Below are 288358 nucleotides of genomic sequence, written 5' to 3' on the forward strand. Positions count from 1 at the left end.
AGATATTACAAGTCTTTCTATACAATGTCAGTTTGCCACCGATGATGAACCAGAGCGCATAGAGAAATACTATTCCTTTCGGTCCCTCCATATGTGGCTCACATGCATTTCGAAACTAAAGTAGGAACATTTAGCTGACCAATTAAACCTCTGTCAGTTTTACTAATATCAGCATAATATCATATTTGAATTTGTACAGCTAAGATTGTTTAGCTCGATGGGTGGAGCAGTGCTATTACAACACGAACCACGTAGGCTGATCGTGGTCATCATAAAATGGGGAAACCTAAGCATGATGCGTATAGTGTTGACCGTGGCAATGGGATGGCAGATCTGAAGCTGCAAACCGCACAAAGGGTAGTTAGCAACCGATGTTTGCGTTGAAATAACAACTAAAATTTGGTATGGACAAGAAAGTACAGTCAAGAAGTGACAAAGAAATGCAATTCTGCTGTCTCTCTATATGTCGCGACATGCATTTGGAAACTCAAGAGGGACCTTTAGCTAACCAATTAAATGTGTCTGTTAACTAATATCAGTATCATATCACAATCATATTTGAACAACTAAGCTTTGGAATATTGAGTGTTTTGTTGTTTAGCTTGAAGGGTGGAGTAATGCTAGTACGATAGAAAGCACCTACGCAGATCATAGTAGAGTAGATAAAAGGGGAAAACCCTAAGCATCAAGAGTAAAATCAGGAAAGTGGAACTAGTTGGACCAGTGGGTGGCGCACATGGTTTTCGAACGAATATAGGAACATTAGGTGACCAATTAAACATTTTCTGTTTTAGTAATATGAGCATCATATCAGATTCGTATTTCAACATGTAAGCTTTGGAATTATGAGTGGCATGTTGTTTCGCTTGATGGGTTGAGGTCTTGAGGATCAGTGCTAGCATGACACGAAGCAGTGAAGCACCTACGATGATGGTAGTGAATATAAAAGGGGGAAACCATAAGATTTACGAATATAGTTAAAGTGCCGTGGCGGATCTGAAGGTGCAAACCAGACAAAGCTACTTCGCAACCAATGTTTGCTTTCAACTAGCCACTACGATTTGGTACAGAAAAGAAAAGTACAATAAACAATTTACGATCTATTTTCCGGGTGAGAACAATAACTTAAGCACATATGGAAGAGTACCACCTCTCTTGCAACGCCGTGTAGGCCCATGCTGATACATTGAGGGTGTTGCGGGTGCAATGGCTGTCGTCGACGGGGAAGAAGACTTTAGACGACAGACGGCCGGGTCGGGGATAAATCCTGTGGCATGGAGGAGGCGGTCATACGAGCGACAACGGCACTGGACGACGGCGCCGATGAAGCAAGACGACGCGATGAAAGGATCCTGGTCCGCCGCCGTGGATGAGAGATGTCCATCTCTTGAAGTGGACGACGGGGTATGGGTAGAGGCTCCGGCATGGTGGAGGATGGGGTGGCGGACAGAGGAGGCTGGCCGCAGTGGGGAGGTTGTCGTGGCGCCGACGGTGTATGAATGGGGAAATGGAGGGGGAGGGGGATCTCAAACTTTGGGACGCGCTTGTCTGAAATGTGGGAAAGTTACGAACTTATCCCCCGTTTAAAATTTTGGACATCACGTCGGTTGGGGATAGGACGGTAATCTCACATCTCCCAAATATTTGCCAGTAACGATTTCGGGCGAGGAGAGGGTGTTTTGCCGCCCACGGTTGGCGCCCATGGTGTATGAACGGGGCTGCCAGGTAGGGCAGTTGTGTCACGTCTGAGGGAAGTTACACATAGGCCCCTATTTAAAATATTAGCCTACATCGATTTCGGACGAGGAGAGTTTGTTTTGCCGCCCACCGTGGATGAATGGGGAAATGGAGGGAGAGACACATGTCTTTCGGACGAGCTTGAATCAAATGTGTTTTGCCGCCCACATTTGGCGCCCACCGTGTCTGAATGGGCTCAGAGGCCGTCGTGTCATGTCTGATTGAAGTTACTAGTCTACCCCTATCGACAGCAGTGTAAATCCGGTCGATAAGGATCTCAAGTGTCAGGGGTAAACAGTAATGTCCACCTCGCAAACACTTCCTTCGGGCAGCCCACAAATGATAGTGGGTGTTTAGCCACTTCGTTCAAAACTTGGGAGAATTAGCATTCACATTTGCCCTGGGCCCTGGCAACTAAATCCAAATCCAATTTTTATTCGATTACGAATACCCACAGATAATTCTATGTTTTGTTATTTATTTCTTCAAAACCACAACAAAGATTTATTCTACCTTTATATATGATTATGATTTAGAAATGTCGCGATCTTTGAATTCAGTAGGTTGGATACACTTTCAGTCAGATAGTTATTTCATCCAATACAATATGCTCACATGAAAAACAGTTCACCTTATGTTAATCATACAAGTACCAAGGATTACCTCGCCTAAAAAATTCGGATAATTACAACTCATGGACAACATAGGGGGTCTTACAACATAATCCATTCAGAGACATGACACAACATGCAAGTACAATAATCTAATGACAATTCCAACCGGTATCTAAAGAAGAACTAGGATTACCCTGGGCTTCAGATAGCAGAAGCTGCAGCACCTCCTCCGTCTTCAAATACAACATTCTTACTTCCTCCAATTCTTGGGTTGCTTGCATAATGCGTGCAGCTAATTGCATAATTTCCAGCTTCAAGATCGAGATTGCCTCATTCATGGCAGCCACACCATCTCTTTCTGCCTCTAGTAGAGCCTCAAGAACTATAATATCTTTGCTCAGACTGCTCTCCGGCGGTGTTGCCTCTGAACTGCTACCATCTGGTAACATGGATGGCGCACTGCTTCCACAAATACATTCTGGGGTTGTACATTTTGTCCTAGTGTGAACGGCATCCTGAAAGGTTTCCGCTGGACATAAGTAAGAGATAGTTATCGCATGATCCAGGTAGTAAGCTTACATGGTAAACAACATACGAATTATTGCCGAGCATGGCAAGCTACATTTAAATGGTTCGGAGCAGCATCAGCCGAAAAGAAATTAAAATGGTAAGATGAAACTAGGGATGTAAGTGGCAAATAAACGACATCCGCCAGTCCCATCTAGTTAGTTTTTGCTATCTCCCTAGTTCATTTTCCTCAAAAAACAAAAACTCTTTTGAACTATCATACCACCAGTGGACTTTAATGGGGATTAAATGGGACCGAGTTGACATCCCTTGTTGAAAGGTAGTGTACCACCGCTATATTTAAGTTGCCAAGGCATCTTAGCAGTTGAAATAATCTGAGAAAGCACTTAATAGTGTGGCCTCATATAAACTACGAAGACAGTCTTGTGATGAAGTTCAGAGGAAAAGTTAAGGACTCAAATGAACTAGGCATGCATTTCTTTATGATAGTACAGCAGGCACTCCTGACATATTGGCCAAGTCAGGTATAGCGTAACAAGTAACAAACAAGATGTAACATCCCAAATTTTCCATTTGGAATGTTATACATTAGATCATCATTGCATATCATATTTTATTGCATTTTGGCTTGATCCTAGAGATTCTACGCAACTCAACGACCCATGGATACGAGGAGGAAATGATGATACTCATGGAGAAGAATGATGATCTGACCAGGAAGCTAGGAGTATTCATGGGAGACCCCGCGCCAGGAGGAGAAGACGACGATTCCACTTGCCCGAAGAACTACATCATCATCGACGACACCGACTCGGACCCCGACGATACCGATGATGACTTTGTTGATGAGGCTGGAGCAGATATTATGGAGTCTTCCAGCGATCAATTTTTCTAGTCGACCACCATATCAGTAGTAGTATTCCCCCATGTATATAGCTTAGTCCGAGCACTTTTGTAACGATAGTTAGACCGATTGAATGCCCTTGTTTGCTTGATTGAAGTGATATGTTTGTGTTTGTCTCATCTGCATATGGGTAGTGTTTTCCCCCTAGACCTCATTCTATTCTGTTTCTCATCTTTTCTAAACCCATCAGATGCCTCCGAGACGCGACAATGGATTTGCTTTCCCACTGGAGCTCACTTAGTTGATCCAGCAGCAGAATGCATTGATGCAGATACTAGTCTAGAATCAGAACCTGGGGAACAACAACAACAACAACAACAACAACAACCCACCACCACCTCCACCTGTTGATCACTTAGCCCATTTTCTAAGGCTGAATCCGCCGGTGTTCTCAAGTAGCACCGAGCCGATAGTTGCAGATGATTGGCTCCGCAAGATTGGAAGGGAGTTGACCACTACAAGATGCACAGATGCGGAGAGAGTGTGTTTTGCCGCACATCAGCTTGATGGACCCGCAGCATCATGGTGGGAGAATTTCATAGCCACTTACCCCATCGACACTGTCACATGGGACCAATTTCAGCAGGCTTTTCGCACTGCCCATGTATCAGCAGGAGCTATGGCCATGAAGAAGCACGAGTTTTGCAACTTATGCCAAGCAGGACGCACCGTTGGCTAGTATGTGGATGACTTTAGTAAGCTAGCATGTTATGCCCCAGATGACGTTGCTACGGATGCAGCTAAACATGAGAAATTTCTGGAAGGACTAAATGATGAGCTGAGCATGTAGTTGATGGTGGAAACCTTCAATAACTACCAAGAGTTGGTATATAGAGCTCTCATGATTGAAGGGAAGCAGCAGCAGATTGACAACCGCAAGAGAAAGTATGGACAAGGGAAGTATAATTCCGGAGCTCAGCAGAGGCCCCGTTTTACCCCGAACTCGGGAGGACCCCTTCAACATAACCATGGAGGTCACAACCACAATGGAGGAATTTCGCACAACCATAGTGGCCCCAGGAATGGGAATGGTAATGGAGGAAGCAACGGCCAGAACCGTTCCAACCCAGCAACGCCCGCCAAGAAGGATCTAAGTCACATTACTTGTTTCAAGTACGGGAAGAATGGACACTATGCCACGGAGTGTTCTGAAGCAAAGAATGGCAATGGCAATGGAAGCTCTGGGAAGAAGCCGAACCCGTTCAACAGGGGACAAGTGATCCACGTGAACGTGGAGGAGGTTGAAGCGCAACCGGATGCAGTAATAGGTAAGTTTTTGGTTAAGTCCTTTACTGCAATCGTTCTTTTTGATACTGGTGCATCGCATTCATACATATTAAGGGGATTTGTGGACAAGTTTAAGTTACCCACCTTAGCCCTTAGGTCACCCATGTTAGTAACCTTGCCAGGAGCAGAGTATATGGCTAGCCTATGGTGTGATCGGTTACCATTAAGGATTCATAACTACCTATTTCCCTCAGACCTAATAGTATTGGAGTCACAAGGACTGGATGTGATATTAGGCATGGATTGGTTATCAAAGTATGGAGGGAACATTGACTACGCCAGTAAGTCGATTTTGCTTACCACCCCAGAAGGAAGAAGGATTAAGTATGTATCCTGGCATGTGCCGAAGAGGACTCAAGTGAATTCCTTATCAGGAGTTGTACAGGAGGAAGTACCAATGGTGAAGGATTTTCTGGATGTATTTCCAGAAGAGTTGCCAGGCATGCCACCGGATAGAGACATTGAGTTTTTGATCGAGCTTTTGCCAGGCACCGGGCCAATATCTAACAGACCGTACAGGATGCCCGCAAAGGATTTAGAGGAAATTAAGAAGTAGATTAAGGAGTTACTGGATAAAGGCTATATTCGCCCAAGCTTGTCACCTTGGGGATCACCAGTGCTTCTAGTGGAGAAGTAGGATGGATCGTTGAGGATGGTTGTTGATTATCGAGGATTGAATGAAGTAACAATCAAGAACAAGTACCCACTGCCGATGATCAATGATTTGTTTGACCAGCTGCAAGGAGCTAAGGTGTTTTCCAAGATCGATCTGCGATCAGGGTACCACCAGCTAATGATTCGAGAGCAGGATATACCTAAGATAGCTTTTACCATAAGGTACGGGCTATATGAGTACACCGTTGTGTCATTTGGTCTGACTAACGCACCCGCCTATTTCATGAACATGATGAGCAAGGTGTTTATGGAGTTTTTGGATAAGTTCGTCGTGGTGTTCATTGATGATATTCTGGTCTACTCAAAGAATGAAGAAGAGCATAAGGAGAATTTGCATTTGGTACTTGGGAAGCTCAGAGAACATCAGTTATATGCCAAGTTCAGCAAGTGTGAGTTTTTGTTGAAGGAAGCTGGATTCCAAGGACATGTTGTACCCGGAGAAGGAATAGCAGTAGACCATACCAAGGTTGTCACTGTGACAAATTGGGAAGCACCCATTTCAGTGGGAGAGATCCGGAGTTTTCTTGGACTCGCGGGATACTACCGGAGGTTCATTGAGAATTTCTCGTAGATTGCAAAGCCCATGACGGAGTTGTTGAAGAAGGACACCAAGCTCAAATGGGCTGAGGAATGTGAGGCCAGTTTTCAGGAGTTGAAGAAACGTCTAGTTACAGCTCCGGTGTTGATTCTTCCAGATCAACACAAGGATTACCAGGTGTATTGCGATGCTTCTCGTCGAGGACTTGGAGCAGTACTTATGCAGGAGGGAAGAGTTGTCTCATACGCCTCACGACAGCTTAACCCCCATGAGTTGAATTATGCTACCCATGATTTGGAGTTAGCAGCAGTAGTGCATGCGTTGAAGACATGGAGACATTTTCTCATCGGAAACCATTGTGAGGTGTACACGGATCACAAGAGTTTGAAGTATATCTTCACGCAGAAGGAGTTGAATCTTAGGCAAAGGAGATGGTTGGAGCTCACTAAGGATTATGATATGAAGTTGCATTATCATCCTGGAAAGGCTAACGTAGTACCCGATGCGTTGAGCCGCAAGAGTCATGTCAATACACTCATGACCGGAGGATTACCCAAGGAATTAGCAGAGGATCTTCGTGAGCTATGTTTGGAAATAGTTCCGATAGGTTATGTAGCAGCATTGGAGATTCAGTCTACTTTGATGGATAAGATCAGAGAAGCTCAGAAGACGGACATGGAGATTGCCGAGATAAATGAAAGAATGAGAAAAGGAAAGGCTAAAGGATTTCGTGAGGATGACCATGATACCTTATGGTTTGAGGACCGTGTATATGTGCCTAATGATCCAGAGATCAGGAAGTTGATTCTGCAAGAGGCCCATGATTCGCCGTATTCGATTCACCCAGGGAATACCAGGAGGTATCTGGATTTGAAGGATAGTTTCTGGTGGACCGGAATGAAGAAACACTACAGGAATCAGCTACTTTGCCGTCTGCCACGACAGACGGCAAAGGCAAGGATGGCGGACGGCAAAAGGCTCCGGCAAAGTAGGCTACGGTAAAGAGCTTCTTTGCCGTCTGCTTTCTGAAGCGGACGGCAAAGGGGCCTTTGCCCTCAGCGGCAGACGGCAAAGAAAGCCGACAACAATAAATTCGCTGTTAGTCCGTTAGGCATCTAACGGCAACCTTTGCTGTCCGCCGCTGACGGCAAAGACTGCAGGCTCTTTGCCATCTACTGGCAGATGGCAAAGAGACCAAATAGGCGTTAATTCTGTTTCTTCTTATATCCATTCATTTTCATAGAAAATGAAACACACACACACATATATATATATATGACCAATATAGGATATCCAACAGATGTTACCAATAGTAGCAAGTTTAATCCATACATATACATAGTTTCATCAATATTACACAGTTTCATCCATAGGTAGCAAGTTTCACAAAGTAAAAACAAAAACTAAAGACAAGCACTCCATATCTGAAATTACAAGAAATGACCTAAAACTAAATATCTATTTTCCTAGGCAGCACACACTTGACCACCATAGCAGCTTGCTGGACCGTTGTATCTGTGGAGCACAAAACAGCAGTCAGCCTGATTAGAAATTTTAAGGAGAGCAGTGCTAGTTTAAGAGTTATGAACAAATAGAAATGGTGCATAAATTCCTATTATTCAACAAACATATGTTATTTCCAAGTGAAACACGGGGCAATGTTATCCACTTCAAAATAGAACAGAACACACAGGTACACACATCGTCAAGTTTTTTCCACAAATGAGTTACTGATTGAGTTCAAGAAATGACCAAGGGCCTAATTGGTTCACAGGACCTAAAAACTCATAAATAGGAAAATCACTGGGTTGCAATGTCATGCCCTCTCTTGATACAATATGATCGACAGGATGTTTGAGTGCATCATAGAAAACCATAGGAGTTTTTCAAGGCCGCATATTACAATCATATGGAATAATTTGAAGCAGAGAGGCCCCAAAAGGGGAAATCATGCTGTGTGGGAAAAGAGAATACCATTCACCGCAATGAAAAATATAGCATGCCAGAATCACTATGAGCACAATCAAATTGAGTTATCTAAGCAATTTGACAATCAAATGGAGTTAACACGGCCCCAGCGTAGGGATTTAGTGACGGCAGCAGTCTGCCAGCCGGCTTCCTCAATAGAAGGGACAGACCCAGTGCTAGAAGCAGAACAAGAATGTTGATACACAAGATAAGCACAAGCCCTTGAGAGCAGTCTGCTTGGCAGAACAGTTGATTAACCTCTAGAAGCAGAAGAAGCACGTTGATAGACAAGTTATTATGAAGAAACAACCTTGAGAGCGGTCTGCTTGCGCAAGATATCATTGGACTTGTGGACAAGAAAACTGTATAATCCTAGGCTGTGTCAGGTAACAACAATGTGGAGCAAGGTATCATGGTCATAAACAGCTAGGCTGACACGGTTATGAACAACTAGACTAGAACAGTAAGAGGGCAGTGAGGATTGACGAATCCTCATCATTAAATAAAGAAGAAAAAAAGAACATCCTTGGTTGCATGTGGTAATAAAAGAGCTAGACTGGAGCAGGATAGTGTGTGTGATAAGTTAGAGAAGAAAACAGCATAATCTTGGGCTAAAAGGCAACAATTTAGACATCTAGGGCACGGCAGCAGAGTTTCGCCAGAGGAAGTTGGCACATTTCCTGCATCCGGTCAGTCCACTGTGAACCCCCGAAGGGGCCAAGAACAGGAGCCATAACTAGTGCTTGCTGTGATGCGAGTTGACCGTGAATCTAGACTAGCAGAGCAGAACGGCGATGGAAACAAGGAAACCGAGATGGGGGGTGAACAGAGCAAGGGACCTTCTGTGGCGCGTCGTCGTGGTCGGGGTGGACGACGCCGTCGTGGTCGAGCTCGAGGTCGGACTCGACGATGTCCTCGTCGAGCTCGTCAGGCTCGGGGGTGGGGTCCCGCATGTCCTGGTCATCCTCCCCCTCCTCCTCATCCTCATCATCATCGTCGTCGATGTCGTCCATGGACCTCGCCTACGCTTCCAAATCCAACATAAAAAGGAGATCAGACAAGAAAAGAAAAGAAACAGAGGATCGGGGTCGGGGAAGGAAGGGGAAGGGACACGGAAGATCGGACCTTGGGGGCGGCGGGCTTGGCGGAGGAGGCGGCAGGCTTGGCGGAGGAGGCGGCGGTGGCGGATCTGAGCGAGGGAGACAAGGGTGAGGGGAAATGGTGAGGTGGCAGCGTGCACCGGCGGGCGGAGGCGAGGTGGCGCAGCGGCGCGGGGTCGGGAGGCTCTCGGCTGTGAGGCGGGCGTCGTCGAATCCCGCCGGAGCTCGCCGGAATCGGCCGGTGTAGCTTCTCACGGGAGGGAGAGGGAGAGACGAGCGGGAGAGAAAGGGGTGGGGCGGAGAGAGAGGGGATAGGGATAGAGGAGGTGGGGCAACGGCGGGGTGGGGCTCGGCCATTAGTTAGGTCACATCTTAGCCGTCCGCCCACCCTTTGCCGTCCGCTTTGTTTCCTCTTTGCCGTCTGCTAGCAGACGACAAAGAGGGGGGGCCGTTAAGTTTTTTCAAATTAGCTTGTTTAGTGGGGCCAGCTCTCTCTTTGCCGTCAGCCAGCGGACGGCAAAGAATCTTTGCCGTCTGCTAGCGGACGGCAAAGAATAGGCTGATGGCAAAGACCTTCTTTGCCATCAGCCAGTTCTTTGCCGTCCGTTTTCTTGAAGCGGACGGCAAATGCCTTCTTTGCCATTAGCCAGCAGACGACAAAGAACTGGCAGATGGCAAATAAGCTAATTCCAGTAGTGAAAGATATTGCGGAGTATGTAGCAGTTTGTGATGTATGTCAGAGAGTGAAGGCAGAACATCAGAAGCTAGCTGGACTGTTACAGCCATTGCCGATACCCAAATGGAAGTGGGATAAACTAAGCATGGACTTTCTCACGGGATTGCCCAGGACTCATTCACGCGGTGAATCGATATGGGTTGTAGTCGATCGTTTGACGAACGTAGCTCATTTCATCCCAGTGAAGACCACTTACACCAGTGCTAAGTTGGCAAAAATATACATGACCAGGATCGTATGTCTACATGGAGTTCCGAGGACCATTGTATCAGATAGAGGAACCCAGTTTACCTCAAAGTTTTGGAATCAGTTGCATGAGACTTTGGGAACGAGGCTAGAGTTCAGTACAGCTTTTCACCCGCAGACAGATGGACAGACTGAGAGAGTCAATCAGATTCTGGAGGACATGCTGAGAGCTTGTGCGCTAGACTATGGATCTAGTTGGGATGACAATTTGCCATATGCAGAGTTCTCTTACAACAACAGCTATCAAGCCAGTTTGAAGATGGCCCCTTTCGGAGCATAGTACGGAAGGAGGTGCAGGACACCGTTGTTGTGCGATGAAGTTGGAGAACGTCAATTGTTTGGACCAGATTTGATTAAAGAGTCTGAAGAGAAGGTTAAGCTGATACGTGATAGACTCAAGGTAGCCTAGTCCAGGCAGAAGAGCTATGCGGATTCTAAACGCAAGGAGACAGTTTATGAAGTTGGAGACAGAGTGTATCTTCGTGTGTCCCCACTTCGAGGAGTGAAGCGTTTTGGAGTTAAAGGAAAGTTAGCACCACGTTTTGTGCGACCATACAAGGTTTTGGAACGTATGGGAGAAGTTGCTTACAAGTTGGAATTGCCCGAAGGATTGTGAGGAGTTCACGATGTGTTCCACATTTCTCAGTTGAAGAAGTGCCACGCATAGATGGCTGATATTCCTCTGAGAGATACAGTGCCACTGGAAGCGATTTAGTTGGATAGCGATTTGACCTACGAGGAGAAACAAGTGAAGATTCTCGAGTTTGCCAGCTAAGTCACACGCAGTAAGGTTCTAATGCTCTGCAAAGTTCAGTGGAGCCACTATACCGAGGATGAAGCCACCTGGGAACGAGAGGAAGACCTACGGAAAGATCACCCTCACCTATTTTCTAGCCAACCCGAATCTCGAGGACGAGATTCATCTTAAGGGGTGTAGGTTTGTAACATCCCAAATTTTCCACTTGAAATGTTATACATTAGATCATCATTGCATATCATATTTAATTGCATTTTGGCTTGATCCTAGAGATTCTACGCAACTCAAGGACCCATGGAGAGAGTTGGGGATTTCGCTATTTTCATATTTGAGTTTTCTCAAATTTTGAAAAGAGGATCATTTGATTTTAATTATTTTTCTCTTCGAATATTTCTTTTATGAAAATAAAACAGAGGGGATAAAATGACTTCCCCAAAACAAAGAAATATTGGAGATTTAATATTAAAATCAAATAAGAATTTTATTCGTAGTTTTATCGCTATTCTATTTGAATTAGGAAAAATTTATGTTTTTCAAAATTGCACTAGAGGCCCAAATAAATGTTCCTCTTGTCCGCTATATTTTTAGAGGACGGGGAAAATTTATTTGAGGATTTTTGGAGTCTGTTTAGTATTTCTTTTCTATGTTTTTCTGCGCGGATTTATTAAAAAAAAATCAACCGACCTAGTCGGGCCGTGCTCGACTAGGACTCGCGCGGCCAGCCTTTCTAACCAGTGCCCCGACCCCCACAGGCCACCAGCCCGCCTTGCCGCCCAAACCCTAACCCGCCGCCGCCGCCGGACTTCGTCGCCACCCACCGCCCCGCCGCCGGTCGCCGTCGCCGCCAACCGCCGCCTCGCCGCCGATCCCGTCGCCCGCCGGAGTTGCTCGCCGCCGCCGCCGGACTTCCGCCGGAGCCGTCGCCGTCCCGTCCCGAGGTAGCCGCCAGTTTTCGTAATGAAAACCGTATGTTTTTTAGAAACCCTCTGTTATTTTTTGTTAGATCGGATTTTTTTCCCGGTTTAGTTATTTAGCGAATGCCCGTTCGTACGTTCATTTTAATGAACGGTTTTCACCCGTTACCGCGGACAGCGAACGTTCGTTCGTTAGCCTGTTAGTCAGTTTTTCTTTTTCCAGGGTTTTCCATGATTATTTTCGATCGCGATTTCTGACCCGATTTTCGTTTTAGTTTATCTTCTCGCTCGTTTATCGGAATCATGCGATTCAAACGCCTAGATCTTAGCTTCGAAGCCCTCTTTGTGTTTAACCGACTTGAACAAGATTTTGCTACTTTAAAATTTGACCTAACTCCAGATTAGTAAATGGATCTTGTTTCTTTCGCAGTTTGAGTTTTGTTGCTTCATTTGATTTGATTCTTTTTGCAAACCGGAGTTTTTAAGTTGAACTTTCTGGTTAAATCTCTTAATTGAGTTTTACCCGTGCTTCTAGTTGAGTGCTTATTGTATGCTTGTTTGTTTGCGATAGAGTACCCGGAGTGCGAAGCGTGCTACTACGAGTCTCTAGGTTTCACGGATCATCAGCAAGGCAAGTAACACTTTGATCATACCTCTTTACTACCCAGTTTTATTGCATTAGATCAATCCTCAAACAATTGCATGGTTAGATTCTGATTAACTTGTGGGTTTTGGGAAGTAGATGAGGTAGTACCTATTCACCTGTTTATTTTCAAACCTATGGGAGTTACTTCTACGTTGCTTATATTCCTATGCTATGCTCGTAGACGTGGATTGGGTTTGAGTGTATCCATGACAGATGTGAGATTGTTAATTAATAGTTAACTTAAGGTGGCAACTTTAATACACATCTGGGTGGATTGCTTGTGGGCACCTGGAGAATCCAGTGTTGTCCTAGGATATCCCGGAGGACCCGTGTGATCATCCTACGGCCCCCACCTAGGCTCAAAGGGATCATAAGATTATTCATGCTAGATACTTCCGTGTGCAGCCACAAACCATTATGGGCTCCGGCATAGTTGAGTAAGTTGCGTGAAGCTCTTGAAGAGGTAGACTAGCAGATGTAGTGGGTTGTAGGTGGTACTGTCTATCCAGAGTAGAGAGTTAATGCTTCAGAAAGACTGTGTCTCGAATCTCTGACCATGGATGTATTTGAGTCTTGTGGGGAAAAGTGCGCAAACCTCTGCAGAGTGTATAAACTAATCATGGTTAGCCGTGTCCCCGGTTATGGACATCTTGAGTATCTAGTTCTTGGATTATCATGTTGATCTCATCACCATTATTATAATTTGATTGGGCTTAATGATGATGCTTAATTGGGATTGAGTTGGAGGAACCTTCTCAATGTTTAACAACCACCATGATAGTTAAATAAAATTTATTCCTTTGTTGTAGGGAAAAATTGGCTTTATGCAAAGCTGTAACCATAGAGCTTACCACCAGCCAAATATGCATGTAGTGATAGCAATCATTCTGTTCATTACTCTTGTGTTACCTTGCCAGCATATTCCATGTGCTGACCCGTTTCGGGCTGCAACGTTCATGTTGCAGACTTTTTAGACGACGAGTAAGGAGCCATAGGTCGTTGTCTTTCACTCAGTGATGCCGTTGGAGTTGATGGACTCACTTTATCTTCCAAGCCTTCCGCTGTTATCGTTTTAGATGGCCTTAAGCCATATTTGTTGTAATAAGTTCTCTTTTGAGACATTCGATGTAATAAGTGTGTGATTGCTGCTCTGTTATAAATCCTCAAGTACTGTGCGTGTCAGCATTACCGATCCAGGGATGACACTGATGCATAGAGATCAGACTCTTTGAGGTCTGGTCGCTGCACAAGAATTTGAATCAATCAATACAGCAAAGCAGACAACTGAACTATTTGTAATTCTGTAGGATTACAGGTTGAGGGCACAAGCCAAGAAAGAAGCCCACACGCATTACATTTCACATGTACTAAAACACACTGGCTTACCATATGTTGCTGGAAGCCTCGCTGCTGTTGCAATGTTCTTTGAATATATTGTCAGCATCCCGTGGTTGCAAATCTAGTTGTTGTACTTTATTATGCACCCTCTATTTAGGTAAAATTAATTTTAATCACATGCACTGGTTCAAATTGATCATCAATGGTTCATCTAAACTAATGAAAGAAGGGGGTGTGCATACACGACAATATATCTGCTTCCCTCTATTTTTATGCTTGTTCGAGGTGCCAGCCCCAAAAGAACAAATATTTTGCTTGATTGGGTTGGCAACTCCATAATTAATAGAAGCATCAAATTAGTCATGCAACTTGGGAAGATCAGGAACACACAAAAAAGTAATGAACAGAGGCTCGGAGCAGTGATGTAATGGCTAGCATTAGAAAATGTAGGGTAAAACGAACAAAAAGGAGCGAAACCACATGCTAGTTTGCTGATGTGTAATTAAGCAGAGAGAACATGAAGCAGTCTGATGGAACCAACAGGTGGCATCAGAACAAGACCATTAACATAAATATAGCATGCAAGAAGTAAAATAGTAGGCAGTGATATCTAGGAAGTACAGTAATACTTAGGACAAAACAAAAGTATATTAACTATATGCGCACTGGTATGTAATTTAGCACATGTAACTTGTTCACTGCCAAAAGTATGGCCATACATGAGCAAGCAGAATAACACATCTCATGAAAAATTGAATGATGTCCTGAAGAAATTCAAAGGTGCGGTACTTATGCTAAGAAAGTGAACATAGGCACTGGCCGTTGGATAATAGTACCTGATTCTCGGCGGCGTATGGGTATCGTTGTCATACTTGATAGATAAGGATCGTCGATGGTGCTCGTGTTGCGGTTGAGTTTGGGCCGGTTATCACCGTCGCTCAAGCGGCTCTGGTGCTTCGGTTGCGGCGCCTGTCAACATGCAAGAAAGCTCATATGTGGTAAGTGAACAGTTGCACGATCAAGAAGAGAAAAACCTAAGGAGTACAAATAGAAATAATCTGATGAGGCTGCGGCGTCAGTAAAGCAGGGCTGGTAGAGTTGAATATGGCGTTCGTGGAGCGGGTCCGGTGCAGTGGACGAAGGCTTCGGCGGGCACGGTGTACAGTGCTTTTGGTGAGGCGGATCTGTTGCGGCGGACGAGGGCTTGTAAGAAGGGCCAGCGATGGGGCGGACGAGGGAGTCAGTGAAGGGCCTACACTGTGGTGGACGAGGGCACCGGTTAAGCAGATCCGGTGTGGTGGACCATGATGGCGGTCAAGGAGATCTAGAGCGGGGACCAAGCCAGTCACTGAAGCGGCTCCGGTGAAGTGGTGAGTTGGTAGTTGGGGGTTCCAAGGTGCGGAAGGTAGATCCGGCAAGGTGTGAGGTCCACCGCTGCGGCGGAGGACTAGATTCGGCGGCTTGCCGTGGTTGGGGGGTCGGGGAGGGGAAGGGGAGGGGCTCTGGGGAAGAATGTTGGTGGCAAAGAGGGGGAAACAATGGAGTTACCAAAGCAGCCCTTTTCCGTTCATGTTGCAGAGGTAAAACAGGAATATCGCAAGGCTATACTTTCAGGCGCGAGATATTTCGATGTGAGAGGGAAGTTGAAAGCTTTTGGCGCCTGAAATTATAAGTGTTCTGCTCTTATACGGCCGACTATGATATCATGGCTGAGAATTTATTTGTTTTGCACGCAAAAAAAATGCAAGTTTTGAAAATCAATGTCTCCAACTCGAAACATAGATTTTCCATTCAATTCAAATATGGATCATTGAGCTAGTACAAGCAAATACCATCATACGGTCCAATTCAAATGAAATTCCAAATGTGTTTATCATAAATATGATGACAAAAGCAAAAATGTGTATGTGTATGAATAAAGTGGATGATTATAAAGTTTGAACATGCCCGTATGTGTATATCTCTAGGTTCGATATATGAATTTGAAATCACGAAATCCCGGCTTAAGAAATGTACCTCCGTTTAAATGAATTACAAAAGCTAATGATGGAGTCGAATTCCAAAATTCCAATCTTAGGTTTGTAATTCTGGTACATCAAGGTATATCACGCATGTTCAAAAGTATCTATATCTCATAGTCCAAGCTGTGAAACAAATTGATCAACCATGAGTGCACACACTATTGACCATATATACCTCAATTATGCTAAAGTCCCTCAAATATAGACACCTCACTCTTTATCTGAAGCCAACCCCCCCCCCCCACACACACACAAGTCATTCTCTCCCCCAGACACGAACACACGAGCACATTAACACCCCCCTCTCTTCTAAAGTCCGGACCCCAATATAGGTCTCTATCACTTTGTCTCTCGAGCATGCACACATCTCTTCCCCCACTCTCTACGTCTCCCAGCATCTCTCTTTCCCAAGCACAAGCACTATGTAGATTGTATCTTTCCCATACACACAAAACGTCGCCCCCAAACATCTATCTCCCTAGTTATGTGGTTCTCGCACACTCACCTCACACACCACCCCCACTGCAAACAAGCACACTTTATCTCCTTGTGCACCACTCTCCCATTTCTATCTCTCCCACATGCGGACCCGGCCCAGCTCGTTCCCTGTATACATATATGTTGTGACTCTTTCCATAGCTCCCCAGTATCATCGTTCTCAATCTCGCACATTGTTCTCTACACCATCTATTCTAGATCTCTCATGAAGTCCCTATCACACACACGACGACTCGCTTCCCTTGCGTCTCCGTACATAGTCCAATTTCGAACAACATTGTCGGTGTACAAACGAAGGGGCGCACCTTTGTACCCCTTTACCTGTGCACGGCAGTCGGAGGCGCGCCCACGGCCACACCAAGCAGAGTAGGGGAGGTGAACCAAGGTAAAACCGAAGACCGAGGCAGCCAGAGCAATGCCAAGACCAAGGGCGCAAAGAAGCAGAGGGGCGGAGCAGTTTTCCCCGGCAAAACCCTTGCCGGGGACGGCCTCGGCAGCCCCGGCAAGGCCCTTGCCGGGGCAGCACGCCCAAACACCAACAAAGCGAGCCACCCTTCAGCCCACACCATCAACCACGTTGGGCCAGGGCTTGGGAGGCACCTCTATGGTGGCATGCAGATCTTTGTGAAGACAAGGAATACTCAAGATCAGATGAGGATTAGAAGACGACGACCGTCGGCAAGATCCTTGCCGAGGAAGGCCACCAGACCCCTGGCAAGGTCCTTGCCGGGGACGACAGCGCGCCACGGCAAGCCCCTTGACGGGCCACCCGGCAAGGCCCTCACCGAGTACGCCAGCAGGGCCACTGCTGGGCCCGCATCAACCAAGTTTCCACCACCGTTCGCATGCAGCTGCCAGCTCAACTAGCTGGGCAGGCACCTGCGGGGCAACATGCAGCTCCCGGGCCAACTCGTCAAGCGCCTGCGTGGCGGCATGCAGATCTTCGTGGAGGCTCCACCACCGCGCCACCTCATCTACCTGCCTACCTACCTACATGGCGCCACATGCATCACTGGTCGGGGCGTGTGTCGAAGCGAGGAGGAGCGGCGACGGACGGGACGGGCCTCGCCCCCGTCCCCGATAAAGCTAGGGGACACCTCAGCGGTGCATTAAATGCATCATGTCCTTTAATACGCGCGATAAGCACGCAATATTGTACGCCTTTCCACCTCCTGTATGCCACTGTGGCAGCCCCTTTCGACTATAAAAGGAGGCCCATGGCATACTGAAGAAGAATTCGGCTCTTTGGGACCGCACACCCCACCATAGCTAGTTCAAGAGCTCAAGAACTCTCTGAAATACACCCACCAAAGCAGGAATAGGGCTTTACGCATCCTCGCGGCCCAAACCTGGGTAAACGATCCTTGTGCTGATTACTAATCCTGCTCTTCTCGCAACCATGTGCCCCGGAAACCGTAGTAGGGATTCTTGTGATCCCATAGGTGTCATTCCACACCGACATCTTTGGCGCGCCAGGTAGGGGGCGCAATTGTGAGAATTTGGTCTAGTAGTTAGCGTAGCAGTTCTTCGTCGCGCTGGCTCCCAAGAAGGAGACGGCCAGGAGGAAAGAGCGCCGCCTGCGAACGCGAAGGATGCCAGCGCGGCGACGGAAAAGCTAAGTCATTCAGGACCTTGAGTTATTTCCTTTTACACATAAGGTTATCGTCCTCGGAGATCTTGCTATGTATGGAAAAACTGCACGCGAAGGGGCCCTCCCGCGATTGGCAACGCCCTTGTCCTATTCCAAGTCCGCTCAACAGCTCAAAGCGGCCGCGTCGAGAGTGGCGGGGTAGCCTTCCGCCCTTGGCAACGCTCCCGACTCTGACTCGAGTCAAGCTCGACAGTTCGGGCGGCCGCGCTAAGGGTGGTAAGGTGGTTCGCCCGGCAACAAGCACACCCGGCGGGCCAATGGGGATCCGTCCCCAAGACGCCACCCTGGGTTTACGCGCCGGCAGGCCTACCCAGTTACGTAGGGTGGATATACAAGAAAAAATCGAACAGAAAAATAACATGCATGATACTAAAAGTGCTGCAGAGTCATATTACATCAAATTGTTGCTGCGGTTCTAACTAGAGATAGCAATTGTCTTGGTTGTGAACCTGCAGCGGCGATAAGAAACGGGGTGCCTAATCCCGGCGCTGGCCCTCCACCCTCAGAATTCCGCCGACACGGCTGATGATGGGCTTGATGCGCTCCCTGAGCGGCACGAGGTCAATACCCTCTGGCAAGCTCTCTAGCGCGGTGTTGAAGTCGAGGTCGGGGTACTAGTGTGCCACCATGGTGAGAACCTTGGTCATGGCGCCCTGGCAAAGCCTCCGGGCCTCGTCGGCCAGCGAGGCCGCCCGGTTGGCGTGAAGCTGCTCCAGGGCCCCGAGAACACACTCGAAGAACAAGGTCAGCTTGGCGTTGGTGGTCCCACTTCGCTCTGGGGCGTACCTCACGCTCGGCATCCCCATGGTAGCCAGCTATGCGGTGATCCTGCCGGCGACGTCCTCGAGGCGGCCGATCCAGCGGTTCACGCCCTCCTTGAAATCCTTATGCTCGGCGGCCTCGTTCTTCTGCAGCTGCTTTTCGGTCTCCAGTTCCTTGGCCAGGGCCCACTCCCGGGCGTTGGCCTCCGTGAGCATCCCCTCGAGGCCGTCCAGTTTCAGCGTGAGGTCTTTGATGGACTTGTTGGCCTCGGAGAGCTCCCCGGCCCTGCTGATGGCCGCGCCTTGCGCCTCCGTCAGGGCACCGTTGAGCGTGTCCTTCTCCCGGGACAGCTTCAGGGCTTGCTCCTTCAGCCCATCCCGTTCCACCTCCAGCTCCTTCACCTTGCCAGCGTATACCAGGGCCTGGGCATCGAGCGCCTCTTGGTGCCTCTGCTCCAGCTCATGGGTCCGCTGCAAGACAAGCTTCCCAACCTCTTCATCCTTGCCGCGAAGCGTGGCAGCAAGCTTCTCCTCGCGTGCAGCGAGGTCCTCCTCCTGGGAGTTCAGTGAGGCCTCGTGCTGGGTCCGGGCGGCTTCGGCGGCAGCGGCCAAGTTCTTCGCCGTCTCTTGTGCCTTCTCGACATCGGCCAGCTTCATGGTGAGCTCCACATCACGCTTGGCCAGCTCCCCCTGGGCGGCTTTCAGCTCGTTGCGAGCCCAGCGGAGCCAGTCCTGCGTCTCGGCGACGCGCTTCTGGAGGTCCGCCTGCGCTTTGTCCACCACCGTCGTCCTGGACCTGACTTTGTCCAGGCGGGCACGGTGGAGCGCCTGGAGCCTCCGGAAGTTGGCGCCCATGGCCTAGAGCAGCCGCTCCTCTTGGGAGACGTCGCCACCAACGCTCGGCTCGTCGACGACCTCAAGCCCGGTGGCGGCAAGAACTTCGTCGTCGAACACCTCTCCCTCGGCGGGTGTCCTGGTGCTCGACGTGCCTAGAAGGTGGACGAACAAGTCGTCACTCACCCTCAGGTACTTGCCGGAGCCGGAAGCAGCAGAGGAGGAAGGCTGGTCATCAGCCACCTCCTCCTCCTCCTCGGCAGCGGCCCCGCCGGCCTCCCCAGAAGGCCCATTGTCGGTCTCCTCAGCGGCGGCCTTGCCGGCCTCCCCGGCAGGCCCCTTGGCGGCGTCCTCGGCAGCACCCTTGGTGGCCTCCTCGGCGGCGATCTTCTCGGCATCCGCCTCGGCGGCCTTGGCGATGTTCTCGATGATGGCATCCACGTCCTCTGGGTTCACCGAGGAGGAATCGGGACACCAAAGAAGGGAGTGAGGCAAGGCCAAGAGCAAAAGCTAGAAAGAAAAAGGAACAGGGACGAAAGGCGAGCGACTTACCAGCGCTAGTGTCAGGCTGGGAAATGGAAGTCCCCTCCCCGCCAACATTTGGCGTCGAGGCGAAGCCGCCAGCGCCCAAGTTCTCCTCCTCCTCCTCCTCCATGTGCATGGGCTCGGTGCTTGGCGCCCTTACCGGGGACGCCCCTCGGGGCGGCGTGGTCGATGGGGGCGGCGAGTTGGGCGTAGCCCTCTGTGGCTCCTCCTGCTGCCGCTCTCCTCCTGCATACCCGGCAAGGTCAGCACCTAAGTATCGTACCCCTGACACATGCCGACCAGGGGAGGGTAGTGAGCTCACGCCGGGGGCTGTTATCCGGACTACTCAGCACCACCAGTGGCGCCCTTGAAGTACCAGCCGGGGGCTGGCCGCCCGCCGAGGTTTTGGCCCTCTTCACCCTTTGAGCCAGCGTCTCCACGTCCCTGCCAAGATGAAAACAAGTCAAGACAAGCGACACCGATTGAAGAGGCAGAGATGACGGGAAGGAGCCAGATACTTACTCGTCGTCCACCTCCTCCTCTGCTGTTTTCCTCTTCCTCCTCGGGCTGAGGGATCCAAGTGACCCCCGCGTCGGCATCTACCGGAGGAGTGGAGGAGGGCGGAGTCTGCGTGCGCCTGGGCAAAGAAGAAGCGGATGCCTTCTTCCTCACAGACGCGACCTTCACCACCTTCTTCGCCGCCGCGGCCCTTGTCTGACGCGCGGCCTCCTCCGGGGACATTGGCCGCCATGCGGCCCTGACGGGCCGCACCAGCTCGCCGGAGGTGGCGCGCCTCAAGACTCGCCCTCTCCCCGTGGACGGAGGGTCAACAGCCCCGGCCTCCACTTCCGACGGCTCGTCGGCCGCTTCCTCAACCAGAGGAGCCTCAGTGCCAGCACTGCTGGCTTCCCCGGCGGCTGCAGCCCATCGGGCGAGCTCCTCCTCCTTCGCGGCCATCGCGGCCTTGTCCTCCACACCACCAGTGCTGCCGGCCTCCTCGGCAAGCTGCGCCTCCCTCGCCCTGGTGGCGATGTAGTCCAGTTCCGCCTGGGTGGTGTCCTGGACAAGTAGCCACTCGGCATCGGCGTTGATGTACCCCTCGTGCAGAGTATCAATGAACTGCTGCACCTCGACGTCCTCCGGCTCCTTCCAGCTCGGGTCAGGGCCATGCGCGTTGCAGTCCGGCATCATGGCGTTGATCTCAGTCCGGCGCGAGTTATTGGATAGTGGGACCACTCCCACCAGCAGCTTGAACAAAGGTCCCTTGAAGACCTTGCCGGCCTTCGCGGAGGCCCTCGCGACCTTGCCGGTTCGCTCGACCTCGCCGTCGCGGCCCACATCGAGCTGGAAGAGCCGCTGACAGAAATGGGCATGGCCCATCACTGTGAAGTTGTGGTCGAGGCTGGGGCGAAGAGCCAGGCTGGCCTCTCCTTGTTGTGCAGTGGTGCAATCCGGCGGCGGATGAAGTCCGCCCCGATCATCTCAAGGGTGAGCCCGGCCTCAGTGAGCCAAAGGATCCTGGTGGTGGCGACCGTGAGCTTCTCGTCGTCAGGGTCGACGTCACTCCAATCGCTTCTGTGACCGGCGCCGCCCGGCGAACTTCGCAGAACACCGGCGAGTCCTTCTCTTCGATCCAGCACCACCGGCCCCGCCATTCTTCCCACCTCTCCTTCATGGCGCCCTCCGGAAACGCCCCCTTGGACCTTGAGATCCAGGCGATGCAACCGGAGATGGCGCCCCCTGGTTGGATCTGCGGGGAGAAGTAATGGCGAAAGAGCGCCGTGTTGGGGTGCACCCCGGCGAAGCCTTCACAGAGGTGCGCGAAGAGGGCCATGCATGGCACAACATTTGAAGTAAAATCAAAGAGGCGGAAGCCAAAGGTGTGCATGATGTCGCTGAAGAAATCGGAGAAGGGAGGACAAAGCCCGCAGGAAAAATAGTCGACAAAGAAGGGGTACCGATTTGGGGCAGCCTCGGCGCAGTTGGCGGGGATGACGCGCGTGGCTGGATGGCCCGACTTATCTCCCCCCGTCTTCACCCCCCACATGGGCCTGAAGGCTTCCCGAAGCTCGAACACGTCAACTGTCGAGGGGAAGAAGGCGGACTACGTCCGCTGCACCGCTAGCGCACTCTCCAATGTCTCTGCCGCTCTGTCATCCTTAGCCACCCCCTTGCCCATGACGGATTTCGACGCCATGGTGGCTGGGGGAGAAGGGCAAGGCAGAGGGCGGCGGAAACACAGCGGCTGCGAGCAGGGGCAAAGCTTGGGGAAGAATATGAAGATGAGTGGAGGCTTTCGAGATTGGGATTGCGCGAAGGGTAAAAGGAACAATGTGCTCGCGGTTATCCCTGTTTATGGGGAAGCCGTGGGTCGTGCGGCCCATTTACTGCGATGTGATGCATGCATGCGGGAATTGCCCCACGCATGCCGCCCATGTCACGTGCACCGCTCCACGCCGCACCACGCCGCGCGCGGGTCGTGGGAAGTGCAGCGCGAGAAAAGTATTACCGCGGTAAAAACCGCACCGCCTGCCCTAGCACCGTTTTGGGCCTGGCCCAACAACGTGTCACGCTTATGTGTGGCCCAAGCCCGGGGGCTCCTGTCAGTGTACAAACGAAGGGGCGCACCTTTGTACCCCTTTACCTATGCACGGCAGTCGGAGCCGCGCCCACGGCCACACCAAGCAGAGTAGGGGAGGTGAACCAAGGTAAAACCGAAGACCGAGGCAGCCAGAGCAACGCCAAGGCCAAGGACGCAAAGAAGGAGAGGGGCGGAGCAGTTTTCCCTGGCAAGACCCTTGCCGGGGACGGCCTCGGCAGCCTCGGCAAGGCCCTTGCCGGGCCAGCACGCCCAAACACCAACAGAGCGAGCCACCCTTGAGCCCACACCATCAACCACGTTGGGCCAGGGCTCGGGAGGCACCTCTGTGGTGGCATGCAGATCTTTGTGAAGACAAGGAATACTCAAGATCAGATGAGGATTAGAAGACGACGACCCTCAGCAAGATCCTTGCCGAGGAAGGCCACCAGACCCCCGGCAAGGTCCTTGCCGGGGACGACAGCGCGCCACCGCAAGACCCTTGTCGGGCCACCTGGCAAGGCCCTCACCGAGAACACTAGCAGGGCCACTGCCGGGCCCGCATCAACCAAGTTTCCACCGCCGTTCGCATGCAGCTGCCAGCTCAACCAGCTGGGCAGACACCGGCGTGGCAACATGCAGCTCCCAGGCCAACTCGTCAAGCGCCTGCGTGGTGGCATGCAGATCTTCGTGGAGGCTCCACCACCGCGCCAGCTCAGCTGCCTGCCTGCCTACATGGCACCGCACGCATCACTGGCCGGGGCGCGTGTCGAAGCGAGGAGGAGCGGCGACGGACGGGACGGGCCTCGCCCTATCCCCGATAAAGCTAGGGGACACCTCAGCGGCGCATTAAATGCGTCTTGTCCTGTAATACAAGTGATAAGCTCGCAATACTGTACGCCTTTCCACCTCCTGTATACCACTGTGGCAGCCCCTTTCGACTATAAAAGGAGGCCCATGGCATACTGGAGAAGGATTCGGCTCCTTGGCACCGCACACCCCACCATAGCTAGTTCGAGAGCTCAAGAACTCTCTGAAATACACCCACCAAAGTAGGACTAGGGTTTTACGCATCCTCGCGGCCTGAACCTGGGTAAACGATCCTTGTGCTGATTACTAATCCTGCTCTTCTCGCAACCCTACGCCCCGGCAACCATAGTAGGGATGCTTGTGATCCCATAGGTGTCGTTCCACACCGATAAACATCAACATTGTCTCCCTATCTATACGCCATTTATGGACACAAACGACCCCTCTTCCCCCCTATCTTCCTCTCTCTCTCTCTCCGTCGCGCTCTCTCTCTCTCTCACACACACCCTCTCCCACACACACTCGATGTCTCTTCCAAATAGTCTGCTCCATGCCCACCCATGCTATCCCGCTACTACACATACCTTTGTCTCTCTCTGACACACATGTCACACCATTCCCCCTTCCATTATACTAGGTTTACATCATTAATTAGTGGTCTCTCTACTCCAGATACACACACTCCCTCTCACACACAAACGCACACACAAACACACACAGACACGCACAAACACCCATTTATCTGGATCCTCATCTATCCCCATGTCCGCATGTGTATCTCACACACTCACTCTCTGAGTATGTCTATGTGTCTCCACGTTACACAACACGAAGCCCCATGTACATGTGTCTCTCTATCCTCCACACACATAGACACGAAGAATCTCTTATCATTGCCTCAGTCTCTAGACATATCACACACGCACACTTTCTCTCTCTCTCTCTCTCTCTCTCTCGCAAACACACCCATCCAGCGTTTCCCCGTGAATAACTTTGCGTCTATTCGTCAACAGTCGTGGCAGTACGGCGAACAAGAGACGTGAAAACGAATAAATCTACACGTGTGTAGTATGACTACTAGGACTAGAGCAAGCCGAAAACGCGCCGCCGTCACCCCCTCCTTATCGGCGACGGGAAAACCTTTGTTTTACACAGTCGAGAAGTCATTGTGCTAAGGCCCCACATGCTGAGGCGTTGAATAGAATGTAGATCCTAGTTTACGGAAACAAGTATCGATAATACATTTGTATCTCCATACTTAATTTCTTATCTTATAAAAAACCGAGTTGGTGATGATGGTACGCGTGCCATCTTACAATATATACCGTCCGATCTATATCTGACGGATGGAAATTAAACTAAAAGATACCCGCACCTCTCTCCACACTTGCAGACAAGGCCTTCCCTCGTTCATCCTTATCTCCAACAACCTCATTGTTGAGCAATTAAAAAAGGAAGCCTTTGGAACAAACTGGCCTGGTGGCCGCTGCCGGCGTCGTCCATCCCCATGCCTCCGCTCAGTCCGACCACCAATCACCACCACGCCCCACTCTTCTTCACCTTATCTCCTATTTCTCGAGATATCATTAGTTTTTACACATGGGATTACTCCTGCATGGGTCAATCACAACAAGTGTTTTATAAAAAAATGCATCTTGATGTTCCGTGCAATGCACAGACATCTTGCTGGTACTCCTACAGAAGACTAAGTTGGTGATGATGCTGTGTCTGCCATCCATCATTTCTGACCATTAGATCTACATCTAACGACTGTGAGGTAAGTTGTTGCCTTTTCTCACCAACATCCCACTTCTCTACCAAATTGCAGAAAAACCCATAATTAGTATCTTAAAACCAACCACATCCCTCCCTCACCTCACCAAAACAGCCAAAGGAATATATTCTGATTGAAACATAATATATCTCTAGTGATATATGTATATCAAAACTAGAGTGTTTTGTATCAAGTTTGTGAATAAGCATTATTCTAGTTATGATCCATTGCAACGCACGTGAACATTGCTAGTATTTCCAACCATGCAAAAAATGCTAGTATCTCCATAGTTTCGAGTTTTCCATCAAGATATTAGTCACTCATGGTTGATATTTACTTTCAATCATGTACACATATGCACTATGTAACTAGCCTTGCTTATTGGCTTCCAAAGCTTAACTTTCACTCCTACTTACAATATGTAGAGTATTTAACAAAAAACTACCACTTTCAACCAGCCCTACGAAGAAACTATTCAAATAGCAAAAACATACCCAAAATTTCTTAATCCGTGCCAAAAACTACTACCTAGTGCCGATTAGGCTCGTTTAAACCCGTTTATGACAGGGTTGGCCCACACGTTCGTGCTGATGAGGCAGCTTAAACCAACACATTTTGTTTGACCATTGACACGAGGGACCCACATCTGACCTTCTATCCTATAATTCCGCCTCAAATCGTTATTTTTCCTGAACATTACTTCAAACAGTACTGATGTGTGTTCGCCGGTGGCGCCAGTGATGAGCGAGTTGGCCGCCGCTCCGCCGGACGGGCCGGACGCCGCGGTGGCCTCCGCACAGGTTGGCAGGCTGGCCCAAGCGTGACTCACGAGCGAGCAAGCCGCCGCCTGGCCTTCGCTCGAGCCAGATGGCTAGCCTTAGCGCGGCGCGCGCGAGCAAGCCGCCGCGTCGCCGTGCCTATCTAGGTAGCAAACTTTACAGACAAGCAGCTGGACGGAGCTATCTTGGCTAGCTAGGGGCCGCGAGCGCCGGACGGAGCTGGCATCCGGGCTGCCGCAAGATGGGCTCCGCACCGCCAGCAGTTTTGACCTCGCCTCCTGCTGGCGGCGGTAGCTGCGTCCGATGGCCGAGGATGACTAGGTGGACGGGCCGGAGGTAGGAGGTCACTCGGGGATTTTTGTGCAGACCGACATGTAGATCCCACAAGTCATAATGCCAAACTTGCCGGTCGAATAGAAGGCGTTGACTTAAGGGGCGACATGGGTTGAAACATGCCTATAATGGCACTTTTAGAGTAGTTGTTTCTTGGTAGGGCTGGTTGGTAAGGGCATGTACAATGGTTGATAAGGTAGTCTTATCTTAAGTCTGCCACGTATGCAAGTGGTAGTAGTTTCATGGCATTATTAGTGGTTTCTTGGCATTATTAGTGGTTTCTAGTAAGGAACAATGTACTACTAGCGACAAAAGGTGATTCTCGGTTGTGTTGTACTCCAACGAGTACTACTAGCGGTCGCGCGAGTGTATACCTCCTTTTGTGGGTTTGATCCCGGCCGAACGCACGACGACCTTTTCTTAAATAGTAACTTCGATGCGAGCCAATATTGTACACGTGTAGTTTGAGTTTTGAAGTCGACCGGACGTGCCGCACCACAATCTGGGTGCACTGGATAGCCTAGCCACGTGAACGGGTTTTCCTTCCCATCATATCGTGGCTCATGTGCTCGCCCTAGCCGCACCTCGCTTGCAGCTTCCTCGTCAGCTAGTAGCATATTTAAACTAGCGCCTCCGAATTAAGCCCGAGGAGCCGGAAAAGCCTAGCGCGCCATTGGGAACTATGCAATATAGCTCTGTACGTAAAGTGCTACTAGTACTGTACTACTCTGTAGCTTGTGGCGTTGCACGCATGGACTTCACTCCATTATCGGCTCTATAAAATAAATTCCTCTTGACGTGTTTTTTTTGAAACGGAGGCAAAAGCTTTGCCTCATCTCATTCATAAAGAAGGAACTACTAACAAAGTTGGACGAGGTCCATTACACCCCCACAAATGGAAGCGAAAAGCCTAGTCTCACTGTATCAAATAACTCAAAAGTTTTGCCCCCGCAGTAACCGTCGCTGATAGACAGGCTGCTAGTGTGTGCGTGAGAGGAGCGGCTGAGTAGGCCAGCTACGCGCTTGAATAGAGCACCGAGAGTACCCACAACGCAGGTGTACTTTCCCTGCATTGATAGTACAGCGATGGTTCTAGAGAACAGTACTACCCTCCAATTCCAATTGTAGCTCCTTGGCGCTGAGATTCAAGAGTTCAAAACTGGTGCACTATACTAGAAGTACAGTACTACATAGACTACTAGTTGATAAAGTAGTACTAGTACTGCTACAGTACGAGTACATAGTAAATAATGGCCTCACCCCTTCGCTAAGGAACGATCGAGGATGTACAGTTGGAAGGGACGAGGCCCTGCGGTTACTCCGCTCTTATCTCCTCCTCGCCAGTTCCCCTCCCCCCCGAAGAGAAGGCAGTTCATCGCTGCTCCCATGGATTTGCCAGGTAGTTCTCCTCCTCGTCGGGGTTGGGAGACCTTAGACGACAATCCTCTGGGAGAAATCGCACATGGCTCCGACGTCCTCACCGCCGCAAGACTCGGTGCTTCCTGCACCAACTTTTTCAAGACGGTGCTTTAAACAGGCTTGGGAAAAGGCCATGCTTGTTGGTCTTCCATGCGTCCTCGAGGAGAAGGTTCTTCTATGGGACAATCCTTTGAATAGTCCACCGCTCCCTGGCCATGGTTGCACGTTGACTCCGCTAGAATTGCCGACGTTGAGAGGTAGTCGGATTTTGTCCGATGAGCACGTCAGTCATGGAGTTTGATCATGTAGTACTTAGTTATTCCTTTCCCATCCCGTAATTTCTCCACTGCCCACCGTCTTATATATAGGTCTGGGTCGATGCCAACAAAGATTGGCTTGCATTCCTCCGACCGGATACCACCATCATTTTGCACAACATCCACAGCAGTGCGGCCGTTCCCGTAGACCCCTTCTCCACCATTGGGATCGGCCTTCCGGACTGGAGGGCTTGAATACGTATGATGATGCCAAGATGAGATTGAAGAAGATAGCAATGGCAGACCCGCCGACAAAGCGACGTGCCTACGACAATTACAATCTCATCGCGGTGTTCGACATAAGGATTGCCATCAATACAAGAGGCAGTAATGGCAGACAGGGCAGAGGCTGGCGCATGTTGGCCGTGGCAGATTTGTACCCCTACACATTCGAAGACGCCGTGTTCCATGTAGTCCGCATCTTCGCGGTGACAAGCCAGGGGACTTGTTTCATCTGGTTGCCATCCTACGGTACGGGAGATTACAAACGGAATGCACAAACCATCATTTGCATCCCTAACGGTACTCCATTATTTTGTAGGGACCAGTCAACCCCCGATCAAAATAAGATCGCCATCCTGGATGTGCATTTGCATTCGCGATTCGGTCAAACCTGGAACCTTGTAGCTGACTTTGGCATATTGGGATCAACTATCTAAGGAGTCATTACCCATGGTACCACTGATGCGCAACATGGTCACACAATCTACCACGATCGGACCGTCACCATCTACCCAGGTATTCCATTTAGTATTATATTTTGTAACCCTCTCGCATTCTCTTTCATTGTTGTACTACTTACTAGTACTAGTAGGAGTACTTTTTACCTTGGAGGATGTGTATAGCTAGCTAGGCCCTTGAAGACTTGAACCCACTAGCTGCCACCATTTTTGTTTTTCCATGTCTTACTATCATCAATGTAGCCAAGAGTGGCTATATATAATAAGCCGGTTATTTTACTTCCTCTATACCAGAGTAGTACTATTTGGTGCACAGTATTACTGACCGCCATATTTGAGCACAACATTATTATGCATGGACCTTGACTATGTACGTCACCATGTGTCCAGGTCTGAGATGCCGCGTGTACCAGATGAACGGTGCCGAGTTCGACACCCGTGATGCCACGTGGGTGCCGAGGAACACTCTTGGAGAGTACTAGCTTTTCATTGGGGACAACTACCCCATTGTTAAGCGGATGCCACCTTCCGTGCACGACACCGAAGGCCTGCCGTTCATGAAGCATGGTTGTGTCTTTAGTGCGCACCGCCGGATGAATGACATGCTGGGACACGCTATCCCTGATTTATGCCGCTTCAGCTTGGATGAGTCTCCGTCGTGTGGAACCGGACTAGAAAGTTGCGACAATGATTCCCGTTGCCCACCGCTATGGATCGTGCCATCCATGAAGAACACCTGGGACTAGAACCTGGAGGAGGTCATGTAGCCCATCTATAACGTGTAAGTGGGGTATGGTAAATTGTGAACGGTAGCGCTGTGAATATATGTAGACTAGTCATGCACAAATTTATCACATGAATTGGAGATGAACTTGTGTGGCATACTGGCATTTGTCCTTTAGAATTTGTTACTAGTAAATGTGTTATGTGTATGTGCAACTTGTGTGGTTGTTGCACGGGCTCCAACACGAACTTTGAGAAAAAAAGGTGGCACAGCTTTGGATATAGGTGATGTGGCGGCATCATACAGTAGCAGTTCGCTATAGTTGTAGTATACTACTACTAGGACGACAACTCATATAAAACCTTGCGCTTGGCTCTTTTCCTCTTCGGGAGGTTCAACAGTTCGTACTCGTGTGAACCTTGCACTTGGCTCTTCGCCTCTTCGAAAGGTCCAACAATGATGATACTACAGTACAATATGCTGCTGGCAATCTGACACCGATTGAACAGCTGCACGTCCACCGCGAGGCCAAGGGCGAGCGAGAGGGAGAGGGAGAGGGCATTGTAGTCAAAACCCTCTCCTCATCCTGCGAGCCACTGCACACGTGGGCGAGGGAGAGGCGTAGTAAGCAAGCTTCTCCTTGTTCGGCGAGTTGACGGGACACATCAAAGCAGTACAAGTACTAGTCCTTTCCGGTTAATATGGCTTAATTTGAAACGAGAAAAATACACTGGCGGTCAACGTATGTAACAATACGCTCTTTATGGTCACTATATATAGTTTTGTGGTGATTATACGATCACTAGCTCATCGTAGAGCACCGTATTGCAGCCTACTGACCGGCCACATAGTCGATGTGGCACTTTGTTGACTGGTTAAATTGTCACCTGGTTTCTGGGTCCCACCTGTCAGTTGGCAGACCAAAGAAATCAGTTGAACAAAACTTTACGTAGGCGCGACAGGAGTCCGACCCTTGCGCGTGAACCACCCTGGCTGTGTATGTGAGTGCATGCACGTGTACTCCCTCGGTCTTCCAACAAAGAGTGTACATCGGCTAAAAAACAAAGAGTGTACATCTACACTTCCAATGCATTTAGCCTTTGATCTAAAATCGATATTGATTGACTAATGCACCAACTTGTGCTCTAGCTATAGGCTACATGTCTATCCTTAATTACAACATGCAACAACCTTCATTTAATCTTCTTCTCTCAATGGTCGCATGCACACATAAATCTGCTACTTTTGGGCGTTAATTATGCCTGGTCAATGTGTAAGTCTCGAAATGTGCAGTCTTTCACGGACGTAGGGAGTAGGTTGAGCACTTAAGCATGAGCGTGTGTGTTGCGACGAGTGTTGTGTGCCGCATGGGTGCGTGAGTGCTGCGTGCGTCCATGTGTACGTGTGAGATTTGCATGTTGCATGCATCCATGCATGCATGAGGCTTTTACTCCCTCCCATTGACATGTTCATATTTCAAGCTTCCTCTGTTCCCTCCATATTGTGATACTCCCTCTGTTCCCAAATACGGGGTAAAAGCCTCCCTCTGTTCGCACGGAGTATTTGTCTTTCTAGAAATTTCAACAAGTGACTACGTACGGAGCAAAATGAGTGAATCTACACTCTAAAATATGTCTACATACATCCGTATGTTGTATTCCATTTGAATGTCTAAAAAGACAATATTTAGGAATGGAGGGAGTAGAAAATAAACATTAAGTTCTCTTGTTTTTCCCTCCTTGGTCACGGTGCACAACCAAAGATGACTTATTCACCTGGATGGATGGAGTAGATGGTCAAAGTTTGACAAAAAATTAATGCATTTGTAAACATAATTTTTTGAGGAAAACGAGTGCATTAATTGAGTGTTTTTGCAAACTACAAAAATTATTCCACCACTCATCATCTACTTTGGTTGATGAGATTTTTGAATTGAGCCCTATAAACCAGAAAGGAGGTAGTACTAGTCCTCCTACATTATTGGCGCCGGGTGCCTTGGCCAATGTTTCACCTTGTTGGACAGGACGAGGCTACTTCCAATGCATCGGTGCTTACATGGGGTGCTAAGCACATTAAAAACTTTAGCAACTAAAGCTCCCAATGCTTACATGTATAGGTGCTTAACTTGTGGTGCTAAGCATCCTTTATTTAATGATTTTGTAACTAAAGTTCTTCATGCATTGGTGGGATTCTTCCATTTAAGTCTTTTGTCTAGGTTCTCGCGCTTAGTACTGGGGTCACCACACTTATCTCTCCTCTTAATGACCTTGCCACATCAGACTTTTTGCCTACATGGCAGCCTTACAAGGCGGAGCATTGGGAGGGGCCCGAGCATACAGGTATATGGATACTGTAGATAGGAAGTCTTCACGATCCATTATTCCCCATCTCGGTCAGAGAGTACTATTCAACTAGTCTTCACAGTGAAGTGACAATCCACGCTGCAGCAGATGGGACACTTGATTAATAAGCTGAACCATCATGTTGGTGTTACTAAATCAGCCTTATCTAGTACTGCCATCATGTTTCCAAGTGGAGCATGCTTCCACAAATAGGACTACGCACCTCTCTCCTCCATTAACTGACATATGGGCCCTCTTGAGGTAGACACACATGTCATCGGCGTAACTATTTACACTCCGAAGGACGGTATATCCTGGTAGTAGTACTAGTAGAATTGAGATTTAATGCACTTTCTTCCCCATCTTTCACTCTTCTTCCACCTCTCTTCCCCATCGTCAGCCGCACACCATTTCCCCCCGCTCACTGCTCGCCCGCCCGCGCCATCTTCCTTGGTAGCTCGCGCGTACCATATCCCCCCGCTCACTGCTCGGCCACACACACCATCTTCTTCGCTCGCCCGCCCGAATCCACTTCCCCGCTGCCTAGCAGGCACCGAAAACTCTAGTCACTCAGCGCCATAAAAAAACCTTTGGCAGAACCAATAGACACGTAGAGCTGCGATTGGAATTCCCTCCCCGATGTTCTCTTGGAGCAGATCTGTGATCGTATGGACCTTCTCAGCACCGTCCGTATGGCCACATGCTCGTTGTCTTTGTACCATCTACTCATCTGCAACCGGCCGACTCTTTTCAAGACACCCTGCTTGCTGATGCCCGATCCTCACAGGTGGCCCAGACACCGACTTGACGATCCTACGGAGGTTGCCGTGGTGCCCCTCGACATGCTACCACTACTCGTCCACTTGTCCTTCGTGCGCGACCACTACTGGACGGGCATGAAGGCCAACGGGATCGTCCTCATCCACCAATCCGGTAGTCCATGGTGTCTCGTGGATATCTACACCTAGCGAGAAATCACCCTTCCATCATTGGATACCGCCTCCATCGAGCCTCGCAGCCCGCCGGACACTCCTGCCTACTACGCATGAGATGCGTCGAGATTTTGGCTCGACCTCTGTTTGCTGAAGGTTGTAATCTGCGAAGTTCCCACACCATCAGAAGACTACATGGATTACAAGCTCATTTCCGTGTTCAACATGGGATTAGTCTATCTGGAATTCGGTCACCATACATGGTTATGGCTCATCGTTGATCCTCTTCACCCAACACTTCTGTCTGATGCTATAGTGCACGATGGCATCGTTTATGTGGTCGACGCACAGATTGGCTGCCTATACTGGTGGAATCTATCGTTGTGTAAGTGTTCTATCTCATATCATCTTTACCTTAAGAATACGACTACCTGTTCATTGTTACAAATTTAGAATATATAGTATGTCTATAACCACATCATTGCTATATGTTCCTCTCATTTCCTAGATTTTTATGACCACACATGTTATTGTTAGAGTTGATATGAGAACAATTGGCATCTAATGATTGTTAGAATAGATATTATGAGTATAACCTCATGATTGCTATATGTTACTCTCATTTACAGGATTTTTATAACAATGCATGTTATTGCTTAGAGTTGATATGATAACTATAGTAAGTGCTATGGTAGAATATGAATAGGCCATGTCATATCTGTTTTCTTCTCATTCTTACATGATGTTTGAACCATGATATATTGCTAGAATATGAAAGCCATTGGCTTATTTTTTTAACTTGGGGTATGATTATGACCACGTCATTGCAATTCTCTATCTATGACATGTGTCACTGTCATAATAATCTTAATTCCACACATACTCTGAACATGATTGTTTATTTTTGTCCTTTCGGTCTCCAATTTGAATTGTTGCAGCAGACGAAAATGCGCTAGCCTTCATGATTCCAGGACCTGAAATCATACCAGCCGATGGGTGGTGGTTTATCGCTCGTTCAGCTGACGGCGGTCATTTGATGCTCGTTTGCACGTACCAATGCCTGGGGCATTCGTGACATTGATGGCTATGGCTGCTTCGTGTTCGAGAAAGATCCCTGCTCCGTTGGGCCAGACGTATTCAACTAGAGGCGGGTTTACAGCCTCGGCAACCAGTCCATGTTCCTCGGGCTCAATTATCCGATCGTCCAACCAATCACCGATCATATCACCGGTGATGATTACCGTGCTATGCAACTTCCATTAGCCAGGGGAACTGTGTTTACACATCATACCATGGGTTTCATGAATCACCATATCCAGAGATTCGTCGACGCAGCCTGTTGCCAGATAATCTTCAGTGTGTGAAAGGCATCAAGCTTCCATGCGATGGATGGCTTTTGCAAACCCGACATGCGGCGATGCGGTTCATGCCAACAGCAAATATGCACAAATTGACTCGTACTGATATCTAGACCGAGCCATGTATCCTGCTGTTGTAGCATGACCCTCTTTTGTTGGATATTATGTACTGTTGTTAGTTTGAAGCACTCCTCCGGTTTGAAGGATAGATACCTTTCTGGGATCAAGTGCATCCTAACTCACCTGCGTAGTATGTACTGATAATGATGATGGAGATGCTGTGCAGAAGCCATATATATATATATATATATATATATATATATATATATATATATATATATATATATATATATCAATTAGGCTTCAAGTGTGTACTTGTTGGTGAAAGTGTTGTCCAATGGGAATTATATTTTGTATTACTCATGTAGCCTACAAAGTCTGTCGCACAGCCTTGTAACTTCTTACACCATTTCTAAATTTATACTAGTCCCCTATACCATATATTGCGCTACTCGTACTACTACCTCCCTCCTGGTTTACTGGTCCCCTTGGTAATTTGTGTCAAATTTTGACCATAAATTTCACTAACTAAATGTTAATGCATGTCACAAAAAATTATATCGTTTTATTCGTATTTGAACATAGTTTCCAATGGAATAATTTTAGGTGACATGCATTGACATTTGTTTTGGGTGTTTCATCTTTTGTTTTGGGTGTTTCGCCGCACGTGTCACGTTCTCTGCGAGGCATGAATAGAACAATGTTTTTTTAGGGAATGAATAGAACAATGCTAACAATGAGATGTCTAGCAAATTAGATCATTTTTTATCGCCATATGGCACTGGGCTGCCGTGTTTCATGCTCCTCCGTCGCAGTACTACTCCAGTGGAAAACTTGAGTATACCGCACGATTCTTTGCTCCTCCTCGATCAGGTCATCGGCGCATTTATACGAACAGTCAAATCACAAGGCCCCGCCTTCCAGCAGTAATGAGCCGTCAAATCACAAAGGCCCTCGCCTCTCGTGAAACCGACCAAGCTAGACTGCCCCGCCCTCTAGCCTTTTAAAAATGTATACTTTTGTACAGCAGTACTATCGATGGATTGCGCCATGGAGAAAAACTTGAAATTAAAAAAAAGGTGGTACATATAGAGAGCGCTCATCGCCAAATTATGCATATAGTACTAATAAAAAGGTGTAACACCCACGATGCGGCTATATCTCCCACGTGTCGAGGCACGACTTAGAGGCATAACCGCATTGTGGTTTTGTCGCAAGAAGGGTCATCTTCACACAATCCCATGTAATGAACAAGAATGGGATAAAGAGTTGGCTTACAATCACCACTTCACACAATACATAAATAAAATTCATACAACATTCAGAGTACACACATAGACCGACTACGGTCAAAGCCAAAAGAAAAAGAAGATAACCCAACTGCTAGATCCCTGATTGTCCCAACTGGGCACCACTACTGATCAACATGAAAAGAAACATAGTAACGACCAAGGTCCTCGTCGAACTCCCACTTGAGCTCGGTTGCATCACTTGCACTTGTATCCTCGGCAGCTGCAGCTGTTTGGAAGTATCTGTGAGTCACGAGGACTCAGCAATCTCACACCCGCGAGATCAAGACTATTTAAGCTTATAGGAAAGGATGGGGTAATGAGGTGGAGCTGCAGCAAGCACTAGCATATATGGTGGCTAACATACGCAAATAAGAGCGAGAAGAGAAACAACGGAACGGTCATCAACTAGTAATGATCAAGAAGTGATCCTGAACTCCTACTTACATCAAACATAACCCAAAAGCCGTGTTCACTTCCCGGACTCCGCCGAAAAGAAACCATCACGACTACACACACGGTTGATGTATTTTAGTTAAGTCGAGTGTCAAGTTCTCTACAACCGGATATTAACAAATTCCCATCTGCCACATAACCGCGAGCACGGCTCTCGAAAGTTTATACCCTGCAGGGGTGTCCCAACTTAGCCCATTATAAGCTCTCACGGTCAAAGAAGGATAAACCATCCCCCAGGAAGACCCGATCAGTCTCGGAATCCCAGTTTACAAGACATTTCGACAATGGTAAAACAAGACAAGCAAGACCACCCGCTGTGCCGAAAAATCCCGATAGGAGCTGCACATATCTCGTTCTCAGGGCACACTGGATGAGCCAGACGTCGGGTTGGCATAGACCCTGGTTGCCCAGGGGGCGCCGGACATCGCTCGGTTTGGACCAGCACTCGAAGGAGCACTGGCCCGGGGGGGTAAATAAAGATGACCCTTGAGTCTGCAGAACCCAAGGGAAAAAGGCTTAGGTAGGCAAATGGTAAAACCAAGGTTGGGCCTTGCTGGAGGAGTTTTATTCAATGCGAACTGTCAAGGGGGTCCCATAAATCACCCGACCGCGTAAGGAACGCAAAATCAAGGAACATAACACCAGTATGACGGAAACTAGGGCGGAAAGAGTGGAACAAAACACCAGGCATAAGGCCGAGCCTTGCACCCTTTACCAAGTATATAGATGCATTAATTAAATAAGAGATATTGTGATATCCCAACATCAACATGATCCAACAAGGAGCAATCTTCAACTTCACCTGCAACTAGCAACGCTATAAGAGGGGCTGAGCAAAAGCGGTAACATAGACAAACAACGGTTTGCTAGGAAAGGATGGTTAGACACTTGACATGGCAATATGGGAGGCATGATATAGCAAGTGGTAGGTAGCGCAGCATAGCAGAATAGAGCGAACAACTAGCAAGCAAAGATAGAAGTGATTTCGAGGGTATGGTCATCTTGCCTGAAATCCCGCTAGGAAGAAGAACGAGTCCACGAAGAAAACAAACGGATGTAGTCGAACGAATCCTCACAACTCCGGAACGAAACCGAAGCTAGCGAGAGAAGCAACCCAGAAGGAAACAAACAACATAGTAAACAACCACCACATACACATGGCATGATGCACAATCAAGTACGATGCATGTCCGGTTTAAAGAGGCATGGCCTGGCAAAGTGCACAAACAAAACTACAAGTTAAGTGGAGCTCAATATGCAACGAGTTGCATATTGACGAAACACCACATTCGAGTTATTTAGTTCGCTCTTGTTTATGTATTTTTCTACCCCATATACATATCAAATGCACCATGTTAATCTATGCATTTTTCTACCCCATTTACGTATCAAGTTTATTTAAAATGGAGCTACGGTTATTTAGTTATGAAATAAATCATTTTAACATGGCATTTAAGCAAATTAAATAAACAGCAAGTTTAAACATTTTAAACATGGATGAGAGTGGCATATTATGAAACTAGATGAAAATCTGAGCATTTTTCATATATAAACCATTTTAATATGATGCATGGTTAATTAATTATTAATGCATGAATATGAGGGGTTTTTCTGTAAAACTGGAGTTCTCTGGATAAATGCGAAAATCGCAGCAGTAGGAAAAAAACACTACGGGCCGAAACTGGAACAAGCAACCCAGCAGAGGAAAGGCCAGGGGGCTGCTCACATTGGGCCTAAAGACCGAGGCAGAGGAGGGCTCGCGCAGGCTGGCGCTGGAGGCCGGTGTCTTGGCGCTGGGCCTTGATGAGGCACGAGGAGGGTCAACGCGACCGCTCGGGGCAGAGCAGCTCGATGCAGAGAAGGGGACATGGTATTGTGGCTTCAGACGAAGCAAGGCGCGACTGCCGTAGCACGGGGTGCGAAGCAGAGGCAACGGCGGTGGCTGGCGGCGGACGTGGCGCGAGGGGAACCGGGCGGAGGCGACCCGATCCGGCGGCAGGGAGCTCCTGCGGGGTAGTCAGAACGGCGGCGGCGGCCATGGCCTCCACCTGCGAGAAAGAGAAAGGCAGGGTGAGGGAGAGGGGAAGAACCAGAGTTGGAAGGGAAGGAAGAGGGGCGGAGGTGCTCATCTGCCGGTCACCGGCCACGCAAGGCGGAGCAAGACAGGGGTTCGGGCATGCGGTGCACGGGTGCTCCTGGCATCCATGGCGGAGACCTACTGGAGTTTTCGTCAGTGAGGAGGATCGGGCGGCGCGGCTACCGGCGGCACTAGTGTTGCAAGAACCGACGAGGACGAACAGCAGAAGGCCGTCCCTGGAGCGCTGGTGCTCGACGCGAGGAGAAGGAGGGATCCATGGGAGAAGATACCGGGGTAGAGGTTGCCATCGGGGCGGGTGCAAAGGTGAGGCGCTTGGATCTGCAGCAGCTCGGGGCTCCGGTGGCGCGTGCTGACAGAGTGGAGGCAAGGCAGCGGCTTGGGGAGGCCTCGGATCCGAGGAGGCTGGCGCTCGGTGGTTGGCTGGGCGAGGGGATCCAAGGAAATCGGGCGAGGGGATCCCGAGGTGGGAGATGAGTGCGGCGGCGGCAGCAGGGACAAATCCCCTAGAATTTAGGGTTGGTCTATTTAAATAGGTAGGGGATTAGGGTAGGGATTAATCCGGTCCGTCCGATTATGATCGGGCGGTCGTAAATAAATAGGTTAGGTGGCCCGAATAATAAAACGGAGATGTTTTATAGATGTTAGGAGATGATCTGAATGCAACGGTGATGACTGAGCGGGTTGGGTTCGGGACAGGTTTCGGACGCGCGGTTGAAGGGGTTTGAGTATTGTGTAGAGAGGGTCAAACGGTTGGGCATCAAACGAATGTCGGTCTCAAGAAAGTTCAACAAAGACGAGGAAGAAGCGGCAACTATCAACGGGTGCAAGTTTTTTAGTAAACATGCAATGCAATGCTCATGATGACATGATGAATGCAACAAACAAAAAATAAAACACACGGCGAACACAAAATATATGGAAGGCGACTGGAGCATCGGTCTTGGGGCGTTACAACACTCCACCACTATGAGAGGATCTCGTCCCGAGATCTAGGATGGCACCGGAGAAAAGCGGAAGAGGAAGAGGTAAAACAAAGTTGCTTCTTTGACAAACGAGTGAAACCAAAGAACCTTGAGAGGTTGCCATGCTTGAAGAAATGACATGACGGAGGTGAACAAAATTTAAAACACTCCGTTCAGTAAGAGGAATAAGGAACATTACAAGAACCTTGAAGGCTGAAAAACATGGAAATAAGAGCTTCACGAACGAAAAGAATATGACCACACCGATAGAAAAGAGAAACAAGGAACACCATGTGAACCTTGGAGTTTGCAAAGCTATGAATGAGGAGAACAATGGACGAGAAGTACATGCAAGCACTCCGGTTGAAACGAGATGTACAAGGAACGATAAGGATCAATTACGACAACGCTTCGGTTGGAAATGAAAAGAATAGAATTTGAACTTGGCAAAATGAAAGCACTTGGATGAGACTCCGGTTAAAATTAAATAGAGAAGGAATAAGATTGATATAATTTGGGCAGCATTCCGACTGAAAGAAGAAGGAAAACTTGATAAGATGAAAAGAACTCGAATGAAAACACGACACTCCGGCTAAACGGATAAGAAAGGAAAAATTACATGATCTTGACAAAACAAGATGATTGGTCGAAGAGAGCAACATCACAATGCCTCCGGGACGAACGAATAGAAGATAGATCGTCGGAATAAGAGAACGGAGAAGGAAATGATAACTTCTACCACAATTGAATTTGGGAAGCATCCTTCCAAGAAGGTTAGAACGGAGTTGTTGGAAAACCAACAACGAAAAGAATAAGCTTGTAGTGGGCTTATGGAAAAACATCTCAAGACTATGAGGTGACATTCTGCCACTAACGAAAACAATTGCTTGCTTGAGATCAACAAAGAGATGAAAACTTCTCTCGCCGAGAGGATAGGAGAAAAACATGGATCAATGATAGACACCACAATTAGCAACATTCCTTTGAGAAGGCTTTAAGTGAAATCTATACCAAGATAACTCCAGCAAAGAGATTATTGTGGGTTGAAACAACTCATGGATGAAGAAAAATATGATGGGTTTAAATATCTCATTCCTGACAACTTGTGAATCATGAAACATGAAGAAAATTATCAAGAATGACATAACACCACCTCAAAAGATAAGAGAGAAAGAATTGCACTTAGAAATGCAAGATGAAGAATGCTTGAACTCCCCAAAACAAAACATGTGTTGAACACCATGTTTATTTTGGAGTAAGCTTGATAGATCTTGACTCCGAGAGAAATCTTGAAGAACAACTGAAGAATGAAAAGAATCCTTGACGATCCACCATGTAGAGCCTCCAGGAAGAACTCCGGTAATAAAAGAATGATCAAACGAAAGGGAAAGTTGAAAAGAACTGCGGGAGAATCCTTGCAATGATTAGATGAAGCTTTGAAATGATATAATTGAAATAACTTGGAGCTCCGGAAAGAAAAGATGAACAACTTGGAACCGAGAATTTGATACCATGAACGAACTCCAAAAGAAGGAATTAATCACTTGGAGGAAACAAGAATACGAATTACATTATGCATAGCATTCACCAATTTAGATTGATGACAAGCAACGGATTTTGCATACTACTTATTCTCGTAGAAAAGATTAAGATAGATATTGCGCAAACTTGGGAAGGTCTTCATCGAACCACCGGTAGGATTGAAACAACAAATAAATTGATATGATAACGAAGGAAGAGAAATCTTGAACGAACCGCCGTAAGAATTGAAAACAATTGAAGAAAAGAGGACGAAACACCGTAAGAATTAAAGAACGTGCGAAAATACTCGAGGGAATTTAGATACATGAGAACGAATAGATCACGAGCTGACTAGAGGATACTTGAACGATGCACCGGTAAGATTTGGAGAATGAGAGCTGAATGTTGAGAACGAATAAATCTTCTGAAATGATGGCCTTTAGAGAATCAAACTGAAAAGACTCCTGAAATGCTCCGGATGGGTGAAAAGAATTCTCATAATCAAAAACAAATTATGAGAGGATGGCATCAAGCTAGAACCATGAATCTTGAAGAGAATGGAGCAAGATTTGAGAGAAACTCTTCTTCGGTCTTCAAATGTTGAGAATGATGATGAGAAACACCAGCATGAATTATTGAGACACTCCGGAACAATGGATAATAGAAATGATGAACCAACGATGAAAGAATTTGAAAGATCTTGGAGAAAGACATATGACTGATGAAAATTCATTCTTACGTCAAACTTTGAAATGAATTTGAGAATAACTCCAGAAAAATTAGAAGAGTCAGGTAAGATCTTGGGAAAATACCTGTGGGTTAGGGCCCACTCAAAAGATACACCGTTGAACGATTTAAAAGAAAGATTGCGCCATTTGAATTAAATGGCTTGAATAAAGTAAGACCTCGAAATAGCATGAAAGGATTACGAATAGAAACATGAATCTTCCGGGATATCTTCAGCACTCCAGATAAACATGAATAGCAAGAGGTGGATGATTAAGATATGCACCGACATGAGAAAGCATTTGAAACGAGGAAAAGAATACGATCAACACTGAAAGCTTGACTTGAGTCCACCGGAGAAGGAAAAAAAACGAAGAATAATAGACTTGAAGCTCCGTTAGTATCTTCATGGGAAATCACCGGATAAGAACATTGAAAGAAAAGAATGAAGAGACTTCGCATCAATAAAAAGGATACTTGATTAAGAAATCTGAGTCCTTGAAGAAAAAGGGTGGGAGGGCGGGAAAACAAAGGCAACTTGGGAGAGATGAAACAAACACTGTTGCAAAGAACTAAGAAATGATCTCACGAATGTTGAAATGATCAGATCCACTTGAAGAGAAGCACGTCGGTTGGAAAAGAATTGGCATGACAATCTCGATGATCAAGAAGGCTTAGTATCCACATAGAAATAGGGAACACCGCTTAGGAAAGGTATGGAATCAAAACTTGGCATTTAAGCAACTCGAATACCACAAATTAAAACAAAACAAAGGATTGGCTCGCAGAATAAGCCGGAAAAAACATATGATAGAGATTTCGTCCAAAGTTTTCGTGGTGGGGCCCACACGGGCTCGATCGTACAACACCATCATGTACAAGGCAGTGCACATGACATACGAAGCATCCCTGAGTCGGCATAGCCAAGGACTCTTTAAGACACTACGAGACCACTGTAAAACCAACCGTGGAAAGGCGGACCACTAGACGTCGAACCCCAATCTCATATCATGCATCTGTCGGAAAGATATCCTAGGAGCTACTTGAATTCCCACTTATAAACTCCCGAAACTTTCTGGTTATGCAATCTGGTGTTGGGGATACAGGGAACACAAAATATATCACCCAAACTAACAATCCCTAGATCCAGTTGTATCCATCCGTCAACACATAACCAAGAAATCTTCAGAAATCGTGTACCTCAACCTTCGAAAAGCATCCGTTATACGAGTTATGGCAATACTCCCGAACTCCCGCCCCAGTACTGGGTGGCGTCGAGGTGATCTCACCAACAACTGCATAAAAGAGATTTTCGATGTTGGCGAAACTCAGGTATTCCAGAACTGCAACGATAAAATTGTGACGACAACACCTCGGAGCTCAACTCCCCGGGACACTGCCACAACCCCTAAATGTCAGGAGGCACCAAGAACAATGTTCTCGTCACAAAACCATCGGAACGATTCCAAGATACCCGCGTGATCCAAAAAAAAATTAGTGAAATTTGAGGAAAGAAGAGTCAAAACTTCTATGTCAGGAGACCTCACCAGAGCGACGAAGGGACTGAGGAGTAAAAAGAATCCTACTCTCCGATATATATAATCCTAAGACTCAAAACATTTTGTTCTAGACTCAACAACGCCAGCGATTCGATCAAGCAGGGGGCTCCAAAGTTGGGGATGGCTCTGATACCAACTTGTAACACCCACGATGCGGCTATATCTCCCACGTGTCGAGGCACGACTTAAAGGCATAACCGCATTGTGGTTTTGTCGCAAGAAGGGTCATCTTCACACAATCCCATGTAATGAACAAGAATGGGCTAAAGAGTTGGCTTACAATCGCCACTTCACACAATACATAAATAAATCATACATCATTCAGAGTACACACATAGACCGACTACGGTCAAAGCCAAAAGAAAAGAAGATAACCCAACTGCTAGATCCCTGATCGTCCCAACTGGGCACCACTACTGATCAACATGAAAAGAAACATAGTAACGACCAAGGTCCTCGTCGAACTCCCACTTGAGCTCGGTTGCATCACTTGCACTGGTATCCTCGGCACCTGCAACTGTTTGGAAGTATCTGTGAGTCACGAGGACTCAGCAATCTCACACCCGCGAGATCAAGACTATTTAAGCTTATAGGAAGGAAAGGGTAGTGAGGTGGAGCTGCAGCAAGCACTAGCATATATGGTGGCTAACATACGCAAATAAGAGCGAGAAGAGAAACAACGGAACGGTCGTCAACTAGTAATGATCAAGAAGTGATCCTGAACTCCTACTTACATCAAACATAACCCAAAAGCCGTGTTCACTTCCCGGACTCCGCCGAAAAGAAACCATCACGGCTACACACACGGTTGATGTATTTTAGTTAAGTCGAGTGTCAAGTTCTCTACAACCGGATATTAACAAATTCCCATCTGCCACATAACCGCGGGCACGGCTCTCGAAAGTTTATACCCTGCAGGGGTGTCCCAACTTAGCCCATTATAAGCTCTCACGGTCAAAGAAGGATAAACCTTCTCCCAGGAAGACCCGATCAGTCTTGGAATCCCGGTTTACAAGACATTTCGACAATGGTAAAACAAGACCAGCAAGACCACCCGCTGTGCCGACAAATCCCGATAGGAGCTGCACATATCTCGTTCTCAGGGCACACCGGATGAGCCAGACGTCGGGTTGGCATAGACCCTGGTTGCCCAGGGGGCGCCGAACATCGCTCGGTTTGGACCAGCACTCGAAGGAGCACTGGCCCGGGGGGGGGGGTAAATAAAGATGACCCTTGAGTCTTCAGAACCCAAGGGAAAAAGGCTTAGGTAGGCAAATGGTAAAACCAAGGTTGGGCCTTGCTGGAGGAGTTTTATTCAAAGCGAACTGTCAAGGGGGTCCCATAAATCACCCGACCGCATAAGGAACGCAAAATCAAGGAACATAACACCGGTATAATGGAAACTAGGGCGGCAAGAGTGGAACAAAACACCAGGCATAAGGCCGAGCCTTCCACCCTTTACCAAGTATATAGATGCATTAATTAAATAAGAGATATTGTGATATCCCAGCATCAACATGATCCAACAAGGAGCAATCTTCAACTTTACCTGCAACTAGCAATGCTATAAGAGGGGCTGAGCAAAAGCGGTAACATAGCCAAACAACGGTTTGCTAGGAAAGGATGTTTAGAGACTTGACATGGCAATATGGGAGGCATGATATAGCAAGTGGTAGGTAGCGCAGCATAGCAGAATAGAGCAAACAACTAGCAAGCAAAGATAGAAGTGATTTCGAGGGTATGGTCATCTTGCCTGAAATCCCACTAGGAGAAGAACGAGTCCACGAAGAAGACTAACGGATGTAGTCGAACGAATCCTCACAACTCCGGAAGGAAACCGAAGCTAGCGAGAGAAGCAACCCGGAAAGAAACAAACAACATAGTAAACAACCACCACATACACATGGCATGATGCACAATCAAGTATGATGCATGTCCGGTTTAAAGAGGCATGGCATGGCAAAGTGCACAAACAAAACTACAAGTTATGTGGAGCTCAATATGCAACGAGTTGCATATTGCCGAAACACAACATTCGAGTTATTTAGTTCGCTCTTGTTTATGTACCCAACAATATTAAATGTTATTAAACATGGCAAGAGGGTGAAGCATAGATAAACTAACTATTTAGGCAAGTTTAAATGAGGCCGGAACAACAAACAACAATTCCGGAAAATCCTCATGTCCATATTTTAGATTTGGTACTGTTCTGCCATAAACACAATTTTAATGTTGTTAAACAGCAAAATAAAGTGCACCATGTTAAACTAGGCATTTTTCTACCCCATTTACATATAAGTTTATTAAATTGGAGCTACGGTTATTTAGTTATGAAATAAATCATTTTAACATGGCATTTATGCAAATTAAAAACAGCAAGTTTAAACATTTTAAACATGGATGAGAGTGGCATATTATGAAACTAGATGAAAATTCTAAGCATTTTTCATATATAAACCATTTTAATATGATGCATGGTTAATTAATTATTAATGCATGAACATGAGGGGTTTTTCTGTAAAACTGCAGTTCTCTGGATAAATGCGAAAATCGCAGCAGTAGGGAAAAAACACTACGGGCCGAAACTGGAACAGGCAGCCCAGCAGAGGAAAGGCCAGGGGGCTTCTCACATTGGGCCTAAAGGCCGAGGCAGAGGAGGGCTCGCGCAGGCTGGCGCTGGAGGCCGGTGTCTTGGCGCTGGGCCTTGATGAGGCAAGAGGAGGGTCAACGCGACCGCTCGGGGCAAAGCAGCTCGATGCAGAGAAGGGGACTTGGTGTTCTGGCTTCAGACGAAGCAAGGCGCGATTGCCACAGCACGGGGTGCGAAGCAGAGGCAACGGCGGTGGCTAGCGGCGGACGTGGCGCGAGGGGAACCGGGCGGAGGCGACCCGATCCGGTGGCAGGGAGCTCCTGCGGGGTAGTCAGAACGGCGGCGGCAGCCATGGCCTCCACCTGCGAGAAAGAGAAAGGCGGGGTGAGGGAGAGGAGAAGAACCAGAGTTGGAAGGGAAGGAAGAGGGGCGGAGGTGCTCATCTGCCGGTCGCCGGCCACACGAGGCGGAGCAAGGCAGGGGTTCGGGCATGCGACGCACGGGCGCTCCTGGCATCCATGGCAGAGACCTACTGGAGTTGCCGTCGGTGAGGAGGATCGGGCGGCACGGCTACCGGCGGCACTAGTGTTGCGAGAACCGACGAGGACGAACAGCAGAAGGCCGGCCCTGGAGCGCTGGTGCTCGACGCGAGGAGAAGGAGGGATCCATGGGAGAAGAGACCGGGGTAGAGGAGGCCATCAGGGCGGGTGCAGAGGCGAGGCGCTTGGATCTGCAGCAGCTCGGGGCTCCGGTGGCGCGTGCTGACAGAGTGGAGGCAAGGCAGCGGCTTGGGGAGGCCTTGGATCCGAGGAGGCTGGCGCTCGGTGGTTAGCTGGGCGAGGGGATCCAAGGAGATTGGGCGAGGGGATCCCGAGGTGGGAGATGAGTGCGGTGGCGGCGGCAGGGACAAATCCCCTAGAATTTAGGGTTGGTCTATTTAAATAGGTAGGGGATTAGGGTAGGGATTAATCCGGTCCGTCCGATTATAATCGGGCGGTCGTAAATAAATAGGTTAGGTGGCCCGAATAATAAAACGGAGATGTTTTATAGATGTTAGGAGATGATCTGAATGCAACGGTGATGATTGAGCGGGTCGGGTTCGGGACAGGTTTCGGACGCGTGCGAGAAGGGGTTTGAGTATTGTGTAGAGAGGGTCAAACGGTCGGGCATCAAACGAATGTCGGTCTCGAGAAAGGTCAACAGAAACGAGGAAGAAGCGGCAACTATCAACGGTGCAAGTTTTTTAGTAAACATGCAATGCAATGCTCATGATGACATGATGAATGCAATAAACAAAAAATAAAACACACGGCGAACACAAAATATATGGAAGGCGACTGGAGCATCGGTCTCGGGGCGTTACAAAAGGCTAGTCACAATAATGGTGTCCAGCACAACCCACCCCTCAAATAAAACTACGAGGGTGCTTGGATACGTTTTAGTCCCATGACGAAAAGTAGTGGGACTAAAACATGCTAGCCTCACCCATGCTTGGATCCAAATACTAAAAAGGCTAAAATCAAGTTAATGAGCATTTATTATCCTCCAAACCCTCCAATCCAGAACTCGCCTGTGTTAAAGGAGAGGAGTTAAATGAGTAGAGAGAGGACTAATCCACATTTTAGTAGGGGTACCCCTGACTAAAAAAATTTAGTCTCAAGACTAGTTTTAGCCCCTATTTAGTCAGGGGTGCTTGGAACTTTACCCTCTTAAAGAGACTATTTTTAGTCAGACTAAAATATGTCCCTTGGATCCAAGCACCCTCTAAGCATCCTGGAAATCTTTGACAAAACTAAGCACCCTGAAATTCTTTGACAACTAAACTGCTGGCTATATATATTGTACGTATATAATGTGAAGAAACGAGTGGTAGTACTATACCAACTAAAAGATGAAATGTAAGAAATACTAGTATGTACATACTGAAGAGTTAAAGTAACGAGAAGAAACATAACATAGTTCTACTGGGGGCTCAGCACAACACACCCCTCAAATTAAATTAAGCACACCTGAAATTAAACTTTGCAACTATTCCGGTAGACACTGCATTAGAACCTCCATTAGCAACGACACTGCCACCTTACTCGGAGTCCTCGTCCACGTCCTCGACTTCGTCCTTGTCCCTCTTCCTCTTGGCCGATACTTCTTTGCTTGAACCGCACACTTGGTTGTTGCTCTTCATCCAACCCTTGTAGATATTGAAGCAAAGGTAGCCATCCATTGCAGCATAGTGGATGTGGTCTATATCTAGTACATTCCGCTGCCATGCATGATGATGAAAGGTGTATGGAGGTTTCTCCAGTTTACCGTACGAAGGATGAACCATGGCTCCTGCCAGGGTCATCATTGAAGGCTGACGAGAGGACACTAGCCGATTCTTCTGGAGGTCAAAGGTGTTGCCTACAATGAGGCCTATGCGACGCCGGACTTCTTTTTCATTACCAAAGTCTACAGTAACGAATTTGACTAGGTTGCTCTCGAGGAAGTCCTTAAAATCCTGGCACTCAACGTCGGCATGGCATATGTGGTAGACCAAGCATAAGTCATGCACGCACACCTGGATCACGGCGGGCTTCTTCCTCTCTTCGTCCTTTAGATCCTTCTCTCGTCCCAAGACTGTGGTGTACTCAACATCTAGCCCAGCGACCCACTCATCATCTGAGTCTTCGAACATGCGTCTGAAGCGAGAAAGGCATCCTTTCACCGTCGCGGAAGAACGGGTGTAGATGACGTCGAACTCATTCGCTGGTGATGGTTCTAACCTTGTACTCACCGCCGATCGTCGAGATTTGGGACGCAATAGATTTGGGAGGAGGGTTAGGATTAGTGGAACTGCCGTAATGTGAATGGACGGGACGACTAGGAGCGAACCGTCGTAGTATTGAAGGACGTGCGGGGACGAGTAGGAGCGAACTGCCAGCGTGCGAACGGCAGGGTAGTGGCTTTCCATTCTCCCATGATACGGGCTTCCGAGAGCCCTTGGATCTGAGATCGAACGGTTGCATGGCGTGATTCTAGACCTATGGGTGAATATCCTATCCTAGAGGGTTATTCTGCAAATTTTTAGCAACTTAGCATGCGACCGTTTGATCTCAGATCCAAGGGCTGCCAGCAGCCCGTATCATGGTCGCGCCTACCATGACCGTCGCGTCGCTCGTGCGGTCGTGCCCTTGGAGATTTGACACGGTGCGTTAGGCTATCTGATGTTGGCATGTCATACATAGTCATCACTTAGTCACTCATACTACAACAAGGTTGGCTATAAGGTTGGCTATAAGTGTAATTTTTTTACTCCTCTCTATCTCTTTCTTCGTACTCCCTCCGTCCCATAATATAAGAACGTTTTTGACACTAGTGTAGTGCCAAAAACGTTCTTATATTATGGGACACATGGAGTACTAGTATTTATTGCATTTGCCAAGGAGTGACCTCTTCCAATGAAATGGTGTTGCTAAGTTTGCTTCATTTAATTAGCTATGGACTCAAAATTGTCTTTTCACCTAGGTACACGCGCTTAGCACCATTTCTTCCTTGGGTCACCAAACTAGTCTCTCTCTTCTTGATTAACTTGCCACATCAGACTTTATGCCTATGTGGCAAGCTTAAGCACCTGTAGGAGCAAGGAAAAATAAGTACAATAATGCGCTTTACATGGCATTTTTGCATATGTGGAGGAAAGAGAGGCAAGGAAAAAGTGGAGAAGTGGGCTCTCATGCAAGAGCCAGCCTCTACTACATGGTGGAGCATTGGGAGAGGCACCTGTATGGATGTGGTCAGGAATCGGGAGACTCACGCCGGTCGTAGCGCCGCAATTAAAATGATAATGGCAAGTCAAATCACGGGGCCCCACCTGTCCAGCAGTAACTCGCTGTCAAATCACACAACCCTACGTTTGCAGCAGCCTACTCCCTCGTCTTCTCGCGTCTCTGTCAAACCGACCAGGCGGAACTGCCCCGCCTACCACGCAGGAAAAGCCCCGCCCTCGACTTTTAAATAGTATACAGTATACTAATTTTGTATCCATGGATTGCGCCCGCGCCATGGAGCAAAGCGTCTAGATAACGGCGGTACACATGTACGGAGTATACAGCACGCCCGTCGCGTTCACGTCGCACCCTAGACGGTCGGTCGGTCTGGCACGCTGCTCTCCGAATGGAACGCGCGTCATATTGCGTTTGCACACACATGTGGGACGGCAATTGAGAACCGACCATAGGCACACTTCCCGGCCTGGACGATCCCTGCAAGACACGGAAGATCAGTTCGTCCATGCATGTGACCAGACTCCAGCAGACACGCCTGGATTTTCTATCGTCTACATATCGTGCAGGCTGTGTTGTACATGGCTGTAGTTGTGATGAGAAATCTAAAAAAAGGTTTCTTGTCATCTCACAAAATTAGGTGTCATGTGCTTCGGATCACTGCGAGGGTTAAACAGCGACAACTGAGTTGGGCTAGTCATTGGGGGCACATGCACGAACAGTGACTACTCGGCTGCCATCTAGGTCAAGCCGGCTATGTTAATTAGGACATCTATCGACGGACCCCTTTTCTACGAGTTTATCTTTAATTTGAGCTTTGTTCCTCGTCTAGTTTGTCCGTCGGGATTCATGTTGTCTCCTTTGGGCAGTGAGGTTATGATTTCTTGTCATGTGGCATTTTTTCATGTTATATGTTATAATCTGGCCCTTCAGATCAAAATGACGACAACTGCGCCTCCGGGCCACGTGCATGAAGACTTCTCGACAGTCATTGATGAGGTCAAGCCGGCTCCAGTAGATAAAAGAAAACTAGTACTACTCCACTATATAGGCAGGAGCCTCCGCGCTTGCTTGCTAGTGTTGCTCTCTTCACACTGTCTCAGCCTCTCCAGATCTAAACATGACAGCGGTGGCCACACTCTCTCTCTCTCTGCTCACCGCTGGTCACAGATCCAGCCGGATCCACTCCGCCGGGGAAGGTGAGAAGGTGAAATGTTCACGCGGTCGTCCTCGGCGACGGCTCTTAACCACTGCTGGGCGCGTCCCGATCAGCCTGCCTTGCCATTCTCTCCCAAGCACCGCTGGCGAGGGAGGGCCTCCGACCCCTTCTTCCTTGCTGCCGTAGTGTGGGCAGATCAGGCCTCCCGCCGCCCACCTAGCGACATCCCGGCGACCATCAGGTACAACTTCCTTCGAAACCGGCCTTGCTCTACTTCCCTAGCTCCTGATGTCGCTGCATTTGTATCTTTTACTATTTCTCAGGCCCCCTCGTAGATAGGATCGATCGGCTGTTCGAAAACCACCTAATTTTTTTACGTTTAAGAGGTAAAACTAGTTCATGCACTCGAATCTAGTACTACTTGGTTCAAACAAGGAAGAAAGGGGGTGGGGGTGGGGGAGGATTTGTTACCTGAATCTAGGACTTGGTCGAAAGAGGAAATAATGGGGGCGAAAAGTAGCAGAGACTGGCTATCCAACGGGTCTCTAGGTCTAATAGGGAAATAAAGGGAAACGCAGTACAAACTCAATATAAACCCGATCTATTGGTTGAAAAAGGAAAGAAAGTGGGGACTGGGGGACAAGTCAACAGAGTAAGTCCAGCACTAGATTTGCTAGCCTCACACAGTATAAGGTGGCTATACCGAACAAAAATGGGACCAACCCAGATATCCTGTTCTGATGTTTGTTGCCCCGAGCCACTCTTATGTAATGCCACTGGTAAAATGTAGCAGTCGCACTGTTAAAAGTAAGGACACGTTAAACCAATGTTGTTTTCAATGTAATGCCTCCAGTAATATGAATCAATGGCACTTCTTTACATGTCCTGCTAAAATTTCCCATTAAGATAAGTTGGTTCTTTTCGTTAGAAATGCAACTGTCCTGGTCCGCCTACTCCCTCGTGCCCAAAGTAATGTCATATTTAACGGTTGTCATAGTTAATCCTAATGCCCACACTAATATCTAGCAATGCCAGTGCTTTAGAAATTGTTACTGTCCTTGTAGGATTTCCATTCAGATAGGGAACATGCTTCTTTTCATTTGATGCATGTTTCATCACTTGTTAGTCACCCTCCTTTCCACCTTTTTTGTGCAAACAGAGATATACATTTCACGCTCGATCTTAGTTGAACTGCACAAATGATATCCAAATTATAGTTGAGCATTCCAGGAGCTTCACAACCAACCTTGATGTTGCTCAATTTTATTGCAACTACTGAAGAAGAAGCTCTGTGGGTTTCGTTTTCTGATGGAAATGGAACCGGGCCTGGAGCCCTTTTCTTAAAAAAAATTGAAGAAGAAGCTGCTAGCTCACGGGACATTGCTTCATTTTAGGTGAACTGCACCAAAAGGTCCCATGAATTGAATCATCCATGTTGGTGACTGAAAGAGCCAGCTTCAGCATCCCAGTCTAAGCACCCCCGGCCTCCATCCTTGCGACGCATGGTACACCTCGTTTGCCACCTGCTCGACCCTAGTGTCATTGATAAAATGAAGTAATAATACAGTTAAAATAGAGCAAGTGTCATCTCTATCATTTCATTTCCAATGTAGATAAAGAAAGTGCTTCTCTTTGTTAATGTATGTTTCATCAACTAGTCCCATTGTTAATGTTTAAGCGTTTCTGCAAACTGGGGTGCTTAATTTTAGTTGATATGTACAAAAATAGAGATTTGAATGTCTCAAGGTGCGTCCTTGTACTACCGCTGTACACTGATGTTCATCACTGGCAGAAGGTGTATCTGGGAGACTTGGGACGATGTCCAGTATGAGGCGTACCGTATGAGGCGTCGCAGGGCCCATCTCGCCCTCGCAGCATGGCATACTATGATACTATCGCAATATTTTCTTCTATTTATTTTGTGTGTTTCATCAACTAGTGCCACTATAATGTAATCACGCTTTTTCATTATCTGTGCAAACAGGGTTATTCAGCTGCATTTTTGTGAAACTGCACAAATGTACGTATGGAACCGGCATATATGCAGAGTGCGAGGTGTGCCAAGTAAAAATTACCGACAGCAACCATGCTGCATGCACGCATTGGCATCCACCCCCACCAGTGGGATGTGTGGCGCTCTTTGTGGACGGATCTTTCTCGGCAGCAAATCATCTAACCAAATACTAGTAGCTTATATTCGCAGTTTTCTAGGGAGTACTCTTTTCTGAAAGAAGCACCAATCTATTTTTCTTTATTTGTACACTGTGTCACAACTTTGACCCAAAGGTCCAGAGCTATTTTAGGGCGATTGGCGTAGTACTCGGAGACTGATTGTAAGCATGATTTTTATTAGCTGTCACACTGATTGTAAGCATGAGCAGGTGGAAGATTAGGTTAGTGCGAAGCTTACCTTAAACCCTACCGCCGCCGTTGAAACGAGGCGAGCGTCAAGGGAACCATGGAGAACGGCGGGGAAGCGATGTCGCGCCATCCGGCCTCCTCTTGCGGTGGGAGAACGAATACTCCTGTGGCTCCGCACCCTCACGAACGGCACACCATACTCGATCGATTCGTTATCCTCTGTGTGCTCGACCTTCGACCTGTACGCCCACCACCTCCGCCTGACTATCGCCTCAGGCGAATCTGTCTGCTCCATCGCCCAAAGGAGATACTCGATGAACTCGGAGGACTGCGGCGTGACTACCGCTGAGGAGTACTTGTACATCGCCGCCCTCATCGCCGCCGTCTCGCTCTTTCGCATACATTGCCACATGGCCCGCACCGTCCTCGAAATCTCCCACTCATTGTCAAACCAACTAAGGATCTCCTTCAACCTGGCTAACTTTGCCTGGTTGCCGCCGGCGATCTGCCTGATTCGCTGCTGCATCCTCTCCATAGATGTCCTTCTGATTTTTGGTGACATGCATTCACATTTTGCTTGTCAAATACAGTACGTAGTCAAACTTTGACCCAAAATACGCAAAACAACAAAAAAATACTTCCAAGACCAGCGCCGCTCTTCCGCTCTTCTCCTCTTGAACCACCACCACTCCTCTCCTGTTCCAATCTAAATGCAGCGCCGCTCCTCTCGTCTTCCATTTCAAAACCACCGCCCCTCCTCTCCTGTTCCAGTCCAAAACCAGCGCCGCTCCTCTCCCGTTCTAATCCAAAACCAGCGCTGCTCCTCTCCTCTTCCATTCAAAAACCACCGCCGGCGAGTGAAGGTGTTGTGGAGAAGTAGATCGATGGAGGAGTACAACCGATACGTGAGGATCGCAGACGGCGACCCTGTGAAGCTAGCTAGGATGTTGGAGATACAATCTTGGTTTGACAACAAGGACAAACTAGCGGCGACGGTGACATCCATGGCCAAATATCTGCAACAGAGCGAAAAGGCGGTGATACTCCCGGAGGGAGTCACGCCGGAGTACATAGAGCTGCTCCTCTGGGCCATGGAGCAAACAAATTCACCGAATCCGATCATGAGGGAGTGGTGGTGGCAGTATCGATCCCAGATGGAGCATCCACCAGAGATTGAAGGATCGAGCATCTACAAGTTGCCATTTGTGAGGGTGTCCTGCCACAGCGAGCCGGTGGAGTCTTCGTCGACCGAACCCAACTGCAAGAGGAGAAAAGCAGTTAGCCCGACGACGCTTCCCGGCCATCGTCTCCCTCGCCGTTCACATTGTCTCACGGGGTGGTTGTCTGCCGCCGAGGAATAGGAGGGGGCTGCCCCCCAGTCCAATAGTCGGGCAGGTTGTGAATTGTGAGGAGGAGCTTAGGGTTGTCAGTATTTGCAGGTTGTGAATTGTGTATTTTGAGAGTAGTTTCAGATATGAATGTCTTTTGAATTTCAGATTTGCAGTATTGAGCATATGAAGTATTTTATGAATTCTAGAGATCTATTTTTAGCGCTTAAAAAAATGTAGTTTCATAGGAGTATAAAAGTGCAGACAATGTGATTCTCAGAGAAGAAACCGCAACTTTTAGTTTCACATAAGAAACTGCAAGTTCAGTTTCAGATAAGAAACTGCAACTTTCAGAGGCAGAGCATTTATGTTAACACGGCCTTTCCAAACAGGGTTAGCATCATGTTGGAAGTTTTATTCATGGTCGAAAATGGAACTACCAGCCAGTTAACATCATGCTGATCAACATTCATGCATAGCACATCTTCATATGATGCACAGTCAAAATGCCCAAACAATGTCGAGTGTGCGAAACACAGAGAAAACGAGGAACGAAGTTTTGGCAAGTGTTGGACGTGGTTTTGGGCTGCCCCGTCTAGGCCTGCTCCCTCCTCGCCGCGGCCGGCTCTGCTGCCGCGCAGGCCTCACCGCCCCACCGTACTCCCATCGCTGGCCTAGCCATCCCTCTACTCACCCACACCTACTGTTATTCTCTGGCGACGGTAGACGAACCAGTAAACCCTCGTACAGTCGTACTCCCCTCCGAGTGGGAAACAACTGCCGAGTCTTCCCTGCCTCCGTGTCGTTCCCTTCCTAGGCCTCGCTGTCATCCACCGCCCTGGTGCTCTCGGCGCGGCCTGGTCAACGTGGTCAACGACCGACATGCATCTATAGTGGACTGTACGTGGAGAGGCCGACAGCTGGGTCCACACCCGCACGCAAGGAAATGCCTCCTTATTACGCACAAAATAATGATTCCTCCACCTGACATCAGGGACCCACCGAAAGGGCCTCTGTATTTCGCGAAAAAAATGTTACCGCCGCTGACAGCTCGGACCCACCAGCTATATCTTCGCACGCAAGGAAGTGCCTCCTTATTACGCACAAAAAATGAATACTCCCCAAGCTAGCTGGGACCCACCATGGTGGGAGGCTGACTTGTGGGCCTATTAAGTTGAGTGGGATGGGGGCCTTTGTCAACTTTAATCAATATGAACGATTCTAGCTCCAGTGAATGTACGATGTCCATCCAACGGCCGTAGTGTTTCTTCAACCTCTGGTCTTCTTGCTCCAGCCGCCCAAAGCAGCGCCGGTCGTGCCGCATGCTCCTGCCTCCCGTGGCCGGCTGTGCTGCCGCGGAGGCCTCACCGCCCCCTACTATTCCCACCGCAGGCCAGGCCCTGCGGCGACGGCAGCCTCACACCGCAGCCAAACCAGTGAACCCTCGTACTCCTCTCCGCGCGGGCTTCCACTGCCGCGTCTTCCCCGGCTCCCCGTTCTCCCATTCCTAGGCCTCGCCGTCGTCCATCGCCCTGGTGCTCTCGGCGCGGCGTGGTCAACGTGGTCAAGGAATGACTTCCATCGGACGTGGACTGTACGTGGAGAGGCTGACAGCTAGGTCCACGGCCACAGCAAGGAAGTGCCTCCTTATTACGCGAAAAATAATGATTCCTCCACCTGACAGCTAGGACCCACCGGACGGGCCACTGCATTTCGTGAAAAAAACGTTTCCCCCTGACTGCTGGGACCCACCAGCTACATCTTCGCACGCAAGGAAGTGCGTCCAAGCAAAAAAAAGATTCACCCTTGACTACTGGGACCCACCAGCTACATCTTCGCAGGCAAGGAAGTGCCTGACAGTCGGGACCCACCTTGTCGAAGCGTATGTAGCGTTGTCATTCTGGTCGCGAACGTGTACGTACATATATACTGGTGGATGTAGGGGCGCGCACGTGTCGTAGTAGAGGCGCGTACGTGTCGTAGTAGAGGCGCGCACGTAGCATGTACACGTACGTGCAGCGGCCAGGGTGCAAGAAAGAAAATACGGCCACGTATGTGTACATACGGGCAGGGTCTCGAACGCCTACTCGCACATACGTACGGCCAGGGCTCCTGTACATGCCTGGGTCGGAACGGAGAATCAGTGTCGTCGTCGTGTTCATGGGAAGGCAAAGGAATGCATCGTGTTCATGGGGAGGCAACTTAATGCGTCGTGTTCATCGGGAGGCAACAGAACGCGTGGGAGCCAACCGGCTGGGTCGGAACGGAATGCGTGGTCGTGTTCATCGGGAGGGCTTGGACGGAAGAGGCGATGGAAACGAGGCCTGGCGTACCGCACAACGGAGGAAACGGACCTCCTACGTTCGGAACGGGGTCCTGTTGATCGGGAGGGGTGTGGCGTACTGCAAAACGGAGGAAACGGACCTCCTACGTTCGAAACGGGGGTCCTGTTGATCGGGAGGGGTGTGGCGTACCGCAAAACGGACGAAACGGACCTCATACGGTCGAAACGGGGGTCCTGTTGATCGGCAGGGGTGCGGCGTACCGCAAAACGGACGAAACGGACCTGCTACGGTCGAAACGGGGGTCCTGTTCATCGGGAGGGGTGTGGCGTACCGCAAAACGGGACTCCATGGGATACTGTTCATCTCCACCGTCGACCTCCTCCAGCCTCCACAGGCTACCGTCGACCTCCTCCAGCCTCCACGGACTCTTGGTCATCCAGCCTCCACCGTGCGCTACTCCACTGGCTACTGTTCAACCACCCCTCCACGGGCAACCCTCCACCGTCTACTGTTCATCCAGCCCTCCACAACACGGGGTCCTGTTCAACCACCCCTCCACGGGCACCCCTCCACCGTCTACTGTTCATCCAGCCCTCCACCACACCATGGGGTCCTGTTCATCCAGAGGCAATGCAACCGCTCACTGTTCATCCAAACCCCCCCCCCCCTGCAACGCTCACTGTTCATCCCAGACGCATCATCGATCGGCTTCAGTTAGCAGCAGTAGCGAAGGAATCGCTCGATCGGGTTCAGTTAACAGCCATCGATCGATCGCTCAGGTTCAGTAACGCGTAGCCTGCAGTGCAATCGCTCGGGTTCAGTTAGAGTCCAACGCCTCGCTCGTGTTTAGTTAGAGCCAACGCCTCGCACACACGCACGTACGTGTACGAGAGAAACGCGCATCGCTCGGCCCCCGACCTCCCACCGTAACCGGGAACTCCCCGAAATTTTCCTCGCCCTCGCTTCTACCACGGTTTTTTCTGTCATGGACGGCCCAAAGAATGTCATGCAGCTGCGTCTCCGGCCCGCCCAGGACGAAAAGCCCATTTTCTGTCATGATTTTTTGTCATAGAAGTAGGAGCCCACCACATCTATGATGATACCGGGTTTTTTCACAATTATCGTCCTAGAAGTGTCATATGTATGACAGAAATTTTTTCCGTTCGGCCCAAAATGTCATGGATGTGTCTTTTTTTTGTACTGGTACATACGGGCGGGGTCTCGAACGCCTACTCGCACATACGTACGGCCAGGGCTCGTGTTTGGCTCTGGCTGGGTCGGAACGGAGAAACTGCGCCGTCGTCGTGTTCATGGGGAGGCAACGGAATACGTCGTGTTCATCGGGAGGCAACGGAACGTGTGCTATTCATCGGGAGCCAACCGGCTTGGACGGAACTGGCAATGGAAACGAGGCCTGGCATACCGCAGAACGGAGGAAACGTCCTTGTGTTCGACCGGCAACGGTGGAAACGGGATCCTGTTCATCGGGAGGGGTCTGGCGTACCGCAAAACGGAGGAAACAAACCTCCTATGGTCGAAACGGGGTCCTTTTGATCAGGAGGGGTGTGGCGTACCGCAAAACGGAGGAAACAGACCTGTGTTGGAGCGCTACGGTCGAAACGGGGGTCATATTCGTCGGGAGGGGTGTGGCGTACCGCAAAACGGGACTCCACGGGATACTATTCATCTCCACCGTTGACCTCCTCCAGCCTCCACGGGCTACTGTTCATCCACCGTCGACCTCCTACAGCCTCCACATGCGACTGTTCATCCAGCCTCCGCCGTGCGCTCCTCCACCGTCTACTGTTCAACCAGCCCTCTCCACGGGGGTCCTGTTCAACCACCCCTCCACGGGCTACTGTTCATCCAGCCCTCCACCGGCTACTGTTCAACTAGCCCTCCACCGGCTACTATTCAACCAGCCCTCCACGGGGTCCTATTCATCCAGCCCTCCACGGGATCCTGTTCATCCACCGGCTCGATCGATCGCGGTACTGTTCATCCAGCGGCAACGGCCTCTACTACCACGTGGTCCTGTTCATCCAACCCCCACCGTGAACTGTTCATCCAAACCCCCCAACAACGCTCACTGTTCATCAAGGGAAGGAGGCAGCAGTGTTCGATCGGCTTCAGTTAGCAGCAGTAGCAAAGGAATCACTCGGGTTCAGTAACGCGTAGCCTGCAGTGCAATCGCTCGGGTTCAGTTAGAGCCCAACGCCTCGCTTGGGTTTAGTTAGAGCCCAAGGCCTCGCTCGGGTACAGTTAGAGCCCAACGCCTCGCACCCACGCGCGTACGTTTACGAGAGCAACGCGCATCGCTCGGCCCCCGACCACCCACCATAACCGGGAACTCCCCGATATTTTCCTCGCCCTCACTAGTACCGTCCAATATTCGCGTGTGGTTGTTTCTAGAGTATAAAAGGAGGTACTAGTACTTACTATGGGAAAGGTGAAAAGTGATGGTTGCTTCACCCGAGCAACTTATTACTCTGCGAATATGGGAGTACTAGCGGATTCAACAAACAGAGAAATGATGGTTGCTTCGTCCGAGCAACTTACTATGGCGAAGGTGGGGCTCTGTGATTTGACTGCTCAGTAGTCATTACTACCGCGGCACAACAACCGAGGTGAATCTTTCCCTATAGTTGTGCACTCAATATTGCTACATGGCAGGTGGAGCCGGATGAAGGATGTCCCACATGTCGGCGAAAGAAAGTTGAATTGTTTCTGGCATTGCTATCAATCCTTCAGGATTTGTTTCTATGTACACATAATTTAATGAAATTGTACTGTGATGCTATGAAGGTTTCAACTTTGGACCCCGCAGGAAAAAAAGGTTTCAACTTAGGATTCATGTGTCCTCTTGCCTCAAGAATATCTCGTTACAACATTCCATCAAATACAAACGAAACTACCATGGCTACTAATGCATCTCAATGGTTTGCAGATCAGCGCCAATATTCACATCACAACTGAAGACAAAGTTGTGAGAAGGTGTACAAATAAAGGAAAATATATAATTGATCGATGTTGTTTGTAGGCATGGCTCCATTTCCTGGGCACAGTGTTCATTGGTTGGCAGCTAGTTTCACGAAGCTCTGTAGCCAAAAAAGAGGTGTATGGAGGACACCATAATCTGATAATTTTGTGCAGCTCCACTAAAATCAAGCTGACCATCCTTGTTTGCAAAGATATCTAGTCAGTGTGATTACAATAATAGTGGAACTAGATGATGAAACATAACACACACAAATAGAAGCCGATCACCTCTGCGATCTCTCGTTAGGACTAACTACTTATTGGAGAAGATTAGGTATGGAGTTGGATGAGGAGGATAGCAAAACAAATCTCCCTTTCTGCAGTCCCACGGAAATGTAAAAACGTTGCCTGTGTGACATTTTGGCGGAACTGCACAAAACACTCATAAGAAAAAAGTGATTTGTGCAGTTCACCAAAAGGTCGCAATAGCAACAATGTGAAATGGACAACCTTGTTTGCAAAAGGTGGTAGAAAGGAAACAATTACTGCCAAAAAGAAGCATATCCCATGTAATAAGGGAATGATAGCAGCATGGTGGTTTATAAAAAATGGTTTGAGGACAAGATTGCAAGATGGAAAGTACGTCGGCCGAGATATGTTTTAAGCAAACAACTAAAGAAGATCCACATGCAAGATTTTCCACATGCAGCAACGTGGGAAGATGGGCAGTGGAGCAAGGTCGGAGAAAGTTGTACCTGAGGGTCGTCAGGATGAAACTAGGAGGGTGCCGGCGGCCGGGATCTGCCCATACTACGGCAGCGAGCAAGTGGCGAAGGCCCTGCGTCGCCGGAGCTTGGTTAGAGAGAACAACGGGTACGGCAGATCGAGACGTGCTGTCTCAACACCGTCGAACAGAGAAACGATGCACATCCTCCCTTTCTGCCGGCGGACGGGATGTGGCCGGATCACTGACCAACGGTGAGAGAGAGAGAGGCCACCGCCTCCTTGTGTGAGATGGTGTGACGAGATACAAACCCCGGAAGGCACGCTCCATTGTATATAGTGGAGCGGATTTTTTCATTTTCTCCACGGTAATCGTTTTCTATTCTATACGTGGCATTGTGGAATATATAACTTTATTTAATACTAGCGCATCAAGTCGAACTTTGTTCCGTCTATGCATGGTACACGACCCTCTTTCGAGTAAACAACCGCTGTCAGATTTTGGGTTCCGGCAAAACCCTCAAGGTTTGAACTCTGGGGTGCGCACGAAGATCTCTCCCTCCCCCTAGCTCGCTCACTCACCACGATCTGAAAGCTCAGCACGCAGAACTCGAAGAACAAGGGACACAAGAGTTTATACTAGTTCGGGCCACCGATGTGGTGTAATACCCTACTCAAGTGTGGTGTGGTGGATTGCCTTGTAGGCTGAGGATGAACCAGTACAAGGGAAGAACAGCCTCCTGAGGAGAGGTGTTCTTGAGCTCGGTGAGCTTATGTGGTCGAGGGTGATCTGAACGATCCGTTCATCCGTCCGTCCCCTTGCTAAGGTGGTGGCTAGTCCTATTTATAGAGGCCCAGGTCCTGTCCCCGAATGTTAGGCGGGAAGGCATCCCATAAGGGCCAATTTGAAGGGGGATAGCTAGTACAAGCTATCCTGACAAAAGCTGGTCTTCGCCTGCTAAGGGCTCTGTTGGTGATGCCGTCGTGGGCTCGGCAAGGACCTCCTTCCTACCGTCCTACTGGTCTTGGTCTCGTGGTACCGATATGGAAACCTTTGCCTAATGCCTCGGGAATCCTCGCCAGCGCTTGCCCCTTTAGCACCAAAGAGGCACCGGGTACTCTGCGCCCGCTGGTGCCTGCCTGGCCTTGGTCGTCACGGCTTACGTCACAGGAACCTCACGAGGTGCCCCTCGCCTTGATCTCTCCGCTCCTCGTGAGCCAGCCTAGTGAGGCCGCCCCTGAAGGGGTCTTGTGTCGTCCGCCTAGCGAGGCTCGGCCCCTTGCGAGGGTCTTGAGTGTTTGCTGGTGAAGATGGGCCGTACCAGGCCGCTGGAGGAGCCATGTCATGGGCCGCAGGCAGGCAAGCCTGGGGACCCCATTCCCGGAACGCTGAGAGTAGCCCCCGGGCCCAAGGCGCGCTCTGACTTGGCTTCGAGGCGAAGCCAAAGGGCAAGTGCGGAGCGCCACGGGCCCCAACCGCCTGCGGCCTTGATTGATGCGCGACGACTAACGAGTCGTGGGCGTCTCGGCTTCCCCGCGCTGCCTCGGCAACTGCCCAACATTGACGAGTCCCTGGTGCATGCAGAGAAAACCATCATTAGCTGTGATCGTGGGGGTCGCCGGTTGGCGTTCTCCTGCTATAAATGAGGAGGGGGGGCGGAGCCCGCGTCGCCCATCTCTTCCCATTCCGCTCGCTTCTTCCTCCTTGCTTCATTGCTAGCAGCGACATCCATGGCGCCGGTGAAGAGGTTCTCGGCCGCAGAGAAAGGGAAGGCCCGCCAGGAGGGGCCCAGCTCGCCACCGCCCAAGAGGACGCGGTCGCCCACGCAGGCACGTCGCGACCCCCGCCGTGGCTCCTCGCGGCCGTGACGGCGCCTCTTCGCGTGGTGGGAGCCACCCAGGTCGTGGCAGCCCCTTCGATGGAGGGAGGCGTGCCATGGTTGCGCGGCCTCCCTGGTCGCGCTTCCACTCGGCGGAGGTGCTGCCGGAGTTCGTCGTGTGGTCGGAGGACCCGGCCGGCACCTGGCTTCAGCTCCCGTGCTCCTTCACCGGCGAACAGCCGGCCACGGGTCCATGCGGTCTCTGGCTGCAGGCGGAGGACTGCTGTAGCAAGGCTTCGTGGGTCGCGGTGGAGGTCTCCATCGCGGGCAACGCAGCCCTGGCCCGTGGTTGGCACACGTTCGCCTGCGCGCGCGGCCTGTGCAGGCAGTGCACCCTCCACTTCAAATATGACGGCGACGCGACCCTCTACGTGAGGGTATTCAGGGAAGATGGTCGCCGCGTCGGATGCTGCCCTGAGGACAACGACGGTGGCGAGGTGCTCGGCCTTGGCGACGGCCATGACGAGGGTGAAGGTGAACTCGCCCTCGGCGCCGGCCGCGGCTCGTCCAGCTACGGTAGCCCCTCGTCCGGCGACAGCTCCAGTAGCGGCAGCTATGATCAGCCTCCGTGCCCGCTTCGAGGGCGGTAGCGGCTCGTCTTGTCGCCGCGCCCCACTGAAGCGTGAGGAGGGGTCTGGATAAGTCCAGGAGGGCGCCGAGGGCATTCCCTCGCGAGCCGCTGCGGGGGCGCGCGCCGCTTTTGTTTTGTTCTTTCCTTTCTTCCTGCATTTCAAAAAGAAAAAAGTATGGGGCCCGCAAGGGCGTGTAACAAACTGTGATTTCCAAGTCGCTATGTTATGTTTATTGTTCCTGTGTCGTGTTGTGGCATTCGTGCTTCATGTAGGTGCAGGGGGAGAACATAACTTGGTGAGCCCGGGGTAGTTTCGCGTCTCGTGGTGCGGCTTCTTGGACCTGCTAACACCTCCCAACCGTTGGCTCGAGAGCTGTTGACCTCGGGAGTCGCCGTAAGGCTGCAGAATTTTGTTAGGTCATCCGTTGGGTGCTTATCCTTCTCTTTGCGAGGCCCCAGCCATGGGCTAGTCATGGCCTGGTGCACCACGTCGCGGTACTCGTGGGGCACAGACTTAGGAGGAAGCGCCAAGCATGAGCTCAATCGAGGGCGCCTTGCGAAGATTAGGAGAGCCGGAGCTCTCAAGTGATAGAGCTTCAGTGAGGTGTGTTCGCGGTTGGGCTAGCCTAGTGTGCGCACACACCTGCCAAGCCCCCGCGCGAGGCGCGCGAGGGAGAGCGTCGGGCAACTGCCGCCCTCCTAGGCGTAAAACAAGGAACGAGTGAATAGGCAACAACAGGAAAGGAAAACCCATCCGATCAATGGATAGAGAACACCAGAACTCCAAATTCCAAAAAAAGAGGCAAACCAACTACAGAAAGCAAATGAACAGCCGCGTCCGGCACCTAGTCTAGTCTTCTCACCAGCGCGGAGGTAAGTGCTGCCACTAGGATGTGGGAGGAGCCCCCGAGGCCCGAGGGCGGCACTCCTGAGACTCCGGGGCGTGTACAGCCCCACTCATTATTATGTGAGAGTGTCACGAGTGGAGACCTTCATAGGCACTGGGCCTTGCTTCACAGGCATTGGGCCTTGCTTCATGGGTAGAACTTCCGGAGTTGCTGGATGTTCCAGCCGTTCTGGATGGGGACCCCGTCCTGCGTCTCCAGGCGCACGGCGCCAGGCCTGGAGACATGGGCGACCCTAAACGGGCCCTCCCACATGGGCGAGAGCTTATGTAGCCCTTCCCTGGAGAGCACCCTCCTTAGGACAAGGTCGCCCACCTCGAGCGTCCTGGAGCAGACGCTGCGGCAGCGTTACCGTCGCGGCGCCTGCTGGTATCTTGCCGCTCGGAGCGTGGCTTCACGGCAGCGTTCCTTCCCCAACACGAGGTCCATCCCCCGCATGGCGTCCTGCTGCGTCTCATCAAACGCCAGGACCCACGCGGAGCGATGCTTGACCTCGTGAGGGAGAACTACTTCTGCTTCGTAGACGAGGAACAACGTGGTCTCGCCTGTTGGCTTGGTGGCGATGGTGCGGATGGACCACAGCACAGACTGGAACTCGTCGTGCCAGCCCCTGCCACAGGCCTCGAGCTTCTTCTTGAAGGTCCTGGTCTTGAGGCCTCTCAGGACTTCCGCGTTGGCGCGTTTGGCTTGGCCATTGCTCCTGGGGTGTGCCACCGAAGCATAGCAGATCTGCATTCCAAGGTTAGCACAATATGTATTGAAGAGATTGCTAGTGAACTGCGAGCTGTTCTCGGTGATGATGCGGTTAGGGACCCCAAACCGGCTCACGAGGCCCTCGATGAACTTAACTGCGGACCCGGCCGGGATGGTGCGGACGGCCTCCACCTCTGCCCACTTGGTGAACTTGTCGACGGTGACGTAGAGGTAGCGGTAGCCCCCAGGCGATCGAGGGAATGGGCCTAGGATATCCAGCCCCCAGACCGCGAATGGCCACGAGAGCGGGATGGCCTGGAGGCCCTGAGCTGGCTGAAGGATCTGCTTGGTGTGGAATTGGCAGGCCCCGCAGGACCTCACCAGCTCAGTTGCATCGTTGAGTGCCGTAGGCCAGTAGAACCCGCTGCGGAACGCCTTACCGACCAGTGTTTGCGACGACGAGTAGTGCCCGCAGTCTCCGTTGTGTATGTCAACTAGCAACTCGTTCCCCTGCTCCCTGGAGATGCATCCCAAGGAAACATCATCGGGACGCTTCCTATATAGCTCACTGTCCTGGATGCAGTATGCCGTAGCCTGTTGGGCTACGCGCTCCGTGTCCTCCTCTCTCTCCGGCAGCGTCCCTTGCGTCAGCTATTCCTTGAACTCCTTGGTCCAGCACCCGTCCTGAGGCTCGAGCGCCAGGAGCAGGTGCGCTCCTGAGGTTGGGCCGCAGGCCAGGGCTCCCGAGGTAGGTGGCTGGGGGAGTTCCTCCCGAGGCGGTGCCGGCCCCGAAGGCGGAGGTGCTGCCGAAGGCTTGAAGACCCGTTCTTCGAAGAGGCCAGGCTCTTGGGGTTGGCGCTTGGATGCCCTTTTGGCGATGTCGTCGGCCTCCTTGTTGGTGCCAGGGGGCACGTGCTACAACTCTAGGCCCAAGAACTGCTTTTTCATTTTGCGTACCTCCGCGAGGTATACCTCCATGTGCTCGTCCCTCGGCTCATATACCTTGTTGGAGAAGTTGACGAGGAGCTGCGAGTCGCCCGTGATGGTGAGGCGCTTCACCCCCAGGGCCACTGCAGCCTTAAGGCCAGCGATGAGGCCTTCGTACTCCGCGATGTTGTTGGAGACCTTCTCGCCCTACTGGAAGCAGAGCTGCACGGCGTAGAAGAGCATGTCCTGAGTGGGCGAGATGAGCACTGCTCCAGCCCCCGCGCCCTGGCGTGCGAACGCGCCATCAAAATACATGACCCAGCCATCTGGCGCTTCACTTCCTAGCGAGAGGGATCAGTCCTCGCCTACTTCAAGCCACGGGGTGTCGGTCCATTCTGCCATGAAGTCGGCGAGCGCGGCTCCCTTGATGACCCTGGTTGTGCTGAACTCCAGCTGGAATGCTTGCAACTCGATGTGCTATTTAGTGACTCTTCCAGCAGCATTGGGGCTCCGGAGTACCCTCTCCAATGGGTAGGCCGAGACGAACTTGATTGGGTGACCTTGGAAGTAGTGACGCAGTTTACGCGAGGCCACCAAGAGCGCGAGCAAGAGCTTCTGAGGCATGGGGTACCATGCCCTCGCATCCCGCAGTACCGTGCTGACGAAGTACACTGTGTGCTCGACAAGGGCGGGAGCGTTGATGGAGCCTGCGTCTGCCGGAGGTTGGGGCATCTCCTGAGGTGATGGGACCCCAAGAGCCTGGTCGCCCATTGGGGCCTCTGTGAGCCCGAGAACGCCGTCTTGCTAGGCCTAATCATTCATTGGTGTTGTTGCAGCCTTCGCGGTATCCTCTTTGTGCCGTATCACCCCGGCTGGAGGTGCGGCACGGCGCAGCGGACTTTTGGCCTGGCGCTCTTCCCGGACCACTACTAGCGCCGCGCTAGCAAAGTAGGGAGTGGCGGAAAGGTAAAGCACCAGGGGCTCGAGGGGACGAGGCACCACCATCACCGGAGGGCTGGTCAGTTATCTCTTGAGGTCTTGAAACGCCAGGTCGGCCTCCGGGGTCCACTCAAACGGGCCCTTCTTCGTCATCAGCTTGAAGAATGGCAGGGCGCGCTCCCCCAACTTGGAGATGAAGCGCCCTAGCGAGGTCACGCAGCCAGCAAGCTTATGCATTTCCTTGAGAGTTTGTGGTGGGCTCATGTCTTCTATCGCCTTGACCTTCTCTGGGTTAGCCTCGATCCCCCTGTGAGATACGAGGAAGCCAAGCAGTTTGCCGGAGGGAACACCAAACACGCACTTCTCTGGGTTGAGCCTCGGGTCCACCTAGTGCAGGATTGCGAAGGTCTCCTCCAAGTCCTGAATCAAGGTTCTCGCCTCCCGAGATTTCACCATGATGTCGTCGACGTAGGCTTCAGCGTTTCTCCTGAGCTGCTAACCCAGGGTGATGTGCATCAGCCGTTGGAAGGTCGCACCTGCATTACGCAGCGTGAATGGCATGCAAGTGTAGCAGTACACCCCACATGGGGTCAGGAAAGCCGTCCTCTCCACATCCTCCACTGCTATCTTGATCTGGTGGTAGCCCGAGAACGCGTGCAGGAAGCACAGCAGGTCGCACTCGGTGGTGGAGTCGACAATTTGGTCGATGTGCGGAAGCGGGAACGGGCGTTGGGGGCAGGCCTTATTGCGGTTGGTGAAGTCGACACACATGCACTCCCTCCCGCCTTTCTTTGCACGACGACGAGGTTCGCCAGCCACTCCAGGTACCGGACCTCGCGAATGACACCTACTGCCTCCAGCTTGCGGGTTTCCTCGATGATGAAGGGCTGCTTCTCCGTGGACTGTCGCTGCGCCTTTTGCTTCACAAGGCGCACATAGGGGCACACCCTTAAGTGATGCTCGATCACCCCCCTCGGGACCCCTACCACCTGCTTGGGTTCCTAGGCGAATACCTCCTTGTTCGCACGCAGGAACCTCACCAATGCCTCCTCTTGATCCAGGTCGAGGTTGGCGCCTATGGTGAACGTGGATCCTGAGGGTCCACCTTCCTCGACTGGTACTTGCTTGTTTTCGGCCTGATCTTGAGTGAACAACTGCTTTTTCTTTGCCGGTGCAGACTCCTTAGCTCCCGGGGTGGCCTCGTCGGCCAGGCGGGCTGCCGCGGCGGCTTTGAGGGCAAGCTTGAGCACCGCCAGAGCCTCCTTGGTATCTCCAGCTACGGTGAGGACGCCCTTGCTCCCTGACATCTTCATGAGGTTGTAGGCTGGATGAGCTACCGCAACAAACTGAGCCAGAGCCGGGTACGCGAGTATGGCATTGTATGGGAGGCCAATGCGGGCGATGTCGAAGTCGATCAGCTCGGTGCGGTAGTTGTCGCGAGTGCCGAAGGTCACAGGAAGGCGGATCTACCCCAGGGGGCTAGCGGAGCCGCCGCCGACCCCAGAGAAGGGCTTGGTGGAGCGAGGCCGTTCTGTGGCACATGAAGCAAGCCGAAAGCTTCCACGAAGAGCACATTAAGGCCGGCCCCGCCATCGATGAGGGCCTTGGTGACGGTTACGTTGTAGATGGTGGGCGTGCAAAGCATTGGGAGCACGCCCGAGCTGGTGGTGGTGGCGGGGTGATCCCTTGAGTCGAAGGTGAGGTCGGCCTTGGGCGCCGCCCAACCCGGGGGAGCTCCTTGCTGCATGGAAGCAGCGCCTATCGGGCGGAAGAACTGCTTGGTGTGACGGTCCGAGGGCGGCGCTTGCGAGCCGCCGAGGAGGGCAGCGACGGTGATGGGCGCCGGTGCCGTGAAGCGCGCGACGAAGAGGCCGCGCAGCTCCTCCCAAGAAGCCACTAAGGATCCCGTGAGGGTGAACAGCCAGGCGCGCGGTGCACCAGCGAGGTCCATGGGAAACCAACTGGCCATGACCTTGTCGTTGCCCCTAGCCTCCAGGACGGCCTCTTCGTATGCCAGCAGGAAGGCCGACGGGTCCGCCGCGCCGTCGTAACGCGGCGGCATCTCCGGCTTGAACTTGGGCGGCCACTATACCTGCCACAAGGCGGGGGCAAAAGCTCTGAGCCTCCTGGCGCCGTCGTGGGCGTCCGTCGTCCTAGCCGGAGGAGCAACGCCGGCCATGGGGACAAAGCGTGGAGGTGGTGGAGCGAGGATCAACGAAAGGAAATCTTTAGCGCAACCCTACCTGGCGCGCCAAATGCCGGATTTTGGGTTCCGGCAAAACCCTCAAGGTTCATACTCTGGGGTGCGCACGAAGATCTCTCCCTCCCCCTAGCTCGCTCACTCACCACGATCTCAAAGCTCAGCACGCCGAACTCAAAAGAACAAGGGACACAAGAGTTTATACTAGTTCAGGCCAGTGATGTGGTGTAATACCCTACTCCAGTGTGGTGTGGTGGATTGCCTTGTAGGCTAAGGATGAACAAGTACAAGGGAAGAACAGCCTCCTGAGGAGCGGTGTTCTTGACCTCGATGAGCTTGTGTGGTCGAGGGTGATCTGAACGATCCGTTCCTCCGTCTGTCCCCTTGCTAAGGTGGTGGCTAGTCCTATTTATAGATGTCCGGGTCCTGTCCCCGAATGTAAGGCGGGAAGGGATCCCACAACGGCCAATTTGAAGGGGGACAGCTAGTACAAGCTATCCTGACAAAAGGTGGTCTTCGACTGCTAAAGGCTCTGGTGGTGACGCCGTCATGGGCTCCGCGATGACCTCCGTTCTGCCGTCCTGCTGGTCTTGGTCTTGTCGCACCAATATGGAAACCTTTGCCTGATGCCTCGGAACTCCTCGCCTGCGCTTTCCCCTTTAGCACCAAAGAGGCAACGGGTACTCTGCGCCCACTGGCGCCCGCCTGGCCTTGGTCGTCACGGCTCACGTCACGAGAACCTCACGAGGTGCCCCTCGCCTTGATCTCTCCGCTCCTCGCGAGCCAGCCTAGTGAGGCCGCCCCTGAAGGGGTCTTGTGTTGTCTGCCACGCGACGCTCAGCCCCTCACGAGGGTCTTGAGTGTTTGCTGGTGAAGATGGGCCATACCAGGCTGCTGGAGGAGCCACGCCGTGGGCCGCAGGCAGGTAAGTCTGGGGACCCCTGTTCCCAGAACGCCAACAACCGCTACACGCATCAAATTAACACGTGGGCTGCCTTTTCATACAGAAACGAACTCCACTGTGTACCCGCGCGGGTGTGGCCGGGAACGAGACGTGAGTACGTGTGTCCTACATGCACCTCTTCTTTAGGTGCAAGTACGTACATGGGTGGGTGTGAGAGAGATGGTTTGTGCGAAACAGAGGCAATGTGTCGATGATATCTAAAAAAACATAACATATGCAATGTCTGTGAAACAGAGTCATGGATATATCATATATAGAGGGAGCGATCCACGCAAAGAGAGTGGAGGGATCATCGGCGTGAGATATCGATAGAATCAAAAACAGGGATGAAGTGTGTGGCTGCGCGATCGATAAAGAGTGCCATCGAATTTGTGCTTGCCCACGTCAAAGATACAGGGCGGCTGGCCTACTGGAATTTGAGAGGGCAGAGGTGTAGTTTTTATCTGTGGCATGGATACCTACCTACAATGTTCGAATATCGGTGTGTGTGTGGGGGGGGGGGAGGGGCCAGAGACCTAACTATAGAGATCTAGATCAACTAGTATATGTGTGGAGAAGGAGAGAGACCTAGCTATCTATTGAGGGAGATCAATCAGCATCCATGCACATGTGTAGCAGAGGAATAAGGTTGGGAGAAAGACAAAGGTAGAGTGTTGGAGGGTTGTTGGTGGAGTGGCGTCTCACAAATGGTGGGAGAGGCCTGCTAGACAAACGGAGGGTACGAGTGCAATATCAATAAGAGAGGGCCGGGGATGTCTGTGTGTCTATGCACGTGCATGTGAGAGACGGGTCGGGACGTATGCAAGGATGATGAGGGGGGACGGTATGGTTTTGGTGAGCATACATAACTACATAGGAAGATCAACCGTCGTCTGTCCGAGAAAGGGAGAGACATAACTAGCGAGGTAAGTCTATCGGTGCGTGGGGAAAAAGAATTATAGTCCACCTAGCTATATGTAGGGAGATCGGTACGTATACATGCATGCATGTGTTAGAAGCAAATAAGGTCCGGAGAGACATACATGGGGAGATGGGTGTGGCCAGGAGGTGGTGCGAGAGGCCTACTGTGTCGAGGGGGGAGTAGTGTGCGAGTATGAGATCGATGAAAAGAGGGGCGGGAGTGTGCACCTGCGTGGAACCGTATTGGACATAGGGGGCATCGACGGTGAGAAGAGAAGAGGGGAAGTATGTGTTTGTGGTAGGCGCACTTGGCTAGAGAGGTATATCGACCGGTGTGTGATAACCTACAAGTACAGGGGATCGCACCAGTTTTTGAGGGTAGAGTATTCAACCCAAATTTATTGATTCGACACAAGGGGAGCCAAAGAATATTCTCAAGTATTAGCAGTTGAGTTGTCAATTCAACCACACCTGTAAGACTTAATATCTGCAGCAAAATATTTAGTAGCAAAGTAGTATGGAAGTAACGGTAACGGTGGTAACAGTAACAGTAGTAGTTTTGTAGTAATTGTAACAGTGGCAACGGCAAAGTAACTAAGCAAAGATCAATATGTGAAAAGCTCGTCGGCATTGGATCAGTGATGGATAATTATGTCGGATGCGATTCCTCATGCAATAGTTATAACATAGGGTGACACAGAACTAGCTCGAGTTCATCAATGTAATGTAGGCATGTATTCCGAATATAGTCATACGTGCTTATGGAAAAGAACTTGCATGACATCTTTTGTCCTACCCTCCCGTGGCAGCGGGGTCCTATTGGAAACTAAGGGATATTAAGGCCTCCTTTTAATAGAGTACCGGACCAAAGCATTAACACTTAGTGAATACATCAACTCCTCAAACTACGGTCATCACCAGGAGTGGTCCCGATTATTGTCACTTCGGGGTTGCCGGAACATAACACATAGTAGGTGACTATTGTCTTGCAAGATAGGATCAAGAACTCACATATATTCATGAAAACATAATAGGTACAGATCTGAAATCATGGCAATCAGGCCCTAGTGACAAGCATTAAGCATAGCAAAGTCATAGCAACCTCAATCTCAGAACATAATGGATACTAGGGATCAAACCCTAACAAAACTAACACGATTACATGATAAATCTCATCCAACCCATCACCGTCCAGCAAGCCTATGATGGAATTACTCACGCATGGCGGTGATCATCATGAAATTGGTGATGGAGGAAGGTTGATGAGGACGACGACAATGAATTCCCCTCTCCGGAGCCCCGAACGGACTCCAGATCAGCCCTCCCAAGAGAGATTAGGGCTTGGCGGCGGCTCCGTATCGTAAAACGTGATGAATCCTTCTCTCTGATTTTTTCTCCCCGAACGTGAATATATAGAGTTGGAGTTGAGGTCGGTGGAGCCTCAGGGAGCCCACGAGGCAGGGGGCCCGCCCCCACCCTGGTGGACAGGGTGGGGCGCCCTGGTGTTGATTCATTCACCAGTATTTTTTATATATTCCAAAAATATTCTTCGTGAAGTTTCAGGTCATTCCGAGAACTTTTATTTATGCACAAAAATAACACCATGGCAATTGTCGTGGTGGGCGCACGACATATGCCAAGGGATGGCTAAAGATAGGAGGAGGCTCGAGGTCACTAGTGGGCTCCAGAGGCGAGGTCGGCATGAGCGAGCGTGGGACGCAAGACATACCTAGGTTCGGGGCTCTCCGGAGAGATAACACCCCTAGTCCTGCTGACTGTAGTTGATATGTATCAGTACAGAGTTGCTCCTAGAGCTGTATGGAGGAAGAAGGAAGGCTGGCCAAGGCTTAGGCTTCTCCCTCTCCTCGGGTGTTGCTTGCTAGGTGTGTGAGGGGGTGGATGGTGAGAGCACTGCCCGTATCCATGAGGGCTCCTGGGGGGGTTTATAGGTCAACCCCCCAGGGGGTGCAATGGTAAGGTTACAAGGCCGTAGGGCCGGGTTTTCAGTGTCCAGGAACCCGGTGCCGGGACCCGCTGGGTGCCAGGTCTCGCCGGGTTCCCCGGGCGCGGGCCCCATGCGCCTAGGGGCACTGTGCGCCATCTTGTCGATCGTCAGGGCATGGCCGAGTCGAGTCAGCTACGGTGGCGCTCCGCCAGGTCGCCGCTTGCTGGCGTCATGGGTGATGATGATTGCACTGTTGCCACGCCGGCCCCGGTTAGCGAGTAGGTGGTGGGCACTATTGCCCCGCCCGGCTGACCAGAGGCATGGGCGGGGTACTGTGGCTTTGGTCATCAGTTGGTGGAGACTCGTCCCATCGTACGACCGGGATGGGACGGCTGCTAACCCTCGTCCGGGTTGGAGAACATGCCAAGGGTGGAGCTGGTTTGTTGGGGAAGTCTTGAGTTGGTTGTTGGGGCCGAGTTGAGGATCCAGACCAGGTCGAGGGACTTGGCCAGGTTGATCAACCCGGCCCAGTGCGAGCGGGATTGAGGGGCAATGTTGGCCCCGTTGTTTTCAAAAACCGGGTTCCGTTGCTTGCCTGGGGTTCATCCCCCCGATAGTGTGCTAAAAACAGCGTCAGTCCGGGTTAGTTCCATTCAAATCATGCAAGTTAGAGTCCAAAACAAGGGCAAAAGTGTTTGGAAAAGTAGATACGATGGAGACGTATCAAATCCCCAAGCTTAAACCTTTGCTTGTCCTCAAGCAATTCAGTTGACAAACTGAAAGTGATACAGAAAAACTTTTACAAACTCGGTTTGCTCTTGTTCTTGTAAATATGTAAAGCCAGCATTCAAGTTTTCAGCAAAGATTATGAACTAACCATATTCACAATAACACTTAGGTCTCATGTTTACTCATATCAATGGCATAATCAACTAGCGAGCAATAATAATAAATCTCGGATGACAACACTTTCTCAAAACAATCATAATATGATATAATAAGATGGTATCTCGCTAGCCCATTATGAGACCGCAAAACGTAAATGCAGAGCACCTCTGAAAACCAAGGACTGACTAAACATTGTAATTCATGGTAAAAGATATACAGTCATAGTCATACTCAATGTAAATTAATAGTAATGCATGCAAATGACAGCGGTGCTCTGCAACTGGTGCTTTTTAATAAGAGGATGATGACTCAACATAAAATTAAATAGATAGGCCCTTCACAGAGGGAAGCGGGGATTTGTAGAGGTGCCAGAGCTCGAGTTTTGAAACAGAGATAAATAATATTTTGAGTGGTATACTTTCATTGTCAACATAACAAACGAGAGATCTCGATATCTTCCATGTTAAGCACATTATAGGCGGTTCCCAAACATAATGGTAAAGTTTATACTCCCCCTCCACCAACAAGCATCAATCCATCGCTTGCCCGAAACAATGGGTGCCTCCAACTAACAACAGTCCTGGGGGAGTTTTGTTTGCAATTATTTTCATTTGGTTTGAGAATGGGACTGGGCATCCCGCTTACCGGCCATTTTCTCGTGAGTGAGGAGCGGAGTCCACTCCTCGTGAGAATAACCCACCTAGCATGGAAGATACAGACAACCCTAGTTGATACATGAGCTATTCGAGCATACAAAACAAAATTTCATTTGAAGGTTTAGAGTTTGGCACATACAAATTTACATGGAACGGTAGGTAGATACCGCATATAGGAAGGTATGGTGGACTCATATGGAATAACTTTGGGGTTTATGGAAGTGGATGGACAAGCAGTATTCCCGCTTAGTACAAGTGAAGGCTAGAAAGAGACTGCGAAGTGACCAACTAGAGAGCGACAACAGTCATGAACATGCATTAAAATTAATCAACACTCAGTGCAAGCATGAGTAGGATATAATTCACCATGAACATAAATATCGTGGAGGCTATGTTGATTTTGTTTCTACTTCATGCGTGAACGTGTGCCAAGTCAAGCCACTCGAATCGTTCAAAGGAGGATACCACCCTATCATACCACATCACAACCATTTTAATAGCATGTTGGCACGCAAGGTAAACCATTATAAACTCCTAGCTAATTAAGCATGACATGAGCAACTATAATCTCTAATTGTCATTGCAAACATGTTTCATTCATAATAGGCTTAATCAGCACCGATGAACTAATCATATTTACAAAAAACAAGATAGGTCGAGTTCATACCAGCTTCTCTCATCTCAATCAGTCCATCATATATTGTCAATATTGCCTTTCACTTGCACGACCGAACGGTGTGATCATAATAATAGTGCACGTGCATTGGACTAAGCTGGAATCTGCAAGCATTTAATACAAGGGAGAAGACAAGGTAACATGGTCTCTTGGTTAAATCAACAATAATGCATATAAGAGCCTCTTCAACATTTTCATCATGGTCTTCTCCTCTCAACCCCCAAACAAAAGAAAGGAAATAAAACTATTTACACGGGAAAGCTCCCAACAAGCAAAGGAAGAACGAGAAATCTTTTTGGGTTTTATTTGAATTACTACTACTACAGGCATGGAAAGTAAACTAGCTAAAAGCTACAACTATTTTTTTGGTTTTCCTTAAGGTTATTCAAGCACACAAGAAGAAGCTTAGAAAAGAAAATAAACTAGCATGGATAGTACAATGAAAAAGTATGAGGACCAACAACTGGCATGGATGTGTGAACATGAATATAATTTTGGTGAGAAATACGTTCTCCCCCAAGATTAGGGTTTTGGCCTAAGTTGGTCTAGGGCCACGGCGGGCCTGGCAGATATCCAAAGTTAAAGCTGGGGTCGTACTGAGATGCAGCAGCTCATGCCTGGCGAGCTGCATCTTGGAGGCGAGCTGCCTCTGTCCTCCTCTCGTACTCGTTCGCCTCCTCCCTGGTTATAACATATCTCCTTTTTGCCTGAAAGTAAAATAAAGCAGGAGCAGAGAGAGCAACATGGACAATGCGCCGCCTGTCAAAGATTAGTCGGTACTTGAGGAACTGTTCATTCCTCTCAATAAACTGCTGGCGAATCATAGCATTATAATCCAAATAAGCAGGAGGCAACTCCATGTCATTTTCATGAATGGGTACTTGAAGATAATTAGCTAAACGAGTTGCATAAATGCCGCTGAACAAATCTCCACTTATACTGTTATGATGCAACCTTCGTGCAACGATAGCCCCCAAGTTATATTGTTTATCTCCTAATACTGCACTCTTGAGGACACTAAGATCTGGAACGCACATGCGACAGGCTTCATCTTTACCGTTAATACATCTACGTATAAAGAGAGCAAAATAATGTATGGCAGGAAAATGGATGCTCCCTATGGTAGCTTGCGTGATTTCTCTAGATTCCCCAACAGTTATACTAGCAAGAAAGTCTTTATAAGCAGATTTGCGAGGTTCACTAGCATTACCCCATTGCGGGAGTTTACAAGCAGTACTAAAATCTTCTAAGTCCATGGTTTAAGATTTATCATAGAGATCAAATATGACAGTGTGAGAATTGTGTGATGATGTAAATTTAAACCTTCTCACAAAGGAATCAGTTAGGTAGTAATATTGGGGGCACTTATCTGACACGAAGCCCTCAAGTTCAGCATTATGCACATACGCGTCAAATTGCTCCTTAATTCCTGCCTGGACCATAAAATCTTCTGACGGCCATTAACAAGGCCGCACTTGAGCTTCTCTTGGTAGTTCATTGTCCGGCTCACGTATCGCGAGCCTGGGTGCTTGCTTCCTTGAGTAACCACCTTGGTAAATTTTCCTAAACATTTTTCTTCCTCTGAAAAATTTCTGAAATTTTTAGTGACTCAAAATAAAAGTGAACCAAACTCAGCAAGATTGATAGCAACTACTCCCACAAGTGCCTAGAGACTATATCATGCATTAGAACTACTTGGGACCAAATAAATTTGACATGCAAGCTCAAGAACATGGTCACCTAAGCAGCAAAAATTTGCAATAAATAAAGAACTTGAACAAAAACTAATTGGACCATTGGAGGAGCCACATACTTAAGAACAATCCCCCAAAGCAGTTTGTGAGTGGAGCTTTGAGCGAGGAGATCGAAAATGGCAGCAAGATGAGCTAGAACTCGGGTTTGAGATGGTGGATGATTTTTTCTGGAGGAAGACGGAGTGTGTGGGTGCAAGAATAAGTGGAGGGGGTCCACGTGGGGCCCACGGGGCTGGGGGGCACGCCCCAGAGGGGTGGGTGCACCCTGCACCCTCGTGGCCAGGTGGTTGCCCCCTCTGGTGTGTTCTCAATGCCAGATATTCTTAAATATTCTACAAAAAATCATATTTCATTTTCGGGACATTTGGAGAACTTTTATTTTCGGGTATTTTTTATTGCAAGGATAATTCAGAAAACAGACAGAAAATACTATTCTTGCTTTATTTAATCTAAGTAATAGAAAGTAAAAGGAGGGTACAGAGAGTTGTGCTTTCTAACTTCATCCACCTCATGCTCATCAAAAGGAATCCACTAACAAGGTTGATCAAGTCTTGTTAACAAACTCATTCCGAATTGCATGAAACCGGAGAATTTTCTAATAGCACTAGGTTACCTCAACGGGGATACGCACATCCCTAACAATAAGAATATCATATTTCTTCTTGACAGTAGGAAGAGGAAATTCAAAACCTCCAATAGTAATCATTGGAAATTTTCCAATAGAATTGATACTGTGGACTTGCGGTTGTTTCCTCGGAAAGTGTACTGTATGCTCATTACCATTAACATGAAAAGTCACATTGCCTTTGTTGCTATCAATAACAGCCCCTGTAGTATTCAAAAAGGTTCTACCAAGGATAATCGACATACTATCGTCCTCGGGAATATCAAGAATAACAAAGTCCGTTAAAATAGTAACGTTTGCAACCACAATAGGCACATCCTCACAAATACATACAGGTATAGCGGTTGATTTATTAGCCATTTGCAAAGATATTTGAGTAGGTGTCAACTTATTCAAATCAAGTCTACGATATAAAGAGAGAGGCATAACACTAACACCGGCTCCAAGATCACATAAAGCCGTTTTAACATAGTTTCTTTTAATGGAGCATGGTATAGTTGGTACTCCTGGATGTCCTAGTTTCTTAGGTATTCCACCCTTAAAAGTATATTTAGCAAGCATGGTGGAAATTTCAGCTTCCGGTATCTTTATTTTATTTGTAACAATATCTTTCATGTACTTAGCATACGGATTCATTTTAAGCATATCAGTCAAACACATACGCAAAAAGATAGGTCTAATCATTTCAGCAAAGCGCTCAAAATCCTCATCATCCTTTTTCTTAGATGGTTTGGGAGGAAAAGGCATGGGTTTCTGAACTCATGGTTCTCTTTCTTTACCATGCTTCCCAGCAACGAAGTCTCTCTTATCATAATGTTGATTCTTTGATTGTGGGTTATCAAGATCAACAGCAGGTTCAATCTCTACATCATTGTTATTGCTAGGTTGAGCATCAACATGAACATCATCATTAATATTATCACTAGGTTCATGTTCATTACCAGATTGTGTTTCAGCATCAGAAATAGAAATATCATTGGGATTCTCAGGTGTGTCAACAACAGGTTCACTAGAAGCATGCAAAGTCCTATCATTTTTCTTTTTCTTCTTCTTAGAAGGATTTGGTGCATCAACATTAGTTCTTTGAGAATATTGCTCAATTCTCTTAGGGTGGCCCTCAGGATATAAAGGTTCCTGAGTCATTTTACCCCCTCTAGTCATAACTCTAACAGCATTATCATTTCTCTTATTATTTAATTCATTGAGCAAATCATTTTGAGCTTTAAGCACTTGTTCTATTTGAGCGGTAACTAGCATGTTTACTAATAATTTTAAGTTCACCTTTAACACTAGACATATAATCACTCAAGTGTTCAATCATATAAGCATTGCGTTTCAATTTTCTACCAACATACGCATTGAAGTTTTCTTGTTTAACAATAAAATTATCAAACTCATCTAAGCATCGGCTAGCAGACTTATAACGAGGAATATCACCTTCACCAAATCTATTGAGGGAATTTAACTTTACTACCTGTGTCGGGTTATCAAGACCATGTATTTCTTCAATAGGTGGTAAATTCTTAACATCTTTAGCTTTAATACCTTTTTCTTTCATAGGTTTCTTTGCCTCTTGCATACCTTCAGGACTAAGAAATAGGATACCCCTTTTCTTCGGAGTTGGCTTAGGAATTGGTTCAGGAAGTGTCCAATTATTATCATTACTCAACATATTATTCAATAACAATTCAGCTTGATCAACAGTTCTTTCCCTGAAAACACAAGCAGCACAACTATCCAGGTGGTCTTTGAAAGCATCGCTTAGTCCATTATAAAAGATATCAAGTATTTCATTTTTCTTGAGAGGATGATCAGGCAAAGCATTAAGTAAGCGGAGAAGCCTCCCCCAAGCTTGTGGGAGACCCTCTTCTTCAATTTGCGCAAAATTATGTATTTCCCTTAAGGCAGCTTGTTTCTTATGAGCGGGAAAATATTTAGCAGAGAAGTAATAAATCATATCCTGGGGACTACGCACACAACCAGGATCAAGAGAATTAAACCATGTTTTAGCATCACCCTTTAATGAGAACGGAAATAACTTAAGGATATAGTAGTAATGATTTTTTTCCTCATTAGTGAACAGGGTGGCTATATCATTCAATTTAGTAAGATGTGCCACAACATTTTCAGATTCATAGCCATAGAAAGGATCAGATTCAACCAAAGTAATTATCTCAGGATCGACAGAGAAATCATAATCCTTATCAGAAATACAGATAGGTGAAGTAGCAAAAGCAGGGTCATATTTCATTCTAGAATTCAAAGATTTTTCTTTCAGCTTAGCTAAGAGTTTCTTAAGATCATATCTAACTTTGCAAGCAAAAAAGTCTCTAGCAGTTTCTTGATCCATAACAAAACCCTCAGGTACATCAGGCAATTCATATCTAGGGGGAGAATCTTCATCATCACTTTCATCAATATTATCAGTTTCACTAATTTCATTCTATCTAACCCTAGCAAGTTGTTCATCAAGAAATTCACCTAATGCCACAGTATTATCAAGCATAGAAGTAGTTTCATCATAAGTATCATGCATAGCAGAAGTGGCATCATCAGTAACATGCGACCTATCAGAATCAATAGAAGGTGTAGGTGTCACCAATTTACTCATAACAGAAGGTGAATCAAGTGCAGAGCTAGATGGCAGTTCCTTGCCTCCCCTCGTAGTTGAGGGATAAATCTTGGTTTTTCGTCTTTCAAGTTCCTCATAGTGATTAGCAGATATAAATCCCAAGTGACTCAAAGAATAGAGCTATGCTCCTTGGCAACGGTGCTAGAAAATAGTCTTGATAACCCACAAGTATAGGGGGTTGCAACAAATTTCGAGGGTAGAGTATTCAACCCAAATTTATTGATTCGACACAAGGGGAGCCAAAGAATATTCTCAAGTATTAGCAGTTGAGTTGTCAATAAAACCACACCTGGAAGACTTAATATCTGTAGGAAAATATTTAGTAGCAAAGTAGTATGGAAGTAACGGTAACGGTGGTAAAAGTAACAGTAGTAGTTTTGTAGTAATTGTAACAGTGGCAACGACAAAGTAACTAAGCAAAGATCAATATGTGAAAAGCTCGTAGGCATTGGATCAGTGATGGATAATTATGCCGGATGCGATTCCTCATGCAACAGTTATAACATAGGGTGACACAGAACTAGCTCCAGTTCATCAATGTAATGTAGGCATGTATTCCGAATATAGTCATGCGTGCTTATGGAAAAGAACTTGCATGACATATTTTGTCCTACCCTCCCGTGGCAGCGGGGTCCTATTGGAAACTAAGGGATATTAAGGCCTCCTTTTAATAGAGTATCGGACCAAAGCATTAACACTTAGTGAATACATGAACTCCTCAAACTACGGTCATCACCGGGAGTGGTCCCGATTATTGTCACTTCGGGGTTGCCGGATCGTAACACATAGTAGGTGACTATTGACTTGCAAGATAGAATCAAGAACTCACATATATTCATCAAAACATAATAGGTTCAGATCTGAAATCATGGCACTCAGGCCCTAGTGACAAGCACAAAGGATAGCAAAGTCATAGCAACATCAATCTCAGAACATAATGGATACTAGGGATCAAACCCTAAAAAAACTAACTCGATTACATGATAAATCTCATCCAACCCATCACCGTCCAGCAAGCCTACGATGGAATTACGCACGCACGGTGGTGACCATCATGAAATTGGTGATGGAGGAAGGTTGATGATGACGACGGCGACGGATTCCCCTCTCCGGAGCCCCAAACGGACTCCAGATCAGCCCTCCCGAGAGAGATTAGGGCTTGGTGGCGGCTCCGTATCGTAAAACGCGATGAATCCTTCCCTTTGATTTTTTCTCCCCGAACGTGAATATATAGAGTTGGAGTTGAGGTCGGTGGAGCCTCAGGGGGCCCTTGAGGCAGGGGGCGCGCCCCACGGGGGTACGGTGGGCGCGCCCCCCACCCTCGTGGACATGGTGTGGGCCCCTAGTGTTGATTCTTTCGCCAGTATTTTTTATATATTCCAAAAATATTCTCCGTGAAGTTTCAGGTCATTCCGAGAACTTTTAATTTTGCACAAAAATAACACCATGGCAATTCTGCTGAAAACAGCGTTAGTCCGGGTTAGTTCCATTCAAATCATGCAAGTTAGAGACCAAAACAAGGGCAAAAGTGTTTGGAAAAGTAGATACGATGGAGACGTATCAGTGTGTGCCGGAAAGGAGCTGGGGGCCTACACACACCGCGGGTGAACGACCTAAGGAGAAATAACAAATGTGCGCGATGGAGGGGACGCCGAGGGAGGGTGGGAGGGGGGCGGGCGTGTGCATGCATCATGGAAAGTTAGTGCTAGCTAGCTACAAAGAGAAGATGATTGTGATGGTGTAAAAGACGAATAGAGATCATAATTCATTATAAAAAAGTGGATACGGATACTTGAAGAAGATATCATAGTGTAGAACATTGATTATAATTTGGGCTAATGTGTGGCTTTTGCAGCTCGGGGCTAAATACTTGTCATAATGTAGGGGGTGAGGCACTATACTTTGTGTGATAAACATGATGTACGTATGGAACATGGTTTAGATTATGAATATCTAGTTAGTACATCAAATGCACTATTATTTGGAATCAACATCAAGTGTATTAAAAAAATTGAATTCGAGTTCATATAGTACACATAGTTCATACCTATCTCTATAGTAATCATGTGGTGTGTTGTTAAGGTAATACACGAATGATGGTTGTAGTTGGCAACAATCATGATTGTAGATTCTTATTGAAATAGAGAAATGAATTCAAATTTCGTTCGAATGGCAGCAGTAGTATAGACATTTGGAATGCACTAAAATGTTGGTATGAGTAGGTTACATGCATTATACAACCAACGAAAAAATTTAATTGGTCATAACATGGATTCATAGCTTTGAATAGCATTTGTATAGTCAAACGGGACAAGATTCTCTCTTTGTGTGGTGTGAATAGTTTTATTTTTTTCATTTTTTTCATTGAGGGAAGTGCGAATTGATTTGGTACGTACAAGTACAATATTACACGTTAGGCTTGTCCCTAAAATTCAACCCGCGCCTTGTTATATCCCGAAAATTCAGATATCGTGCTCCCAAAACTGCCGCCTTCACAACCCGCGCCTTGCTATCCCGAAATTACAATGCACGAGAAAACTCCCTCCAGCTGCCAAATCTCGACACGCGAAATCCCCCGTCTAACCCTAAGCCGAAAGCCCCGCTAGTTCAAATCGGTGGGGGTACTTTTGTAACACACCCTACATTTTGGACAAGCGCGTCGCTAAGTCATGGTTCCCCCTCCCATCTCCTCCTTTATGCCATTTGAAATCCTAGGCCGCCATAAATTCTCTGCTTTAGCCGCGAAACCCCACCCTCCTCCGTCCGCCGCCTCACCGCTGCCCAGCCGGAGCCTCTTCCCCGACGATGTCGTCCACTACAACAGCTCAACATCCCTCATCCACCTCCCCAGATGAGGATTCGTCGTCCATCTCATCGTCCCGCCAGTTCAGCCGCCCCGTCCTGCACCTCCAAGGAGCTGCTCCAACGATCGCCTCGTCTATCGCGGATGCTCCATCCCCAGAGTGCCGCCTTAACCTGCTCCACCGGAACCGTAACATCCTCACCGACTCCTCGGACAAAGCCGAGGCCTACTCGGCACCACCAAACAGGTTGTACACTCATCGCATCGCACCTTCTCCTTAACTCGACCTCCCGGCGCCGACGGTGCTCCATCCCGCACCCCCATGGAGCGGCTACCTCGAAGTCGGTGCCGCGGGCGACATCTCCACGGCAGCTCTCCCACAGTGCGAGGCCCCTTCAGCGGCGGCGTCCATACCAGCCGGATCTGGTGCTGCTGCTCCGGGTCTCACTCGCTCACGCTACTGCTGCTGCTGTGGCTCTCACTCGCTCGCTCGCTCGCGCTGCTGCTACTGCTGCTCTCCCCCTAGCTCGTGATGGTGCTCTGCTCCGATTTAGCTACACCTCAGTCGACTGAATTGACTTTTGGGTCAGTCGATTTTCAGGGGGTGGGGGGGGCTCATCGGAGTTAAGGAAGAACCACCCGCAGCAGGGAGGGGGGCTTGCCGAAGAGGTACCCCGCTAGCTATCTTTTGGTTCAGGGTGGGGGCGGTGGTCGCCGGCGGTGGGGGGTGGTGGGGCGGTGGCGTGGGGATCGTCGGAGAAAAAGCTTGGTGCGAGGGGGGGCTAGAGGGCTGGCCGGGGCAGTGGCGGACCGGCGGTGGGGAGTTGTTTCGGGGCGGCGAGGCGGCACGGGAGCCAGCGGTTTGGCCGGTGGTTGGTAGCGGCTCAGGGGGGTGCAGGTTGAAGATGAACTGCAGGCCCTCCCTAAACTACTTGTGAAGTGCCTCTCTGCTACCATTGCGTTCAGTTTCGACAGTAACATTCAGATTCCACAGTAAATTTCAGTTTTGACAGTTAAGTTTAGAGTCAACAGTTTTTACCTCATCTGTTGTAGTCAGGTGGTTTTTGGTGGTAATGTATTTTACATCAGCTATAGGAGATGCTATTAGAATCCCACTTGAGATTAACGATGTATGTCTTGTGCTGCTTCAGCCTTGACGTCTTACAGCTCACCGGAGCTGCTCCAACAACGGAATGATCCATCACAACAGAGCAGTGCCCTGGACGCCGTCTACGGATTCCTCAGATCTTCCTCCACACCTCCGATAGCCACCTCTGCCTCAAATTCTTCAGCGACCAACCCAATGATGCTGAGGTCGACACGGCTACGACAAAGAGGTTGTACACTTGTCGCATCACTTATTACTCTACATTCATGTCGATCCATTAGGGCTATTTTGGTTCAACGGAAAACATAGCAATAGGAAATTATCCTATGGCACTCTACTATTCAATTATTCATGCATTTTGTTGAAAGGAATGGAGAAAAACATCCACCTGGACCTACTTTTCAAAATTCTATGCATGAAAACAAGACCAAGTGCATTAGTGGCAGAATAACATTCTAACTGTACACGCTTTCATATGGTTTCACTTTATTTTGGCCATGTTTCTTTGCATTCCTCTGCTCCTCTAACTCCTCTAAACCAAACACCCAAGTTGACAGAAATCCTGTGTTCACAAATGCTCTGTTTCCCATGTGCATTCCTATCCTATTCCGGTGTTTTTCCTCCTATCCCTGCGTTTTTAGAATCATGCAAGCCAAATGAACCCTTACAAAATTACTTGAGTTACAGGTAGATGTCGAAGAAAACTTTGTGTGGTTTGTCCTGCTCCTGCCGTGACGTCGTCCACCTCACCTCAGCTGCTCCATCGACAGAAGCATCCACCAAACTAGACATCACGACTCCTGACCGTCTTTCCCCACCTCAGATCTCCTTCCCTACCGCCGGCACCCACCACAACGACATCACCATCATCGACTCTGCAGATGAACCTGAGGAGTACACGGGTCCACAAGAGAGGTCGCACTCTTTTGTTTCTGCTTATGTTATGCCTTGCTTAATATTACCGGCTACTTTATTGTCATGTTCATCTCTTAGGCTCCAAGTCAGGTCCAAATTGATGTTCAAACTTGAGTTCTAAATTAGTTGTGGGGCACATATCGAGGCAGCAATGAATAGTATCTCTGTCTAATATCTGGTTCACCTAGGGTATGCCTATGTTGTTCATCTTGGGTGGGAAACAAATAGTAAAGCAACCATCATCTATTTTTTTATTAAATTAAAGCAATCATCAGCCTGCTATCATTATTTTTGGATCCATCCACTCGTTGTTACCATTACTCTAGATTTCTGCATGCTCTCCTTATATAATCTCACTTTATTTTCTTGTATGCATGTCAAATATTGTACACAGTCATGCTGGACATGTAGAGAAAAGGAGAAGAGTTTTGCGCGGCAATACAATGTCATGCAGACATAGCACCATGGTAGGTTCAATGGCAAACCCTCCCCCCCCCCCTCTCTAGATTGAAATCCAGAGGAAGATATCTGTTCTGAGGCAGATTCAGACGCAGCTGACTACTCGTATTTACCCTCCAAGGTGTTTGCTCTGAGTTGGCATGATGATGTTAGTCATATCATGCATATGTTTCCTTGCAGTGCCTACTTTCGACATCATATATGTCATCTGCTTAGTTTAGACATGTTCTGTAATGCCACCTGTTTAGTTTCAATATCATATATGGGAATTATGCAGTCTCATGTCTTTTAGCCAGCCATAATATATGTGAAATGTGCAATGCCATCCTGTTTAACTAGGCATCATATATTTGAATGATATCTTGCCCATCCTTTTCTTCATTACATTTCCATTTGTTGACATTGTTTCTACATTGAACTACTCTTCCTGTGAATCAGCCATTTGAGTGGGTGATTGAAAAATTTGGAGTGAAAACAAGGCCTTCGGAGCAGACAGTGCAACCTGTCGAAGCAGATCTCTTGCTGGGTCCTGATAGCTCCTCAGAGATGGATTCAGAGACAGATGACCAGCCCTATTCCCCCACCGAGGTGTATGCTCTAACTTGGCACGGTTATACTGCTCATATCATGTATATGGTGTCTTGCATTGCATAGTTTAGACATCATATACACAATATTCAACACCATGTTCTTAGTTCAGACATCATATATGCGAATGCCCTCTGCTTAGCATATAAATCACATATGTGACTTAAATCATGCGATCATGATTACTTAGATAACGTGTATGTGAATTATTTCATGCGATCTTGTTTAGTTAGTCATCATATCTTTAAAATATCTTATGCTATACTATTCTGTTTAGATAGACATCATATATTTGAAATTATGTCATGCTATCCATTTTAGTTAAACAATATACATGTCAACTATTTCATGCCATCTTTTTTCCACACTATATATTGCATCTGTCTCTCACACAATGTCTGTACATTCAACTATGTTTCCTGTTTATCAGCCATTTGAATTGGAGCGGGTGATGGCAGTATCTAGCGGAGTAAAAACACGTCTTCAAATAAAACAGTGCTACCTCTTGGTGGAGATAGCACCCCGGTTGTACATGCATGAGAACCAGCCCTAACCCAGATAACCCAGACTCTCGCAGATTTTGCCCCTACTGAAATGGACAGAGAACCAGCTTCACCCAATCTAACCCCAACCCCAGCAGATAGTAACCTAGTTCCTGTTGACACAGCACCATCTCCACCATAGAGCTCCCAAACAAGAGCAGTTAGTAAGGAAGCTTAGTGCCCAAAGTGCCAGTACTACCACGACAAACCCCAACTCCACTAGTTAGTACACCTATTCCTGTGGAGGAAGCACAACCAGCCATTCATAGTTTAGCATCTATCGCATTTGATGTTGTTAAATCCTATGTGCATATCTTCCCATCATGGAAATATTATACTTGAGATGAAGGAAATTACTAGCTAAAAGAAAATGGAAAAAGGAAAGAAGCAAAAGAAAAAGAAACCCCCTGACTCCCACTGGGCCTAGCCCAGCAGACGGACCCAACCGACCCACCTGCACTTGCGTCCACCTCCCCTGTTCCACCGATCGCGTCGCTACTGGGGAGGGGTCACCCCTGACCACCTCGCCGATGCCGTCATGGAGGGGATAAGCATCCCCCCCAACGCCTTGTTTCCCACCTCCTCTGCCACTCCACCCACTCCCCACTCCTCTCTCCCTCTTGCTCCGCCTCCCTCCCAGATCCCCTTTTCCTCCACCGCACCGAGCACCTCCATCGCCATGCCGCCGCCGTAGGCATAACTACCATGGCCACGGTGCGCCACGCTGCACCACCATGCCCCTCGCTCCGCCGGCGTTGACTATGCCTCATCGATGAGCCCCAGGACGCCGGGGACCGCCTACGCCTCCGCCCCAGGTCGTCTTCTTCCTCGGCTCGCCATCGTCTTCTTCAACGCCGACCACCTCTGCTGCTACTAACCCACCGCCGGGCCCCCGTGTGCCTCCCTGGTGAGCTTTTCCTCCTCCTCATGCTCGTCGTCGTAGTTCGATCGAGGTCGAGCTCGCCTGCGCCCTCGGTTGTGCTCATCGACGTCGTAGTAGGCCGTAGCACCAGCCCACAGTCCCTGCCGAACGTCACATCACCGTAGCCGCACGCACCCGAATCCAGACGCCGCCCGCGAGCTCGCACCGCCCGCATATCACCCCGACCGCGCTCACCATGCCCCTGCCTCCCTCTGCCCATGCCTCATTCGCACCCCTGCCTTGCATAGCCACGCGCTGCCGCGCCTATGAGCCTCTCTGGTCGTGCGCCCCTACACGCCTTGCTCCTACTCGCCTCGCTCGCCGGCAGCCACGCCCCTGATGCCGTCCGCTGGCCACCGTGTCGCGCCCTCCTGCTTCCCCCCTCCGTTCGTCCCTATTGCCGGCCAGTGCTGCTGATGTCTTGCTACCCCCGCCGTCGCCTGTTGCTGCTGCCTGCGGCTCCTCCTCCAGCTGCGTGCGCCGCCCCGCTTCCTTCCGCTACTGCACTCGCCCAACCACCGCGCTGCCGCTGCCCTGCACCGGGCCACTGTCGGCGCCGCTCCACGCTCCACTTGCCTGCCATGCGCGCTCTGCCCTTCGCCAGCACTGCCCGCCGCTTCTCCCCTATGGTCATGCGCTCCAGCGCCGGACAACCGGCGCCCGCACCTGCACCCTGGGGCTCCACCCCGATTCACCCTGCGCCCGCTGAGGGAGTCCTGGATTAAGGGGTCCTCGGACAGCCGGACTATGTACTTTGGCCGGACTGTTGGACTATGAAGATACAGGATTGAAGACTTCGTCCCGTGTCCGGGTGGGACTCTCCTTTGCGTGGAAGGCAAGCTTGGCAATTCGGATATGTAGATCTCCTCCCTTGTAACCGACTCTGTGTAACCCTAGCCCCCTCCGGTGTCTATATAAACTAGAGGGTTTAGTCCGTAGGACAACAACAACAATCATAATCATAGGCTAGCTTCTAGGGTTTAGCCTCTACGATCTCGTGGTAGATCAACTCTTGTAATACTCATATCATCAAGATCAATCAAGCAGGAAGTAGGGTATTACCTCCATCGAGAGGGTCCGAACCTGAGTAAATATTGTGTCCCCCGCCTCCTCTTACCATCTGCCTTAGACGCACAGTTCGGCACCCCCTACCCGAGATCCGCCGGTTTTGACACCGACATTTGTGCTTTCATTGCGAGTTCCACTATGCCGTCGCGATACAGGTTTGATGGCTCTTCGATCATCGGCAACGATGCGATCCAGGGTGAGGCTTTTCTCCCCAGACAGATCTTCGTATTCGGCGGCTTTGTACTGCGGGCCAACTCCCTTGGCCATCTGGAGCAGATCGAAAGCTACGCCCTTGGCCATCAGGTGAGGTTTGGAAGCATGAACTATACTGCCCACATCCGCGGAGACTTGATCTTCGACGGATTTGAGCCCATGTCAGGTGCGCCGCACAGTCACGACAAGCATGACTTAGCTCTGCCGTCGGACAGTGTTCGGGAGATCACACCTGCGGCTACTCCGGCCCTCAATCCGGAGCAGGTCGTGCCGTCCGAGGAAGGGTGGATAGACCCTGCCACGGAGGCCGCGCACTCAGGGGCGATAGAGCCGAATGCTGACTTCAACCCCTATGAGACCTGTGATGCCGGACACTTGGATTAGTCCCCGGCCACGGGCTCCGAACCGCCCGCGTCCGTGCCTATCGAATCTGATTGGACACTGATCATGGAGTTTTCCTCCACGGATATCTTTCATCACTCACCGCTGGGCGACGTGCTAAATTCATTAAGGTCTCTCTCCTTGTGAGGAGACCCTTGGCCGAACTATGTCCGGCTTGAGTGGGAAGCGACGACGAAGAAATTCGTTCCCCACCAACCACCCACTTAATAGCCACTGTCGACGACTTAACCGACATGCTCGATTTCGGCTCCGAAGACATCGTCGGTATGGACGACGATGCAGGAGATGAACAGGAACCACCGCCCACAGGGCGCTGGACTGCTACCTCATCATATGATATATACATGGTGGACACCCCCAAAGAAAGCGATGGTAACAAGGCAACGGAGGATAATCCCCCCGAAAAGCAATCTAAGCACCGGCGTAATCGGCGCCGCTCTAAGCCCCGCCATAGCAAAAGCAGCGATACCGGCACAAGAGACAATAACGCTGCAGATAATGCCGAAGACGAAGACAATCCCCTCCAGCTAGGCTTCGAGCAGGAGGACGGGCAAGCTAGCCCTAAGGAACAGGCAGCTGGCGGAGAATCTGAGGATGAAAATTACATGCCCCTCTCCGAAGACGAGGTGAACCTCGGCGACGAAGAATTTATCGTGCCCGAGGATCCCGTCGAACAGGAGCGCTTTAAGCGCCGGCTTATAGCCACAGCAAAAAGCCTGAAGAAAAAGCAGCAGCGACTTCAAGCTTACCAAGATCTGCTAGCAGATAGATGGACTGAGGTCCTAGCGGCCGGGGAATACGAACTCGAATGCCCAACAAAAAGTTACCCAAAGCGCAGGCTGCTACCCCAACTCGAGGAGGAAGCATTAAAACCTACATTACCAGCGTATGATGCGGCTGATTGGCCACCTCGTGGCCGAGACAGAGCGGCATATCAGCCCGAAGCCACCCCGCACCCCGTTGCGAGTCAAACAAAAACACTAAGGCCTGGGGCAACACGCAGGACCTACAAGACGTATTGGAAAACAAAGCAGGACATACACGATCGATCTATGGATCACGGGGGCGGGCCCCAACGCGTGACGACGATCATCACGCCGGATACACTAAAAGCAAATCCGGCCAGGCCGAATACAGCAGAGAAGACTTGTATGAATTACGTCGTGACATAGCCCGGCACAGAGGCGCCGCGCACCCCCTATGTTTCACTGATGAAGTAATGGATCACAAATTCCCAGAAGGATTTAAACCCGTGAACATTGAGTCATATGATTGTACAACAGATCCCGTGGTATGGATCGAGGATTTCCTCCTCCACATCCACATGGCCCGCGGTGACGATCTACACGCCATCAAGTACCTCCCACTAAAACTCAAAGGACCAGCTCGGCATTGGCTGAATAGCCTGCCAGCAAACTCCATTGGCAGTTGGGAGAATTTGGAAGATGCATTCCTTGACAACTTCCAGGGCACTTATGTGCGACCACCGGATGCTGATGACTTGAGCCACATAACCCAACAGCTAGGGGAATCGGCCAGGAAATTCTGGACTCGGTTCCTAACTAAAAAGAACCAAATTGTCGACTGTCCGGATGCCGAGGCCTTAGCGGCATTTAAGCATAACATCCATGACGAGTGGCTCGCCCGACACCTCGGCCAAGAGAAACCGAAGTCCATGGCAGCCCTCACGACACTCATGACCCGCTTTTGCGCGGGCGAGGACAGCTGGCTGGCTCGCAGCAACAACACATCAAGAAATCCTAGCAATTCAGATGCCAAAGATACTAACGGCAGACCACGTCGCAGTAGACACAAGCGCCGCAACAACGGCGACAACGCCGAAGACACGGCAGTCAATGCCGGATTCAGTGGCCCTAAATCCGTTCAGCGGAAAAAGCCGTTAAAAAGAAGCAATCCGGGCCCATCCAGTTTGGACCGCATACTCGATCGCTCGTGTCAAATTCACGGCACCCCCGATAAGCTAGCCAACCACACCAACAGAGAATGCTGGGTGTTCAAACAGGCCGGCAAGTTGAATACCGAAAACAAGGAAAAGGGGCTGCATAGCGACGATGAGGAGGAGCCCCGGCCACCAAACATAGGAGGACAGAAGAAATTTCATCCCCAAGTGAAAACGCTGAACATGATATACGCAACCCATATTCCCAAGAGGGAACGGAAGCGTGCACTAAGGGACGTCTATGCGATGGAGCCAGTTGCCCCAAAGTTTAACCCATGGTCTTCTTGTCCGATCACTTTCGATCATAGGGACCACCCCACTAGTATCCGTCATTGCGGTTCTGCCGCATTGGTTCTTGATCCCATCATTGACGGATTTCACCTCACTCGAGTCCTTATGGACGGTGGCAGCAGCCTGAACCTGCTCTATCAGGATACAGTGCGCAAAATGGGTATAGACCCCTCGAGGATCAAACCCACAAAAACCACATTCAAGGGTGTCATACCAGGTGTAGAGGCCTGTTGCACGGGCTCAATCACACTGGAAGTGGTCTTCGGATCTTCGGACAACTTCCGGAGCGAGGAGTTAATCTTTGATATCGTCCCCTTCCGCAGTGGCTATCATGCAGTACTCGGACGAACCGCATTTGCTAGATTCAATGCGGTACCGCATTATGCATACCTCAAGCTCAAAATGCTAGGACCTCGCGGAGTTATAACAGTTAATGGGAACACAGAATGCTCGCTCCGCACGGAGGAGCACACTACGGCCCTCGCAGCGGGAGTACAAAGCAGCCTTCTGAGGCCAACCGCCAATCCGGTGAAAAGGCCCCCGGACACCTTCAAGCGAGTCCGGAGTAACCTGCAACAGGATCTCCAGGCACGTTCAGAGCTCGGGTAGCAATTCGGCCTCCGTCATAGTCCCAGTCAATCTGCAATATTTGTGCCGCGCGTACATAACTACGCAATCAAGATACCATCGGCATAGGCGGAGGCACGGCTATGGCACATCCCACAATGCGGCTCAACCACCCAGGGGCCGTATACCTTTATCATTTTCTCTCTTTCAAGACCTTACTCTCTGGAAGCCCTTTCCGGCAGTCTGATTGTTGGACCCATTACGGGAACGAAATACCAAGGAAGCAAGAAGCTCCGACGTATAAGGGAATTCCTAGGTGGTCTCTAATAACGATCGATGTACCTATTTTTACATACCCATACGCAGCTTGCCCTTGGATAGGACATGTCAAATAGTCCTATTTTTTGCGTATTGCACTAATTGTATACGTACGCTTTGACGTATTATTGAAATAACAATGTATAGCATTAGCCCATTATTGCATTTCTTTTTTTCCTTGTCTGCTTATTTACGACACATGGCACTCATACATTCTGGTACGACCAGTGCGCCAGGGGCTTCAGTGTACCCCATAACACAGCACGAAAAGTCCGAACACTTTCGACAGTGCGGCACCCCGAACTTATAGCATTATATGCATCAGCTCCGAATCATGTCTTGGGTCAATAGTTGGGTTTGCCCGGCTCCCACATTTTGGTACCTTACGTTCCGCTATATCGGCTAAGGTAGCACTGGGAGAACTACTGCGATTGTGTCCCGGTTCTTCCGGACGAGCACCTCAGTAGAGAAAGCTGAAAACTAACTGTCATGATTCAGCGAGAGCTGGTCGCTGTTCGAGAGGTCTCAAATCCTTAAAGATTTTTTTCGCTTCGGGCGAGGAGTCGGCCTTGTCCGATTTAGGTGTATATAGCGCCCCAAATTCGGCCTTCCAAAATACTAGGGGCTTCGCCAAAATTTAAAATTGTAGACTTCTATGGCTATGTGAGAGTGATAAAGCTTTATAGTCCGATTGCCCGGTTCGTTGTGCTGAACACCTCCTTCGAAGGACCCAACAATTGGGATAAAGAGTGATCAGGTTTATCCCGAAAACCTCAGTACTAGTTACATGGTGGCAGAAGCCGACGACTGGCCAACTCTCAGATTTTATAAACGGCCGCACAAAAGGTAATATTTTAAATTAACAAGCGTTACAAAGCGCAGATGAACTCGTTTCATATGACAGGATCACATTAGTACATTCATTCAAATATTGCATCCTTAGCACATTCCTCCACCACAAGGCGAGCACCCTTTAGGACACTATCATAATACTTTTCGGGGTGGCGATGCTCCTTGCCTTCCGGCGGCCCCTCCTTCACCAGCTTTTCGGCGTCCATCTTCGCCCGGTGCACTTTTGCCCGGGCAAAGGCCCTGCGCGCACCCTCAATGCAGACAGACCGCTTGATGACTTCAAGCCGTGGGAGGCATTCACAAGCCGCCTTACCAGACCGAAGTAGCTGCCAGGCAGGGGCTCGCCAGGCCATATCCAGACTATGAGACCCTTCATGGCCTGTTCGGCCGCCTTGTGAAGCTCGACCAGTTGCTTCAACTGGTCGCAGCATCGGATGTCCGGTCGCAGTATACTGAGACCAGAACAACTTCTCCGTCGAGCTCCCTTCCTCGGCCCGGTAGAACTCCGCGGCATCCGACACACTGCTGGGTAGATCTGCGAACGCTCCTGGAGAGCTCCGAACTCGGGTAAGTAAAAGGAAAGTTTCCTTCACATGCTTTCTTTGCATAATGAATGCCTTACCTGCCGCTATCTTCTTAACCGCCTGAATCTCCTGGAGGGCCTTTTGGGCTTCGGCCTTGGCATTTTGTGCGTTTTCGAGGGCCTTCGCAAGCTCGGACCCTTGCGTCTTAGAGTCACGCTCCAAGGACTCGTATTTCTCGACGAAAGCCTGGAGCTCTTGCTGAACCTCGCCTACTCGGGCCTCTTGTTTCTCTCGCTCGATGCGCTCCTTGGCCACTTTGTCTTCGGCCTCGGACAACGCCTTCTTCAGGGTCGCCACTTCGGTCGTGGCCCCTAGCAAAATTAATGTGATCCTATGATCTAACAACCACCTTTTTTATCAATATACAGACAGACTATTACTTACCTTTGTTCTCTTCGAGCTGCCTCTTGGTAAGGCCGAGCTCTTCCTTGGACCGCTCAAGGTCCCGCTTCAGTGCGGCGACCTCCGCAGTACGAGCGGCAGCGGCCAGGAGTGAAGCCTGCTTATTCACATAGATATATTCTGATTAGACTCATGTGGTTATTATTTGATCCTCTGTTCGGCCTTTCTTTGCGAACACCAAACAGAGCATCAGGGGCTACTGTCTATGTTGTAACGTTTTCTTATAATTTGATTACTCACCTCAAAGCCTGTTAGGAGGCTGGCACAGGCTTCAGTCAGTCCACTTTTGGCAGACTGAACCTTCTTGGCCACCGCACTCATAACAGTGCGGTGCTCTTCGTCAATGGAAGCGCCGCGAAGCGCTTCCAGCAAGTTGTCCGATGCCTCTGGATGGACAGAGGCCATCGGCACGGACGGCTTGCCCCTCTTAGCGAGGGGTCGCCTGACAGAGTCCGGAACCACTGGAGGTTCCAGCGCAGTGTTCGACTTGGGGCCAAACTTGTTGCCCCCGTCATTAGAACCCATGGGAGTCTTGCCCCCCATGCGCCTAGAGTCCGGGATGTCGCCTTGGGGCGCCTCCAGGACTATCTCCCCTTGGATCAATACCCTTTGAGACAACACCTCGGCGTCGTCCGTAGGACGGGGAGAGGTGGCGGTCGGGATTGAATTGCTGTTCATCGCCGATGGGCCCAATGACCCATCCGAAGAGGATACGTCGATATGGGCTTTGGAGGGACTGCATGATCATGTTCGGCATGATAAGAAGAAGTAAAACAAAACATACCAGGACTATTATGGTATCATAATACTTACGACTTCGCCAGGGGCTTGTCCTTGGGCAACCACTCTTCGTCGCTGAAAGCGGCTGTTGTGGAGCAGTCTGGAAGGAGGGTCCTTCCCTTCTTGGACCCTTCGGCCTCCCCAGATGGGGCGGCCTTCCTTTTCTTGTCTCCCCCAACTTGTGGGGGAGAACTTTCCTCTTCCTCCTCCTCGTTTTTGTGGGAGGAGTGCGCCTCGGTGTTTCCGGACGATGAGTCCGATATGACCTTGCGCCGGAGACCTTTCCTGCTCCCCGTGGCCTTCTTCTTGGCCTTCTTCTCCGGCGCCTCATAAGGCGCTGGAACCAACATCTCCGTTAGGAGAGCATCTACTAGATCTCCGGGCAGGGGGGCTGGACAGTCGATCTGCTCCGCTGTTGCTACCCAGTCCTATTAAAATGGCATGGAGGCTCAGACTCTTCACACTATTATGCCGGGCAAAGAAACATTTTGTGAGATATAAAAGACTTACCGGATTGGCAGGGCGCTTTGCGCTGAGTCCGCGATCCTCGGTAAGAGGAGGAGGTACCTCGGCGCCCTTGAACAACACCTTCCAGACGTCTTTGTGCGTCGTGTCAAAAAGCTCTCGCAACATCTGGTGTTCGGCCGGGTCAAACTCCCACATATTGAAAGCCCGTCTTTGGCACGGGAGGATTCGGCGGAAGAGCATGACCTGGACCACGTTGACAAGCTTGATTTTCTTGCTTATCATATTCTTGGTACATTTCTGCAGTCCGGTCAGGTCCACCGATGAACCCCAGGATAGGCCCTTCTCTTTCCAGGAGGTGAGCCGCATGGGGATGCCGGACGAAATTCAAGGGCCGCCACCCAGTTGGTGTCGCGCGGCTCGGTGATGTAGAACCACCCCAATTGCCACCCCTTCACGGTCTCCACATAGGAGCCTTCGAGCCAGGTGACGTTGGGCATTTTGCCCACCATGGCGCCTCCGCACTCCGCCTGCTGACCGACTACCACCTTTGGCTTCACGTTGAAGGTCTTAAGCCATAGGCCGAAGTGGGGCTTGATGCGAAGGAGGGCCTCGCACACGACGATAAACACCGAGATGTTGAGGATGAAGTTTGGGGCTAGATCGTGGAAGTCCAGCCCATAGTAAAACATGAGCCCGCGGACAAACGGGTGGAGGGGAAATCCCAGTCCGCGGACGAAGTAGCTAAGAAATACCACCCTCTCATGGGGTTCTGGAGTAGGGATGATCTGCCCTGCGTCTGGGAGCCGGTGCGTGATGTCTGCGGCCAGATATCCGGCTTCCCGGAGCTTCGTAATGTCCTCCTCCGTAACGGAGGAGACCATCCACTTGCCCCCCACTCCGGACATGTTTGGAATGGCTTTGCGGAGAAAAAGCGAACTTGGGCGCTGGAGCTCGAGCGCATGAGAATGGATGGGCAGGGGAAGGAGAAGGCGTGGGTGAGAAAGAGGAGTCCTTGTCCCTTTATAAAGGCGGTAGAAACTGTGCGCCTCCCCACTTGCCTGGTAAACCCGCTTATTCCCCAAGCGCCGTAATTGATGGCACGGTTGGGTTACCCACACCCGTATTGATGATAATCCCGTGATAAGGGGACACGATCTCTGCTTCGACAAGACGTGCCAAGAAAACCGCCTCGCAATATGTGTAGTAGCTGGTTGGGAAAAACGGTTCGAATAATGACTGGGCCTTGGCGTGATGTCACGCTATGAAACTTGTCAGCAGATTAGTTTTGTGGAATATTATACTCTCTACGGTGGTATGTGGAATTTATTTTGCAGAGCCGGACACGATCCTTGTGTTTAAAATCTTCTATGGAGTATTCGGAGGAGGAACCCGCCTTGCAATGTCGAAGACAATCTGCACGCCGGACGCATCGTCATTGAAGCCTGGTTCAGGGGCTACTGAGGGAGTCCTGGATTAAGGGGTCCTCGGACAGCCGGACTATGTACTTTGGCAGGACTGTTGGACTATGAAGATACAAGATTGAAGACTTCGTCCCGTGTCCGGGTGGGACTCTCCTTTGCATGGAAGGCAAGCTTGGCAATTCGGATATGTAGATCTCCTCCCTTGTAACCGACTCTGTGTAACCCTAGCCCCCTCCGGTGTCTATATAAACTGGAGGGTTTAGTCCGTAGGACAAAAACAATCATAATCATAGGCTAGCTTCTAGGGTTTAGCCTCTACGATCTCGTGGTAGATCAACTCTTGTAATACTCATATCATCAAGATCAATCAAGCAGGAAGTAGGGTATTACCTCCATCGAGAGGGCTCGAACCTGGGTAAACACTGTATCCCCCGCCTCCTGTTACCATCCGCCTTAGACGCATAGTTCGGGACCCCCTACCCGAGATCCGCCGGTTTTGACACCGACACCGGCTGCCCGTTTCGCCCGTCGCCCGCTAGGCCCCTTGGGGCTATGACAACGGGGCTTCATGCCCCTATTTAGTAAAAAAATGTAAAAATATATATTAATAAAAACAATTAATTAATTAGTTAAACGGTTAATTAGCTTAATTAATTAAACATAATTAGTCTAATCACCTAGTTTAGTTAACTAAACTATTAGACTAGACTAAAACAGTGAATGACAGGAGGGCCACACCTCTTGTTGACCAGTCAAACATTGACTTTGACTGGTCAACTGGGTCCCCCTGGCCCACATGTCATCCTCTGTTTACACTTCTGTGTACACAGAGCTGGGTACACGTAGCAATTCGTTATTTAATTTCGAATTAAAATATTTTAGAATATTGCTAAAACTTTGAAAAATCAAATAAATTAATCCGTATTTCGGATGAAGAAGTTTTATACATGAAAGTTTCTCAGAACAACGAGATGAATCTGAATACGCAGTCCGTTCATCCTTCACGTGCCTCTAGCATAGTAAACCTACAACCGTCCCCCTCCGTTTCATTTATCCAAAAAATGCAAACTTCAAGAAAATTTTCCCGGATGTTTTCCCCCTTCACCTGTATCGTGTAGCCCTGCGTTAGAACACTCCTAGCGCTGCGTATTGCCATGTTATGCCTGGTGATGCTCTGTGTGCTTTGTATTTACTGTTTCTTCCCCCTCTTCTCTCCGGTAGACCCCGACACCACTGATGATGCCCCAGTGATCGAGTACGTCGAGGACGACCCTTCTTCCCTTTCAGCGGAGCTTCCAGGCAAGCCCCCCTTTGATCATCCCGACATCGCCCATCCCATTCTCTCATGCTTGCATTAGATTTTTCTACTGTTATTGTTTGCTCCTATTCTGATGCATAGCCTGCTTTTGTAACCTACTTATTGTTACCTTACCTGCTTATCCTAAACTGCTTAGTATAGGTTGGTTAGTGATCCATCAGTGACCCCCACCTTGTCCTTGTTGCCCGTGCTTCATCATCGATGACTCGAGCAACTTGACCAACGACCAGAGCACGACACCTCACATCACATCACACCCCTTTTGTTGCTCGACTCTACAGAGTTACCATCGAGTGACGAGGGTGGTACCTCATACATCACTCCTGATGAGATCTCTGTAGTGTAGCTATTCGGTCGTGGTCATCGAGGGTGATTCCTCCTTGACCACTCCCAATACGACTCTGTCGTGCAACCCCTCAAGTGTGAACCTCGAGGGTGGTTCCTCTTACGTTCACCTTGATGATTACATCGAGTAGAATTCACCTCTGGTGGTTCCTCGGGTTTTCCCCTTGATGTTTGGACACACGGTTACCTTGACTTTACTTGAGACCTTTGGGAAAGTCGGGCGGGCCCGGAGAGCACCCGCAAGATGGTTACGAGGCACGGCCGGGCATGCACGCCGCCCCCGAGTGGGATGGGCTACCCCTTGCCGTATTTCCTCGAGACGGGGTGACGGGGTCACATTATCTTGAGTCTCTACTCGTCTCTGCAAGCTAATAATACACTATAGTTTGGGTATTTGTTCTGAGTTGGCCTCTGGCCTTTACGCACTAACCACCAAGCGGGAATAGTTATGGGCCTCGGCGTCATAGTATCAGACGAAGCTTTGTCAGACGTCCAGTTCAGCATTGTGGCCAGGCGGGATTGCGCCATCCAGGCAGAGGTGGTGCTAGTATCCCCTTGCGCACAACGATTCGGAGTGTAACGGGCGATGGGCCCAGACCCGGAGTGCTTAGGATGTAAACCGGCGGGGACCTCTCTGCTGAGCCTAGGTAGGGCTATGACGTGTTGATCTTCGGAGGCCAGGCATTGACCCAGAAAAGTGTGTCCTGCCAGAGTAATCAAGCATGTTGGAAAACGTGGTGCACCCCTGTAGGGAAGATTATCTATTAATAACCGTGTCCATGGTAACGGATGTTCAGACTTATATCCTGATCTTTTACAACTAGAAATGGATACTTGAGATATGTGGCCCCGGGATTGCTTTCTCGCAGGGAGTCAAGGAAGGATCTCTGAGCATTAATGCTACAACATGCTTGTTAATTATAAAATGCTATTCTTTACTCTTCTACATGCTGCAAGATGCTTGGAGCTGCTTGAAGATGCTAGTCTTCGATAGGCTAGGCCATCCCCTCTATTATGGCATTCTGCAGTTCAGTCCATAGATACAACCCTTCCATTTGATACCAATGCATACTTAGTATAGATCTGATGCTTGCGAGTACTTTGGATGAGTACTCACGTTTGCTTTGCTCCCCCTTTCCCCCCTTCTTTCTTCTTTCCGGTTGTTTCAACCAGATGGTGGAACCCAGGAACCAGATGCCACCGTCGATGGCAACTACTACCCTGAGGATGCCTACTACTATGTGGAGACTGCCGACGACCAGGAGTAGTTAGGAGGTCCCAGGCAGGAGCCCTTGCCTCATCGATTATTGTTGCTTTTGTGCTAGCCTTCTTAAGGCATTCTTGTTTAACGTATTTCTGTACTTAGATATTGTTGCTTTCGCTGACTCTCTTGTGTATCGAGCTTCTGTATTCGAGCCCTCGAGGCCCCTGGCTTGTAATATGAAGCTGTATTATTTTATTTGTGTCTAGAGTTGTGTTGTGATATCTTCCCATGTGTCCCTGATCTTGATCATACACATTTGCGTGTATGATTAGTGTACGGTCTAATCGGGGGCGTCACATGCAGGCAGGAGTCGGTCTACTAATCTTGGACGTGATGCCTATGTAATGATCATTGCCCAGATATCGTCATAATTATTTGAAGTTCTATCAATTGCCCAACAGTAATTTGTTTACCCACCGTTTGCTATTTTTCACGAGAGAAGCCACTAGTGAAACCTACGGCCCGTCGGTCTTCTTTCTCATATATTTGCCTTGCGATCTACTTTTCCTTTGCATTTTTATACAGATCTATTAAACCAAAAAATGCAAAAATACCTTGCTGCGTTTTATCTTTATTTATTTTATTTGGCGTTCGATCTATCAATCTACTACAATTTACCTCACGTCCGCTTGCCTATCTTGAGGCGCCGTACCCCGGAAGGGATTGACAACCCCTTTAACTCGTCGGGTTGCGAGGTGTTGTTGTTTGTGTGCAGGTGTTGTTTACATTGTGTTGCTTGGTTCTCCTACTGGTTCGATACCTTGGTTTCATAACTGAGGGAAATACCTACCGTCGCTGTGCTACATCATCCCTCTCTCTCCGGGGAAATACCGATGTAGTTGCAGCTACCATCACGTCGTTTGAGAGAGACCATCTTCATGCTACACCTCTCACGGATTGATAAACCTTAGGTCATCCACTTGAGGGAAAATTGCTACTGTCCTACAAAACTCTGCGCTTGGAGGCCCAACACGTGTCTACAAGAATAAAGTTGCATAGTAGACATCAAGCTCTTTTCTGGTACATTTGCCGGGGAGGTGAGTGCTTGAAGGTATATCTTTAGATCTTGCAATTGAATCTTTTAGTTTCTTGTTTTATAACTAGTTTGGTTTATAAAAAGGAAAACTAAAAAAATGGAATTTAGGTTGCATCCTATTATTGATCATCTTTATAATATCTTTCTTGAAAATGATGGCTCTGAAAATTGCGCTCAATTGTTAGAAGAAGAAGTCAATAAAATGTTTGGCACCGAATATTTTAATGATGAGCATGATTGCAATGTTGTTAGTGTGAATTCTTTGAATATCCAAAATGCTAATGCTGATTGCACAAGTCATGACAAAAATGTTTCTTATGGGCATGTCACTTTTTGCGGAGTGAATTGGGAGTGCCTTTTGCACACCCAAAAGGGAAGATAGATTTCGTCAGAAGCGTAAATATTTTGAAATGAAAAAGTTGCAAGAGAGGCTAGATGATTGTGCTGAAAGATTTAATTTTTCCGCCATCCTTGTGAACTTTGCAATGAACATGGTCATTTAAATCTCCAATGCAAATTCTTTCATGATCAAAATATGTCCAAAAATTGTGATAACTTGATTACCCTTGAGCATCATAAAGAGCTTAGTCTTCTTTTGGGGTATGAAGAAATGAAACGTATAACTAAGGGTATTCCAAAATTTAATCTAGAGAGATTTCTTGATTTTGATCTAGAGGGAATTTATATGTTTTGTGTGGTAAATTTCATTGAGAATCCTTACATTGCCAACTATCCAAAGTCAAGAAAACCAATAGAATATGAAGAGAGTACAAATGAAAGGGAAAATATTTCCCAATACCCTTCTAGTGTTTATTATGATGAATCAGGTAACGAGGAGGAGCTTCCTATCCAATGAATCTCTTCCACAACAAGCCTGAAAAAATTAATTAAACCCACACATGGTGTGGTGAAGAAGAAGAAAAGAAGAAAGAATAGAGGTAAAAAGGTATCTCTCCCAAATAATGTTGCTTCCATCACCATCGTGCCTCATGAAAGTGAATCAAATATGTTGATGGAGGATGATGATATTGATGATGATTTTGTTATGCCTATTGCTTGTTGTGATGATTATGATTGGGAAGACAACAATATCCCTTATGATCTTGAAAATCTTTTTAGCACTTGCTTGGAAGAATATGACAATAATGTTTGCCATACTATTGGTGCCATTCATGCTATTGATAAGAATGATTGTGATGATATGCAAAACCACAAGCTTGGGGATGCTATGTTTAATGAGTATGATATGTTTGAAGATTTATTTGTTGGAAATAATGCTTGTCCTAAGCTTGGGGATGCTTTTCTTAATGAATATGATCCTTTGATTCCTTCTACTTTCGATAAGAAAATTTATTATGATGATAGCATGCCTCCTATTTATGATGATTACATTGATGAAAGTGGGTTTGGAAGAGTGTCAACTTGAGGTAGTAGTGATCCCACTATTTTGGAGGGTGTTGAATCTTATTACAATATTGATGAAAGTGGATTTGGAGAGGTCATGACTTTATTTAGTGATACATCCACTATTTTGGAAGAGGTTTCAATTGACTATGACAATAAAGTTGCTATCTATGATGATTATTATGATGACATGTATGCCATAAAGAGTAATAAATTTTCTATGCTTGTGCATCATGAAAAGAGTTCTGTATGTGATAGTTATATTGTTGAATCCATTCATGATGCCTCTAAAAATTATTATGAGAAAGGAACTTATGCCCTTACATGTCTCAATAATATCAAGTTTCTTCTCTATGTGTTGATTGTTTTGAAGTTACACTTGTTTTGCCTTCCTATGCTAGTTGATACTTGTTCCCATAAGTTGTTTGCTCACAAAATCCCTATGCATAGGAAGTGTGTTAGACATAAATGTTCTAGTCATATGCTTCATGATGCTCTCTTTATATTTCAGTTCTTATCTTTTATGCGAGCATCATTGAAATCATCATGCCTAGCTTAAAAGGCATTAAAGAAAAAGCGCTTGTTAGGAGACAACCCAACACTTTTACCTACTGTCTTTGTGTGTTGACATGATTATGCTATTGTAGGAATCATGTTTTATTGCTTTTGTTTCAATAAATGCCAAGTAAAGCCTTTGTGGTCATGATGAGTGATAGTTGATTTGATCTTGCTGAAAAACAGAAACTTTTGCGCTGACGAAAATAATTCTCATTTTTAACAGAAGAGTACTTTTGAGTTGATTCTTTTTGAAGAAGATTTATATACAAATATCTCACGTGGTCCTAATTTTTAATAATTTTTGGAGTAGCAGAAGTATGGTAGTTATCCAGATCATTACAGACTGTTCTGTTTTTGACAGATTACGTTTTCAATGCTTAGTTTGCTTGTTTTTAGTTTCTATGGCTTATATTGCTCAATATAAATTTTAGAAATGATATGATACAGTAGGCATTGTGTGAGAACAATAATTAATCTTGTCTTTGGCAGTACCAAAAGTGGAATGGTTTGCTCTTTATCATACTAACCTATCTCGTGGAGTTCCGTTAAGTTTTGTGTGATTGAAGTTTTCAAGTTTTGGGTGAGATGTCGATATGAGGAGAATAAGGAGTGAAAAGACCCTAAGCTTGGGGATTTCCAAGGCACCCCAAGGTAACATTCAAGTAATATCCAAGCAAGTAATCTTGGGGATGCCCCAGAAGGCATCCCCTCTTTCGTCTCCAACATTATCGGTAACCTCACTTGGAGCTATGTTTTCATTCGTCACATGATATGTGTTTTGCTTGGAGCGTCAATTTATTTTGTTAGGATTTGCCTGCTGTTATTTAGAATAATGTTTTGCATCCTTTATTTCAATAAAAGTGGCAATGATAGCCTTTACTATGTTTATTTTGCAAGTCTATATGTTGCTGTTTGAAAATAGAAAGTTTACCGCTGTTGCAAAAATTCTCTAGAAAAGTCAGAACATGATAAAATGCTGAAACTTTTTGCACAATAAGCTCTGATAAATTTTCTACAGTGTGTTAAATTTTTAGAATTTTATGAGTTGAATAAGTATTGATACTCTTGCATTTTTACAGACTGTACTGTTTTGGCAGATTGCTGTTATGTTTGCATTGTTTGCATATGTTTTCTTATATAATGAATCTATTTGGGGATAGGACTATTAAATATGCAGAGTCATTTAGCATGCAATGTTAAATAATAATTTTAGTGATTTGCTACAGTAGAGAATGATAAGATTTTTGTATTGATTTATACTAACTTTAGCTTTTGAGATTTAGGAAAACCGTGAGATGCGAGGAATTAAGGAGACACAAAAGCTCAAGCTTGGGGATGCCCAAGGCATCCCAAGATAATATTCAAGAAGTCTCAAACATCTAAGCTTGGGGATGCCCCGGTAGGCATCCCACCTTTCTTCTTCAACAATTATCAGTTAGTATAGGTTGAGCGTAAGTTTTTGCTTCTTGACATGAGTTGTGCTATCATTGGAATGTCATTTTATTTTGTTTTGCTTGTTGTTTCAATAAAATACTTAGATCTGAAAGTTTTTAAATAAAATAGAGTCCTCAAATAGTTGCCAAGGAGGCTAAGTAAGCGGCACTCACATCCCGTCAACGAAGCTCTTTTCTTTGGGATTGCTCTTGTGCTTCACTTATATCCTATGAGTAAATTGTTGAATCAATTGAATGTCATGAAGTTGAAATCATATCATGCCTAGTGGTAGCTTCACATTGGGTTTAGAAAGTGAAATCTTTTGAGGCTTGACAATCACAATTTTGGTCATACAAGCAATTCATGAATAATTAGTATAAGTTAGAGAACTTTCACATGCAAATACACTATCTTGGAAATCTTTTGTGATTGTGAGGCCCCATCAAAATGTTATATGCCAAAATTGTTGACGTTGGACAAGGAAGACAACGTAATGATTTATGTTGTTCATATTCACATAGAAGTTGTATTGTCATAGATCCTTCAACATGTGGTGCTTGTCCCCCATCTTTTCTAGCCAAAAAATTCTACACCAAGTAGAGATACTACTTGTGCATCCAAAAAACCTTATCTTCAAGAGTCCACCATACCTACCTATGGATTGAGCAAGATCCTTCAAGTAAGTTGTCATTAGTGCAAAAAGGAAATAAAAATTTCTTCTGAAAGTGTGAGATCATTTATTGTAAGAGAAAATTGAGCGTTGCGGGAACTTGTGATGGTGAAGAATAAAAACGATAGACTGCATAATAAAGGTCGCTATCGCAAGGGGCAATGCAACGTGACGTTCTTTTGCACTAAGGGGTTGAGCATACAAACAAATAAGCGCATGGCAACCTCTGCTTCCCTCTGCGAAGGGCCTATCTTTTACTATTTAGTATTTACTATTATGCAAAGAGTCAAAGTTTTTCTCTCTATTCCTTTTTATTTTTCTCTTTTGGCAAGCATCATGTGGTGAGGAAATATATAGGCACATATGTCCAGTTGAATATGGGTAGCATGAGTTATTATTGTTGACATCACCCTTGTGGTGAATACGTTGGGAGGCAAAACAATAAGCCCCTATCTTTGTATGTGTCCGGTTGAAACATTTTGCTCATGTGTATGCGGTGAGTGTTAGCAATCATAGAAGAATATAAGATGGTTGAGTATGTGGAGCTCTTACTTAAACTCCGTTGAATAAGTTGAATTGCAATTGCTTTGTGACTAAGAACATAGGTTGTTGAGTTTCAAGAGAATTCATTGTTTAAACCTTAACATGTGAATTGGTTTCTACTATAACATGAGAAATTTTATGAGAAAGAATTGTTGTTATGATGCTAGTAAAAGTGATTGAAATTATTATTGATCAAACTTGTGCACTCTGCTAGCATTCAAACTTCATAAATTATTTCTTTTATCATTTACCTATTGGAGGAAGAGTACGAATTAAGCTTGGGGATGCTGATACGTCTCCAATGTATCTATAATTTATGAAGTATTCATGTCAATATATTATCATTCTTGGAAGTTTTACAATCAATTTATAGCAATTTTATATCATTTTTTGGGACTAACCTATTGACCTAGTGCCCAGTGCCAGTTGCTATTTTTTGCTTGTTTTTTACATCGCAGAAAATCAATATTAAACGGAGTCCAAACATCGCTAAACTTTTTTGGATTTTTATGGACCAGAAGACTCCTGATGGGCTAGAGCAGCACCTGGGGGTGCCCCGAGGGGGACACAACCCACCAGGGCGCGACAGGGCCCCCTGGCGCGCCCAGGTGGGTTGTCCCCACCTCGGTGGCCTCCCGCACCCCCCTCTTTGCACTATAAATTCCCAAATATTCTGAAACCCTTCGGGGTTTACCTAGATCGGAAGTTCCGCCACCGCACGCCTCATTAGCCACCGAAAACCAATCGTGAGCCCGTTCCGGCACCCGACCGGAGGGAGGAATCATCTCCGGTGGCCATCTTCATCATCCCGGCAGCCATCTTCATCATCCCGGCGGCCACCACGATGAGGTGGGAGTAGTCCACCCTCGGGGCTGAGGGTTTGTACCAGTAGCTATGTGTTTGACCTCTCTCTCTCTCTCGTGATCTATATCATGGGCTTTGTTAATATAGATGGATCGTATGATGTTTCTCCCCTCTATACTCTTGTTGTGATGAACTGAATCTTTACCCTTTGAAGTTTTATCATGTCGGATTGAATGTTCAGATTTTGGAACACATGATGTATGTCTTGCGGTATGAATACTTGAGGTGATAATGGGGTATCATATTGATTCACTTGATATACATTATGGCAATTAACTTGCGGATTCCCGCGGTGATATTGGGGTAATCTATGCATAGGGGTTGATGCACAATTTTATTATGTTTTCTCCGATAGAAACTTTGGGGTCTCCTTGTAGTTCTTTGTGTGGATTGAGTATTACGAATATGAATTTGCTTTGGTGTTATTTTAGTATGAACTCTAGGATAGATCGAACGGAAAGAATAGCTTTGTGTTATTTTAGTACGAACTCTTGAATAGATCGAACGGAAAGAATAGCTTTGAGGTGGTTTCGTACCCTACAAACAATTTCTATCTTTTGTTCTCCGCTAATAGGAACTCGGGAGTGATTCTTTATTGTACTTTGAGGGATAATCATATGATCCAACTATGTTAGCACTGTTGAGGGGTTGCACTAGTGAAAGTACGGACCCTAGGACTCATTTTCAAGCATTGCAACACCATTTTTGTGCCCGGTTACTATTTGCTACCTTCCTTTTTTATTTATTCAGATTATAAAAAATATATTTCTACCATCCATATTACACTTTTATCACCATCTCTTCGCCGAACTAGTGCACCTATACAATTTTCCATTGTATTGGGTGTGTTGGGGACACAGGAGATTTCTTGTATTTGGTTGCAGGGTCGTCTGAGAGAGACCATCTTCAACCTACACCTCTCACAGATTGATAAACCTTAGGTCATCCACTTAAGGGAAAATTGCTACTGTCCTACAAAACTCTGCGCTTGGAGGCCCAACACGTGTCTACAAGAATAAAGTTGCCTAGTAGACATCAAATAGCTCTGCTGATTTCAATTTCAATTGTGTATACATTTGACTTCTCATATCATGCACATTACTAGCATCAAAACAGGGCCAATAGTGTTGTTGTACATGTAGACCCGTGTTACCCATCTGAAATCTTGTTGTGCCGTGTAGTTTCCCACGCTTTGTATTCTTTCAGTGCTGCTTTCTCTTGAATTGATATGATTTGAACCATGTGTCTATTTTGATTTGGCAAGACAATGCAGTGACCATAGGACATGGATATATGTTTGTTTGATGCTTTTATAATGTACTACTTGGCAATAGAAGATTTGTTAGTTTAATATTGTCCACCTTACTAATGAACTGGTTCACCGAAATGAGTTTCATATACTAGTACATGCTAAACCTGTTATGTGTCTGCTTGTTTCTTCTTTTAGAATGCTGACAGAATATTGGGAAAGAGTGCCTTATTAAGCAATGGTAAAGGAACTAATGAAGATAAGGTTCAGGATCATGAGACATCCTTGTTGGTCTCCAACAAAGCTGATAAAACAGCTAAGGAAAACTATCTTGAAGACAGTGAGACAACCCCAAAGTCCTGTCTTGGTTTACTGTTCGAGTTACTGGCCACTACCTCTTGCACAAGCTATTCAAACTCACTGTCTGAATCAGTTCAGTTTCTTGAGTCTCAACTACAAGCTGAAACACATCGATCAGCTGTGCTGCGACAAGAAGCGGAAGGACTGCGGAAGTCCCTCGAGCATTCAGATGCATAGTTTCTAGTGCAACAGCAAGCGTTGGAGGATTTTAGCGCCAAATAGGACAAAGCTAATAAGCTTGCTAAGCTTATTACCAGCATGGTGGATACCCAGGATAACGTTTCTTGAGCTCTTCTGAAGTTGTTTCAGTTGTGGACTTGTTTTGCTGCTGCGTTTATTTGCACTGGTGGCCAATTTTGACGGCCAGTGTATGTAATATGCTGCTTTGTTCCCTATATTTGCACTAGTGGCGAACTTTGATGCCCAGTGGATGTAATATGTGTAATAGCTGTAATAGGCTAGCATTAGTTGCTTGCTTATTTATTTCCTTATTGTCTTGTTTAGTTGTTTGCTTGTAGTCACTGCAGTTCTTTTTCCGCGTTTTTCTAGTGGCCACAATAACCTATTTTTGGTAACTAGGCCACAATAATCATGGCAACACACGGACTGTTGTAACCATGGGCCTCCTGCGGGCCGTAGGATCCATGGGCCTTCTACGAGCCGTAGGATCCATGGGCCTTCTACGGGCAGTAGGATCCATGGACTTTCTACGGGTCGTATGATCCATGGGCCTTCTACGGGCCGTAGGATCGATTGGTCTTCTACAGGCCGTAGGATCCATGGGCCTTCTATGGGGCTTATAATCATTTCGCCAAACATGGCACGTACTATTCGTGGACCATAACGGGCCGTTAATAGGCCGTATTTGATAACTCTATGAAAACAGCACAATGGGTTAACGGGCAGCAAACAGGCCGAATGTAACCACGGGCTGAATTTGGCCCACAAACAGAACAGGCATGTAACATACCATAACTAAATGAATTCTAGAAATGAGCCCAAGAATAAATGGGCCCTTAGAAGGCCAAAAGATAACACGGGCTGGAAACGGCCGATGGAATAATGGGCCATTAATGGGTATAAAGCGATACACTGTTCATTATGGGCCAGTTTCATCTCGGGCCTTTAATGGGACCAGAGGTACAAAGGGCCTCATATGGGCCGAAAGACATAATGGGCCAGAAGTTACAATGGGCTGGAATCATATTGGACGGCCCAGATGAAGCTACTGGGCTTAATTCTGATAGGCCGTAATGGGCCGGGAGTTAGTGGGCCGTTAATGGGCTATATACGAGCATGCCGTTAACAGGCTTTCTGTGGGCCGACCCGTTACCTTTTGAGCAAGTCAAACGGGCCAGCCTTTTCACCGGAATGGGCCTCTGTTGGGCCGTGCCATGTGTCGACGTATCATAGGCGCCTCCTGTCCAATGAGTGGTAACATCTGTCCCAACGGTGAGCCAACACGTGTTTCCTCTGGCCAATGAGAATTTTACATGTGGAAAATCCCCATTGGTCCAGGCTGTTAACAGGTTATCAGATCCAAAACCGTACCCGATAGCTTAACGGCGACCTGTTACAGTGGATGCCACATGTCGGTTACCCTTGACGAAAACACTTCCATGACACGCCATTTATCGTCATGGAAGTGGACACTTCCGTGATGATAATTTTGGTAATGTCATGGAACACTTCGACAACCACACAGGTATGACTATCTTGATTCCGTCATAAAATTGTCATGGATGTACATGCATGATAGAAAACATGATCTACTGTGACAAACACGTATCATCACAGAAGTGTATTTTTTTTGTAGTGATGAAAGTTTTTATTACATCCCCCTTGAATACCTATCCTTTTCAGACTAGTCTTATAACCCATACATATTGCCAAATGCTTATTAATAGACTCTCAAAAAGATTTAAGTGAAGCATGAGAGTGCAATCATTTCTACAAAATATAACCACTCCATGATCTAACAAGTATAAGTGAAGCACAAGAGCAACTGCCTAGCTCAAAAGATATAAGTGAAGCACATAGGGTATTCTAACAAATCATGAAAAATGTGTTTCCCTCTCAAAAGGTGGGTCTAGCAAACAATGAGTGTGGCAAACTAAAAAGCAAACATAGCAAAAACTATGGTATAAGATGCTCCAAGGAAAACTCATATCATTGTTGGGAAACGTTGCATGGAAAACAAAAACAAATCTACGCACACGCAAGACCTATCAAGGAGATGCAAAGAAACGAGAGGGGACAGTGTGTCTACGTACCCTCGTAGACCGTAGGCAGAAGCGTTTGATAATGCAGATGATGTAGTCAAACTTTTTCGTGATCCAACTGATCGAGTACTGTACGTACATCACCTCCGCGTTCAGCACACGTTAAGCTCGATGTAGCGACCCAACCTCAGACGGTCAAGCCTCTGTGTATCTATGCCATCCCTGGATCGGTATGCCGGCACACACAGTACATCAATGTATATATCAAAGTGCAATCACATGTATAAATAACGTAAAACTGATATATACCTCATAAGTCTCAGCGGAAACAAACAATCGGGTGCGGAGTCCCATCAACGCCATCGGTAGGTTGAGTGTAGACTGTAACCCTGTACCATACTCTTACTCGTCAGAAGAAACATATCTGCAACATGAGACGTTGCAGCCGTGTAGGTCAGTACATTGAATGTACCGGCAAGATCACTGTAAGAAAAACAGATGATAAACTATACTATATGCAATACGGCTTTGTGGCACTGTATCTGAGTTTTGTTTGCGTAAAAGCTGGTTTTATTTTCCCTACATCAAAGGAATTAACCGGAGTCTGTACTACGGAGTTTTCTATCATGACATGGTTCCGCCAACCGATGTCTCATAGCCCAAATCATCATAAGTTGCCCACAATTATGTTATCAGTCCGGTGTTGAGAGTTCCGAGATAGATCCAAGTCCAGAGGCTCAAATTGTCCGTAACCGGGGACACGGCTAATCGATTAGGTTTTAACCCTCTGCAGAGGTTTGTACACTTTACCCACCAGATTTGATCCCTCCTTTTACATTCTCGCACTTCAGGGTGTTTGAGAACAAGATGACCAAAACATGGTCTTCCGAAGAGTTCCTCTGACCACTGTCCGGTGCTCGTCCAATCCTATCGTAGTTCTACATCTGCTAGCACCGTTCCAGCCAGAGTCACAACTAAGGTCAACCAAGCCAGAGCCCATAGTGACTTGCGGTTGCACAGGTAAGCTTCCGGGCATGAAGTATTCTTCTGTCTCTTTGAGTCTGGGTGAAGCTTTCCGCAAGATGTCATGGTGCTTCTCCATGCATCCCGGCCATCCACTGGTTGCTCCAGGGTGCCCGTCAACCGTCCTTCACCCAGTAGTGTGTATTGAATTCTTGTCTCGAGACTCGAAATCTTGAAGTCTTGAAAGTCCTGAAGATGCAGTCCTTGGCGATGCCACCATGAATTTGTCATCATTGACATAGAGTCCTCCATTCTCACACCACTCCCGAAAACTCATACCAACCCCGTCTACTATAGCGTAGCATTGAAACTAAACAACGTCCCGGGCGGTAACAGGGAGATGGGTTCCTACCTCATGCATTCTACTCAACTACAAGATTCAATAACACTACTGGAGGGATTGTTAAAAGGGTGCTACTACATGCTAATAAAACATAGGTATGAAAAACATGGTCAAAGTGAACTTGCCTAGTGTTACTTGGTGAAGATATCAACGCTCTCGAAAATAACTTATACTATCCGTCACTTCGTTGTAAATCTATAATCAAACATAGCATTCATATAAGCAAACATACTAGCAAGCAATTCTAACACTTACAATAAAATCAACAAATAAAATGCAAATCGTCAAGGGACACCAAATAAAAACCAAAGAAAAACTACACCACAAAACTACTAAAGAAAACTCGAAGACATAACACAAAACAATTTTGTCCTAAGTAAAAACTTAACAACAATTAAAACACTAAACTAATAAATTAACAGAAAAAAAATTTTAAATCAACTAAGTTAACAGAAAGTATTTTTCATAAAGTTTTACTAGCAAAAGGAAACACATAAAAAGCTAAATTAAAACTCTAATTATGCTTAAAACAAAACTAGTAAGAAAAAGAAATAAAACATTTTATTATTCTGTAAATAAAAGTTCACCCTCTGTAACTATAGAAACAAATCTGAAATAAAATATAACAGAGGTGAAAATAAATATTAAAATAATTAAAACAACAGAAAATAGCAGCAAGTTAAAAATAACTAGCGCAGTGTTGTTTTCGTGAAAAGCTAATTTTAATAAAATCTATAAATACCCAAATTAATCCTACTGCTAGGCAAGGTCAAAACAAATCGCAGAAATACTAATCTGACTAAAACCCATATAAAACAATTTTTAAAAACTAAAACAAGGCCGAAACCATTTTATACAGAAACTTTAGGTAATTTGGAAACTAGAGCAAAAAGAATCAATCAAAAACTCTAAATAACCTAAGAGATATAGAATTTAGGAAACTGAAACTTTTCTGTTTTAAAAATAGAAACGAAAATACAGAAAAAAACAAACGGGCGCTATTGGGCCTAGGGGGTGCGATCTGTAGCTACCAAATGCTCGGCCGTTAACTAACAAACCGCGTACACTATATAACTAACAGAAACCGGTGAACCGGTTTAGATCTAAACCGAAAAAACCATACACTAAAACCGATCTAACAAAAAGAAACGATCTACTAAACTATTTTTTTACTGAACGAACAGGTGCCTGGGACTTACAAAGAGATCGTGTGTTGGGGTGGCGCTTGGGCTCCGGTGGGGCGGTGGCTCCGGCGGTCGTGGGTGGCGGCGGAGGTGTCGGGGAGATGCGGCGGGGTGTGGCTCGTCCGGTGGTGGAGCCGGAGGTGATCGGTGACGAGGAACGGCGACAGAACGAAGGGGCGAAGCTTAGAGCTCCGAGTGCTCCGGTGAAGAAAACAATGTTGGTACGGTCGCTGTAGATGGAGAAGGAAAGCAAGACTTTGTCAAAACGGTTGTACGGATCAAGAGAAGTCGATACACAAAAGGAGAAGGCTTGGGGTGGCTCACCGGCATGGAAATCCGGCGATGAACTACAGCTTCTGCGGTCAGATTGGAACGATGAGTACGTGTTGTAGAGGTGTACTTGGCGAGAGATTTCAAGGGGAATCGGAAGAGGAGGGTCGGGGCTATTTATAGGACATGATGCTTGGACGAGGGGTTGACTCGGGATAAGATTTCCATGAAGATCGGACGCAGAGGCGGCGTCAAGAGCGTACCGGACTCTGTTTATGTAATTGAAGAAGAAGGAAAAAGAGGTGTGGTCCAGTGATCAGAGAAAGAAAGAAGGAAAGAGAAAAAAATAAAATTGGGATAGCGCTACGTGGGCATAGGCGCGGCGGCTGTAGCGCTAGTGTTTGGCGCGCGGGCGCTGGCCTCGCTGCTTGCTGGCGGCGGCGCTGGCTGCTGGGCCGGTTTGCCTAGCCGGCTCGCTACATTTTTTTTTGAAATAAGACAAAAAATAAACATAGAGAAAATATTATATAAATTTATATAGGACATATATATATATATATATATATATATATATATATATATAGAAATTCTCAGAAAAATAAATCCTACACGGTGTACATTTTTCCAGAGGCAAAATCCAAACTAAAAAAGCATTTTTTATAAATTCCAAATAAACTCCAATTTGAATTCAAAAACTTTTGGCATTAATTTCTCCTGACTTTTTTGAGTGTCACGTTAGCTCCTCTCATACTTTTAAACAAGTATTTGTCATGGGTAGTTGAAATAAATTTCGAATGCCAAGTTGAATCCAAATTCAAATAAAATTCAAATGCCTTTGAAATTTCCAAATGCCACGACACAATCAGTCACACAACAATCAAACAATCAATCATAAATATTTATTTAATATAACATTCCAAAATTTAGAATTTTGGGATGTTACAAACCTACCACACTTAAAATGAATCTCGTCCTCGAGATTCGAAGAGGCTAGCAAGAAAAGGTTAGGGTTTGGAGGTCTTCCAGCAAATCCGTCGACCAGAGAGGTCTGGGGTGCTACCACACTTAAAAGAAAGGCTATGGTTCTGACAAAATTCATATACTCCATCCTTTGGGTTGATGGTGTCAGTCTTCTCATATTCTTCAGGATAACTCTTTCAGTGGTGCTCTTCCGGTCGGGGCATGACTTTTCTCAAAATCTCGTGTCCTCTCAATCCTGATGAGGTTCTTCCGAAGAGTGGATCTGCATATCTGACATGTCTGTCGTCAATACTAAGAAACTATCGGAACGTCCTGGCGGTCAATAATTTATGGCTTCTGCTGCAGGAAAATGGCCAGGGTTGAATCTCACTGTATATCCTATGATTGGCAACGGTTGCCTGTAAAGGGTTCCATCGTCCTACCATTCTATGGTTTTATGGCTTATCGCGCCGACACTCTTCTAAGGTTTTCATGGCTCTCTGATTCTCCATCAACACATGATAGTTCATGATAGGAGTCTCCGGTATGGGGGCCAATCTATCCCGTACTTGAACCATTACTACATATGTAGACATCGAATCATGTATTCTAACACTTGGGTATACTCACAAGCATTGCAGAACTTCTCTTCTCCATGATCTGCGTTCGGGTAAATCCGTATGTCCTGCAAGCCAAACAAAACCTCTATCGTTTCTTCGCAACTCTCGTGTTTACGTAACCTCCTATGGAACGTTCGCTGATGAAATCACAACTTCTTCCATAATTTCTTCCTACAACAAGGTTGTGTCTCTTCCTTTTCAAATCCTGGGCCTGTGGGTTATGGCCCACTTCAACACTTGTACAACTCATCCTTGGAGTTACGATTTTTCCATATTCCAACATTACACCACCTTTCAATCCAATAGTATTTCATTTCTTCATACCGTCATATCAAAGATAAAACTCCAACTCGTTTTGTCCAAACTCCAATCTGTGGGACACATTTCCCTTTCCATTGGTCTAGTGTTCTTCACAGGGTACTACCACCCTTAAATGAAATTCACAAATCCATCCATAGACCATATTTCTCATATCCTTGAAACTGGTCCAAAATCTTTGTTCATAGAGTAAAAACTCATATAATACAACATTTGAAAACATAACACATTAACTTTGTTGATTCATGAATTCATTACAAACTCCGAGGCTTCAATTACATAATTCAACTCATCAAACTTATGAAAAAATTGCTTTCCACTACTCTTATTATCCATATCAAAATCTCAACTACTCAGCTCCAACTTTCTTCTGATCTGAACATTCCCTAGAAAAATGTCCAGCTTCCTTGCAGCGAAAACAAATGTCTAGGGGCTTCTTTGTGATTATGTAGGATCCATGGATTCTAGGCTACTTTTCTGGACATTTACTAGCGTAATGACCTAAATCCTTGCACCTGTAACAAGTGATATGACTCAGGTCCTTCTCTGCAGAAATTGAGTTTTTCTGGGGATGCCTTCGTTTTCTCTTCCTGGATTTCTCCGTAATGATCAAAGCTTCTATTTCCTGAGGGTCAAACTTCACTTCTGCTGTCGGGAAGTCTCTGAGATACTCTTGGCTTTCCTTCGTGCAATACTCTAAAAAATGTCCTTCTTCTCCACATGAGTAGCAGGCTTGGGCGAAAAATCTGTTTAGGCCATCACCATCAGGATCTTCAATAACTTCCTCCATCACAGGTTCTTCTAAACTTTCCCTGAGGGCTTCTTTCATGGCTTCCTTATGCTGCTTGGTAATTTCTTGTACCTTGGGGTAAATCTGACATTGAGCAGGGTAGTGCGTAGTTCCTTCACACAGGAAACAAGTAACCTGCCCAGTTAGGCATTCTTCAGCTGGGTGATTTCCGTCACATTGAGGGCATCCATCCTTGTGTTCTTCATTGGTGTGTCCTATTTCTCCGCAAATCTTGCAGGCACAAGGTTTCTTCATCGGGTTAGCCCAGTGCTTCCGGATGAGACGGGATCTTAATAGAGTCTTCTTGAATTCCTGCCAAGTTCTTGCTCCGTTGCATCCTTGTATGGCTTGATGCATTTTCCACCAGGTTGCAACACTTTTTGTAAAGTACCGAAGAGCATATTGAACCTCATACTTGCTTCCAATCAAGTTGTTCCTGAAGTGATCCTTCATATTCTGAATCCATAGTTCTACCTCCCATTGAGTCATCGGTCCAGAGAATACTAGTCCTTCTTCATTCACCATCTATTGGATCCAAAGGTTTTGGGATGAGATATGGGAGGTAGAGAGAGATAAACACAATACAAACAATAATTTTGAAAATGGGTTTTATTTGTGGTTGTCGAGAAACATCACACAAATGACAGCTCACAAATCGCCGCATCTAACGTCAGTATATAACATGAGTTTGGTCTTCTAAAGGTCAAATAAATCTTTAGAGTCTTCAAATTCTTCGAGTCTTCGGAGTCTTCAACTGTTGTAGCTTCAACTCTTCTAATGCATGGAAAAATCATCGTTACTCTGAAGAGGTCATCAGTTATCCGATATCTTGTCCTTCTTGGAGCAGCATTTAGTTGATCCTCCATGTGGTCAAAAGGGAATGGGGTTTATTCTAACTCTGAGATAAGATGGACTATTTGACAAATCAGAAAAGATGAGAAGTAAAACATCTGTTTGAAAATAAAGTTTTAGAGATATTCTGTCCTAGGGGCTTTCCAGTTTTCTAGGGTCACGTCCTACAGTCAACATGTGCTCTGATACCATATCTGTAGCGACCCGACCTCAGACGGTCAAGCGTCTGTGTATCTGTGCCATCCCTGGATCGGTATGCTGGAACACACAGTACATCAATGTATATATCAAAGTGCAATCACATGTATAAATAACGTAAAACTGATATATACCTCATAAGTCTCAGCGGAAACAAACAATCGGGTGCGGAGTCCCATCAACGCCATCGGCAGGTTGAGTGTAGACCGTAACCCTGTACCGTACTCTTACTCGTCGGAAGAAACATATCTGCAACATGAGACGTTGGAGCCGTGTAGGTCAGTACATTGAATGTACCGGCAAGATCACTGTAAGAAAAACAGATGATAAACTATACTATATGCAATACGGCTTTGTGGCACTACTGAGTTTTGTTTGCATAAAAGCTGGTTTTATTTTCCCTACATCAAAGGAATTAACCAGAGTCTGTACTACGGAGTTTTCTATCATGACATGGTTCCGCCAACGGATGTCTCATAGCCCAAATCGTCATAAGTTGCCCACAATTATCTTATCAGTCCGGTGTTGAGAGTTCCGAGATAGATGCAAGTCCAGAGGCTCAAATTGTCCGTAACCGGGGACACGGCTAATCGATTAGGTTTTAACCCTCTGCAGAGGTTTGTACACTTTACCCACAAGATTCGATCCCTCTTTTTACGTTCTCGCACTTCAGGGTGTTTGAGAACAAGATGACCGAAACATGGTCTTCCGAAGAGTTCCTCTGACCACTGTCCGGTGCTCATCCAATCCTATCGTAGTTCTACATCTGCTAGCACTGTCCCAGCCAGAGTCACAACTAAGGTCAACCAAGCCAGAGCCCATAGTGACTTGCGGTTGCTAAGGTAAGCTTCCGGGCGTGAAGTATTCTTCCGTCTCTTTGAGTCTGGGTCAAGCTTTCCGCAAGATGTCATGGCGCTTCTCCATGCATCCCGGCCATCCACTGGTTGCTCCAGGGTGCCCGTCAACCGTCCTTCACCCAGTAGTGTGTATTGAATTCTTCTCTCGAGTCTCGAAATCTTGAAGTCCTGAAAGTCCTGAAGATGCAGTCCTTGCTGATGCCATCATGAATTTGTCATCATTGACGTAGAGTCCTCCATTTTCACACCACTACCGAAAACTCATACCAACCCCGTCTACTATACCGTAGCATTGAAACTAAACAACATCTCGGGCGGTAACAGGGAGATGGGTTCCTACCTCATGCATTCTACTCAACTACAAGATTAAAAGGGTGCTACTACATGCAAATAAAACATAGGTATGAAAAACATGGTCAAAGTGAACTTGCCTGGTGTTACTTGGTGAAGATATCAACGCTCTCGAAAATAACTTATACTATCCGTCACTTTCTTGTAAATCTATAATCAAACATAGAATTCATATAAGCAAACATACTAGCAAGCAATTCTAACACTTACAATAAAATTAACAAATAAAAATGCACATCATCAGGGGACACCAAATAAAAGCCAAAGAAAAACTACACCACAAAACTACTAAAGAAAACTCGAAGAGATAACACAAAACAGTTTTGTCCTAAGTAAAAACTTAACAACAATTAAAACACTAAACTAATAAATTAACAGAAAAATAAAATTTAAATCAACTAAGTTAACAGAAAGTATTTTTCATAAAGTTTTACTAGCAAAAGGAAACACATAAAAAGCTAAATTAAAACTCTAATTATGCTTAAAACAAAACTAGTAAGAAAAAGAAATAAAACATTTTATTATTCTGTAAATAAAAGTTCACCCTCTGTAACTACAGAAACAAATCTGAAATAAAATATAACAGAGGTGAAAATAAATATTAAAATAATTAAAACAACAGAAAATAGCAGCAAGTTAAAAATAACTAGCGAAGTGTTGTTTTCGTGAAAAGCTAATTTTAATAAAATCTATAAATACCCAAATTAATCCTACTGCTAGGCAAGGTCAAAACAAATCAGTGGCAAAAAGAATCGCCAAAAAAATTAATTCTAGCTCATATTATAGCAGAAATACTAATCTGACTAAAACCCATATAAAACAATTTTTAAAAACTAAAACATGGCCGAAACCATTTTATACAGAAAATTTAGGTAATTTGGAAACTAGAGCAAAAAGAATAAATCAAAAACTATAAATAACCTAAGAGATGTAGAATTTAGGAAACTGAAACTTTTCTGTTTCAAAAATAGAAACGAAAATACAGAAAAAAAACAAACGGGCGCTATTGGGCCTACGGTGGTGCGATCTGTAGCTACCAAACGCTCGGGCGTTAACTAACAAACCGCGTACACTATATAACTAACAGAAACCGGTGAACCGGTTTAGATCTAAACCGAAAAAACCATACACTAAAACCGATCTAACGAAAAGAAACGATCTACTAAATTATTATTTTTACTGAACGAATAGGTGCCTGGGACTTACAGAGAGATCGTGCGTTGGGGTGGCGCTTGGGCTCCGGTGGGGCGGTGGCTCCGGCGGTCGTGGGTGGCGGCGGAGGTGTCGGGGAGATGCGGAGGTGTGTGGCTCGTCCGGTGGTGGAGCCGGAGGTGGTCGGTGACGAGGAATGGCGACATAACGAAGGGGCGAAGCTTAGAGCTCCGAGTGCTCCGGCGAAGACAACAATGTTGGTACGGTCGCTGTAGATGGAGAAGGAAAGCAAGAATTTGTCAAAATGGTTGTACGGATCAAGAGAAGTCGATACACAAAAGGAGAAGGCTTGGGGTGGCTCACCGGCGTCGAAATCCGGCGATGAACAACAGCTTCTGCGGTCAGATTGGAACGACGAGTACGTGTTGTAGAGGTGGACTTGGTGAGAGATTTCAAGGGGAATCGGAAGAGGAGGGTCGGGGCTATTTATAGCACATGATGCTTGGACGAGGGGTTGACTCGGGATAAGATTTCCATGAAGATCGGACGCGTAGGCGGCGTCAAGAGTGTACCGGACTCTGTTTATGTAGGTGAAGAAGAAGGAAAAAGAGGTGGGGACCAGTGATCAGGGAAAGAAAGAAGGAAAGAGAAAAAAAAGAAAAAGGGGATAGCGCTACGTGGGCATAGGCGCGGCGGCTGTAGCGCTAGTGTTTGGCGCGCGGGCACTGGCCTCGCTACTTGCTGGCGGCGGCGTTGGCTGCTGGGCCGGTTGGCCTGGCCGGCTCGCTACGTTTTTTTGAAATAAGACAGAAAAATAAATATAGAGAAAATATAATATAAATTTATATAGGACATATATATATCGAAATTCTCAGAAAAATAAATCCTACACCGTGTACATTTTTCCAGAGGCAAAATCCAAACTAAAAAAAAGCTTTTTTTATAAATTCCAAATAAACTCCAATTTGAATTCAAAAACTTTTGGCATTAATTTCTCCTGACTTTTTAGAGTGTCATGTTAGCTCCTCTCATACTTTTAAATAAGTATTTGTCACGGGTATTTGAAATAAATTTCAAATGCCAAGTTGAATCCAAATTCAAATGAAATTCAAATGCCTCTGAAATTTCCAAATGCCACGACACAATCAGTCACACAACAATCAAACAATCAATCATAAATATTTATTTAATATAACATTCCAAAATTTAGAATTTTGGGATGTTACACTCGATGACGTCCATGCCTTCTTGATCCAGCAAGATGGCGAGGTAGTGGATGAGTTCCGGCAGCACGACGGTGTGGTGACGGTTATGGTGAAGTTATTTCCGCAGGGCTTCGCCTAAGCACTACGAAAATATAACCGGGGGTGTAAATGGTGGAGGGGGGCGCCACACACGGCTAAACAATTGTCATGGTTGTGCTAGGTGCCCCCTCCCATATATATATAGGTGGGAGGGAGGGAGGAGAAGCCAAGGAGGTGTCCAAGTAGGCCGAATCCTACTTGGGGTCCTCCCCTAGCCGTGCGCCCCCTTCCTTATATAGGTGCGGGGGAAATGCAGGGGAGGGAGGCGCCCACCCTTTCCTTTCTCCCATGAGAAGGGGAAGGCAGGAGGGGCTAGCCCCCCCTTTCCTTCCCTAGGGCCGGCCGGCCTGGGAGAGGGGCGCACCAGCCCCCTGTGAGCTGGTATGTCCCCCCTTGGCCCATTAGGCCCATACATCTACCAGGGATGCCCGGAACCCCTTCCGGTGACGCAATGACTACCCGGTGCATCCCGAAACACTTCCGGTGTCCGAAAACCATCGTTCTATATATCAATCTTTACCTCTCAACCATTTCGAGACTCCTCGCCATGTCCGTGATCTCATCTGGGAGCTCGAACAAGATTCGGTCACCAAACCATATAACTCATATAACACTATATCGTCAATGAATGTTAAGCGTGAGGACCCTACGGGTTCGAGAACTATGTAGACATGATCGAAACACCTCCCCGGTGAATAAACTATAGCAGAACCTGGATGCCCATATTGGCTCCTACATATTCTACGAAGATCTCTATCGGTCGAACCTTATGACAACATACGTAATTCCCTTTGTCCATCGGTATGTTACTTGCCCGAGATTCGATCGTCGGTATCTTCATACCTAGTTCAATCTTGTTACTGGCAAGTCTCTTTACTCGTTCCATAATACATCATCTTGCAACTAACACATTAGTCACTTTGCTTGCAAGGCTTCTTATGATGTGTATTACCGAGAGGGCCCAAAGATACCTCTTCGATACTTGGAGTGACAAATCCTAATCTCGATCTATGCCAACTCAACAAACACCTTTGGATATACCTGTAGAGCATCTTAATGATCACCGAGTTACGTAGTGACGTTTGATAGCACACAAGGTATTCCTTCGATATCCGAGAGTTGCATAATCTCATAGTCGAAAGGAATATGTATTTGACATTAAGAAAGCAATAGCAATAAACTGAACGATCAATATGCTAAGCAAACAGATGGGTCATGTCCATCACATCATTCTCCTAATGATGTTACCTCGTTATCAAATGACATCACATGTCTATGGTTAGGAAACCTTAACCATCTTTTTTCAACAAGCTAGTCTAGTAGAGGCTTACTATGGACACGGTATTTGTTTATGTATTTACACATGTATTTAAGTTTCCGATCAATACAATTCTAGCATGAATAATAAACCTTTATGATGAATAAGGAAATATAAAATAAGTACTTTATTATTGCCTCTAGGCCATATTTCCTTCAGCCTCCCACTTGCACTAGAGTCAATAATCCAAATTACATTGTAATGAATCTAACACCCATGGAGTCTTGGTGCTGATCATGTTTTTCTCATCGAAGAGGCTTAGTGAATGGGTCTGCCACATTCAGATCCGTATGTAGTTTGCAAATTTCTATGTCTTCATCCTTGACCTTTTCACGAATTGAGTTGAAGCATCTCTTGATGTGTTTGGTGCTCTTGTGAAACCTAGATTCCTTCGCCAAGGCAATTGCTCTAGTGTTGTCACAAAAGATTTTCATTGGACCTGATGCACTTGGTATTACACCCAGATTGGATATGAACTCCTTCATCTAGACTCCTTCATGTGATGCTTCCGAAGTAGCTATGTACTCCGCTTCACACGTAGGACCTGCCACGACGCTCTACTTGGAACTGCACCAACTGACAGCTCCACCATTCAATAAAAATATGTATCCGGTTTCTGACTTAGAGTCGTCCGGATCAGTGTCAAAGCTAGCATCGACGTAACCATTTACGAAGAGTTCTTTGTCACCTCCATAAACAAGAAACATATCCTTAGTCCACTTTGGGTACTTCAGGATGTTCTTGACCGCTGTCCAGTGATCCACTCCTAGATTACTTTGGTACCTCCTTGCCAAACTTATGGCAAGGCACACATCAGGTCTGGTACACAACATAGCATACATGATAGAACCTATGGCTGAGGCATAGGGAATGACTTTCATTTTCTCTCTATCTTCTGCTGTGGTCGGGCTTTGAGTCTGACTCAATTTCACACCTAGTAACACAGGCAAGAACCCTTTCTTTGACAGACCCATTTTGAATTTCTTCAAAACTTTATCAAGGTATGTACTTTGTGAAAGTCCTATTAAGCGTCTCGATCTATCCCTATAGATCTTGATGCCCAATATATAAGCAGCTTCACCGAGGTCTTTCATTGAAAAATTCTTATTCTAGTATCCTTTGATGCTATCCAGAAATTCTATATCATTTCCGATCAACAATATGTCGTCCACATATAATATCAGAAATGCTACTGAGCTCCCACTCACTTTCTTGTAAATACATGCTTCACCATAAGTCTGTATAAAACCATATGCTTTGATCACCTCATCAAAGCGTATATTCCAACACCGAGATTCTTGCACCAGTCCATAGATGGATCGCTGGAGCTTGCACACTTTGTTAGCACCTTTAGGATCGACAAAATCTTCTGGTTGCATCATATACAACTCTTCTTTAAGAAATCCATTAAGGAAAGCAGATTGACGTCTATTTGCCAGATTTCATAATTATAAAATGCGGCAATTGCTAACATGATTAGGACTAACTTAATCATCGCTACAGGGTGAGAAGGTCTCACCGTAGTCAACCCCTTGAACTTGTCGAAAACCTTTTGCGACAAGTCGAGCTTTCTAGATGGTGACATTACCATCAGCCTCTATCTTCTTCTAAAAGATCCATTTATTCCCAATGTCTTGCCGATCATCGGGCTAGTCCACCAAAGTCCACACTTTGTTCTCATACATGGATCCTATCTCAGATTTCATGGCCTCAAGCCATTTATCGGAATCTGGGCTCATCATTGCTTCTTCATAGTTTGTAGGTTCGCCATGGTCTAATAACATGACTTCCAGGATAGGACTACCATACCACTATGGTGCAAAACATGCTCTATTCGACCTACGAGGTCAAGTAGTAAATTTATCTAAATTTTCATGATCATCATCATTAGCTTCCTCTCTAGTTGGTGTAGGAACCATGGGAATAGATTTCTTTGATGTGCTACTTTCCAAATTGAGAGAAGGTACAATTACCACATCAAGTTGTACTTTCCTCCTAGTCACTTCTTTCGAGAGAAACTCCTTCTCTAGAAAGGTTCCATTCTTGGCAACAAAAATATTTCCTTTGGATCTGTGGTAGAAGGTGTACCCAATTGTTTCCTTAGGGTATCCTATGAAGACGCACTTCTCCGATTTAGGTTCGAGCTTATCAGGCTGAATCCTTTTGACATAAGTGTCGCAACCCCAAACTTTACGAAACGACAGCTTAGGTTTCTTGCCAAACCATAGTTCATACAGTGTCGTCTCAACGGATTTAGACGGTGCCCTATTTAACATGAATGCGGCTGTCTCTAATGCATAACCCCAAAATGATAGTGGTAAATCAGTAAGAGACATCATAGATCACACCATTTCTAATAAAGTACGGTTACGATGTTCGGACACACCATTACGCTGTGGTGTTCCAGGTGGTTTGAGTTGTGAAACAATTCCACATTATTTTAAATGAAGGCCAAACTTGTAACTCAAATATTCGCCTCTGCGATCAGATCATAGAAACTTTATTTTCTTGTTACAATGATTCTCCACTTCACTCTAAAATTCTTTGAACTTCTTAAATGTTTCAGATTTGTGTTTCATCAAGTAGATATACCCATACCTACTTAAATCATCCATGAAGGTTAGAAAATAACGATACCTGCCTCGTGCCTCAACACTCATCGGACTCCATGCATCGGTATGTATTATTTCCAATAAGTCATTAGCTCGCTCCATTGTTCCGGAGAACGGAGTTTTAGTCATCTTTCCCATGAGGCATGGTTCGCAAGAATCAAATGATTCATAATCAAGTGATTCCAAAAGTCCATCCGCATGGAGTTTCTTCATGCGCTTTACACCAATATGACCTAAACGGCAGTGCCACAAATATGTTGCACTATCATTATCAACTTTGCATCTTTTGGCTTCAATATTATGCATATGTTTATCACTATGATCGAGATTCAACAAGAATAGACCATTCATCAAGGGCGCATGACCATAAAAGATATTACTCACATAAATAGAACAACCATTATTCTCCAATTTAAATGAATAACCGTCTCGCAATAAACAAGATCCAGATATAATGTTCATGCCCAACGCTGGCACCAAATAACAATTATTTAGGTCTAAAACTAATCCTGAAGGTAGATGTAGAAGTAGCGTGCCTATGGCGATCACATCGACCTTGGAACCATTTCCGACGCGCATCGTCACCTCGCCCTTAGCCAATCTTCGGTTATTCCGTAGCTCCTGTTTAGAGTCACAAATATGAGCAACCGAACCAGTATCAAATAGCCAAGCGCTGCTACGAGCATTAGTAAGGTACACATCAATAATATGTATATCAAATATACCTTTGTTCACTTTGCCATCCTTCTTATCTGCCAAGTATTTGGGGCAGTTCCGCTTCCAATGACCAGTCCCTTTACAGTGGAAGCATTCAGTTTCAGGCTTGGTCCCAGCTTTCGGCTTCTTCCCGGGAGTGGAAACTTGCTTGCCATTTTTCTTGAAGTTCCCTTTCTTTCCATTGCCCTTTTTCTTGAAACTAAAGGTCTTGTTAACCATCAACACTTTATGCTCCTTCTTGATTTCTACCTCCGATGCCTTAAGCATTGCGAGGAGCTCAGGAATCGTTTTATTCATCCCTTGCACTCACTTTCAAGCTTGGGTCCCGCTTTGGGCTTCTTCCCGGGAGTGGCAACTTGCTTGCCATTCTTCTTGAAGTTCCCTTTCTTTCCCTTGCCATTTTCTTGAAACTAATAGTCTTGTTAACCATCAACACTTGATGCTCCTTCTTGATTTCTACCTCCGCGGCCTTAAGTATTGCGAAGAGCTCAGGAATCGTTTTAGTCATCCCTTGCATATTATAGTTCATCAAGCCTTTGTAGCTTGGTGGCAGTGATTGAGGAACTCTATCAATAACACTATGAACTATAAGTTCAACTCCCAGCTGAGTCAAGTGGTTATGATACCCACACATTTTGAGTATGTGTCAACTGACATAACTGTTCTCCTTCATCTTGCAGCTATAGAGCTTGTTGGAGACTTCAGATCTCTCAACCCGGGCATTTGCTTGAAATATTAACTTCAACTCTTGGAACATCTCATATGCTCCATGATGTTCAAAACATCTTTGAAGTCCCGGTTCTAAGTCGTAAAGCATGGCACGCTTAACTATCGAGTAGTCATCAGATCGAGCTTGCCAGACATTCATAATATCTGCTTCAGCTCCTGCAGCAGGCCTTTGACCTAGTGGTGCATCAAGGACATAATTCTTCTCTGCAGCAATGAGGATAATCCTCAAGTTACGGACCCAGTCCGTGTAGTTGCTACCATCATCTTTCAACTTAGCTTTCTCTAGGAACCCATTAAAATTCAGGGGAACGGTAGCTCGGGCCATTGATCTACAACATAGATATGCAAAACTATAAGACTAAGTTCATGATAAATTAAGTTCAGTTAATCAAATTACTAATGAACTCCCACTCCGATCATCAACTGAGATGGGGTAGTCATCAATGGTGAACATCTCTATGTTGATCATATCTACTATATGACTTACGTTCGACCTTTCGGTCTCCAGTGTTCCGAGACCATGTCTGTACATGCTATGATCGTCAAGTTTAACCCAAGTATTCTGCATGTGTAAAATTGTCTTACACATGTTGTATGTGAACGTAGAGTTTATCACACCCGATCATCATGTGGTGCTTCGAAACGACAAACTTTTTGGGAATGGTGCAAACTCGGGGAGGGCAATTTTATCTTGAAATTTAGTGAATGGATCATCTTATAATGCTACCGTCATTCTAATCAAAATAAGATGCATAAAGGATAAACATCACATGCAATCAAAATATGTGACATGATATGGCCATCATCAACTTGTGCTTTTGATCTCCATCTCCAAAGCATCGTCATGATCTCCATCGTCACTGGCTTGACACCTTGATCTCCATCGTAGCGTCGTTGCGTCGAGGTCGTCTCACCAACTATTTCTTCTACAACTATTGCTAACGCATAGCGATAAAGTAAAGAAATTACACGGCACTTGCATTTCATACAATAATTAAGAGACAACCCTAAGGCTCCTGCCGGTTGTCGATATTACAAAACATGATCATCTGATACAATAAAGTATATCACATCACGTCTTGGCCATATCACATCACAACATGCCCTGCAAAAACAAGTTAGACGTCCTCTACTTTGTTGTTGCACGTTTTACGTGGCTGCTACGGGCTTCTAGCAAGAACCATTCTTAACTACGCAAAAAACCATAATGGTGATTAATCAAGCTTGTTGTTTTAACCTACTTCAAGGACCGGCCGTAGTCAAATTCCATTCAACTAAAGTAGGAGAAACAGACACCCGCCAGCCACCTTTTATGCAAAACTAGTTGCATGTCAGTCGGTGGAACCGGTCTCATGTGCGTGGACATCTAAGGTTGGTCAGGGCCGCTTCAACCCACAATACCGCCAAATTAAAATAAGACGTTGGTGGTAAGCAGTATGACTATCACCGCGCACAACTCTTTGTGTTCTACTCGTGCTTATCATCTACGCATAGACCTCGCTCGGATGCCACTATTGGGAAACGTTGCATGGAAAACAAAAAACTTTCTACGCACACACAAGATCTATCAAGGAGATGCATAGCAACGAGAGGGGAGAGTGTGTCTACGTACCCTCATAGGCTGTAAGCGGAAGCGGTTGATAACGCGGTCAATGTAGTTGAACTTCTTCGTGATCCAGCCGACCGAGTACCGAACATACGACACCTCCACATTCAGCACACGTTCAGCTCGGTGACGTCCACGCCTTCTTGATCCAGCAAGACCGCGAGGTAGTGGATGAGTTCCGGCAGCACGATGGCGTGGTGACGGTGATGGTGAAGTTATCTCCGTAGGGCTTCGCCTGAGCACTACGAAAATATGACCAGGGGTGTGACGGTGGAGGGGGGCGCCGCACACGACTATGCAATTATCGTGGTTTTGCTGCCCCTTCCCACATATATGTATAGGTGGGAGGGAGCGAGGAGAGGCGCCCCAAGTAGGCAGAATCCTACTTGCGGTCCTCCCCTAGGTGCGCGCCCCCCTTCCTTATATAGGTGCGGGGGAAGGCAGGGGAGGGAGGCGCCCCCCTTTCCTTTCTCCCATGAGAAGGGGAAGGCAGGAGGGGCTAGCCCTCCCCCTTTTCTTCCCTAGGGCCGACCGGCCAGGGAGAGGGGCGCATCAGCCCCCTGTGGGATGGTCTGTTCCCCCCTTGGCCCATTAGATCCATACACCTACCGGGGGTGCCCCGAACCCCTTCCGGTGACCCGATGACTACCCGGTGCATCCCAAAACTCTTCTGGTGTCCGAATACCGTCGTCAGATATATCAATCTTTACCTCTCGACCATTTCAAGAATCCTCGTCATGTTCGTGATCTCATCTGGGACACTGAACAACATTCGGTCACCAAATCTTATAACTCATATAACACTATATCGTCAACGAACGTTAAGCGTGCGGACCCTATGGGTTCGAGAACTACGTAGACATGACCTAGACACCTCTCCGGTCAATAACGAATAGCGGAACTTGGATGCCCATATTGGCTCCTACATATTCTACAATGATCTTTATTTATCGAACCTTATGACAACATACAGAATTCCCTTTGTCCATCGGTATGTTACTTGCCCGAGATTCAATCATCGGTATCTTCGTACCAAGTTCAATCTCGTTACCGGCAAGTCTCTTTACTCGTTCCGTAATACATCATCTTGCAACTAGCTCATTAGTCACTTTGCTTGCAAGGCTTCTTATGATGTGTATTACCGAGAGGGCCCAGAGATACCTCTCCGATACTCGGGATGACAAATCCTAATCTTGATCTATGCCAACTCAACAAACACCTTCGTAGATACCTGTAGAGCATCTTTATGATGGCCCAATTACGTTGTGATGTTTGATAGCACACAAGGTATTCCTCCGATATCCGGGAGTTGCATAATCTCATAGTCTAAGGAATATGTATTTGAAATCAAGAAAGCAATAGCAATAAACTGAACAATCAATATGCTAAGCTAACGGATGGGTCATGTCCATCACATCATTATCCTGATCATGTGATCCCGTTATCAAATGACATCGCATGTCTATGGTTAGGAAACCTTAACCATCTTTGATCAATGAGCTAGTCTAGTAGAGGCTTACTAGTGTCACATCCCAAAATTCTAAATTTTGGAATGTTATATTAAATAAATAGTTTTGATTGATTGTATGATTGCTTATGTGTGGTTGCCATTGCTTGCTTACGATAGATTGACCGGAGTGTGACGAGTAGAACTATCAGTACAAGGCGAGTTACACTTTGATCATATCCCTTTATTACCCAGTTTTTATGCATTAGTTTCAATCCTCAAACATTGCTTGAGTAGGTTTTTGATAACATGTGGGTATTGGGAAGTAGTTGATGAGGTAGGAACCTATTGCCTTGCATTCAAACCCAGGGTATTATTCCGTTATGCTTGCACTACTTTGCTATGCTCGTAGACGTAGATTGGTATGTGAGATTCATGAAAGATGAGAGAGTTATGTTTAATTAAGGGAAACTTAAGGTGGCAACATTAACACACATTTGGGTGGATTGGTTGGGGCACCCTGGGGATACCAGTGGATTGCCCGGACACCTGGGGAATCCAGTGTTGTCCTAGGAGATCCCGGGGTACCCGTGTGATCATCCTATGGTTCGCCACCCATGCTCAAAAGGATCACAAGATTATTCATGCTCGAAACTTCCGTGTTCAGCCACAAGCCATTATGGGCTCTGGCATAGTTGAGTATGTTGTGTGACCTCTTACAGTGGTAGACTAGCAGATGTAGGGGATGTAGGTGGTACTGTCTACCCGTCGTAATGAGCTAACGCTTCTGAAAGACTGTGTCTCGGTCATCCGTTTCTCAAAAATCATGCAGTGCGAGAAATTTAACGGAGGAGATCGAGTCTTGTGGGGAAAAGTGTGCAAATCTCTGAAGAGTGTACAAACTAATCATGATTAGCCGTGTCCCCGGTTATCGACATCTTCAGTATCTGGTACTTGAATTATTATGTTGATCTCATCACTCTACTTAATTAAGTTGTTGGGTTGTTAACTTTTAATTGGGATTGAGTTGGGGTTACATCAAGAAGTTTAAGATGGATCTTCAGGAAGCCGTAATTGACAAGGAAGCATTTTTTGAAGAACGCAGGACCCAGAAGTTGAAAGCAGCGAAGCTGGAGGAGCAAAACCTTGAGATACCGGAGATTCGTCAGGAACTGAAGGACAGTAGTACCATGGCTCATGCCAAGGGTGTTGAAACCCAGAAGTTTGGAACGCAACTCCAGAAATATTCAAGGACGTCATGAGAGACTTCGCGTCAATAGAGATGATCTGGCAAAAGAACTTGAGAAGGACAAGCACGATCGGAAGAAGCCATCGGAGACATGAACAAGACCTGAAGAGTTTGGCGACTTTGATGATTTATTGACCTTTAGAAGACCAAACCCCTGTTATATACCTACGTTAGATGCGATGATTGAGCGTTGTCATTTGTTTGATGCTTTTTCGACAGCCACAAAATAAAATATGTCTCTTCAAAACCTATTCTTTGTATTGTGTGTATCCCTCTCTATCTCTCTTATCTCACCCCAAAAACCCTTGAAACCAATAGAGGATGAATGGAGATGAACTCATAATTTCTGGACCGATGACTCAATTGGAGATAGATCGATGGATTCAGAACATGGAAGATCATATGAAGAATAACACTATAGCCGGAAAGGATATGGCCCAGCATGCTCTTCAATGCTTTGAAAGAGGTGCTGCTACTTGGTGGAGGATATACCAAACCATCAATGGATGGCAAAGAGTAACCACTTGGGAAGAATTTAAGTTGACTCTGCCAAAGTCTCGTCTTGTGTCCCCGAATTTGAAGCCTTATGGAAATGATATGAAGAAACCCTATGCATGCAAGCTTTGTGGAGAAATAGGACACAACCATAAAGAACTCAAGGATGAATGCCCTAATTGTGAAGGAAGTTACCCAGCTGAAGAATGCCAAACTAGGATGCGCTTAACATGGATATCAGAGAGGTTCAAACTAATATCACCGCTTCTAAGTCTGGCTTCGAAACCTCACAATTTTTGCAAAGAGGTCAGCCACTGAGAAGTCATGCATGGGGTTGACCCAATGACTTTCGATTACTCTGTCATCTGAAGTTCCAAAATGAAATTCAGCATTTTTGGAGCCTACTCCATTGTGTCGCAGGCGCGTGCACTGATCAACAGACCATTCATTTTTGTGAAATAAATGTAGGGCAAACCACATTTCCTTCAGCACCCTTGCTCTGAGAGCAAAGAACCTGGCGAATATAATCTCTGGTAAGGTCCCTCGGTAGGAGTTCAAAGTAATTTCTGAGAGATGCAGTTCTAGGCATTCGACGTGATTGTTATATTGTATCACATTATCGACCACTGGGCCTAATCTTATCTGCAAAAGAAGAAAACGTGTTAGTGCCTACATGCAGTTTTGAACATTACTACATGCCTAGCTATTTGGTTTGCATGATTTGTAAAATGCACTAACATGCCATCTTCGATCTGACATGATTAACATGGGCATTTGACTACATTCTAGAAAAATGTAGCCTTCTTCACAAGAGGTTGTAGTGGATGAAAAGTTCCCTAAGAAAACTTGTACAGATGAATCCAAAGGAGAAATGCTTATTGATTGTCACCATATGGATCAAGCAACCAATATGGGGGGGCATGTATGTACTGAAATCCTCCAAAAGAACCTTCAGAAATCGTAGTACATTGTCATTGTAAACTTGGAGAAAGGTGTCACAAATTGAACTCCCTTATGGTTAACATTTAATAGGAAAGGAACATCACCTCGATATATAGCTTCTCCAGGCACGGAAAGCATCTCAGGAAACTGACAACTTGCTCCAGGTCAGGCCCGATAGATTCTAGTGCCAAGACCTTCACTGTGCAAAAGTTTCGGGGTCAACCTTGTCGGAATCATTTTCTGAATGGCAGACGAACAAACATCTTCAAAATTAGAAATAATGTTAGTTTGTAGAAGGAGAGGTAGAAGGCGACTGTTGTACCTGAACGGGTGTGGATCCAATAACAAGTTCGGAGTATTTGTCAGATAAGTAGCCCACCACTGTCAATTTCGGCACAGAAATGACATTGATCCTTGTTGGGCCTTCTTGATCAACTACAGGTAATCTCTCAAGTGGAGGTGTGTCCTGGATGACCATACTGTGGTCCACCTTTTATGATGTCTTCCTGCCGCACCAACAACACACATAAATAGTCCGGAGAGTCATGGAGGTGATGTGGAAGGTACTCAAACCATTGATCGCCTGAAGACGAAGGTACTCGAGTGCAGTACAGCCACGTGGCAGGCACTCCATGTCACCTTTTGAGAGGAAGATGGCAACGAGCTCGAGGTGCTTCAGTCGTGGTAGAATAAGAGCGGGCGCATCATTAAGGGGCGGGAAATGGCAGTTCCTGAATTTAGCGACGCGCAGTGTGGTCGCGAGGCGGAATGCGGGCGTTGGCAGCGACCGCATATGCCCATCATCAAAAGTGAGCTCCTCGAGCTGATCTAGGGCGGGGGATCGGAACCAGTCGTCAAGCTTGGCTCGGTCCTTGCCGTTGGAACAAAACCTTCCCATTCTAAGGCCTTTGGTTGGGCCAAGGTGACCGCCGAGGATCTTGGAGAACGCATCCAAGATTTTGCGATAGCCATGGCAGAGCTCGTGGGTGTCGATGAGGTCGAGAGGGCTAGAGTTCCATAGGGGGCGCCACCGCCGGGAAAGGAGGGTTGTCCGCGCCCCATATTTGATTGGGAGGAGGGAGATGATGGCTCTCAACATATCATCGGGGAGGCTGCTGATTAATTCTAGGTGTGCTGGAATCGCTTGCGGTTCTAGCTCGCCCCGCCGCCGCTTGTTGGCAGCCCCGTTCTCCACCTCCGGAGTCTCCTTGTCAGCGGCGCTTTCTGATAGAAATGGGAGTACAGGGAATATTTTGTTAAAATAGGGAAAAGTGTATTGGTAACTAGAAGTTATTAGGTAGGAATATAGTAAGAAAAGGGAATAACAATTGGTTGCTTAAATAATACACAATTCATTTGACATTTCTGGGTAAGTCAACATATGCAGATAGTTGAAGATAAAACTTACTTCGAACAAAGTCTGGACGGATGATTTTGTCGGGGAAGTTAGCATATATCTCATGACCAGGCCCTTCTATGTAAAGTACAATTTTAGTTCCAGCTTTCAGTACATAAAACTTTGCAATTTCATTCCACAAGCTAGTGTCAAAATAGGAGTCACCACGTTCATCAAGTCTTACAGTAGCAACCATTGTAAATCCATGGTTTGTGTGCAGTATGACATTCGTGGAGCCTTGATGTATGTAAAGCGAAAAATTGTGCACTACATAATCTATTGCATAGCGAGGGATGTCCTGCAGAAAATGGTAGGATTGTTAAAGAAAATATGGTAACATGCAGATATGGGCCCAAATTGAAAGAACTGTACAACAATTGAAATCGAAGGACAAAAGTCTATAATTAAACAGATAGGGTAAACATGATGTCATGGAAATATGAGAGTAATCGAAAGAACAATAGATCATTAATTTGCCTAATATAGAAAGAAGAGGGGGAAAATCCCCTTTGACGTATATGGTGCACGTGGCACCTTTTATCCAAATGTAGCAATATTTAGAATATGTTCAGGAAAGTAGGCCATGCCAACTGATTTAGGGTGAGATTGAACATACCGCGCGCATCCTCAAGTTATCTGGTACGATGAGATGGAATCTCTGGCGGCGGTCGCCAAGTCTTGAAGAGTCGTCGCTCTTTACATTCAATGAATGAAAGAAAACCCTCAAATCTGCTCGAATAAAAATGAATTCACGGTGATTTCCGCCGGGTGATTAAAGGAGGCAGATGAACTGAGTTAAGAGATGAGATAATATCTCATTAAATTAGTTACCTTGTCATCCATGAGAGAGAACCCTCAGTATGGCAGATTTCCCAACCGAGCGGAGCTGGGTCGACCGCGAGCAGCGTCGAGAAAGTCGATGGCGATAGGCGGCTGCAAGCAGAACTGGCGAAATGCAGTGGGCTTTGCTGGCAGCCTGGCGGCGGCGGCAGGCGTCGAGCTAAGTGTTTACTGCCGCGATAGGCGGTGCCATGGCATAGACGCGGAGGAGCTTCTCCACGTGTGAATGGGGAATGTACCGGAGGTGTCGGTGTACAAAAAGAGGGGTGCGATTTTGTACCCCAATACCTGTGCACGGGCAGTCGGAGCCGCGCCTACGGTCACGCCAAGCAGAACAGGGGAGGTGAGCCAAGGTAAGACCCTTGCCGGGGCAGCTCGCCCCACACCAACAGAGCGAGCCACCCTTGAGCCCACGGTCCCCAACGCCATCATCCACGTGGGGCTAGGGCTCGGGAAGGCACCTCTGTGGTGGTATGGAGATCTTTGTGAAGACATATTCAAGATCAGATGAGGATTAGAAGACGACGATCCTCGGCAAGATCCTTGCCGAGGAAGGCCACCAGACCCCCGGCAAGGCCCTCGCAAGGGACGCCAGCGGCGCCACCGCCAGGCCCGCACCAACCAAGCTTCCACCACCGTTCACATGCAGCTGCCATCCCAACTAGCTGGGCGGGCACCTGCGTGGCAACATGCAGCTCCCAGGCCAACTCATCGAGCGCTTGCGTGGTGGCATGCAGATCTTCATGAAGGCTCCACCACCATGCCACCTCAGCTGCCCGCCTGCCTACATGGTGCCGCACGCATCACTGGCCAGGGCGCGTGTCAAAGCGAGGACGAGCGGCGACGGACGGGACGGGCCTCGCCCCCGTCCCCAAAAAAGCAAGGGCACACCTAAGCTACGCATTAAATGCGTCCTGTCCTGTAATACGAGCGATAAGCTCAGGGCACTGTACGCCTTTCCACCTCTTGTGTGCCACTGTGGCAGCCCCTTTTGACTATAAAAGGAGGCCCATGGTGTACTGGAGAAGGATTCGGCTCTTTCGAACCACGCCCTGACCACAGCTAGTTCGAGAGCTCAAGAACTCTCTAAAATACACCCACCAAAGCAGGACTAGGGTTTTACGCATCCTCGCAACCCCGCGCCCCGGCAACCGTAGCAGGGATTCTTGTGATCCCATAGGTGTCATTCCACACCGACATCCTTGGCGCACCAGGTAGGGGGCGCAATTGTGAGAATTTGGTCTAGTAGTTAGCCTAGCAATTCTTCATCGCCTTTCGCTCATGAGAGGAAGGCGACCGGAGGAACGACGCCGGCTCGGCAACAGAAAAGCTAAGTCACTCAGAGCTTTGAGTTATTTCCTCCTATACATAAGGTTATCGTCCTCGGAGATCTCGCCTATGTATGAGAAACCTGCACGCAAAGGGGCCCTCCCACAATTGGCAACACCCTTGTTCTGTTTCGAGTCCGCTCAACAGCTCAAAGAGGCCGCATCGAGAGTGGCGGTGTAGCATTCCGCACTTGGCAACGCTCCCGACTCTGACTCGAGTCAAGCTCGACAGTTCGGGCGGCCGCGCTAAGGGCGGCAAGGTGGTTCGCCTGGTAGCAAGCACACCTGGCAGGCCAATGGGGATCCGTCCCCAAGACGCCGCCTTGAGTTTACGCGCCGGCAAGCTTACCCAGTAACATAGGGAGGACATACAAAGGAAAATCGAACAGGAAAATAAAATGCATAATATTGAAAGTGCTGCAGAGTTATATTACATCAAATTGTTGCTGCGGTTCTAACTAGAGATAGGAATTGTCTTGGTTGTGAACCTGCAGCGGCGATAAAGTATGGGATGCCTAATCCCGACGCTGGCCCTCCACCCTCTGAATTTCGCCGACTCGGCTGATGATGGGCTTGATGCGCTCCCTCAGCGGCGCGAGGTCAGTACCCCCCGGCAAGCTCTCCAGCGCGGCGTCGAAGTCGAGGTCGGGGTACCAGTGCGCCACCTTGGTGAGAACCTTGGTCATGGCACACTGGCAAAGCCTCCTGGACTCGTCGGCTAGTGAGGCCGCCCGGTTGGCGTGGAGCCGCTCCAGAGCGCCGACAACCTTCTCGAACAACATGGTCAGGCTGCAATTGGCGCTCATGCTCCGCTCCGGGACATACCTCATGTCCGGCATCCCCATGATGGCCAGCTCCGCGGCGGATTGGATTGGCGACGGTGGTGAGGCGATCGAGCAAACGGTTCTCGCCCGCCACGTGATCCGCGAAGTTGAGGCCCTCGTTCTCCCGCAACTACTTCTCGGCCTCCAGCTCCTTGGCCAGGGTCCTCTCTCGGTTTTTGGCCTCCGACAGCACCTTCTCGAGACCCTGCAGCTTCAGCTTGAGGTCTTTGATGGAGTTGTTGGCCTCGGAGAGCTCCCCGGCCTTGCTGACGACCGCGCCCTTCGCCTCTGTCAGCGCACTGTTAAGCGTGTCCCTCTCCCGGGACAGCTTCAGGGCCTGCTCCTTAAGCCCGTCGCGCCCCGCCTCCAACTCCTCCACCTTGCCGACGTGAACCTGGGCCTGGGCATTGAGTGCCTCTTCGTGCCTCTGCTCCAGCTCACTGGTCCTCTACAAGACAAGCTTCTCCACCTCTGCATCCTTGTCGCGAAGCATGGCGGCAAGCTTTCCCTCGCGGGTAGCGAGGTCCTCCTCCTAGGAGTTCAGCGCGGCCTCGTGCTGGGTCCGGGCGGCTTCGGCGGCGCGGCCAAGTTCCTCGCCATCTCTTGAGCTTTCTCGACGTCGGCGAGCTTCATGGTGAGCTCCACGTCGTGCTTGGCCAGCTCGCCCTAAGCGGCCTTGAGCTCCTTGTGGGCCTCACGGAACCAGTCCCGTGTCTCGGCAACGCGCTCCTGGAGGTCCGCCTCCGCCTTCTCCACCACCGCCGTCCTGGACTTAGCCTTGTCCAGGCGGGCGCGGTGGAGCGCCTGGAGCTTCCGGAAGCTGGCGCCCATGACGTGGAGGAGCCACTCTTCTTGCGAACCGTCGCCACCAACGATCGGCTCATCGACGACTTCAAGTCCGGCAGCGGCAAGCACTTTGTCGTCAAACACCTCTTCCTCGATGGGTGTCCTGGTGCTCGACGCGCCTGGAAGGTGGACGAATAAGTCGTCGCCCACCCTCAAGTACTTGCCGGAGCCGGAAGCAGCAGAAGAGGAAGGCTGGTCACCAGCAACCTCCTCCTCGACAGTGGCCCCGCTGGCCTCTCCGGCGGGCCCCTTGCCGGCCTCCTCAGCGGCAGCCTTGCTGGCCTCCCTGGCAGGCCCCTTGGCGGCGTCCTCAGTAGCGCCCTTGGCGGCCTCCTCGGCAGTGATCTTCTCGGCGTCCGCCTCGGCGGCCTTGGCGACATCCTCGATGACGGCGTCCACATCCTGTGGGTTCACCGAGGTCGAATCTGGACGCCGAAGAAGGGGTGAGGCAGGGCCAGGACCAAGAGCCAGAAGGAAAAAGGACCAGGGACGAACGGCGAACGACTTACCTGTGCCAGTACCCGGCTGGGAAACGGAAGTCCCCTCCCCGCCAACATTTGGCGTTGAGGCAAAGCCGCCGGCGCCCAATTTCTCCTCCTCCTCCTCCATGTGCGTGGGCCCGGTGCCTGGCACCCTTGCCGGGGACGCCCCTCGGGGCGGCGTGGTTGATGAGGGCGGTGTGTTGGGAGTAGGCCTCTGTGGCTCCTCCTGCTGCTGCTCTCCTCCTGCATACCTGGCAAGGTCAGCACCAAGTTGTCGTGCCCCTAACACATGTCGACGGGGGAAGAGTGATGAACTCACGCTGGGGGCTATGCCGGGGGCTGCTGTCCGGGCTACTCAACACCACCAATGGCGCCCCTGAAGTACCAACAGGGGGCTGGCCACCCGCCGAGACCTCGGCCCTCTTCACTCTCTGGGCCAGCGTCTCCACGTCCCTGCAAAGATGAAGACAAGTCAAGACGAGCAACGCAGATTGAGGAGGCAGAGATAACGAAAAGGAACCAGATACTTACTCGTCGTCCGCCACCTCCTCTGTTGTTTTCCTCTTCCTCCTTGGGCTGAGGGATCCATAATCGAAAGTAACCTCCGTATCGACATCCGCCGGAGGAGGAGAAGGAGGTGGCATCTGGCACACGTGGATGAAGAAGGGGCGGCTGTCTTCTTCTTCACCGCGGCCTTCGCCGGCTTCTTTGCCGCTGCGGCTCTCGTGTGGTGCCCGGACCCCTCCAAGGTCAGCTGTGGCCGCGCAGCCCTGCCGGGCTGGACCGGCTCACCCGAACTGGCCCACCGCAGGACTCGCCCTCTCCCCACGGCTGGCGTCGGGCCTGCGGTCTCGGCCTCCTCCGACGACGACTCGCCGGTCACATCCTCTACTAGAGGGGTCTCGGTGCCGGCGCTACTGGCTCCCCCGGCGGCCGCCGCCCACCGGCCGAGCTCCTCCTCCTCCGCGGCCGTCGGGGCCTTATCCTCCACACAGCCGGCGCTGCCGGCCTCCCTGGCAAGCTATGCCTCCCTTGCCCTGGTGGCGATGTAGTCCAGCTCCGCCTGGGTGGTGTCCTGGACAAGCAGCCGCTCGGTGTCGGCGTTGACGTACCCCTCATGCAGGGTGTCAAAGAACTGCTGCACCTCGGCGTCCTCCGGCTCCTTCCAGCTCGGGTCAGGGCCATGCGCGTTGCAGTCCGGCATCATGGCAATGATATCGGACCGGCGCGAGTTGTTGCACAACGGGAGCACCCCTGTCGACAGCTTGAACTGAGGCCCCTTGAGGACCTTGCCGGCCTTCGCGGCAGCCCTCGCGACCTTGCCGGTCCGCTCGACCTCGCCGTCGCGGCCCACGTCAAGCTGGAAGAGCCGCTGGCAGAAATGGGTGTGCCCCATCACTGTGAAATTGTGGTCGAGGCCGGGACGAAGCCGCATGATGTCGGCGGGGTTCGTGAAGAGCCAGGCTGGCCTCCCCTTGTTATGCAATGGAGCGATCCGGCGGCGGATGAACTCCGCCCCGATCATCTCAAGGGTGAGGCCGGCCTCGGTGAGCCGGGGGATCCTGGTGGTGGCGACCGTGAGCTTCTTGTCATCAGCATCGACGTCGCTCCAATCGCTTCTGCGGACCTACGGCGCCCGGCGAACTTCGCAGGACGCCGGCGGGTCCTTCTCCTCGATCCAGCACCACCAGCCCCGCCATTCTTCCCACCTCTCCTTCATGGCGCCCTCCGGATATGCTCCCTTGGATCTTGAGACCCAGGTGATGCAACCAGAGATGGCGCCCCCTGGTTGGATCTGACGGGAGAAGTAATGGCGGAAGAGCGCCATGTTGGGGTGCACCCCGGCGAAGCCCTCGCAGAGATGCGCGAAAAGGGCCATGCACGCCACCACATTCGGAGTAAAATCCAGGAGGCGGAAGCCAAAGGTATGCATGACGTCGCTGAAGAAACCAGAGAAGGGAGGACAGAGCCCGCAGGAAAAATAATCAACAAAGAAGGGGTACCGATTTGGGGCAGCCTCGGCGCAGTCGGCAGGGATGACACGCGTGGCCGGATGCCCCGAATCCCCCCCTGTCTTCACTCCCCACAGGGGCCTAAAGGAGTCCCGAAGCTCGAACACATCAACTGTCTAGGGGAAGAAGGCAGACTGCGTCCGCTACACCGTGAGCGCACTCTCCGGCGGCTCCGCGGCTCCGGCCTCCTTGGCCACTCCCTTGCCCTTGGTGGATTTTGGCGCCATGGTGGCTGGGGGAGGAGGGCAGGACAGAGGGCGGTGGAAGCACAACGGCGGCGAGCAAGAACGAAGCTTGAAGAAGAAGAGGAAGGCAGACGGAGGTTTCCAAGATTGGGGTTGCGCGAAGGGTAAAAGGAACAGTGCGCTCGCGGTTATCCCTTTTTATGGGGAAGCCGCGGGTCGCGCTGCCCATTTATTGCGATGTGACGCATGCGTGCAGGAACCGCCCCAAGCATGCCGCACACGTCATGCACACCCCTCCACGCCGCGTCGCGCGCGCGGGTCGTGGGAAGCGCGGCGCGCGAAAAGTCTTACCGCGGTAAAAACCGCCCTGCCTGCCCGTGCACCGTTTTGGGCCTGGCCCAACAATGTGTCGCGCTAATGTGTGGCCCAGGCCCGGGGACTCCTGTCGGTGTACAAAAAGAGGGGTGCGTTTTTGTACCCCAATACCTGTGCACGGGCAGTCGGAGCCACGCCTACGGTCATGCCAAGCAGAACAGGGGAGGTGACTCAAGGTAAGACCGAAGCCCAAGATAATCAGAGCAACGCCAAGGCCAAGACCATGAAGAGCAGAGGGACGAAGTAGGTTCCGCCGGCAAGACCCTTGACGGGGCAGCCTCAGCAGCCCCGGCAAGACCCTTGCCGGGGCAGCTCGCCCCACACCAATAGAGCGAGCCACCCTTGAGCCCACGGTCCCCATCACGATCATCCACGTGGGGCCAGGGCTCAGGAAGGCACCTCTATGGTGGTATGCAGATCTTTGTGAAGACATATTCAAGATCAGATGAGGATTAGAAAACGACGATCCTCGGCAAGATCCTTGCCGACGAAGGCCACCAGACCCCCGGCAAGGTCCTTGCCGGGGACGACAACGCGCCGCGGCAAGACCCTTGCCGGGCCACTCGGCAAGGCCCTCGCTAAGGACGCCAGCGGGGCCACCGCCAGGCCCGCGGCAACCAAGCTTCCACCACCGTTCACATGCAGCTGCCAGCCCAACTAGCTGGGCGGGCACCTGCGTGGCAACATGCAGCTCCCAGGCCAACTCATCAAGCGCCTGCGTGGCGGCATGCAGATCTTCGTGAAGGCTCCACCACCGCGCCACCTCAGCTGCCCGCCTACCTACATGGCGTCGCACGCATCGCGGGCCAGGGCGCGTGTCAAAGCGAGGAGGAGCGGCGATAGACGGGACGGGCCTCGCCCCCGTCCCCAATAAAGCAAGGGGACACCTAAGCTACGCATTAAATGCGTCTTGTCCTGTAATACGAGCGATAAGCTCAGGGCACTGTACGCCTTTCCACCTCCTGTGTGCCACTGTGGCAGCCCCTTCCGACTATAAAAGGAGGCCCATGGCGTACTAGAGAAGGATTCGGCTCTTTCGAACCACGCCCTGACCACAGCTAGTTCGAGAGCTCAAGGACTCTCTGAAATACACCCACCAAAGCAGGACTAGGGTTTACGCATCCTTGGGACCCAAACCTGGGTAAACGATCGTTGTGCTGTCTACTAGCCCTGCTCTTCTCGCAACCCCGTGCCCCGACAACCGTAGTAGGGATTCTTGTGATCCCATAGGTGTCATTCCACACCGACAGGAGGGGCGAAGGGGGGGCGGGTGGGGTGAGGGTTTTTGTGACGTGGGGATGGTGAGGGTTTTCTTTTTCTTTTTTTGAATTGGGTGGTGTGGGTTTTCTGTCCCACAAGTCATTGCACACGGTTCCAATTTTGGGAACCGTGTGTGATTGACGCACTACCTCCATCCTGGTTTATTGGTCCCCCGTTGTAATTTTTACCAAAATTTGGTGAAATATTTAACATAATCAGACATAGATAATAAACGCACACGTACATAAGCATAGTTCAACCATAAGTACACAGTTCAGCCGTCATTAAGAATACTCAAGCGTACATAGTTCGATCCATCCCACATCTCATTTCAAATGCGGACGGCACGATCCTGAAGCTTCTCCAGGTACTCGGCGTACGCGTCATGCGCCACCCTGCGAGAATACTTCTGCTTTAAGGAGCCAACGGCCCATCCTCTTGCATGCACCAGAACACTTAGATACGCGTCATGAATCTTGTGGTTGCAAAATGGGCATCCATAGCCGTCGTTCCATGTCCTAATACGCCTGTTATGCATTCCCGCATAAAGCTCCATCAGGATTCGCCTCTTGTACCTCCTCTGGGCATATTCATCCGCGCTGTGCACATCGTCAAACAGCACCTATACAAATAGTAAAACAAATTTGGCATCAAAGCACTGATTACATGCCATGAAGTAGGATTGGGAATATATGGCTATTTATTTATACATATCCAGCAACTATGGTTTGATTTTTAAGCACAATCGTCTCTGTACAGACCAATCTTGAAGAAAATAATGGCACAAACATATGTAGGTCATTCAATAACAATTGTCAAGTCCTGGCTAGGAATTATCAGCACGAACACTAACCCTAGTCGGATTACTAGCAAAAATCATTTGCACAGATGAAACAACTAATCACTTATCACATGTACCATTCAAACAATCAATACACTACACGGATCTAACAAAACTTACTCAGATTTCATGGATTGGGGGAACATAACCACAGGATTTCTATTCCAAAAAGGGGGAGGCAGGAGTAACCAGCGAAACCCTATGATCTATTTGACACATAAATGGGTATAGATGACTAACCAGCTGTCCGTCGTCGTCGGATTCGTCGCCAGAGTGGTCATCGGAGTCGGTGTGGAACTCCGCCTCCGGCTTTGGAAGCTCGACGCCATCGACGACGTCAGGGTGCAGCGATAACTCACCGGAGGTGAAGGCAACCTCTGTCTCCATCTCCACGCTGTGCTCCAGTGCTTTAGCAGCCCTGGCGTCGCCATTCCCTCCGATGGAGTGCTTTGGTGGCATCCTCATACACTGACAGCTTTGAGGACTAACAGCGGCATCGAGGATGCAAGCGGAGAGAGAGGATTGTGTGTGCGTAGCGAGGATGGGGGGTGCGGCTGCTCGGGCGCACCATTAATATGGACTAGTGGGAGTTGTGGGAGAGAGGCGTGCGGTGTTCAAACCGATGGCTCGCCTCCCGGTGAGCCTGCGCACCGGACTGCTGGCATGCCTACCAAAGTTTCACACAGCTACTCGCACGCCTCCCGATGACACTGCGCAGCGAGCACGCCTCTGTCAATTCACACACCTGCACGCATGCCTCCCCGTCTGCCTGCACGGCGGACTGCTCGCATGCGTCCCGTCAACTCACGCCGCCCGCACGCCACATGAGGCGCGCGGCGGCACGTATATTGTTTTTCTATTTGGATGATTAATGCTGCCGCTTTATTGCTTAACCGAAGCATGGCATGCATCCATTCTTGGTCTAACGCTCACAGTTCGAATAAATAATCCATTTGGGATATTGGTTCCCAAATATTAATATTCTCCCGTCTGTAATTAGATAAAGATTACATCAAAACTGGTCTAAAATTTGACAAAAAACGTACAATGCCACTTTGTATTGGTGTCCATATGACAACACGATAAGCTTCATGAACTACAAATAAGTTTTGGATGTACTAGAATTTAAAAATCAAGATTCTCAATGTTTGAAATTTGTTGCACTCGGAGTAAGCATGCACCCAGTGAGACACATGTGTTTTTGCAATCCATTTAGGTGCACCGTCACGTGTGCATGTAGCTCAAATTTGATTTTTGCACATTATAGCCATAGAAAATCAATCAATCAATGTACTAAAATGTCTTAATGATCTCTGTGATTTTTTTGAAATTAAAACGTCCCTCCTTTTGTTAAATGTATGTTCACCGCAGGATAATTAATTTAACATGCATCGTAGTTGCGGTGGATTCGCAGTGTGTGTGTGGGTGTGTGCGTCTGGGGGTGGCGGGTGGCTCATAGTACACTACGAGTTGTGAGCCACCGTGTGGGTTGGCCGTTTTGTTAGGCAGGCTGGTGCCACATCAGAGTCGTGAAATCGTTATTTAAAACATTACACAACCCTTTCATACATAAATGTTTTGGCCACATGCAGTCGATGGTTGTCCTACACAACACTCGATACTCGCGTGTGACGCTTTCTGTGGGCCCGCGAAGTCGTTGTCCATCACTTTGACGAACAGCCGACAGTGAGGTTAATTTGACCAGCAAGATAGAATCTTTTTTGTTTGTGTTATGGTGGTATATAGTACGCGTCGAAGAGGTGGGAGGGGACTAGAATATATACTATATGTATGCGTCCGTGAACAAGTACACCTCACCTAGTGTCGGGACTTTTTGGTTACCAAGGCACGTGCCACATCAAAATTGTGAAATTGGTTATTCAAACATCACACAACACCTTTTTGGGCAACATGCATATACATCCTAGCTAGGACACTCACGTGTGACGCTTGCATCTATGGGCCCATGAGGCCATCATCGATGCATGCATGCATGCATCACTTTGACCTACATCTGGAGAGGTTAATTAATTACACCATCGATGAGGATTCTTTTGGGTTGTACATATATTACCGCAGGAGCATATAGTATGCGGTGAAGAGAGGGGAAGGGGACCATCATATGTAGTACGCTTGATATGAACCTCGCTCTATGTGGGTGCATGGTTTACGGTTTTTGAGGCATGTGGCACATCAAAGTTGTGCATTTTTGGTATTCAACATATATATTTTTGGACCACATGAAAAGCGGTGGTGGTTGTCCTCTCGCACCCACTTAAGCGGTTATCAGCGATATCGATGCTTTCCATATGTGGGCCCGCTTGGTCCATCACTTCTTTTTGCCTGACAACAAGAGAGGTTAATTTGACTTAGGAGGGGATTATTATTATTTTCTCTAGGATGACATGCATGATACACTTTGAGCACACACACATGATGTGTACGCATGAATCCCTCCCATCGAGTCGAAGTGGCTAGTACAACGACACCATCATGAACCGATCTCGCTCTGTGCGGGGAGCTAATGTACGATTTTTGACACATGCGCCAGATCAATGTTGTGTATTCAAACATGCATGCACGCATCACCTCCATACATATGCATGTAGTGGTTGCCTTCGAATGATACACTCCCTCGCGTGGTTATCGTCAACAAGCCTATATATTCATGGGCCCGCATGGACATCCATGATCACCTTAACCAACAACAAGATAGGTTACCATGGTGGATTCTTCATTCGGTTCGTGTTATCGTAGTATAGGTCATGGTGAGATTCAGACCTAATTAAGTTTGAGCGCATATACTATGCACACATGCATGCATATATGAATCCCCGTCGTTGGCTTGAAGTGTGGTGTAACATACATATGCATCGTCAACCTAACCCTCACTCAGTGTGGGGATTTCTAGTTCAAAATCATGGTGCCACATCAAAGTTGTTCCATTGTTACTCAAAAACACACCTCTCCATACATATGTTTGGGCCACATGCATGCAGTAGTTGTCTTCGGGGACTAGCTACTTTGTTGTTGGTCAAGAATAATCCACCTTAGTCGTACAACCTCTCTCTTGTTGTTGGTCAAAGTGATGGCCGTCCATGCGACCCCGGAGATGGGCTAGCTTGCGTGATTATTGGCGAGCTAGCCCATCTCCGGGGTCGCATGGACGGCCATCACTTTGACCAACAACAAGAGAGAGGTTGTACGACTAAGGTGGATTATTCTTGATCCGTTTTACGATCCATCTTGGTGAGATATATGCCTCTCTTGCCCACTGACTGAAAGTGTGTGTGTGGGGGGGGGGGGGTTGCTACATCGCACTTTGCTAGGTGAACCTTGGTTGGGGGCATGGATTCATAGCTTAATTAGGATTCCCTTCGTGGCAACACGAGGGGGGTGGGGGCTGCTAGCTACTTCGCACTTTGCTAGGTGAAACTCGGTTGGGGGGAGGGGGGCATGCTCATAGCTTAGGATTCCCTTCGTGCCGACACGAGGGGGGCTGCTAGCTACTTCGCACTTTGCTATGTGAACCTCAGTTGGGGGGGGGCATGTGCATTCATAGCTTAGGATTCCCTTCGTGCCGACACGAGGGAGGGGTGGCTGCTAGCTACGTCGCACTTTGCTAGGGTGAACCTCGATTGGGGGGTGAGGGCATGCATTCATAGCTTAGGATTCCCTTCGTGGCAACACGAGGGAGGAGGTCTGCTAGCTACTTCGCACTTTTCTAGGTGAACCTCGGTTGGGGGTGGCATGTGCATTCATAGCTTAGGATTCCCTTCGTGCCGACATGAGGGAGGGTTGGCTGCTATCTACTTCGCACTTTGCTAGGGTGAACCTCGGTTGGAGGGGGGAGGGCATGCATTCATAACTTAGCTAGGATTCCCTTCGTGCCGACACGAGGGAGGGGGGTTTCTAGCTACTTCGCACTTTGCTAGGTGAACCTCGGTTGGGGGGGCATGCATTCATAGGTTAGGAATCCCTTCGTGCCGACACGAGGGAGGGGGCTGCTAGGTCTACTTCACACTTTGCTAGGTGAACCTCGGATTGGGGGCATGCATTCATAGCTTAGGATTCCCTTCATGCCGACACGAGGGTGGGGGGCTTCTAGCTACTTCGCACTTTGCTACGGTGAACCTCGGTTGGGGGGCATGCATTGGTAGCTTAGGATTCCCTATGTGCCGACACAAGGGAGGAGGGGGGCTGCTAGCTACTTCGCACTTTGCTATGTGAACCTCGGTTGGGGGGGAGGGGGCATGCATTCATAGCTTAGGATTCCCTTGGTGCCGACACGAGGGGGGGTGGGGCAAGCAATACCGTGCCCTTTGCGAGAGAGGTGCCACATCGAAGTTGCATTTGGTATTTGAAAATCAAACCACCCTTTTGATACATAAATTTGGTCCACATGCAAGTGTGTTCGTCTTCTCACCCTCTCCCACGTCATTTTTCGCCAAATTTATGAACATTAGACAAGTCGGATGATGCAACGGACACGGTTCACTCAAACTAACCGTGTGCCACACCGGTGCACCTGTCACGCACACATCTGCATAGTACATTGGGCTCCACGAGGTTCCCCCTCTCAAAAATATCTGCCCGCCTCGAGGGTTTTTCTGTTTCATTAACACACGGTTGTTATCTCCGGACCGTGTGCGATGTTCCTTATTCCCAATCCCGCCTACATTGAAAATATCTGCATGCCTCGAGGATTTTTCTGTTTCATAACATACGGTTGTTATCTCCGGACCGTGTGCGATGCACTATCATCAAAATTTTCAATAGCCCGGCATTTCACTCCCACGTTTGACTCCCGCGTAGTAAAATTTTCAGTACCCGCATCATTTCCTCAAACACCCCGCCCCCCTCCACACACACACAGACACACACCCCAAAACCTCCTCGGGCGTGCACACACACACACGCACACACCCTCCCTCGCTCGAAACCCTAGCAAAGTCCCCGCCGTCGCAAGGCCTCCATTGTCAACATTTGCCAGTTTGCCCATGCAGCTTACCCACCGATCTCCATACCCAGGCCGCCCTGAGTTTCTTAGATGATGCTTGCCAAACGCCCCATTTCCCATAGATCCCCATCCCCATCCGCCACTCCAGAGCGTCGCAGCCTAAGCCCGACTATGCTTCCCGTGGAGCTCGAGGAGCGACTGGCCCAAAAGAGGTGTATAGCGGTCTCTTCGCCCGACATCGTCGAGGAAGCTGACGACCATTACTGGCGGCAGGCACTCAAGCAGCGAGCTAGAGTATGCGGGCATGTCTCGTCCGCCGGCTACGACATCGAGGTTATCGACAGTGACGCCCTGAGGCGGGCTGTGTCACAGGTTAAGTGGCCCATCCCCAACCCCTCGGGTTCAACCGCCGTCGATCTCATCCATGGACCCGCCGCTGATCTTCTTTGGCTCGCTGTCAACAATTTTCCATTCTACATCGCCAGCGAGCCCCTTTTGTCATTTTTGAAGGACACGTTCTGCGATGCTGGCTTGGGATCCACAGCTTCCAAGTCAGACCTCATCGACGGCGACCACGAGGAGGGCACCCTCTCCCGCTCTTCCAAGGGGAAAGAGCCCATATGCTCTTCCAAGGGGAAAGCGCCCGTCTGCGACACCAGGGAGGGCACCCTACAGCCGTGCTCTTCCAAGGGGAAGGAGCCCATCTGCGACAACATGGAGTGCATCCAGGGTCCGTGCTCTTCCCACAGGAACGAGCCCATCCGTGACAAGTGAGGAAACCCATGATTTGTTCTTCCGTGCCTCTTCACAGGGGGAAACCCACGATTTGTTTTGTCGAGTCCCTTTTGTAGTGTAGTGAGAATATGTCCAATTTTAATTGCTATATCTGGTTGTTTGCAGTATGCCTTGTTTATTTCAGTTGTTCATAATGTGATGCTCTATATGTGCAATTATTTACTATGCAGTACATTTCATCAATCCAGTTTTAAACATACCGATAGGAATGCATATATTTGTTGCTGTTAAGCCTGTTATAGCTAGCATATGCCTCTTTTAAAGTGTTTGATTGTTCGGTTGTTTGTAGTTAACATATGTTCAGTTTCAAATGCTATCTTTGGTTGTTCGTAGTATGCCTTGTTTATTCCAGTTATTCACAACGTGATGTTCTATATGTGCAAGTATGAACTGTGCAGTTCAATTTCATCAGTACCAGTTTCAACAATACCACTATCAATGACTACATTTGGTTGCTGCATCTTGTAGTTAACACGCCTTTCCATTTTTATATAACCATAACCAGTGTACTTAGACCGGCACAATACCAGTTTGAATGACCATGTTTGATTGTTGTTAAATGCTAGGCATGTTGCAGTTAGCACACCTTTCCACTTTTTTTGCTTTACTAGCGTGCTTAAACCTGCACACTGAAGCTATCTTTTGGAGATTATTTTGTCTGCCATGTGTAATTTTGGTTGATGTTTAGCCTGTTGTGCTTAACATGCTTCTTGATGTACCTACATAGGACAATTTTGGGAACGACTGCTGTTTTCCATCGAGGTTAGTTTCATCCCATGGCTTATATCTGCTCACTGTTCAGGATATCGGTAGCTGGTACCATATAGGCCGGTGGCTGATAAGGGACTAATCGGTGAATCGGACTTTTAACTGAATATATCTGCAACCCATTTTCCTTAGGTTAACTAGGGCCATATGTAATATATCTGAGGCTACATAGCAACATGCACTGTACTTAATGTCTAAATATGCAATCATAGGCTACATAGCAACAAGGAAGAGTGTTACATTAATGTTCTGATGATGTCTAGATATACGTAGAAGAGCAGCACCAGCACCAACAACAACACGGCCCTGTTTCGATACTCAACTTAGCAAGAGGTTAGAGTTAGTTTCTAACTCATTACTAACCCTGAACTAACTCCATCCAAAGAGTTGTTTGGATGGCAGGGTTAGATTGACAATAAATGCACTAGGAGAACTAGCTCCAATTAGAACCTCTTGGGTTGGATACTAGTTTTTTTGGGTGGGTTATAGATGCAACTAGCTCAAACCAGCCCTCATGTTTGGACATACTTTAGGGCTATTTGAGCCCGAACTAGCTCAAACTAACTGTAACCCGTGGATACAGCAGCAGATAATTTGTAAGAATGAACTAAACTCCTTCCGGCCCATAATATAAGATGTTAATTCATCTAATATGTGAGTATATTGGATGTTATAATATACTCCATTTGTTCCTAAATATTTGTCCTTTTAGAGATTTCAAATGGACTACCACATACAGATGTATATAGACATATTATAAAAGAGTGTTGTACTGCATCATTGTGCAACTGTTGTTTAGCTTCTAATATTAACTTGGTGCTTTTAGGTACATATGTCATCGGTGGTACACTGCGAAAAGTTTTTACATGATCATGCACTCACACTTGCCTACAATACAACCTTGCAAATGGCTTTGGCAGAGTAAGTGCACCATGAAGATCAAGGTGTTCGGCTGGCTTTTATTCTTTGACAGACTTAACACCAAGGATATGCTGGTTAGGAGACACTGGCGCTCAAACCAGGATGACAATCTATGCCTCATCTGCAGTGAGCTGGCGTATGAGGATAGAATACATCTGTTTTTTAACTGCACCTTCAGCTGTAGAGTCTGGAGCTATTTGGGTATTGATTGGTCTGGAGGCTCAGATATTCTGCAATGTATCCTGCACGCCAGCTCCAGCTTCACACACCCTTTCTTCGTTGAAGTTATGCTAACAGCAGCATGGAATATTTGGATTTTGAGAAATGGCAGAACCTTCAGAGCTGAGAGAGCTACTTTCAGTGCTTGGAAGTGTAAATTCATCCATGATATTTCTTTGCTTGCTCATAGGGTGAAGGACTGTAACAAGCCAAAACTTTTGGCTTGGACTGCTTCTTTGTTGTAAAGCAAGTACAGTTAGTTAGCCATAGGTAGACTCTTTTCCCTTTTGTTTTCCTTCCTTGTATAGTCTGTATTTTGTTTGTACAGTGGTGCTTTATCTAATAAAGGGCTGTGGGGCTTTGCCTCACAGTAAATATTCAAAAAAAACATATGTCATTGGTAAAGATCCGCGTTTCGACCCTTTCTGCGTATGGGGCAATGAGATATCGATGAACCAGCATCAAGTGAGGAAGCTGATAAAGATTGTTAGTAAAATGGGTCCAAAGATGGCAATTAAACTATTTGTTTACACTTTATCCAAGACAACAGCAAACTGCAGGATGGTAAGTAAGAACTCTGCAGCCTTATTTTTACTGCCCATAATGAGTTGTGTTAGATGACAATGTTTGAATCTTTTTCCTTTGCAGTGGTTGCCAAAGCAGTTTACTCAAGATTACCTCTCAAACTACGTGATTGGTGGGAATGCAAAGGTTAAAGTATTTCTACCAAAACACAATGATTATCTAGATGTTTTCATGAAGACCGTGAAGGATGGGCAGTCGGCCATCACAAGGAGTTGGACTAGAGTCGTGTGTGCCTTCTGGATGGCGGAGGGCACAATATGGGCATTCCGCTTCACCTTGTTCAGCAACCAGAATTTATTTTGCCTCTTTCTTTACCGTCTTTAATAGTACAAGTATACAACTATGGTTCATCATTCTTTATTTGGTTCTTATGTAATTCTTGAACATATGTACCTATGAATCAAATAATGCATTGGTTGTTTGAACTTGATGGATATGAATAAAGTTGTAGCATACATTCAAATTCAAATCCAAATCTGGTACAATTTGGAAATGCAGCAATTAAATTATGGTGAAATTACACTCTCCAGGTTATTACAACACACGGGGTTGTTAAAACACAAACGTTTGCGATATGCACCATAATCGGAGACGGTTCACAGAGAGGAAACGTGTGCAAGCATGCACACAGTTGCCATTTTCAAAGCGTGTGCGATGTCAGACAATATCACAAACGGTGCGGGCAAACTAAACGTTTGTGTTAGTTTCCTTATCGTACATGATTCGCAACCATGAACTATTTTTGATGAAGTATGCGTCGTAAGCGTTGCACCGCAGAATAGAGTGTGCGATAGTTGTCGTGTATGACGAAGTTACGACGGTCCGACGTTTCGTAATCCTGTCCGACACACGTACGACGATTAGCTAATCTTCTTAATGGTGAACCATTTGTGATGGGCCGCGCATCATACACGTTCTATAATAGTGAACCGTTTGTGATGGGCCGCGCATCGTAAACGTAGCACCAAAGAATACCGACTGCGATGGCAATGCGAGCAGAAACGAGTAGGAGTACTGTAGGGGCCCTATCCCCGACGGTTTCTGGGTCGTGTGGGAAGGACCCCCCTATCGCCCACACTCACTTGGCGACAGTTCCAAATGCCGTCACGGAAAGGGGTTAAAAACTGTTTGTTTGGGACCGGCGCGCACCAGTGCATGTTAATCATTTGTGGGTAGTTACTTTTCTCTTACACCACTAAGGGAATCACAACATACATATCATCAAAATGTTGACCACATATCAAGTTCACATGATTACTTGCAACAAGATTTCTCCCGTGACCTCAAGAAGAAAAGTAACTACTCCCAAGTGATAATCATGCTGAAGATCAGAGGATTATTAAATAGCATAATGGATATGAACATATAATCTTCCAAAATAAGCCATATAGTAATCAACTACAAGATGTAATCAACACTACTAGTCACACACAGGTATCAATCCAAGGTTCCGGTACAAAGATTGAACACAAGAGATGAACTAGGGTTTGAGAGGGGATGGTGTTGTTGAAGATGTAGATGGAGATTGGACTCCAAAAGATGAGAGGGTTGCTGGTGATGACGATCGCTTCGATTTCACCCTCTAGGAGGGAAGTTCCCCCGGCGGAATCACTCCGCCGCAAGGCAAAAGTGCTCCTGCCCAAGTTCCGCATCGAGACGGCGGCGCTCCATGCCGAAAGTCGTCTCCTTATTTTTTTCTAGGTCAAAGTGACCTACATACCAGAATATGGGCACCGGAGGTGGGCTGGGCTAAGCACAACCAACCAGGGCGCGCTTGGGGGCCCTGGCGCTCCCTGGTGTCTTGTGCTCACTAGGTGGCCCCCTCCGGTAGTTATTTTCTCCAGAATTTTTTATATATTCCAAAATAATTCTCCGTAAATTTTCAGCTCATTTGGAGTTGTGCAGAATAGGTAACTCTGATGTAGCTTTTTCAGGACCAGAATACCAGCTGTCGGTATTCTCCCTCTCCCTCTTTGTGTAAACCTTGCATATTATGAGAGAAAAGGCATTAGAATTACTCCGTGAAGCATATTGTGCGTAAAAAACTATAAATAATAGTAGGGAACCATGAAGCAAAATGGACGTATCAACTCCCCCAAGCTTAGACCTCGCTTGTCCTCAAGCGAAAACTGAAAACGAAAAAATGCCCACATTCTTAGAGAGAGAGATGTCGATAAAAACAAAATACAAACATAGAAGCATCATGCATATTATTATAACAGCAAAAAACTCTATCACAAAACTTTATCACATAACTTTCATCATATAACTTGTATCATATAAATTCTCATGAACAAGTAACAATTCGTCACAACATTGAAGTATAAAGCATAAACTCTATTGAAAACAAACAAACTATGTTCTCAGTCGACTTTACAACTACAATTCATCATATTTTTAGGAAGGGTCACGTACTGAAGCCTTTTGGAAAGTCCACATACTCAACCATCTTCTAATCTTCTATGATTGTTAACACTGACAGCATACCCATGAGCAAAAAGTTTCAAACGGACACATAGAAAGATAGGGGCTTATAGTTTCGCCTCCCAACGTATTCGCCTCAAGGATGATGTCAACAATAATAACTCGTGCTCACTCATATCCAACTGGATATATGTGCCTAGATCTTTCCTCACCACATGATGCTTGCAAAAACAGAAAATAAAAAGGAATAGAGAAGAATACTTTGGCTCTTGCATAAAAGTAAATACATAAAAGTAAAAGATAGGCGCTTTGCAGAGGGACGCAGAGGTTGCCATGCGCTTTTTGTTGGTATGCCAAATTCCTTAATGCAAAAGAACGTCACGTTATATTTCCCCTTACGATAGTGTCCGATCTGGGGTTCCGGCAAAACCCTTAAGGTTCGAACTCTGGGGTGCGCGCGAAGTTCTTTCCCTCCTACGATCCACGCCCTAGCTTGCTAAGATCTCGCGAACGAACTCGACGAACTAGCAACACAGAAAGACACGAGATTTATACTGGTTCGGGCCACCGTTGTGTGTAATACCCTACTCCAGTGTGTGGTGGTGGATTGCCTCTTGGGCTGATGATGAACAGTACAGGGGGAAGAACAGCCTCCTGAGGTTGAGGTGTTCTTGTGCTCGTCGGACTTGAGTGGGTGAGAACTCAATGAGCTATCCGATCCAAGATGAGATGCCTCTACGGTGGTGGCTACTTCTACTTATATAGGCCCTGGTCCTCTCCCCAAATATTCAGCGGGAAGGGAGCCAACAACGGCGGGCTATTTGAAAGGGGACAGCTAGTACAGGCTATCCTGACAAAAGTGGTCTTCGCCTACGAAAGGCTCTAGTGATGACGCCGTCTTGGGCTCCACGGCGACCTCCATCCTGCTGGCCTGCTGGTCTTGGTCTCGTTGCACCGATGTGGAACCCTTCGCCTGATGCCTCGGTACTCCGCGCCTGCGCTTGCCTCCTTAGCACCAAAGAGGAAACAAGGACGTTGCGCGCGCTGGCGCTCGCCTGGCGCCCTCGTGGTGTCGATCATCATGGCTCATGTCATGAGAGCCTCGCGAGGTTCGCCCCGCCTTGATATCTCCGCTCCTAACGAGCCTGCCTGGAGAGGCCGCTCCTGAGGAGGTCTTGCGTCGCCCCCCTCGCGAGGCTTGGCCCCTCGCGAGGGTCTTGAAAGCCTTGTTGATGAAGATGGGCCGGACAGGCCTGCTAGCATAGCCACGCTGTGGGCCGCAGGCAGGAAAGTCTGGGGACCCCCGTTCCCAGAACGTCGATAGTAGCCCCCAGGCCCAAGGTGCGCTTGGGCTTGGCTTCGAGGCGAAGCCAAGGGTCAAGCGCGGAGCGCCGTGGGCCCCAAAAGCCTGCGGCCTCGATTGACGCATGGCAGTTGATTGGACGTGGGAGTCTCCACTTCCCCATGCTGCCTCGGCAACTGCTCGATTTGACAAGCCCCTGCGACATGCAAGGAAAACCATCATTACTTGTGATCGTGGGAGGCGCCGGTTGGACTTCTTTCGCTATAAATGGGTAGGGGGGTGGAGCCACCGTCGCCCATCTCTTCTTGGTTCACTCACTTCTTCCTCCTTGCTCCACCGCTAGCAACAATGGTGCCCACCCGAAGGTTCTCCGCTGAAGAGAAAGGAAAGGCCCCCCGCGATGATACGGGGCCGCTCCCGCCGAAGAAGAGGTCGGTCCATCATCGCGACGAAGCGGCGATGCAAGTGGTGACGAGGCCTTGGTGTGAGCGGCCTTCTCCAGGGTACCCGCTTCCCTTCTACGCCCGAGCCGAGGGCTCGGGAGGACGGAGCGACGACCGGCGCCGCCCGCGCCGCGCCCGTGGTCGCCGCGCGATGGCGATGCGCGCCATTGCTCCTGGAATCCACGCCGCGGAATCCTCGCGCGAGCTTGTGCTATGGGCGCTGATGCCAAGCTATTGGATCCGCTTCCCGCGGTTTTTCTCTGACGTGATGCCACCGAGGGGGCCTCTCGAGCTCTGGCTGTAGCATGCCGACTGCAGCGCTCCAGCGACCGGAGCAGAGATCGAAGCGGTCCCCACCGGCAAAATCTTCATGACCGGCGGCTGGGGCGAGGTTGCAAGGGTTTGCCGTGCGGAAGGCGCCCTCGCGATCCACTTTGATTACGACGGCGCCTAAACGCTCTTCTTCAAGGTCTTCGACGTGGAGGGCCTCCGCCTGGAGTGTTGCCCTGGAGGGGAGCGCCGAGGTGACGCGCGCTCCGCTCGCGGCTACTCCAGCAGCAGCAGCCCCTGGGAGTCTAGCAACTCTCCTGAGCTCTACAAGACTCTGGAGACGAGCGACTATAGCTCCGTGCCCCCGAGCTCTCGCCGGGCTCGGAGCAGGGCCGCTGCATCCAGCCGCTGATCTGGACGGGGTCGGCGCCGGCCTCCCGTGGCCCACTGTTGATGATGGCGGCTGCCACGGGAGGGTGTAGATAGGATTCCTCTTAGTTCTCGTTTTTGTTCCCTGCGAAGAATCATGAAGTACCCGTGGGGGTGTGTAAAGGGTCTGTAATGTCTTTTGCGCATATCTTCCGTATTATGAAAATTTGCGAAGGCATGTCCTGTTAAGGCTCGGTCTCCCCTTTCCATCCCCGCGATAGCTCGTTGCTCTACGCTGACAGGTCCCGGTCCCAATGCAGGCTGTAGCCGTCGCTGGTATGCCAGGTCACGTGCTGTGGTCAAGGCCTGGAGGTGAGCGGCCCGAGGTCCAGTAAGATCCCCTGAGGCGCGATGCTCAGGAGGTCCCCCTTAGTGCTCAAGCAGCCAGGGTAAGGCAAGAAAGGGAGGCGACGTGGCCGCAACAGGGATGCGGCGAGCGCAACCACCTAGGCTCCAACAACTAGCCAATCTGGATGTGAGACTTATCTTGCTAGTTCTGAGTCGATTCCTTGTGGTGCGCTGGGCCTGTGCGCAACCATCTATAGCGTAGCTAGGTTAGGCCCGTACGGGTCCTCCCCCTTCCAATGCTTTCCTTCGTGCTCTACGTCCTCAGGTCCCGGCCCCCGAGCGAGCTCAGCCGCCGCTGGTATGCCAGGTCACGATGCCGTGGTCAAGGCCAGGGGGTGAGGGCTGGAGAGCCAGTAAGAGCTCCTGAGTCACGATGCTCAGGAGCCCCCCTTTTAACGTGCAAGCGGGTTACTTGGAAGAGGTGGGGGCTCGCGATGCTGCCTGGTGCTATCCTCGTGATGTTCCTGCGAGCCAGCACAAGGAGAAACACGGTTTTGCCGTTATGGTTGCCAGTCTGCCGCTGGTTGCTTCGGGAAGAGATGAAGGCACTGAGGGCCTGGTGTGGTGACGTGCGCGGGGCGTGCTGCGAGCCAGAGCTCGACCGCTCAGGTTTGTCGACGTGGCAGGGACGGACCCATGCACCAGCGCCATGCCTGTATGAGGAGGCCCCGTGGGAGGCGACAACCAAGCAGGTGTTAATCATAGGCAGAGTAAGCATGGAAGGCAAATCAGCTTGGGTAAATGCAGAAAGATACATGCCACTGGGTCAGGCCCGAGCGGCTTAGGGATGATGCAGCCCGAGGGGCACCCCCGGCAAGGTAAGCTAAGGACATAAGAAAAAGGGATATGTGCCATAGGGACGGACCCACGCGGCTTGGGAATAATGCAGCCCGAGGGACGCTCCCAGCTAAACGAACTTGGAAGATGTCACCTGGTTCTGTCGACGAAGGAGAGTTGGTGTAGCCGAAGGCGTGCCGCGAAGGGGTAGCTCCTCACGAGCCACCGAGGCCCTGAGCCTCGTGAGGCTTTGGGGGCTCAGGTGGTTCCCTGAGGACCATCTCCATCTCTGCCAGGACGGCATGGTGCCTGGCCTCCTGAGATGCGGCCCTGTTGAGCCCTAGAACGTCGATGTTGACGCGCAACCCGGCATCCTCGCTTGGATGGGGAGCTGCGCCTCGTGAGCAGCGGTCGCCGCGCATGGCCCTTGCGTCTTGCAGTTCCTGAGTGGTCTTGGTGATGAACTCCTGAGTGGTGGGCGCTCCTTGCCCTGTGTTCTCCTGAGGGAAACGTGCCGCGAAGCACGCCTTCAAGTGGTGCCCAAGCGCCTCCCTCGTGAGGTTGGCAAGGTCTGAGGCCCTCCAGAAGAAAGCCCCCGAGTCCTGCCCGATGAGGGCGCTGGGCGCGCCTTCCTATGCGATGGAGGGAGGCGCCCCTGGAGCGGGCGCTGATCCTGACGAGGCTCCAGCTGCGTCGGCACCCTCCTGAGGTCCGGCACAGCGCAAATGCTTCTTCTTCTTGGGGAGGGCCTTAGGAGGGCCCTCGCCCTTGCTGTCAGGGTCGTCGATTGCTGCAGCTTGAAAGGCACGCTCGAGGGAGCATACCGCATCTCTTTCTTCACATGGGACCGTGATGATTCCGCCACTCCCCGGCATCTTGAGGACGTTGTAGCCATGGTGGGTGACAGCCATGAACTTGGCCAGGGCTGGATACCCGAGGATGGCGTTGTATGGCAGACGGATGTGCGCGACGTCGATGTCGATGAGCTCGGTGCGGTAGTTCTTGCGTTCCCCAAAGGTGACAGGGAGGCAGACCTACCCTATCGGTGTGGTGGAGCCGTTGGTCACTCCCGAGAAAGGCTTGGTAGGCTGAAGCTGCTCGTAGGGCACTTGAAGGTTGTCGAACGTGTGGACGGACAAGACGTTGAGCCCCGCGCCACCGTCGATGAGGGTCTTGGTGACTTGCTCGTTGCTGATGACTGGTGAGCAAAGCGTCGGGAGGGCGCCAGCAGTGGCTGCGCACTTGAGCTGATCTGCTGAGTTGAAGGTGATGGCGCACTGGGTCCACCTGAGCGGGCGCGTGGCCTCGAGCTTGGGGAGGACTTCATTCACTTCACGAGCGAACTGTTTGAAGATGCGCTGTGAGGCTGGGGCCTGAGCGCCGCCCAATATGCAGGCGATAGCACGCGACTCCTGGAAGCCCCCAGCCCCCTCGTCTTGATGGTGGTCGTCGTTACTTCTTGGTGGTGGCGGCAGCGGGGGAAGACCGGCGTTGCCCTGAGGACGATACTCACGAGGCTGGTCCCTCTAGGCACCCTCGCGAGGATGTTCCTGCCAGCGGTCCTCACAAGGCCTGTCGCGCCATTCCTGGCGCGGGCCACGGTCATCCCAGCGTCCGCGTCCGCGTCCACGTCCTCCTCCTCGGCCGTAGCCCCGGTCGCTGCGCTCGGGGCGTCGACCGAAGCGTCCTTCGCGAATGGCTCTGAGTTCTTGACAGTCGCTGGTGTTGTGGGTGTTCAGGTTGTGGAAGGCGCGGAACGGTCGGTTGCTCTTGGATGACTCGAGCAGGTCCCTGCCTCGCTTAGTATCCGGCTCCGCTGCGAGCACGGCTGCTTCCTTGCACTTCACCTCCTTGGCCTTGGCCTTCTTCTCCTCTGTGCCCGCAGCTGGCAGCTCGAGGAGGGGGAGGCGCCCCTCCTCGGCTCTTGCGCACTTGGTCGCCAGGTTGAATAGCTCCTGAGATGTACACAGCTCCTCGTGGATAGCGAGCTCCTCCTTCCTCTGGATGTCGCGGACGCCGTCAGAGAACGCGGAGATGATGGCCTCGTCCGTGACCTTGGGGATCTTGAGGCGAGTGTTGTTGAAGCGTTGGATGTACTTATGGAGGGTCTCTCCTAGTTGTTGCTTGATGCGGCATAGGTCACCCGCGGCCGGCGGGCGGTCACGCGTGCCCTGGAAGTTGGCGATGAAGCGGTCGCGCATCTCGTCCCAGGAGGAGATTGAGCCATGAGGCAGTTTCAGGAGCCACGAATGGGCGCCGTCTTTGAGGGCCATAGGGAACCAGTTCGCCATGACTACTCATCGCCGTTGGCCGCCTCGATGCTCAGCTCGTAGAGCTGCAAGAACTCCGCGGGGTCGAGGGTGCCGCCATAGCGAGGAGGCAGGCCAGGCGATGCTACGCAGCTCGGGGGTGTAGGCGCGGCAGCCGGCCGTGGTTGCCGGGGCCCATCACGGAGGTGGAGCTTGGTCTTGACGAGGCCCGCATGCCGCCACCGCAGGTAGCGCACGGTCTTGGCGAGGTGGCACGGGGAGCGCGGGTGCAGCTTCTTGCGGCCGAGGAATTTCTTGGAAGCTTCTCTCTTCGTGCCCGTGCACCGGGCGTGGTGGATCGCGCCGTAGGGCCACGTGCCTTGGTGCCAAGGCACCATCTTGGGGCAGAGGCGGTGGAGGCGCTCCATGAGCCATGTCGCCCGTGGCTGGTGGAGGGCGTGGGAGAGAGAGGGACAGCGCCGGGGAGCCCCCTGCGGCGCGGACGAGCTCGGCGACGCGGTCGAGCCAGTCCTCATAGATGTCGTCGACCGGGCGGTAGCGTAGGAGCTCGTTCGCCATGAGGAGCGCGGCCTGCGCGTCCATGGGAGCGCGACATGCGTGGGACGAGGAACTGGTCGGGGTCAGCGATGGAGTGGCGGTGCGGCCATCCTGCCGCACCGATGGGTGCCGCGAGGATGCTTGCTGCTCGTTCCCCGCCGGGCCGGTGGCGGCGTAGGCCGCAGGCAATGGGGAACGATGAGGTGGCCCGCCAATGGGAGCCGTCTGAGCGATGCGGGCGGTGAGGGCAGCCCGGCGGTCAGCTCGAGCGCTGCGAGCGTCTGCCATGGAGACGACGGAGCGACGGATCGATGGAAGGGAAGCTATGGCGCACCCCTACCTGGCGCGCCAAATGTCGGATCTGGGGTTCCGGCCAAACCCTTAAGGTTTGAACTCTGGGGTGCGCGCGAAGTTCTTTCCCTCCTGCGATCCACGCCCTAGCTCGCTAAGATCTCGCGGACGAACTCGGCGAACTAGCAACACAGAAAGACACGAGATTTATACTGGTTCGGGCCACCATTGTGGTGTAATACCGTACTCCAGTGTGTGGTGGTGGATTGCCTCTTGGACTGATGATGAACAGTACAAGGGAAAGAACAGCCTCCTGAGGTTGAGGTGTTCTTGTGCTCGTCGGACTTGAGTGGGTGAGAACTCGATGAGCTATCCGATCCAAGATGAGATGCCTCTACGGTGGTGGCTAGTTCTACTTATATAGGCCCTGGTCCTCTCCCCAAATATTGAGCGGGAAGGGAGCCAACAACGGCGGGCAATTTGAAAGGGGACAGCTAGTACAGGCTATCCTGACAAAAGTGGTCTTCGCCTGCGAAAGGCTCTGGTGATGACGTTGTCTTGGGCTCCACGGTGACCTCCGTCCTGCTGGCCTGCTAGTCTTGGTCTCATTGCACCGATGTGGAAACCTTTGCCTGATGCCTCGGTACTCCGCGCCTGCGCTTGCCTCCTTAGCACCAAAGAGGAAACAAGGACGTTGCGCGCGCTGGCGCCCGCCTGGTGTCGATCGTCATGGCTCACGTCATGAGAGCCTCGCGAGGTTCACCCCGCCTTGATATCTCCGCTCCTCGCGAGCCTGCCTAGAGAGGCCGCTCCTGAGGAGGTCTTCCGTCGCCCCCCTCGCGAGGCTTGGCCCCTCGCGAGGGTCTTGAAAGCCTTATTGATGAAGATGGGCCGTACAGGCCTGCTAGCATAGCCACGCTGTGGGCCGCAGGCAGGCAAGTCTGGGGACCCCCGTTCCCAGAAAACTGACAAATAGCAACCTTTATTATGCAGTCCATGGCTTTTATTACTTTGCCATCACAAGTTCGTACAACACTCAATTTTCTCTTACACTAAATGATCCAACACATTTAGAAGGAATTTTATTGCCTTATTGCACCGATGACAACTTACTTGAAGGATCTTACTCAATCCATAGGTAGGTGTGGTGGACTCCCAAAATTAGATTTGGGTTTAAGGGTTTTTTGATGTACAAGTAGTATCTCTGCTTAGTGCGGAGTTTTTGGCTAGCAAAGATGTTAACCAAGCACCACATGTTGAAGGATCTATGACAATATAACTTCTTTGTGAATATAAACAAACATAAATCATTATGCTGTCTTCCTTGTCCAACATCAAATTTTTTGGCATATAATATTTAATGGGGGCTCACAATCATAAAAGATGTCCAAGATAGTGTATTTGCATCTGAATCGTCTCTTCCCTTATTAATTATTTAATGAATTGCATCATTGACCAATGCTATGTTTGTCAATCTCCAATAAATTTTACCACTTATACCTTTCCTTATGTGATGTCATTACTTACCATAAGATTAGCATATGATATTTTCATTTATTTTACTTTACTTTTATCAAAACAAAAGAGTAAAGAAACAAAACTCAAATTACTCTTTATTATATATCTCGCACACGATTACGTAGAAAGGAAGATCAATAAGCAAGCACTCGAAGATAGACCAAACTAAAATTTTATTCAACTAAATCATAGGATAACTAAAGATCGAACTAAAATAGATAAAGGCAAAGAAAGTGGTGGTGATACGATATCGTGGCACCTCCTCCAAGCTTGGCACAAGCCAAGGGGAGTGCCCACACCCGATACTCAAGTCTCCTTTGGTGGTGAAGAAGAAGATGGTGGTAGTGTTGAGGTAGTAACGAGCTAATCCTCCTACTTCCATGGCAGCGGCTCACCATCATAAGAGGAAGCATGAGTCTCACGAGTCCTACAACTGGCAGCTAAACTCATACCTTTAAATCTTGCCTCATATTCAAAGACTTGATTTTGGAGATGATAGATTTGGCTTTGTAGAAAATTGATTTTCTCGTTGAGGGTGAAGACAATGTCCTTCATGGACAAGCCATCCACCTTGTGATCACGGGTGAAATCCATAATCATGAGGTGATTGGCACTGAGCCCATGTTCCACCACCCTATTGCACTTGAAGACCTCCTGCTCCATAGCTTGGAGCCTGGTCTCCACGGTTCTAGTCTTCTTGGGACATTGAACATCCTCGATGTGGAGCACCCCCTCACGCATCTCGATGGTCTGAGGGTGCTGCATCACCTCCTACAAGTAAGGGCTAATTACCCTCTCGAAGAACTTGTCGTTGGAGGAGCTCGGTGCGGCCATGGTGATCTAGATCTATCAGGAAATAGCAAGAAACAAGAATAGAGGATTTCTTTGCGATACGATGGTCAATATGTTCGGGGACTATATAAAGATTTTTTTTTATCTTGGGAAACAAGAAAGCGAGAGGAAAACGAAGTCGGGAAGGTTCCCGAGGTGTTCATAACCCACCTGGGCGTGCCAGGCAAGGCAAGCGCGCCCTGGTGTCTTGTGCCCTCCTCGGTTGCCTTCCTGGTTATTTCTTATTTTACTAATTTTTGGAATATTCCAAAACTGGCACAAAATATTTTTGCGGATTTTTCGGAGTCCGTTTACTTACCGTATCACGTACCTCCTTTTATTCACAATTCTGGAGTGTTCTGGAAGGTTTATTTTATGTGTTCCTCTGGTGTCATGGTTTGGATAATATTGCTTTCAACATTAATAGGCGTACCTGAGATATAGTGCTTAATTCTTTGCCCATCGAGTACCTTCGGATTAGTACCTTAGGCATTATTGATTTTAATCGCTCCAGAACGATAAACATCTTTGATAATACAAGGTCCTTCCCATTTAGAGATAAGTTTTCCTGCAAAGAATCTGGAACGAGAGTTGTACAAAAGAACATGTTCACCAACTTTGAATTCCCGCTTTTGGATTCTTTTGTCATGCCATCTTTTAACCTTCTCTTTAAAAAGTTTGTCATTTTCATAAGATTGGGTTCTCCATTCATCTAATGAGCTAATATCAAATAACCTCTTTTCACCAGCAAGTTTGAAATCATAATTAAGTTCTTTAATTGCCTAATATGCTCTATGTTCTAACTCAAGAGGCAAATGGCAAGGTTTTCCATAAACCACTTTATAAGGAGACATACCCATAGGATTTTTATAAGTTGTTCTGTAAGCCCAAAGTGCATCATCCAATTTCTTAGCCCAATTCTTTCGAGACCTACTAACAGCCTTTTGTAAAATTATTTTTATTTATCTATTACTAAGTTCAACTTGACCACTAGACTGAGGACTATAAGGTGAAGTAATTCTATGGTTAACATCATGCTTAGAAAGCATTTTACGGAAAGCACCATGAATAAAGTGTGACCAGCATTAGTCATTAAATATCTAGGACTCCAAACCTTGGGAAAATTACTTCTTGAAGCATTTTAATAGAGGTGTTGTGAATAATTCATAGGCATTTTCTGACACTTACCAATGTTACCTATTCTTTGACATTCATCACAAGATAAAAACAAACTTACGGGCATCCTTGAAGAGAGTAGGCCAATAGAAACCAGATTGCAATACCTTGCGAGCAGTTCTATCTCCCGCATGATGCCCTCCATAAGCTTCGGAGTGGCATTTTCGTAGGATTTGTTCCTATTCTTGCTCAGTACACAACGTCTAATAATACCATCTACTCCTTCTTTATAAAGATGTGGGTAATCCCAAAAGTAATGTCTTAAATAATAGAAGAATTTTTTCTTTTGTTGGTATGTGAAACTAGGTGGTATATATTTAGCAACAATGTAATTCGCACAGTCAGCATTCCATGGAGTATCATGAGAAACATTTATTGCAGCTAGTTGTTCATCAGGAAAGCTATCATCAATAGGTAGTGGGTCATGAAGAATTTTTCTAACCTAGACAAGTTATCAGCTACGGGATTGTCAGCTCCTTTCCTATTAGTAATATGTAAATCAAATTCTTGCAACAAGAGAACCCACCTAATGAGTCTAGGTTTAGCATCTTTATTTTCAAGATATTTTATAGCAGCATGATCAGTGTGGACCGTTACTTTGGAATCAATAATGTAAGACCTGAATTTATCACAAGAAAACACGACTACTAAAAATTCTTTTTCAGTAGTAGCATAATTTCTTTGGGCACCGTCTAGAGTTTTGCTAGCATAGTGAATAACATTCAATTTGTTATCAACTCTTGGCCCTAAAACAGCCCCAACAGCATAATCACTAGCATCACACATAATTTCAAAAGGCAAGTTCCAATCAGGTGGTTGAACGATAGGTGCAGAAGTTAAGGCTTTCTTAAGTGTTTAAAAGGCTTCTACACAATCATCATAAAAAAATAAATGGAACATACTTTTGTAAAAGATTTGTAAGAGGCCTAGAAATTTTAGAGAAGTCTTTAATAAACCTCATATAGAAACCATCATGACCAAGGAAACTATGAATACCTTTAATATCTTTAGGACAAGACATTTTCTCCATTGCATCAACATTAGCTTTATCCACTTCAATACCTCATTCAGAAATTTTATGTCCAAAGACAATACCTTCATTTACCATAAAGTGGCAATTCTCCCAATTCAATACAAGATTAGTTTGCTCACATCTCTGCAAAACTCGATCAAGGTTGCTTAAGAAATCATCAAAAGAAGTTCACTAAACGAAGAAATCATCCATGAAAACCTCAACAATCTTTTCACAAAAATCAGAGAATCTAGCAGTCATACATCTTTGAAAGGTAGTAGGTCCATTGCATAAACCAAAAGGCATACATCTATAAGCATAGGTTCCAAAAGGACAAGTAAATTTGGTTTTCTCTTGATCAGGTTCTGAAATAGGTATTTGAGAAAAACCCTAGTATCCATCAAGAAAACAAAACTGTGTGTGTTTAGATAATCTTTTGAGCATTTGATCAATAAAAGGCAGACGGTAATGATCTTTTCTTGTAGCCTTTTCAATTTCCTAAAATCAATTACCATTCTATAGCCAGTAACAATTCTTTGTGGAATGAGTTCATTTTTATCATTAGGAACAACAGTAATACCTCCCTTCTTAGGGACACAATGAACATGACTTACCCATCTACTATCAGCTATGGGATAGATAATACATGCTTCCAGAAGCTTTAGTATTTCAGTTCTTACCAGTTCTTTCATTTTAGGATTCAAACGTCGTTGGTGATCAACAACGGGTTTAGCATCTGGTTCCATATTAATCTTGTGCTGACATAGAGTCGGACTAATGCCCTTAAGATCATCAAGAGTATATCCAATAGCATCTCGATGCTTCTTCAGAAATTTCAATAATCTTTCTTCCTCATGTTCCGAAAGGATAGCACTAATAATAGCAGGATATATCTTTTTATCATCAACATAAGCATACTTCAAAGTGTCCAGCAATTATTTTAATTCAAACACAGGATCACATTTAGGTGGAGGAGGACCTCCTAGAGTTTCAATATGCAAATTGTGTTTAAGCAGAGGTTGTTGTTCAAAGAAAATTTTATCTATTTCATTTCTTTCATGCATGTGCATATCATTTTCATGGTCTAGCAAATACTGTTCTAGTCGATCTGTAGGAGGCACGACAATAGAAGCAAGACCAATTATTTCATCTTTACTAGGTAATTATTTCTTATGAGGTTGTCTATTAAACTTGGAGAAACTAAAATCACGAGACTCATCACCAAAGCTAACACCGATAGTTTGTTTCCAACAATATATTTAGCAGTAACAACGTTCAAGAAGGGTCTACCAAAGATAATGGGACAAAAGTCATCTTGTGGGGAACCAAGAACTAGAAAATCAGTAGGGTATTTTATTTTCCTACAGAAGACTTCAACATCTCTAACAATCCCAAGTGGTGTGATGGTGTCTCTATTAGCAAGTTTAATAGTAACATCTATGTCTTCTATTTCAGTGGGTGCTATCACATCCTAATTTCTTGACATAAGGTAAAAGCAATAGCACTCACACTAGCACCCAAGTCTCATAAACCATGATAACAGTGATCTCCTATTTTAACTGAGACAATAGGCATGCCATCAACAGGTCTATGTTTATCTTTTTCATCGGGTTTGGTAGTTCTAGCAGCTTCATCACAGAAGTAAATAACATGCCCATCAATATTTTCTACCAAGAGATCTTTAACCATAGCAACACTAGTTTCTACTTTAATTTGCTCAGATGGTTTAGGTGCTTTAATATTACTTTTTTGAACCACAGTTGATACCTTAGCATGTTCCTTTATCCTAACAGGGAAAGGTGGTTTTTCAATATAAGCAGTGGGCACAACTGGATCAATATTCTAAATAATAGTTTCATCTTTAGCTTTAACCTATTCTTTAATTCCTTCTTTAATATAGGAGGATGATATTTAAACCACTTCTCCTTGGGGAGATCAACATGAGTAGCAACTGATTGACGAACAGAGGCTACTATATCAAAGTCAAGTCCATATTTAGTGCTAAACTTGTGAAAGGAATCAGTATTCATGAAAGATTTAACACAATCAAACTTAAGCTTATTACCTAACTCTTTACCTTCATCGAGTTCTGAATCTTCGGAGTTGCGTTTAATTCTTTCGAAGAGATTCCACCTGAATTCAATAGTCTTCTTCATAAAAGAACCAGTACAAGAAGTATCGAGCATGGAATGATCATCACGAGAAAAGCCAAGCATAAAAGTTATGAATAATAATTTCTCTTGAAAGCTAATGATTGGGGTAAGAATGTAACATTGACTTAAGCCTCCCCAAAGCTAGAGCGATACTTTCTCCTTCACGAGGCCAAAAATTATATATATAATTCCGATCACGATGAACTAGGTGCAGAGGATATTTTTTGATGAAATTCCAATTTCAATCGATTCTAGTTCCTAGATCCAATATCATCGCATAGCCTATACAATGTCAATGCTTTTCCCTTCAAAGATAAAGGGAAAACCTTCTTCTTAGCTTCATCTCCGGGTAAACCTGCAAGCTTAAATAATCCACAAATTTCATCCACATAGATTAAGTGCATATCAGGATGTTCGGTTCCATTTCCTGCATAAGGATTAGCTAGCAGTTGTTCTATCATACCAGAAGTAATTTCATAACCAATATTTTCAGTAGGTGCAGTAGGTTGAGGGGCAACTAATTGTGCTTCCAATCGAGGTGAAGATACCCCGAATAAACCCCTCAAAGGATTGTTTTCCATTGTAGCAAGTGACAATAAATTTCACGGCATAATACAAATTATTCCTTACCACTCACTACTGCAGGATGGTCCAAACACGACAGTCGAATTTGAGACCCTTCAACGAAACTGTTTGCGATGCATCAATCACAAACAGTGATGTGATAAAACAGTCAAAAAAATATGCAAAACGACATCAAACATGGTTCATATTAGATTTGCGTGTGCGATGAGTGGCAAACGATTACTCCAGAAGAATGGTTTGCGATGATACATAACAACAGAAAGGGGCAGCCAGATGAGGGTGTGTGCGATATACGACATACAATTCACTAGGATGAACCGTGTGTGATTAGGCAACACAATGGAAACGGTTCAGCTGAACAAGATGTGTGTGATACGTGGCAAACAGGTCCGTAATAAGAAATGTGTGCGAAGACCAATAATAACACAGACGATTGCTGCTAATAAGCCGTGTGATTTGCTCTATCTACAGAAGAATAACATGTATATATATATAACTGAAATAAACATCCAGTTACATAAGTGACTATAAAGATCATTCGCGCACACCTCAATAAACAATTGCATGCATTCTAATGTAGGAGAAACGATCGTCTAGTCATCTACTTCTTGTGACGTTCCTGCCACTGCTTTGTTGCTCGATCCCTCGTCTGGGGCAGGAAGAAGACACTTCCTCACGTCAAGGATCCGCCTGTACATCTCGTAGCTTGTGTACGCATCCTTGGCCACGTACTTGACATGTTGTTCATCCAGTCTCTCATGCCACACACTGTGCCAGGCGTTCTTGTCCTTCTTGCTCTCATCCATCATCTTCATGTAGTAGGGGTCGATGATGGCCGAGGCGAGGTCAACCAGGGAGTTTAGTTTGTTGTTGTCGCTGCCCTAGACCTTGTAGTGGTGCTGGATGTTGACAAGATTCTGGCATTTCAAGCCCGAAACCTTGAGCGCTTTTAGATCGTTGGTGGTGTCCACCGTAGCGAAACTGTAGTCGGAGCTGTTGATAAACCTGCAGAAACACTCGCAAGGCCTTGTGGATAGGTGGTAGTGGTAGACGAGGAGGTCGTGTCGCATGCAAAACTAGGCGACGACAACCTTCTCATCATGCCCGGCACGCCCGATGGTGTACTCCAGGTCAAAGCCGACCACTTGGTACTTGTCCTCAGCAAGGAACTGCTCCATAGTTTGGATGGAGCTCTCCACCGAGACCAGATCGTTCATGTAAACCATAAAGAGAGCCTTCCCCCTCACGTGGGTGTCCACGACGTGATGCATGGAGAACTGACAGCCGTTGTCGTCGTTGGCCGCTGGGAGTGCCATTGGAGCCATGGGGAGCGCCATTGGAAACGCTGGATGTCCTCTATGTATGTGTCGTCGTGGGTGTACTTATTGTGTCGTGTGACGCGAGAGATGAAGGCCAATGGCCGCAGGAATAAATGGGGGCCGGGCGGGCTGGATTGTCGGGGTGTCCACATGGCAGTTTTTGCAGCGGGTAACTGCATCGTCGCGCCACGCCCGGCACAACCGCATACACGAATGTGCATGATCGAGCGCCGGCGCCAAACACTGGCAGCGCGCGTGGAGGGACGAGGGCAGAGCACCCGAAGGGACGTGACAGAAGAGCGGGCGCGGCGGGACATGAGTAGAGCGCGCCGCGACCGCCTCAACCGCAAGCAACCACACTCATAGAGCCGTTGAACACGCAGGAAATGGTCGCCTACAGGCCGGCCGACAGTTGCGTTGCTGCGTAGAGAGTGGCCGTGTGCTACTACCTCTGTCTTGGTCTATAGTCCCATTTATATTCTGTGCCATACTTTGCCCTTAAATTTAACAAACAAAATGTTAATGTATGTTATAAAAATTATATAATTGGAAACTATGTTCAAATACGAATCCAACTATATAATCTTTGGCGACATGCATTCATAGTTTATTAGTTAAATCCTACCTATAAAACAGGATGGGGGTATAGTAGGTAATTAAACCGCAAATGTTTTTTTATTAACCGTATGTATATGTGGCCTTTCGTCTGCCTCTTGCACGTCTTGTCACCCTGCTGCCCCAGACGGCTTACAGCACAAGCATGCGCAGCGCGCAGGGGTGTCCTTTTGGCCAAACAGTGGCTTGAACTGGCGCCAATGAATCATCGGTGAGCCTGTTCCCACGCAACCTCGCAGGTTCCCGCGCAAGCTTCCCGCCCGACTCAGTGAAATCCCCGAAAATCCCAATGCTTACCAGCCTGCTATATAAACCCTCACGGCCAGCGATTCCTGCGTCTTATTTTCCCCTCCCTCCCTGCACCTTATCTTGTCTGCTTCTCCCACAATCGCCAATGGCACCGGTCCGTCGTCATCGCTTAGCCACTCCACCATCATAAGAGGACAACTCTAGCTGGGAGGCTACACCGCGGCGGTGGTGCAGTCCCCGGCGTAGTGTAGTGCGCGTGGAGTCCCTGTTAGGAGTGCGCGGAATACCCACCACACGATCTGCTGCCGCTGCCCATCGACAGCTGTTGCCGGCCGCTGTTCCCGCCACACGACCGTTGAAAGCCGACGCCCGAAGGTGGGAGGTGTCCGTCGTAGCTGCCACCCACTGCCGGCCATCACCGGCTTCGCCACCGCGTCCCGACGGCGGGAGGTGGTGGTTGTGGCCACCACCCCATCGTCGACCGCCGTGGATGAAGGAAATATGCCCTAGAGGCAATAATAAAGTTGTTATTTGTATTTCCTTATATCATGATAAATGTTTATTATTCATGCTAGAATAGTATTAACCGGAAACTTAGTACATGTGTGAATACATAGACAAAAAGAGTGTCCCTAATATGCCTCTACTTGACTAGCTCATTAATCAAAGATGGTTAAGTTTCCTAACCATAGACATGTGTTGTCATTTGATGAACGAGATCACATCATTAGAGAATGATGTGATGGACAAGACTGATCTGTTAGCTTACCATAATGATCGTTTAGTTTTATTGCTATTGCTTTCTTCATGACTTATACATATTCCTTTGACTATGTGATTATGCAACTCCCGAATACCGGAGGAACACCTTGTGTGCTATCAAACGTCACAACGTAACTGGGTGATTATAAAGATGCTCTACAGGTGTCTCCGAAGGTGTTTGTTGGGTTGGCATAGATCGAGATTAGGATTAGTCACTCCGAGTATCGGAGAGGTATCTCTGGTCCCTCTCGGTAATGCACATCACTATAAGCCTTGCAAGTAATGTGACTAATGAGTTAGTTGCGGGATGATGTATTACGGAACGAGTAAAGAGACTTGCCGATAACGAGATTGAACTAGGTATGATGATACCGATGATCAAATCTCGGGCAAGTAACATACCGATGACAAAGGGAATGAAGTATGTTGTTATGCGGTTTGACCGATAAAGATCTTCGTAGAATATGTAGGAGCCAATATGAGCATCCAGGTTCCGCTATTGGTTATTGACCGGAGATTTGTCTCGGTCATGTCTACATAGTTCTCGAACCCGTAGGGTCCGCACGCTTAACGTTCGATGACAATTTGTATTATGAGTTATGTGATTTGATGACCGAAGTTTGTTCGGAGTCCCAGATGAGATCACAGACATGACGATGAGTCTCGAAATGGCCGAGAGATAAAGATTCATAGATTGGAAGGTTGCATTCGGACACCGGAATGGTTCGGGAAGTTTTGGATGAGTTTCGGAGTACTGGGGGTTACCGACGATCGAATATCGGGCAAGTAACATACCGATGACAAAGGGAATGAAGTATGTTGTTATGCGGTTTGACCGATAAAGATCTTCGTAGAATATGGAGGAGCCAATATGAGCATCCAGGTTCCTCTATTGGTTATTGACCGGAGATGTGTCTTGTCATGTCTACATAGTTCTCAAACCCGTAGGGTCCTCACGCTTAACGTTCTATGACGATTTGATTTATGAGTTATTTGATTTGATGATTGAAGTTTGTTCGGAGTTCCGGATGAAATCATGGACATGACGAGGAGTCTCGAAATGGTCGAGAGGTAAAGATTCATATATTGGAAGGTTGCATTCGGACACCGGAATGGTTCGGGAAGTTTCGGATGAGTTTCGGAATACTGGGGGTTACCGGAACCCCCCCCCCCCCCGGGGGGGGGGAAGTACTGGTCCTTCATGGGCCTTAGTGGTAAGGAGAGGAGGGCCTCAAGGGAGGCCCACCCATGGCAAGTACGAATTGGACTAGGGAGGGGCGGCGCCCCCCTCTTTCCTTCTCCCTCTCCTACTCCTTCCCCCTGTCCCCCTCTTGGAAAAAAGGAAGGGGACTCCAACTAGGATTGGGAATCCTAGTTGGACTCCCCCTATAGGTGCTCCCCTCCTAGGCCGGCCTCCACCTCCCCCTACTTTATATACGTGGGCAGTAGGGCACCCCAAAGCACAACAGACAATCTCTTAGCCGTGTGCGGTGCCCCCTCCATAGTTCAACACCTCAGTCATATCGTCATAGTGCTTAGGCGAAGCCCTACGCCGGTAACTTCATCATCACTGTCGCCATGCCGTCGTGCTGACGGAACTCTCCCTGGTCCTCATCTAGATCAAGAGCTCAAGGGACGTCATCATGCTGAACGTGTGCTGAACTCGGAGGTGCCGTACGTTCGGTACTTGGATCGATTGGATGGTGAAGACATTCGACTACATAAACCGCGTTACTAAACGCTTCCGCTTTTGGTCTACGAGGGTACATGGACACACTCTCCTGTCTCGTTGCTATGCATATCCTAGATAGGTCTTGCGTGATCGTAGGAATTTTTTTGAAATATTGCGTTCCCCAGCAGTGGCTGCCAGGCCACCGTCGACTGCCGGGGTCATCACCCGCCCCGCCACCGCCGCTCGAAGGCGGAAGGCGGAGGTGGAGGCCCGCGTGCGTGACCGACCTTGCGCGCTACACCGAGTTCTTGCGGGAGGAGGAGGAGGGCCTCGTCGAGCATGCAAAGAGCCTTACTGCCACCATGGTCGTGGCACATGCTGCCTCAGAGGTGAGAAATCTGGAGATCTACGAGGAGAACCACCGGTTTGAGAGGGGTCGTCTGGAGCGGTAGAGGGCGTTCGAGGTGAGCATCGCTGAAGGCGCAGCAGCAGCAGACACCATATTGCAGTTGTCCAGCTCATCGATAGGCTCCTCCTCCTCTGCCTCTTATTGTGCATGCTCGACAGAGGAGACACTGCTAGAAGTAGTATAAAGCCCCTCCATATTAGGAGTAGTATTTAGGGGCTATTTTGTTCAGTTCATCTGACTATAGATGTGGTGGAACTGTACAACGTACTTAAAATTAGCTAGTATATATAGTTGAACTAGCTATTTCACTAGGTGGTCGACAACAATTGGGGAAAAGCTTGGTTGGTTCAGCTGTCGAGTTGAACTATTTCTATAAAGAACGACTGCTTAATCTATGAATGAAATCAATGCTTAATTACTTAATTTTAGTTGCAAAAATTTGATAGTGCTAGTGATTTTTAACTGCATATTTTGACAAATCACAGTGTTACAAAGTTGACAAATGGCAATGTTACTATAGCAAGAAATGCCAATCTTTCCGGTTTGACAAATGGCAACATACCCAATATGACAGATGCAAATCTTACCAAATTGTTTGTACGTGGTTGCACACGGGTCATCCAAAACAACCGTTTGCGTTGAAGGGATGCACAAATCCTGCGCTGCGTATTTTCCCTTGACTTAAGGGGGGAGACCATAGCTCTCACTTTGCATACGGGTGTTCTATCCAAAACGTTTGCGATCAAGATCTACACAAATCCTGCTCGGCACATTTTCTCTTGGCTTCCTGGGGAAGCTGTCGGTTTGCATACAGGTGCTCTAACTAAAACGTTTGCGATGAGTTTTTTATATTTAAAAACCATTCACATTTTTTTTCAAAAAAAAATCGTTTGATAAGTCTATACATTAAGAGAGAAAAACGCTAGTTCGTTCAAACCTTATCTTTCATTCAGTCACACTGTGAATTTATATTCATATGATCGAGAATTCGAGATACAGTATTAAACGCCAAAAAAACTATTTCCGTCGGCGGCGTGTAGCGCCGTCGTTGTTGTTGTCGTCCTCCTGGATGCCACTGTTGAAGTCTTCAAGGTAGCACAAAATGTTCTTCAGTTGTTAATAAAACATCGTGTCATCACGCGATCGACGGGCGCGGCGCGGGAGGACGTTAACTGGCGGCGCTGAGAGGTAGAGGTCGACGGCGGCGTCCCATGCCACTGAGGGGGGTGCATGCACAGGCACAGGCGTGACTGGTGCAGCCAAACGCATGGGAATTGGCGCCGCTGTGGAGGGGCGCGCATGGGCTCGGGCACTGGCGCTGGCATGTACACGAGCTCATGTGGGTCGGCGGTGACTTCGCTGACGCCCGTGGCTTCCAGCTCTATGATAGTGCTTGGCGAACAGCCCGTCAATGCTACGGGGATGGTCGCTGGCGCGGGCGCGGCGATGGGAGCTGGGTCGGGAGCGGGGGCAGCAACCACCGCGGCCAGCTCGTTCAGGGCCATGTCCATGAGGGCCCATTCCTCCTTATTTTCTATCTCCTCCGGCTCGGAGTCGACTTCACCAAACTTGAAGACTAGATGCAAATGATCATTCTGCGCCATGGCTTTGGTGGAGGTTGTCGGATCTCGGGTTCTGGCAAAAGCCTTAAGGTTCGAACTCTGGGGTGCGCGTGAAGTTCTCCCCCTACCGATCCATGTCCTAGCTTTGCTAAGATCTCAAAGGCTAACTCGACGAACTCGCAACACAAAGAACACAAGATTTATACGGGTTCGGGCCACCATTTTGGTGTAATACCGTACTCCAGTGTGTTGGTGGTGGATTGCCTCTTGGGCTGAGGATGAACAGTTACAAGGGGAAGAACAACCTCCTGAGGTTGAGGTGTTCTTGTGCTTTGTGTGTGCGTGAGGATTGGCTCAAGATCAGATGCCTCCTACTGTGGTGGCTAGTCCTATTTATAGAGGCCCTGGTCCTCTTCCCAAATATTGAGCGGGAAGGGATTCCACAATAGCCAGTTTGCAGGGAGACAACTAGTACAAGCTATCCTGACAAAAGTAGTCTTCGCCTGCCAAAAGCTCTGGTGGTTATACCGCCTTGGGCTCCGTGGTGACCTCCGTCTCGCCGTCCTGCTGGTCTTGGTCTTGTTGCACTGATATGGAAACCTTTGCTTGACACCTCGGTACTCTGCGCCTGCGCTTGCCTCCTTAGCACCAAAGAGGAAACAAGGACACTGTGCGCGCTGGCGCCCGCCTGGTCTCGATACTCATCGCTCACGTCACGAGAACCTCGTGAGGTTTGCCTTGCCTTGATCTCTCCGCCCCTCGCGAGCCAACCTGGTGAGGCTGCCCCTGAGGAGGTCTTGTGTCGTCCGCCTCGCGAGGCTTGGCCCCTCGCGAGGGTCTTGAATGCTTGTTGGTGAAGATGGGTCGTACGGGCCCGCTTGCAGAGCCACGCCGTGGGACGCAGGCAGGCAAGTCTGGGGACCCCCGTTCACAGAACGCCGACAGTAGGCCCCAAGCCCAAGGCGTGCTTGGGCTTGGCTTCAGGGCGAAGCCAAAGGTCAAGTGCAGAGCGCCGTGGGACCCAATAGCCTGCGGCCTTGGTCGACGCCTGGCGGTTGATTGGACGTGGGCGTCTCCACTTCCCCACGCTGCCTTGATACCCGCCTGACTAGGCGGCCACCGCAACCTACACAGTTATTCTTCCATTGCCTGCTCCGTACTCCCCCAATTCCTCTGCTTCCCCGGGACTCCGCTCCTCCTTCCGATATGACCCGAGATCTGCCCACTCCATCGCCATGGCGCCGAAACAATCATACAAGGGGAAGAAGCCTCTGTCTTCGATCAGCGCGCCTCCGACCGTCGAGCCCGCAGTTGGCCGATTGCTGGTGCTCAACGATGAGGCCATGGGCAAGGTGCGTCCCATGCTCGCCACCAGCTTCAGTGAGTAGGGGAAGACGGTGGCTTGGCCTGCGTCTCGCCCTCATATTGACCGGGCAGCCACCGAGGTCCCGTTCTTCATCGACGCCCTTTGGGCCGATCTGGTCCCTCCTTTCTCCGCTTTCTTCAACGTAGTGCTGGAACACTATCAGATCCACAAGCTGCATCTTGACCCCCAATCCGTCACCCTTCTTGCCGTCTTCGCCTTTGTGTGTGAGTCCATGGTGGGCATTGCCCCTTCAGTGGCCCTTCTTCGCCACTTCTTCTCGTTGCATCTGATTGTCCCCCGACAGAGCTCGGGATGCCTGAGCTTCCATGCCGTGGCTGCAACGGCAGGCGCGGGGATCGACTTCAAGCTTCCTCCATCCACGAGCGGGTTTCGGACACGGTGGGTGTTTGTTGATGTCAGAGTGCTCAGCCCTCTGCTCCACCCTTCGCTGGCGCCTGCCGTCCCCAACTCCGGTTAGAGCCACGAGAAGCTCACGAGCCCCTGCCTTGTCCCCGTCTGGCTCAGGCTGAAGAGTGTGAAAGACCGTGGCGTGACTGCGCCTATGGTGGTGAAGGAGTTTGTCCATCGCCGAGTTGCCCTGCTTCAGCGCCATTCCAGGCCGATGTGGGCCTTGCTCAACAACAAGGACCATATGAGGCTTCAGGAGTCCGGGCTCCCTCTTGAGACGCGGCAGACGGTGCTTGGGGTCTTGGCAGGCGTCCCGTTGCCGGACGACATGCGTGGGAAGAGTTCTCTGTTGTACCGGTGCTCAAACAAGGAGGAGTTTGTGGAGCACATGCCTTCCTTTGACGAGTGGGGGCTGCGCCCAGATGGCCTGGAGGGCCCCACGAGAACCCCGTCTATGTGGTTCCCCTCTTTGCCGCTGGCGCCGGGCTCGCTCCGAGTGAGGAAGCAGGAGGCGAGCACTGTCCGAGGCCGGTGGCCCCAGCACCATGGTGCTGATGCCACCTGGGGCTCCCGAGGCGTCGCCCTCGGAAGTCCGCGATTCCTATCCTAGGGCGGCTGCTGCGGTGGTGATGCAGCGTGCGACTCCCGAGGCCGAAGCTCCGGAGGCCTTGGCAGGTCGCTGCGACATGGCGCCCGTCAACCCTCCTCAGCTTGGCACCCCTGAGGCTGTCCCGTCAAGCGCTTCTCCTGCCGCACCTCGAACTGGCCGCCATGTCCAACGCTTTGGTCGGCTCTGCATGGACTTTGAGGAGCACTGGAATAGGGAGAGGTCCCCGAGCGACAGCGGTGGCATCTTCATGCCGTTGAAGCAGAGGAAGTACATCGCCATTGACGAGTAAGTACTGCATCTTCGTGGTTTCCTGAGTGTCGCTTTCCTTTCTGACGGTGGTCCTTCAGGGTCCCTTCCGCCAAGGCTGCTGCTTCTCCAGAGGAGCAGCCTTCTCACTCCTCGACTCCCCCGTTGGCCTTGAGCGCCACGGGCCCGCACGCCGCCCCTGGTGCGGGGTTGGTTCGAGAGGTTCGCTCGCCTCCGTGGTGCCTTGAGCCCGCGGCCTTGTCGCCCCTCCTTTGCGGCCTTGCTTGGATCTTGGTGGGCGTGCCCAGGACCCCTCCTCTAGTCATGGACGGTGGCTTGTTAGCTTCGGTCTTCAGCTCCACTTTAGGCAACGGGCCCCGTCTAGTTCAGGCCGCTCGAGAGGACTGGCTGGCGCCTGGGGCAACGCCAGCCCCCAGCCCCCTGCCGAGAGGGAGCGCACCGCTTCAGGCCTCGCCCGCAGCCCCCGTGGTGGAGGACGAGATGGGCCATGCGCTTGAGTTTGAGCATGAACGGAGCGTCGTTCGCCACGAGCTCTTCCAGGAGGCGATGGGCGCGATGAACCGGCTCGGCGGTGAACTCGCGGACGTCGACGCGCGCCTCAAGGCCGAGGGCTGGTCTTCGGCTGGTGGAGGAACGACGCAAGCTGAAGGTTGTTATCAACCTTGGCCGCCATCAGCGTGATCTCGACAACGTGATGGCCAAGGCGTCTCTCAAGGTCTCTCGTGAGGCTTGCTCCCGAGCTCTGCGTAGAAGCACGCGTCGGAGCTCCAGGCCTGGAGTGCGTCCCTCTAGCAGCAGGTGGAGGCGCGCAAAGCCACCCTTGCGTTGCTAAGGGGGACGCCCACCAAAGAAGAAGAGGTCCGGAGGCACGAGGACGCATTGGCACTGGAAGCCGTGGAGCGTAGCCTCGAGCTTGAGCGGTTGGAGACGAGGGAGCATCCAGTTGCCCAAACGGAAGATGTCGTTGGTGCACGCGAGGCCAAGGCTCAGGAGGAGGTCGATCGGCGGGTGGCTGAGGTTTGTGCGGGTCTTGAGGGTAGGCATGACCTGAAGTTGTAGCTTGCGGAGACGGAGGTTGCGGGTAGGGCCGCTGACCTTAGGCTGGCCGAGGTAGAGAGGCGTGAGGAGGCCACAGCGGCCGCCCTGGTCACGGTGCAGGCGGAGTTGGCCTCCGCCCGCGCCGAGCTGCTCTCTCTTCAGAAACGGGTTGATGAGGCCAAGGCCGTTGCGCGGCAGGACATGGAGGAAGTGCTTCAGCGGCAGACATTGGAGCGCGAGCATGCCCCCATGCTCCAGGTCCTCAGGAACAGGGCTAACACTGCGCTAGGCCATATCTGTGACGAGAAGGCCCCTCATCCCCATACGAACGACTATGCCAGCCATCTTCGCTTCTTCTCTGACGTGGTGTCGCGTCTGGAAGCTCGATCCGATAGAGCTCGCTAGCTCGTGGAAGAGAGGTGCCGGGGCCTGCTCGAGCGCGCGTTCTCCCACGTCTTCAGCCATCTTCAGAACACCTTCCCCGACTTCGACTTCGACGCCGCCATTGCCCCCGTACCTGCGGCCATCCGGAGCGACCTGGCGCTGTGGGTGGAGGACAACGTGGATGCGCTGGTTAGGGCCTTTGCTTCTGAGGACGACGCACTGGTAGTCGCGGCAGACGAAGGAGACGTGGTTGACGACGGCGAAGGTGGAGGTGACGCCAGCGACGGTGACAGTGACGCCATCGGTGCGTCTGAAGACGACCTGGGAGACGTGGCGAGCGACATATCTGGCTGATCCCATGTTCCCCTGCTGTTTTACCCTGTATGCAAAAACTTGGGCGTGGCCCCTAGAGATTGTAAGAGCATTTTGAGAGAGGGAGGCCCTCATGTAAACAAATTGCAGTTTTTATCCTTCTATGCCAAGCCGAGTGTGCGCCTTTGTGGATCCATGAGCCTGGTGGCAAGTTTTGCTGTTGTGGCTTACCTTAGCTGAGGCAGGCCCCGAACCGGATCGTGAGGTCGTGAGTACCCGCGGAGCTCCTGAAGGGTCTGCCGATTCATTCGAGTGGGCCTCGCGAGGATCAAGTGCCGATCGGCGTGCGAGGTACGTGCACCGCGCCTAGCCCCGCTCGCGAGGCGCCCGCGAGGGGGAGGCAGCGAGTGCGAGCTTCGGAATAAGGCAAGAACCAGATAGCAAGAAATCCCTTGAACGAGAATAGGCACCCCCCGCGCGCATCGATGAAAATTCAACTTCGACTTAAATCCAAATCCAGAAGGCAAGGCTACAGAAATGGGATCCAAAGCAAATGGCCGCGTCCGGCACCTAGTCTAGTCTTCTTGTCTTGGAGTCTTCTCACCAGTGCAGAGCTAAATGCTGCCACTAGGACGTGGGAGGGAGCCCCCGAGGCCCGAGGGCGGGACTCCTGAGACTCCGGGGCGTGTACAGCCCCACTCGTTATTACGTGAGAGTGTCACGGGCGGCGATCTTCACATGCGTGAGCCTTACTTCATATCGCCAGACGAGGGCCCCGCCTTGCACCTCCCTCGGCCACCGTTGGGGGCGACCGGAAACCAGGACGCCACCAAAGGGGCATAGGGGACGCCAACGGCGCCCTCGGCGACCACGGGTCCTCTACCGGGGTAGGGCTTGCTGGCACCTCCCCAGCAAAGGGCCTACCTCGGGGTAACGCCTTGCTCCACGCGACGCGGGGAGGGGCCTTGCTCCTGGCTCCTCCCGCGCAGCCCCCAGTGAGCCTCTCCTGACGGGACGGACATCGCCGTGCTGGAAACATCGCCTGGTGCTGTGACCTGGTTCACCTGTGACTCATGGTTAGCGTGAGCTGGCCCCTGAGGAATTAGTGGTACCATGTATCTGTTGTCGACCGCGCGGTTGGTGGGGCTCTCTGGCGGCTCCTGGAAGGCTTCAGCTCCTAACGCCTCCTCCTCCCAACTTGGCCAGAGGAACGAGCCGGGGTCGTCCTCCGGCGTGTACTCCTGGTCCATCATGCAGGGCACATAGGCCTCCGAGGCCGCTGCCCCGAAGACCTCGACGAAGTGCCCCACGCTCCATGTCGCCCGGCCTGTCATGCCATCCTGAGGATGGCAGGGTAGTGCTCCGATGGGGCCGTATGCGGCAACGCTCGTGCCCGCACCCACCTGGGGTGGTGCGGGCGCGACAGGGCGCCCTGCACCGTGGATCGTGTAGATGTCGACGAGGCCCCCGGGTGCGCCCGGGAGCACGCGGGCGCGGCGAGGCCCGCCGTGGGACCCAGCCGCCGCCTGAGGAGTGAGCTGGGAGCAGAAGGGCGGCGCTCCCGTGGCCGCTGTGTCCAGTAGCTCGGCGACGCGTTCCAGCAGCGCATCCCGGCCGCTCTCCATTAGTCGGCACTGCAGGAGCTCCCGTGCCACTGTGAGTGCAGCCCGCATGTTCACCTGCTCCTGCCGGGTGTGTGGCGCCGTTGCCGCGGCGTGGCTTGCGGCCCTTGCAGAAGCTCGCGCTTGTCGTCGAGTAAGGGTGGACGACGCCTGGCCGCGCCGCCCACGCCCAGCAGCGTTAGGTGGCGCCCGTGCCGCCTGGAGCGTGGGGTTGAGCTCTTCCTAGGTAGGCGGCGCCGCCCGGGCGGGCCAGGCGGCCCAGCGGTCGGCGTCATCCCTCGGGTCGCCGAACATCGGAACCGCGGAGCATCGGTGGATCGACTGATGGGGAAGAGGCCCCGGCGCACCCCTACTGGCGTCCCAAATGTCGGATCTCGGGATCCGGCAAAACCCTTAAGTTTCGAACTCTGGGGTGCGCGCCAAGTTCTCCCCCTACTGATCCACGTCCTAGCTTTGCTAAGATCTCAAAGGCTAACTTGACAAACTCACAACACAAAGAACACAAAATTTATACTGGTTCAGGCCACCGTTGTGGCGTAATACCCTACTCCAGTGTGGTGGTAGTGGATTGCCTCTTGGGCTGAGGATTAACAGTTACAAGGGGAAGAACAGCCTCCTGAGGTTGATGTGTTCTTGTGCTCTGTGTGTGGGTGAGGATTGGCTCAAGATCAGATGCCTCCTACTGTGGTGGCTAGTCCTATTTATAGAGGCCCTGGTCCTCTTCCCAAATATTGAGCGGCAAGGGATTCCACAACGGCCAGTTTGAAGGGAGACAACTAGTACAAGCTATCCTGACAAAAGTAGTCTTCGCCTGCCAAAAGCCCTGGTGGTGACGCCGCCTTGGGCTCCATGGTGACCTCCGTCTCGCCGTCCTGCTGGTCTTGGTCTTGTTGCACTGATATGGAAACCTTTGCTTGATGCCTCGGTACTCCGCGCCTGCGCTTGCCTCCTTAGCACCAAAGAGGAAACAAGGACACTGTGCGCTGGCGCCCGCCTGGTCTCGATCGTCATGGCTCACGTCATGAAAACCTCGCGAGGTTTGGCTTGCCTTGATCTCTCCACCCCTCGCGAGCCAACCTGGTGAGGCCGCCCCTGAGGAGGTATTGTGTCGTCCGACTCGCGAGGCTTGGCCCCTCGCGAGGGTCTTGAATTCTTGTTGGTGAAGATGGGCCGTACGGGCCCGCTTCCAGAGCCACGCCGTGGGCCGCAGGCAGGCAAGTCTGGGGACCCTCGTTCCCAGAACGCCAACAGAGGTCTACAGGAGGGAGGGGAATGGGAGGCGAATAGTAAGGCCACCCATATTAAACAGCGGCTCGGGCGCCATTAATGGAGAGGAAGGCGGGCGGCTATGCAAGTCAAAGGGATCGCTTCCTAGTGAGCGTGCGCAGCGTACAGCTCGCACGCTTCCCCGTGAGCCTGCACATTGGAGGATAGCTTGCACGCCTCTCGGTCAGCCTGCGCACCGGACTCCGCTCGCACGCCTCCCGTTCAGTCAAGCAGCTGTCCGCACGACACCTCCTATAGCCATTAAAACCAGGACACGTGGCGTCACGTGAATGGTTAACATAACACACATGATTTGAATTGTACAAACGTTTGAGATATTAAAGTGGCAGCTATTTTTTCAAAATGCCTTTGTTGGCTATTATTCGAGTGTGCCTTCTCTCAAAATGGAATGGAAAAATACCACAGCATGTCGGGTGTCATTACCTGATAGCATGCCAAGTTTCATGAATTTCAGACGAGTTTTGGATTTACTAGAATTTAAAAACAAAGTATCTCAACGTTTTGCCGGCAATCAACGGTGCCCTGGTGTTTGAAATTCATTCCTATTTCTTGCATGGGACCTAAGCGTGCACCCAGGACACATATTTGAGTTTTCAACCAATTTATATGCACTAGAGCATGTGCATGTAGTTCAAATTTGAATTATGCACATAAAATGCCTAGAAAACCCAAGTAATGTATAAAAATGTCCAAACGAACCCCGAAAAATTCCAAATTTTAACGCAACACTCCTGTTGTTCTATGTTGACACTAGAAATTTTTTGAAACCAATATCAGGGAACAGATATCGTTTCGTCCCCAAAGGTGGCACGTTCCCTACCGAAACCATCAGGCCTGTTGTGAGAAGCTCTGGTTGAGAAGCTTATACCCAAACCTGCCCCAAATGGGACAAAAAATTTACCACGACATGTTGATGCTGCTCCATGATAGCACGCAAAGTTTCATGAATTTCAGACGAGTTTTGGATTTCCTAGCATTACAAAAGCAGGTACCTCAACGTTTGCGGCCGAGTGACGGTGGCAGGGTGTTTGAATTTCATTCCCATTTCTTGCATGGGACCTAAGCATGCACCTAAGGAGATAGATTTGACTTTTCAACCAATTTATATGCACCGGAGCATGTGCATGTAGTTCAAATTTGAATTATGCACATAAAATGCCTAGAAAACCCAGTTAATGTATAAAAATGTCCAAACGAACCACGAAAAAATCCAAAATTTAACACAACACTCCTGTTGTTTTATGTTGACACTACAATTTTTTTGAAAGCAATAAGAGGCAACGGATATCGTTTCGTCCCAAATGGTGGCACGTTCCCTACCGAAACCATCAGGCTTGTTGTGAGAAGCTGTGGTTTGTGAGAAACTTATACCCAAACTTGACCCAAATGGGGCAAAAAAATTACCACTGCATGTTGATGCCGCTCCATAATAGCATGCCAAGTTTCATGAATTTCAGATGAGTTTTGGATTTACTAGAATTAAAAAACAAGGTATCTCAATGTTTGCGGCCGAGTGACGGTGGTAGAGTGTTTGAAATTCATTCCCATTTCTTCCATGGGACCTAAGCATGCACCCACCGACACATATTTGATTTTTCAACCAATTTATATGCGCTGGAGCATGTGCATGTAGTTTAAATTTGAATTATGCACATAAAATGCCTAGAAAACCCAGTTAATGTATAAAAATGTCCAAACGAACCCCTGAACATTCCAAAATTTCATAGAACACTCTCGTTGTTCTATCTTGACGTTAGAAAATTTTTGAAAGCAATAAGAGGCGACGGGTACGTTTTGTCCCCAAAGGTGGCATGTTCCCTACCGAAACCATCAGGCTTGTTGTGAGAAGCTCTGGTTTGTGAGAAGCTTATACCCAAACCTGACCCAAATGGGACAAAAAATTTACCACGGTATGTTCATGCCACTCCATGATAGCATGCCAAGTTTCATGAATTTCAGACGAGTTTTGGATTTACTAGAATTACAAAAGAAGGTACCTCAACGTTTTCTGGAGAGCCACAGTGTCGTGGTGTTCGAAATTCATCCCCATTTCTTGCATGGGACATTAGCATAAACCCATGGACACATATATGATTTTACAACCCATGTTGGTGCACCGGAGCATGTGCATGTAGTTTAATTTTGAGTTGTGCACCTGAAATGCCTAGAAAACTAATTTAATGTACTCCTCCATTTTTGTATAAAAGGTCACTATCAAAATTACAATTTGCAGCTGTATAAGGCCGCTAACACCAATTGAGATAAAATTTATGAGGTTTGCCTCGTACTAGCAACCGAGGACATTAATACCGCATGCATGCATGTGGGGGTGAGAAGGTTGGTTTTAATGCACCGCATTAATCAACCAATGAGGAGTGAGAGAGTTGTCTTGTTGTGCATTGGAGAGGAAAATACACATTAATTAACACGTCAAGCGAGGAGAAAAGACTAGTTTGCAACATTGGCTTAAATGGCCATTAGTTTCTCCCTTGGTACCTGTAATATGGGTTTGTGGCCTTGTATACAAAAATGGAGGCCAAAGAGTTGGCAAAGGCCGCCACGAGTTGGGCATGGGCGGCCGTGATCTGGGCTTGGACGGGCTCCGTCGTGGCCCAGATCACGGCCGCCCATGCCCAACTCGTGGCGGCCTTTCCCAAAGAGATGGCGGACACGGATGGCGAGATGCTTGCCGAGTATGCTGTGATGGATGCCATGGATCCCCTTCCCCAGGAGACCGTCGGGCGCGAGCTGGACATTGAGGCGGCGGCGGAGATTGACGAGCACCAACCGTAGTAGTACTCTTTGTTTGTTTAATTAATAGCGCCGGTCTTTAATTTGTTAGAGTAATGTTTAGGTCAGCTAGCTCTGTTTAATTGCTGAACATGCTCGATTAAGAAGTGTGGGTGTGCTGTAGTCTTCTTTGTGTACCCAAATTATGCAATGACGTGGATGACCACTATAACCAGGGTAATTCGAACCAAAATTTTTGACGGTCAAACTCATCACACACGGGTTAAGCTATGTGAATCATTTGTGATGTTCACATAACGTACATAGCTCTGAATAAGGGACCGTGTCTGATGACACTTTGCGCGCCAGTTTTTTCGCTGAAGCAATTCAAAATTTTCGGCTTCCGCGGAAATATCTACCTTCGCGCCCCTCCCCCTTACCAAAAGCCACATTTCTCCTGTTTCCGCCTTCCTTTCCAAGTTGAAACATTCACTCCTTGCTTGTAGTGCCGCCTCCTTGCCGGCGACCCTCCTTCACACTGCTTGGCCTCGTCTATCCAGGCAGGTAATCCACACCCGACCCCCATCCTCCTCCTCCTTCCACATCCCACATGCCCCGACCGCCGACGCGACACCTTCCACCCAAATCACCGACCGCTCCACCAAATAAGCGCCGCCCTAAGCCATGGTGCACGCAGTATAGCCAGGAGCTCAAGGAGCATTTGGTAGCGGAGAAGCAAATCGCGGCCGCACGCGTGGATGAGGTCGCGATCGCTGCCATTCGTGCCGACCCCCAGATCTTGGAGGAGCACCTTGCAAATTTGCTAGATACGCAGGCTAAGCATGCTCGGTTTACCCATTGTGTGTGCTGCTCCTGCCTTTCCTTAACAAGGAAATGAGTTGTCCATGAATATCAATCAAGTCAAGGAACTCAGAAATATTGTTAGGACAAGGAAATTAGCGACAAAAAACAACAAGATCTTTGACTGCACAATGAAGAAGACATCAGTTAACTACAAGATGGTACTAACTATTATACCTTGCCTTCTTTTATTCCTTTGCCCCATTTCCAATATAGAGAAGATATTTATGCACATCCTTGTTTAAGGCCTTTCCAAAGTAGTTCACTGATGATTACCTCTCAAACCACCTCTATGGTCAGGAGGCGAGGAAGGTTTTCATACAACACCCACGGTTCAATATTGAAGTGTTCCTGAAGAGGACGAAGGATGGGCGGTCAATCATCCACATGCACTGGCCTAAAGTTGCAAAGACCATCAACATGAATGAAGGCTCACTATTCGCCTTCCGCTTCCACAGTTTTCCAGATGAGATGCATCTTTCTATGTACCGTCTATTATGCTAATTTCGAAAGGCTCTAGATGTTGCATGTGAAACTTGGTGCTGGTGGAGTTGTGTAATGGGGTAGCTGAGTGGTGAATCTATATCATGTTGTACTCTGATGTATTTCAATTATGAAATCCTGCTTGCTTAATATGGAAATAAAATATATTATGTGCTTAATATGAATGTCAATTAGATTAATAAATGGATTATTAATAATAGAGAAATTAGCCTCCTAATGGCGACAAGCATACCTACATCAAGATGGCATGTTTATAAAGCTAACCATGGAAAGATCAAGTTCATAGCATGTATGGATCAACTACAACAACCTTGGCAAAATTGAATATCATGTTAACAATCTGCCAGGAATATTTTATAGCAAAATTAGAGCAAGATTAAGACATGCTAGGGAACATTATAATTGCAAACATGGGTATGCATGGCTAGAGCACAACTATATCTACAAAACATCCTTACTGAACATAACCAAAAGGAGCATGCATCTCTCTGTAGAGACATGGATACATGGCAACAAAATAACAGCAGAAACAGACAGTGAAAATACTAAGTTCCTGAAAACAGAAACATCACGAAGCCTAGTTTGCATGCTTGTGCTAGTCACCACATAGATCACAAAAATACATGGCATACACCTCTGTAAAGATGGCATGGCATAGATCAAAACACATGTAGAGCTCATACTCATAAGATGCACACATCAATTGCAACAAAAATAACAAATCACCAAGTTCTGATAAGTAACAGCAGTAAACATCATATAGCACTCTTGCACCAGAGATTTGGGCATGAAGATGGACTAAAATGAGCATAACACAATGTAACAAAGTGAAGAGCATCTCGAGACGAACATTTCGATATATGATGCACGCAAAACGGAGCAGTATGCAAGGAGATATGAAGCGATGAATAGAGCAACAGAAAGTGATAGAACACAGGACTTGGAGGAAATTTCGGGCAACCTGCGGATCTAGGGTTCGGGGCGCGCGCGAACCGAGACAGCGGAGGAGAGGATGACGGCGGCCGGATCTCGTCGGATTCGAGGCTTGGACAGAGAGGGAGGAGGACGCCGGCGGTCGGGGACGACGGGCGCGGCGCGGGGGCGCTGGGCGGTCACGGGGGCGGCGAGGCGCGGGCACGGACGCCGGGGTCGGAGGTGGCGGCGGCGGTCGCGGACGGGCGCGGAGGCGACCGGCGGGCGGCGGCGGACGCGGTCGGCGGCGGGGATCCGCGGGAGGAGGCGGAGGCGCGCGCGGGGGCGGCGACATACGGGCTCGGGCGGGCCCGACTCAGGCTCGCCGGGCCGCGGGCGGTGGATGGCGGCGGTGACAGGTGGCGGCACGTGATTGGAGCGGGCGCGGTAGCGGAAACGACCGGCGCGGGACGGACGCGTCCGGCGGCGGGGAGGGAGCGGGTTAGGGTTTGATCTGCGCGAAAATTTCGGGGGCTCACTTATTTATAGCTAGAGGGAGCTAGGAGACTCCAAATGGAGAGCGGTTTTCGCCCACACGATCGTGATCGAATGCCCGAGAGCATGGATGTGACTTAGATGGGTTATTTGGCTGTTTGGAGGGGGGGTTTTCTGCAACACACAAAAGGCCTTTGCGGTTACCCGGTTAACCGTTGGAGCATCAAACGACCTCCAAATGGAACGAAACTTGACAGGTGGTCTACCGGTGGTGTACCAAGGCCACTTGGCAAGCCTCGGTCCTTTCCGAGAATGTTTAACACCCGCTCACGAAAAGAAACAAGAGGGGTGCGCCGGTGCATGTGGGAGTGTTGGATTGCAAAACAGACAACGGGGAAAATGCTCGGACGCATGAGACGAACACGTATGCAAATGAGATGCAAATGATGACATGATATGAAATGCATGACATGAACAAAAATGCAAAACGAAAATGAAACCCAACCACGGAGGGAATATCATAACACATAGCCGAAAATGGCAAGAGTTGGAGTTACAAATATGGAAAGTTACATCCGGGGTGTTACAACACTCCACCACTGCGAGAGGATCTCGTCCCGAGATCTAGGACTGAAAGAACTCCGGATATTCGGAACGGAGGTGGTCCTCGTGTTCCCAGGTGGCTTCTCGGTCGGAATGGTGTGACCACTTCACTTTCAGGAAATTGATTGACTTGTTGCGAATCTTGCGCTCAGTTTCTTCAAGAATAGCAACGGGGTGCTCATGATAAGACAGATCTTCTTGGAGGTCAATCTCTTCAAAGTTGATGGTGCGCTCAGGAGTCTTGAAGCACTTGCGGAGCTGTGAAACGTGGAACACATCGTGCATGTTCGCGAAGTTGGAGGGAAGCTCAAGTTGATAGGCGAGGTCGCCTCTTTTGCCAATGATTTTGAAAGGACCCACGTATCTAGGGGCAAGCTTCCCTTTGATACCGAAGCGACGAGTGCCTTTCATTGGAGAGACGCGGAGGTAGACATGGTCTCCGATCTCGAAAGCCAAGTGACGGTGCTTACTATCATAGTAACTCTTCTGGCGCGATTGCGCGGCTTTGAGATTTTCACGGATGACTTTACACATTTCTTCAGCCTCTGTGATTAAGTCGTTGCCAAGAAGTTGGCATTCACCAGTCTCTGACCAATTGCGAGGAGTACGACACTTTCTGCCATAGAGAATCTCGAATGGGGCCTTGCCCGAACTCGCTTGGAAGCTGTTGTTGTAGGAGAACTCGGCATATGGGAGGCAATCTTCCCACTTCATACCGAAAGAGATGACACAAGCCCTGAGCATATCTTCAAGGATTTGATTGACTCGCTCGACTTGGCCACTAGTTTGAGGATGGAAAGCTGTGCTGAAGCGAATGTTGGTGCCCATGGCCTTCTGGAAGGAGTCCCAGAACTTAGAAGTGAAGATGCTTCCATGATCTGAAGATATCAATTGTGGAATGCCATGCAAGGATACAATCCTGGAGGTGTATAGCTCTGCCAACTGAGCTGTTGTGATTGATTCTTTGATTGGAAGGAAATGAGCCACTTTAGAAAGCTTGTCGATGACAACGAAGATAGCATCATTTCCGCGCTTGGACTTGGGAAATCCAGTCATGAAGTCCATTTCGATATGATCAAACTTCCATTCTGGGATAGCGAGTGGTTGGAGGAGACCAGCTGGTCATTGGTGTTCTACTTTCACTCTTCGACAGACATCACATTCATTCACGAATTGCGTGATTTCTCGCTTCATTCGAGTCCACCAATACGACTGCTTGAGGTCATGGTACATCTTCGTACTTCCAGGATGAATGGAAAGAAGAGAATTGTGTGCCTCGTTCATAATGACTTTCCTTAGATCACCTTTAGGAACCACAATCCGGTCCTCGAAGAATAAAGTGTCTCGGTCATCAATGTGATAGCACTTGTATTTGGAAAGACCCTTGTCAATACCACGTTTCACCTTCTTCACCATGGTATCCAGGAGTTGTGCCTCACGAATTTGATCTTCCAAAGAAGGAGAGACTATGAGGTTGGCAAGAAAGCCTTGAGGAACAACTTGGAGATTCAGCTTGCGGAAAGCTTCACAAAGGTCCGGTTGGAATGGCTTGAGAATTAAGCTGTTGCAATAAGCCTTCCTGATCAAAGCATCTGCAATGACATTGGCTTTGCCTGGAGTATATTAAATACTCGGATTGTACTCTTGAATCATTTCGACCCATCGAGTTTGCCTGAGGTTGAGGTTTGGCTGAATGAAGATGTACTTGAGACTCTTGTGATCGGTGAATATGTCCACTTTTCTTCCCAACAAGAGATGTCTCCATGTTATTAATGCATGGACAACTGTGCCAACTCAAGATCGTGAGTGGGGTAGTTCTTTTCATTGGGCTTCAACTGACGAGAGGTATAGGCCACAACTTTCTTCTCTTGCATTAACACAGCACCAAGACCTTGAAGAGAAGCATCACAGAAAACTTCAAATGGCTTGGATTCATCAGGAAGAGTTAAGACAGGAGCTGTGACGAGTTTCTCTTTGAGAGTGTTGAAAGCAATGTCACAATCAGGAGACCTGACATACTTCACATGCTTCTGGAGGAGGTTGGAAAGAGGCTTTGCAATCTTAGAGAAATTCTCAACGAATCTTCGGCAATAGCTTGCAAGACCAAGGAAACTGCGGAGCTGCTTGACATTCTGAGGAGGTTCCCAATTCACAATTGCAGACACCTTCTCGGGATTAATAGCGATGCCCTTGGCAGAGATGATATGACCAAGGTAAAGAACTTCATCGAGCCAAAACTCACATTTTGAAAACTTTGCATAGAATTGATACTCTCTGAGCTTGTCGAGCACCAATCGCAAATGTTTGGCATGATCCTTCTTATTCTTGGAGAAGACCAAGATATCATCGAGATACACCAGGACGAATTCATTGGTATAAGGGTTGAAGATGAAATTCATCATCCGAGAGAATCTTGGAGGAGCATTGACAAGGCCGAAAGACATGTCAGTATATTCATAAGAACCAAAGCTTGTTCTGAATGCTCTCTTGGGAATATCTTCTTCACGAATGCGAATTTGATGATAACCCATACGAAGGTCAAGCTTGGAGAATACTTTAGCACCTTTAAGTTGCTTGAATAGCTCATTGATGTTGGGAAGTGGATACTTGTTCTTGATTGTCTTCTTATTCAATGGACGGTAGTCGACACAAAGTCGGTCCGTGCCATCCTTCTTCTGGACAAAAAGAACACCACAACCCCATGGAGATGAACTCGGTCTGATCAAACCCAGACGCTCTTGTTCATCGAGCTGTTTCTTCAATTCTTTCAGCTCCTTGGGTCCAATCTTGTAAGGACGCTTGCAAACGGGTTCCGTGCCAGGATCTAGATTGATAACGAACTCAACTGGCCGGTGAGGAGGCATACCCGGAAGCTCTTCTGGAAAGACATCTTGGTACTCACAAACGACTGGAATGTGAGAGATGGCATTCAACTCGCCCTTCTCATTGAGGGAAAACAACCGAATGGTTTCATCATGAGCGGCATAGCTGACAACATCCTCAGAAGAGTGTGTCAATTGAATTTCCCTGGCAGCACAATCAAGTTGAGCCTTGTGCTTAGAAAGCCAGTCCATCCCGAGAATTAGATCAATATCCGAGTCACCAAGAACCATTGGAGAAGATAAAAATTTATAGTTGCCCATCTTGATAGAAACATCCGGAGCCATCATTTTGGTATTCATGAACAAGCCCGGAGAGGAAACCGTTGTCGGCTTAGACAGATTGACAGTATGCAAATTGTTCGTGGATGCAAAAGGTCTTGATATGAAAGAAATAGATGCACCAGTATCAAAAAGAACTTTTGCAGCAATATCATTAACTGAGAGATTACCCATTATCACATCAGTAGATTCCTCCGCTTGAGCTACATTCATCATGTTCACCTTTGCAGACTTGGGATTATGCTTGACCACTGCATTGCTGGAAGATCTCAGAGGAGGAGGAGGCGGAAGGCGCCTTTGGTTGAAGCACTTGTTGGCATAGTGACCTTTCTGCTGACACTTGTTGCAAGTCACCTCTGAGAGTGGACGATGATAAGGAGCATTCGACTTTGGAGCTTGATTCTGAGACTTGTTCTGATAGCCAGGGTTGGGTGGGTGGGAAGATCCATGGCTACCTTTGTACTTCTGCTGGAAAGGCTGTCGAAACGGAGGAGGAGGAGGCAACCAGCACTTCTGTTGCTTAGCAGCCACTAGTGAGGAAGAAGAAGACTGAACTGCGTCCCTGACTCTCTTCTTAGAAGCCTCACACTTTAGTTGAGCAGCCTCTTGCTTCAGTGCCATGTTGTAGAAATCATCATACTTGGTCGGCTCAAAAAGCACGAGAGGTAATTGCAGATCTTCTCTGAGGCCACCTCTGAATTGATAGATCATGCTCTTCTCATCAGGAACGTCTTGCTTAGTGAAGCGAGCGAGTTTATGAAACTGAGTATTGTATTGATACACGGACATGCTGCCTTGCTTGAGATTGCGGAACTCCTCATGCTTGCTCTCAACAACACTTTGTGGAATGTGGTGAGCTTTGAAGTCTTGGCGGAAATCATCCCAGGTAATCACACGACCTCCTCTGGAATCTTTGTATTGTTCATACCACTCGGCAGCTTGATCCTTGAGTTGAAAAGAAGCGAACTTGACAAAGTCCTCAGGCCTGACATTGCTACATTCAAAATGCTTGTTGATGTCCACGAGCCAATCATCGGCATCTGTGGCCTCGGCACAGTAGCTAAAAGGCTTCGGCTGATTTGTGAGGAACTGGTTGAGGATAGCGAAATGAGGCTGATTGTTGCCTTGGCCTTGATTTCCTTGATTGCGTTGCCCTTGGGTACGCTCTTGCAAGAGTTGCAAAATCATCTGAGCATTGGCGTTGGTGGCTGCCATGATAGTTGCCATGCCTCCGGAGGCGGAGGTGGTGGCGGAGGGTTCGCCCGACTCCCTTCATTGCGTTCCGGATTCTGACGCGTTGGCGGAGTCATCCTGAAGAGGGTGACATCCATTAGCCTCTTGATAGACAAGTTGAAACAACGGATAGAAATTGCAACATATAGTCTTCACAATAAACATTCGAACGAGGATGAACGAATGAATTCCATAGTAAATCATCACACTTCCATTAAGGTGAGAAACCACTTGATAAGAGATTGATGAATAAAATAAAAAGGTACGACTGGAACAAATAAGTGGTAAGGATTACCCAATCACAAACCAAGTATCTGCGGGAAGAAATGCTAAGAGCTACTTGAATCCCACCTATAAACTCCCGAAACTTTCTGGTTATGCAATCTGGTGTTGGGGATACAGGGGACACAAAATATATCACCCAAACTAGCAATCCCTAGATCCAGCTGTATCCATCCGTCAACACATAACCAAGAAACCTTCGGAAATCGTGTACCTCAACCTTCGAAAAGCATCCGTTATACGAGTTATGGAAATACTCCCGAACTCCCGCCCCAGTACTGGGTGGCGTCGAGGTGATCTCACCAACAACTGCATAAAAGAGATTTTCGATGTCGGCGAAACTCAGGTATTCCAGAACTGCAACGATAAAATTGTGACGACAACACCTCGGAGCTCAACTCCCCGGGACACTGACACAACCCCTAAATGTCAGGAGGCACCAAGAACAATGTTCTCATCACAAAACCATCGGAACGATTCCAAGATACCCGCGTGATCCTAAAAAAAGTTTTAGTGAAATTGAGGAGAGAAGAGTCAAAACTTCTACGTCAGGAGGCCTCACCAGAGCGACGAAGGGACTGAGGAGTAAAAAGAATCCTACTCTCTGATATAGATAATCCTAAGACTCAAAACATTTTTGTTCTAGACTCAACAACGCCAGTGATTCGATCAAGCAGGGGGCTCCTAAGTCGGGGATGGCTCTGATTACCAACTTGTAACGCCCACGATGCGGCTATATCTCCCACGTGTCAAGGCACGACTTAGAGGCATAACCGCATTGTGGTATTGTCGCAAGAAGGGTTATCTTCACACAATCCCATGTAATGAACAAGAATGGGATATCGAGAGTTGGCTTACAATCGCCACTTCACACAATACATAAATATAATTCATACATCATCCAACATCCACACATAAACCGACTACGGTCAAATCCAAAAGAAAATAAGATAACCCCAAATGCTAGATCCCCGATCGTCCCAACTGGGCTCCACTACTGATCATCAGGAAAAGAAACATAGTAATGACCACGTTCCTCATCGAACTCCCACTTGACCTCGGTTGCGTCATCTGCACTGGTATCGTCGGCACCTGCAATTGTTTTGGTAGAATCTGTGAGTCACGAGGACTCAGCAATCTCACACCCGCGAGATCAAGACTATTTAAGCTTATAGGAAAGGATGGTGTAATGAGGTGGAGCTGCAGCAGGCACTAAGCATATATGGTGGCTAACATACGCAAAAGAGAGCGAGAAGAGAAACAACGCAACGGTCGCGAAGCTAGAAGTGATCAAGAAGTGATTCTGAAACTACTTACGTTCATGCATAACTCAAACCGTGTTCACTTCCCGGACTCCGCCGAGAAGAGAACTTCACGGCTACACACACGGTTGATGTATTTTAATTAAGTCAAGTGACAAGTTCTCGACAACCGGACATTAAGAAATTCCCATCTGCCTCATAATCGCGGGCACGGCTTTCGAAAGATAATACCCTGTAGGGGTGTCCCAACTTAGCCCATTATATGCTCTCACGGTCAACGAAGGATAAACCTTCTCCCAGGAAGACCCGATCAGTCTCAGAATCCCGGTTTACAAGACATTTCGACAATGGTAAAACAAGACCAGCAAAGCCACCCGAATGTGCCGACAAATCCCGATAGGAGCTACACATATCTCGTTCTCAGGGCACACCGGATGGGCAAGACGTCGGGTTGGCATAGACCCTGGTTGCCTAGGGGGCGCCGGACATCGCCCAGTTTGGGCCAGCACTCGAAGGAGCACTGGTCCGGGGGTTTAAATAAAGATGACCCTCGGGCTCGTGAAAACCCACGGGAAAAAGGCTTAGGTGGCAAATGGTAAAACCAAGGTTGGGCCTTGCTGGAGGAGTTTTATTCAAGGTGAACTGTCAAGGGGGTCCCATAAATCACCCAACCGCGTAAGGAACGCAAACTCAAGGAACATAATACCGGTATGACGGAAACTAAGGCGGCAAGAGTGGAACAAAACACCAGGCATAAGGCCGAGCCTTCCACCCTTTACCAAATATATAGATGCATTAATGAAATAAGAGATATTGTGATATTCCAAAATATCCATGTTCCAACATGGAACCAACTTCAACTTCACCTGCAACTAGCAACGCTATAAGAAGGGGTGAGCAAAAGCGGTAACTTAGCCAAACAACGGTTTGCTAGGAAAGGATGGTTAGAGGCTTGACATGGCAATATGGGAGGCATGATATAGCAAGTGGTAGGTAGCGCAGCATAGCAATAGAACGACAACTAGCAAAGCAAAGATAGAAGTGATTTCGAGGGTATGGTCATCTTGCCTGCAAGGTTCTCAGAGTTGTCGAAAGCTTGATCCTCGTAAGCGTACTCAACAGGTTCCTCATTCGCGAACTCATCTCCCAGCTCTACCCATAGGAAGAACACAAACAATGGAACCACAATCAATCACGCGAAATGCGCAAGCATCATGATGCAAAACATGCATGGTATGTGAGATATGATATGCGATGCGTATGCGTGCTCCGGAAGAAAAATGATGAACAAGGCAGTAACTTGGCAAACCAAGTATGCCACTGGAAAGATGAGATGATTTCGGTCGAAATCGATAAAAAGATCAATGGAAACGGATGCACGGTTTGCAAATGGCAAGCAAAACAAGAATGACACGATTCTGCGATTAACAGCATGATAGCACTTAGAATGCAACAAGTAACTATGCTACAGCACCCCAACATAGCAACAAAACATATGTAAGTGATCTACAGGAGATGGTTGACAAAATATGAACACTGAGCTCTGGCTAGATCACAACATAACAGGTTCAAACAAACATGGCAAAAGTGCAAAAGATATCAGTTTCACAGACACGGTGAAAATACTGAACATGGCTGAAACAGCATCAGGTAGAAATGTTCAGAGCAAGCAATCAACATGCTACAGGAACTTAACATAGCAAAACAAGGCATTGCATGAATTTACTAAATGCATATAACAGAAGTCCCTTACTGACCATGAGCCAAAAAGGATCAGAAGATATGATGGCACTCATGTAAACATAGCAAGTTTCGTTAACAGGTTCCAGACTTGGCAGAAAATCAGAGCATGGCATTAACAGAATTATGAAGGCATCTTGGTGAGCTTGATTCACTCACCACAAAGCAATGCATCACACAACAAGCATACCTACGGCAAGATAGCATGTTTATGAATCTAACCATGGCAAGAGAAAGTTCATAGTATGTATGTATCAACTACAACAACCTTGGGAAAATTGAATATCATGTTAACAATCTGCCAGGAATATTTTATAGCAAAAGTAGAGCAAGATTATGACATGCTAGGGAACTCCATAATTGCAAACAGGGGCATGGATAGATAGAGCACAACTATATCTACAAAACATCCTTACTGAACATAACCCAAAGGAGCATGCATCTCTCTGTAGACACATGGATACATGGCAACAAAATAACAGCAGAAACAGACGGTGAAAATACCAAGTCCCTGAAAACAGAAACATCACGAAGCCTAGTTTGCATGCTTGTGCTAGTCACCACATAGATCAAAAAAATACATTGCATACACCTCTGTAAAGATGGCATGGCATAGATCAAAACACATGTAGATCTCATACTCATAAGATGCACACATCAATTGCAACAAAAATAACAAATCACCAAGTTCTGATAAGTAACAGCAGTACACATCATATAGCACTCTTGCACCAGAGATTTGGCCATCAAGATGGACTCAAACGAGCATAACGCAATGGAACAAAATGAAGAGCATCTCGAGACGAACATTTCGGTCAACAGAACAGAGCAGTATGCAAGGAGATATGAAGCAATGAATAGAGCAACAGAAAGTGATATAACACAGGACTTGGAGGAAATTTTGGGCAACCTGCGGATATAGGGTTCGGGGCGCGCGCGAACCGAGACAGAGGAGGAGAGGATGACGGCGGCCGGATCTCGCCGGATCCGAGGCTTGGACGGAGAGGGAGGAGGACGCTGGCGGTCGGGGACGGCGGGCGCGGCGCTGGGGCGCTGGGTGGTCGCGGGGGCGGCGAGGCGCGGGCACGGACGCCGGGGTCGGAGGAGGCGGCGGCGGTCGCGGACGGGCGCGGAGGCGACCGGCGGGCGGCGGCGGACATGGTCGGCGGCGGGGATCCGCGGGAGGAGGCGGAGGCACGCGCGGGGGCGGCGGCGTACGGGCTCGGGCGGGCCGGACTCGGGCTCGCCGGGCGGCGGGCAGTGGATGGCGGCGGTGACAGGTGGCGGCACGTGATTGGAGCGGGCGCGGTAGCGGAAACGTCCGGCGCGGGACGGACGCGTCCGGTAGCGGGGAGGGAGCGGGTTAGGGTTTGATCTGCGCGAAAATTTCGGGGGCTCACTTATTTATAGCTAGAGGGAGCTAGGAGACTCCAAATGGAGTGCGGTTTTCGCCCACACGATCATGATCGAACGACCGAGACCATGGAGTTGACTGAGATGGGTTATTTGGCTGTTTGGAGGAGGGTTTTGCTGCAACACACAAAAGGCCTTTGCGGTTACCTGGTTAACCGTTGGAGCATCAAACGACCTCCAAATGGAACGAAACTTGACAGGTGGTCTACCTTTGGTGTACCAAGGCCACTTGGCAAGCCTCGGTCCATTCCGAGAATGTTTAACACCCGCTCACGAAAAGAAACAAGAGGGGTGCGCTGGTGCATGTGGGAGTGTCGGATTGCAAAACGGACAACGGGGAAAATGCTCGGACGCATGAGACGAACACGTATGCAAATGAGATGCACATGATGACATGATATGAAATGCATGACATGAACAAAAATGCAAAACTAAACGAAACCCAACCACGGAGGGAATATCATAACACATAGCCGAAAATGGCAAGAGTTGGAGTTACAAATATGGAAAGTTACATCCGGGGTGTTACAAAGCAACTGCTCCACAGTTTGGATGGAGCTCTCAACCGAGTCTGGCTCGTTCGTGTACACCACCGAAAGGGTCGTCCCCCTCACGCGGGTGTCCACTACAGGATGTGTGGTGAACTGTCCGCCGTTATCGTCGTCGGCCGGTGGGAGCGCCAATGGAGCCACGGGGAGCGCCATTGGAACCGCTAGATGTCCTCTCTGTATGTGTCATCGTGGGTGTGCTTATTGTGTCGTGTGGCGCGAGAGATGAAGGTACATGGTCACCGGAATAAATGGGGGCCGGGTAGCCTGGATTCTCGGCGCGTCCGCATGGAAGTTTTTGCAGCGGGTAACTTCATCCTCGCGCCGCGCCCGGTGCTACCGCATGCAGACGAACATGCGTGATCGTGCGCCGGCCCCAAACACTGGCAGCGCACGTGGAGGGAGGGCAGAGCGCCCGGAGGGACTCGAGAGTAGAGCGCGCGCGGCGGGATGCGAGAAGAGCGCGCCATGGCCGCCTAAAACCCCGAGCAACCACACGCATAGAGCAGTTGAACACGTAGGGAATGATCGGCTACAAGCCAGCCGGCAGTTGCGTCGCTGCGTAGAGGGCGGTCGTGTGCTACTACCTCCATCTTGGTCTATTAGTCCCATTTATATTCTGTGCCATACTTTGCCCTTAAATTTAACCAAGAAAATGTTAATGCATGTTATAAAAATTATATAATTGGAAACTATGTTCAAATACGAATCGAACGATATAATCTTTGGCGACATGTGCATTCGTATTTTATTAGTTAAATCCTACTTATAAACCAGGACAGGGGTAGAGTAGGTAATTAAATCACAAACAGTTTTTATTAACCGTATGTGTACGTGGCCTTTCTTCCTCCTCTCGCACGTCTTGTCATCCCACTGCCGCAGACGGCTTACACCACAAGCTTGTGCAGCGCGCGGGGGCGTTCTTTTGGCCAAATGGTGGCTGAAAGTGGCGCCAATGAATTGCCGGTGAGCCCGTTCCTGCGCAACCTCGTAGGTTCCCACGCAAGCTTCCCGCCCGAGTCGGTGAGATCCCGCAAAGTCCCAATACTTACCGGCCTCCTATACAAACTCTCACAGCCTGCTAGTCCTCCATCACATTTTACGCTCCCTTCCTGTAGCTTATCTCTGCTTCTCCGACGTCTCCAATGGCACCGGTCCATCATCATCGTTCAGCCACTCCATCGTCATCTGAGGACAGCTCCAGCTAGGAGGCTACACCTCGGCGGCGGCGCAGTCCCCAGTGTAGTGTAGTGCATGTGGCGTCCCTGTTGGGTGTGCGCGGAACACCCACCACATGCTCCGCCGCCGCTGCCCGTTGACAGCTATTGCCGGCTGCCGTTGCCGCCACCCCACCGTCTGCCGCCGTGGCTGCGACACCGTCGTCGAATGCCAGGGCCATCGCCCGCTCCGCCGCCACGGCCCAAAGGCAGGAGATGGCCGTCGTGGTTGCCACCCCACTGTCGTCCACCATGTCCATCACCCGCTCTGCCGCCATGGCCCGAAGGCGGTTGGTGGTGGTCGTGGCCGCCACCCCATCATTGGCCGCCATGGCCACCAGCCCACCGTCGACCATCGGGGTCATCACCCGCTCCGCCACCGCCGCCCAAAGGCGGGAAGCGGAGGTGGAGGCCCGCACGTGCGTCAGCGACCTTGCACGCTACACCGAGTTCCTATGGTAGGAGGAGGAGCACCTCGTCGAGCACACAAAGAGCCTTACCGCCGCCGTGGCCGCAACACACGTCGCCGCAGAGGCGAGGAATCAGGAGATCTACGAGTAGAACCACCATTTCGAGAGGGGTCGTGTGGAGCGGCAGAGGGCGTTCGAGATGAACGTCGCTGAAGGTGCAACAGTGGCAGACACTGTATTCCAGTTGTCCAGCTCGTCGGTAGGCTCCTCCTCCTCTGCCTCTTACTAAGTGCGCTCGGTAGAGGAGAGGCTGCTGGAAGTAGTACAAAGCCCTCAATAGTAGTAGTATTTAGGGGCTATTTTGTTCAGTTCATTTGACTATTAATGTGATGAAACTGCACAACGTACTTAAAATTAGCTAGTATATATAGTTGAACTAACTATTTCAGTACATGGTTGGCAACAATTGGGTAAAAGTTTGGTCGGTTCAGCTCTCGAGTTGAACTGTTTGTATAAAGAATGACTGCTTTATCTATGAATGGAATCTATGCTTAATTACTGAATTTTAGTTGCAAAGGTTAGTTAGTCCTAGTGATTTTTAGCTGCATATATTGACAAATCGCAGTGATACAAGGTTGACAAATGGAAATGTTACTAGATCAACAAATGTAAATCTTTCCAGTTTGACAGATGGCAATATACCCAATATGACAGATGCAAATCATACCAAATTGTCTGTACGTGGTTGCACAGGTCATCCAAAACAATCGTTTGCGTTGAAGGGATGTACAAATCCTACTCCGCACATTTTCTCTTGGCTTAGCACCGAAGTTTGCCTTTGCATACCGTATTCAATCTAAACCGTTTGTGTTCAAGAGAATCCTGCGCTGTGAATTTTCCCTTGACTTGCAGGGGAAGACCATAGCTCTCACTTTGCATACGAGTGTTCTATCTAAAACGTTTGCGATCAAGAGCTGAACAAAACCTGCTCGGCAAATTTTCCCTTGGCTTCCTGGGGAAGCTGTCGGTTTGCATACGGGTGTTCTAACTTAAACATTTGTGATGAGTGTTTTATATTTAAACACCCTTGATGTTTTTTTTCAAAATAAAATCATTTGATAAGTTTGTACATTAAGAGAGAAAAACGCAAGTTTGTTCAAACCATAGCTTTCATTCAGTCACACTGCGAATTTATATTCATATGATTGAGATACAGTATTAAACCCAAAAGGCTATTTCCGGCGGCGGCGGAAGGGGCGTGCCGCACCGGTGTTGTCGTTGTCGTCCTCCGGGACGCCGTTGTTGAAGTCTTCAAGGCAGCACAAAATGTTCTTCACTTGGCGATCAACGGGCGGGGCCCGGGAGGAAGGCAACTGGCGGCGCTGCGAGGTAGCGGTCGACGGCGGCGTCCCGTGCCACTGAGGGGGGCGCAAGCACCGGCACAGGTGCGGAGGGAGCAAGCAAACGCACGGGGACCGGCGTCGCGGTGGGTGAAGGGGTGCGCACGGGCACGAGCATGGGCGCTGGCGCCGGCATGTACACGAGCTCGCTCGGGTCCGCGGAGACCTACTGACGCCCGCGGCTTCCAGCTCTGCGATAGTGCTCGGCGACTAGCCCGTCAATGCTACGTGGATGGTCGCTAGCGCAAGCACGGGGATGGGAGCTAGGACGGGCGCGGGGGCAGCAACCGCCGCGACCAGCTCGTTCAAGGCCATGTCCATGAGGCCCCAATCCTCCTTATTTTCTATCTCCTCAAGCTCGGAGTTGACTTCACCAAACTTGAAGACTAGTGGAAGATGATCCTTCTGCGCCATGGCCTTGGTGGATGTCTGCGGGACGGAGGGGAATGGGAGGCGAACAGTAAGGCCGCCCGTATTAAACAGCAGCTCGACCGCCATGAATGGAGAGGATGCGAGTAAGGCGGGCGCCCATGGAAGTCAAAGGGCTCGCTTCCTAGTGAGCCCGCGCAGCATACAGCTCGCATGTTTCCCGGTGATCCTACGCATTGGAGGATAGCTTGCACGCCTCCCGGTCAACCTGCCCATCGGACTGCACTCGCATGCCTCCCGTTCAGTAAAGCAGCTGTCCGCACGGCACCTCCTATAGCCATTAAAAGCCAGACACATGGCGTCACGTGAATGGTTAACAGAACGCGCCCAAAAATTGACACAACACTCCTGTCGTTCTATGTTGACACTAGAAAAATTTTGAAAGCAAGAAGAGGCAACGGATATCGTTTCGTCCCCAAAGGTGGCACGTTCCCTATCGAAACCATCAGGCTTGTTGTGGCAAGCTTTGGTTTGCGAGAACCTTACACCCAAACCTGCCCCAAATGGGACAAAAAATTTACCACATCATGTTGATGTCGCACCATGATAGCATTACAAGTTTCATGAACATTAGGCAAGTTTTGGATTAACTAGAATTTAAAAACCATATATCTCGATGTTTGCGGCCGAGCGACGGTTGCAAGGTGTTTGACATTCATTCCCATTTCTTGCATGGGACCTAAGCATGTAGCCAAGGACACAGATTTGATTTTTCAAACAATTTACATGCACTGGAGCATGTGCCTGTAGTTCAAATTTGAATTATGCACATAAATGCATAGAATACTCAGTTACTGTACAAAAATGCCCAAATGAACCTCGAAAAATTCCTAAAATTAAAACAACAATAATGTTGTTCTATGTTGACACTAGAAAAAAATTGAAATCAAGAAGAGGCAACCGATATCGTTTCGTCCAAAAAGGTGAAACGTTCCCTGTTGTAACCATGAGGCTTGTTGTGAGAAGCTCTGATTTGTGAGAAGCTTATACCCCCAACCTTCCCCAAATGGGACAATATCTTTACCACGGCATGTTGATGCCGATCCACGCTAGCATGGCAAGTTTCATAAATTTCAGACGCGTTTTCGATTTACTAGAATTTTGAAACCATGTATCTCAATGTTAGCGGCCGAGCGACAGTAGCAAGGTGTTTGACATTCATTCTTATTTCTTGCATGGGACTTAAGCATGCAACCAAGGACACACTGTAGGATCAAAAGTATGTCTAGAGGGGGGTGATTATACTCCTTGACCCAATAAAAATCTAGCCTTTACCAATTTTAAGTCTTGGCAGGTTTTTGCAACTTATCACAAGTCAAGCAGTCAACCTACACATGCAAATCTAAGAGTACAGTAGCAGAATGTAAATCTTTGCATATGAAGGTAAAGGGAGGAGTTTGGAGGAAGCAAACGCAATGTAGACATGGAGATTTTTGGCATGGTTCCGATAGGTGGTGTTATCATACATCCACGTTGATGGAGAGTTCAACCCACGAAGGGTAACGGTTGCGCGAGTCCACGGAGGGCTCCACCCACGCAGGGTCCACGAAGAAGCAACCTTGTCTATCCCACCATGGCCATCGCCCACGAAGGACTTGCCTCACTTGGGTAGATCTTCATGAAGTTGGCGATCTCCTTGCCCTTACAAACTCTTTGGTTCAACTCCACAATCTTGACGGAGGCTCCCAAGTAACACCTAACCAATCTAGGAGACACCACTCTCCAAAAGGTAATAGATGGTGTGTTGATGATGAACTCCTTTCTCTTGTGCTTCAAATTGTAGTCTCCCCAACACTCAACTCTCTCTCACGGATTTGGATTTGGTGGAAAGATGATTTGAGTGGAAAGCAACTAGGGGAAGGCTAGAGATCAAGATTCTTGTGGTTGGATTGGAATATCTTGGTCTCAACACATGAGTAGGTGGTTCTCTCTCAGAAAATGAATGCTGGAAGTGTAGGCACGTTCTGATGGCTCTCTCCATGAATGGAGGAAGGGTGGAGGGGTATATATAGCCTCCGCACAAAATCTAACCGTTACACACAATTTACCAAACTCGGTGGGACCAAATACTCAAACTCGGTCAGACTGATTTAGTTCAAAAATGTGAACTTAGGATTTCCGGTGGGACCGATATGTCAGCTCGGTGGGACCGATTTCATAAGGGTTGGGGCATAAAATAATCTTGGTGAGACCGATCACATGAACTCGGTGAGACCGATTTCAGTAATAGGCAAATAGAGAGTTCGTCAGGCAAACTCGATGGGACCGATCGCTCATTTCGGTAAGGCCGAAACGTTATGAAAAGGAAACAGAGAGTTTGCGTTGCGAACTCGGTGGGACCGATCGCTCATCTCGGTTAGACTGAAACGTTACGAAGGGAAACAGAGAGTTTGCAATCCCATCTCGGTGAGACCGAACTGATTAGGGTTTCTGGCTATGGCTATGTGAAATGAACTCGGTGGTGCAGGATAGATCAAATCGGTGGGGCCGAGTTTGACTTTTGGTTTGGGACATATATGGATATGAGAAAGTGGTTGAGGGTTTTGGAGCATATCACTAAGCATTTTGAGCAAGCAAGCCAATAAGAAACACCTCAGCCCCTTTTAATAGTATTGGTTTTTCCTAAGGACTCAATGTGATATTGGATCACTAAAATGAAAATGTAGATTCTTGAGCTTGAGCCAATATGTGTAGTTAGCATTTTGAGGGGTCCACATCTCTAGTCCATGCCATGCCAATCATTGAACTTTCGGAAATAATCATCTTGAAAGAGTACTAGTTCAATGAGCTATATGTTGTTAAGAATTACCAAAACCACCCAGGGATTAGTTGCACTTTCACACGCACTTCAATTTTGATCCCATTTATATGCACTGGAGCATGTGCATGTAGTTCAAATTTGAATTATGCACATAAATGCATAGAAAACTAAGTTAATGTATAGAAATGTCCAAGCGAACCCCGAAAAATCCCAAAAAATGACACAACACTCTTGTTGTTCTATGTTGACATGAGAAAAAATTTGAAAGTTAGAAGAGGCAACAAATATCGTTTCGTCCCCCAAGGTGGCACGTTCCCTACCGAAACCATCAGGCTTGTTGTGAGAGATGCTCTGGTTTGCGAGAAGCTTATACCCAAACCTGCCCCAAATGGGACAATATTTTTACCACGTCATGTCGATGCCTTTCCATGATATCATGTCAAGTTTCATGAATTTTAGACGAGTTTTCGATTTACTAGAATTCTAAAACTATGTATCTCATTGTTAGCGATCGAGCGACGGTGTAAAGGTGTGTGACATTCATTCTCATTTCTTCCATGTGACATAAGCTTGCAACCAAGGACAAACATTTGATTTTGCAACCCGTTTTTATGGACTGTGTCAGTGTAACAAACCCTGGGTCCATTTCCCAGACTGTGCACAGGCCCAAGAATGAGTTTGCATCATCCATGATCAGATCAAAGCACGAAGGGATCAGTTCTTTGAGGGATCAAAGTGCAGATCAAGAAGACCAAGAGTAGCCAGAGAGGCAAGATATCACTAAGGGAAAAACCTCCCTTGCCGGGCAGGCGAGCCTCACAAGGTTGGGGCTACAAGCCTCCAAGATCGCCCCGGCAGGCCTGCCAGGGCTTGCAGAGGCAAACCATTCCACCGCGCCACCTCATAGCGACGCACGTCGTCAATCAGTGCGGTGTCAAGCTCCTAAGTGACTAAGTGGCTGCTTCCTGCCACATGGCAGCCACTTCCTATAGAAAATACCTCGAAATGACACCCGTCCTGAGACGTGTCAAGAAAGCAGGCACGAAGCTAGAAAAACAGCCCGGCAAGGCCTGTCGGGCACGCTGTGATGTGACACTGAGCGGCGCATTTAATGCGCTCTGTTAGCCTGCAGAGTTAGGTATGATGGCACTGTTTGCTATCTAATCAGTATGTAAAGACTAATTTGCCACTGTGGTGATCCCTTCATCTATAAAAGGAGGCCCATGGCAACCGTAGAAAGGATTAGGACCCTCACACATTCATACGTGCGTAGCCACTCATGCCCCGAGGCAACCCTGCAGGGCAAGAGCGCCGTGTTTTACACCATTATCCACCATCAATCCACCAAAGCAGGAGTAGGGTTTTACGCCTCATGGCGGCCCGAACCTGGGTAAAACTGCCTGTGTGATCTCTGCTGTGTTGTGTGACGCTTCTCCGCTCTTTGTGCAACGTGCCCATCCCCCTACCGAACCAGAAGGGGCTCATGGCCCCATAGGAGGCCATGGTTTCCCACGACATCTTTGGCGCGCCAGGTAGGGGGATCACTTGTGCGAACTCGAGAGGGTAAGTAGCGCGTCATCTTCATTGCCATTTTCATCATCGACGGCTCCATCAACTATGGCGCCCAAGAAGAAGCCCGGTGCCGCAGCTCACCCGTCCACCTCAAAGGCCCCGCCGCCCGCGACCGCCGACATCGCGGGGAATCCGGAGATGCATGAGGATGTGGGTGCTGCGGGGGACATGGTCGGCGTAGGCAGCATTGTCAGCACCTCCCCCGCGGCCGAAGCAGGAGCGAGAGGCACCGGAGAAGGACAACACCAACAACATCCCGACGACCACGCTTGCGAGGTATGGCTAGACAAATTGTCGGTGCACAAAAGTAGGGGCTCTCTTTTGTGACCCTTTACCTGTGCACGGGAAGTCAGAGCCGCACCCACGACCACACTTAGCAGGGTAGAGAAGGGAAGCAGAAGTACAAGGCTACCAAAGCAGCGCTCCAACCAGGGGCGCAGAAGACGGAGCGATCAGACAGGCTTCCTCCCGGCAAGACCCTTGCCGGGGCGGCCTACACAACCCTGACAAGAGCCTTGTCGGGGCAGCTTGCCCAGTGCCAACATTGCAGCCACCCTTGAGCCTGAGAGTTCCGACACCGTCGACAGCATTGGAACCAGGGCTCGGGAAGTGCCTGCATGGTGGCATGCAGATCTTTGTGATGACAGAGAGCCTACAAATCCTAGATAAGGACCAGAAGACAAGACAACTACAAGGCTCCTTGCCGAGGATGCCCACGAGGCCCCGGCAAGGCACCTTGCTGAAGAGACCCATCAGGCCCCGGCAAGGCTCTTGTTGGGGGCGCTCACAAGGCCCCGGCAAGACCGTTGCCATGATATACGCAAGACCGCGACAAGGTCTTGCTGCCCCATCGCCGCCACAACTCAGCAGCCAACCCACCAACTGAAGCAGGTACCCACGTGGCAATACGTGGGTACTAATCCAACTAGCCAAACACCTGCGTGGTGGCATACAGATCTTCGTGAAGACCCTACCACCACGCCAACTCAGCAGCCTGCCAGCCTACATGGCGCTGCACGCCCCGTTGTTGGGAATCGTAGCATAATTTAAAATTTTCCTACGCTCACCAAGATGCATCTATGGAGTCTACTAGCAACGAGGGGAAAGGAGTGGATCTACATACCCTTGTAGATCGCGAGCGGAAGCGTTCCAATGAACGTGGATGACGGAGTCGTACTCGCCGTGATCCAAATCACCGATGACCGAGTGCCGAACGTACGGCACCTCCGCGTTCAACACACGTACGGTGCAGCGACGTCTCCTCCTTCTTGATCCAGCAAGGGGGGAGGAGAGGTTGATGGAGATCCAACAGCACGACGGCGTGGTGGTGGATGTAGCGGGTCTCCGGCAGGGCTTCGCCGAGCTTCTGCGAGAGAGAGAGAGAGGTGTTGCAGGGGAGGAGGGAGGCGCCCAAGGCTTTTGTGTTGCTGCCCTCCCTCCCCCCCACTATATATAGGGCCAAGGGAGACGGGGGGGCGCAGCCTTGCCCCTTCCTCCAAGGAAGGGTGCGGCCAGGGGGGAGTCCTTCCCCCCCAAGGCACCTCGGAGGTGCCTTCCCCCTTTAGGACTCTCCCTTCTTTCTTATCTCTTGCGCATGGGCCTCTTGGGGCTGGTGCCCTTGGCCCATATAGGCCAAGGCGCACCCCTTACAGCCCATGTGGCCCCCCGGGGCTGGTGGACCCCCTTGGTGGACCCCCGGACCCCTTTCGGCACTCCCGGTACAATACCGATAAAGTGCGAAACTTTTCTGGCAACCAAAATAAGACTTCCCATATATAAATCTTTACCTCCAGACCATTCCGGAACCTCTCGTGACGTCCGGGATCTCATCCGGGACTCCGAACAACTTTCGGGTTTCCGCATACATATATCTCTACAACCCTAGCGTCACCGGACCTTAAGTGTGTAGACCCTACGGGTTCGGGAGACATGCAGACATGACCGAGACGCCTCTCCGGTCAATAACCAACAGCGGGATCTGGATACCCATGTTGGCTCCCACATGTTCCATGATGATATCATCGGATGAACCACGGTGTCGAGGATTCAATCAATCCGTATGCAATTCCCTTTGTCAATCGGTATGTTACTTGCCCGAGATTCGATCGTCGGTATCCCAATACCTAGTTCAATCTCGTTACCGGCAAGTCTCTTTACTCGTACCGCAATGCATGATCCCGTGACTAACGCCTTAGTCACATTGAGCTCATTATGATGATGCATTACCGAGTGGGCCCAGAGATACCTCTCCGTCACACGGAGTGACAAATCCCAGTCTCGATCCGTGCCAACCCAACAGACACTTTCGGAGATACCCGTAATGCACCTTTATAGTCACCCAGTTACGTTGTGACGTTTGGCACACCCAAAGCACTCCTACGGTATCCGGGAGTTGCACGATCTCATGGTCTAAGGAAAAGATACTTGACATTGGAAAAGCTCTAGCAAACGAAACTACACGATCTTTTATGCTATGCTTAAGTTGGGTCTTGTCCATCACATCATTCTCCTAATGATGTGATCCCGTTATCAATGACATCCAATGTCCATAGTCAGGAAACCATGACTATCTGTTGATCAACGAGCTAGTCAACTAGAGGCTTACTAGGGACAGGTTGTGGTCTATGTATTCACACATGTATCACGATTTCCGGACAATACAATTATAGCATGAATAATAGACAATTACCATGAACAAAGAAATATAATAATAACCATTTATTATTGCCTCTAGGGCATATTTCCAACAGTCTCCCACTTGCACTAGAGTCAATAATCTAGTTACATTGTGATGAATCGAACACCCATTGCGTCCTGGTGTTGATCATGTTTTGCCCTAGGGAGAGGTTTAGTCAACGGATCTGCTACATTCAGGTCCGTGTGCACTTTACAATTATCTATGTCTCCATTTCGAACACTTTCACGAATGGAGTTGAAGCGACGCTTGATATGCCTGGTCTTCCTGTGAAACCTGGGCTCCTTCGCAAGGGCAATAGCTCCAGTGTTGTCACAGAAGAGAGTCATCGGGCCCAACGCATTGGGAATCACCCCTAGGTCGGTAATGAACTCCTTCATCCAGACTGCTTCCTGTGCTGCCTCCGAGGCTGCCATGTATTCCGCTTCACATGTAGATCCCGCCACGACGCTCTGCTTGCAACTGCACCAGCTTACTGCTCCTCTATTCAAAATATACACGTATCCAGTCTGTGACTTCGAGTCATCCAGATCTGTGTCGAAGCTAGCGTCGACGTAACCCTTTACGACGAGCTCTTCGTCACCTCCATAAACGAGAAACATATCCTTAGTCCTTTTCAGGTACTTCAGGATATTCTTGACTCCTGTCCAGTGTTCCTTGCCGGGATTACTTTGGTACCTTCCTACCAAACTTACGGCAAGGTTTACATCAGGTCTGGTACACAGCATGGCATACATAATAGACCCTATGGCCGAGGCATAGGGGATGACACTCATCTCTTCTATATCTGCTGCCGTGGTCGGGCATTGAGCCGTGCTCAATTGCACACCTTGCAATATAGGCAAGAACCCCTTCTTGGACTGATCCATATTGAACTTCTTCAATATCTTGTCAAGGTATGTACTCTGTGAAAGACCAATGAGGCGTCTTGATCTATCTCTATAGATCTTGATGCCTAATATATAAGCAGCTTCTCCAAGGTCCTTCATTGAAAAACACTTATTCAAATAGGCCTTTATACTTTCCAAGAATTCTATATCATTTCCCATCAATAGTATGTCATCCACATATAATATGAGAAATGCTACAGAGCTCCCACTCACTTTCTTGTAAACACAGGCTTCTCCATAAGTCTGTGTAAACCCAAACGCTTTGATCATCTCATCAAAGCGAATGTTCCAACTCCGAGATGCTTGCACCAGCCCATAGATTGAGCGTTGGAGCTTGCATACTTTGTTAGCATTCTTAGGATCGACAAAACCTTCCGGCTGCATCATATACAACTCTTCCTTAAGGAAGCCGTTAAGGAATGCCGTTTTGACGTCCATCTGCCATATCTCATAATCATAGTATGCGGCAATTGCTAACATGATTCGGACGGACTTCAGCTTCGCTACGGGTGAGAAAGTCTCATCGTAGTCAACCCCTTGAACTTGTCGATAACCCTTAGCGACAAGTCGAGCTTTGTAGATGGTCACATTACCATCTGCGTCCGTCTTCTTCTTAAAGATCCATTTGTTTTCTATGGCTCGCCGCTCATCGGGCAAGTCAGTCAAAGTCCATACTTTGTTTTCATACATGGATTCTATCTCGGATTTCATGGCTTCTAGCCATTTGTCGGAATCCGGGCCCGCCATCGCTTCTTCATAGTTCGAAGGTTCACCGTTGTCTAACAACATGATTTCCAGGACAGGGTTGCCGTACCACTCTGGTGCGGAACGTGTCCTTGTGGACCTACGAAGTTGAGCAACTTGATCTGAAGCTTCATGATCATCATCATTAACTTCCTCCCCAGTCGGTGTAGGCACCACAGGAACATTTTCCCACGCTGCGCTACTTTCCGGTTCGGAAGGGGTGACTATCACCTCATCAAGTTCCACTTTCCTCCCACTCAATTCTTTCGAGAGAAACTCCTTCTCTAGAAAGGACCCGTTCTTTGCAACGAAGATCTTGCCTTCGGATCTGAGGTAGAAGGTATACCCAATAGTTTCCTTAGGGTATCCTATGAAGACGCATTTTTCCGATTTGGGTTCGAGCTTTTCAGGTTGAAGTTTCTTGACATAAGCATCGCATCCCCAAACTTTTAGAAACGACAGCTTAGGTTTCTTCCCAAACCATAATTCATACGGTGTCGTCTCAACGGATTTAGACGGTGCCCTATTTAAAGTGAATGTGGCAGTCTCTAAAGCATAACCCCAAAATGAGAGCGGTAAATCGGTAAGAGACATCATAGATCGCACCATATCCAATAGAGTGCGATTACGACGTTCGGACACACCATTTCTCTGAGGTGTTCCAGGCGGCGTGAGTTGTGAAACTATTCCACATTTCCTTAAGTGTGTACCAAATTCGTGACTTAAATATTCTCCACCACGATCTGATCGTAAGAATTTTATTTTCCTATCACGTTGATTCTCAACCTCACTCTGAAATTCCTTGAACTTTTCAAAGGTTTCAGACTTGTGTTTCATTAGGTAGACATACCCATATCTACTTAAATCATCAGTGAGAGTGAGAACATAACGATATCCTCCGCGAGCCTCAACACTCATTGGACCGCACACATCGGTATGTATGATTTCCAATAAGTTGGTTGCTCGCTCCATTGTTCCGGAGAACGGAGTCTTGGTCATCTTACCCATGAGGCATGGTTCGCACGTGTCAAATGATTCGTAATCAAGAGACTCCAAAAGTCCATCTGCATGGAGCTTCTTCATGCGCTTGACACCAATGTGACCAAGGCGGCAGTGCCACAAGTATGTGGGACTATCGTTATCAACTTTACATCTTTTGGTATTCACACTATGAACATGTGTAACATCACGTTCGAGATTCATCAGAAATAAACCATTGACCAGCGGGGCATGACCATAAAACATATCTCTCAAATAAATAGAACAACCATTATTCTCAGATTTAAATGAGTAGCCATCTCGAATTAAACGAGATCCAGATACAATGTTCATGCTCAAAGCTGGCACTAAATAACAATTATTGAGGTTTAAAACTAATCTCGTAGGGAGATGCAGAGGTAGCGTGCCGACGGCGATCACATCGACCTTGGAACCATTCCCGACGCGCATCGTCACCTCGTCCTTCGCCAGTCTCCGTTTATTCCGTAGTTCCTGTTTTGAGTTACAAATATGAGCAACCGCACCGGTATCAAATACCCAGGAGCTACTACGAGTACTGGTAAGGTACACATCAATTACTTGTATATCACATATACCTTGGGTGTTGCGGGCTTCTTCTTGTCCGCTAAATATTTGGGGCAGTTCCGCTTCCAGTGACCACTTCCCTTGCAATAAAAGCACTCAGTCTCGGGCTTGGGTCCATTCTTTGACTTCTTCCCGGTAACTGGCTTACCGGGCGCGGCAACTCCCTTGCCGTCCTTCTTGAAGTTCTTCTTACCCTTGCCCTTCTTGAACTTAGTGGTTTTATTCACCATCAACACTTGATGTTCTTTTCTGATCTCTACCTCAGCTGATTTCAGCATTGAATATACCTCGGGAATGGTCTTTTCCATCCCCTGCATATTGTAGTTCATCACAAAGCTCTTGTAGCTTGGTGGAAGCGACTGGAGGATTCTGTCAATGACCGCGTCATCCGGGAGATTAACTCCCAGCTGAGACAAGCGGTTGTGCAACCCAGACATTCTGAGTATGTGCTCACTAACAGAACTGTTCTCCTCCATTTTACAGCTGAAGAACTTGTCGGAGACATCATATCTCTCGACCCGGGCATGAGCTTGAAAATCCAGTTTCAGCTCCTCGAACATCTCATATGCTCCATGTTTCTCAAAACGCTTTTGGAGACCCAGTTCTAAGCTGTAAAGCATGCCGCACTGAACGAGGGAGTAATCATCAGCACGCTGCTGCCAAGCGTTCATAACATCTTGGTTCTCAGGGATTGGTGCTTCACCTAGCGGTGCTTCTAAGACATAATCTTTCTTGGCTGCTATGAGGATGATCCTCAGGTTCCGGACCCAGTCCGTATAGTTGCTGCCATCATCTTTCAGCTTGGTTTTCTCTAGGAACGCGTTGAAATTGAGGACAACATGGGCCATTTGATCTACAATACACAGTGTAAAGATTTAGACTAAGTTCATGATAATTAAGTTCATATAATCAAATTATTTAATGAACTCCCACTCAGATAGACATCCCTCTAGTCATCTAAGTGAAACATGATCCGAATTCGACTAGGCCGTGTCCGATCATCACGTGAGACGGACTAGTCAAGATCGGTGAACATCTCCATGTTGATCGTATCTTCTATACGACTCATGCTCGACCTTTCGGTCCTCCGTGTTCCGAGGCCATGTCTGTACATGCTAGGCTCGTCAAGTGAACCTAAGTGTATTGCGTGTGTTCCGAGGCCATGTCTGTACATGCTAGGCTCGTCAACACCCGTTGTATTCGAACGTTAGAATCTATCACACCCGATCATCACGTGGTGCTTCGAAACAACGAACCTTCGCAATGGTGCACAGTTAGGGTGAACACTTTCTTGAAATTATTATAAGGGATCATCCTATTTGCTACCGTCGTTCTAAGCAAATAAGATGCAAAAACATGATAAACATCACATGCAATCAAATAGTGACATGATATGGCCAATATCATCATGCTCCTTTGATCTCCATCTTCGGGGCACCATGATCATCTTTGTCACCGGCATGACACCATGATCTCCATCATCATGATCTCCATCATTGTGTCTTCATGAAGTCGTCATGCCAACGATTACTTCTACTTGTATGGCTAACGCGTTTAGCAACAAAGTAAAGTAAATTACATGGCGTTATTCAATGACATGCAGGTCATGCAAAATAATAAAGACAACTCCTATGTCTCCTGCCGGTTGTCATACTCATCGACATGCAAGTCGTGATTCCTATTACAAGAATATGATCAATCTCATACATCACATATATCATTCATCACATCTTCTGGCCATATCACATCACATAGCACTTGCTGCAAAAACAAGTTAGACGTCCTCTAATTGTTGTTGCAAGTTTTTACGTGGTTTGTAGGTTTCTAGCAAGAACGTTTCTTACCTACGTATGACCACAACGTGATTTGCCAATTTCTATTTACCCTTCATAAGGACCCTTTTCATCGAATCCGTTCCGACTAAAGTAGGAGAGACAGACACCCGCTAGCCACCTTATGCAACTAGTGCATGTCAGTCGGTGGAACCAGTCTCACGTAAGCGTACGTGTAAGGTCGGTCCGGGCCGCTTCATCCTACAATGCCGCCGAAACAAGAAACGACTAGTAGCGGCAAGAAGAATTGGCAAACTCAACGCCCACAACTGCTTTGTGTTCTACTCGTGCATAATAACTACGCATAGACCTGGCTCATGATGCCACTGTTGGGAATCATAGCATAATTTAAAATTTTCCTATGCTCACCAAGATGCATCTATGGAGTCTACTAGCAACGAGGGGAAAGGAGTGGATCTACATACCCTTGTAGATCGCGAGCGGAAGCGTTCCAATGAACGTGGATGACGGAGTCGTACTCGCCGTGATCCAAATCACCGATGACCGAGTGCCGAACGTACGGCACCTCCGCGTTCAACACACGTACGGTGCAGCGACGTCTCCTCCTTCTTGATCCAGCAAGGGGGGAGGAGAGGTTGATGGAGATCCAACAGCACGACGGCGTGGTGGTGGATGTAGCGGGTCTCCGGCAGGGCTTCGCCGAGCTTCTGCGAGAGAGAGAGAGGTGTTGCAGGGGAGGAGGGAGGCGCCCAAGGCTTTTGTGTTGCTGCCCTCCCTCCCCCCCACTATATATAGGGCCAAGGGAGAGGGGGGGCGCAGCCTTGCCCCTTCCTCCAAGGAAGGGTGCGGCCAGGGGGGAGTCCTTCCCCCCCAAGGCACCTCGGAGGTGCCTTCCCCCTTTAGGACTCTCCCTTCTTTCTTATCTCTTGCGCATGGGCCTCTTGGGGCTGGTGCCCTTGACCCATATAGGCCAAGGCGCACCCCTTACAGCCCATGTGGCCCCCCGGGGCTGGTGGACCCCCTTGGTGGACCCCCGGACCCCTTTCGGCACTCCCGGTACAATACCGATAAAGTGCGAAACTTTTCCGGCAACCAAAATAAGACTTCCCATATATAAATCTTTACCTCCGGACCATTCCGGAACCTCTCGTGACGTCCGGGATCTCATACGGGACTCCGAACAACTTTCGGGTTTCCACATACATATATCTCTACAACCCTAGCGTCACCGGACCTTAAGTGTGTAGACCCTACGGGTTCGGGAGACATGCAGACATGACCGAGACGCCTCTCCGGTCAATAACCAACAGCGGGATCTGGATACCCATGTTGGCTCCCACATGTTCCACGATGATATCATCGGATGAACCACGGTGTCGAGGATTCAATCAATCCGTATGCAATTCCCTTTGTCAATCGGTATGTTACTTGCCCGAGATTCGATCGTCGGTATCCCAATACCTAGTTCAATCTCGTTACCGGCAAGTCTCTTTACTCGTACCGCAATGCATGATCCCGTGACTAACGCCTTAGTCACATTGAGCTCATTATGATGATGCATTACCGAGTGGGCCCAGAGATACCTCTCCGTCACACGGAGTGACAAATCCCAGTCTCGATCCGTGCCAACCCAACAGACACTTTCGGAGATACCCGTAATGCACCTTTATAGTCACCCAGTTACGTTGTGACGTTTGGCACACCCAAAGCACTCCTACGGTATCCGGGAGTTGCACGATCTCATGGTCTAAGGAAAAGATACTTGACATTGGAAAAGCTCTAGCAAACGAAACTACACGATCTTTTATGCTATGCTTAAGTTGGGTCTTGTCCATCACATCATTCTCCTAATGATGTGATCCCGTTATCAATGACATCCAATGTCCATAGTCAGGAAACCATGACTATCTGTTGATCAACGAGCTAGTCAACTAGAGGCTTACTAGGGACAGGTTGTGGTCTATGTATTCACACATGTATCACGATTTCCGGACAATACAATTATAGCATGAATAATAGACAATTACCATGAACAAAGAAATATAATAATAACCATTTATTATTGCCTCTAGGGCATATTTCCAACACCCGTTGGCCTGGACGCGTGTCGGAGCAAGGCGGAGCGGTGACGGACGGGACGGGCCTCGTTAACGCCCCCGATAAAGCAAGTGGACACCTAAGTAGCGCATTTAATGCACTTTGTCCTGTAATGACAGGCGATAAGCTTGTACACTGTATACCTTTCCACTTCCTGTGTGCCACTGTGGCAGCCCCTTTTGACTATAAAAGGAGGCCCAAGGCGTGCTGAAGAAGGATTCGGATCTTTTGCACAACACACGCAACGTAGCTAGTTCAAGAACTCAAGAACACTCAAATATACATCAAAGAAGGACTAGGGTATTACGCATCCTCGCGGCCCGAACCTGGGTAAACCATCCTCATGCTGGCTTCTAGACCCGCTCTTTGCACAACCTCGCGCCCGCCAACCGTAGCAATAGGGATCCCAGTGATCCCATAGGTGTCGTTTCCCCCGACATCTCTGGCGCGCCAGGTAGGGGGTGCCGTTGTGAAAATCTGGTCTAGTTGGCACAGTGGCTTGATCATGGTCGTCACTCCAAGGAAGAAGATGACCGAATGAGCGGCATCATTTGCGGATGCAGTAAACGCTCGCGCGGCGGCAGAAAAGCTAAGTCATGCGAAACTTTGAGTAATTCCTTTATGTATAAGGTTGTTTTCCTCGGAGATCCTTCTCTTGGTATGAGAAACCTGCACGCGATGGGGGCCTTCCGCTATTTGCAATGCCCTTGTTCTGTTTCGAGTCCGCTCAATAGTTCGAGCAGCCGCGTCGAGAACGGCAGGGTGGCCTTCCCGCTACCGGCAACGCCCTTGCTCTGTTTCGAGTCCGCTCAACAGTTCAAGCGGTCGCGCCGAGAACGGCAAGGTGGGTTTGCTTTGCCGCAAGCACACCCGGCCGGTTGTTGAGGATCCGTCCTCGAAACGCCGCAGCCTAGGTTTACGCGCCGGCAAGCCTATCCAATTGAGCGTAGGGTGTGCATACAAAGAAAGATCGAACAGGAAAATAACATACATCATTTCAAAGTACTGCGGAGTTATATTAGACCAGTTGTTGCTGCGGTTCTAACTAAAGATAAAAATTGTCTTGGTCATGAACCTGCAGCGGCGATGAGAAACGGGGTGCCTAGTCCCGGTGCTGGCCCTCTATCCTTCGAACTCCGTCGATGCGGTTGATGACGGGCTCGATACACTATTCGAGCGCCGCGAGGTCCACACCCTCCAGCAATCTCTCCAGCATGGCGTCGAAGTCGATGTTGGGGTTCCAGTACGCCACCTTTGTGAGGACCTTGGTCAGGGCAACCCGGCAAAGCCTCTGAGCCTCGTTGGCCAGAGAGGACACTCTGTTAGAACGGAGCTGCTCCAGGGCCTCAAGAACGCCCTCGAAGAACAGGGTCAGCTTGGCATTGGGGCGCGCACCCGCCTCAGGGGAATACCTGAATCTCGACATGCGCATGGCGGCCAGCTGCGTGGTGAGCCTCTCCGCGACGCCGACGAGGCGGCTGATCCAAAGGTTTTCGCCCTTCACGTAATCCTCATGGTTGGCGGCGTCGGTCCTCCGCAGCTGCCTCTCGTCCTCCAGGGCCTTGGTCAGGGTCTCTTCCCGGGCCCTGACCTCCGAAAGCGTCCCCTCAAGACCCTCCAGCTTCAGCTTCAGGTCTTTGATGGAGTCATTGGCCTTGGAGAGCAACTCAGCTTTGCCGAGGACTGCGGCCTACGCCTCCTCCAAGGCGTCGTTCAGCGTGTCTTTCTCCTTCGCTAGCTCCAGGACCTGTTTCTTCAGGCCATCCCGCTCCACCTCCAGCTCCTTCAGTCTGCCGGCATAGACCAGGGCTTGGGCATTGAGCGCCTCCCTATGCCTCTGCTCCAGTTCCTGGGTCCGCAGCACGATGAGCTTCTCGACCTCCTCATCCTTGCCGCGGAGCATGGCGGCGACTGCCTCCTCACAAGCGACAAGGTCCTCCTCCTAGGAGTTCAGCTCGGCCTGGTGTTGATGTCGAGCGGCCTCGTCCTTGGCGGCCTATTCCCTCCTCGCCTCTTGGGCTCTCTCGATGTCGGCCTGCTTCAGGGTGAGCTCCTGTTTGCGCTCAGCCAGCAGATCCTGGGGGATCTTTAGTTCTTCGTGGGCTTGGCGGAACCAGGCCTGCGTCTCGACCACGTGTCCCTCGAGATCCGCCTCCGCCTTGTTCACCACCGCCATCTTGCATTTTGCCTTGTCCAGGCGGGCACGGTGAAGCGACTGGAGCTTCTAGAAGCTGGTGCTCATGGCCCGAAGCAGCAGCTCCTCTTGGGAACCGCCGCCACCGGTGCTCGGTTCGTCAACGACCTGGAGCCTGGTGGAGGCGAGTGCCTCATCGTCGAACGCCTCCCCTTCGGTTGGCGCCCTGGTGCTTGCCGTTCCTGGGAGGTGGACGAATAGGTCGTCGCCCACCTTCAAGTACTTGCCCGAGCCGGAGGCAGCAGAGGAGGAAGGTTGGTCGTCAACCACCCCCTCCTCAGCAGGGGCCTTGCCGGCCTCTCCGGCAGGCCCCTTGCCGGCCTCCTCGGCAGCAGCCTTGCCAGCCCCCCGGCAGGCTCCTTGGTGGCCTCTTCAGCGGCGGTCTTGGCGGCCTCCTCGGTGGTGATCTTGTTGGCCTCGGCCTCGGCGTCCCTGGCGACCTCCTCGATAATGGTGTCGATATCCTCCCGGTCCGCTAAGGAAGGATCTGGATACCAAGAAGAGAGGATGAGACGGGGCCAAGGTCAAAGTTCAATAAGAAAAAGAAAGAGTAAGGACGGGAAGCAAACGACTTACTCGCTTCAAGCTGGGAAGAAGTACCGCCCTCCCCTCCAGCATTCGTTGCCGGGGCAGAACCCCCGGCACCCAAGTTCGCCACCTCCTCCATATGAGTGGGCTCGGCGGTGGATGCCCTTGCCGGGGACGCCCCACGGGGTGGCGTAGTCGAGAGGAGCGGCGTGTTGGGGGTGGCCCTCAGCGGCTCCTCCAGCCGCTGTTCTTCTCCTACGAACCCTGCAAGGTCAGCATCGAGGATTCGCACCCCAATGTTCATCAGTGGAGGAGTGAGTGGTGAGCTTACGCTGGGGGCTGGAGCGGTGGCTGCGCCGGGGGCTGCTTTCCGGGCTACTCTCCACCAACAACGGCGTACGCGAAGTACCCGCCGGGGGCTTGTTGCCCGTTGAGGCCTTGACCTTCTTTGCCACCCTCTGGGCCAGCGTCTCCACATCCCTGCAAGGATGAAAACAGGTCATGAAAACAGGCGCGGTCTGAAGGGACGGGGATGATGAAGGGCAAGATGCTTACAAATCCTCCACCTCCTCTTCCGCTGCCTTCCTCTTCCTCCTTGGGCTGAGAGACCCAAGATCGAAGACGACCTCCGTGTCGACATCTGCGGGAGGAGGGGAAGGGGATGGAGTCCGGCAACGCTTGGACGAAGAAGAGGCAGTCGCTTTCTTCTTCGCCACCGCGGCCTTCACCACTTTCTTCGCTGCCGCGGCCCTCGTCAGGCGCACGAAATCCCCCTGGACCTCTTGCCGCCACTCGGTCCTGCCGGGCCGGACCGGCTCGCTAGGGCTGGCCTGCCACAGGACACGCTTTTTTCCCGTGGCCGGAGGGTCGTTAGCCTTGGCCTCTTCCTCGGTCGGCTCCTCGACCACATCTTCGATGAGAGGGGCCCCGGTGCCGGCGCTGCTGGCCTCCCCAGCAGACTCCACCCATCCGGCAAACTCCTTCTCCTCTGCGGCCACCTCGGCCTCGTCCTCCACGTGGTCGGCGCTACCAGCCTCCCTGGCAAGCGTCGCGTTCGCCGCCCTGGCGGCGATGTAGTCTAGCTCCTCCTTGGTAGTGTCCTGGATAAGCAGTGTCTCATCACAGATGTACCTCTCCGACAGGTTGTCGAAGAACTCATGCACCTGCTCCGCCTCCGGCTCAGCCCAATTTGGGTCAAGGCCGTGCGCGTTGAAGTTCGGCATCATGGCGATGATATCGGTTTGGCGAGAGTTGTTGCTCAGCGGGACCACTCCTGCCGGCAACCCGAACAGAGGCCCCTTGACGGCCTTGGCGCCCTTCGCGGCCTTGCCGGCTCTCTCAGCCCTACCGTCGTCACCCACATTAAGCTGAAAAAACCTCTGACAAAAATGGGCGTGCCCCATCACTGTGAAGTTGTGCTTAAAGCCAGGGCGAAGCTTCATGATGTCGGCCGCGTTCCTGAAGAGCCAGGCCGGCCTCCCATTGTTATGCAGTGGGGCGATTCGGTGGTGGATGAAATCATTCCCAATCATCTCAAGGGTGAGCCCGGCCATGGTGAGGCAATCGATTCTGGTAGTAGCGATCGCGAGCTTCTTGTCGTCGGCGTCGCTCCAGTCCTTGCGACGGACTGGCAGGCTCTGATGAACTCGGCAGAACTCCTGCGGATCCTCCTCATCGATCCATAGCCACCGGCCCGTCCACTCCTCCCACCTCCCCTTCTGGGTGCCCTCCGGATACATGCCTTCTCCTGGGTCTGTGGGATCCAGGTGACACAGCCGGAGATGGCACCCCCCGCCTGGATACGGGGATAGAAGTAGTTGCCGAAGAGCGCCGTGGTGGGAAGCATTCCGGCGAAGCCCTCACAGAGGTCGGAAAAGAAGGCCATGCACGCCACGGCATTCGGCATGAAATCAAGAAGATGGAAGCCGTAGGTGTGCATGAAATCATTGAAAAAATCGGAGAAAGGGGGGCAGAGCCCACAGGAGAAGTAGTCAACGAAGAAAGGATACCGATTCGGGCCGGCCTCAGCAAAATCGGCGGGGATGATGTGCATGGATGGATGCCCTGTCGTCTTCGCCCCCCACAGAGGCCTGAAGTAGTCCCTGAGGTGGACTGCATCGACCGTCGAGGGGAAGAGGGAAAGCTGCGTCCGAAGCACCGCCAACTCACTCTCCGGCACCTCCTTCTCCCCGGCCTCCTTGGCCACTCCCTTGCCCTTACTGGTTTTAGGTGCCATGGCGGCCGGGAAAGGGGTGAGGAATCTGGAGCAATGGGAGATTGATGGAGGCGGGAGTTTCAGCTTTTTCGCTTAAGGAAGAAGGGGGGGACGGCAGTTCCAAACTTGGAGAGACGCGGAGGGTAAATGAGCAGCACGTCCGCGGTTTCCCCTTTTTTATGGGGAAGGTGCAGACCACCTCTTTACCATTTACCACGATGTGACGCATGAGGGCAGCAACCGTCCCACGTCACACACGACCCCCACATCGCGCATTCAACACTGGTCGTGGGGAAGGGCAACCAACGGAGAAGTTACCGCAGTAAAACTCCGCCCCGCGTGCCCGCGCACCGTTTTGGGCCTAGCCCAACAACGCGTCGCACTTATGTGTGGCCCAGGCCCGGGGGCTCCTGCCGGTGCACAAAAGTAGGGGCTCTCTTTTGTGCCCCTTTACCTGTGCACGGGCAGTCAGAGCCGCACCCACGACCACACTTATCAGGGCAGAGTAGGGAAGCAGAATTACAAGGCTACCATAGCAGCGCTCCAACCAGGGGCACAGAAGACGGAGCGATCAGACAGGCTTCCTCCCGGCAAGAGCCTTGCCGAGACGGCCTACACAGCCCTGGCAAGAGCCTTGCCAGGGCAGCTCGCCGAGTGCCAACATCGCAGCCACCTGTCACAGCCCCAGAATACCTGAGTGAAATAGTTGCATCTGCACTCATGCATCATGTTTAAAATTTCTGGAAGTTGATTTGAGGTTTGATGAAACCCTCAAAAGTCAGTTCAGAAATAATCAACATTTAATTCTCATCAAACGAGTCAAAGGAAATGTTCTTGCTACTCTATGAAAATATTGATAAGAGGTAAAATTCAAACCAATATGTTTGGAATCACAATAATATTTATTTTGAGCCTTCGAATTAAATCAATTAAATATTTGAGTTGGATTTAATTCTTCTATAAAAGAATTGCAAGTCCAACAATTTTGAAAAATTGTGAGTGGCTTTGAATAATTTGTATCAAGCCGCGTAAATCTTTTCAGAAGCTACTAAAAATGATTTGGTATAAAAATCAAATCAAAACAAATTAAACAAAATAGAAAACAGAAACAAATTTAAAACAGACAGAGAGTTTTTACCTGGAGCTTACCTGTGCAGGCCACCTGGCCGGCCCAACACTGTGCTGGCCCATGTCAGTCATCTCCCTCCTCTCGCCAGAAGGATGGGAGGCGCGTGCCTGATGCGCGCGACCACGCGCCAAGCCACCTCCTGCCTCCCTGCTTCCTCCCGCAGCTCCGTGGAGACGCCACGCACCTCCCTGCCTCTCTCTCCCCTCCGTGCTCACTTCTCCCTCCCCTGGCTCTCTCCCATGAGGTCACCCGAGCGCCGTCGTCGCCGCCACTCGCTGCTGCCGCGGCCAGTGCCACCGCCTCGCTTCGCCAGCACGTCCACGAGCTTCGCCTCCGTCGCCTACACCTTCTGCACTGAGCCAAGCAACGCCGGAAGCCCCGAATCGCCCTCCCCAACATCTCCTTCCTCCTCGGCTACCGGAGACCCCCCTCGCTGCCCCGACTGCTCCAGTTCTTCTCCGAGCTCGCCGTCAGCACCATCGCGATCGCCGTGAGCCCCTCTTTCCCCTCCCCCTAACCCTGTTGCTCCGTTCGACCTCTGGCTAGCACCGCCGCCATGACCGAGCTCCGCTGCCGCCTGCCTTCTCGTGCGCCACCATTGCAGCCTGCGCCCGTCGTTGCTGAGCATGGCAACGAGTCCCTCGTGTTTCCAGGAGGCCGCCTATCCCTTTTTCTAGCTCGCCCGTGCCCCGTAGCACTGCTACCCGCGTGTGCCCGAGCGCCGCCACCGCCCACCTCGATGTCGGTGACGCTACAGCCGTCCCTTGCAGCTGCCACTTGCACAACCCGACGGGCCTCCCTGCGGGCATTCGAAAGATCCTAGCCCCGCTTCGAACGGCCGCCGGAATCGGCCGGCCGGAGTACCTCCGCCGTCGGCTTTGGTCACCGGCGGCTAAGCGCCGACGTAACCGGCCATTAGGGCCTAAGCACCCTACTAACTACCCCCTGGAGTCAATGACAGCGGGGTCCCACCGCCTAACTAACCAGCTAACTAAAATAGATTAAGGTTAAATCTAATTGCAGTGGGCCCACGTGTCAGCTTTGACTATGCTGACGTGTCCGTTGACCCGACCCCACTTGTCTGTGACCCTAGGCAGCACTGGGTCACTGATCAGTGGGCCTCGCTGGTCAGGTTTGACCTGGACCGCGCCTGTTGACTTGCTAACGCCAGACCGACGTCATGCTAGCGCAGTAATGCTTCTCTGGGATTTTAAATAAATCATTAATGATTTATTTATTTCAGAAAATGCTTTAAATTCTAAAAATCATAGAAAATCAACCGTAACTCCAAATGAAATAAATTATATATGAAAAATGATCAGAAAAGTCCAATCTATCCATCTGTACCATTTTCATGCATGTTAGAACAACTTATGGCTGCTGTTTAGGACAAATCATATAAATGGCATTTGAATATCCACATATGGAGTTTGAATTTGAATCTTGGATTCAAACCAACTCCATTTAACCTGTTGCCAGTTGCACTAGCTCAAATCACAGCATATTTACATGTCATGATCATGCATCATATTGTGCATTGCATTGATTGTGTTCCTTCTCTATTTCCGGTGGTTGTTCCCTCTCGATAGACGTGTTCCGACGATGAGTTTGATGACACGATGAAGAACTGTACTTTCTTCAGAAGTGCCAGGGCAGCAAAACCCCCTTGTTCCTTCTGATACAATCCCACTCTCTCGCTTCTGATCTCTTTTACTGCATTAGGACAACAACGCTTTGACTGTTATATGTTGTGGTAGTTGAACCCCTTTCCTCTGCATGACCTGTCATTGCCACAGTAAATAGATGAAACCCACTAGCATGAGTAGGAGTTGTTTGAGCCCTGATGTGCCTACTCATTGATGCTTGTTGTCATGCCTGCTAGTGCTTAGAGTTGAGTCAGGTCTAATTCATCGGGGATGAATTGGAATGTGGTGAACATGTCCTACTGTTGAGAGCTAAGTTTGTGAACACGATTTGGTAAAGGTAGCGGTGAGACGCCATGTAGGAGTACATGGTGGGTTGTCTCATTGAAACCGTCCTCGGGAACTGAGTTCTATGTTTGTGATCCATGAAAAGCTACTACCATGCATTGGAATGCTTAAGTGCCCCTCTCGACTCATTAATCAACCTGATCTTTGTCCAGGAGTTGCAACTATTTTCTGGTGTTTGTAGGTAGTGTTAATAGTCTACCAAATGGCACCCGGTATAGGTGGGCTTGGGACAGACTAGGCACTGTGGCCGGGTATACCAAGCGTCACCCGTTTGGTGGGCTTGGAACCCTGTACACATCGTTCGGGGCCGTGAGCGACACCCCGGCCGGATCTTCTTGCGGATGGAACCCGAATAGGCGATAAACATGGACTAGAGACTTGTGTGGTTAGTCAGGTCGTGGCCGACACCCTCGCTAGGCTTCAGCTTGAAGTCTGCCGAGTACATGACGTGTAAACGGCAATACGCGGTGAGAGCGTGTGTGAAGAAGTACACCCCTGCAGGGTTAACATCATCTATTCGAATAGCCATGTCCGCGGTACAGGACTTCTGGGTTGCATATACAGTTCATAGACAAGTGAAAGTGGATACTCCAAAATGCGCAAGATAAGCATGAGTGCTATGGATGGCCTTCTCGAAGGGAGACGGGAGCAGATCCATAGTGGTGTATTGATATGGTGAATATGTGGACTCGTGTGCGCCACCTCAAAAGAGTTACCAGCAATCGTAGTACAGGTTAGCCACCGAGTCAAAGCTGACTTGCTGCAGTTAAACTCCACCACCCCCTTTGTTGATACTGATGCATATGTAGCTAGTTCTGATGTATGTCTTGCTGGATACATTTGTACTCACGTTTTCTTAATTTATGTTTTGTAGAGATACTTCAGTCTCGCTAGTAGTTCCGCGTGGACTTCGATGTTTAGCTTGTTACCTCAGCTACGATTTTGTGCCCTCGGTAGGGTCATGTAGATAGTCAGGCTTCTCAGCCTTTTTCATTTGTAGTTGTCAGTACTCAGACAAGTTAAGCTTCCGCATGTGCTTGTTGCTTATATGCTCTGTATGTTGGGTCATGAGACCCATGTTTGTAATACTTGGCTCCTCGGAGCCTAATGAATAAATACTTTGAGTTGTACAGTTTTATTGTGATGGCATGTTGTATTTCCACATATCGAGCATATTGTGTGTATGATTTGAAATGCTTGGTATGTGTGGGATCCGACAACCTAGTTGTTTATCCTTGGTAGCCTCTCTTACCGGGAAATGTCTCCTAGTGCTTCCACTGAGCCATGGTAGCTTGCTACTGCTCCGGAACACTTAGGCTGGCCGGCATGTGTCCTTCTTCGTTCCTGTGTCTGTCCCTTCGGAGAAATGTCACGCGGTGTCTACCGTAGTCCTGTTAGCCTGCTATAGCCCGGATTCTCTGGAGTCCTGTTAGCCTAGCTGCTACAGCCCGGATTCACTCGCTGATGACCGACACGTTCGTTGCTGGGTCATGTATGCCTATCCCTGTAAGTTAGTGCCACTTTGGGTTTACGACTAATCATGTCGGCCCGGGTTCTTTGTCATATGGATGCTAGCGACACTATCATATACGTGAGCCAAAAGGCGCAAACGGTCCCGGGCCAGGCAAGGTGGCACCCGTGGGAATACCGTGCGTGAGGCCGCAAAGTGATATGATGAGTTACATGCCAGATCGGTGTGACTTAGTATCGGGGTCCTAACACCACCCTTGAGCCTGAGAGTGCAGACACCATCGACAGCATTGGATCCAGGGCTCGGGAAGTGCTTGCATGGTGGCATGCAGATCTTTGTGAAGACAGAGAGCCTACAAATCCTAGATAAGGACCAGAAGACAAGACAACCGCAAGGCTCCTTGCCGAGGATGTCCACGAGGCCCTGGTAAGGCACCTTGCTGAAGACACCCATCAGGCCCCGGCAAGGCTCTTGCTGGGGGCGCTCACAAGGTCCTGGCAAGACCCTTGCCGGGATATTCGCACGACCACGGCAAGGCCTTGCTGCCCCATCGCCGCCCCAGCTCAGCAGCCAACCCACCAACTGAAGCAGGTACCCACGTGGCAATACGTGGGTACTAATCCAACTAGCCAAACACCTGCGTGGTGGCATACAGATCTTCGTGAAGACCCTACCACCATGCCAACTCAGCAGCCTGCCAGCCTACGTGGCGCTGCATGCCCCATTAGCCTGGATGCGTGTCGAAGAAAGGCGGAGCGGCGACGGACGTGATGGGCCTCGTTACCGCCCCCGATAAAGCAAGTGGACACCTAAGTAGCGCATTTAATGCACTTTGTCCTTTAATGACAGGCGATAAGCTTGTACAGTGTATACCTTTCCACCTCCTGTGTGCCACTATGGTAGCCCCTTTTGACTATAAAAGGAGGCCCAAGGTGTACTGAAGAAGGATTTGGATCTTTTGGACAACACACGCACCGTAGCTAGTTCAAGAACTCAAGAACACTCAAATATACATCAAAGCAGGACTAGGGTATTACGCATCCTCGCGGCCCGAACCTGGGTAAACGATCCTCGTGCTGGCTTCTAAAACTGCTCTTTGCACAACCTCGCGCCTACCAACCGTAGCAAAAGGGATCCCAGTGATCCCATAGGTGTCGTTTCCCCCGACAGAAATAATTCCTTCTATCCCTCCCTGCCTATATGAGGTGCATAGCCACTGATAACCCACAAGTATAGGGGATCACAACAGTTTTCAATGGTCGTAGAGTATTCAACCCAAATTTATAGATTCGACACAAGGGGAGCCAAATAATATTTGTAGGTATTAGCAGTTGAGTTGTCAACTCAACCACACCAAGAGTTTAATTATCTGCAGCAACGTGATCAGCAGCAAAGCAATATGATAGTTTTGATAATAGTAGCAGTAGCAATGGTAACGGTAACAGTGATAGCAGTAATTTTGTAGCAAGTGCAACAATAACGATAGCAGTAGTAACTTAGAAAGAACAATATAAGATAAATTCGTAGGCTTTGGATCGGTAATTTGTTGGATGATATTCATCATGTGACAGTCATAACCTAGGGCGATACGGCACTAGCTCCAGTTCATAAAATAATGTAGGCATGTATTCCGTAAATAGTCATACGTGCTAATGGAAAGAACTTGCATGACATCTTTTGTCCTACCCTTCCGTGGCAGCGGGGTCCAATTGGAAACTAAGGGATATTAAGGCCTCCTTTTAATAGAGAACTGGTATAAAGCATTAACACACGGTGAATACATGAACTCCTCAAACTACGGTCATCACCGGGAGTGGTCCCGACTATTGTCACTCCGGGGTTGCCGGATCATAACACGTAGTAGGTGACTATAACTTGCAAGATCAGATCTAGAACATGGATATATTGGTGATAAAATAAACGGTTTAGATCTGAAATCCTGGCACCCGGGCCCAAAGTGACAAGCATTAAGCATGGCAAAGTCATAGCAATATCAATCTCATTACATAGTGGATACTAGGGATCAAGCCCTAAGAAAACTAGCTAGATTACATGATGAATCTCATCCAACTCCTCACCGACCAGCGAGCCTTCGAAGGAATTACTCACTCCCGGTGGGGAGCATCATGGAATTGGCGATGGGGAAGGGTTGGTGATGATGAAGATCGCAGATCCCCCTCTCCGGAGCCCCAAACGGACTCCAGATCTGGCCTCCTGATGAAGAACAGGAGGTGGCGGCGGCTCGGTCTCGTGGATCGCGCTAATTCTTTCTCCCTGATTTTTTCTAGAAAAATAGGATTTTATAGCATCGGTTTCAGAGTCTGCGGGGCCACCAGGTGAGGACAATACACTTGGGCGCGCCTAGGGGGCAGGCGCGCCCTGGTGGGGTGTGCCCACCCAGGTGCACCCCTCCGGTGGTTCTTAGCTCCAGGAATTCTCTTTTATTGTATAAAAAATCCTCACAAAGTTTCGTTCCATTCCGAGAACTTTTATTTCTGCACAAAAACAACACCATATAGTAGTTCTGCTGAAAACAGCGTCAGTCCAGTGTTAGATTCATTCAAATCATGCAAATTAGAGTCCAAAACAAGACGAAAAGCGTTAGGAAAAGTAGATATGTTGGAGACGTATCAACTCCCCCAAGCTTAAACCTTTGCTTGTCCTCAAGTAATTCAGTTGATAAACTGAAAGTGAAAAAGAAAAACTTTTACGAAATCTTTTTCTCTTGTTTGTATAAATAAGCTTAAACAGCACCCAGGTTTTCATCCAACATTGTAACTAACCATGCCGAAAATAACTCTTAAAAATTATATTAACTCATATCAATGACATAATCAGCTAGCGAGCAATAATAAGATATCTCAAAAAGCAACACGTTGTCAAAACAACCATGATATAATATGACAATAGTGATATCTCACTAGCCCTTTCTGAGACCGCAAAACATAAATGTAGAGCACCTCCAAAGTTCAAGCAGCGACTAGACATTGTAATTCATGGTAGAAAAGATCCAGTCATGATGCACCCAACATTAGCTACACACAATGCATCAGCATGACAGCAATGCTCTCAGGTTCTGGCGCTTATTTTAGAGGGTGGTTACACAACATAAAAGTAAATAGATAGTCCCTTCGCAGAGGGAAGCAGTGATTTGCAGCGGTGCCAGAGCTCAAAATTTTAAAACAGAGGTAAATGATATTTTGAGAAATGCACCCTTCTTGTTTACTTCACGACCATCAGTTATTAGTATCTTCCATGCTAAGCACGCTAGTGGCAGTTCCCAAGCGATAAAAGTAAAGGTTTACTCCCCCTCCACCAACAGTCACACTCCATGGCTTGTCCGAAACAACGGGTGCCGTCCATACCAATCAATAGTCCCGGGGGAGTTTTGTTTAATTATTTGAAATTTTGAGTTCGGGACATGGAATCCGTATTACCGCCCTTTTCTCGTGCGATGGTGAGCGAATAAACACTCAACCTGAGAATAACCCTCTTAACATGGAAGATGTCGAACACCTCCTGTCGTTCCATGAACGATCCAGGCACACGAAAAAGGATATTTATTTGAAGTTTTTAGAGGTGGCACATGCAAATTTACTTAGGACGGCAGGGTAATACCGCATATAGCTAGGTATGGTGGACTCATCTGGAATAACTTGGGTTCAAGGTTTTCAAGTACAAGCAAAAAATCCCACTTAGTACGGGCGAGGGCTAGCAATTAGGTTGAGAAGCGGCCAGCTAGAGAGCAACAACGATCATGAACATGCATAATGCATAAGTAACATTGGACACTAGCATGAGTAGGATATGAACACCATGAACATAAATATTATAGAGGCTATGTTGGTTTTGATTAAACTACATGCATGAACATGTGCCAAGTCAAGCCACTCAAACATTCAGAGGAGGATACCATATCATCATACTACATCAAAATCATTTTAATGCAATGTTGATATCCAATATAAATCATTATCCACTCCTAGCTACTTATGCATGGCATGAGAAACTATAATCTCTAATTATCATTGCAAAAATGTTTAATCATAATGGGCTGAATCATGGATACTAGGTTAAACATATTTACAAGAACAGAACAAGTTGAGTTCATACCCGTTTCTCTCTGCAACGGCCAATTCATCAAATATCGTCATTATTGCCTTTCATTTGCACGACCGAACGATGTGAAAATAATAATAGTGCAAGAGTTCCATGGACTAAGCTGGAATCTGCAAACATTTTATTCAACAGGAGAAGACAAGGTAATATGGGCTCTTTGTTAGATCAACAATTATGCATATGAGAGCCACTCAACATTTTCATCGTGGTCTTCTCCTCGATACGACTCAAATAAGAAGAAAAGAAATTCAGAGAAACACACTGAAATATTTTTGGAGTTTTTGGTCTTCTTGAACAGGCAAATAAAAGGGAAAAGCAAAAACGAGAAAAACTATTTACACGGGAGAGCTCCCAACAACCAAAAGAAGAACAAGGAAATATTTTTGGGTTTTCTTTTTAGTGCTACAGCTAACTACTCTAGAAAGAAAAATCAAAAGAAGCAGGAATAGTTTTAGATTTTCTCAAAGTTTTTCAAACACACAAGAAAAAGCGAGAAAATAAATCTAACATGGATAATACAATGGAAAAGTGTGGACACCGACAACTGGAATGAAATGTGTGAACATGAATGTAATGTCGGTGGAAAAAACGTACTCCCCCAAGCTTAGGCTTTTGGCCTAACTTGGTAATCAGTCAGTAGTCGAACTGCCGAGGAGCGGGCATCCAAGGATCCCACTGCGGAGGCTCCTCCTCTGCTGTAGCCTGGTTGTTTCGATAGGCGATGATATCTGCAGGCATAATCTTGTGCCCGCCCCTGGCAACATGATCAAACAAAGCAGGTGCATGCAATGGAATAATATCACGAGTTCTCACACTGAAAACCAGGTTATATGGAATAGGGATGTTAGGGTAATCAGTAGCAATAAACTGGTGGTGTTCCATGGAATGTGCGACCTAGGTAAACCTTGGGCAAAGGATAATCATGCAGGCGTATCTCAACATTAGAGCGAGCTGCCAAACGAGTAGCGTAAATACCACCATGTATTTTACCCTTGGATTTATTAATGTGAAGGCGGCGTGCCACAATATCTCCCAAGCTATAAGTGTTGTCGCCCTCAAGTGCACGATGTAAAACAGCAAGGTCTGGGGCACTGAGTGCACCCACCTTCTCTCTAGCAAGCAAGCATTTTGCAATTAAAAGAGTGAAATAATGAAACGTAGGAAAATGCAAGCCAGTGGCTGTGATACTCGACACCCCTCTCTCATCACCTACTGTCAGAGTACGATAGAAACCCTCAAACTCCATAGGCCTAGGCTCTACCAAACCACCATCAGAAGGAAACAAGCATATTTCACAGAACTCGGTAAGCGGTATCTGATGGGGCTCAGCGTATAAATTAAACTGCACCTTAGGAGGATTATTCCTAGGAAGGAAATTAAAACTTTGAACAAATGTGTTTGTTAGGAGATGATACTGTTCACATTCAGCGGCGATGAAGTCGTTGAAGCCGGCATTAGCAGCATATTGTGCAAACTCTTGAAGGATTCCAACCCCTTCCATGAATGCGGCCATTCGCACGGCCGTACTTCCGCCAATCTCCGGGTATGGAGATCACTGTCAGACGACTCCCCAATAACTCCCTTAGAGTTCTTCTTGGAAGCAAACTTCCTAAAGATATTCATCCTTTTCCTAAGAACAAAATTCTGAAATTTTTAGTCCACAAAATTTTCTCAAAAAAACTTTACAAGATAGATAGCAGCTACTCATAGGGATACATAGAGGCCATAGCAAGCATTCAAACTACTTAGAACTCTAAGAATTCAACAGCAAGCTCATCTACAGAAGCACCAAGAGTAGCTAATTTATTCAAAAAATAACCACTAAAGCAAAAACTGATTGGACAAACAGAGGAGTGATGACCCACAAGTATAGGGGATCAATTGTAGCTCTTTTCGATAAGTAAGAATATCAAACCCAATGAGGAGCAGAAGGAAATGACAAGTGGTTTTCAGCAAGGTAATGTCTACAAGTGCTGAAATTATAAGTAGCGAAGTAGTTTGATAGCAAGATAATTTGTAATGAGCAAGTAACAATAGTAGTAACAAAAGTGCAGCAAGGTAGCCCAATCCTTTTGAGGCAAAGGACAGGCCAAAATGGTCTCTTATGATAAGCAAAGCGTTCTTGAGGGTACACGGGAATTTCAACTAGTCACTTTCATCATGTCGGTTTAATTTGTGTTCGGTACTTTGATAATTTGATATGTGGGTGGACCGGTGCTTAGGTGATGTCCTTACTTGAACAAGCCTCCTACTTATGATTAACCCTCCCGCAAGAATCCGCAACTATGAGAAAAGTATTAAGGATAAATTCTAAAAATAGCATTAAACTTTTGGATCCAATCGGTCCCTTACGGAATAGCGCATAAACTGGGGTTTAAGCTTCTGTCACCCTCGCAATGCATCATCTAATTTCTACTCCGCAATGCATTCCCTTAGCCCAAATATGGTGAAGTTTCATGTAGTCGACATTGACATGACACCACTAAGGGAATCACAACATACATACTATTAAAATATCGAATACATATCAAGTTCAAATGATTACTTGTAACATGATTTCTCCCGTGACCTCAAGATCAAAGGGTTATTAAATAGCATAATGGATCTGAACATATAATCTTCCACTGAATAAACCATATAGTAATCAACTACAAGATGTAATCAACACTACTAGTCACCCACAAGCACCAATCTATAGTTCCGATAATAACATCGAACATAAGAGATGAACTAGGTTTTGAGAGGAGATGGTGAAGTTGAATATGTTGATGGAGATTGCCCTCCCCAAGATGGGGAAGTTGTTGGTCATGATAATGACGATGATTTCCCCCTCCGGGAGGGAAGTTCCCCCGGCGGAATCGCTCCGCCAGAGGGCAAAAGTGCTCCTGCCCAAGTTCCGCCTTGAGACGGCGGCGCTCCATCCCGAAAGTCCTCCCCTTTTTTTTCTAGGTCAAAATGACCTATGTACCAGAAGATGGGCAACGAAGGTGGGCTTGGGTGAGCACAACCCACCAGGGCGTGCCTGGGCTCCCTGGCGCGCCCAGGTGGGTTGTGCCCACCTGTGGGATCCCTCTGGTAGTTATTTACTCCAATATTACTCAAATACTCCATAAAAAATCTTATTGAAGTTTCAGCTTGTTTGGAGTTGTGCATAATAGGTAGCCTGACGTAGCTTTTCCAGGTCCAGATTTCCAGCTGCCGGAATTCTCCCTTTTTGTGTATACCTTGCATATTATGAGAGAAAGGGCATTAGAATTATTAGTCCAAAAAGCATTATTATGGATAAAAACATTATAAATAACATTAAGAAAACATGATGCAAAATGGACGTATCAAGGAGTCACATACCAGGCAACAATCCCCCGAAACAGTTTCGGAAACGGAGCTTCGAGCAAAGAGAATGAAATCCACGGGTTTGAGAGCAAGAACACGAGAGAGATAGAGAGAGAGAGAGCAATGGTGATTTTTTCTGGAGGTAGGTGATGATGTGGTGTGAATAGATAAGTGAGGGGGCCCACGTGGGGCCCACAACCCACCAGGGCACGCTTGGGGGTCCTGGCGTGCCCAGGTGGGTTGTGCCCACCTGGTGCATGTCCCTCTGATGTTATTTGCACCAAAAGTTCTTAAATATTCAGAAAAAATCGTATTGAATTTTCAGAGCATTATGAGAACTTTTATTTTTGGGTCATTTTTTATTGCATGGGAAATTCAGAAAACAGACAGAACATGGCACTTTACTTTATTCAACTAATAAAAACAAAAAACAAAAAGTAGGGACAGAAGGCAGTGCTTACCAAATTCATCAACTTCATACCTTTCAAAAAGGATCCATTAATAAGGTTGATCAAGTCTTATTAACAACCACTTTCGATTAGTATGAAACCGAAGAACTTTCGTAAATCACTAAGTTACCTCAACGTGAATATGAACATCCCCAACAATAAGCATTTCATATTTCTTTTTAACAGTAGGTAGAGGTAGTTGAAAACTTCCAATAGTGATTCTCGGAGATTTTTCAATAACATTAATACCATTCACTTGGAATTGTTTCTTCGGAACATGCACCGTATGCTCATTACCATTGATATGAAAAGTGACATTGCTTTTATTGCAATCAATAACAGCCCCTGCAGTATTCAAGAAAGGTCTACCAAGGATAATCGACATGTTGTCGTCCTCGGGCATCTCAAGTATAACAAAGTCAGTCAAAATAGTAACATCAGCAACAACAACGGGCACATCCTCACAAATACCGATAGGTATGGCAGTTGATTTATCAGCCATTTGCAAAGATATTTCAGTAGGTGTGAGTTTATTCAAGTCAAGTCTTTTATATAAAGAGAAAGGCATAACACTAACACCAGCTCCTAGATCACATAAAGCAGTTTTCACATGATTTCTTTTGATGGAGCAAGGTATAGTTGGTATTCCCGGATCTCCGAGTTTTTAGGTACTCCATCTTTAAAATAATAATTAGCAAGCATGGTAGAGATTTCAGCTTTCGGTATTTTTCTCTTATTCGTGATGATGTCTTTCATATACTTTGCATAAGGAGGCATTTTTAAGATATAAGTCAAACGAGTACGCAAAAAGACTGGCCTCAGCATTTCAGCAAAGCGTTCAAATTCTTCATCATCTTTCTTTTTAGTTGACTTAGGTGGAAAGGGCATAGGTTTTTGAACCCACGGTTCTCTTTCTCTACCGTGTTTTCTAGCGATAAAATCTCTTTTATCATATCTTGTATTCTTGGGTTGTAGGTTATCACTCCAGGTTCTATCTCAACACCATTGTCTTGTTCTTTACTATTTGTTTGAGTGTTTTCATGAACCTCATCATTATGTTTTTCATTATCAGAAGGTGAGTGTTCATTACACGACTGAGTTTCAGCACTAGAGATAGAAATTTCATTATCATTATCAAGAGGTTTTTCTACTTCAGGTTCACTAAAGTCCTACCATTTTCTTCCTCTTTTTGTTTTTAAAAGGACTACATGCATCAGTGTTAACTCTTTGTTAGTCTTGTTCAATTCTTTTTGGGTGTCCCTCAGGATAAAGTGGTTCCTGAGTCATTTTACCTCCTCTAGTTGCTTCTCTAACAGCAAAGTCACTTATATTATTATTCATTTCATCAAGGAACTCTCTTTGAGATTTAGAAACTTGTTCTAACTGAGTATGAACCATAGAAGCATGCTTTCCCACACCTCTAACATCATTTGAAATTCTAAATAACAAGTCACTCAAGCGAGCAATCATATCAGAATTTTTTTCAATTGTTTCATAACATTTGCATTGAAGTGATCTTGTTTTCTAATGTAGTTTTCAAACTCACAAAGGCATTGTCTAGGGTGCATATTTTAAGGATTATCATTATCATTAAATTTCATTAGATAATTTACCTCTACCACCTCAGATGGTGGTGGTGTATCAAGCCCATGTATTTCTTCAATAGGAGGTAAATTTTTTACATCCTAGACTTTAATACCTTTTTCCTTCATAGATTTCTTTGCCTCTTGCATATCTTCAGGACAGAGATATAATATAACCCTCTTCTTCGGAGTGGGTTTAGGCGGTGGTTCAGGAAGAGTCCAATCATCATAATTTTTCAATATGTTATTCAGTAACTATTCAGCTTGCCCAGCAGTTCGTTCCCTGAAAACACAACCAGCACAACTATCTAGGAAATCCCTAGAAACATCGGTTAGTCCATTATAGAAGATATCAAGTATTTCATTTTTCTTAAGAGGATGATCAAGCGAAGCATTAAGTAATTGGCAAAGCCTCCCCCGAGCTTGTGGGGGACTCTCTTCTTCAATTTGCACAATGTTAAGTATTTCCTGTAAGGCATCTTGTTTCTTATGAGCAGGGAAATATTTTTCAGAGAAGTAATAAATCATATCCTGGGGACTACGCACACAACCAGGAGCAAGAGTATTATACCAGGCTTTAGCATCATTAATGAGAACGGAAATAATTTGAGAATATAATAATAGCGAGTTTTCTCATCATGAGTAAAAAGGGTGGCTATGTTATGCAACTTAGTAAGATGTGCCACAATAGTTTCAGTTTCATAACCATGGAAAGGATCAGATTCAACCAAAGTAATTAACTCTGGGTCGACAGAGAATTCATAATCCTTATCATCAACAATGATAGGTGAAGTAGCAAACATAGGATCATATTGCATTCTAGCATCCAAGGATTTTTTTTATACTGGCATAATAATTTTTCTAGATCATCTCTGTCCTTACAAGCAAGAATGTCTCTAGTTGTCTTCTCATTCATAACGTAGTCTTCCGGTTGTAACGCCCCGGATGTAACTTTCCATATTTGTAACTCAAAATCTTGCCATTTCCGGCTATGTGATATGATATTTCCATCATGGTTGGGCTTTGTCTTTCGTTTTGCATTTTGCTCATGTCATGCATTTCATCTCACGTCATCATGTGCATCTCATTTGCATTCGTGTTCGTCTCATGCATCCTGTCATTTTCCGTGATGTCCGTTTCGCAATCCGACACTCCCACATGCACCCGTTGCACCCTCAAATCTCATTTCGTGTGCGGTAGTAAAACGTTCTCGGAATGGGTCGAGATTTCTCGGGTGTCCTTGGTACATCACTGGTAGGCCGCCTGTCAAATTTCGTTCCATTTGGAGGTCGTTTGATGCCCCAACGGTTAACCGGGTAACCGCAAAAGCCTCTCTCTGTTTGCAGCCCAGCACCCCTCCAAAACAGCCCACTAACCCATCTAAACCCCCTCCATGATCTCCGTTGTTGGATCACGATCGTGTGGGCGAAAACCGCACCTTATTTGGACTCTCCTAGCTACCCCTACCTATATATATGTGTCTCCCCCGAATTTTTCGCAGTCCAAACCCTAGCCACCATATCCCTCTGCACGCCGGACAAATCGCGCCGCCGCCCCGAGCCAACCAGAGGGCGCCACGTGGCCCCCGGCCACCGCGCGCCACCGCTGGCCTGCCAGGCCCGCGCGGGGCCCCCGGCCCACTCCGCCGCCCGGCTCCTCCCGCGCCCTAGCGCCGCCCGTCCCCGCCGCCTGCACATCCGCGCCACCGCGCCTTCTCGCCGGCGCTGCGCCACATCGTCGCCGACCACCGTCACCCGCCTCCTCGCCTCCCAGACCTTCCCCCCCCCCCCCCCGCCACCTCGTCTGATCCGCGCCGCCACCTGCCGGATCCGGCGACCTCCGCCGTCCCCGCTCCATCGCCGGCCGGATCCGGTGACCCCCCGCCGCGCCACCACCAACTCCGGCCACCACCACCGCGGAGCTGCATGCCGGAGCTGTCACCGTTGACCTCGCTGCCCGCCTCGGTTCACGTGCCCGGAGGAACCCTAGATCTCGGTGTAGTTTTTCTCTCCAAGTCACCAATATTTTCATCTCATGTGACCATCTTTGCCATGCCATAGCTCCACGTCCGTAGCTCGGTTTTGTGCATATGTTATATCGAAATGTTCATCTCGTTAAGCTCTTCATGTCAGTGGCATTTGCATGCATGTTACTATCCGTGTTGATGCCATTATCCTCGTTGCAAGAGTGCTATACGATGTTAACTGCTGGTTCTTAACAGAACTTGATGATTTGTCATTTTTGTTTCATCTTGTATGCACCTATGAGCATGATGTCTACATGTGTTTTGAGCTCTGTCATGCCATCTTTACAGAGGTACAAGCCTTGTATTTTTATGAGCTCTGTGGTGACTAGCACAAGCATGCAAAGTAGGCCTCATAATGTTGCTGTTTTCAGGCACTTAGTTATTTGCTATTACATTTTGATGATATGTTGTCCTGTTGCTACCATGAGATCCATGCACATTTTTATATAGTTGAATAAGAGTGTTTTGAAGATGTGGTATTGGTCTATTCATTTATTCCTCTGGTTGTAATTATGGAGTACCCTAGCTTGTCATTACCATGCTCTACTTTTGCTAAATATTATTCCTGGTAGATTGTTAACATGAGATTCAGTTTTGCCATGTCTTTTGCTAGTGATCCATGTTCGTATGGACTTTCTTTTGCCATGCTTATCTTTATGAATATGTCTACTTACTGTTGGTTTCGTTGTGACGCCATGAAATGATTTGTGGTGAGTGGCATGACCTTGCAAAGTTGCTATCATGAATCTGTTTCTGCCATGCTCTGTTTTTCTACCAAGTCTGAAACTGATCATATCGTTTGCCCTGTTTGCATTGATGCTACCATCTTATCCATGCATATTTGGTTAAAGTTCAGTAAGGGAGTTTTGTTCTATGCCTTTATTAATAGCATGCCATGCCTTTGATTGCCATGATATGTTCCTGATGCTGTTTATGGAATGTTACTATTTTTCACAAAGTCTGTGAATCTGTTATCATTTGCATTTGTGCCATGCTGTTTTAGGCTTGTCCTAGTGAGTTCTAGCAGGAGCTCAGTGTTCGTGAATTGTAGAGCTTTACATTTGTTTTACTGCCATGTGCTTTGTTGCCATGTTGGAGTGTTGTAGCCTAGTTTCATGATGCATTCGAAGTGCTATGTTGATGTTAATCACAGTTTTGCATCATTCTTGTTTTGCTTGTCATTTGCAAACCGTGCATCCGTTTCCGGTGATCCTTATATCGATTTCGACCGAAATCACCTCATCTTTCCAGTGGCATGCTTGGTTTGCCAAGTTGATTCTTTGTTCATATTTTCCCTTCCGGTGTACCCTTATGCAGTGCACATCATACCTTGCATTCCATGCCATGTCTAGCATCATGTTGCTTGTGCATTGCACCATGTTTGACGGTTGTTCTGTTGCTTGTGTTCTTGATTTGGGTAGAGCAGGGAGACGATTACGTGAAGGAGGAACCTGTTGAGTACGCTAACGAGGAGAAAGCTTTCGGCAACTCTGAGAACTTTGCTGGCAAGATGACCATTACCCTCGATATCACTTCTATCTTTGCTTGCTAGTTGTTTGTTCTATCGCTATGTTGCGCTACCTATCACTTTTTTATCATGCATCCCATATTGCCATGTCAAGCCTCTAACCCACCCTCCTAGCAAACCGTTGTTTGGCTATGTTACTGCTTTTGCTCAGCCCCTCTTATAGTGTTGTTAGTTGCAGGTGAAGTTGAAGATTCCTCCATGTTGGAACATGATTATGTTGGGATATCATAATATCACTTATTTAATTTAATGCATCTATACACTTGGTAAAGGGTGGAAGGCTCGGCCTTATGCGTGGTGTTTTGTTCCACTCTTGCCACCCTAGTGTTCGTCACACCGGTGTTATGTTCCTTGATTTTGCGTTCCTTACGTGGTTGGGGTTATGGGACCCCCTTGACAGTTCGGCTTGAATAAAACTCCTCCAGCAAGGCCCAACATTGGTTTTCCATTTGCCTACCCACTACCTATATTTTTCCCTAGGGAGTCGCAATCCCGAGGTTCATCTTTATTTTAGCCCCCCCCCCCCCCCCGGGCCAGTGCTCCTCTTAGTGTTGGTCCGAACCGAGCCGCCTACGGGGCCACCTCGGGGAAACTAGAGGGCTGGTTTTACTCGTAGCTTGTCTCATCCGGTGTGCCCTGAGAACGAGATATGTGCAGCTCCTATCGGGATTTGTCGGCACATTCGGGCGGTCTTGCTGGACTTGTTTTACCATTGTCGAAATGTCTTGTAACCGGGATTCCGAGTCTGATCGGGTCTTCCCGGGAGAAGGAATATCCTTCGTTGATTATGAGAGCTTGTGATGGGCTAAGTTGGGACACCCCTGCAGGGTATAAACTTTCGAGAGCCGTGCCCGCGGTTATGTGGCAGATGGGAATTTGTTAATGTCCGGTTGTAGAGAACTTGACACTTATCTTAAATAAAATCCATCAACCGCGTGTGTAGCCGTGATAGTCTCTTTTCGGCGGAGTCCGGGAAGTGAACACGGTTTGGGTTATTTATGAATGTAAGTAGTTTCAGGATCACTTCTTGATAACTTCTAGCTTCACGACCGTTACGTAGTTTCTCATCTTACTCTTGTAGTCGTATGTTAGCCACCATATTTGCTTAGCGCTTGCTGTAACTCCACCTCATTACCTCATCCTACCCATAAGCTTAAACAGTCTTGATCTCGCGGGTTTGAGATTGCTGAGTCCTCGTGACTCACAGATACTACCAAAGCAGTTGCAGGTGCCAATGATGCCAGTGCAGGTGATGCTACCGAACTCAAGTGGGGGTTCGACGAGGACCTTGGCCGTTACTATTTTTTGTTTCCTGATGATCAGTAGTGGAGCCCAGTTGGGACGATCAGGGATCTAGCATTGGGGTTATCTTCTTTTCATTTGTTTGTCCGTAGTCGGACTATGTGTGTACTCTGAATGATGTATGAATTATATGTTCATTGTGTGAAGTGGCGATTGTAAGCCAACTCTATTTATCCCTTTCTTGTTCATTACATGGGATTGTGTGAAGATGACCCTTCTTGCGACAAAACCACAATGCGGTTATGCCTCTAAGTCATGCCTCGACACGTGGGAGATATAGCCGCATCATGAGTGTTACAAGTTGGTAATCAGAGCCATCCCCGACTTAGGAGCCCCCTGCTTGATCGAATCGCTGACGTTGTTGAGTCTAGAACAACAATGTTTTGAGTCTTAGGATTATACATATCGGAGAGTAGGATTCTTTTTACTCCTCAGTCCCTTCGTCACTCTTGTGAGGCCTCCTGACGTAGATGTATTGTCTTTCCTCTCCTCAAATTTCACTAAAAAATTAGGATCACGCGGGTATCTTGGGATCTTTCCGATATTATTGTGATGAGAACATTGTTCTTGGTGCCTCCTGACATTTAGGGGTTGTGGCAGTGTCCCGGGGATTTGAGCTCTGAGGTGTTGTTGTCACAATTTTATCATTGCAGTTCTGGAATACCTGAGTTTCACCGACATCGAAAATCTCTTTATGCAGCCAGTGGTGAGATAACCTCGACGCCACCCAGTACTGGGGCGGGAGTTCGGGAGTATTTCCATAGCTCGTATAACGAATGCTTTTCGAAGGTTGAGGTACACGATTTCCAGAGTTTTCTTGGTTATGTGTTGACGGATGGATACAGCTGGATGTAGGGATTGTTAGTTTGCGTGAGATATATTGCTTCCCCTATATCCCCAACACCAGATTGCATAACCAGAAAGTTTTGGGAGTTTATAGGTGGGAATTCAAGTAGCTCTTAGTATTTATTCCTGCAGATATTTGGTTTGTGATTGGGTAATCCTTACCACTTATTTGTTCTAGTCGTACCTTGTTGTTTCATTCATCAACCTTTATCTAAGTGGCTTCTCACCTTTAAGGCCGTGCAATATTAACTGTGGAATTCATTTGTTCAATCCTTGTTTGAATGTTTATTGTGAAGCCTATATGTTGCAATTTCTATCTGTTGATTCAGCTTATCTATCTGTCTATCATGGTTCTAACGGATGTCACCCTCTTCAGGATGGCTCCTCCAACGCGTCTGAATCCGGACCACAATGATGGGGAACAGTCGAACCCTCCACCTCCTCCGCCTCCGGAGGCATGGCAAGTTGTCATGGCAGCCATCAATGCCAACACCCAAATGCTTTTGCAAATCTTGCAAGAGCGCAACCAAGGCAATCAAGGTCAAGGGCAGTTCAACAATCAGCCTCAGTTTGCTACCCTCAACCAGTTGCTTGCAAATCAGCCAAAGTCTTTCAGCAACTTTGTCGAGGCCACCGACGCTGATGATTGGCTCGTGGACATCTGCAAGCACTTTGAATGTAGAAATGTCAGGCGTGAGTACTACGTCAAGTTCGCTTCGTTTCAGCGCAAGGACCAAGCTGCTGATTGGTATCAACAGTACAAAGATTCCAGAGGAGGTCGAGTGATTACCTGGGATGACTTCTGCCGGGATTTCAAAGCTCACCACATTCCAACAAGCGTTGTCGAGAGCAAGCGTGAGGAATTCCACAATCTCAAGCAAGGAAACATGTCTGTGAATCAATACAACATCCATTTTTAGAAACTTGCTCGCTTTGCAAAACAAGATGTTCCTGATGAAAAGAGTATGATCTATCACTTCAGGGGTGGCCTCAGGGAAGATCTGCAGTTAGCTCTCATTCTTGTTGAGCCTACTCAGTTCGATCAGTTCTATAACATGGCCCTCAAGAAAGAAGGTGCTCAGCTCAAGTGTGAGGCCTCAAAGAAGAGAATCAGGGATGCAGTTCAGTCTTCTTCTTCCTCACAAGTGGCAGCCAAGCAATAAAAGTTCTGGCTTCCTCCTCCTCCGTTTCGTCAGCCCTAGCAGCAGAAGAACAAAGGTGGTCATGGATCTTCCCACCCACCCAACCCAAGCTATCAGAACAAGTCTCAGACTCAAGCTCCAAGGCAAAGTGCTCCTCCTTCTTATCACCGTCCGCTCTCAGAGGTCGCTTGCAACAAGTGTCAGCAGAAAGGTCACTATGCGAACAAGCGCTTCAACCAAAGGCGCCTTCCGCCTCCTCCTCCTGTGAGATCGGCAAGCAATGCAGTGGTCAAGCACAATCCAAAGTTTGCAAAGGTGAACATGTTGAATGCAGCTCAAGCAGAGGATTCATCAGAAGTGATCATGGGTAATGTTCCAGTTAATGATATTCCTGCAAAAGTCTTATTTGATACCGGTGCATCGAATTCTTTCATGTCATATCCATTTGGATCGAAGCACTATTTTGACACAGAGGTACTACCTAGAGCATTGCAAGTTGTTTCTCCGGCTAAGCGTTTGAGATCTAGCATGTTTGTTCCGAATGTCGGTATCAAGATGGGCAACAATAAATTTCTGTCTTCTCCAATTGTTCTTGCCGACTCTCATATTGATCTAATTCTCGGGATGGACTAGCTTTCTAAGCACAAGGCTCAACTTGATTGTGCTGCCAGGGAGATTCAATTGACACACTCTTCTGAGGATCTGATCATCTATGCCGCTCATGACGAGACCATTCGGTTATTCTCTCTCAATGAGAAGGGTGAGTTAGATGCAATTTCTTAGATTCCAGTCGTTTGTGAGTACCAAGATGTCTTTCCAGAAGAGCTTCCAGGTATGCCTCCTCACCGGCAAGTTGAGTTCGTTATCGATCTTGAGCCTGGTACTGAACCCGTGTGCAAGCGTCCATACAAGCTTGGACCAAAGGAGCAGAAGGAATTGAAGAAATAGCTCGATGAACAAGAGCGTCTGGGGCTGATCAGACGAAGTTCATCTCCATGGGGTTGTGGTGTTCTTTTTGTCCAGAAGAAGGATGGCACGGACCGACTTTGCATCGATTACCGTCCATTGAACAAGAAGACAATCAAGAACAAGTACCCACTTCTTAACAGCAACGAGCTATTCGATCAACTTAAAGGTGCAAAGGTGTTCTCCAAGCTTGATCGATATGGGTTATCATCATATTCGCATTCGCGAACAAGATATCCCCAAGACAACATTCAGAACAAGTTTTGGTTCCTATGAATATATTGTCATGTCTTTCGGCCTTGTCAATGCTCCTCCCATGTTCTCTCGAATGATGAACTTCATCTTCAACCCCTACACAAATTAATTCGTCCTGGTGTATCTCAATGATATCTTGGTCTTCTCAAGGAATAAGAAGGATCATGCCAAACATTTGCGATTGGTGCTCGACAAGCTCAGAGAGTATCAATTCTATGCGAAGTTTTCCAAATGTGAGTTTTGGCTCGATGAAGTCCTTTATCTTGGTCACATCATCTCCGCCAAGGGCATTGATGTTAATCCGGAGAAGGTTTCTGCAATTGTGAACTGGGAGACTCCTCAGAATATCAAGCAGCTCCGCAGTTTCCTTGGACTTGCAATCTATTGCCGAAGATTTGTTGAGAATTTATCAAAGATTGCACAGCTTCTTTCCAACCTCCTCCAGAAGCATGTCAAGTATGTCTGGACTCCTGAGTGTGACGCTGCTTTCAACACTCTCAAAGAGAAGCTAGTCACAGCTCCTGTTCTAACTCCTCCTGATGAATCCAAGCCATATGAAGTTTTCTGTGATGCCTCATTGCAAGGTCTCGGTGCCGTGTTAATGCAAGAGAAGAAAGTTGTGGCTTATACCTCTCTTCAATTGAAGCCCAATGAAAGGAACTACCCCACTCATGATTTTGAGTTGGCGGCAGTTGTCCATGCATTAATAACATGGAGACATCTCTTGTTGGGAAGGCAAGTGGACATTTTCACCGATCACAAGAGCCTCAAGTATATCTTCACTCAACCCAACCTCAACCTCAGGCAAACTCGATGGGTCAAAATGATTCAAGAGTACAATCGAAGTATTGAATATACTCCAGGCAAGGCAAATGTGATTGCAGATGCTTTGAGCAGAAAGACTTATTGCAATAGCTTAATTCTCAAGCCCTTCCAACCGGATCTTTGTGAAGCTTTCCGCAAACCCAACCTCCAAGTTGTACCTCAAGGTTTTCTTGCCAACCTTCAAGTCACTCCAACTTTGGAAGACCAAATTCGTGAGGCACAACTCCTTGACACCATGGTGAAGAGAGTGAAACATGGTATTCCCAAGGGCCTACCCAAATACAAGTGCTATCGCATTGATGACAAGGACACCTTATTCTTCGAGGACCGGATTGTGGTTCCTAAAGGTGATCTAAGGAAGGTCATAATGAACGAAGCGCACAATTCTCTTCTATTCGTTCATCCAGGCAGTTCAAAGATGTACCATGACCTCAAGCAGTCATATTGGTGGACTCGAATGAAGCGAGAGATCGCTCAATTCGAGAATGAATGTGATGTCCGTCGAAGGGTGAAAGCAGAACACCAACGACTAGCTGGTCTCCTCCAACCTCTTGCTATTCCAGAATGGAAGTGTGATCATAATGAAATGGACTTTGTCACTGGTTTTCCTAAGTCCAAGCATGGGAATGATGCTATTTTCGTTGTCATCGACAAGCTTACAAAAGTGGCTCATTTCCATCCAATCAAAGAATCTATCACGACAGCTCAGTTGGTAGAGCTGTACACCTCCGGAATTGTCTCATTGCATGGTATTCTGCAATTGATCTCTTCAGACCGCGGAAGCATTTTCACTTCTAAGTTCTGGGACTCCTTCCAGAAGTGTAAGTGCATCTAGTGCCCCTTAGTGATTTTGGTGTATTGAAGACTTATAGGTCAAGGGACTAATGTGTTTATGAGTGTAGACAGGTCTATAACTCTATGAGGAGTCTGATATTTACAGAGAAAGTCGACCCCTAAAACTGAAGTTCTTCGACTGAAGACTTTGGATTTCTGAAGACTTTCTGAAGACTTTGAAAGTGAAGAAATTGGTGTGACCTTGAAGACTTGGTATTCATTTGAGGAACATGAAGCGTGAAGACTTTTGTTTTCGTAGTTTCATTTTCTATTTCTTGAGTCATAGGAAACACCGTACTGTTAAAGGGGGTCGAGGAAATACTAAGGAAAAATTTCCATGTGATGCTCAACTCAAAATCCTACACCTACCAATCCCTTCGAGTGAAGCCATTGGAAATCTCATACAGTTCAGTCATATTCTTCAGTGACAGAGACGAAGTTCTTCTGGTCTCTGAGGAATTTGTTCTGACTGAGGAGTTAGGAATTCGCCAGTGCGGATTGCCTACACAGTGAGGAACATGATAGCCCTGAGGAATTTGATACTCAAATTTCCGACCGTTGCTGTGCTATGCGCCAGCTGTCCCAAAATATCTACCCACCTAACGGTCATATCATTGAAGGGCATTTATGTCTTATCATGTCGGGCTGCTCCCTAGGCTATAAATAGCCGCCCCCTACAACCACTAGCTGGTTGGCTGCTCCGAGAGAAACTGACACTTGTCATTTGAGAGCATCCCATCCTCCGAGGACTTTGAGCGAAAATCATCGAGTGAGGAAAACCCAAACCCAAACACCTACAAACCCAAAGTGATTGAGCATCACTGAAGAGATTGATCCTGCGTGGATCCGATGCTTGTTACCTTTGAAGACTGTGCTTCTTCCAGACGGTTAGGCGTCATGGTCTAGAGCATCCAAGAGGAATTGTGGATCGCAGAGTGACCGAGTTTGTGAAAGTTCAGAAGTCACCTGAAGACTTACCACGAGTGATTGGGCGAGGTCTGTGTGACCTTAGCTCAAGGAGAATACGGTGAGGACTGTGTGTCCTCAGGTTTAAATACCTAGCCGCTCCAACCAGATGTACAAATGAGACAGCAGTAGGAACTGATCTACCAAATCATTGTCTTCACCAAGCTTACTGGTTCAATTTCTCAACTCTTTCATTTCCTCATTACAGTTGTTGTGTGCTTGTTCATATCTGTTTGAAGACTTTGACTGAAGACTTTCTCAATTTCCTCAGTTCAATTTCTTCAGTCTGTTTGTCTTCATCCTGTGTTATCCTGTGATTACGCTTTCTGTACTCTGTGCTTGTCTTCATTTCATCATGATGACCATGCTTGTGTTCTATTATGTTTACTTTTGAGTACATATTCCGCTGCTAGTAGTTCTTCGCTAAGGAATTTCCTCACCCGCAAATTCCTCAGTGAAGAATTCATAAAAATTGCCTATTCACCCCCCTCTAGTCGATATAACGCACTTTCAATTGGTATCAGAGCAAGGTACTCCCTTGTTCTGTGTGATTTTGGTTTAACCGCCTGGAGTTTTAGTTATGTCGACCACAGGAATGAAGACTGTCTCATGCCGCATCTTTGACGGTCACGAGTATCCCAAGTGGAAGGCCATGATGAAGAAGCACCTCATGGCAATGAACAGTGAGCTGTGGACCATCACTAAGATTGGTCTGACTGATCTGTGCAAGATGGCGGAAGCTGATGACATTCGCAAGTACACTCTTCTCAACCTCATGGTGAAGGATGTCATCTGCTCCTGTCTGTCTCAAACTAAGTTCAGGAATATCATGCATCTCGATCATGCGAAGCTTATCTGGGACCGTCTCTCTGAGGTTTATGAAGGTCATCGAACCCGTCATAATCCTTGGTTTGAGGACTTCAAGGAATCTCTCAAAGCGATGACATTCGAACCAGAATCATCATCTTCTGCACCATGCCTTATGGCAAAAGATGCTAAGGTAACTGAATGCTATCTATCTGAATCCAGTGATGATGAATCTGGTGATGAATTTGGACCCAGCTATGTCAAACTTGCTTCCCTTGCCACTAAAAAACAAAGAGCTTTGGAAAAAGTTCAATACATGCTAAATAGGAGTGATGATATGTTGGGTGAAGAAATGGATCAGTCGAAAGCTTTGGCTGAGAGTCTTCAGAGACTTCAGTCTAAGTTTGACACCCTTCAAGGTCATCATAACACTCTCTTACCTGATCATGAGAAGCTTTCTTATGAATTTCTTCAGAGAAAGCAAGATCTTGAGAAGCTAAGAGTGAGTTATGAAGATCTTTAGAAGGAGCGCGATTCATTACTTGCTCAACAAATCAGCGCCGCTCAGGAAGAATTTGTTCCTCCATGTTTGAAATGCATTGAACGTGAATCTGCTAATTCATCACCTGTATGCTCAAATGCTTCTAATGTTACAAATTATTCAACTGTCTCTACTATCACTAATTCCTCATCTGAGGACATTGCTAGTATCACTGATGATGCAGGGCTGAAGGAATTTTACATGACAGGCATGTACAAAAGCCTCAAAGGGCATCAGACTCTTTGTGATGTGCTTAAAAAGCATATCCTCAACAGGAACCCTAGGAAAGAGGGTATTGCCTTTGAAAGGAAACTCAATGCTGATGGTACATATTGGAAGTCTGAGCAGTACCCCAAAACCTCATGGGTTGCTGCAAAGGGACTTCCAGTTGATCCATCTAATCTATCTGGCTTTACATGTGAATCTCCTCATTCTTCTGATGAGTCATTTGACTCCAACTATAAATCGTTCAAAAATCAGAATGGTGAAGTATTTGCTAGATATGTTGGCACTAACTGCAAGAACGGTTCCCCTATGAAGAAAATCTGGGTTCCCAAAAGGTGCCTTGAAAGTCTTCAGGTGAATGTCCTCATGACACCACCTGTGAAGAATAGGAACCCCAGATCAAATTCTTCATATGGACCAAATTCTTCATATGGATCCAAGTCCTCATACTGACAAAATTCCTCACGTGGATCAAATTCCTCAAAAGGATCAAAGTCCTCATATGAATATCATCGTGCTAACAACTCTGTTTCGCAGGGAAGAGCTAAGGGCTATGAATATGAGCATTATTCTTCTAACCATTATGTTCATAAGTCCTCGAAGAATTTCTCTGCTTATTCATATGCTTATCCTAGCTCCTCTTATGTGAAACGAAATGGACTAACTTCTATGCCGCCTTTCTCATATGGAGCTCGCAGAGTGATGAACTCTTTGCCACCCCTTCAGATGTGAGTGGTAAAGAAAAGAATTAATCTCTTATGCAGGGTCAGGTCTCCAGACGTGCTAAAACGTTTGAAGAATTTGCTGGAGACCTGAGAGTGCCTGAAAGGACGCAGGCTAATCATGAAGAAATGAACTTTCATTTCTCACGTCCTCATACTGCTTTATCTGTTCTATTGCTTGATGAAATTGATCTGATGAATTGATGTCATATTCTTCACTGATGAAGTATATGAGTTTGTAAGCTGCACTAATTCATTTGCAGGATGATCAACCCAAAGCCACTGAGTGGGTCCTCGATAGTGGATGTACAAATCACATGACTGGTGACAAGAATCTATTGATGGATTCTCCCTTATCTCCATCGCATCTGAAGCATATCAACTTCGCTGACAAAGGCAAAAGTCAGGTATTGGGTCTAGGTAAGGTTGCGATCTCAAAGGATCGACACATGGACAAAGTCATGCTTGTCGAGTCCTTAGGATACAACCTCATGTCTGTCTCAATGCTTTGTGATCTTGATATGGTTGTTGTCTTTGGCAAGTATCGTTGTGTTGTGATCATGGAAGCTGACAATTCCAAAGACTTCGAAGGCTTTAGGAGAGGAGACTTGTATATTGTTGATTTCTCTTCAGGACCACAACCAGCCGTGTGCCTACTTGCAAAAGCTTCAGAAGGCTGGCTATGGCATCGACGACTTGGTCATGCAGGCATGAGGAATTTGCACACGCTTGCAAAGAAGAAGAATGTCATTGGCATTGAGAATGTCAAATTCCTCAAGGATCACTTATGCGGAGCCTGTGAAGCTGGAAAGATGACCAAGGCCAAGCATCCAGCAAAGACTATCATGACTACTACTCGACCATTTGAATTGCTTCACATGGATCTTTTTGGTCCCAATCATTATGCTGCAGTTTCAAATGAAGCATCTCAATATGGCTTTGTTATTGTTGATGATTACTCTCGTTACACATGGGTACACATTGTTACTTACAAACATGAAGTGCAGGAAGTCTTCAACCAATTTTCCTCGAGGGCTTCAACCAACTTTGGTGTGAAGATCAAGCACATCAGAAGTGACAATGGAACCGAGTTCAAGAATTCTGGTCTTGATGACTATCTTGATGAACTTGGTATTACTCATGAGTTATCTGCTCCTTATACTCCTCAACAGAATGGCGTCGTGGAGTGCAAGAACAGGAATCTTGCTGAGATGGCTCGCACTAGGCTTGATGAATACAAAACGCCTCGTCGTTTCTGGATTGATGCAATTGATACCGCGTGCCACATCATCAACAGAGTATATCTTCACAAATTCTTCAAGAAGACTGCCTATGAACTCCTCGCTGACAAGAAACCCAATGTGAGTTATTTCAAAGTCTTCGGTGCTAAATGCTGGATTAGAGATCCTCATCACAACTCTAAATTTGCACCGAAAGCACATGAAGGTTTCATGCTTGGTTACGGAAAGGACTCACACACCTACAGAGTCTTCAACAACGTTCTTCACAAGGTTGTTGAAACCGTAGATGTGCGGTTCGATGAAACTAATGGCTCGCAAAAAGAGCACCTACCTTCTGTAATAGATGAACCAACACCTGAGGAATCTATCAAGTTCAAGGCTACTGAGGATGTCATTCCTACCGAAGAATCTGCTGAAGAATTCATTCCAGAACATGGAGAACGTCGAGCTGAGGCACCTGAAGAAAATGGTGCTGAAGAAAATGCTGATCAAATTCCTCGACGACAACCAGCTCATCCTCGCATTGCAAAAGAAGTGCAAATTGAGAAGATCATCGATGACATTGAAGCACCAGGTCCTCTCACACGCTCAAGAGCTTCACATTTATCTAACTTTTGTGGGCACTTTGCTTTTGTATCTATCACAAGCCCGCTAAGGTACATGAAGCATTTCTGGAGCCTGAGTGGATTTAGGCCATGCAAGAAGAATTACATCAGTTCGAGCTCAACAACGTCTGGGAACTGGTCAAACGTCCTGATCCTCGCAAGCACAATATCATTGCACAAAGTGGATCTACCGCAACAAGCAAGATGAAAATGGCCTTGTGGTGAGGAATAAGGCTCGGCTTGTAGCTCAAGGCTACACACAAGTTGAAGGAATTGATTTCGATGAAACTTTTGCACCTGTTGCTAGACTTGAGGCTATTCGCATATTACTTGCTTATGCTAACCATCATGATATCACCTTGTATCAAATGGATGTGAAAAGTGCATTCCTCAATGGTAAGCTTGAGGAAGAAGTATATGTTGCTCAACCCCCAGGTTTTGAAGATCCAAAGCATCATGACAAAGTCTTCAGACTCAATAAGGCCCTCTATGGCCTCAAGCAGGCCCCTCGGGCATGGTATGATACTTTGAAGGAATTCCTCATGAAGAAAGGCTTCAAACCCGGTTCACTCGACCCTACTCTTTTCACTAAATCTTATGATGGTGAACTGTTTGTGTGCCAAATATATATTGATGATATTATCTTTGGCTGTACTGACCAACGTTACACTGACGAATTTGGTTATATGATGAGAGAGGAATATGAAATGTCTATGATGCGAGAGTTGAAATTCTTCTTAGGTCTTCAAATTCGTCAACAGCGCAATGGCAAATTCATATCTCAGGAGAAATATCTCAAGGATGTACTGAGGAAATTCGGCATGCAAGATTGCAAAGGCGTCAAAATTCCTATGCCCGCAAATGGCCATCTATGCACTGATGAAAATGGTATTGACTTCGATCAAAAGGTATACTGCTCCATGATTGGTTCTTTATTGTACTTATGTGCATCTAGGCCAGATATTATGCTTAGTGTTTGCATGTGTGCCCGATTTCAAGCTACACCAAAGGAATCACACCATAAGGCTGTGAAGCATATTCTTCGATATCTAGCTCACACACCAACACTTGGATTATGGTACCCCAAGGGCTCGGCTTTTGATCTCATTGGATATTCTGACTCTGACTATGCTGGTGATCGTGTGGACCGCAAGTCAACATCTGGCACATGCCATTTCCTCGGAAGATCTTTGGTCTGTTGGTCCTCGAAGAAACAGAACTGTGTATCACTGTCTACTGCTGAAGCTGAGTACATTGCTGCTGGTTCTTGCTGTGGATGAAGCAAACTCTCAAGGACTATGGCGTCAACGTGAAGAATGTGCCTCTCTTCCGTGACAATGAGAGTGTCATCAAGATTGCTCATAACCCAGTTCAGCACTCGACGACAAAGCACATTCAGATTCGTCATCATTTTCTTCGTGATCATGTGTTGAAGGGCGACATTTCTATTGAGCATGTGAAGACTGAAGAACAGCTAGCCGATATCTTCACAAGGCCCTTGGATGAGAAGAGATTTAGCAAGTTGCGGTGTGAGCTAAATATCTTAGAATCTTCGAATGTTCTTTGAAAAGGACACTCATCCTAACACTTACGCAAAAATTGATGACTTAGATGTGCAACACATGAAGAAACGTTTTTCTTCAATCAATGAAGACTAACACTCTAAGTGTGAAGAAATTAACAGAATTTGATTCTCAGAGCCCTACGACAATTGTACGCGGTGTCTGAAATCATCATTCTTATACGGTGGGTCACGCCACCACCAAAAGTTGAAAATCTTCAATTTGTGTTTTCCTCAGTTTTGAATTTCCTCAGTTGTTCATGTTCTTCAAACTTTGCATTGTCTTCACTGTTTCCGTCGTTTTTCTTCACTGGCTATATATATATATATATGAGTTTATGTCCTCTACAACATTCACTTATTGCTAATTCTTCAAGTTGCTATTTCTGCTAAGTGAATGTGATCGGACCCTTCCCCCTCTATGCTAAACTCAACACAATCTATTAACAAATTCTTCATGTGCGTTCTATTTGAAACTCGTTCAAAATCTTCACTGTGTCCTTGTCAGCTGAAGAAATTGCGAACGGAACTTTTAACTTATCTTATCCAAATTTTTGGCTTTTTCCGCTCAAACCGTTCCGCATCCCATGAAATACTTATCTATTCACCCACGATCTCACACGATCTCCACTTCTCAGTACGTGGGTGACACATGTCAAGCGAATGAGAAGGGTCAGGGGCACGTTCGTCCAAATTCTTCGGGCGAACAGTTTTTCACCGTGGCTATAAATACCCCTCCCCTTCCTCACTTCTCCTTTACTCTGCTCGACCTCACTCCAGCTCGAGCTTCCCAAACCCTAGCGCCGCCGCTACTTCATCGTCGCCGGTGAGGAAGAGCTTCACTGCCTCGACCTCGTCGCCGTCGTACTCGCGCCGGCTGCGGATTTCTTCACTCCGCCGCCGCCGTAGCCGTCTTCCTCTTCCGAGTTAGGGCGTGGAAGATTTGAACTGACGAACTTCACATCTACACCTCTCAGTTCTCGTGTTCTTCGTCCAGGGTAATTAATAGTTACTTTTACTGCCCTCTTTGATTCAAATGATTTCTAAAAAATCTTCAAAGGTGTTTTTCTTCAAATTCTCACACACTAAAACACCTCACATGTCATCTGTTCTTGATTCATTTCTCTAAGCTACGTTTTTCTTCAAGATTCCTCAATTGTGTGGATTCTCAATCTAAACAACTCTGGAACCTAAGACAAAGAACTCTTAGTGAAATTCTTCAAGACTCATCAGGTCAAATTCTTCAAACTTGTTCTTTTTGAAAAACCTCTGAGAACGCATATGACCTCTCCAAATTCCTCGCAACTATATTCTGTTCACAGCTACTCATGTCAGCTACTGAATCACTAACTTCTCATCAACTTAACTAATTTGCAACGTTCCTCGAAGAAAAGTTGCATACCTCTTTAGAGAATTCCATTGTTCAAATTCCTCATCTCAAGAAAATGGCTGATGGAAAGAAGCCACAGAAAGGAGGAAAGAGGCCTGAGGTCAATACTTCTTTTGAGATCCCTAATGATATATACAAGGATTATTGCGCTCCTGATGAGGCCAAGTTTGGTAAGGAGGAAAAAAATTAGCACAAGGTGCGCATCCAAAGGATAGAGAGGAGATGGGCAAGAGAGTGGAGGGAGTACAGGTATGTTACTCCCAAATACATGAAGAAATTCGCTCGAAATCCTCCATGCCCAAGACCTCCATTGGCACCTGGCCAAGAAGCAGATCCCACTAGCCTCAAGCACGGTGAGGATTATCCTGATGAATGGGCCAAGCGCCAGGCCAAGTTGGCCAGACGAGCAAGAGAAGCAGTGAGGAAATTCAACGAGGACTCTGCTGCTGCTGCCTCTGTTGAGGCCTCTGCTATCAAGCCAAAGAAGGCCATGGCAAAGAAGCCTGCTTATAAGCCAAGTGCTTCATCTTCAATGCCCTCACGGCCAGGTTCCTCAGCAATGCCCTCACGGCCAGATTCCTCAAAGCCCTCACGGCCAAATCCTCATGCTGCTCCCGCTCCAAAGTCCTCAGCTCCTCCGCCAAAGTCTTCGGCTGCTCCGACCAAATCCTCTGCACCTGTGCATCTCAGCACGTGCCAAAGGACAACAGGCATCTCTATTGCCTCAGGAGCTTCTGCTAGTTCCTCAGCTGCACCAAATTCTTCAACGGGACCCTCTCTGCTGAAGACAAAGGCCACTGCTGGACGAGGTTCTCGCACAAGTCCTCACAAGAAGCAGGTCGCCTTTCAAGTACCGTGTGATGAAGACAAAGGTGATGATGATGAACTTGCAGAAATCATCAGAGATAGGCAGGTCAAGGCCGCTAGAGCCAAAGGCACGAATGTGCCTCTTCTTTTGGATCCCAAGTTGATCCTCGATTACATTGATCTCTGGCATAAGGACCCCAACACTCATATGCCTGATTTCAAGCTAACTCCTGGCCAAAGTCATATGCTGACTGCCTTCATCCAAGAAGAAAACTAGAAATATGAGAAGGCCAGGCAGCTCAAGAAAGCACAATACAGGAAGGAGCGCTTCCTGAAGAAAAACGTTGTCTCTATGACAACTGAAGAACTTGTCACTATAAAATCTGACAACAAGAAACTCAGTGATGAATTCGACGTATACCGTGCTGACTGGCTTGGAGCCAAAGTCATATTTGTGAAATTGACTGATAAATTCACCCCCAATGTTGCAGCCCCAAGGCAACAAGAAAATCCTCAGGCTGAAGCATCTGCTCAGCCAACTGAAGAAAATGCCAGCACCGCTGATGACAATCAGGCTGCTCAAGAAAATGTGAGTTCCAGGGCTGATGATTGCATTCCAGCTGCTGAAGATGTTACAAGGGCAACCTCTAGTGTTGCGGATGAAGAACAAGACAGGCCATCTGAAGGTTCAGTTGATGTGCCTGAAGAAACTGAAATTGCCAGGGCATCCTCTAGTGGTGCGCCTGAAGAAAATGAAGAAGTCAGGGCAACTGCATCAGTTGTGCCTGAAGAAATTCAACCAAATTCCTCTGCTCCTCCTGCGCCTACCCCAACTCCGATCCTTCCATCTACATCAGATGTGAAGAAGACCAAGGCTGCAGAGCGTGCAGCAATGAAGAAAAGGAAAGCATCAACTTCATCAGATTCTTCAGCTCCGAAGAAGATGAAGCCTTTGACCAGCTCATTTGAAAATCCAATTGATGCTGTTCCTGTTTCCAGTATGCCATCAAAGGAACTTGTAACTTTTGATGAAGAATATGTGATCCCTAGCGGATCCGATGAAGACATTCCCTCTGCTGCTTCCTCAGAGCAAATGGATGAAGAAATTGAAGCGGATGCAATCCCTTCAACTCCAATTGTCTCCTCGCCCATGCCTCAGTTCACTTCTGATGAGGCCGGCGTTGAGGAATTGGATGACCAAAATTCTGACGTGGACATTGGGAGTACTACTCCATTGATGAATGATGATTTCTGGGATAGTCAGCATCCCAACTCTCCTCTGTTCACGCCATTGCAACAAATCCCTCAGTCCCCAGCACATACTGTTCCATTGGGCTCTCAAGAAACTCACCCACTCCGTCTGTCCATGAAGAAATTCCAGCCACTAGTGCTGAAGAAAATGAAAATGAAGAATTGAAGACCCAGGCTGTCACTGAAGAAGAAGCTGAAATTCCTCAGCCTGTGCAATCTGAGATTGCGATTCCTGAGGTGATAATGCAATTGATTGACACTCCTCAGCCCAAGCCAAAGGATCCATTCTCAAAGAAGCATAAATTCAAGGCTGATGATTTCTTCGGCAAGCATGTGTTCTTCACTGACAATAATCCATATGATTCTGCTCGTCTTAGAAGGAAGCGCTTCTGGACCGCCAGCCAAGCTAACTTCTATTCTTCACTGCTCTTGAACAAAGACAAAGTCTTCGACCATGAGCATATTCCTCATGTGGACATGGAATCACTGCCATGCTTCACCCCTGTTCTTAGTGTGCTTCATGACACAGGCCTCCTCAACTTTTGCACAGACATAGTTGATTGGAATGAAGAACTCATTCTTCAATTCTACGCAACACTGCACATCACAGGATATGTTGATGATGTAAACTCCTGGGTTTTGGACTGGATGACCGAAAATACTCACTGTAAGGCACCGGCCTCTGAATTACTTCACGCCCTGCCCATCAGTCCTCCACCTGAAGGAGTACCAAGAGCCTGAGCTCACTGCTCATTATACGCAAGTGCTTATGAAGCCCCTGAAGCCCGGTCAAGCCTCAAGGACCAAATTCCTCGTGAAGGAATTGCAGTATGTACCAAGAACAGTCTATTGTATTCTGATGAAGACTATGAGTCCAATCAAAGGCCACGACTCCTCTGATGAGGAAATTGTTGGCATCATGAAGAATCTGGTATTTAACATCATTCATGGCATTCTTGTCAATTATCATGATTTCTTCATGAGGAATCTGGTAAACGTTGTACTTTCTCTGTTTGAGATGAAGCCTTATGCACCGTGGATTATGAGATTGCTCAGAACAAGGTCTTCACTCAACTACAAGGCTGATTTTCCGAACCACCTCGGCTACTTGCCCCCAATCGTAGTCCTCAAACAGACATATTTCTCAGCTGATGAAAAGGGCAAGGCACCAGCTGTTATTGATGAAGGCATTCGTCCATTGGATGGTCAGTTTCGCAAAGCTGCATCTTATTCCACCAATGATGACTCTGCCACTCATGATTCTGCTGCCCATGCATCCAAGCCAAATCCTCAAGCCACTACTCCTCGTGTGATGACTGACTGTGAGCTGCTCCTTAGTCTTCACCAGAAGGTGGATCGAAACCATAAATGGGTTAAGCGTCAGTTTGGTTCTATTCTTCACAATATGACTGCCACACACAATGTAGTGAAGAAAAACCATTACTACCTCCATGAAGTCTTCGGTCGCACCTGGGCTATTCTGTCACATGTATATGGTGAAGAAGTTCTGAAGAAAATGGGTCTCAAGGAAGATTTTAACTGGTCTGCTCCTCCACCGAAGAAATACAAGAAGGTCAAGGTTCCTTCCTTGGTGGCCAGCTCCTATTCTTCATCGCGCGAAACCGACGAGCATGAAGACTTGGACGACACTGCGGCAGGCCCTACTATGACAAACGACCCCAACAACGCTGGCGCTCCTCCATCAACATGATATTCTTTAGGGGCGTTAGTCCTCATTTTCAACCCTTTTGGTCATTTGATGACAAAGGGGGAGAAATTTGAGTTAGTCTTCAAGTGGGTCTATCTTATATGGGCGTTTTTTTTTCTAAGTTACAACTCTCGCTCTTCTGATGACTTTGCTGGATCGAGTTGTAAACTTAAACTCTATGGTGGCCTGATACTTTTGCTGTGGTTTTTCTGCATGCTTATTCCTCATTAATGTTTATGCATGCATGCTGAATTACATCAGTCACCATATTTCATCATGCATTTCAAATTCTTCATATTATATGTCAAATGCGTGTATAAATTACAAGATATAGGGGGAGATCTCCATGATTCTACTCTTCAAGTGTGCATTGCTTCAAAAGCAAATTCCTCACTATGCACATCTTCAGGGGGGTTCTTCTATATCTTGCAATCAAATTCCTCAATATCAGTATTTACACTTCATCTGTTTATCCCCGTTGAAAACTAAACCTATATTGTCATCAATCACCAAAAAGGGGGAGATTGTAATTGCATCTAGTGCCCCTTAGTGATTTTGGTGTATTGAAGACTTATAGGTTAAGGGACTAATGTGTTTATGAGTGTCCACAGGTCTATAAGTCTATGAGGAGTTTGATATTTACAGAGAAAGTCGACCCCTAAAAATTAAGTTCTTCGAGGAACATGAAGCGTGAAGACTTGGTATTACTAAAGACATTGGATTTCCGAAGACTTTCTGAAGACTTTGAAAGTGAAGAAATTGGTGTGACCTTGAAGACTTGGTATTCATTCGAGGAACATGAAGCGTGAAGACTTTTGTTTTCGTAGTTGCATTTTCTCTTTCTTGAGTCATAGAAAACACCGTACTGTTAAAGGGGGTCGAGGAAATACTAAGGAAAATTTTCCATCTGATGCTCAACTCAAAATCCTAAACCTACCAATCCCTTCGAGTGAAGTCATTGGAAATCTCATACAGTTCAGTTATATTCTTCAGTGATAGAGACGAAGTTCTTCTGGTCTCTAAGGAATTTGTTCGGACTGAGGAGTTAGAATTTCGCCAGTGCGGATTGCCTACACAGTGAGGAACGTGATAGCCCTGAGGAATTTGATACTCAAATTTCCGACCGTTGCTGTGCTATGCGCCAGCTGTCCCAAAATATGTACCCACCTAACGGTCATATCATTGAAGGGCATTTATGTCTTATCATGTCGGGCTGCTCCCTAGGCTATAAATAGCCACCCCCTACAACCACTAGCTGGTTGGCTGCTCCGAGAGAAACTGAAACTTGTCATTTGAGAGCATCCCATCCTCCGAGGACTTTGAGCTAAAATCATCGAGTGAGGAAAACCCAAACCCAAACACCTACAAACCCAAAGTGATTGAGCATCACTGAAGAGATTGATCCTGCGTGGATCCGATGCTTGTTACCTTTGAAGACTGTGCTTCTTCCAAACGGTTAGGCGTCATGGTCTAGAGCATCCAAGAGGAATTGTGGATCGACGAGTGACCGAGTTTGTGAAGGTTCGGAAGTCACCTGAAGACTTACCACGAGTGATTGGGTGAGGTCTGTGTGAGGTTAGCTCAAGGAGAATACGGTGAGGACTGTGTGTCCGGGACTGTGTGTCCTCAGGTTTAAATACCTAGCCGCTCCAACCAGATGTACAACTAAGACAGCAGTTGGAACTGGTCTACCAAATCATTGTCTTCACCAAGCTTACTGGTTCTATTTCCTCAACTCTTTCATTTCCTCATTACAGTTGTTGTGTGCTTGTTCATATATGTTTGAAGACTTGGACTGAAGACTTTCTCAATTTCCTTAGTTCAATTTCTTCAGTCTGTTTGTCTTCATCCTGTGTGATCCTGTGATTACGCTTTCTATACTCTGCGCTTGTCTTCATTTCATCATGATGACCATGCTTGTGTTCTGTTATGTTTACTTTTGAGTACTTATTCCGCTGCTAGTAGTTCTTTGCTAAGGAATTTCCTCACCCGCAAATTCCTCAGTGAAGAATTCATAAAAATCGCCTATTCACCCCCCCTCTAGTCAATATAATGCATTTCAAGAAGGCCATGGGCACCAACATTCGCTTCAGCACAGCTTTCCATCCTCAAACAAGTGGCCAAATCAAGCGAGTCAATCAAATCCTCGAAGACATGCTCAGGGCTTGTGTCATCTCTTTCGGTATGAAGTGGGAAGATTGTCTCCCATATGCCGAGTTCTCCTACAACAACAGCTTCCAAGCAAGTTCGGGCAAGGCCCCATTCAAAATTCTTTACGGCAAAAAGTGTTGTACTCCTCTCAATTGGTCTGACACTGGTGAACGCCAACTTCTTGGCAACGACTTGATCACAGAAGCTGAGGAAATGTGTAAAGTCATCCGTGAAAATCTCAAAGCTGCGCAATTGCGCTAGAAGAGTTACTATGATAGCAAGCACCGTGACTTGGCTTTCGAGATCGGAGACCATGTCTACCTCCGCGTCTCTCCAATGAAAGGCACTCGATGCTTCGGTATCAAAGGGAAGCTTTCCCCTATATACGTGGGTCCTTTCAAGATCATTGGCAAAAGAGGCGACCTCGCCTATCAACTTGAGCATCCGTCCAACTTCGCAAATGTGCACGATGTGTTTCACGTCTCACAGCTTCACAAGTGCTTCAAGACGCCTGAGCGCACTATCAACTTCGAAGAGATTGACCTCCAAGAAGATCTGTCTTATCATGAGCATCTCGTTGCAATTCTTGAAGAAACCGAGCGCAAGACTCGCAACAAGTCAATCAAATTCCTGAAAGTTAAGTGGTCGCACCATTCCGACCGAGAAGCCACCTGGGAAGACAAGGATCACCTCCGTTCTGAATATCCGGAGTTCTTTTAGTCCTAGACCTCGGGACAAGATCCTCTTGTAGTGGTGGAGTGTTGTAACACACAGGATGTAACTTTCCATATTTGTAACTCCAACTCTTGCCATTTCCGGCTATGTGATATAATATTTTCGTCGTGGTTGGGTTTTGTCTTTCATTTTGCATTTTGTTCATGTCATGCATTTCATTTCATGTCATCATATGCATCTCATTTGCATGCGTGTTCGTCTCATGCATCCGGTTATTTTCCGCGATGTCCGTTTCGCAATCCGACACTCCCACATGCACCCGTTGCACCCTCAAGTCTCGTTTCGTGAGTGGTATTAAAACATTCTCGGAATGGGTCAAGATTTGTCGAGTGGCCTTGGTACATCACCGGTAGGCCGCCTATCAAATTTTGATCCATTTGGAGGTTGTTTGATGCCCCAACGGTTAACCGGGTAACCGCAAAAGCCTCTCTCCCTTTGCAGCCCAGCACCCCACCAAAACAGCCCACTAACCCATCTAAACCCCCTCCATGCTCTCCGTCGTTGGATCACGATCGTGTGGGCGAAAACTGCACCTCATTTAGACTCTCCAAGCTCCCCCAACCTATATATATGTGTCTCCCCCGAATTTTTCGCAGTCCAAACCCTAGCCACCATATCCCTCCGCGCGCCGGACACGTCCGGAGGTGCCGGACAAACCGCCCCGAGCCAACCAGAGGGTGCCACGTGGCTCTCGGCCACCGCGCGCCGCCGGCCCGCCAGGCCCAAGCAGGCCCCCCCCCCGGGCCCACTCCGTCGCTTGGCTCCTCCCGCGCCCTAGCACTGCCCGACCCCGCCGCATGCGCCACCGCGCAGGCTTCTCGTAGGTGCTGCGCCACAACATCGCTGACCACCGTCCGGACCTCGCCGCCTCGCCCGGTCCGCGCCGCCACCCGCCGGATCCGGCGACCTCCGCCGTCCCCGCTCCCTCGCCAGCCGGATCCGGTGACCCCCCGCCGCGCCACCACCAACTCCGGCCACCACCACTGCAGAGCTACACGCCGGAGCTGTCACCATTGACCTCGCCACCCGCCTCGGTTTGCGCGCCTGAAGGAACCCTAGATCTCGGAGTAGTTTCTCTCCAAGTCCCCAATATTTTCATCTCATGTGACCATATTTGCCATACCATATCTCCACGTATGTAGATCCGTTTTGCGCATATGATATATCGAAATGTTTGTATCGTCAAGCTCTTCATGTTAGTGGCATTTTAATGCATTCTACTTTCCATATTGATGCCATTATCCTCGTTGCAAGAGTGCTATATGATGTTAACTACTGGTTCTTAACAGAACTTGATGATTTGTCATTTTTGTTGCATTTTGTGTGTCCATCCTATGAGCATGATTCTACATGTGTTTTGAGCTCCATCATGCCATGTTTACAGAGGTGCAAGCCTTGTATTTTTATGAGCTCTGTGGTGACTAGCACAAGGATGCAAAGTAGGCCTCATAATGTTGCATTTTTCAGACACTTAGTTATTTTGATGCTATGTTGCCATGTTGCTACCATGAGATCCATGCACATTTGAGATAGTTCCGTAAGAGTGTTTTGAAGATGTGGTATTGCTCTATCCATTCGTGCCTCTGGTTTTAATTATGGAGTACCCTAGATTGTCATTACCATGCTCTACTTTTGCTAAATATTATTCCTGGTAGATTGTTAACATGAGATTCAGTTTTGCCATGTCTTTGGCTAGTGATCCATGTATCCTATGGACTTGCTTTTGCCATGCATCTTTATGAATATGTCTACTTACTGTTGGTTCCCTTGTGACGCCATGAAATGATTTGTGGTGAGTGGCATGAGCTTGCAAAGTTGCTATCATGAATCTGTTTCTGCCATGCTCTGTTTTTCTACCAAGTCTGAAACTGATCATATCATTTACCATGTTTGCATTGATGCTACCATCTTATCCATGCATCTTTTGTTAAAGTTCAGTAAGGCAGTTTTGTTCTATGACTTTAGTGCTAGCATGACATTCCTTTGTTTGCTATTATATGTTCTGTAGCATGTCGTTCGCTAGGTCTAAACATTGCTACCTGATGCTGTTTATGCAATGTTACTATTTTTCACCAAGTCTGTGAATCTGTTATCATTTGCATTTTTGCCATACTGTTTTAGGCTTGTTCTAGTGAGTTCTAGCAGGAGCTCTTTGTTCATGAATTGTAGAGCTTCACATGTACTTTACTGCCTTGTGCTTTGTTGCCATGTTGGAGTGATGTAGCACAGTTTCATGATGCATTTGAAGTGCTATGTTGCTGTTAATCATAGTTTTGCATCATTCTTGTTTTGCTTGTCATTTGCAAACCGTGCGTCCGTTTCCGGTGATCCTTACATCGATTTTGACCGAAATCACCTTATCTTTCCAGCGGCATGCTTGGTTTGCCAAGTTGATGTATTGTTCATCTTTTCCCTTCCGGTGTACCCTTATGCATTGCACATCATACCTTGCATTCCATGCCATGTCTAGCATCATGTTGCTTGTGCATTGCACCGTGTTTGATGGTTGTTCCGTTGCTTGTGTTCTTGCTTTGGGTAGAGCAGGGAGATGATTACGTGAACGAGGAACCTGTTGAGTACGCTAACGAGCAGCAAGCTTTCGACAACTCTGAGAACTTTGCTGGCAAAATGACCATTACCCTCGATATCACTTCTATCTTTGATTGCTAGTTGTTTGTTCTATCGCTATGTCGCACTACCTACCACTTGTTTTATCATTCCTCCCATATTGCCATGTCAAGCCTCTAACCCACCTTCCTAGCAAACCGTTGTTTGGCTATGTTACCGCTTTTGCTCAGCCCCTCTTATAGCGTTGTTAGTTGTAGGTGAAGCTGAAGATTGCTCCATGTTGGGATATCATAATATCTCTTATTTAATTTAATGCATCTATACACTTGGTAAAGGGTGGAAGGCTCGGCCTTATGCCTGGTGTTTTTTCCAGTCTTGGGACCCTAGTTTTCGTCATACCGGTGTTATGTTCCTTGATTTTACGTTCCTTACGCGGTTGGGGTTATGGGACCCCCTTGACAGTTTGCCTTGAATAAAATTCCTCCAGCAAGGCCCAACATTGGTTTTCCATTTGCCTACCCACTACCTATATTTTTCCCTAGGGAGTCGCAATCCCGGGGGTCATCTTTATTTTAGCCCCCCCCCCCCGGGCCAGTGCTCCTATGAGTGTTGGTACGAACCAAGCCGCCTGCGGGGCCACCTCGGTGAAACTCGAGGGATGGTTTTACTCGTAGCTTGTCTCATCCGGTGTGCCCTGAGAACGAGATATGTGCAGCTCCTATTGGGATTTGTCGGCACATTTGGGCGGTCTTGCTGGACTTGTTTTACCATTGTCGAAATTTCTTGTAACCGGGATTCCGAGTCTGATCGGGTCTTCCCGGGAGAAGGAATATCCTTCGTTGATCGTGAGAGCTTGTGATGGGCTAAGTTGGGACACCCCTGCAGGGTATAAACTTTCGAGAGCCATGCCCGCGGCTATGTGGCAGATGGGAATTTGTGAATGTCCGGTTGTAGAGAACTTGACACTTATCTTAATTAAAATGCATCAACCCCGTGTGTAGCCGTGATGGTCTCTTTTCGGCGTAGTCCGGGAAGTGAACACGGTTTGGGTTATGTATGAACGTAAGTAGTTTCAGGATCACTGCCTGATCACTTCTAGCTTCATGACCGTTGCGTAGTTTCTCATCTTACTCTTGTACTCGTATGTTAGCCACCATATTTGCTTAGTGCTTGCTGCAACTCCACCTCATAACCTCATCCTACCCATAAGCTTAAATAGTCTTGATCTCGCAGGTTTGAGATTGCTGAGTCCTCGTGACTCACAGATACTACCAAAACAGTTGTAGGTGCCGATGATGCCAGTGCAGGTGATGCTACCGAACTCAAGTGGGAGTTCGACGAGGACCTTGGCCGTTACTATTTTTAGTTTCCTGATGATCAGTCGTGGAGCCCAGTTGGGACGATCGGGGATCTAGCATTGGGGTTATCTTCTTTTCGTTTGTTTGTCCGTAGTCGGACTATGTGTGTACTTTGAATGATGTATGAATTATATGTTCATTGTTTGAAGTGGCCATTGTAACCCAACTCTATTTATCCGTTTCTTGTTCATTACACGGGATTGTGTGAAGATGACCCTTCTTGCGACAAAACCACAATGCGGTTATGCCTTTTAGTCGTGCCTCGACACATGGGAGATATAGCCGCATCGTGGACGTTACACCGGTACCTTAGGCAATTCATATCTAGGAGGGCTAGTTCTAGTAGGTGTGTCAAGATTTTCAGTTTCAAGCTCATCACGAGTTTCAACAATATCGTGTTGTCTTACTCTAGAAATTTGTTCATCAAGAAAGTCACCTAGTGGCACATCATCATCATCAAGCAAGGTACTAGCAACATCATAAGTATTATTCATAGCAAAAGTACCATCATCAATAACTTGCGACATGTCAGGATTAATAGCATGTGGTGTTGTTGCAAGTTTACTTATAACAGAAGGTGACTCTAAAGCAGAGCTAGATGGCAGTTCCTTACCTCCCCTCGTCTTAGAGGGATAAATCTTAGTCTTTGCATGCTTCAAATTCTTCATAGTGATAAATTTATAATAATCCCAAGTGACTCAACAAATATAGCTATGCTCCCTAGCAATGGCGCCAGAAAAAGGTCTTGATAACCCACAAGTATAGGGGATCACACCAGTTTTCGAGGGTAGAGTATTCAACCCAAATTCATAGCTTTAACACACGGGGAGCCAAAGAATATTTGCAGTTATTAGTAGCTGAGTAGTCAAATCAACCACACCTGGAGATTAATTATCTGCAGCAACATGGTCAGTAGCAAAGTAATATGATAGTTTTGATAATAGTAGCAACAACAATGGTAACGGTAACAGTGATAGCAGTAATTTTGTAGCAAGTGCAACATTAACGATAGCAGTAGTAACTTAGCAAGAACAATATAAGATAAATTCGCAGGCATTGGATCGGTAATTTGTAGGATGATATTCATCATGTGACAGTCATAACCTAGGGCGATACGACACTAGCTCCAGTTCATAAAATAATGTAGGCATGTATTCCGTAAATAGTCATACGTGCTTATGGAAAGAACTTGCATGACATCTTTTGTCCTACCCTCCCGTGGCAGCGGGGTCCAATTGGAAAGTAAGGGATATTAAGGCCTCCTTTTAATAGAGAACCGGAACAAAGCATTAACACACGGTGAATATATGAACTCCTAAAACTACAGTCATCACCGGGAGTGGTCCCGACTATTGTCACTCCGGGGTTGCCGAATCATAACACGTAGTAGGTGACTATAACTTGCAAGGTCGGATCTAGAACATGGATATAATGGTGAGAACATAAATGGTTCAGATCTGAAATCATGGCACCAGGGCCCAAAGTGACAAGCATTAAGCATGGCAAAGTCATAGCAACATCAATCTCGGAACATAGTGGATACTTGGGATCAAGCCCTAAGAAAACTAACTAGATTACATGATGAGAATGTCATCCAACTCCTCATCAACCAGCGAGCCTACGAAGGAATTACTCACTCCCAGTGGGGAGAATCATGGAATTGGGGATGGAGAAGGGTTAGTGATGACGGAGATCGAAGATCCCCCTCTCCGGAGCCCCAAACGGACTCCAGATCTGGCCTCCCAATGAAGAACAGGAGGTGACAGCGGCTTCGTATAGTGGATCGCGACAATTCTTTCTTCCTGATTTTTTCTGGAAAAATAGGATTTTATAGCGTCGTTTTCAGGGTCTGTAGGGCCACCAGGTGGGGACAACCCACCTCGCCGCGCCTAGGGGGGCAGGCGCACCCTGGTGGGTTGTGCCCACCCAGGTGCCCCCTCCGGTGGTTCTCAGCTCAAGAAATTCTCTTTTATTGTATAAAGAATCCTTGCAAAGTTTTGTTCCATTCCAAGAACTTTTATTTCAACACAAGAACAACACCATGGTAGTTCTGCTAAAAACAACATCAGTCTGGGGTTAGTTTCATTCAAATCATGCAAATTAGAGTCCAAAACAAGAGGAAAAGCATTCGGAAAAGTAGATATGTTGGAGACGTATCAGCCACGGCGGTGACGTTCGCCCTGAGGTGAATTGCAATCTTCCGGCCGCCCCCGCCATGGGCACGGTCGCAAGACATGCAACGCCCTGGATCAAACTGGCCCAGTCGATGCTCCAAACGGGGTCATTGGTCCACACACGCCACCAACTCGTCACCACGCCATCCAAGCAACTGGCTCCCGATGACGGGAGCTCGGCGCCGCCACTGCCGGCACCGTCAAGAGCAGGGCGACATTGCGGTCTACATCATCATCACCTATTCCTTGCACCACTTCAGAGGCCATGGCGCGAGCCCAGCTACTACTGAGATTTCCGCCGGCAGCCGATCAGATGGTTGAGTGGAGAGCCACCATTCATAGTCTGATTGGCTATGCCGAGGCTGGAGGCTCACAGTGAGTTGGCCCGCCACGGCGGCCCACGCTGTTGGCCGTGCGGAAGGGGCCACCCCCACAATCGCCACCGCGGCAACCAGCATGAGGGCCACGCGACCAAGAGATTGATGACGTCTCGATGGCTTCGTCCGATTCTCGAGCACGTCAAGGCCGATGGCGAGCCCCACAGGACAGGGAGATGGGGGGCGCGCAGGTCACCATCGAGCGACGCCGCGACAACCACCACTAGTCCAATGGGCGTGATGGCCCTATCGTCGACGAGCCTGCGCTCGGTGGAGGCAGGTACCTACCTTTCGAGACTGGGTGCCCTGCGTTCACCCGTGAGTTGCGGTAAGTCCGTTGGCCGTCCGCTCGCACGTTCAAGCCAGAGATACCGGAGAAGTATGATGGGAGACTGAACCTGGCATAGTTCTTGAGCATCTACACCATCGCTGTTCAAGGTGCCGGGGGAAGAGATGAGAAGGTTTTTGCCAACTACTTCCCTTTCGCGCTCATGCCAAACATGAGGTCTTCGTTGATGCATCTGCCGGAGCACTCCATCTCGACCTGGGCTGACCTGTGCCATGAGTTCGTTGGCGCCTTCACGGGCGGCCACCAAGAACCAGGCGGCCTAGCTATTTGCAGCATCTCCCGCAGAAGGAAGGAGAGACTCTATGAAAGTAAATGCAGAGATTTAGCCGAGTCCACAGGAATATTCCAGATATTCACCCGGCAGCTGTGATAGCGGTGTTCCAGTGCAACGTGCGCAACCGTCAGATACGTTCCATGAGGAACATTTGGTTGCCCAAGACTGTGAAGGAGCATTACACCTTGTTGGACAAGTGTGCTCGGGTGGAGGAGGGGAGGAAACTCCATAGAGAAGAAGATGGCATCAACATCGACTCAGAGGATGACGACGAGGCCACCAGTCAGAAGAAGAACAACAACAAGAAGCGCAACAAGAAGAGCAAGGATGAGGAAGTACTGACTGTTGAGGGATCGGGCATACCTAGTACCGGCAAGAAGGCTAAGGCCGAAGCCCCCGGCAAGGAGGCTGCCACATGCCCTGATTTACGGGAGGCTGGGGCTGCCAAGAAGGCTGGGAAAGGTGATGGGCCGTATTGCAAGATTCATTGGACCAAGGGCCACAATCTCTGGGAATGTCATCAGGTTGAGCAGCTCGTCAAGAAGCAGAGGGCTGAGTATGAGAAGCGTGATAAGGAAAAAGGTCAGAATGGCGCTCGCGGGAAGGGCCGAGGCGGTGAAGCAGATCGCCCCGGCAAGGCTCCTCGGAACCAAGGAAAACCCGCCAGGGGCCGAGAGAAGGAGGATTGCAATGATGAAAGTGATGGAGGGGATGAAGAGGAAACCAGCGAGCAGGAATTCCAGAAGGCCACTGACGCCCTGTGCATTGACGGGGGTGCATCTCTGAACTCCTCTCACCGCCAACTTAAACAGTGGGCGCGCGCGGTCAATGCCATGGAGCCAATAGCAGATTCTCGGAAGCCGCTCAAATGGTCACACATGCCCATCATCTTCGACGAAGAGGAGCACCCTGACCGCACCACCGCAGTAGGGTGCTTGGCGTTGTTGGTGTCACCAACGATTCGCAACCTCAAAGTCACAAAGATGCTAGTTGACGGCGGGGCCGGGTTGAATCTAATTTCCCCAAAGCTCATCAGCAAACTTCAGATAGCAGAGGAATAACTCAAATTCATGGGCACGTTTCAAGGAATCAACCCCAGTAGAAGTCATTCTAAGAGAAAGAGCATGTTGCCAGTGACATTCAGAGGAGAGTTGAACTACTGGACTGCGAAGGTTGTGTTTGATGTGGTCGACCTCCCCCTGCCATACAACGGAATCCTTGGATGCCCAGCTCTGGCGAAATTCATGGCGACATCCCACTATGCCTACAACACCTTGAAGATTGTAGGGCCAGTGGGTGTCATTTCCATTCCGTCAGACAAGAAGGACGCAATAATTTGCGTGGATATGATGTACCGGGACGCAGTCGCGGCAGATGCCGCTGAAACCGTAGTTCCCGCCAAGGAAAACAGAGGAAAGAAGAAGGCTAGCAGGGACACCAGCAAGGAATCAAGGAAGCGTACCTCTTCGGAGTATGTTGCGCCTGTTGATGACTTGCTGGAGAGTTCCAACAGAAGGAAATCCGACATGGTGTTCCGTCGGTTTTGGGTAATTTCTCCTTTACAGAATTAAATGTCAATACTACCTAGTGATTACCTAGTGATTGTACTAATCAGTGTTGTCTTGTTTGATTGTAGACCTTCTACAGGGTTTCAGAGGGAGAGCAGGAGGTCGCGTCTATGGTTGTCGAAACCGAGTGCAAGCGCCTACTTCAGAACTTATGGCACGTGGCTCGGGTGCAGGCCGTTCTAGACTACTACGCCCCGAAGGGTATTAGGAGGGCCAACGCGAAGTGTCGCGGCAAGTTTCTTAGTAAGGATAAGTACATGCAGGTAATTACCTATTCTTAAGGCCTTGAACTAAGTTTTCTTGATTTGATTCGTAGGTGTAGCACTGAAATTTCTCTTGACTAACTTAGGTGCCCCCGAGATGGTGTGTGGATAAGATGGACTGTTTGGAGGCATTGGTGGATGCGTGGGCTTTCCCGAATGGCTAGTCGAACACCAGAGGGCCAAGGATAAGCGTGACCAAATGGAAGGTGTGCCACACCATCAAGGGAGCTCCAACCTGTTTGAGTACGGGGATAACTGGGTATGTGGTTTGCAACATGATTCATGCAATTTCATTCTTCATGCGAGCATTTATCCCTTCCAAAATGACTTAATATGCTTAGTTAGTTAAAAAATGGCATAACGACCTTGGATAGTTCATTTATTACATATTTAGCTCCAAAATGACATAATAACCTTAGATAGCTCTATAAAATGACTTTATATGCTTTAGTTAGTTAAAAAATGGCATAACTACCTTCAATAGCTCAATAACGACCTAAACTAATCTTAGCTAGTTCATTCATGACATAATTAGCTATAAAATGGCATAATAACCTTAGATAGCTCTATAAACTGACTTAATATGATAAGGTTACTAAAAAATGGCATAACTACGTTCGACAGCTCAATAACGACCTAAAGTAATCTTAGCTAGTTCATTCATGACATAATTAGCTCTAAAATGACATAATAACCTTGGATAGCTCTATAATGACATAATTAGCATACTTTGGTCAAAAATGGCATAATAATCTTGGTTACCTCGAAAATGACCTAAACTTAGCTTATTTTCCTCGAAAATGACATAATAACCTTTCTTAGCTCCAAAATGACCTATTTATATAGCAATATAATTCTTCATGCTAGCTTGAGCCCTTAACTAATATATTTTTCCTCTCTCTCAGGCGCACCACCACAAGAAGCCTGTGCCAAGTCTGTTCGACCTCTATGGCATGACCCATATGGCCCCGTACAAGAAGGCCAAGCCATTCACGGAGTCTGACCTAGATGATCTAGAGAGCTTCACCAAGAAGTCCTCCCACCACAAGCTTGTGAAGTACAGAGACGAGGGGAAGGCGAGGAAAGGGGAGGACTTTAACCCGAGCCAGGATCCTTTTGATACAGAGCTGGTGATGATATCTGGTGGCGGGAGGTCCCATGGCTTTCAAGCCATTGGTGATGGACTGATATGTTGTCCTAAGACTCTCCCGCAGATCAAGAAGTGCCTGAGTAGCTCTAATCCTGAGATAACGCCTCGTGCACAGCCCGCGGAGATCGCCATGGCGGTTAGTTATACGGACTCTCTCACCTTTCCTCCATTACATTGTGTGTGCGTCCGTCAATGATTACAATGCTAACGAGGAGTGGTGTGTTGCAGGCTATTGTTGAGAAAGAGAGATTGAAGACGAAGGCGCTTGTGGAGGAGGCAAAAAGGGAGGCACAAAGGGAGGTGGCGGAGAGAGAGATGGAGGAGAGGACGGCTAAGCTGTTGCAGGAGGAGAGGAACCGGAACGACAGCGCTAACCGGGCCCTATACGAGCTCATCATGGTACGTTTCTCATGCATATTAGCGCAATCATGCACGTAATGTTCGCAAGGACTATCTAATATGACTGACTCGTGAGAACCAAATGTGCAGACCATGTGTGAGAAAAACGGTCAGGCCCCTCCGTCGATGCCCCAGATTGCTCCGGCGACCACAGTGAGTTTGATTTGAATGGTCGTTGCTTACTACTATTCACATTTCAGTTTGCGAACTTGCTAACGAGACATTATTGGAAATAATCTTTGGTGCAGCATGGCTCCCGACAAGCATCGACCACTCCTTCTGCCAATGCCGGAACCCCGACTGGTCCTTCACCTCCGTCTGGCACTGGCGCAGCCCCGACCATTCCTACACCTCCGTGATAATGGTATTTTTCTTCTTATATAGCGTATTTAGTCCATTTATGACATAATTTAGCCTATTTAGTCCACAAATGACATAATAAGATGAAGAAAATCAAGGAAGAGGAAGGAATGAAGGAATAGGAAGAAAAGAAGAAGAAGAAGAAGAAGAAGAAGAAGGAGAAGAAGAAGAAGATCTTCTTCTTCTTCTAGTTCTGATCTTCTTCTTCTTCTTCTTCTAGTTTTCTTCTTCTTCTTCTTCTCCAAAATGAAGTTAGCTCTAAGTTATATCAAAAATGGCATAATGTGCTTAGTTAGGTCAAAAATGGCATAATTAGGTAGGTAAGCTCAAAAATGGCATTTTTCTTCTTATTTAGCCTATTTAGTCCATTTATGACATAATTTTGCCTATTTAGTCCACAAATGACATAATAAGATGAAGAAAATCAAGGAAGAGGAAGAAAAGAAGGAATAGGAAGAAAAGAAGAAGAAGAAGAAGAATAAGAAGAAGAAGAACTTCTTCTTCTTCTTCTAGTTTTCTTCTTCTTCTTCTCCAAAATGAAGTTAGCTCTAAGTTATATCTCATAATATGCTTAGTTAGGTCAAAAATGGCATTAGCTAGGTAGGCTCAAAAATGGCATTTTTCTTATTACTTAGCCTATTTAGTCCATTTATGACATAATTTAGCCTATTTAGTCCACAAATGACATAATAAGATGAAGAAAATCCAGGAAGAGGAAGAAAAGAAGGAATAGGTAGAAAAGAAGAAGAAGAAAAAGAAGAAGAAAAGAAGAAGATGAAGTTCTTCTTTTAGTCTTCTTCTTCTTCTAGTTATCTTCTTCTTCTCCAAAATGAAGTTAGCTCTAAGTTATATCAAAAATGGCATAATATGCTTAGTTCACTAAAAAATGGCATAATTAGCTAGGTTAGCTCCATTTTACCTAAGTATGCTTACTTCTTCTTCATTTTCTTCTACTTCTTCTGATTCTAGTCTTCTTCTTCTAACTTTCTTGTTTCCCATTTTGCAGATTGAATTCACTATATGGAAGCTTGCATGAATGGAGTGCTTGTTTCCCTTTTCTTTTTTTCGTTTGTATCAATGAAAAATGTGGAACTTGTTATATGGATGCATGGAACAATGTGTTGGATGAACATTGTGATGTTACTGTAATATGTATGGATGGAACTCTGTTTCTTATTATGTATGTATGTTGTCATGGATGGAGCTATGTGTTGGATACATCATATGTCTGCTGTGCATGTGAAATAAAATATATATGTATATCTGTGTGTGAATTCCTGTGAAATTAAATGGATTCAAATAAAAACTGGGGATATGTAGCCTCTTGCCGTCCGCTAGCAGACGACAAAGAGCTTCGCCGTCTACTAGCAGACGGCAAAGAGGACACGTGGCAGCTACATGTAAAACCTGGGAACTCTGGATGCTTATTTGGTCACTTTGCCGTCTGCCAGCAGACGGCAAAGATTCAAATCACTTTGCCGTCCGCTGGCGGACGGCATAGCCGGCCACGTGGCAGCTACCCAGTGCTGCCTAGCTGAGCTCTTTGCTGTCTGTCAGCGGACGGCAAAGTGATTTGACTCTTTGTCGTTTGCTAGCAGACGGCAAAGAGCGCCGTTAACCCCCTAATGGTTGTCATGCCACCGCACTGCCGTCTGTCTTCTATGACGTCTGCTGGCCTCGGATGGCGGACGGCACAATCCTTTGCCGTCCGTTTCCAGGAAACGGACGGCAAAGAAGGCCTTCGCTGGCACATGTTCAGACGGACTGTTTGCCATCTGCTGGCGGACGACAAAGAAGTTTGCCGTCCGTGATCCTGCCTTTGCCGTCTGCCATGGCAGATAGTAAAGAAGCGGATTCCAGTAGTGCAGGGTGCCCCGAGGGGGCACAACCCACCTGGCGCACCCAGGTGGGTTGTGCCCACCTCGGTGGCCTCCCGTACCCCTTCTTTGCACTATAAATTTCCAAATATTCCGAAACCCATCGGGGTTAACCTAGATCAGAAGTTCCGCCGCCGCAGGGCTCCGTAGCCACCGAAAACTAATCTAGACCCATTCCGGCAGCCTGTCGGAGGGGGGAATCATCTCCGGTGGCCATCTTCATCATCCCGGCGGCCACCACGATGAGGAGGGAGTAGTCCACCCTCGATGCTGAGGGTTTGTACCAGTAGCTATGTGTTTTATCTCTCCCTCTCGTGATCTATATCATGGGCTTTGTTAATATAGTCGGATCATATGATGCTTCTCCCCTGTATACTCTTGTTGTGACGAATTGAATCTTTACCCTTTGAAGTTTTGTCATGTTGGATTGAATATTCAGAGATGAGAACACATGATATATGTCTTGCGGTAGGAATACTTGAGGTGATAATTGGGCTATCTTATTGATTCACTTGATATATGTTATGGCATTCAACTTGCGGATTCCAGGGGTGATACTGGGGTAATCTATGCATAGGGGTTGATGCACGTTTTTCTCCGGTAGAAACTTTGGGGTCTCTTTATAGTTCCTTGTGTGGATTGAGTATTATGATTATGAACTTTCTTTGGTGTTATCTTAGTACGGACTCTAGGATATATCGAACAGAAAAAAATAGCTTTGTGTTATTTTAGTACGGACTCTCGAATAGATCAAACGGAAAGAATAGCTTCGAGATGGTTTAGTACCATACAAACAATTCCTATCTTTCGTTTTCCGCTAATAGGAACTCGGGAGTGATTCTTCGTTACACTTTGAGGGATAATCATATGATCCAACTATGTTAGCACTCTTGAGAGATTGCACTAGCGGAAGTACGGACCCTAGGCCTTGTTTTCAAGAATTGCAATACCGTTTTTGTGCCTGTTTACTAATTGCTACCTTGCTGTTTTTATTTATTCAGATTACAAAAGTATATTTCTACCATCAATATTAAACTTTTATCACCATCTCTTGACCGAACTAGTGCACCTATACAATTTGCCATTGTATTGGGTGTGTTGGGGACACAAGAGATTTCTTGTATTTGGTTGCAGGGTCGTTTGAGGGAGACCACCTTCATCCTCCAGCTCTCACGGATTAATAAACCTTAGGTCATCCACTTGAGGGAAAATTGCTACTGTCCTACAAAACTCTGCGCTTGGAGGCCCAACATGTGTCCACAAGAATAAAGGTGCGTAGTAGACATCAATCACATGCACGAGTCCCGGGCAAGGTTGATCTTATTCATAAATATTCTTATCAAACAAGTACAGTCCTTACAGGACACAAACATGGATTCAAGAGATTACATAATTTGAACTAAAATTTGGCAAGTGCCTACAGATTTAAGATTGAAAAAAGATAAGTGCCCCGTAATCTCGTCTTTTTGTTTTCCCTCTGCTAGGTATTGCGGTAGGAAGAGGAGAGGACTAAAGAAGCACCCAAGAAGGAGCCTACCCCGGTCCCGTCATGGCTTGCCGAGCGCAGCCTGAAAAGATCGGGAGTGGCGAGGCTGCGAAGGAGGGGCACGGAGAGCAGCTTGGCGGTGCCCTGGTCACCACCTCCAGGACCAGCAAGAAGCCCCAGCTCGAGCACTGGTGGGATCAACCACCAAAGCTCAGCTGGAAGACTGCTGGAGGGGGGCGAAGGCGCCAAGGGAACATCCCTCCCTGGCTATCACCCGAAGAGCCTGGTGATGATGGTGCCGGGGAGGGAGGGGAAGAACGGAAAGACAAGGCGGCAGGCCGCCAGAAGGAGACGAAGGCGTCGGTGCCATCGTACTCCGACCTAACGCCCTGCCACCCGCCTTCTTCGTCTTCCCTCGATTTCTCTCCATCACCACCGCCCCAGAGAGACGCCGGACCCCCGGCCTGTCACCTTCCCCGGAGAAGCGGCCGACAGCCAAGACGGCCAGGGCACTCGAGGTGCACTGTTCCCCACCTTGGCGGGCAGGAAGGCACCCCTTTCTTCAGCATCAGCCCCGTTTCCGCCGGAATGGGCAGTACTGGGATTACCAACGATCCTGAGCCCTGCATCCCGGACAGGCGTCAGAGGCTCCAAGAACCTGGTCGCCAGGCTGACGGGCTGCGATGGTTCGCGGCAAGATCCGACACTCCCTACACAGCCGACCGGGGCAGAGGAGACAAGCATTCCACCACAATGGGGAAGCTTAATATCTCCTGCACCATGGGCGGCTCACCCACCGCACCTCCACTAGACTTGGACCAGACTCACTCCCCGAGCATCATCACGAGCATTTGTCGTCATCGATCCCGAACTAAGGCTCGGGGCCTGGCCCCGGGCAATCCCTTTTAGCATGACCTGTAGAAAGCAGAGGGTGGAGGAAGAGGAGTAGGAGGATGGATGCGTCCGATCCTCTCCCGCCCTTACTTTTATAGGCGGGTCGGGGAAGGGAGCCAATCCCTCGACGGGTAACCGCCGCCCTCCTCCACCAATCCATGAAGATCTGGCCTCTGCCTTGATGCTCACCCGCACCACACGCCTCCGTTACCTACCCCACTTGATGCATGCAGCATACGTGGCTAAGGATAAGGCGTGGTGGGAAGAGTGAATTGGCAGTTACTCGCCCGTGCGTTAAAGTCAATCACGGGCCATTACAAGAGTGGCCCCACTGCAATTGGCATTATGCGACACGCGGAAGAACCGGAAACTGACCCGGGCTCAAGTTAATGAAGACGCGAGAAGATCTCAAGGGTTGAGCCACCTCTACGCCCCTACCTGTGCACTGGTTAGGGACTACCCCGACGACGCCCGGCACCGCGTTCGGGCCAGACCCGGGGGCTCCTATCAGTGCAACAAACACTGGGTCTGTTGCCCAAACTATGCACAGGCCCAAGAACGAATCTGCAGCATCCATGATCAGATCAAAGCATGAAGGGGTCAGTTCTTTGAAGGATCAAAGTGCAGATCAAGAAGACCAAGACTAGCAAGAGCGGCAAGATATCACTAAGGGAAGAACCTCCCTTGCTAGGCAGGCGAGCCTGACAAGGTTGGGGCTATAAGCCTCCAAGATCATCCCGGCAGGCCTACCGGGGCTTGCAGAGGCAAACCATTTCACCACGCCACCTCACAGCAACTCACGTCGTCAATCAGTGCGGTGTCAAGCTCGTAAGTGCCTAAGTGGCTGCTTCCTGCCACATGGCAGCCACTTCCTACAAAAAATACCTCCAAATGACACTCGTCCTGAGACGTGTCAAGCAAGCAGGTGTGAAGCTGGCAAAAAAGCCCAGCAAGGCCTGCCGGGCACGCTGTGATGTGACACTGAGAAGCGCATTTAATGCGCTCTGTCAGCCTACAGAGTTTGGTATGATAGCACTGTTTTCTATCTAACCAATATGTAAAGACTGATTTGCCACTGTGGTGACCCCTTCATCTATAAAAGGTGGCCCATGGTAACCGTAGAAATGACTCAAACCCTCACACATTCATGCTCGCGTAGCCACTTATGCCCCGAGGCAACCTTGCTGGGCAAGAGCGCCGCGTTTTACACCATTATCCACCATCAATCCACCAAAGCAGGAGTAGGGTTTTACGCCTCGCAGCGGCCCGAACCTGGGTAAAACTGCCCGTATGATCTCTGTCGTGCAGTGTGACGCTTCTCCGCTCTTTGTGCAACGTGCCCATCCCCCTACCGAACCAGAAGGGGCTCATGGCCCCATAAGGTGGTCATCGTTTCCCACGACAGACTGGAGCATGTGCATGTAGTTCAATTTTCAATTATGCACATAAATGCCTAGAAAACTTAGTTAACGTATAAAAATGTCCAAACGATCCCGAAAAATTCCAAATTTTAACACGACACTCCGGTTGTTCTATGTTGAAACCAAGAAAAATTGAAAGCAAGAAGAGGAAACGAATATCGTTTTATCCATAAAGGTGACACGTTTCCCTAACGGAACCATGAGGCTTCTTGTGAGAAGCTCTGGTTTGTGAGAAGCTTATACCATAACCTGCTCCAAATGGGACAATATTTTTTACCCCAACATGTCGATGTCATTCCATGATAGCATACCAAGGTTCATGAATTTCAGATGGGTTTTGGATTTACTAGAATTACAAAAGAAAGTACCTCAGAGTTTGCCAGTGAGCCACGGTGTCGTGGTGTTCAAAATTCATCCCCATTTCTTGCATGAGACATAAGCACAGACCCATGGACACATATATGATTTTACAACCCATGTTGGTGCACTGGAGCATGTGCAGGTAGTTTAATTTTGAATTGTACACCTGAAATGGCTAGAAAACCAAGTTAATGTATAAAATGTCCAAACGAACCCTGAATAATTCCAATTTTTTACGACACACATATAGTTGCATGTTCATGCAGATAAAAGTTCTAGCAATTCAAACACCCTCCATCGCCGCTATGACCCCATTATGTAATTCAAATCAAGATGAAAAATCAAGTGGACCGCACACAGTTTATTATCACCAACCATGTGAGATGCAGTACAAAATATCTTGGAGCTCCGTCAGAGTATAGTACGCCTATGCCTTACGCGAGGAGGTGCGTCAGCTACAGTGCACAGCCGTCGTGTCAAGCACACTAGCTCGCTCCCCAAATATCATTTCACAGTTTAATCATCGCCAGTGAAAGATGGGGACGTGGACCCACGTCATGGGGGCAACTTCGGCGGCCCACTCCAGCGAAAGCGCGGCCACAGTCGCCATGCGCGTGCTAACAAGGTGCTTGAGCGCGGCCGCAATCTGCGACCAGGCGGCCAAGGCAGCCCAAACGGCCGCTATTGCTTCTCAGGTGGTGGCAGCAACATCTGCCTCGGGGATAGCAACTAGCAAGAGTGGCACATCAGCTATCCGTTCCGCAGCGGCGGCCTTAGCCCTGATGGAGGCCGCCCACGACCACGTCGAGGCCGCCCACGCCTAGCTCGTGGCGGTCACCGCACAAATCGAAAGAAGTTCTCCGACAATGGTCGGCAACCCATGGCCGAAGAGTTGGTAATCGTCGAGGGTGTTCGAGCAGCCGTCCGTTCCTCCGTGGCATACCTTGCCACAACGGAGCTCGTCCAAGCCCAGATCGCGTCCGCCCACGCCCAGCTCATGGCGGCCTTTTCCGAAGAGATGGCGGATGTTTGCCGAGTATGGTGTGATGGATGCCACTGAGCCCCTTCCCCAGGAGATCGTCGGGCGCGAGCTGGACATGGCAGAGGCAATGTCTTTGTTTTGTATAATAATGAGCGCTGGTCTTTAATTTGTTAGAGTAATGTTTAGGTCAGCTAGCTCTGTTTAATTGCTGAACTTGCTCGATTAAGAAGTGTGGATGTGTTGTAGTCTCCTTTGTGTAACCAAATTATGCAGTGACGTGGATGACCACTGTAACCAGGAAATTTGAAACAAAATTTTTGACATTCAAACTCATCACACACGGGTTAAGCTATCTGAATCGTTTGTGATGTTCACATATCATACACAGTTCTGAATAAGGGACCATGTCTGATGACACTTTTTTTCGCTGAATCGTTTGCGCCAGTTTTTTCGCTGAACCGATTGAAAATTTTCGGCTTCCACGAAAATATATACCTCCCCGCCCCCTCCCCTTACCAAATGCTACATTTCCCCTGTTTCCGCCTTCCTTTCCAAGTTGAAACCTTCACTCCTTGCCTGCAGCGCCGCCTCCTCGCCGGCGACCCTCCTTCACGCTGATCGGCCTCGTCTATCCAGGCAGGTAATCCAGACCCGACCCCCATCCTCCGCCTCCTTCCACATCCCACATGCCCCGACCGCCGGTGGGACACCTTCTAGTGAAATAACCGACCCCTCCACCAAATAAGCGTCTCCCTAAGCCATGGTGCACGCAGTATAGGCAGGAGCTCAAGGAGCATTTGGCAGCGGAGAAGCAAATCACGGCCGCACGCGTGAATGAGGTCGCGATGGCTGCCATTCATGCTGACCCCAGATCTTGGAGGAGCACCTTGCCATTTGCTAGCTACGCCAGTTAAGCATGCTCGGTTTACCCGTTGCGTGTGCTACTGCTGCCTTTCCTTAACAAATTCTAGTGAATTGTGCTATCTAATTTTACCATGCAATTTGTTGCTCTAGTGTATATGTTCTATATGTCGCGCAATGTGGTGCTCACTTATTAACTGTTTGGTTAAATAGTTGTCGTCCTCTATTAACTGTTTGGTTCAATTCTACAAATGTGATGTTCAATTCTTCAGGCTGCAATTTTGTATTGTCTTCCATGTGATAAATAAATCAAATGTATCTTTACAAAATACATGAGAAACGAACACAATTGCTATATTTCCAAGTTGTCAAGAATGCTTGGTTTGGTGAACTGTCTAATCTTCCAGTATGTTATACATTGTGCAATGTGGTGCTCAGTTAATGTTTGGTTCATTTATTGTGGTGTTTAGTTAACTGTTTGGTTCAATTCTGCAATGCAATGTTCAATTATTGTGGGTATGTTCTGTTATTGTATACCATGTGAGAAATAATTGAATTTGGTTGTACTAAATACATGAGAAACAAATACAATTGCTATATATCCAAGTTGTTAAGCATTCTTGGTTTGGTTAACTGTCTGATCTTCTATTAGGAGTATGTTATGTTGTGCAATGTGGTGCTCAGTTAACGTTTGGTTCATTTGTTGTGGTGTTTAGTTAACTGTTTGGTTCAGTTCTGCAATGTGATGTTCAATTGTTTTCGGTGCATTCTGTTATTATATACCATGTGAGAAATAAATTGAATTCGGCTATACTACATACATGAGAAAGAAATACAATTGCTATATTTCTAAGTTGTTAAGTTGCTTGGTTTCGTTAACTGTCTGATCTTCTATTAGGAGTATGTTATATTGTGCAATGTGGTGGTCAGTTAATGTTTGGTTCATTTGTTGTCGTGTTTAGTTAACTGCTTGGTTCAATTCTGCAATGCGATGTCCAAATGTCGTGGGTAGAATTTTGTATTGTTGTGCATGTGAGGAATAAATCAAATTTGGTTGCACTTAATACATGAGAAACATATACAACTGCTATATTTCCTACTTCTTAATCATGCTTGGTTTGGATAAATGGGTTTTCCATGTGGCTTGAAATAATCTGATGAATCTGCAATGTGCTTTTCTTTAACATATTTTACGGATAGCATGCGAACCCTCACTTAACCTGATGACTAACTACCTTATATGTGTTGTAGGGAAACTATGGGAAGCATTGAGGTTTACAATCCAGGTTAGCACATGTGTGGTACTTTGTCTAATAGCACATTATTGTGCAATTGCAGGAACCATTCTAATATTTAGGTTTTTAACAATTTGGTCTTGCACATGTAGGTCCTGCTGTCAGAGGTTTTGACCCACAGTTCGTCCTCTTTGGCATATGGGGAAATGAGTTGTCCATGAATATTAGTCAAGTCAAGAAACTCAAAAAGATTGTTAGGATAAAGAAATTAGCGACAAAAAACAACAAGATCTTATCTGCACAATGAAGAAGACATCAGTTCACTACAAGATAGTACTAACTATTATACATCGCCTTTTTTTATTCCTTTGCCGCATTTCCAATATAGAGAAGATATTTATGCACATCCTTGTTTCCAGGCCTTTCCAAAGAAGTTCATTGATGACTACATCTCAAACCACCTCTATGGTCAGGAGGCGAGGAAGGTTTTCATACAACACCCACGGTTCAATATTGAAGTGTTCCTGAAGAGGACAAAGGATGGACGGTCAATCATCCACAGGCACATGCCTAAAGTTGCAAAGACCTTCAACATCAATGAAGGCTCAATATTTGCCTTCTGCTTCAGCTGTTTTCCAGATGAGATGCATATGTCTATGTATCGTCTATGATGCTAATTTCGAAATGTTCTAGATGTTGCATTTGAAACTTGGTGCTGGTGTAGTTGTGTGATGGGGTAGCTGAGTGCTGATGCTATATGATGTTGTACTCTGATGTATTTCAATTATGAAGTCCTGCTTCCTTAATATGGGAATGAAATATATTGTGTGCTTAATATGAAATGTCATTTAGATTAATAAATGGATTATCAATAATAGGGCAATTAGCCTGCTAATGGCCAATTAGCCTGCCAATTGGGTTTTTCTATTGCAAACGGTTATTGAGAAAACACCGTGGGTGATGACCTCAGGCAATGCACACCGTTTCTAGGAATAAACCGTGTTGGATCAATGGACAATCACACACGACATCCTCTGGAAAACTGTTTGCGTTAGGCCACCTTGCACAAACGATTACCACATAAAAAGTGTGTGTGATGGACAGCCTTTGCCACACAGTTTCTACTACGCACCGTGTGTGATGCATTCAATAACGCAAATGATAAAATTGTTAATATCATATGCAATGGCAACGCTATCACAAACGATTTAATGGGGAAAATTGTGTGTGATGTACCAGCGAACGAAAACGTTTTCCTTAGAGTGACTGTGTGGGATGTATATACGAACGGAAACGTACTTCTTGGATTAACTGTGTGGGATGTACATACTAACCGAAATGTACTCCTTGGATTGACTATGTGCAATGTACATACGAACGGAAACATTTAGTGGGGACTGACTTTGTGGTATGTACTTACCACCGGAAACGATTTCGCCTGTATAATTCTGTTTTTAGCACTACTGTACGTATAACCGTATTTGATCGCTCGTCGGTTGCACATGACCTCATTTTGCCGAGCGTGTGTGCCTGGAGGGCATATCACCGACGGTTTCTGGGTTGTGTGGGAAGGAACCCCTATAGCAGTCACTCACTAGGCGATGGTTAAGAACGCCGTCATGGAAAGGGGTTAAAAACTATTTGTATGGCACCTCGTTGTACGAGTGCAGGAGCCCTAATCTGGAGTCCGTTTGGGGCTCAGGATAGAGGGATTTGTCACCTTGTCATCGCCAACCCATCTCCATCAACAATTTAAGGATGATGACCATCATTAGTGAGTAATTACCTCGTAGGAACACTGGAGGTAGATGGATATGGATGAGATTTCTCATGTAATCGTGTTAATTTGCTATGCCTTGATCCCAAGTATCCACTACGTTGTAAGATTGATGTTGCTATGACTTTGTTATGCTTAATGCTTGTCACTTGGGCCCGAGTGCCATGATCTCAGATCTGAACACTTATTCTTTTCATGATTATATATTTGAGATGTTCATCTTACCTGCAGGTTGTATGCACATGTCATCGTTCTGAACCCTAGACCCCCACAGTGACAATAATTGGAATTTTGATGGGGATGACTTTGACTTGAGGAGTTCATGTATTCACTATGTGCTAATGCTTTGTTCTTGTTCTTTATTAGAAGGAGCACCTTAATTACCCTTAGTTCCCATAAGGGCCTCGTTGCTATGGGAGGGTAGGGCAAAAGATGTTATGCAAGTTCTTATCGCAAGCACGTATAACTATATACGAATTAAATGCCTACATATGATTGATGAATTGGAGCTATTGTGTATTGCTCTAGGTTGTGACAGTTACATATTGAATTTCATGCAATATCCATCGCTACTCAATGTCATAGCCCTAGAATTGATTGCAATTACTTGCATCAGCAACTTGCATCTTGGGTAAAATTAATTGAAACTTGAAATGGGGGATGACCAAACCCTAGCACCAAAGTAATTCAAATAGGTTCAACCCAAAATATTTTCAATGAACCAAAAATGCCCTTAAAAATGTTCATGATTTATGGAAAAAGGGTGAAAACGTTAACCAGAGATGGTCCACATTTTTCCAGGACATTTTTTGCTTTGAATTAAATCAATACTTATTTGAATTAGAGATATAAATTCCTATAAATACTTTTATAACTCAAATAATTCTAAAAACTTGTGAGTGGCTCTGAATATTTTGTATCAGCCCACATAATAATTTTCAGAAGCTACAAAATGATTTGGTTTAGGAACTAAATCAAAACAGAAGGAGATAAATAGAAAACATAAACATAAATGAAAAAACAAAGAGAGAGAGAGAGAGAGAGAGAGAGAGAGAGTTTACCTGGCATCCCACTTACCTGGCCCAACTACTCTAGCCGGCCCAGCCCACCTGGCTCTGCCACTCGTCCTCAACCTCGTGCCAGAGGGCACGAGGGCGTGTGCCCACCGTGCGCCGGCCACCTCCTGCTTACCTGCTCGCCACTTGAGGCACCTGAGGGCGCCATGCACCCCCCTCGACCCCCTACACCTCTCCCCTCTCTCCTAGGACCCCCTCCCCCTCCTCTGCTCTCTTCCCATAGCACCACCGTCGCCGCCGCTCGCTGCTGCCGCGGCCAGTGCCACTGCCTCGCCTCGCTGTCGTCTCGTGGAGCTCTCGCTCGACGGCCTCGACCTCTCCGTCGTCTCGCGCAACGCTGGACGCCTCGAAGCAACATCCCCGACCCCTTCTTCCTCCTCGGGTTGCCGGAGATTCCCTTCGCCGCACCGCCCACTTCGGACCGTCTCCGAGCTCGCCGACCTACTTGTCCGACTCGTTGTGGGCATCTGACCCTGGCCATCCCTCTCTTCTTCCTTGTAGGCCGCCGGAGCCACCGGACCGCCTACGCCCGAACACGCGACCGCCTAAGCTCGTCGCCAATGCAGCTCCGGTGAACAAATGGTCACCCGTAGTGAGTCCAATCTGCTCCCTGCGATGCGTAGCGCCCCGCTAGCCCATCGCCTCACTCGTTTGCGCACTGCAACGCTAACCCCCGTGCGCACCCGAGCTCCGGCCGCCGCGCCGGGCTCCTCGCCGTCGCCTCCGGCCACCCCGGGCCCGACAGGCGTCACTGCCCGATGCGCGCTGGTCTGGGCCCTCGAACGAGCCTTGCTACGCTCCGAAGGGGCACCAGAGCCCGTCTCAGAGTGCCCCGCCACATCTGCTGCTGCCGGCGGCTAAACGCCGGCATTTTAACCCCGGTTGACCAGGGGTTTGACCTCCCCTGGCTCAATGACCAGCGGCCCCGCCTGGCTAATTAACCTAGTTTAGGTTTAAACTTAGTTAATTTAACCTAGGTTAGTGCTAACTAAACTAGGTTAGTTTAGCTAGCCACTAGCACGCGGTTCCCACCGGTCAGGTTTGACCTGGACCGCCCAGTTGACGTGCTGACGTCACAGTGACGTAATGCTGAGGCAGTTAACAATTTTCTGGATTTAAAATAATCCAGGAAATTCCAGAAAATATTTAAAACTTCAAAAATTCATAGAAATTCAACCGTAACACCAAATGAAATAATTTACATATGAGAAATTATCAGAAAATCCAAAGAATCTATTTATGGCCTTTCCATTCATGTTTGAACAACTTACAGCTACTCTATATGACAATTTGAACAAATGACATTTTAAATGTCTTATGTGGAGTTTGAATTTGAACCTTGGGTTGAAACCAACTTCATTTCAATTGTTGCTAGCTGCATTAGCTCAAATCACAACATGTTGCCATGTCATGATCATGCATCATATTATTGCATTGCGTTGATTGTGTTCCCTCTTGTTTGCCGGTGTTTGTTCCCTCTCAGTGGACGTGCTCCGACAATGAGTTCGATGATACCGGTGAAGAGCTATTACAATCTTTAGAAGTGCCAGGCAAGCAACCCCCATTGAACATTCCGATACAATCCCACTCTCTCGCTCTTGCTCTATTTTACTGCATTAGGACAACAATGTTTCAACTGTTACATGATGCAGTAGTTGAACCCCTTTCCTCTGCATGACCTGTCATTGCCATAGTAAATAGTTGAAACCAACTAGCATGAGTAGGAGTTGTTTGAGCCATGATGTGCCTAATCATTTATGCTTGCTTGTTATACCTGATACTCTTAGAGTTGTGTAAGGTCTGGTTCATCTGGGTGATGGATTGGAGTGAAATGGTTGTGTCCTGTAATGAGAGTGAAGTGTTGAACATGTTTTGGTAAAGGTATCGATGAGAGGCCATGTAGGAGTACATGGTTGGTTGTTTCATTGGAACCATCCCTAAGAACTGAGTTCTGTGTGTGTGATTCAAGATCAGCTACTACCACCCGTTGGGACCGAAACCAATGGACCCTCTCGACTTATTAATTACCTTGCCTCTGTACAGGAGTTGCAAGTAGTTTTTGGTGTTTGTAGTATGCTGGAGGCCGTGTGCAGCACTGACCCTAGGGGTGGGCTATGATACGGTAGGCAAATGGCCCGGTTGTGGCACCCCGGCTCAGAGAAAACCGGAACGGCCCGTATTCCAGCCCAGAGATCGAGGAGAAGTCTTCTGGAATACGGAACTGCTTAGCATAGAACAAACCAAATTTCCATTATTACACGAATATGAATACAAGGTCTCCGATATTACAATGAATAACATCGGCACGGCGACACTACGCCATCCTCAGCTGCTCTATGGAAGCAGTAGAACAACTTGAAGCAGCGGAATAACTCTAGCAGCGGAACAACGACAACGGTGGTGAACTCCAATCCGTAGGGACTCTGGCTGGAACGCTTATCCTAGCTCGCGAACCCAGGAACAACACCAAACAAGCAAGCAATCCAGACACGACCTGCAAGCTGGCATGACACACCAGGTCAGTACATTGAATGTACTTGCAAGCTCACAATTAACCAGAAGCATTCAAGACAAACAACAGCATGGCAATTACATGTTAATCAGGGATTATCATCAGATCATCAGGATAACATGGCATGAACAATATGAAAATAATACCGCTAGGACAATATATGATCATGGCATGAACATATAAATCTGATGATACTAGCATGCAACATGATGACACTACATGCACCATTTATTCTGCTCGGGTTACTTCGTAACCATCACATGCATCACTTACCAACCTCGGACATCACACGATCATCTCGGGATCAAATCAAGCTTGGTATAAACAATACCGTAGTAATCATTAAATGACCACAAGGAGCTTGATCTTTACCCACGATTCTCGCACAATATCATGAATATCCAACAACTCGGTATCCTCGATACCACGGTGATCATTCCAGCGATCACAACCATGACCAACACTTGGTCTCAAACGATGATCTTTCCAGCGATCACAACCAACTTATCTCATCATCGAACCGGGGTTGTCATTAATCAAGTTATTATTAATACTGTTGACTCACGGTGGGACCGACACGAACTGGGCCCTTATCCGCTGGCGCGGCTATCGATAGATTTAATATACACTCTGCAGAGGTTAGTACACTGTACCCACACCACGGAACCCATGGCCTCGCACTCCCATTCGGGTGGACCAACAGCGTTCCGACAAAACCGATCTACTACCATGACACTCTCCCGGCCACTCCGACTCACTCCCCATTGGGCTAGTCCTGGGTGGCCCCGTGTCTACCAAAGACACAACGACCACCGTCGTGGTCCGTCCCGAACAGGGACAAAAGCGCTTTTCATCCAACCTACGGGCACACAAGGTTATGTCCGCCAACCTGATCAGGGTAAGCACGCCCATAACCTTCCCTAGTTGGAGGCACCGGCGAGAGGCACGACAATAGACCCAGTTAGGACCTCCCCATAAGGTAAGCGTGGTTGCACTGGTCAGTTTCGATATGGTGGCACCATGACTCAGCCAACAGTTGGCGCTTTTCATCCAACCTACGGGCACACAAGGTTATGTCCGCCAACCTGATCAGGGTAAGCACGCCCATAACCTTCCCTAGTTGGAGGCACCGGCGAGAGGCACGACAATAGACCCAGTTAGGACCTCCCCATAAGGTAAGCGTGGTTGCACTGGTCAGTTTTGATATGGTGGCACCATGACACAGCCAACAGTTGTTAAAGTTTAATTTCATCCGGTTAAACTTGAATGCAATATGCCGAGCCATGATAAAATAAAATAATGCATATACAAAGCATGAGAATGATATCAACATAAGCACGGGATGCAACATAACTATCCACCATATCAACTATGAATAATCTCCAACTGAACATGGCATAATGACGAGCATAAATATTACAAGTGCAACACTGCTCATAGCATAACATGACCACTAGCATAAACCATAAATATCATGCATGAACATAACAACAATGCAAGCGTGCAAGCATTTAACCAACTGGATGCAATGGAACATGTATAACAACGGTACTCGGGACAGATGGCCGTCATGCACCTAAGACCATTACCAACATCAACATGTACTACTAGCAAGCACAGGCATATGAAAGGAATACCAGCAACTAGCAGGGCATGACAACCAGGTGCATAACAACATAGCAAGAAAGTAAGCACTAACCCAGAAGCATTACCGAAACAACGATAACCATATTTTAAACAAGCAAACATTTAATAAATATTCAAGTTTAAAACCATGGCTACTGCATGACTATCATGCAAGTGGGTATTGTGGCTTGCCTGGGGGTGGAGAAGGCATCGGGGAGAAGTGCGGTGAAGCCGCGGAAAGATTTACCGGAAATAGTTCTCTCTCGGAGGGGCTGTCTATGTGCAAGGGCAAAAAGTTCATTTTCAGAATGTTAAAGCATAGTGAAAATGATACCGACAGAACGGGCTCGATGAAACGAAGACGTGGGCTTTGGAATCACCTCATTTGGAGTTGTGGTTAAAAAGATATGAAGGTTTTTCTGCCAGGGACCTATCTGTAATGAAATCATCACAAACAGGCCCTCGGCTGGAAAAACAGAACGCGCCTTTCTCAGAAATACGCTTTCCAGAGAGGAAAGCACATTCTGGACCGAAGAAGGAGCGAACTACGCTTTCAATAAGGGAAAGCGTACTGCCCAGGAGTACGTCTCCACTTATCCACGTCAGCGGTGGCGGGACCGGGCCTTGGTCTCGCTAACAAGCGGGGCCCGCCACCTCTTCTCTCTCCTCCTGGCCTTCTCCTTCTTCTCCCCCGACACCGCACGCAGAGCAGAGGAGAGCCGCCGGCGCCGGCGCTCGCTCCGGCCACTCGGGCCACCTCCGGCGGAGCTTGGACCGCCGGAGTGCTCAGGACGGCGAAGCGGACCTGTCCCTCCACCACCCGAACGTCAGGGAGCATCGGGAAGGTCAGGACCATGGTCACGGCAGGAGGGAGCTACGGGCGTCGACGGGCTCGCGGCCACGGGTGCTCCGGCGAAGCGGGGAGGGGCTGGGGAGGCTTGGGGTGGTGGTGGAGACCTGTGGTGGTGGTGGAAGGCAAGGAGGGGGACGGCGTTGAGCTAATTTAGGAGGGAGGCCGCGGCGGCCATGGCGGAAATGATGGCTACCGAGAGCTCCTCGAGCTCGTTTGATTGGTCGGGGAGGGGTAGTGGAGGGCGTGAGGTCGAGTGGTGAGCTCGAACGAGGCCGGGGTGGGCTTAAATAGGCAGAGGAGAGGAGTGCCGAGCTGGCACCGCCGCGGACGCGTGTCCGGCGCCGAGGACGCGAGCCCACACTCGCGAGCTCGGGGAAGGCGACGGGGAAGGGAACGGACGAGGGGCAGGGCTCACGGAGACGAGGCCGAGCTCGTGGACAAGAGGAGAAGAGGCCGAACGCCATAAATGCCCGGTCGGCTACAGGCTTCCCATGGGCGCGGGGCGACGAGAGCTGACGGAGGGGCTGACGGAGGGGGCGATGACGCAGGCCAGCTGTTGGACAGGGTAACGAGCGCGAAGGCGATGAGAGAAGGAGGGGCCGGAGCTAGAAGACGCCCTGGACGCGGCCAACGCCCACAGAGCACGTGCACAGGCACGCCATTGTCGTGGTCACCATGTGAACGAGGGCATTCAATGCTCAGCACCACCCAAAATGTTGTCAAGCCGATAGTTCATCCAGGGGAGGTGGCAACTGCTGTGGTAGTTTGGTTAAAAGAGCTCCGGTTGAATGGTAATCACCCTCTGAAGTTTACTGCAGTAAACTTGGGTTAGAACTGTTGAGCAACAGGAAAGGGATTGGAAGCAATGGAGTTGTCTAGTAGGTTTAGGGTAAGAAGGACTTACATCCTGGTAACTATGGAGGGGTTTGGATCAAGATTTAACAGAGTTGCTTTGCAACTGCCAAATATGGTCCAGAATCAAGATTTGGATGATGCACCAACATGGAGTTATGGAATGTGATGCAACTTGGCAAATCCTCATGATATGGACATATAAAGATTCTGTAAAAAGCTCATACCAAATGGACCATCCAAAATGGTACTTGCTTTACAAACATCATTTCTGTCCAGAATCTTGCAAAAATTATAGAGAAATAATGGCTTGATGAAACATGCCCAAAATGGGTGGAGTTAAGTTATATGGATAATATAAGGCCTAGAAAAATTGGCAGCCATAATGGAGCAAGATAAAATATACTTGCTTCACAAACTGAAATTTTGAACAGAATCAAAGAATTGAAGATGAGCTCACATGGAGGCATGACATGAGCTCTACTTTGGTGGAGTGCTATGATATGATGATATTAGGGATCATGCAAAATGGCAACTCATTTGGATATGCCTAGCTTGAACCTCCTTCACAAAGCTTCTTTCTGAATAGAAACTTTGGAAAATCATAATTAAATAATTACTAGGCAAATGAGGTTGCATTTTGGCCTGTGGCAATGATATGGACAGGAATAGGTGTCCAAGGAGTTTGAGGTCAATTGGGAAAAGATAAATGGCACTTGCTTCACATTCTGCCATTTAGGGCAAAATAGGAAATGAATTATTTGAGCATGAAGATAAACATGAGAATTGAAATATTTTTGTCATATTTGAGAAAGAAATGACCCAAACAATTTATGAGAATTATTTGGGAATTTTAGGAGTGATGGAAATAAAGGTTGCTTCACAACCTAGGGAAATTTGAGTTATTCCTTTAATAGAAAAGGAATATTCCCAATAAAAAGAATATTGGGATTTGGGCTAGGATGAAAATAACAGGGTCTAGGGAAGGATTTAGGTATGACAAGCCACTCTGGAAGCAAAGAAGAGTTCATCTTCTTCACTTTCCAGACCACAAAGCCACGGAAAAAGAAAACTCAAGCAAAAACCTCAGAAAAACAAAAGAAAAAGAAAGGGCCAAAAATCAGGCTGTCAAACCGGTGTACCGAGTCGCCCGTTTGGTGACCCGGGAACCTTGCACACATCGTTTGGGGCCATGGAGGAAACCCCGGCCAGATCTCCTTGCGGATGGAACCCGAATAGGCGATAAACTTGAACTAGAGACTTATGTGGTTAGTGATCAAGTCGTGGCCGACACCCTCGGTGGACTTCCGCTTGAAGGTTCCCAAGTACATGTCATGTAAACGGCGGTAACTGGTGAGAGCATGTGTGAATTACACCCCTACAGGGTTATCAAACTATTAGAATAGCCGCGTCCGTGGTAATGGACTACTTGGTTGCTTATGCAGTTCATAGACAAGCTAATGGTTACTCATAAAAGTCTCAAGACAAGTGTGAGTGCTATGGATGGCCTTCTCTTAGGGAGATGGGAGAGAACCATAGTGGTGTATTGATATGGTGAATATGTGGACTCGTGTGCGCCACCTCAAAAGAGTTACTTGCAGTCATAGTTTAGGGTAGCCACAGTAAAAGCTGGCTTGCTGCATTAAACTCCACAACCCCCCTTTCGATACTGATGCATATGTAGAAAGTTCTTATGTAAGTCTTGCTGAGTACATTTGTACTCACGTTTTCTTAATCTATGTCTTTGCAGAGAGACTTCGGTCTCACTAGTAGTTTCGCGTGGACTTTGATGTTTAGTTTGTTACCTCAGCTACGATCTTGTACCCTTGGGAGGGTCATGCAGATTGTCAGGCTTCACCAAGCCTTTTTCATTTGTAGTTGTCTATAATCAAACAAGTTATGCTTCCATTGCCTGTATGCTCTGTATGCTGGGTCATGTGACCCATGATTGTAATTCTTACTATGTATGACTCTTCGGAGCCTTCTAAATAAATAATTTGAGTCATATAGTTTTGTTGTGATGCCATGTTGTACCTGCACATATCAAGCATGTTGTGTGTATGATTTTGAAATGCTTGGTATGTGTGGGATCCGACAGTCTAGTTGTTTATTCTTGGTAGCCTCTCTTATGGGGAAATGTCTCCTAGTGCTTCCACTGAGCCATGGTAGCTTGCTACTGCTCCGGAACACATGGGATGATCGGCATGTGTCCTTCTTTGCTCCTGTGTCTGTCCCTTCGGGGAAATGTCACGCGTTGTTCCTTTAAGTCCTTGTAGCTGGCTACGACTTGGGTACATACGTTGATGACCGACACGTGCACTGTTGGGTCATGTATGCCTGTCCCTGTAAGTTAGTGCCACCTTGGGTTTACGACTAGTCATGTCAGCCCGGGTTCTGTATCATATGGATGCTACCGACACTATCATATACGTGAGCCAAAAGGCGCAAACAGTCCCGGGCCAGGTAAGGTGGCACCCATGGGAATACCGTGCGTGAGGCTGCAAAGTGATATGATGTGTTACATGCTAGATCGGTGTGACTTAGGATCGAAGTTGAGTCAAACTGGTCGAAGTCGAGTCTAGAAATGCTTTAGTTATATAAGGGAATTGATTGTGGAAGGCAACGTAAGGCTCTTTTTACTCCTTTACCTTATGTACTTCTGATCTGAGTCACCCTCTTCTTTCCTACGGAAATTAAGAAATAGGCTTCTCTTCTTTCAATCAGGATCACGTGTTACTAATCCGTAGACTCTTAGGATTGTTGGTCTCAAGCCTCAGTTCAGTTTCTACTTCTCCAATGTGTTGTTAGTTAGACTCGGAACCTTGATATGATGTTGTTGAGTGGTTATTCCACCATTTTGCGGGATGTCTCAAATCTTTTTGAGCATTTACAAACATTATGCTGTCCGAGTCATCCCAGATCTCCAAATTTTCACACCCTACATTTTGTAACATGTCATTTGCATTATTAAAGCATGAAATTTGGACCAACAAAAACTTTTGCATTATTTGGCTTTTTATTTGGAGTTGGTTTTCTCTTTGTGATTTTCAAGTGCTCTTTAAAGTCAACACAACTCCACCTTATATACTTCATCTCCTTGCCCCGAACTTCTGCCCAATGATCATGCCATGTGTATGGAACAGTACAGTATTTTATTACAAAAATAATTTGGCCAAATAGTATTTTCAAAAATTAGTTTACCAAAAACCCCTGAATTGAGGTTTGCACTACAAGTACTTGATTTGGGGTATGAAAAATATTTCAAAGAGTATATTTGAAACCTATTAGATATAGGATTCCCATAAACCATAAAAATATAATTTTAAAAGTTATTTTCCTATTTTATTTAAAAGCTTTTTCTTAAGGCCAGAAATGGTCTTTAATAGGGAAAAATTATTTTATTGTTTCAAAAATATATGACAAAAATCAGGGAAA

This window comes from Triticum aestivum, chromosome 1D (assembly GCF_018294505.1).
Source record: "Triticum aestivum cultivar Chinese Spring chromosome 1D, IWGSC CS RefSeq v2.1, whole genome shotgun sequence".
Classification (NCBI taxonomy): domain Eukaryota; kingdom Viridiplantae; phylum Streptophyta; class Magnoliopsida; order Poales; family Poaceae; genus Triticum; species Triticum aestivum.